Raw genomic sequence first — 214,807 nt, forward strand, 5'->3', positions numbered from 1 at the left:
CTGTTTGGCCTTTCTGAGTCTACTATACCCATCTCTGAAAACCTGGGATGACGAAGATACTTTTAATCACTGTCCTTCTGTGTCAAAAGATTATTGTGGAAGATGTCTGTCAGGATGGTCTGAAATCTGTAAAGTGCTTTATAAGGTTAATGTTCATTTAGGGCATGAGTGGTCCAAAATGCTGTAATATCTCTGAAGAGCTGGACGCGGGTGGGAACAGAAATAATTCAGGACTACCAACAGGCACTGCCACAAGAAACCTTGGGGTGTATGATGTTCAGGTTGACAAGGACAATTAAGTTCATTTGGTAGACAGCACAGAATAACGGGGGTCCAGGAGCAGACCGGTCTGAAGCCCTGCCAGGGAAGGATTAGGAGGGCAGGAACCACCCTTACAATGGGGATGAGAGTGAGAATCCTTGGTTTTCACCATAAATCTAAACATTCCGCGAAGCTATGTTAGAGTATATGGTGAGGAGCTCAGATGACTCCCCTGTGCACTGTGAGCGAGGGGAAAACTGCCCCATGCCATAAAAGCGGGTGCTGCTCTGGGCCTCTCATTAGGGCCGCTGCGTCATCCCCAAGCACAATGCTGCCTGTGTGGGCTGCGCCAAGGTCCTAGGCTGCAAACTGAGGAAAGAGCACATTTCCTCTTGAAATGCCTATCTGGGCCAGCTGGCAACCACATTAGTAGAAAGATTATCTTAACAGGGTGTCAGGGGCCAGGGGTTGGACAAGATAACTGGCTAGCCTGCTGCTGGAGATGGGGCAAGAAGACGAAACACTAGCTGTAGAGGAAATATTTTGTTTTTCTACCCTTTTTACTCTTTTCCCTGTAAAGCAAAGGACAAATCTTTCTGGGTTTGGGGTCAGTGACAATATGCACAGCAATGAACTCAGCCTCTTACACCAAGATTCCTTTGACAAAAGCGATCCACTCTTATGAGTGTGAAATTGACCCATTTATTTGACTAAATCACTGCCACCCAGATGCACTCAAAAGATTTTTTTTCAAAAAACCAATTCATTGCTTTCTGCCTTAGGAATAACGAAAGCAAGAAATGTTGTCAAATCAGGATGCTGAGAGGTAGGCTAGACACTAAAATTGTAAAAATAACACAAATGCAAACTCCAGAGGTTCAATTCAGGCAATTTATTGTAAACAGGATTACCCTAGCACTCCACCATACTGGCTGTGTCACATGCTCTCTCTTCCACATCAACTAGTTGAAAAGAAGACTTTTTTTTTTTTTTTTTAAAGTCACAAGTAACTAATAACTCAGTTTGTTTTCCACAAATCTCATTTGCTAAGCACTGAGAAAAATGCAGTATCCGGGGTAGTCTGTTACTGCTCATGGATTGCAGCCTGGACCCATTTCATGAATCCATTAGTATGCCTGAGTGATCCAACAGTAGCTCTAGATCCAATTTGGACGCCAGACAATGCTGGAACACACTGAACCCCAATCATAGGTTCCTGGAAGACTACATGAGATTCTGTTCAGATTTCTTCATGTGACTTTCTCATAAAAATGACAGTTACATTTCACCCATTTTTTTAAAAAGAGCTAAAAATTACTCAATAGCACATAATTTCCCACAGAGAAGGTAGGTGGCTTATTTACTCTTACAGTGGTGGATTTAAACACTCAGGGCTAATTGTAGGTCCCTCTTGTTTATTTTTGCAGTTTGATGAAAAGCTGCATAGTCTACAAATGCATAAAACCAGAAGGAAGCGATGACTCACGCACCTTCTGATGGACAAAGACAGGCTTCATCACAAGGAAGCTCCTGAAGGTAGGGATAAAAAGACAGTTACAGCACCACATTTATCTGACAGTAGAAATGGAGCCCTGCTTTTGAAAGCAGCCTCCACAGTTGTGATTATATCATTCTTGCCCCAAATGTAGATTATTTGGAAAATGGCAAAAGTGAAAACTTAAGATGTTGTAAGACATGACTCTACAGAAAAAAGTCCTGGCAAATCAACTCCTAGCGAGGTAAAATGTCATTTGAAAATGCCATTCTTTACTTTGCCTGAGTTAGTGAACAGGGCCACTTACTGGTACCAGTGCCTGTATGTGGAAGTATATTCACAATTTCTCTTGAAGCAACTTTTAACAACAGTAAATATTTCAAAACAGCTGTTAAATCTACAGTAACAATTTCATCTAAAATAGTATCTCATGAAAAAAATATTTTTTAAAAGTCCACTCCAGTCGTTATCTGTGTTTGTTATGTTTATATTTATATATTCAAAAAATAACTTAACACTTAAGGCAATATTAGACTGGTAGCAAAAAGGGATTTGAGAGTCTTCTGGAGATCACACTATTTAAGAATCAAGGCTTTATTTTTAATACCTTCAAAAAGGTGGCTTGGTACTTGTCTTTTAAATTCATAATGGGGCAAATATTTTGGTTCATATACTGATTGCAATATCATGGTAGTAAAACGTTACAAGTGTTTAGAGTAGCTGATGTTGGAAAAGCATGTCACACACTCAGTGGGATCTGAAGTTGACCCTATGTATTAAATAAATACAACAAATGTTGAGGGGAAAAGGTAGAACTGAGGGAACACTGCAAACCGACTATGAACAAGAATGTCAATATAATTCAATCAGAAAGAAACAAATCACAGTAATCCTGAGAAATTCCGTTTGGGACAAAACTGATGTAGGGTAAGTCTATTTCTAGCATTGTAAATAAGTAGGGCGTTCTAGGGTTTTCCAGCATTTTACTAGTTTGAATAAAAAACATGTTCAAATTTTATAAAAAGATTAAAACCATGCCTTATATAATCAGCAATTTCACTAATAAAAGAAAATCATTTTGCTTTTTTCATTATCTGCCAAATGTTAATGTTCTCCATTGATTTACATGAAACCACCAAGTAGAAAGCAAATTTGAGAATCAGTTTTTAAAAAGGTATTACCTTTCTAAAGGTTTTAAAGCCTTTTCTGTCAACCTAGGAGGCTTTTAGAAAAACAAAACCAAAAACTAACATATTTTCTTCTGACAAGTGACTATTTTACAGAATATGGAAGGAAGATTCTATAGGAATATCATTCATCATTTTAAGTACTGTTATATAAGGGAAATTTCTCTCAGTAATGAAAAGAAAAATTTTAAAATATTTAAGAGGCATGTATTTAAAAAATATTCTACATCTATAAGATTCTGTAATTTAATTACTTTGGATTTTTAATATTCTACATAATGACATTTGACAACATCTTTTTTTTCTGTTTGTCTGTCTGATAGTGAACCAGAAACTATGAAAGTGGCCGAGGTTCTTTCCCTGGCCCCAGGAAGACCCAGGGATGCATCCACTTGCACTCTCCCACCCTTGGGGAATCTTCAGAGTTTTGCAGCCATGAAGTTAATATGTGGTTTCACAAGGGGAAACAGTGGCAAACCACGCTTGAACTCGGTCATGTTCTGAATCACTTCAGGCTGCAAAGAAGAAAAACGTTTCTCTCAGTGTTTATGGCCTAAAAAAGCAGACGGAATAAGACATCAACTTTTTTTTTTTTTTTACATACACACTCGTTTCTACCCCACATATTATGATCTGATCTTCCTGGATCATCAGGGCCAGAGGGTCTATGCAAACCTATGGGGAGTGTCCCCAGTGGGACCCAGGACCAGAAAGAAGACCCCTGGCTCTTCTCTGGGCACACCAAGGGCTGGGACGCCAGAGCTGGCACATACCAAGACCTCAGCAGAACGGCAGAGGCTGACGTGCCCACTCAGCAAGGGCCTGGTCACACTGCCAGTAAATGCCAACCTCTCCAGAGGATTAAAGACATGCAGGCACTGGGGAAAGGGCAAGGTACAGGCGTGGCTGGAGAGGACTCGCTGCAGAGTAACATAACTGCTCAAACTAGAAGCAAAAGCAAACCAGGTCAGAGGCCGAGTCTTTCCGTAGATGACAAAGGCGTGACCCCCCCCCCTCCCCTGGGAGCTGTCAGCTGGTGACCTCACATTTAGGGAGGAATATAAAGTAGAGGCTCAAACACGTGGTGACCTAATACTTCTAGTCTTACGTGTCCTGCTGAACAAGCTCCTTCTATGTGGGAAGTCCTCTAACCATGCAATCTAAAATGACATTTGCATGTCTTACTTGTGGCAAGGCTGGTGCTTGTGACAAATTTATATCATTTTGACATGGGAATTCTCCAACGACAGGACCTGTAAGAAAATGAAAGGTTTACTTCTTACCTAATAAATACTGGCATACAAGAGCAATTGAAAAACAACAACAACAACAACAACAACAACAACAACAACAACAACAACAAACTGAAACTGGACTCGGCTCATTAAGAAACTGTACCAGGCCCATGTCCTCCCAGGCTGCCTACTCCCCAAGACCTTGACTGCTGCCTCTACGTCTTATCCAGACTCTCCCCAACGATGGCTCATCACGTTACCGTGGCTATGAAGCCTCGCCCACAGCAACTTTAGTGCCCACGTCTGCACTCACTGGTCTCTGAGGCTCTCACCACCAGGAAGGATCCAGTAAAACAACCCAGAAGGCCAGGTGAGATATGACTGTGGAGTAAACCTTGGCCATTCAGAGACAGAAGATGGAAAGACTGAGCGAATGAACTATTTGCTCTTCCTCCTCACATGCAGTGGTTCCACACAGCTTCTGTGAAGATGTCCTACCAGCAACTAGCTGTGTTTTCTTGTAAAGCCAGGGCCAGGATGGCACTGTGCCACCTAATGCTGGCTGTTTCCTTCACTGCCTCATTTCCCTTTTCCCCATATTTTTGCTTTGATAGAGTAGACCCTGTCTCCAGTTGCTCCCCTTCTCTACCTATTTACTTTCTGGTGCTCTTTAAGGGATGTGTCTATGGCAAGGGACAGCCATCGTGTGCCCAAAAACATACTTTACAAAAAGTCCATATTCAATACTTACAGGAATCCATTTCCCTGGCAAGAACATGGACGGATACTTTATGTCTCCTTGGGGCATCTACTGCCAACATTTCCTAGGAAGAAAGAACAGCAAGGTCACCCTTCTGCCCCACTAAGGAACCTAAAATGAAGTACTCTTTTACCACTATGAAGAATCAGCTCTCACATAGCCAGAAACAGAAAAGATGTTTCCCCTCACTTAGAGTGTTTCATTTAAACTCTACGAAAATTAGGTTAGGTAGGCAAGAATTACTATTAACCCCATTTTACAAATGATAAAATGGAGTCCAAGGATATTATGTGATGCATTCAAACTCCTACAGTTAAGAGGTAGCTGGGCTGGGATTAAAAACCTAGCCTAATACTCATCGGGGTGTGATGCAGGGCCACATCCAGTGATCGCTAATGACTACAGAGGCAAAGGCCTGAGCTCAGTCAAGGGACGAGCACAATGCCTGCTCCTCTAGAACCTTCTTAGATTCTTTTTTTTTTTATTAAAAAAATTTTTGGGGCGCCTGGGTGGCACAGTCGGTTAAGCATCCGACTTCAGCCAGGTCATGATCTCGCGGTCCGTGAGTTCGAGCCCCGCGTCAGGCTCTGGGCTGATGGCTCGGAGCCTGGAGCCTGTTTCCGATTCTGTGTCTCCCTCTCTCTCTGTCCCTCCCCCGTTCATGCTCTGTCTCTCTCTGTCCCAAAAATAAATAAAAAAACGTTGAAAAAAAAAATTTTATTTTTTTTATGTTTGAGAGACAGAGCATACGTGCAAGCAGGAGAGGGGCAGAGAGATGGGAGTCAGAATCTGAAGCAGGCTCCAGGCTCTGAGCTGTGAATACAGAGCCCAACGAGGGGCTCAAACTCATGAGCAGTGAGATCATGACCTGAGCCGCAGTCGGACGCCTAACAGACTGAGCCACCGAGGTGTCCCACACCTTCTTAGATTCTGCACCAGGGCAATTCCATGGATCCTCATCTAACAGAAGAGAAAGGAAGCTAACATTTATTGAGTCCTGTCTTGCGTCAGGCACTCTCCTGTGTTAGCTCACTTGGCCCTCTATAAGCTAAGTGTTGTGAGGATCCTGTTTTAGAGATACGGAACTCTGAGACACAGGGAAGTATGATGACTTGCTCAAGTCACGTAGTTCACAGTGATGGCATCAGAAAGCAAGGCCTGCTTTTTCTCTCTCTGCTCCAGCAGGCTGCTCTGAAGGAGTTCCCTAGGTCATACCATGAATATCAGGAGTGGTGAGTTGGCAGATCCCATGGAAAAGTGTCTCTCGACCTTTTCCTTAATGCTAGACCATTATCTGTCTTTTCCAAAGGGAAAACACAAGGTGTGATGAAACTTCCCCTGGTCATACCCTCAGAGGGAGAGATCATTAGCAGAGCCAAATCAGGTCAATAATGGTTTATGGAGCAGTTATTACAAGCCTGGTCCTGTGCAGCCTCGATGGAAATCCTGATGAGGTTGGACAACAAACCTGACCATGGCTCCCTCCAGCTGGCAGGACAGCCCAGATTCTCCCACAGGCCTGCCCTGGCCTCTCCAGCCCCTTTCAGGAGCTCGGCACAGGTCCGCCTCCAGTAATATATAGCAGCTCATCTGAGATTGTCTGTCTTATTGAGTAAAAAGTTTGCTTCTAAAGGTCTATTCAGGATCCCTTTTCACCCAAGCCTTCCTTGCCCTCTTATCAACCTTTATCAGAAGAGTATAACACCCTCTTCAGTTTCAGACTACTCTCAATTTCCTGAACAATTCTGGACAATCTCCATCTTTCTAAACACCAACCAACCAATAAGCAAACTGCATTTTTCTTGCAAGCTATATTCTAAGGAACACTGGAGTCCCAGGAAATACTTAACAGGTATTCTGTGGTGGAAAAACAAACAGGTCCATGATGAATCTCTCTTTTTTTTTTAAATTTTTTTTTTTTCAACGTTTTTTATTTATTTTTGGGACAGAGAGACAGAGCATGAACGGGGGAGGTGCAGAGAGAGGGAGACACAGAATCGGAAACAGGCTCCAGGCTCCGAGCCATCAGCCCAGAGCCTGACGCGGGGCTCGAACTCACGGACCGCGAGATCGTGACCTGGCTGAAGTCGGACGCTTAACCGACTGCGCCACCCAGGCACCCCCATGATGAATCTCTTTAGGGAGTTTTGTTAATCAAAATTAAATGCTGGGCTAAAGAAATCTTTAGTATGGGGCTTCTTAGAACTTTTAGACGTTAACATGCTCTGTAATTCTCCAAAAACAGGAATAAAGAGTGTAGTCTTTCCCAGACTTACATAGTCATGAAACCCTTTTTTGTATGTGTCCCTACTAATATCTTGTAGAAAACTAGTGTACCATGGAATACAGCAAGGGAAATGATGTTCTAGACTTAGTTTAAGCTTGGTAACAAAACTCTCATTTTTAAGACAAAACCAACTCAGTCTTATAACTATTCTTACAAATTCAATAATCAGGTACTACTTGTAATTCAAATGAATAATAGACGTTGTGGAGGGAAAGAAAAAATCTTCACTGCTTCTGGAAACCCCAGAGTAAGTTATATCAGGACATCACTCTTTTTAAACACCCACAACTAAGAATGCCTTAAAATGAATCCCTCAGAAACCAAAAGAGCTAATATGATCACCCTTTCTTGCAAGCAACTGAGAACAGATACCTAACCTCACAAAGCAAATAGTCTTAAGCAATAAATAAACACAACTAAAACTTATAATATCAATGAGGAAAACATTAAAGTATTCTGATTAAAACATGTAAAAACTGAGGCTGAGAACTACTAATGAAGAGACCACAGTAATGGAGACCATTTATTAAATTCCGCTAAGTGCTAATCACTTTATGCACCTCATTTCAATTAATACTCCTACTAATCTCTATTTTGTAAGTGAGGAAACTGAGACTTAGAAGCTTAAGCCCCCTGGCTGAGGTCACAGGGGTATCTCGCCAGCGATGAGCCCTGGGTCTGCATTCAGAAGCCACACATGCTCCCACTGCTGCCTCACATGTAAAAGAACCTTTGGAGAAGGTGACCTGACTAAGGCTGCAGCTCTAAGCAAGGCACTAAGTTCAAAGCAGTAACAAACCACACAGCATATATAATATTTGCTTATGAGTCAAAATCTAAACATACAAATTCAACTTACCTTGTAGAATTTGATGATATCTTCCTTGGTAAGTGTCTTTAAATATGCAACTTCTGTGTTATCTGAAAAAGCAATCAAACAATAATTTACTAATATTTCCATCTTAAGTAGCCCAGAATACTACATTAAATGACAGACAATACATTTCACTCCAATGTTCTTAGGTCTCTGTATTTTTAAGTGATCATCTGCTCCTGCAAGTAGTCAGGGAATAAATATCAAGTAAGGAGTAAGAAGATAGCCTGGTTCTCTACTTCTGAACTACTGGATCTTTAGGCTAGTTGTGTCAATTTTTCTTAGCCTCTGTTTCCGCCTCCGGAAATTGGGGATAATAACTACTTAATGGGTCTGTAGTGAGAACTAAGGAAAATGATGAATGACAATAACATGATGCTGCACTTACGGCAAATGTTCAATAGATGGTCAGTACAATTACCATTAACAGTGACTCCAACTGCTAAAAAAAAATTACAGGTAAGGAAACCGAGGCCCTCAAAAAGGTGTCTTGGCCAAAGATCTTCAGGCTATTGGTGTCAGAATGAGAACACAACCCAACCCGCCTCACCCCCCCCCCCCCACCTCCAGCTTAGCGCTCTGCATTGTTAATTTCTGCTCTAGAAGAAATGCCAAAGAAGTCAGTAAGCAGGAGACTTCAGGAAGCACAGCTGTCCCCAGTGTAAAAGCCCCGACACATTTTTGGTGATCCCTACAGGCATCTGTTTGAAGCCCTGTGCCTCCAGGGCAGCACTTATCTGTGCAAATTTTCCTTTTTCTTTTTTCGGTGTTATGGGAAATAGATAACTGCATGCCTGTGCTCAGAGCCTCAGGGGCATACTGCCTGAACACAAAAAGTGAAATTAGATTTATTCTTACTGTATTATTATGAGATACAGGAAGATCCAGCTCCAATTTTGGAGAAGAAAAAAAGACAAAGTTTCTAATAAAAACTGCTCTTATGTTAAAGCGATGGTTCTTTAGAAGTATGACACTCCACACCACCAAATTAGTAACCGGAACATCACCTACAAAACAACCACCGTTTTGTAGAATAGCCTTGGTGACCTCAAATGTTACACTTATATGCCATAAATGTTGGGGCCCTAATTGTGCCTTACCTCTGTCGAAATTGTATTGCTGGGAGATGATTTCCCCCCAATATTTAGCACACTCTGCGGACAGTTTCTTTGGTTTGTCTAGTCGACGAATTGCTAATGCTTGAATGTGTTTTTGAAAAGCCTCTTCTGTCATGTCCTCTATGGACTTCTCCATGGTGATTAAGAAAGCTTCCACTCGGCTTTCTAGGTAGTGAGGAGGCTTTTCTGACTGGATGATGAATCGTAAGCCCTGTATGCCGTTGGCTCGACGAGGCCCGCTGAAGACGATATAGCCTGAAACACAAACAACGGCCAGTCAGGACCCTGGCGTTTGAGACTCCGGTCACTTTTAATCCTTCAAAACTTATCCTGTCAGAGCAATAAAATCTACTTTTGAGCTTTATGTTATTCACCTCTGAAGAAACATAAACAATTAGGATATCATAAGTTCCTAAGGGTAGAGCAAAAGGGCTCTCTGAAGAATAGTTAGAAAGTTGGGAGAGAATTCTTTCTCTTGGGGGGGGGGGGTGGGAAGGAAAAAATCTTATTCATTACTCAATCTCCCATCCCATAACTCCTCACTGTCTGCTGGTTAATCATCTTCTCTCTGTGTGAAAGTTATTCCCATCCCTAGTATATAATGAACTCATTTTCATCCCCTAACCATTGTTCCAGCTCTGTTTCCTTTCACATCCAAGTTCCTTATGTGAATTCATTCCTGGACCAACTGCATTCAGACTAAAAACCTCTGAAGACCAACAGAAGGTCACTTTTCCATTGTCATCTTGTGAGCTCACGCATTACCACCCTTTGACATCTTTCCTAAACTGAGCTCGTGGCTTGCCTCCTTCAGCTGCTCTGTCCTGAACCACATCCTCAGACCTGTGGAGCCTTGGGGTCCCACCCCACTTCTGAGGAAGTCACTATCTTCGGCATGACCTTTAGAATCTGAAGACTCTCTGTAATATTTGCCACACTGCACTGTAACTATTCCTTTATAGGTCTGCCCTCCTGATTAGACCGTGAGCTCCTTGAAGGGAAGGACCATCTGTAACTTATCCATTTCCATGTCCAGCATCTACCATGCTGGTTACTTAAAAAATGAAAATACTTGGAAAGACTCACCCAAATCCTTTTTCATTGGTTCCTCCCAGTCATTGCTGGGGTTTCTTTATTTTCTCATTGATTAAACCTGCCAGGATCTCGAGGACTTTTAACAGTGCCTAAAACTGTGCCAGAAACACTTTCTCAACAAACACTTACTGAGTACCTTCTATGGGACCAGGCTTGGGATACAAAGATGATTAAGAGATAATACCTGCCCTCTGGGAACCCAAAGTTTCCCAAATCTAAGTTTCTCTGGATGGCTTGCTTCCCATCTTGCCACCCCTAATAAATAGTCTGCCCTAAGCATCTTCCCTTACCCAAAATGTCTTCTTTATGACATGTACATTCTGTAAACACACTGTCTTCGCCTTAAGAACTGCTTTAATGTCCATGACATGTTAAGTGCTTATCTTTTAGGAGTGGATTCCCCACAAACAAGGTTTTCACAAGCCTCTGTCAATACAGCAAGCCTGGGGGCGCCTGGGTGGCTCAGTCGGTTGAACGGCCGACTTCGGCTCAGGTCATGATCTCGCGGTCCATGAGTTCAAGCCCCGCGTCGGGCTCTGTGCTGACAGCTCAGAGCCTGGAGCCTGTTTCAGATTCTGTGTCTCCCTCTCTCTGACCCTCCCCCGTTCCTGCTCTGTCTCTCTCTGTCTCAAAAATAAATAAACGCTAAAAAAAAAAAATTAAAAAAAAAAAATACAGCAAGCCTGCACCACCATGCAAGAGGACTATCCACGTGGAGCATATTTTCTGAGGACAACGGTTGCTCAAGGTCTATGGTACTGGGCCAGTCCCCACCTCCCTCTCACCCAGCTGCTCCTTGGTGCGCAGGGTGTTGAAGCAAGGCTCAGAGATGATCTGACAGAAGAGCTCTAGAAACATATTCTCTGAGGTGCTCTGCATGTCTGTCTGATAGTATATCTCGATGCCACAGTTATTGTGAACTTCATTCCTCTGCTGATACACAAACCATCCTCCTAGGAAGTTTCAAAAAGAGAAAAAAACTTATTTAGGGTTTAACAAAGTCAGTGTTTTATCTGGCTTTTTAAAGCTGTCCAATTTAGTTAGTGTTTTTCAGCAATTCCAAACTGCAATTAAATTATTAAGAATGCGAAATTCTATTAACTTACCTAAGGGAATCCTAATGCAGCAATCTAAACTTGGCAGGCCCTCAATAAACATTCACTGAATTTAAAGGGCAAAGAACTTACAAAAGACCCATTTTATAGCTAAGTATTAATGCTAAGATCCACAGTTAATACAATGTACAAGTTAGTGTATATACTACATCAGAACCAGCTAATACATATAAGAACCTTAATGGCACCACCACTTATGTTTCAATACCATACAAAACCGTTTTTTAAATTACTAGTTGTGTCTTTATTATCTTGCATTTTCATTTAGCATTTTATTCTGAACACCGTTTACCAACATCCACACTAAAGGTCATTTCACAAATTTACACACATGTGTTCAACACTTAGAGGTAACTTAGTCTAACACCTCACTTTAGAGATGAGGAAGCTAAGCACCTTAGAAGGGGGTGACTTGTCTAAGGACACCAAATTGGAATGGTGAAGACCCAAGACTAAAACTCAGATGTGTTGATCAAATATCTCATCAGAGTTACGACCAGATGATCATGCTTTATAATTTGATAACTTCACTTCATGAGGAATAAATGTGACCAAGCATATATTGTGTTTAGTATTTAGTGTAAGACTCACAAATAAGGGTTTCTCAGAATAATAATGATGTGTTTGTTCACCCTCATAGATGATAATTTAGACATCAACCGCGAAGGGAGGTAGACAAGTCTGGAGTCGTATTTCACCTACATTATTTTTCTGAGGAGATAAATCTGACCAACAGTCAAACTTTCTAATCATATACTGGCAGCACTACGTTATTTCTTATCAGAAGAGGAAGGGGAATACGGTCTATAAAGCTACTGCAACCGCCCCCTCCCAACTTCTGGCTTTTTCATGTCTATCCCCAAATGTCTCCTTCACAATGCCTAAACATTGTCTTTTTAAACTGTAAATATTGTCTTATGGAGAGTTAAGTGAAGGACTGTGTGAGACATTCACATCTGGCTTAGAATGATTTCCTAACACCTAACATTTGGAGAACGGGATGTGAACGGAGGTTTTTTTTCTTTTTTTAATTTTTACTTAATTTATTTTTTAAAATTCACATCCAAGTTAGTTAGCATATAGTGTAACAATGATTTCAGGAGTAGATTCTTTAATGCCCCTTACCCATTTAGCCCGTCCCCCTTCCCACAACCCCTCCAGTAACCCTCTGTTTGTTTTCCATATTTAAAGAGTCTCTTGTTGAACAGAGTGACAATTTGTGAGGGCACTTGGAAGGCGAAAGAGGTAAGACCCTAAGAGAGGAGAGAGGAAGCAGGAAGTGTAATAAAAAGAGGTGTGAAAGGCGCCTGGGTGGCGCATCAGTCAAGCATCCTACTCCTGATTTCGGCTCAGGTCATGACCTCACAGTTGGTGAGTTCGAGCCCTGCAGAGGGCTCTGTACTGACAGTGCAGAGCCTGCCTGAGATTCTCATTCATTCATTCATTCTCTCCCTCCCTCTCTCTCTCTCTCTCTCTCTCTTTCCCTCCCTCCCTCCCTCCTTCTGTCCCTCCCCTGCTCATGTTCTCTCTCTCTCAAAATGAATTAAAAAAAAAAGACCAGGGGCGCCTGGGTGGCTCAGTCGGTTAAGCGTCCGACTTCGGCTCAGGTCACGATCTCACGGTCCGTGAGTTCGAGCCCCGCGTCGGGCTCTGGGCTGATGGCTCAGAGCCTGGAGCCTGCTTCCGATTCTGTGTCTCCCTCTCTCTCTGCCTCTCCCCCCTTCATGCTCTGTCTCTCTCTGTCTCAAAAATAATAAAATAAACATTAAAAAAAACTTAAAAAAAAAAAAAAGTAGGAAAGACAGATTTCACTTTGAAATTCTGTCTCTGGACTGGCCTCACTTTGCCCAACGCCCAAGTGCTATGGTTTCTGAATGGCAGATTCTGACTGTGCTTCTCTTCCATGCTGTGGTGAGAGAGGAACAAACTAGCAGAAGTTTGAAATGAAACGTTACCAGGTCTCTGATGACTGGCTGTGAAGAAGAGAGCTGCGCTCAAGGTATGTTTGAGCATTCAACAATATTCTGAGGTAACACCATGCTCAAGCACCTTTAACAGCTTCTCAAAGGAACCAGACACAGCCCCAACCTTAACAAATGTACAGTCTAACAATGGAGATGGAGGGGGAGAGACGTCCATAAGGGAGAGAGTGAAGGAAAGGGAGCACTATTTCAGGAGGATACATAGTGGTAGTGGGGGCACAGACCACGCATGTGTGGGGAAGAGCCAGCAATCAAGTTTAGCTACAAACAAAAACAAAAGAACACACACAAAAAAACCAATGCTTTTTATCCCAAGTCTAATTTACTACCCACTACATAATTTTGAACAATAACTGAAAACAATGCTTAATCAAAAGAAACCATGGTTAATACAAAGGCAATCCAACACTGCAAACTCCATTAATTATTATCCATTATTTTATGCTAATTCCTTATAAAATATGCATGTCACAAATACATGCTGTTATTTGCACCTGTGAGTTTCCTAAAACTATTTCTGCCAAAGACTCCTATGGACTTCCCATCAGTATTATGATTCTAGTTTCCAATTTTCATAAACAGATTTTATTTCATGCTTCAGAGTCAACATCTCTTTAGCTTTGTAATTTTTCTTACCTCCTAACACTTCTACATCCAATTACCAGTCAATTCTAATGTCATTCTCATCAAAATAATCACCTACCTTCAATTTCACCTTTTTGACCTTCCTACAGAAAAATTTTTGGCAGAATTACCTACCTTTAACCATACTTATATAAACAGTAAAGGATCCCAGTAGATCTTTACTGTAAAATTGTGTTCTCATCCAGGTGACTTCAACCCATCTATAATCACCCATAACATTATGTCAAAGTAGCCCATTACCAAAGTTACAACATTCCAACTTACTGTCAGGAAGCTGAACTTCTCTATACCGAACCAGCTGACTTGGAAGGAGAGGTTTCGTATGAGCATGTTCAATAAGGGTGTCTTCAACCATCTGCATGATTCCTAGTGCAGCCTGTGGAAAAGGACACGGAATAGCACCATACAAAACCACAAATGTATCTTGTTTGTGAAAATAAAAATAGCATATTGGATGGTGGCCAATGCAGTGTGAAAACAACACACTTGTGAAATAAGCTAGTTTATCATAAAAATGGATTCTTAAACCCTAAACACATTTGATCTTATTCAAATGGAAAAAACTGAATTCGTCAATTGGCAATACACTCGGTATGGGAGAGGTGGAGAAAGAGAGACCAGGACCAGCATCAACAATGATCTTGATGCTGTGGGAAAAGGTACTGCCAAAGCTGGAGAGGCACTGGGGATGGAAAGTTGGTCCCAAGTAACTGACCCTGACCACAGATACTTGGGGTTGCAGCAAAGCAAAAGAAGTGAGTATAGGCTTTTTAATAAATAAAACTGACTTTAGTGAAAAATCCTGTCTCTGCCAGTTACTAGCATCTGACCTTGGGCATACTGTTTTGGAGGCAGGATAGCAGAGTAGCAGAGAAGTGTGGGGTCTTGAGAGAGGCTGCCAGAGTTCCAGAATGGGAATTCTAGAGAGTCTTCTATGGGCTACACATTTGGCATGCACCATTTCATTTCATCTTTAAACTCTAATGTACAGATAAGGAAACTGAGTACTGAGAGGTTAACACCTTTTCAGAAGAATAAGCAGCTAGTTTGTGGCAGAGTCAGGATTTAAACCCAAGCTGATTCTACACCACGTGCTCTTATCCACTTCACAGTCCTGCTGTCCTGCACAGAGTAGGGATAATTATTTCCATTTCCTCCTGTGACTGCACAAGGCAGGCGAGAGCAGAGCAGGCAATCGTGAAAATAGGTCCATAGTTAACCACCATCGTTCTCTTCCCTTATACCCTCTCCTGTTTTCCTCCACAGAGCAGAGAAGGTTGAGTCAACACTAATGTGCTTATAATCACACTGCGGTGGTGAATACTCTGAAGCCAGGGTAAAAAAAAAATCTCTTACACTGCTCCATAAAAGACCACTAAACCCTCAACCACCCACCTGCTTTGTTATGTTTCCATGGAGAAGGGCTTCAATGTGCAGCCGTGACAGGAGCTGAGGTATGAAGGCCTTAAGGCGAGGAAGGGTGACATCTGTAGAGGTGTAAAAAATAGTGAGCTCTCCCTATGAGGCTAAAACAAACAACACTCTGAGCTAATTTAATACTTCCAGAACAGTTAGAAAAACAGTACAGAGAGTTCCGATATACCTTTTTACCGTTTCCCTTAATGTTAGTATCTCTCATAACCACCATATAGTGATCAAAACTAAGAAATTAGCACTGCTTTAATACTATTAACTAATGCGTCTTTATTTGATTTCAGTTTCTCCTAATACTCTTTTTCTGTTCCACGATATAATCCATGATTCCACCTTGCATTTAGTTATGTGTCCTCAGTGCCTATGTTTCCTCTAGTCTGTGACAGTTCCTGTCTTTCGTTATCTTTTAAGATCTTAAGATTTCAAAAACAACATTTTTAAATTTTATTTATTTTTATTTTTGAGAGACAGAAAGAGAGGGAGCATGAGCAGAGGAGGTGTGGTGGGGCGGGGTGGACAGAGGATCTGAAGCAGGCTCTGCACAGACAGCACAAAACCCATTGCAGGGCTTGAACTCACAAACCATGAGATCATGACCTGAGCTGAGTGCCCCTATAATCTTAAGATTTTTGAAGAATACTGTTCAATTACTTTACAGAGTGCCATTTGAGTTTTTCCGTGATTAAACTGAGCTTACCTACTCAACTACTAGGAAGAATACCACAGAGGTAATGTGCCCTTATCAATGCATCACATCAGCAGTACATGATGTTGATATGCTGTCGTACTAGTGAACACTAATCATGTGGTTAAGGTGGTCTGCCAGATGTGTTTACTGTAAAAGGACTATTTTCATCTTTCAGTTATAATAGAGTAACTCATGTATGTTCTACAAGCAATTAGGTAATGCCACTTGCCCATCAATGCCTATTTTCCCCACGGTAATTAATAAATATTTATTTTCAGGGAAATATACTTTGAGACTATACACATATCCTGTTTTCCCTTACTCATTAATTTTAGCATCCAACAGTGCACATTGCCTGTATCAATTATGGTATCACAATACTGATTTCCTATTCCCCTCATTCCTTTTACAAGTATTGATTCAATTCTTTAATAAGAAAGAGCTGTTCCTTCTCCATTAGGACATCATACTCATAACTGCTGCAATGGCTGCTAAAAATAGAGACTGAAATTCAAAGAGAGACACAGGAAGGGAATTAACAAGTGGTTACTCTGGGTGTATCATTTCATACATGTTATCTTATAAAGTATATACTACTTATCCCTGTTTTAAAGGTGAGAAAACTGAAGTGAAGAACATTGAAATTTCTTGCCCAAAGGCATCATGCTAGTACGTTGTACAGCTGCATTTGACCAGTGGTCTAATTCTAAAGTGCATACTTGTTCTCCAGACCCCTTGACCACTCTCTGCAGACCTCGGACACAACACTTACTCTCTCTGCCTACACTGAAATGAGCTGAACACATTTATGCTTTGCCACTAGACTGTAACTCCTTGATCCAAGAAACCCCATCTAATTGATCATTTTTTATCTCAAGCCCCTGAAGTCTAGGGCCTGGTGTGTAGCAGGCAGTCAGTAAAAGCTGCTGGACCCACTGAACTCTGAGGTTCCTGCTACTCTGGCACCTGGAGAGTTGACGGAGTGTCAACGAATGTCTCCACATTAAGCCACATTGGGGGTACTGAATCACCGTAAGAGTATACATGTTCCAAAACAGAATGATGGCTTATTTGAGCAGAGACTGTCAACCAAAACAGTGCTTTCTCTTTATATAAAAAAAATTTTTAATGTCTTATTTTATCTTTGAGACAGAGAGAGACAGAGCATGAATGGGGGAGGGGCAGAGAGAGAGGGAGACACAGAATCCGAAGCAGGCTCCAGGCTCTGAGCTGTCAGCACAGAGCCCGACGCAGGGCTCGAACTCACAGACCATGAGATCATGACCTGAGCCAAAGTCGGATGCTTAACCGATTGAGCCACCCAGGGTTCCCAGTGCTTTCTCTTTATAAAACATATCTTAGGTTTCACATACCTAGGATACATTTTAGAGCTTATTCTGCTTACAATTTACCTACTATCTGACCCACAATCTGACAAAGGGGGGAAAAAACTAAGAACTTTTGCTTTTTGATTATGCTAAATGCAGGTTCAGGTTTTTTAAAACAGATTTTAAACCAATTATGTGGGCTTTTTTTTTTTTTTAAGGTAAAATTCTCCCCATTAACTAGACATGACTCAAACATTTTGCAAAGAAAAGCATATTAACTGTCCAGATTAAAAATGCATCAGTTCTAGTTAATGAATTTTATAACCTATATGCCTATCCAATACCTGAGGCAACCAATAAAATAACAATTGTCAATACTTTGCTCTTGATTTGTCACTGAAGAAATCCAAAGTATTATACTTACATAGTAAGTATGAGTAAGAACTTGTCATAAAAGGTCATTAAAAATTCAACAGTATTCTTTTCTCTTATTGTTGAGTATTTGGGGAAAAAGATTAGTTGGAAAGTAATGCTGAGAAGTGAAAAAGATAAAACAATAAAGGGTACTATCAGTCTATATTCTTTCTAATAAAACAATCCTGAAGTAATTTCATTCCATTCAATAGGCATTCATTAGACACCTGTTGAGGACATAGTATTGCACTAGATATTAAATAAAGAGGATAAAAAGAAGGCATAACCATGCCTTCAAGGAATTTAGGGCATTGAAACAAAGCCTCTGAAAACTAGATTTACGATTTTAGAAAAAAAAGGCAACAAAGGATGATTCTTTAGGCTTCACACATTTTCCAGGTTTTTAAATTTTTTTTAATGTTTGTTTATTTTTGAGAGAGACAGAGCATGAGATGGGGAGGGGCAGAGAGAGAGGGAGACACAGAATCCCAAGCAGGCTCCAGGCTCTGAGCTGTCAGCACAGAGCCTGATGAGGGGCTTGAAGCCACAAACCGTCAGGATCATGACCTGAGCCGAAGTCGGACACTTAACCCACTTAGCCACCCAGGCGCCCCACATTTTCCAGTTTCGATAAAAAGGATGCACAGCTGGCTTTAATAAAACTACAAGTTATTAGAAATATTAGAAAGCATAAACACTAGATATCGAGATAGATCAAAATGATTTTAGGAAAAAATGTACAGGGTTATAGGTACAAAAATAGTCTCACCATCCAGGGCTTCTTTTAATTCATCTTTAGTCCAGGCCACTTCAGTCATCAGCAAGCGGAGGTAGTACATGGCATGCTGGTGAGGCTGCTCAGCTCGGAAATTGTTAAGAGATCGCATGTACTAGTAAAGAGAGACACGGGTCCATTCATTTTAGAAGTCCTTTTACAATCATTTAAAAAGATCAACTGTAATCAAACTTCATTTTGCATAAATCATGTGTTACTGGGATGCACGAGTATCTGCTGCTTTCTCCTTTTGAAGTGAGGTAATTTATTTTTTATTTTTTAATATTTATTTTTGAAAGAGTGTGAGAGAGCAGGGGAGGGGCAGAGAGAGGGAGAGGATCCGAAGCAGGCTCCACGCTGACAGCACAGAGCCCCATGCGGAGCTCGAACCCATGACCTGCCAGATCATGACCTGAGCCGAAGACACCCAACCAACCGAGCCACCCAGGCTCCCCTTGAAGTGAGGTAATTTAGAATGGGGCTTACTCCTCTCTGATCCTTAAATTAAAGGGCATGTTTTCCTTTCTCCAGGCTGCTGCTTTATCCCCAGCATCTGACTTGTGTCCTAAGTGTCTTCACTATGGGACATTTTTTCTCTCTCAGAGAGTCATCCCTAGTATTCAGGGCTTCCAGCTTTTGGTATCCTTTAATTCTGTACCATAAGGCCATTCCAAAAGTCTCCATAAGCAAGCAACATGTCCACTTACATACATAAAATATTGGATCTTCATCCGAAAACTACATTTGAAAACATTAATTTTTTGGAGGATGTACAATTAAAGTCACAGTTTGGCTTTTAAAATAGCTATCCATCCCTTATTTCCATTATCAGGCTTACTGTGAGTTGAGTTTAAGTGGAAGACACATCAAGCCTAAACAGTCTGCCCTAATGTGACAAGGTTCTCATGGTAGGCAGACCTTAGCCAGCAGAACCATGTATTCTTCTAAAGTAAAGGCTGGATGAAACTTTCAAGGGGTCCTTCACAGCCCTCAGGCTTCTCTCTGAAAGTCAGTGCTGCAACCTCCCCAGCTCTTGGGGGTCAGGTGTCCCTGAGTCTCCCAGGCTTTCTTTCTGGATAGAGCACAGGCTTTAACAAAGACAGGGTGAGAGGACTGGCACACGGTTAATAAGGCTTTTCCTCCTCTTTTCTTTTTTTTAGAGGAAGAGAGCACACTCAAGTAGGGGAGAGGGGCAGATGGGGAGGGGGGGAGGGGTAGGGAGGGAAAGAGGGGGAGAGAGAGAGAGAGAGAGGGAAAGAAAGAGAGACAGAGAGAATCTTAAGCAGGCTCCATGCTCAGTGCAGAGCTTGACACGGGGCTTGATCCCACAACCCTGGGATCATGACCTGAGTTGAAATCAAGAGTCTGACACTCAGCCTACTAAACCACCCAGCCATCCCCTCATTTTTCTTAAAATGTTATGTGGCAAAATTACAAAAATGAGTTCAGAACACTTACCGCCTCTTTGATAATTTCAAATCTTTTTTCATCAATCTCAAAGGTAGCCATTTTCTCAATAATCTTCTTTAGCAAAATCGGCTGCTTATCATTGTAACCTTTCACCGAGAGCTACAAAAAGAGTTCGGGGTATTAGAAGTCTAAAAACATCACCAAAAAAACTTCCAAATAAACACCATAAGCTTGATTTTTAAACATTTAGAAAACCCCAAAGCCCAGCATATTAAAATAAAAATGAAATAAAGTCGACTAATTGATCTTCTCAAATAGTTTAACACTTAGGAAGAGAACATTAACCATCTTTATTTACTAATAATCTAAAAGCCTAATTTTGCTGTTCCTGACCAAAGTCAATAGTAGGAAAACTCACCTGATGCCAAACTAACGCAGAACATATCACATCATTGACATTCAAGCTCCCATTAAATCAAAATTAATTACAGAATGTGTTTCAAGTTTAATCTTCAAAAATAATTTCTAAGGAATAGCAGGCTTAAGGTTTTTGTAGATGTGATAAGAAGGTTAAAAACCACAGGTAGTATTATCTAGCCAACTGTCAGGTATGTCCCCAAATTGTTTATATTAAAATATTTTAATATTTTAAAAATCATTTCTGGAGAAATCAGGCAGCCCTAATTTTGTGCATGTGTATATATTCTTGTGGCATTTTGCCATTTTTGTCATTCAATGTTGCCCAAACAGGATCCATACAGATGCTTGTTTGATGAATTCTGCTGATGTATCAAAAGCCAATGATGCACAGTGAGGACACACTGTACTATCAGGATTTTACCGTGGGATAATATACTCTAATGATCTCCAAAACCACTGCATTCGAAAAGCAGGGGAGGCCTATTATTTTATTTCCACATGGTGGCATCCACAGCACTAGAGAGCGCACTGCATGTGGAAGGTCTATGAAAGCCTCTGCCTTATACAGAATGACAGGCAAGAACCTCAGCATGAGAAAAGGTCATCACGGCCATGGTGAGCACATCACGTACCATGGGAAATAGACTGACAACTAGTAGAAAGCTCATTTTGTCATAAATTAAAAATTACTTATTTTAATGGTAATATGCTACTAAAGGTCAAGAGCAAAAAATAAACAGATTATTACTTTTCTATTTGGAGTTTATTTTGATCTCTGAGCTTCAAATTTCCCTAGACTCTGAAAATGGTTACATACACTCTTATACGTTAAATAAAAGCCACCAGAAAATTTACTTGTGTAAAGAAAGAAAAGCACTGCAAAATACAATTTTAAAACCCTAAAACCTTCTGTATAAGAATTTATAAAGAGGAGTACACAGCACATGCTCTCACTGCAGTTGTTACTAAAACATACATTATTTTTTCAAGAAAAGTGAAGATGAATGTGTGCCATACAAGGGATGTTAATTTGAAAATGAGATAAAGGTTTGGAAACACATCAGAAATAGTTTCAGGAGCAAGGATCTAGTTATTTCTTGGGATGTTTTTAATAATGCTTATTTTAAAACACACTTAAAAGTAGTTAATGGTGCATGCTACAAAATAAACTAAATGAAAACATCAAATGTACTTGGACACAGGAGCTTTCTACTGCTGTCAGCAAAAATAAAGGAAGCTTATATTTGAGTAAAATTCACGCACCACAACAATAACTACAGATATTTTTCACTTACAGATGTTAATACACTCAAGCACATGGAAAGGACAACATGCTTTCAGAATTAATAGGTTAAACATTTCAAGCAGAGGAACATGCAAATAAATGTAGCACACATACATGTTCACAAGTTGCAATAAACGCTACTAAGTCATTCATTAGTGAAAGCAATACTAATTTCAGTTCTTCAATCACTAAAAAGGTGCAAGGAAAAAACCATCAACCTTCTTGTTTAAAAATGCAGAAGTTAATAGTTTTCCCAAGCTCAACATAATGCTTAAATGGTGTGGTGCCTTTTCTTTGGTTTTCATTTTACTTACAAGTATTGCATTCATTCCTGATGCAATGCCATAGCTCAAACCTGAGAGGCGTGCTGCATATGTATACTCTTTTAAATCATCCTTCAATAACCTGATAAACAGGTATGTCATGTTGCAATGGAGAGGATCAGCATAAATGTAGCGACTAACAAAAAGAAAAACAAAAGAAATGCTTTGATACCTCAAGCAGTGGCATGGTAATGAAGAAACATGACCGAAGAGTATGGATATGCAGCCTCATGATCTGAATTTCTAGGGAAACAGAATAGGCCAACCTTATGTTTTAACAATGGCAGGAAGACTTCATTCTGTTGTCAAAGACCAAGATTTCACATAGAGAATGGATGAGATCTAAACCTAAGTCAGGGTCCAATTTTGTTTGAGGAGAAAAATGTGACAATCTGATGAAAGATGTTAAAAAAAAAACAACAAAAAAACAGAACAGAAATCAAGGAGAATTTGCATAATGTGAATGTAATGCTGAATACTTAGAATAAGAGTGAACTTAAAAATTAAATGAGAAAATATGATTAGCCATAAATATTTTTAAAAAGAAATTAAACTCATACCCTCAATCAAAAACGCTTCCATCAAATCAATATAAAAAAATGTTGATGAGTGGAAGGCTCTAAGACGTGGGTACTTACATACATCCCATAGATGGTATTTTGGAGGTCATAGCTCAAGCCTGCTAGCTCTGCTGCATATGCATACTCGTTGAGGGAGTCTTTGAGGAGCTCAAGGTACAAATAGGCCATGTTACAGTGCAAGGGGTCCACATAAGCAAATGGGCTGGAAGAAAATGTTGACAGTAAAATAGCTGATTTATTACTTCCCAATGTGATGTGGCCTTCCGAGATGGATCAAGAAACTGAATTATCGGTTAATATAATTTCCTGAAGATATGGTTTGAATTCTTGAGTCTGTTCTTCTCAGGAGGGGGAAAAAAACAAGATGTCTGAAAAAGAAGCCTGAAACATGCCAAGTGTGCTGGTGGTGGTGAGGAGGGAGAAGCAACTGTTGACCCCAGATGGTGTGGCCAGACTGATGAGTCAGAAATGCAGGGCAGGTAAGGAGTGGGAACAGGCCACGAGGCATGCCTGTGTTGAGGCTCATAGAAGGAGGCATGGTGGGGCCCCTGGCTGGCTCAGCTGGTGGAACATGCGACTCATGATCATAGGGTTGTGAGGTCAAGCCTCACGCTGGGCCAAGAGGTTACTTAAAATGAATAAATAAAAATAAAAAGAAGGAAGGCATGGCCGGACAGAGCTCATCTGGCATTTTCATGTCCTCCTCCAAGAAAGCCATACCCTTGGTGGACAAGAGTATGAGACTGAGAAGTTTGTATGCTGTGAAGTTTCTGAACTTTAAAGAGAAAGTTTATGGACACCTGTGAAATGTTAGCTTACCTGAGTTTCTACCAAAACCAATAAAGCTAGAGCAGTGTCAGTAAAATAATTGATAATTCCCACTATATAACTGCAGCCCAAGCTAGGAAAAAATATTAAAATTTAAAAAAAACCAAAAAACAAAAAAACCCAACTTAGGTGAAGAAGAACAACCAAAAAGAGGAAACAATAAGAGAGTGCAAGAGCTAAACAGGGCCACAGAGATCCACCTAACTTAAATCATTTCCCAAATAAGAAACAGTTTTCCTTATTTGTCACCTGGGCTGGTAGTGGCAGAATTAGGATTCAAATCCAAGTCAAGTGATCTACTCATTTGATTATAGGACACTGCTCACCTTTATGACAAGCAAGCAAGAGTCATTCACTCAACAAATATGTATCACACACTTACTATTATAATACATATAAGCACGTACAGATCAGAAGAGCCCAGTGCTAGGCTCTTCTCTAGGTACTGAGAATAAAGAAGAAACAAATCAGGCAAAGTCTCTGACCTCACAGAGTTTAACAGTCTAATTGGAGGAGAGAATAAATTTTAATATGTCAAATGGGGATAGTGCTGTGAAGAAAAATTAAGCAGAGTAAGAGGAATAGGAATGAAGGGTGATGATGGTAGGATAGGAAGATTGCTAATTTACATACGATAGTTAATCAATGCTTCTCTCATAAGGGGACATGTGGACCTAGACCTGAAGAAAGCAAAGGAGCGAGCTCTGGGGACATCTGGGTGGGCAAGTTGAGAAAACAGCCAGTGCAAAGGACCCGAGGCCAGGTGCCTGCTTGGCTTGTTTGGCGGCAAATTAGTTTCACTCTATCTGTAGCACAGTAAATATAACCAATGTACTGCTAGCAAAGCCAATAATTTTATCAAAGCTGATAATAAAGCAAAAATAGGAGAAAGAGGCTTAGCCGCTTAGAAAATTAAAAACCAAAGAGATGGGTGCCTGGGTGGCTCAGTCAGTTAAGTGTCTGACTCGGCTCAGGACATAATCTCATAGTTCATGGGTTTGAGCCCTGCATCTGGCTCTATGCTGACAGTTTGGAGCCTGGAGCCTGCTTTGGATTCCGTATCTCCCTCTCTCTGCCCCTCCTCCACTCACACTCTGTCTCTCTGTCTCTCTCTCTCAAAAATAAATAAACACTAGAAAAAATTATCTTAAAAATCAAAGAGAAAACTCTGTAACTATATAAACTTTCTCCATCTGGGAAATCTAAATGGATGTCCTGTCACTGAACTTTTTTAAGTACTGTATTCTATATGATGACACACTTCCTTCTTTAGGCAAACAGCAGCTCAGAAACGCACAGCACAACTCTGAAAAGCAAAATTATCAAATAAAAGGGACTCTAGAAAGGGCTTAGGCCCACAGGCACCTATATGGCAATCTTAGGTAGAAGTGAAAAACCAGAAAAAGCCAAATCTGGGAGCTCAAAGCCATATGGCTCAAGCTCTGAATGTAATTCCAAGACATATCCTAAAATGCTACGCGCGCAGCAGCTGTGCTGGTGAGGTGTAAAAGAGACCATGATTCAGCTGCAACGCTTAAATTCTGGTTCATTTGTTCATTTAAAAAATATTGTTTTGGGGGCACCTGGGTGGCTCAGTCAGTTAAGCGTCCGACTTCAGCTCAGGTCATGATCTTACGGTTTGTGGGTTCGAGCCCTGTATCAAGCTCTGTGCTGACAGCTCAGAGCCTGGAGCCTGCTTCGAATTTTGTGTTTCCCTCTCTATCTGCCCCTCCCCCTCTCACACTCCATCAAAAATAAACAAACATTTAAAAAATTTTTTAATAAATATTATATTGTATTCAGGTGCTATATGCTTAAATATGGATCAGAGTTTTTAAAAGTGTAACTAAGTACGCATAACATAATCCAATTTCTGAAAAGATTAAAAAGTACACACACATAGAAAATGTCAAGAAACCTAGCAGTGTGACCTCTAGGAAGACCAGAACACAGAGAGAGGGTCTTTTGGGAAGCAGACATTTTTAATTCTAACAACAGTATGGGCCAGTTAGAGAATGCAAAAATATCAAATAGTTTCTCAAAATGTACCGTAAAGAAATTCATAATCACAGAAGTCAAATGGGACAGTGGCGACAAGCTGCTTGGGATGTTACAAACATCACTATGAGTATCAAAAAATAAACGAGCTTTACCAACAATAAGCCATAGCTGGACAGTTCATGTTCAGTATAAACAATAAACAATCTCAGTGCAGCTCCAGACAAGTCTACAAATCTCCAGCTTCTTCAATGTTTACATCCCTGCAATCTCAGCAGTTCATGCTGGCAAAATACCAACTTTCTATTCAGAGATTCTCGCCCCCTTTTCCAAAACATTTAAAACGCATTGCGTTTTAATTTCATGTCAAGTCTTCCAAATAAAATTTAGTGAACATTATTACATGATGATAGGTTTCAAAAATGAACTATTGGGACTTCATCAAAATAAAAAGCCTCTGCACGGCAAAGGAAACAATCAGCAAAACTAAAAGGCAACCGATGGAATGGGAGAAGATATTGGTAAACGACGTATCAGATAAAGGGTTAGTATCTAAAATCTATAAAGAACTTAACAAACTCAACACCCAAAAAACAAATAATCCAGTGAAGAAATGGACATGATGATAGGTTTATTTCATAAACACACACCACTGAATTTTAAATAAAAAATTATGAAGTGTAAACTCACAAAGTAAAATTTGAACTGGGTGATACACTTTACAAATAAATAAAAGGAGACAGAGATGAGCTCCAGATTTATACTGAGAAATCATTCCAACAGTAGTATTCATAAATGTTACTAAACATTTTTTTAATGTTTAGTAAAAAACATTCCTTTTTAATTAAATTGTTTTTAAATAACAAAGCCAGGAATAGAGAAAGCAGTATCTAAGGGCTTCTGACGTTTAAAGGGCTGGAAAAGACTCCAGGTCATTTAGGAACTACTACCTCTTCCTCTGGGGAAATTTCAGGAATACAAAACCAAAACTACAACAGAACACACCCAAATGTGAAATTTCTCAACGAAATTTCTGGGTGAGTCTACAGCCTCCCCAGGCTCCAAAGTCCTGAAAGTTAGGAAGGCCCTCCTAGTGGCTAGCATAAATCATGTCAGTTAAAGGGTGTGTTCATCAATGCAAAGGAAGAATTGACAACCTGGCCTTTCACGATATCCCTTACCAGCAGCAGCCTTCCCTGGCCCCAGCCACAGAACTCTAGTTTCTTTTACTTCTATACATGGGTCCGTTGACATGAAGAAAACTTTTAGGAATGTGACTGTTGATTTTTATAAGAAACTCTGTAGCTAGATTCATTTTACATACCTGAAAAATTCAAAGTTGAGACAAGCCTTTGGCAAGAAAAACTTATCATCTTGTTTGAACCAGAGTTTGCTCATAGCTGTATCCTGTGATGGAGAAACAATTTGGTTAGGGAAATACGGGCACATTCTGCAAAAAGCTCAATCAAATCATACTTCAAGAGGAGTAGGACAGAGGCACTGCTGAGGCTGTTCTGCAGAGGCTGCTGTCTTATGGCCTTGAAACAAACTCAGAGGGTCCCCAGGTGGGAAGGTGAAAAGAGAAAACTGCTGATCCTGGTAGCAGAGAGAAATCACCCTTCTGTCTCCCCGGGTGCGGGGGCTGGGGGGATGGGGACACAGTAGAGGAAGGGATAGGCTGGAGAAGCCAATTCCAACTGTCCTGTCCCTGTATTTTTGAACATTGGGAGGCAGACGCAGGGGTCCTTAGGGGGGTATAGCAGTCAGCCTCCAAGGTGAGCTACAGCAATCCTTGCCTGCTGGCATTTACATCTTGTATAGTCCTCTCTCCCACAATGAACCAGGATTGGTCTACGTGACCAACAGACTATGACAGAAGTGATGGCAGGGTAGCTCTGAGATTAGATCCTAAAAGACATTGTAGTTTCCATCTTGATCACCCACTTTCTCTCTTGAATCACTCACTTTGGAGGAAGCCAGCTTCCAAGTCAAACAACTCTATGGAGAGGCCCATGTGAAGAACTAAGGCCTTCCAACAACCACACAACTGAATTTAGAAGAAAATCCTTCAGCCCTAATTGAGCCATCAGATGACTGAAGCCTCACTCAACAGCTGGACTATAACCTAATGAGAGACCCTGAGCCAGAACCACCCAACTAAGCCACTTCCAGATTTCTGATCCTCAGAAATTGCACGCAGATAAAAATAAACATTAAGCTGCTAAAATTTGGAGGAATTTGTTATGATACAGTAGTGGATAACTAACACAGTCAAGAATGAACAAATAACCCACTACCTTAACTCTCTACTTCACTCATACGGTATTAAAAACTCCTGAAACTCTGATGAGAGATGTAAAGGTTCTCGGTAGTTTACTCTGAGAAGACCTATTTAAAACAAAGCGCCTGGGTGGCTCAGCCGGTTAAGTGTCCAACTTTGGCTCAAGTCATGATCTCATAGTTCGTGAGTTCAAGCTCCACATCGGGCTCAGAGCCTAGAGCCTGAAGCCTGCTTCAGATTCTGTGTCTCTGTCTCTCTCTGCCCCTCCCCCACTCACACTCTGTTTCTGTCTCTCAAAAAATAAATGTTAAAAAAAATTTTTTAAGAAAAAATAAAACAACAAATAATAGGAGAGGTAAAAAAGCTTTCTCTTTGAATAACCCAACCTATAACTCATTCAAACGTTATTTTTAAAGAAAAATGGTTGTCTAGTTAATAATCTAGTTGCATGAGATAAATTAAATTTCAAGTTTCTAAACACTCTTGTCTCATTGAGTTCATCTAAATGTTAGGTCCTTTGAAGAAAATAAGAAGAAAGATGTGTGTCTACGGTGGTGAGTTTAGAAAGAGAATTTAGGAAAGAGGATGTGCATTAATAATTTGATCCATTTTTCCACACAATTTGCTCAAGGTGTGAAATAATGACACAAAAAGAACATTCTGAAAAAGGGGGAAAAAAAGCGCCCCATTTCTCAATCACCCTTTTCACTGGCTTATTAACTTCCTATATTCCTTGTTCTCATCAATTTCCTAGAGCCATTTTACCAAAATGAGAATTATTTTCAAGGGCAGGAAATCCAACAGCTACCCTTGGATATGCTCTCCTCCAGGATTTAGAGATTTTCTTTATCTCTAACTTTCACAATGCAGTTCTCTAACTTCCACTTCCTACTGGGTCTTCAGTGACTATGGAAAGGAGGCTGATAACTTTCAGTAGATTTGTGGTTGTAGCCTAGATTTATCTTTTTTTTTCTGCAAAGAAAACAATACCCCTAGATTCTAAATTCTTTAGTAGTTTGTTTGCTTTAACATTTCTAGCCTTTTAATATTTCTTAACAGTTATTCTCTACAACTTTCCGTGAGCTCTTAGGATGTGAGCCCCCCAAAACAACCTAGTACCAAATGCAAGAAATCATCTCTCTATCCCTTCCATGTAATAGGTGCATCTCCTAAATTTAAAAATCACTGATTCTAAGGGTGTTTGGGTGGCTTAGTCGATTAAGCATCCAACTCTTGGTTTCGGCTCAGATCATGATCTCACGGTTCATGAGTTTAAGCACTGGATTGGGCTCTGCAGTGACAGTGCAGAGCATGCTTGGAATTCTCTCTCTCTACCTCTCTCTGCCCCTCTCCTACACTCTCTTTCTACGACCCCTTCTCTCAAAATAAATAAGCATTAAAAAAAAAAAAATCACCAGTTCTAACATGTTACCTTAATAAGAGAAGGGTATGGTGTTGCTTCTTTTTCTAATGATAAAATCTCAAAATTCGTAGGAATAAATTCATTCTTCGTTGGAAGTTTAAATTTTCCATTCAGGTCAGCATTTTGCCATTTCTGGATGAATAATGAAAAACACACACACACAAAAGCAATTAGAGTTGCACTGAAGAGTGTAAAATAGTCCCTTTGCTTAATGTCTAGGCAAATATTAAGGGGATACGTCACACAGCTTTCCTTTTCCACTTCCAAATCCACTGATGGCTTTTCATGAAACTTGAGTTGGTCTCTCTTTTACTAGTCAAGATTTTACACTTACCTATCTTTCCTCTTTACATATTTCCAAAATGACTAGCTGAGATTAAGGGGCAATCTGAGACTTCAGAATCAGAGACTACCTGGTCCATATGAAGATCACATTTGCTCTAGCTCCCTAAAGAATGGAGAATAATCTGGAAAAGGATATATTCTTGCAATTGATAGGTAATAGGTCATTTATAAAAGAATTAAACTGGGGCGCCTGGGTGGCGCAGTCGGTTAAGTGTCCGACTTCAGCCAGGTCACGATCTCGCGGTCCGTGAGTTCGAGCCCCGCGTCAGGCTCTGGGCTGATGGCTCGGAGCCTGGAGCCTGTTTCCGATTCTGTGTCTCCCTCTCTCTCTGCCCCTCCCCCGTTCATGCTCTGTCTCTCTCTGCCCCAAAAATAAATAAAAAACGTTGAAAAAAAAAATTAAAAAAAAAAAAATAAAAAATAAAAAAAAAAAAAAAGAATTAAACTTTCAGCTGTACTAAGTTACTTGCATGTATGGCTTGAAAACTAGATTAAAGGGTTTCTTTCAGAGCCTAAATGTCCATCAACTGATGAATGGATAAAGAAATTGTGGTTTATATACACAATGGAGTACTACGTGCAAATGAGAAAGAATGAAATATGGCCCTTTGTAGCAATGTGGATGGAACTGGAGAGTGTGATGCTAAGTGAAATAAGCCATACAGAGAAAGACAGATACCATATGTTCTCACTCTTATGTGGATCCTGAGAAACTTAACAGAAAGCCATGGGGGAGGCGGGGGGGGGGGGGGGGGAGAAAAAAAAAAGAGGTTAGAGTGGGAGAGAGAGCCAAAGCATAAGAGACTCTTAAAAACTGAGAACTGAGGGTTGATGGGGGGTGGGAGGGAGGGGAAAGGAGGTGATGGGTATTAAAGAGGGCATCTTTTGGAATGAGCACTGGGTGTTGTATGGAAACTAATTTGACAATAAATTTCATATAATAAAAAATAAATGAATAAATAAATCAATAAATCTAATGAGCAAATATTAAATTAAAAAAAAAAGGGTTTCTTTCACTTTAGTACTGCTTCCTAAGGTCTGCTCCACCACTCTCCCAAGGATCATGTGAACTTCTAAGTGAACCAGTAATTCACACACAAAGTTAAGGACAAAGTGGATACTTAAGTCTGGATTGTAGGACAGGGTTGATACAACATGTTGGTTGTGCTCCATGGGCTAGTTCCAAAAGCTAAGTGGGACAGATCACAGGTCAATGATTGCTGGACTCTAATTTATAAGACTTCTCATTATGTTAAAAAAAAAAAAAATGGCCACCACTGCCAGTGATGCTGGGTTCAGTAATTTGGTCTTCAGATGATCCAGCACAGCCTTGCAGCTTCTGCAATTCTATTCTATTTTAGTTTCTACATTTATGTTTTTTGGCACTGGAATGGTGGGAATGTTGGCCGTATTATGAGTAGCAAGTTTCCCGAATGGCTGAAGAGTAGGGGCTGGGAAACACATAGTAAATAATTTCGCTGCTAAACTCCCAGATAAATTTGGGTTGTTTTGGGTTTTGTTGTTGTTGTTTTCCCTTCTGTTTTTAATTAAGTAAGCTCTACACCCAAGGTGGGGCTTGAACTCACAACTCTGGGATCAAGAGTTGCATGCTCTACCAACTGAGCCAGCCAGATGTCTCCCAGATAAATTTATTTTAAAAAATTCCCATTTGGGGCAGGTTTGTTATGAACAGAGCTTGCTGAATAGGGGTTCTCTTTTGCTTTACAATTAATTCATGGGAGATCAGCATTCCTCAGTTTAGCTAGATGGATATTTTCATATACTAAGGGGCTCCAGTGATTTCCTTCTGTATTGTGAATAAGTCAGAGCAATGGTTTTCTTAAACTATCCTTTTCTTCTGTATTGTCATTATACAAGTACATTTAAGAAATGTCCATTATTCAAGTTTAACTAGAACCTAGTCAGAGCAAGGCTTTCTGGTGTTTTCCCACAAATAAAGGGTAATATCAAAGTACAGTAACAATGAAAACTAAAAAGTACTAGACAAGTAGGTTAAGACTCATAAACAAAAGCTTCACTACTTATGAATGGGGTAACAAACTACCTAAACACAGCTGTTTTGAAAATTCTAAACAAATTCTAATTCCCTTACATTGACAAAAAGAGCAATGACATAATATGAGGCATACAATATGGCACCTCCTAAAGTGAAGACTGTGCGAATCCCAGAGACTATTCCCAGCTGTACACCCAGCACGACAGTGAGCCCTCTGGAGCCCTTGTATCTGTCTTTCATGCTACTTCCATCTCTTCTTGCCTGTTTTGGTGCCTTTGCTTCTCTGTGTACTTTGGACTTCAATGATCTTTGACTGCATGAGGCTGAGGGTCTGCTTTCAGCCCTGATGGTCTAACAGACACATGAGAAGGTGGCCACAGTGCCATTTCTTCACACAAAAACCTAAGCTCTAGCTCTCCATCTCCTTGTCCACACTGCTCAGGACAGCACAGACAGCTGTGGGCCGTCACTCTCCACACTGGCCCATGAGTTGATCTAGGGAGCTCATATTCTTGGGTGCCCCTCACAATGCCAAGTTTATTCACAGATGACTGAACCCTACCTTAATGACTTCGTCTGGTACAGCTTCTTGCTTGTACTGGGTTCCATACCACTCTTCCGTGCAATCAGTTTTTCCTTCAAAAGACTTGGAAACTATCGCAACCCTACAGATAAATGGAAAAAACAAATAAAAAAACCTTATAAACTCATGTTGTATATATGCATTTCTAGAGCCTGACTCCTGAAAATGTTTTTTTAATTTTTATCTTAGAGAGAGAGAGAGAGAGAGAGAGCAAGAGCACCTAAGTGGGAGAGAGGGGCACAGGGAGAGAGAGAATCTTAAGCAGGCTTCAAGCTCATTGTGAAACCTGACACAGGGCTTGATCCCACAACCCTGGGATCATGACCTGAGCCAAAAGCAAGAGTCAGACATTCAACTGACTGAACCACCCAAGTGCCATGAAAATGTAAACAATATCCAAGAATATGGTGGGCCTCTAAGACCCAGTAAGTCCAATACTGTTTAGTCAAAACAAGGAATGAAGTATAGAGGTTTCTGGCCATAGTCTCTGTTATCCTTTGGTTAGAGCCCATCATTTTTAATGTGAAAAACTGTGTGTAGGAGTCTTGTGGGTATGCTACCAACTAAAATTTTAAAAGAAGAGTAGCTAGGGAAAAATACTGAACAAACTCAGTTGGAAAATAGTCTTAAAAAAAGCAAAACAAAGTATTCCTTCCCAGGAACAGCTGAGGCCCAGTGTTAACAAAAATGGCAAAAATGGCAAAAAACAACAAAAAAAACCAACGAAAAAAACCCCCCACCAAACCAAACCTAAAAACCCACAAACAAAAAAAAAAAACCCCAAAAAACCCTTGTTGGCTCATCCAGATATCCAAAAAACCAAAAACACACTCATATTATTGTTTGCTAAGTTTGTGCTCTATGTTTTTTCCCTACCACATACTACCATCATATGCATTTAATACATATTCATTGCCCTTCCTATTGCTAGAGGTGAAGGAAACGAGACCAAGAAACACCTCTCTATCTTCTGATTTGTTAAAGGCTTTCATTGATGGGAAAATAGAAACAGCCCAGAAGTCAGAAGGGAAAAAAAAAAAAGTTCAGGGAAAAAAGGTAGAGCTAAGTCAGTCCTGTTACTGGTCCCACTTCTCCTTTACGTCCCAATTTCAATAACAAGGTCTAGGTATGCTCCTACTTGTTCTCACCCATCCTCTCAGAGGTCTGGTTCCAGCCTCTGAATGTCTGCCTCACAGCTGAAAGCCCAGTACTTGCAATGAAAACTCCTCTCTACTGAATACCCAACCATCTTCCAAATCTTTGTGTTCCTGTCCCTCATTACACCTTCCCAACTTCAATGCCTGACTGTCTGAATTACTGTCAACTTCTTATTTATTCTAGATGAAATACTCTACCTGGCTAGCTAGACTTGGTCTTTAACACCTGCTTTAGGGTAGATATCATAACCAATCCGACTAACCTGTTAGTATGACTGACTAATCTACCAGCTGAAGGTATTCAAGCTGCCATTGACCACTGCCAGTTCTAGAAAACATGCTAAATAAGAATATATTCCACAGAAACAAGTGAGAAATTATAGGGCTTAATGGATGAAAGAGTTCTGTTATCATGTCCAGAAGAAATGATCCATGTTTGGCAGTTTGAGAATTCCTCTTGCAGGATATATGTAGAGTGTATATAGAACTCACAAGGCCACAATTAGCAACTACGTGGATGGAACTGGAAGGTATCTGAGTGAAATTAGAAGAAATTAGAAACTAGAAGGTATCTAAGTAAAATTAGCCTGTAAGAGAAAGACAAATACCATATGACTTCACTCATATGAGGAATTTAAGATACAAAACAGATGAACCTAAGGGAAGGGAAGCAAAAATAATATAAAAACAGGGAGGGGGACAAAACATAAGAGGCTCTTAAATACAGAGAACAAACAGGTTGCTGGAGGGGTTATAGGTGGGGGGATGGTCTAAATGGGTAAGGGGCATTAAGGAGGACAATTGTTGGGGTGTCATACATAGGGGATGAATCACTGGAATCTACTCCTGAAATCATTATAGCACTATACGCTACCTAATTTGGATGTAAATTTAAAAATAAATTTAAAAAAAGGAAAAAAATGCAGGCAGAAACCATTAAAAGAAGAAGAAGAAGAAGAGGAGGAGGAGGAGGAGGAGGAAGAACAACAACAACAACAACAACAACAACAACAACAACAACAACAACAACTCACAGGGCCACATGAAGGGTATGTAATGTTTCTTAATGACATTCATTCAACACATGACAGGGTCTGCTAAGACTCAGTCCTAGAAAATGCTTCCACTCTTGCTCACTTCCTAGAGAATGAATGGACTGATTCTAAAGGAGACTTCTGAAAATTGTGTTAGGAAGTTAAATAACCTGGTAGCGAGGTGGTGTTACCATCTTCTCTTCCATGAGATGCTTGATTTTGGAAAAGCTTGTTACATAGATGGCTTTGGTTTCCCTGAATGACAGCCCATGCATCAGAATAATGAAGTAACTGATTATAACTTGTGAACACTGAAGCATTCATTTGGTAGTGGACATGCCCCCTGAAACAAGAAAACTGTAAACTCTGTTCTGAGAGAGAAAGTGAAAAGGTTCAGGTAAAGCTGCCATATGCTTTGGAGGATGACTATGTGACAGAGAGAGCAGCAGAGGCTGGACACTGCTTAGCAACAGGCAAGTTAAAAGGGGGGAGAAGAAGGGAGATTGGTCAGCTGCAATCCTAAGGGACTGAGACAGCTGCATACCCAGGTAAAGCGTATGGGTAACATTTGAAGTGTTACAAGGAAGCAAATATGAAATAGATAAACACAGTTCCCCAAACAAGGCAAACTTCAAATACTGGCCTGATAGAGATACCTTTACAAAACAAGAATTGGTGTACCACTGAGGAATTTAAAACTGAAATATACAGTGAAAGGCTATGTATCTAAAAATAAATTATAAGAGGTAGGCAAGGGGAATGATAGCAGAGACAGAGTACATACACATCACATCTACTTAGAAATGCAGTGTGGAAGCACAAGAACACTTGAGTTATGGGAAAAAGAGAGAAGTTACAATAATCTAAGAATGCCACGGACAGCTGCAATATATTTAACTGCAGACAATTCAGAAAAACTAGCACAGATACTATAGCATCCTTAGACTATCTGCTGGAAATCTAATTATACTAAAAAATAGTCGAGTTGTTTTTTTTTTTAATTTTTTTTTAACGTTTATTTATTTTTGAGACAGAGAGAGACAGAGCATGAACGGGGGAGGGTCAGAGAGAGGGAGACACAGAATCCGAAACAGGCTCCAGGCTCCGAGCTGTCAGCACAGAGCCCGACACGGGGCTCGAACTCACGGACCGCGAGATCGTGACCTGAGCCGAAGTCGGCTGCTCAACCGACTGAGCCACCCAGGTGCCCCTAGTCTTGAATTTTTTAAGTGTGTGTCTGTGGTGGTGGGAGCAATGCTATTCTTTAACTCTATCCACCGAGAGCTGGTTGCTGATACGGTACTGACATGGTCCTTAGAAATAGGAGAGAAATGAACTTTTCTTTTCACACTGAAACTTACAACAGTGAGAAGGAAAGAGTGGCCTAGAATGAATGCTCACCACTGACTTCAAGTCAGCCATTTAGAAATGTTGAGAGGAAATGAATAGCTACTGAAGCTGGACAGTACCCATTCAGAAACAGTAAGTATCCTGACCATAGACATTAAAAGGCAATATGGTTCCCAGGGTATGAATTCTCATGATACTTTTGCAAATAATCCCTGAGAGAGAAGTGGAATGACATCCAAGAACGAGGAGAAGCTTCACAGGCAGTTGTGATGACTTCAAACAGAATTAGTAGAGAGGGCACAGATCTGGCCATCAGAAACTTGGAATCTGGCTGATACTCTAACTCACTTTCTTTGAAATCTTGCCAAAATCACAGTTAAGATCTAAATTAGGCAAGTCTCTGGGCTTTAGTTCCATTACCTTTTAAATAAGGATTCTAAATAGATGAACTCTATCCTTCCACCAGAGTTGTACAATATCGTGATATCAAATCATATTTTCAAAAAATACACCCCAAAGAAGAAAGACAGTACCAAAAAAAATCCATTGATGAAACTCAAAGTCAAACTTAAAGAATAGTGTCAGGAAGTAAATAAAAATAAAACTTAAAAAAAAGGTGGGGGGGGGGCGCCTGGTGGCTCAGTTAGTTAAGTGTCTGACCCTTGATTTCAGCTCAGGTTATGATTTCACAGTTCGTGAGTTCAAGCCCGGCATCAAGCTCTGTGCTTACAGATTCTGTCCGGCTCTGTTTGGGATTCTGTCTCCTCTCTCTGCCCCTCCCCCATCTGCTCTTGGTATCTTTCTCAAAAATATTTATCTTTCTCAAAAACAAATAAAAATAAAAGTTAAAAAAAAAAAACCCAAAAGAATAGCGACAGGAAGGCCAAAGTGCTGAAGAAACTGAGGTTCATGAAAAATGCTAAAAGACACTTTTTAAAAGGGTTTCTTAAGAAAGAAGGAATCAAAGAAAGTTTAGGCTAAATGCTTAGAGAATTCAACCTTTATTGAGCCCTGACAGCCTGAATCTGAGAAAAACAGGTTTTTTAAAAAAATGTTTATTTATTTTTTAGACAGAGAGAGAGAAAGACAGACAGAGAGAGAGAGAGAGAGAGAGAGAGAGAGAGAGAGCGAGCGAGAGAGTCCACGCATGTGTGCTACCGGGAGAGGGGCAAACAGACACAGAGTACGAAGCAGGCTTCAGGCTGAGCTGTTAGCACGGAGCCTGACACAGGGCTGGAACTCATGAACCCCGAGACTATGACCTGAGCTGAAGTTGGATGCTTACCCGACTGAGCCACCCAGGCCCTCCAAGAAAAACACAGTTTTTACCTGGGAAGAACTCATAAAGCAAAATGACCTAAAGCAAAATGTGATACACTGGTCTCAGGATAGCAGATGACAAGACTACTGAATTAGAATTTGAATACTGATTTAGAATTTATGGGTCTTTAAACTGTAAAGATGGACCAATCCTCTGGCTGAAACCCAGACCAGGGTTAGTGAGTCAATCAGCCAAGTGGCTCAAATGAATTCACATCTCCAATGCAGATCATCCTCTCTGATGCTTAGGCAACTAATAAATCCCAGTAGGATCAATGCCCAACACCCTTTAGAAATACTGGAGGACAGGAGAAAAGGCAGAAAAGATGGAGATGGATAAATGCTCTGACTTTCAGAAAGGGAAAGGAGTGGAGCCTAAAAAAAGCCTAGGCCAGTGGTTTAGATTCTAGTCAGCTGTCAGTCTACCAAACATTTAGACAAGAAGACAGTTATCACTAGGACCTGCATACATTCAGAAAGAACAACTCCTCCCAAAGACTTATTTATGACTTAAGCAAGGCATGTGGCAAAGACTATAGCTTTATTTGTAGGTTTAATATGGCAAAGTGGAAATCCCATCTCACACTACCACATAGATGAACCTTAGTCATTTTGCTAAGTGAAATAAAGATATGTTGTATGATTCCACTTATTCTAGGTATGTTAGCAGTCAAATTCATTGAAACAGAAAGTGGAACGGGGGTTACCAGGGGATGGTAGGAGGGAGAAAAGAGGAGTTGTTTAATAGGTACAGTTTCAGTTTTACAAGGTAAAAAAGTTCTGGAAATCTCTTTTACCACAATATGAATATACTACTGAATTGGACACTTGAAAATGGTTAAGACTATAAATTTTATGTTATGTGTTTTTTACCATAATAAAAAAGATGTCCACTGAACATATATGTGTGGTTCTATTTCTGGACTCTGTTTTATTCTAATGATTTCTCTTGGATCCTTAGGCCAATGCACAATGTCTTAACTAATGTAGCTTTAGTTAGTCTTCAAATCTGGTAGTTCAAGTCCTCCAACTTTTGTTTTTATGTTCAAGAGTATTATAGCTAATCTAGGTCCTTTGTATACCCATATGTATTTTGAAATCAGCTTACCAATTTCTAAAAGAAAAAAAAGTCTATTAGGACTTTAATTGTGATTACATGCAGTCTATGTTATTTTATTTTTTTAAATGTTTATCTCTGAGAGAGAGAGAGAGAGAGAGAGAGAGAGAGAGAGAGAGAGAGGCGCAGACAGCAAGGATGACACAGAATCTGAAGCAGGATCCAGGTTCCGAGCTATCAGAACACAGCATGACTCAGGGCTCACACTCGTGAACCTCGAGATAGTAACCTGAGGCAAAGTCGGAAGCCTGAGGCAAACCCAGGCTAGGACACCCTTTTTTTTAAGTGGAGGGAAGCATTACAATCTCAAAATCCTCTCACTGACCAGTGATTAACCAGGAGATAAAAAATTGGAGGAGCTTTTACAGTAACAAAGATACTCTTTCTAGAGGAGGTTCAGCCCTAAAGAGCTTATGAACTATCCCATGATACTTCTGCCTCAAAATTGAATTTCACCTGTGTTTTCCAAAGTCAAATAATACAAAGAATATACTTAACTGACACACATTTTGCATTTTTAATTTTTCCCTGGTGTCAAGCACATATTTCTAAAATTCTCCTGAAGATCTGGAGATTATGTTTTTTGCAACAGTCATTTTATTAATAAAATCAACAATCTGGTAGAACTTTTTGAAGAAGAAAAATCCTTCTGACAGAACTATTCCATCAGTCTTTTCTAGTTACAATTGTTTGCACTTTTCTGACATGTGCTAACAGCAAATGATGAGAAAATTAAAAATATTACTGCTAGTTACACAGTTTGATAAATGTGATAAAATGATATAGAACTAACAGTACACACACATTCTATCAATATCAACTTCCTTATTTGGATACTGTACTATATAATTAATATATAACCACTGAAGGATCTGGGTGAAGAGTACGTGGGATCTCCCTATACTATTTTTGCATTTTTCTATGGATTTGTAATTATTTCAAAATAAAAAATATTTACAATAACAACAAAAATATAAAATAATTAGGAATGAGTTTAAAGATAAGCAACACATCCATATATAAAACTACGAAACAGTGCCAAAAGAAATTAAAGACCTTGTTTGTAGATTAGGAGACTTGCTATTAAATTTTTTCCTGTCTGGGGCACCTGGGTGGCTCAGTTGGTTCAGCGGCTGACTTCAGCTCAGGTCATGATCTCATGGTTTGTGAGTTCGAGCCCTGTGTTGGACTCTGTGCTGACAGCCTGGACCCTTGAGCTTGCTTCGGATTCTGTGTCTCCCTCTCTCTCTGCCCCTCCCCCATTCATGCTCTGTCTCTCTCTCTCTCTCTCAAAAATAAACAAACATTAAAAATTTAAAAAAAAAAAAAAAAAAAAAAGGAAGGTGTACTCATTTGTTTATGAAGCCAGACATGTAAGCTGATACTTTGGGCATCCGAGTTAGGATGAAACCAGGTTAAGATGATCTATTATTATATTTCATTCATGATAACGACATTATGACTACATTTTTTTTTTAAAGGTCTTCATGTTGGGGCGCCTGGGCGGCTCAGTTGGTTGAACATCTGACTTTGGCTCAGGTCATGATCTTGCGGTTCGTGGCTTTGAGCCCTGTGTCAGGTTCTGTGCTGGCAGCTTGGAGCCTGGAGCCTGCTTCAGATTCTGTGTCTCCTTCTCTCTCTGCCTCTCCCTGACTTGCATTCTGTCTCGTTGGTCATGTAGTGACTCGTAGTGACTCGCTCAAGTTTAGTATTGCTTCAATGTACTATTCTTTTTTTTTTTTTTTTTTTAACATTTACTCATTTTTGAGAGACAGAGAGAGAGATAGTGTGTGAGCAGGGGAGGAAGAGGGAGAGAGGGAGGGAGGGAGGGAAACACAGAATTCAAAGCAGGCTCCAGGCTCTGAGCTGTCAGCACAGAGCTCAAAGCAAGACTTGAAATCATGAACCATTAGATTATGACCTGAGCCGAAGTCGGATGCCCAACTGACTGAGCCACTCAAGCGCCCCTTCATTATACTATTCTTTCTACTCTAATCATGCTTCATAAAAAGTTTAAAATCATTTTATTCACAATTCCAAATTTTCAGGTTCTAATCATTATTGAAAACTTAGTATGCAACAGTAAAATATGTACAGTGACTCACCGGACATTTTCTGGTCTGAGCTTATCAAGAACCATCTCTATTAAGTCAGGTCTAAATTCTTCCAGTAAATATTCAGCTGTAAGCACTTCTTCTAGGGGATAATACTTATTAAAAGGAAAACAAACAGATAAGTTAAATGTGCAAGGCAACTATAGAGTCTAATTTATTAAAGCAAACAAATCTCTAACACATTAAATCCACTATTTTATACCCCTCACATCCTCCTCTAATTAAATTTTACTCCACTAGAAACATTTTTCTCTTACCACACCTGAAGCAGTTTCCTGTTGTAGGATGATTTTGTAGTTAATCCCCAAATAGATTTACATTATAGAGAGCAAAATCACATTTTTTTTCCAGGGAGAAATGTAGTATTTCTGGCTAAAAATTGAATACTTGTTAATGAAGAAAATTTGACAGTGAAATGCTGACATCTATAAGATTCTTAATATAAAGTACATTTCTATAAACAGAATTTCCTCTCAAATTTCTATGAATGAAATCAGAAAAACATTTGGAAAGTTTTTTGGGGGGAAATGGCTTATACTTTCGGCTTGTGAAGAAAAATAATGTAGAAGATGCTTTTTTTAGTAAGAGCAACTTCCAATATACTGAGACTGCCTGTTTCATTCATTCAACAAGTATTTAACAAACACCTACTCTGTGCCAGGTAAGACAGATGATGTCCCTGTTCCCTAAGGAGTTTATATTCTTTTTTTTTTTTTGCATACAATAATAAGTTCAATAATAACAATAATAATTCATCTGGGGATTAAGACTCAAGTTTGAACTAAAATACAAAACAACAATTAACATGTAAGTCAGGAGAGGGAGTGATCAGAGTTTTAAAGTTTTGTTTTGTTTTAATTTTTTTTTTTACGTTTATTTATTTTTGAGACAGAGAGAGACAGAGCATGAACAGGGGAGGGACAGAGAGAGAGGGAGACACAGAATCTGAAACAGGCTCCAGGCTCTGAGCAGTCAGCACAGAGCCCGACACGGGGCTCGAACTCACGGACCACGAGATCATGACCTGAGCCAAAGTCAGACGCTTAACCGACCGAGCCACCCAGGCGCCCCTAAAGTTTTGTTTTTTAATTCCAGTATGGTTAACATACAGTGTTCTATTAGTTTCAGGTGGACAATGTAATGATTCAACAATTCTGTATATTTCTCAGTGCTCATCAAGATAAGTGCACTCTTTAATCTCCTTCACCTATTTTAGACAAGAAGCTTATATTCTGATTGGGAGGGAGAAAGACAATAAACGAATACTATCATTATAGTGATAGGGACTATGAATAAGAAAGGGGCAGAGCCATGACTGGGAGGTCAGGGAAGGTCTCTGTGAGGAAGAGACACCTACCCAAATGATAAGAACCCAGCCCTGCAAAGACAAGAGACAAGAGTGTTCCAGGTAGAGAAAATGGCAAATACACAAGACCCCAAAAGGGAATAATAAACTGAATGCTTGAAGATTAGGCAGGAAGGCAGGCAGCCAGTACAGCCAGAGAGGATTGTGAATGGGGAAAGGTGGGTTGGGGAGTGATACAGAATATGGTCGGAGAGACAGGCTGGGGCCAAATCACCTTGTAGGCCAAGGTGACATTTTAGATTTTATTCCAATTCTGATGGGAAACTACTGAAGGACTTGACACAGAGAGGTGAAGCAATCTGATTTTGGTTTTCAAAAGATTATTGGGACTGGAAAAATAAACTGTAGCAGGGGACAAGCGGGAAAACAGAGATAGGGATCCTAGGTAAGAGACCATGATACAGTCAAGGCCAAGACATGACGGTAGCTCAGACTAGGTGGTAGCAATGGAAATGGAGAAAAGCAGATGATCTATACAACTTTCACATAATTAGCAACTGACACACTGTAGAACTGAAAAATATTTAAATCCAATAAGCAGAATGCCTATGCAATGAAAAATACTATAGATAATTTTTAGGATGATGAAAATCATGATTTTAAGCATGTTTTGACATCAAAGTTTGCCTGGTTGCTACAAAGTCTAAAGTTTTATCCTGCAGCTTCAATTTTTATCATTCACGTAGTACTGAAGATAATATATGCAGGATCACAAAAATACATACCAATGTATATGTAAAATAACAAACTTACATGCAATATTCCTGCAATCTTAGAGGTATAGCCCCGTGGCCTCTCTTTATCTTTAAACCGGAATGCAACAGCATTCAAGTCCTAAAAAGAAAAATTAACCCAATTACACATAAGTCACCCATTATTTAGAAATACTTTCTTAAAAAAAAAAAAAATTCTTTAGTGTTTAGTTTGCACTATAGACTTTCTACTCCATATTTAACTTTATCATAGTTTCTGAAAAATTGGCTATGCTTGATTTAGAAATGTATAGAATATGAATGAAAATAAGCAATATAGAGGTGTCTGGGTGGCTCAACAGTTGAGCGTCCAACCGCAGCTCAGGTCATGCTCTCACAGTTTGTGGGTTCAAGCTCTGCATTGGGCTCACTGCTGTCAGCACAAAGACTGCTTAGGATCCTGTCCTACCTCCCGCTCTGCCCTCCCCCACTGGTGTGCACACATGCACTCTCTCTCTCAAAAATAAACCAACATTAAAAAAAGGAGGGGGGGCACCTGGGTGGCTCAGTTGGTTAAGTGTCCGGCTCGTGATTTCATCTCAGGTTATGATCTCATGGTTTGTGGGTTCAAGCCCCACATCAGGCTTTAGGCTGACAGCACTGGGAGCCTGCTTGGAATTCTCTCTCCTCTCTCAATGCCCCTCCTCCCACTTGCACATGCGCTTTCTTTCTTTCAAAATAAACTTAAAAAAGTTTTTTTTAAATAAATAAAAAATAAAAAAGTAATTTAAAAATAACTAATACAGACTATGATTTCTTTAACCTAAATTGTTAAACTATTAGAGAATTAGGAAAACTGTGGAAGAACCTTGCAAGATCAACAGTTGCACAGATGATGATTTTGTTGATCCATTCAGAGAAATGCATCCAGGTTAGAAGTTACTGTCCAAGCAGCAAGTATTCCTTTAAACTTTTATCTAAGTAAAAAGGATTTCTCTTATCCTAAAATACATTTCAGAATCTCAATAGGTCTTAAATATAAAGTACATATTTTTAAAAATAAATAAAAGACAGCGAGGCCTTTCCATACATACAACAATAAAATCACTTTTAAGAACACAATTACACAGGGTCACCTGGGTGGCCCACTTCGTATCATGTGTCCCCCTCTCTCTGCCCCTCCCCTGCTTGTGCGCTCTCAAAAATAAACAAAAAAAAAAGAACATAATCATATATAAAACAATTCACTATTTCCTTTTTAAGTTTATATATTTTGAGAAAGAGAGAAGGGGGATGGAAGGTAGAGAGAGGGAGAGGGAGGGAGACAGAGACAGGAAGGGAGAAGGGGAAGGGGGGATGGGGGAAGGGGGAGGGGAGAGGAAGAGAATCCCAAGCTGACTCCATGCTCAGCAGGGAGCCCAATGTGGGGCTTGATCTGGTAACCCTGGGATCATGACCTGAGCTGAAATTGAAAGTTGGACGCTTAAATCACTGAGCCAACCATCCAGGCACCCACAATTCACTATTTGTTTGAAAGTATGCTAGAGATTTTTGTCACCAGATCTGAAAACAACAGAGGCTCATGAAGCTTCAGGCAAACAGTAATGTAAGCCCTGACAGATACAAGCTCAAGAAACGGCTGGCTTTCTTCTGAGGGATAGAAAGGCAGTTTCTTTTCTCCTGCAAAGAAAGGTTATGTGATGCCTTAGCCCTTAATTGTGCCCCAGGTAGCCAATCAGAGTAGTATAAGCGTTAACTAAAGCTACTATGCACTGCCAGATTTTTTAGAGTTTAAATAACAACAAAACCCCCAAAAAACTTTACAAGTTTCACTAGGCTTTAAACTTAATTCACATATCTATGTTTTCTGAAGTTTTTCCTTAAGAAAAATTTTGGTGAAACAAAATTACCTTGCACTCTTGGAAAACCCATTCTTGAGGTCCTTCTGCACGTAACTTCTGAATGTATTGAAACATGTGCAAAATTATATCTTCAACATGTACTGAAAAAAAGGGGCACACTTAAAAATCATTCAGTCCTTGAATGCTTCAAAGTACTGAGCTCACTCCTAAGGTACAGTCAGGTAAGTAGAAATGGAATCCTCACTTCCCTGAGACTGATTTTAGGGTGCCAGACACATGGCCCTTCAGACTCCAGGGTATATGACAGAAGGGACTTTGGGGAAGTTAATGAGCCAATGAAAAGCCAAGTACACATTTCACAAGTGCAACATAATGATCAGTTGTTAAGGAGGAAAAATCATCCATGAAATGAAGGCCAAGTTGCACATGAAAAATACAAAGGATGAATTGCACGAATTAAAGGTTTCATGGCTTTACAACATAAAACAGATCCACAGCATATAGAAGTTAAAAAATATATATATAATAAGAAGTCAATTTTCATTCAAAATCAAAAAGGTCAATACTTACATAATCCTTCCTCAGTCAAGTCCACATTAATGATAAAAAACATAAAACCTCGGGCTCCTTCCTTTTGCCCACCAACAAGAGTATTTACCCAGCCTGTAACATTCAAAGGAAATCAAAACAGGATTGTATGTGTGGGTTCTTTTAAGGCAAAGAATGTTATTTTTAGTCCATACTATATGTCTGCAAGATATCAGAATGGACCACTTACAGAAAAGATCAGAAAACCTTACTTTAGAAAACCCGTTTCAGGCACTGTAAAGACTCAAGGGATTTTTTGGGTTGGGAGCTTTCCTCAGGACTCTTCAAATCAGTTCTCCAGGCAAGAGTAGACTATTGTGCTTAAGTGTTATGTAAAATCAGAGCCTGAGTTGAGAGGGGTCTTGGAAATCATCTAATGACTAAATTTCAGTACACCCTCTGGTGTGATGGATAAGAGCAGGCAAGTAAATAATGTGTACTGTCACTTCACATAGATGGTAAAGAATATCCAAACTGAGCTTTTACTTTTTAACCTCTCTGTTCTTTAAAACATGTACCACAATATCTTTTCAAATATCTAACTTTCACTGCTCAATACTGAAGGGTAAAACAAATTCAGCGGGGGGGGGGGGGAACCCCGGGAGTGCCTGGGTGGCTCTGTCGGTTAAGCATCTGACTCCTAATTTCGGCTCAGGTGATGATCTCACGGTGCTGAGATTGAGCCCAGCATTGGACTCTGCCCTGGCACGGAATCTGCTTAAGATTCCCCCTCTCCTAGGGGCGGCTGGGCGGCTCAGTCGGTTGAGTGTCCGACTTCAGCTCAGGTCATGATCTCACAGCTCGTGAGTTCGAGCCCCGCGTCAGGCTCTGTGCTGACAGCTCGGAGCCTGGAGCCTGCTTCAGATTCTGTGCCTCCCTCTCTCTCTGCCCCAACCCACTTGCATTCTGTCTCTGTCTCTCTCAAAAATAAATAAACATTTAAAAATTATAAAAAAAAAAAAAAAAGATTCCCGCTCTCCTTCTCTCTCTGCCCCACGTCCACTTGCGTGCATGCACACACATGCGCTCTCTCAAAACTAAAAATAAGTTAAAAAATAAAAACAAAAGCAAAAAAACAAAAGCACACTAACAACCACCATCTCACTCTCCCATAAACCCAAAACAGTCTCATCCAAAAACGTTCTTTCACACAAAAATATTTAGGAGAAAATGAGAGCCATAGTAAAAAGATGTGGAGCAGTACACCAGTGGCCAAAGACTTACCCTTTGATTTAAGTTCTGATAACAGACTTCCAGGACCTTCATGCCCAATGAGATGACCAAGATAATGGCCAGGATTTGACTTGTAGTATTTCTGAAGGTCAGGTATGGGAAATGTCACATAAAGATTCCTAATATCCTTAATGGGTACTATTTTGTAAAGTTGCTAGAAAAAAAAGACCACAAAAGATTAGCTATACACAACTCCCACTGAATAAAATATTTACAAACTATGAAGAATACAGATTTTCATGGAAGAATCCCAAATCCAAAGGAGAATCAATTGCCAGAGTAAACTGTATTGTCCACAAAGAAATAAATGGCCTGGGCCCCTTCTTCTTCTTTTTTTAATATAAATTTTAATTTTTAAAATTTATTTTATTTATTTTGAGAGAGAGAGAGAGAGAGGAGGAGAGACAGAGGGGAAGAGAGAGACTCCCACATAGGCTCCGCGCTGTCAGTGAAGAGCTTGATGTAGGGCTTGAACTCACAAACCATGAGATCATGACCTGAGCCAAAACCAAGAGTCGGATGCTTAACGACTGAGCCACCCAGGCACCCCTGGCCTAGGTTCCTTCTAAGTGGAATTTCATTACAGTTGGTGTGCAGCCCATGTCCAGTCCCCTACACCATGCAGCTCAATATGCTTGCCTTCTGACCGTGGATAACAGTTTCTACAGTTTGTCAAAGCTATAACTACCAAAATTACTTTTAGCATGCAAAGATCAGATATATATTGGTATCTTTTTGGTGATTCATATCCCTGTAAATGTGAAATTGATTTGATTATCCAAACAGATGTTAAATAAACTATATAAATAAAACTTTCAAAATTATTCATCTACTGTTTGGTAAACTAGGCATATATTATGTCCATAAACTATATATATATATATATATATATATATATATATATGTGTGTGTATATATATATATATGTGTGTATATATGTGTGTGTATATATATATATATATATATATATCAGAAATACATTCATTTATATATATATATACACATATCAGAATATATATATTCTCTCTCTCTCTCTCTATATATATATATATCAGAATATATATATTCTATATATATATCACAAATACATTCTGATACATTCATATATATATATCAGAAATACATTCACTTACTTTAAGATGTTCTTCTTGGAAAGGGTGTTCAGGAAATTCTGGCAATGGGACATTTTTGTTCTCTACTTCAGAAAATAACTTTACCACCAGATTAGTCAGGTCATCTAAAGATTCTATAAGAAAACAGACAATGAAAATAGAACTTCAACTAATCATAACTTGACAGGTAGTATTTAAAACCTTAAGATCATATATAAATACATAAAATCACTACAACAAAATACTTTAAACTTACACAATGTTATATGTCAATTACATCTCAATGAACCTGGGGGGAGAAACAGAACAAAACCCTAAGACCTCCTGAAAAATCTTTAGGACCATTAAGAAGAAAACCTACATTTTTTTTAAAAACTGCATCTGATAAAGTTAAAGCACTCTGTTAAATCTTGCCAGAGCCTATATAACTTCTAAAGCTAAGTAATATGGATAATAGCTCACACATGTCTAATAGCTCTTTACAGTTTAAAAAAACTGCTTCACAAATGTTATCTTGCAATAAATTTAAAACAAGTATTAAAAACGATAATAACTGGTTACATTTGGAAAACTATTTGATCTACAATTGCCAAAAGGCACATACTAAACCATCAGCTGATAAGATTATAACATTTACTTCATAAACAGACACAATCTAAGCCCATTGTTAACAGTCAAATGTAAGTGATTTTGTGGGGAAAGAGTATAAAATGGTGAAAAGAACCCTGGGTGGGGAGATTAGAGGACTTGGATCCTGACCCCAGCTTCACCAACCATGTCAACAAATTACTTGGACAAACTGGTTAACTACTTCAGGTTCTGTAAAATGAGAACATTGGGTAAGAGGATCACAAGTCTCTTCCAAGGTCTAACATTACATGATTCTGTATCATAATGTGCCAAATCCACTCAAAGACTTGTTAACTGTCAGTAGAATTCCATGGCTACTTAAGTTATTCTTTATCAGCTACCTATATTCTTTTATAAAGAGTCATGACTGAAAGGCTTATAAAGCTGTATGTATATGTTCACTGCAGCACTGTTTATAACGAAAACTGGAAATGACCTAAACATCCCTGAGCATGTAAATGTTATGACATGTCTATACATTAGAATTTTATGGGATCATTAATAAGAGAGAGAAGTCTATGCACTCATATGAAAATATCTCAAAGCTCTATTAAGTGAGAACTGCAGGCAATCTCGTTATTTTTTTTTTAAGATTTTATCTTTAAGTAATCTCTCTACCCAACGTGGGGCTCAAGCTCACAACCCTGAGATCAAGAGTCACATGCTCTACCAACTGAGTGAGCCAGGCGGCCCTCAGTTATTTTTTTAACAGATATATATATATGTAATATATATATATATATATATATATATATATGTAAGTATACTAACAAAATTCCACTTTTGAAAGTATAACAAGAAATGACTTAAGGTGAGATCTTTGAGGAGAGGATATTGTCATCACAGGACGGGAGGGAAAAAAACCCCTGATTTCCATTTTATACCCATGTGGGATAAAATTTTTCCCCTGTACACATATTTCTATTATTCAGAAAATTAAAGGGCACCTGACTGGCTCAGTCCATTGAATAAGAGGCTCTTGATCTCAGGGTTGTGAGTTTGAGCCCCACGTTGGCTATAAAGATAAAATCTTTAAAAAAAAAAAATCAAAACGTGAAAAAAGGTTATCTTTTTATAAACAAGATAACCAACTACTCACCTTGATTCTGTCTCCTCAAGAATAGGTTATTTATAAATAGTATAAACATTCATCACTTGTTACTGTCAGGAAGCATTTGGATCAAGTAAGAAATTTCCCTTGATATTCTATGACCCATTTTGAACTTTTCCATGAACTCTTTAGAGAGCACTTAACCACTATTTGAGATTTGCCTTTCTATAGTACAAAATTCTCTTTTAAACTTATGAATGCGGGCATTTGCACTTTATTTATAAAATGTACATATTTTTGCTTCAAAATTTTTGACATGTATGCAGGACCTCGAAATGTCCAGAGCCAAATAAAAGGCAGACCAGTGGCTGCTTGTTACTTGACATGTGAAGTCAGGAATGGAATGCATATATTTAGGGCAAGAGATGTAAGAGATCTCTTTATCCACAGATGGAACATGGGACTTGAAACAAGGTGGGCAGTAAGCAAAGGTTTATCAACCTGAAGTGCTGAGAACAGCAAGGCCCTTTACAACAAGGTCCTACCAGGTGTGCCCTTGAAGTATTTCTATCCTAAAAGCGTAAGTTCACAATGTAGCTTTATAAAGGTAAAGCAGCCATACAATACTGCAGTCTGTCTTCTCACTAAGCAGTGAGCTACCAGACAGGGAACAGAGTCCCTTTGTCTTTACATCATGGGGACTTGGCAATCCCAGTGTTTGTACTTGATAGTTACCTATTTGCCAAGTTTCCAGGTAATTAGTGCTGCCACAACTAGAGGGATGGTCCCATGGGAGAACAGAGAAAAACTTTTTTGTCCCTTTGTGACAGAGATCCTTCCACATGGTTACTCTTTCTCTCCCCTCATCCTAGAAGAAGGAGCGGATTTTCTATTAATCCTCTGAGAGATCCTGTTTCCTCCTCAAACCTTTTACACTGCAAGGACACTTCTCCCAGGGCCCCTAATCAAGTCCACTGAACTGAGCACAAGTCAGTCACTCTAGGAGAGTGATGTGTGTACAATCGAGGAACTGAAGTGTCTGTTTCTCTTAGACACTCTCACTTCCACTAAACAGAGAACACTGAAGGCAGGCTTCCCGCCTGATTCATCTGTTGTCATTATTACTTGTCCAATTAAGTGCTTACTGAAATCAAGTGCTTTTTGTCTCAATACAACATAGACAAAAATACTCCCAGGACTAGGCTCTAAATACCAAGTGATATTTAACACTCTAGACCTAGTTACCGTTAGCAAGCACACAGAATTAAAGATATACTTTTTTTTTTTAATTGGCTTTACTTCTTGGACCCATTTTATAGCTTGGTTCTTGTTACCAACTTAAAATGTATTTGGTTGTTTATTTCCTACCTACAAAAAGTCACATTTGCCAAAAGTAGAAAACTTACCACAAATACAAAAAGAAGAAAACAAAAGTCGCTCATAATCTCATGATTATGGGAAGCTAAAAATAGCTACCATTTATGGAGCATTTGCTGTGCCAAGCATTATGCTAAACACTTTTTCTGCATTATCTTGATTAAACCTCACAACAGGTATGAGGTAGCACAACTTCATTTTAAAAAAGCAAAACTAAAGGTCGGAGATCTGAAGTAACTTTGTTAGCTCACAGCCACATGGCTAAGTAGGTGGTATATCTGGAATTCAAACCCAAGTTGTCAGAGTCTAGAGTGTCAGTTCTAAACTGCGATATCACATTAAATTTCTAGTATATGTTTTTCTATTTTGTCTTATGTATATACCACATATGTCTATTAAAAATAATTTTTTATAAATCCCCAAATGGGATCATACAGCACATAGTTTTTATAGAGTGTTTTCGTTTTCTACTGGACATACATATTTACCATGTGCATATGATGTGTCGAACACTAACTCAGGCACTGGTGGCAAAGAGTGAACAAAACAGTTTCTATTCTCAAGTAAATTACTTTCTAGTGCAGTGGGCAATGAAAATGAATAGTATTTCAGGTGGTAATAAATGTTATAAAGAAAAATAAAGCAGGTAGGAGAAGAGAAAGTGGGAAAAGAGATGCTATTTTCTATAAGATGACCTATTACATAGCTATAACATCATTATTTAACCTATCTTCAATTAATGAACAATCAGATTGTTTCTAACTTTTTGCTAATAAACACTATACTGACAGAAACATTCTAGTGCATCACCTTTTTGGACAACTCTAGTTATTTCCTCAGATTGCATTTCTAGAAGTAAAAATAAACTTTTTAAGGATGATGCATCTTGTTAAACTGTCCTCCAGAAGTCTAGAGGAACTGCATAAATTGTATACACTACCACCAATACAAAAGGGCACTGCTCCTCCATAATGAGTATTACTTGAAAACAAAAACAAAATTATGGTAATTTAACAGAAAGAAACACTTTATTATCTTTAGTTAATCTGCATTAAAATTTTTTTAATGTTTATTTATTTTTGAGAAAGAGGGAGACAGAGTGTGAATGGGGGAGTGTCAGAGAGAGAGGGAGACACAGAATTCAAGGCAGGCTCCAGGCTCAGCTGTCAGCACAGAGCTTTACGCAGGACTCAAACTCACAAACTGTGAGATCATAACCTGAGCTGAAGTCAGATGCTCAACTGAATGAGCCACCCAGGCACCCCTAGTTAATCTGCATTTAAAAAGTCAAATCTTTGGGGTGCCTGAGTGACTCAGTCAGTTAAGCGTCCAACTTTAGCTCAGGTCATGATCTCGTGGTTTGTGAGTTCGAGTCTGTGTTGGACTCTGTGCTGACAGCTCAGAGCCTAAAACTTGCTTTGGATTCTGTATATCCCTCTCTCTCTGCCCCTCCCCACTCATGTTGTCTTTCTCTCTCTCATTCAAAAATAAATAAAAACATAAAAAATTAAAAAAAAAATGTCAAACCTTTATATGGACGGAGCCCAAGTGTCCATCGACAGATGAACAGATAAAGAAGATACAGTACAAATCTACAACGGATTACTCAGCCATAAAAGAGAGTGAAATCTTGCAATTTGCAACATGGGTTGAGCTAGAGAGTATTATGCTAAGTGAAATAAGTCAGCCAGAGAAAGACAAATGCCGTATGATTTCACTCATGTAGAATTTAAGAAATAAAACAAACAAGCAAAGGGGGGGAGAAAAAGGTAGAGAGACAGACACAAATCAAGAAAAAGACTTTTAACTATAGAGACCACACTGATGGAGCTAGGGAGGTGGGGAGGGGTGGCGAGAAATGGGTGAAACAGGTGATAGGGATTAAGGAGTGTACTTTTGTTGTGATGAACACCATGTGATATATGGAACTGTTAAGTCACTGTATTGTACACCTGAAATTAATATAATACTATATATTAACCAACTTGAATTAAAATAAAAACTTAAAAAAAAAAAACTTTAGGGGCGCCCAGGTGGCTCAGTCGGTTAAGCGTCCAACTTCGGCTCGGTCACGATCTCACAGTTCGTGGGTTCGAGCCCCGCGTTGGGCTCTATGCCCATGGCTCAGAGCCTGGAGCCTGTTTCAGATTCTGTGTCTCCCTCTCTCTCTGCCCCTCCCCTGTTCATGCTCTGTCTCTGTCTCAAAAATAAATAAACATTAAGAAAAAAATTTTTAATAAGTAAATAACTTTAAAAAATAAAATTAAAAAATAATTACGTAAATATAAAGTCAAACCTTTGTTGTATGTATTTCAAATTGTTTTCCCAGTGTACCATCATCTGCCTCTTTTTTTTCCCATCTGGCTTTTAATCTCGTTTCTAGTTTTCTGAATTGTTATAAGATCAAATCTGTTCATCTTTTCCTTTATACTACCTTTCTTTGCTTTTATATGTGATTTATATTTCCCTCAGGTCTCCATTTTAAATCATCTGTACTTCTTCTTAGAATATAGAGTTAAAAACAAAATTCCTCTCCACATATTCTCCAACAAGGAGATCATTTTCTAAAGCCTCTCAGCAGATAAAAGACCGTACCTTATATCCTTTCAAAGTATATTCTTATATACAAATGGAAAACTTAGATTATCCAATTCTATGAAAAATTTCAAGGATTCTTACCTCGACCTAACACACAAATTGCCATCAAGTTTGATGAATAATAAGTAGAATGGAATTTCAGTAGTTCTTGCCTTACATCAATGCCTTCTTGGTTTGGTCTAGTCTCCAAAGTATATTTGTTTCCTGAAAAGGAAGAAAAACATTTCTTAGAAAAGGAAAAATACATGGACTTTAAAGTTCTATTACTCACATTGCTGTAAAGTAAACTTAAAAAAACAAGAGTTCAAACTAACAGATATAATGATTAGTTAATATGCCTGAAAGTAAGCTGGATAAACAGGATAGAATAGTACAAATTAGTAACATTTTAAACTATAGAGAGTTTTCCCTCAGGAACTTAAAGTGCTTTATGAAAATTATACACCTTAAAATCCCTATGAGATAGTAGATATTATGAGCACTCATAAGACAAAATGAGATCTACATGGCCTCCATTCACACTTACTTTAATTTTCAATTCCCTATGTACTCCATAATTAATTGAGGAGAGTCCTTGAGGGATCTTTTCGGAACTTACCAAGTTACTTGTGGAAAGAAATGTACTATTCTTGGCTGAAGCATTAAATTTGTGATGCGAATTCTCATGGATTTGATCTAGACTGGTAAAAATAGGATGCAATGCTATTTTTGTAAGTCTCAAGCAATGTATATAGTGTACCACTATGAGATCTCATGAAATTTAATAACTCAATTAGGGTGAAGCATGCAAGTCAAAAGCAAATGGTCACAATCTGTAAGCACTACCTTTCTAACAAAAATCTTGCAATTTAGGGACAGAGAGACAGAATTCTAATGACTGCTGTCTCCCCCAAAATGGCACCTTGACTAGAAATATCCTCAAATCCTAAAATATCCTAAAAATCCTAAATAGCTTTTATTTATTTTCATCTGCAGAGATGAAACTATGGCAGAACACATTCTTTATATGTCCCCTCCCCCCAATTGGGTCATTAGAATGGCTGCTGAATTGGCATGTGAAGAGTCCCTCTCCTCCTGAATCTGGGTATCTAGAGAGAGCCACCAGATGGCGTTCCTAAATCCATTGTTTAGCACTGTACAGCTGCGTAGTCCTGAGCCAAGATTCACGCCTGAATGCTTGAATCAACAGATCTAGTGGAGAGTGTGTGCAAACAACAGCCTAGCAAGAGCTCATTAACCTTTTTCTAGTCACAAAAGGATCAGATATGCTCATATTCACTAGCAGTAGCTTGCTAGTCAAGTTTTCAGGTTCTTAACAAATCCTCTCAAGTTCACACTAAAGATGTGTTCTACTTGGGGTCCTGAGACATCCCTTCACTTTACCTGAGGGACTCAGGTGTTTTTAAAAGTATTCAGAAGAAAAAGCACTTTTTCCTGGGTAATGGTTTGAAGTTCTCTCATATTAAGATAAAACTAGATGGTGCCTTTCTTTTATACTAATAGAAGATTCCAACAGCCTCAATTCCAGAGGGACTACTCCATACAGCTTCTTTAGTCATTTACTCTGCCAAGCTCAGATTCCTACAATATGTGAACTAAGAATGACAAACTGAGAGACTCAAATCTGGAGAAATTTAGTTTTATTTTAACAGGCTATAAATGTGATAGTGTGAGACCAAGACCAGATTTTTGTCTAAATGTGATCTGATTTGCCTATTCACAATCAGGTCAATATTCTGGGTTAAAAAAACAAAACAAAACAAAAAACCCTCAAATCAAAGCTTATGAAGACCAAGATCAAGGCCCCATTTAGAACTGAAAAGTTCCTTCAGGTTGACCAGCTCTAACACATTCTGCTTGGATTTTAATGTATCTGAATATCCTACCATTCTAGTTCCTATCCTTTATCTTTAGACCCACTTTAAAAATAGAGGTAAAGTAGGAACATACCCCAAACATAATAAAACACAGATCATGGCAAAACACTGGCAATGCTATATTCAAACGAGCCAAAGAACCCGACAGAATACTAGACAGCAAAGAGAATGAACAACCTACTGTTTATACACAACAGTATGGATTAAGTTCACAACCTTAAGGTTGAATGAAAGAAGCCAGACACAAAGAGGATACACTTTTTCATTTCATTTATACAAAGCAAAAAAACAGACAAAACTAATCTGGGTTATGAGAAGCCAGACAGAGGTTACCCTTAAGGGATGGACAGTGACTACAAAGAGGCAGAAAGACGGCCAGTGAGGTGCAGTTAATGTTCTGTTTCTTCACTGTCTGCTGGTTCCGTATTGTGCTGTTTTTGAAAATTCAAGGGTTCATACATAAGTAATAGTAGTACATTAATTTAACTGATTCTTCAAATAGCAGCAAAGGTAAAAACAGGAATAATTTATCAGAACCACACACACTTTCCTGCAAATTTACTTCAACAAAAAGTTAAAAGAAAAAAAAAGAGCCAAAGAAGCCATTATCAACAACAGTCTAGCTCACCTGAGGTCCAAAATCTTAATGATACAGGATCTCTGACCAAACTGCTAAACAGAGGCTCAATCACATTTGCTCAATCTATTTGCTATAAAGAGATACCATTCTATGAATCTACATACTCATTTCTTTGCTGCCTACACGTTTTCAGTTTTTCTAATATGTGATGACAGTAGGAAATTATGGTCCATTTGGGAACACAGCCCAGATGGCTGTTTCATATCCTTAGAGGTACCTGAATTAGAAAGAGGAAGAGGTTCTCCACTATGACTCTCTTGGGATCAGGATAATCAGCTCTCAATCCATTGACAGAGAAACATGGATACCAGGTACAAATGAGCCAACCAAAAAATTTTCTTAATAATTTTTAAGAATAAATACATACATACAAAGCATTTTATTTGGCAAGTGGCTGAAGAAGATGTCAAAGATTCAAAGCATAAGAAAGAACTGACTGGCATACCATCACTGGCTTGAAGAGAGAGGGGACTACATAGCAGGGAATGCAGGTGATATTTAGGAGCTCGGAGCAGCTGAGCATGGAAATGGTAAAAAGGAACTGAATTTTGCCAATGGTTAAGAATGATGTTGAAAGATGTTTTTCCCCCAGAGCCTTCAGAAGGAAACTTTATGTGGTCAGTATCTTGATTACAGCCTTGTGATGCCCTGAGCAGGGAATCCCATGCCATGTCAGACTTCTGACCTACAAAACTATGAGCTAATAAATGGGCGCTGTTTAAACACACACACACACACACACACACACACACACACACACACACACACACACCTCAAAAACAAATGGGGCAAAGACTCCATCTTGCTATTAAGTTTATTAACCCTTTTATAACAAATCCTTTAAAAGAGTTAACTAAAAACAGGAAGGCTAGCTGGTAGAATTTCTCAAGAAATAGACAACAAAATGAAAGGAAAAGCAGGGCATAATGTACAGAACTTCAGAATCAGTCCTTGAATCACCAGGTGAACTCTGTCGGTGTTGGGGCCATGACCCTTAGGTAGGGAGGAACAGGCACTGGCTTTGGTGTTCACAGAGCTCTCATCTAATCCAGCTTCAGCCATCTTCTGGTTGCATGACCTTAAACAAGTCACTTTACTTCTCTTAGGTTCAGTATCAATTCTTACATTGGTAGGTTTACACCAAATTAGAAAAAAAAAACAAAAAACGCATGTAGACAAGCTTAAGAGTAATATTTCACATTCAATAAATAGCAAAAATATGAAAGCCTGATGATGTCAAGTGCTGTTTAGGGATGTGGAGAAATGAGAACTCAGCCACTACAAGATAAAGTGTATTTTATTTTATTTTATTTTTTTTTTTTTTAAATTTTTTTTTTCAACATTTTTTTATTTATTTTTGGGACAGAGAGAGACAGAGCATGAACGGGGGAGGGGCAGAGAGAGAGGGAGACACAGAATCGGAAACAGGCTCCAGGCTCCGAGCCATCAGCCCAGAGCCTGACGCGGGGCTCGAACTCACGGACCGCGAGATCGTGACCTGGCTGAAGTCGGACGCTTAACCGACTGCGCCACCCAGGCGCCCCGATAAAGTGTATTTTAAATCAACCACTATAAGCAACAACTTGACAATATTTATTGAATGTGAAGATGTACATATCCTACTACACAGTAATTCCACTGCTGGACACGTGTACCCTAAAGAACTGTGTGCAAGGACATATGTACAAGAATGCTTATAGCAGCACTATTCCATTAACAGGAAGATAGATAAAAGAGTGATATATTCAGTGAATTTTTCAAATAGCAGCAATAAAAATTTAAAAACTTAACCAGAGGCACATTCACCAATATGGAGAACTCTTACAAATATAATGGTGAATAAAAAAATACAAGTGGCAGAGATTACTCACAATAAAATGCCATTTTTGTAAAACTAAAAACTATACAACATATTGCTTAGAGATAAATACATGACTAGAGATATTAAAAAAACAAACAAACAAACATGGTAATAGTAGTCACCAAACAAACTTAAGACAGTAGTTACCTCCCAGAAGCAGGGGGGAAACAGCACATGAAGAAGGGCACATCAGATGCCCAAACTGTATTTGTAACACTCTGCGTCTTTAAGTAATATGTAGGAATGATCTGGTAAATGGTTTTGAACCTACCTCTTTTATGACAGTTAATGAATCTGTAAAAAGTTTAAAGTACTTAATACTTCATGTATAACAAAATAAACACACAATAAACAACAGCTACTGCTGTTATGATGTGAATTGTAGGAGAGACTCCTGGCTTCTGAGAATATCACAGAAATGGTGGCACTGAAGTAGAGAAGAAAGCTCAGTAAATGGTCTAGATAACTTTCTTCTACCTAAGAATCCATGGTGGAGAACACTGTGAATATGGCTGGGAAAACAAATACCAGTTCAGTCTCTAGACACATACTGTCCTAATTTAGTGCTAACTCAGCTAGGTCATTTGTATCAAACTGAAATGCTGCTACCAAAATCCTGAATCTTACCTTTCTGGCTCTGTTACCATTACAGTGAGCTCCAGCAGTGGACTGAGGATATCAGGGTTGCTGACTGGAACCCTTCTACTCTGGGCCTGCTGGAGAGAGCACTGGCTTGGCAGCTGGAAGATTCAGGGTTTCTTGTCCTGACTCCATCACATATCAATTAAACAACCTTGGAAAAGTCTCCCAACATCTCCAAGGGGTCATTTATTTGGTCGGCAAAATAGGACCAACATGGATACAGGCCCAATTGTTAAGAGCTAGGGCTCAACACCCCCCCTGCCCCCCACCGCCGCCTCCATTTCCTAGCTGTGAGATACAGGCAAGTTTCTCAACCTTGCTAGGCCCCAGTTTCCTTATTTGTAACATAGAATAATAAAAGCACCAACCTCAGAGGATTGCTAGGAGGATTATTTGAATAATAAAGGCTCAGCATAGCGCCTGTCAGACAATAGTTACTTAATATTAACTTGGGTTGTTATGAAGCTTATGAAAAGTGATAATGGATATGAAAAAGGTTGTATAAATTATAAAGCTCAGTAAATGCTAGCCTACATTTTCATTGCAACAACTACTTTAAATACTATTAAAAAGAAAAAAGCTTACAAACTCAGTACTAATGTATACAAATACCAAATACCATATTTCAAGAAAAAGAATTTATTTTCCTGGAAAATTCTGAAGCCAAGCATATATATCTTATCATGTACGAAAGACTGAGTTTGAAGTTTTAGAAATCTGTTTTAGAAACTAGAGCCGTCTTGGAGCGCCTGGGTGGCTCAGTTAGTTGAGCGTCTGACTTCGGCTCAGGTCATGATCTCACAGCTCATCAGTTCTAGCCCCGCGTCGGACTCTGTGCTGACAGCTCGGAGCCTGGATCCTGCTTCAGATCTGTGTCTCCCTTTCTCTCTGCCCCTAACCCACTCACATTCTGTCTCTGTCTCTCTCAAAGTAAATAAACATTAAAAAAATTTTTTAAGTAGAAACTAGAGCCATCTCCAACTGTATGTGTGATAAGGCTCTCATGGAAGGTCAACTTGCTAGTTAAAACGATGAAAATCTTAAGTGTTTTCTGAAATCCCAAGATTCTAAAAGTCATGTTAATATATCTATAGCTAATTACTTGGAAGTACAGTTGACCCTTGAACAACATGGGTTTGAATTCATGGATCCACTCACCTGTGGATTTTTTCCAATAAATACAGTACTTGTATAAATAAATACAATTCAGTAAAGACTATAAATGTATTTTCTCTTATGATTTTAACATTTTCTTTTCTCTAGCTTACTTTATTGTAAGAATACAGTATACAATACATATAACATACAAAATATGGGTTGTTTACATTATTGGTAAGGCTTCTGGTCAACATAAGCTATTAGTAGTAAAGTTTTGTGGGGATTCAAGTTATACATGGGGGGGGCGCCTGGCTGGCTCAGTCATGGGAATGTGTAATTCTTGATCTCAGGGTCATGAGTTTAAGTCCTATGTTGGGTGTACAGATTACTTAAAAATAAATAAACTTAGAGAAAAAAAGTTACACATGGATTTTCAGCTATGGGAAGAGTCAGCACTCTTAACTCCCACACTATTCAAGGGTCAATTGTATTATACATTTTTTTTAAAAAAAAAAAAGCTCTTTCTTGGGGCTCCTGGTTGGCTTAGTCAGTTAAGTGTCTGACTCTTGATTTCTGCTCAAGTCATGATCTCAAGTTCGTGAGATGGAGCCCAACGCTATCAGCACAAGCCTGCTTGGGATTCTCTCTCTGTCTCTGTCTCTGTCTCTCTCTCAATAAGTAAAAATAAATAAAAATTAGGGACACCTGGGTGACTCCATCGGTTGCGTGTCCAACTTTGGCTCAGGTCATGATCTCGCAGTTTGTGGATTCAAGCTCCACATTGGGCTCTGCACTTAGAGCTCAGAGTCTGGAGCCTGCTTCGGATTCTGTCTCCCTCTCTCTATCCCCCAACTCACACACTGTCTTTCTCTCTCCCAAAAATAAACAAACACAAAAAAATTAAAAATAAACAAAAATTAAAAAGCTCTTTGTTCCTGCTACGGCATTCTTCTAAAAATCCTGGAAGGGACTAAAGCCTTTTGAGACATACAAATTTTCCCATAAAATTCTAAAGGGCAATTCTCCTGCACCTGGGTTAGGACATGCAAGGATAAGATGTAAGTTATGAGATGGGACTAGAAATGAAAACCTCATAAATGCCTTAATAAAGCACCTGTATACTTGGTTAATCCAGTTCTAGGTTTCTGTAAATTTCTAATTTTCCATAGACACATACGCTAGCAAGGAAAAAAAAAAGACAATAACAATGAAAAACAGTATCCGTGGAAAAACTTAGGGAATATTAAATGAGTAAGTGGGCTGAAACAATTCAAATATTTGTATAACCAAACAAATGAGTCATCATTCAAGGATGCTAGGGAACCAATTCATTATTTTGAAAACTGTAAATGAAGGGAACGAATCAAGCATTTGTCTTGCTTTTCCTATAACAACTGTACCACTGGGTGGTCAAATAGTAGGAGAAATAAGAGAACTAGAATTAGGGAAGTGACACACTGAGGATGAATGGTTGCAACACTAGACATTATATGACCCTGACAGAAGACCACATCACCACCTAGGAAGTCTTGTCCAAAAACCCCATGAATCTGATCAAGCCTCTATACTCACCTGCCAGTTTGTGGAAATACAGAGGTCAGAGATAGGAATATGCTAAAATATATTGTTGGGGATGCAAGCAGGAAAATCTAGGCTATGAAAAGCTCTATGCAGCAACCAACCTCATCCTTCAATAAATTAATTCCAGGGTGGGGAGGGAAGGGAGATAAGGATGAACCTATACCTACAGAATAAAAGATATTTAAGGACCTATCACTCACTAACATTTGAACATTATGTGGACCCTAATCCAAATAAACTTTTAAAATTACAGGTTTTTATGAGACAACTAGAAATATGAAAACTAGATTGGCTATTAGTGATAATATTGTTTTTAAAAGAGTCCTCATCTTTGAGAGGTATATACTGAAATCTTTGTGAGTGAAGGGATATGCTATCTAGGATCTCTTCAAAACAATACAAGGGGGTGAATGGGAATGTGGATCAGTCTGGACGGGCCAGAAGCAGGGCAATGCATACACGAGATTCATTACAGTATTTGCTTATTTTTGTATGTTTTAAATTCTTCATTTAAGAAGGAGGGAGAGGGGCACCTGGGTGGCTCAGTCGGTTAAGCATCCAACTTTGGCTCAGGTCATGACCTCATGGTTTGTGAGTTCAAGCCACAAGTCAGGCTCTGTGCTGACAGCTCAGAGCCTGGAGCCTGCTTCAGATTTTGGGTCTCCCTCTTGCTCTCCGCCCTGCCCCCACTCATGCTCTATCTCTAAAAAATAAACATTAAAAAAAAATTTTTTTTAAATAAAAGGAGGGAGACAAAGAGAAGGAGGTAAGGGAGGAAAAGTAAATGATTAACTTTTATCAGGATCTGATTTTGTATCATTACCATCATCTCAAGATGGTAATCTTCAGTTATCTTGTTTGCATTTCCTATTTTTCATTTCCAGTCTATTTTCCTGCTCTGTTCCTTCCTTTTCCTATGCAAAGTGTCCTTTGTTATAACTATTCTAACTTGTTTTCTCCAAAAGACACCGGGCTCACTCCTTGGTCCTTTCTTTTTGTCATAGTTCTGGGGGCCAACCTAACATTATGGTAAAGAACACCGGCTTTGAGTTCAGACTGACGTGATATCAAATCCCCGAACCCACAAAGAAAGTTCCACCACCACCCCACCTCCCTCTCCCTGCATGCCCCTCAAGGCCATTCTCTCTCAATACTCATTTCGACATCTGTCACAGGGCATGATGAAATTTCAGTACTGTGGTAAACATTAAGTGAAATCATATTAGGTAGAATACCTACTCAGTGTGTGGCATTTAATACTCATACAATAAATATTAGTTGCTTTTCCTCTTAAACGGCTCTTCCTTTCTTCTGCTTAAGAAAATCCTACCTACCCTTCAGGAGAATTCAGTTTGCATATCCTCTGAGGTCCTGGAGAATTCAATTCCAGGCAACCCTAAGCAGGCAGAATAGAATAGTGATTAAAAGTAACAGATCTGGGTTTAGAGCATGCCCCAGCACTTAAAGCTGAGTGATCACAAGCAATTTATCTTCTCTCAAGTCTTAGTTTACTCATCTATAAAATGGAAATAATAAGGGTACTGGGAATACTGTAAGAATTAAATTAAACAATCCAGGTAAATTACTTAGCACAGCAGTCAATAAAAATTAGTGAGGAGGAGGACAAAGAAGAGATAATGATCCCAGAAAACTAAACCCAAGGTTATACTCCAGTGAAATCCTGGGTGTGTCTTAACTTTCCAACACAACTATAAGCACTTTGAATGTAAAGATACTGGTTACATTTCTTTGCATATTCTAATGTACTTTACATGTAGGGGGGTTAAAAGAAGAATTACTTGTCAACTAAGAGAGAAAGACTCATCTGGGCCAACTTGTAAGACCCTGCTTAAATTCTTATCCTATAGTACAAACTACAAAACATAGTAAATAACTAAGTAACAAACCCCCCTTCTTCCACACGCCCTTCCACTTCACCTTTCATTCCACTTATAAAGGAGTGCCTGTTGTTTCCCCTACCTACTTGACTTCCTTCTTTTATTTTCTTTCCAGCTGCTCCCATCATGTCTGTGGTGTTAGGTTAGAGAAACAGATCACTAAAAAATAACCAGAACTAAGATTTTCTCTTTTCTTTTTCCTTTTCCAAAGTATTTTTTAAAATCCAACTTATTAAACATTATTATAGACCCCAGACTTTTCTCCAACCACTTCACATGGACAACCTCACTTAATTCTCATGTCAACCTGATATGGGAGGAAACTGAGGCCTACAGAAGTTAAGCAACGTGCCCAGTGTCCCTGAGCCTAGCCAGTGGTAGAGCAAATATTTAAATAGAGTGCTGCCCAACTTCGGAGGCCAAACTTTAAATCACCTAGAATATGCTAGTTAGAGGTGGGATTCCTGGCTGAAGTTTGAGGGTAGGAGAGCCATAAAGGGATTCAATGAAGACATGTGTGGAGACAGATTTAACACACAATATCTAGGAAAACAACTTTCAAACAGAGTAACTAACTTGAAACAGAAAAATACTTGCCAGATGTCAGTTTGAGAATGTGAGAACTCTCAGCATGGGAACGAAGATACAAGAAAAAGAATAGTAATTTAAGGGCTTGTCCCACTTGGTTAGACAAAGGTTTGCAAAACCACTTACCAGAACAAGACAGGTAACCTGCAGCTATCTTTTGACACAGATGTGCTTATGCAGTAAACATACAAACAGTCCCCACACACAAAAGGAGGCCTTCTTCTGCTCATCCTGAAAAGTGTCACCCTCTCAGCCTTTCGTTTTTCCATTTGTGATAAATGGGTAAAAGAAATATTTCACATTTATCCTTAAATTTTAAAACTGTGGAATATTTATAAATGTTTAAACATACAGACTTACACCATGTACACCTATGTACTCACCACCCAGTTTTACCACTCTTCACATTTTGCCACATTTTGTTACAAATCTTTCTCCTCCTAGAGATACAGTCTCTCCTGCCTGTCTCTGTCTCCACTCGCAGACATACTAAAGGGAAGTTGGTGTTTAAGCATTCTCATGCACATTTTATACTAGATCATATACATATACAGACATTACGAGATGCAGTATTGGTTTGCCTGTCTTCAAATTTTATAGAAAGCTATCACACAAAACACATTCTGCAACTTGCATTTTGCTCAAAATATTTTGCTCTTTACCTGGTTTCATACATGAGTTCTAGCTCACTCATTTTAGCTTTTATAGAATACTCTACTGTATGCATAGACCAAAATGTATTAATTTATTCAACTGTTGCTGGACATTTAAGTCATTTCCTACTTTTCACTAATTCAAAAAATGCTTCATGAGAATTCTTGTGTATGTTCCCTGTGCGCAATAACTAAAGTTGTTTCTCTCTAGAGTACTTGTGAAGAAATGAATTCCTTGGGTCACTTTATTAGACATTGCCAAATTGTTTTACAAGGTGGATGAACCAATTTATTTTCCCATCAACAGCAACTGAGTTTCTGTTTTCCTGCATCCTCACCATAATCCTCAGTTCCGCCTGACTTTGTTGTTGCCAACCTGATAGGTGTGAAATGGTATCTCAGTGTTTTTATTTTTTAATTATTTATTTTAATTTCCCCCTGATTTTAATGATTTGAGCATCTTTTTTATGTTTACCCAAATACCCTCTTCTGTAAACTCCATATTCATATCCTTTGCCTATTTTTTCTAACGAGCTGTTTTATCTTTTACTTACTTATACAACTTTTTATGTTACATGCTTTGCAAATACCTTCAATGAGTGTATGGATTATCTTTTGCTTTTATGTCTATTGAACAGAAATTTTAAATTTTGATGAAATCAAATTTATCTTTAAACCTATGATTTACCTTTATCTCTAAAAGATACAGTTTGTGATATTAGTATCAGATGTACAATCCAGTGAGTCAACAATTCTATACTCTACTCAGTGTTCGTGTAAGTGTACTCTTAATCCCCTTCACCTATTTCACCCATCCCTCTACCCACCTCTCTTTTGGTGACCATCAGTGTCAGTTTGTCCTCTATAGTTAAGAGTCTGTTTTTTAGTTTATCTCTTTTTTTCTTTTAAGAATGCTTTCCTTAAGATGAAAAAAATCTGTATTTTCTTCTACAAGTTGTAAAGTTTCCTTCCCATAATTAGGTCTAATTGACCTGGAATTTATTTTTATGCATGGTATGACATAAGCATCTAATTTTACTTATTTCTACACAGATAACTAGTTTCTCCTCTCCTCATCTATTTGTAATGTACCTCTGTCTTAGGTCAAATTTCTATGTATGTGTGCTATGTTTCTAGGGTCCATAATCTCTTATCTTCCTGTATTCTTGCAATAGTTCCGCTACTGTAACAACTAGAACAGTAATTCTTGGTATCTGGGAGAATTAGTCCCTTCTTTGTTGTTCTTAGTATCTTAGTTATTCTTGGCCCTTTACTCTTTCTTATTAATTTTATAATCAGATTATCAGGCTCTTCAAACAAACAAAACAAAACTAGGGCTTTCAATTGGCACTGCATTGAATTTGGATAAATTTGGGGTGAATTTACATTTGTGTGATACTGAGGTTACCCATTCATGAACATGGTTTATCTCCCCATTTACTCAGGTATTCTTTTATATCCACTATATATTTCTCACACCTCTTGTTAGATTCATTTCTAAACACCTTAAAGCTACTTTTATACTGTAAATGAAATTATTTTTCCTGTAATGTTTTTCTAAATTAATTACTATGGATACAAAAATACAATTTTGGTGTTTCTTGTCTTTAGGCAACCTGGGTGAATTATCTCAGTGTTCAGGAATAAGTTTTCCTTCCTTTTCTACCTCTTTTTCTTTTTTTTCTTTTGCTTCCTTTCTACCTCTTACATAGCACATTGCCTTCTCTTGTTTTACTGCAATGATACAGCTGAATAAAAAAGTTATTACAGGATATTCCTGTTTTGTTTTCACCTTTCAATGGAAATCCTTTTGAAACCTCATCAATAATTTTCATGTTTGATGCAGGCTTTTATCAGCTCCAGCGTTTTTTAAAGTTGTTTTTATTCATGAACGAGTGCTGAGCTTTATCAAATGTCTTTTCTGAGCCTACTAAAATGACTGCCTAACACTATGGACTATTTACACTGTGGGTTGGAACCCATTTGATTGTAATGAAATAAATTTAATGTATTGACAGACCAGAATTTTTTTTTTTTTTTTTTTAAAGAAACAGAATATAACAAGGTATACCAAGACATTAGGCAGATACTGTTTGGTAAAAATTTTTGTTTTATCTGCTTACACAAACACACGTATATGTGCTCTGAGTTGCTAAGTAAAACGTGCTTCTTACAGTGGGTTGTATACAAAAGAGTTTGAAAGCAACTGATCTATACTATTTTGAAGCATGAAAAACCCACTAGAAAGGACAAACATCTTATCGCAAGGTTTTCTTAAAAATAAATAATGCTTGGCTTTTGTTCATTTAAAAATAGCCAGCTTGGGCGCCTGGGTGGCTCAGTCAGTTAAGAAATCCGACTTTGGCTCAGGTCATGATCTCACAGTTTGTGGGTTCGAGGCCTGCCTTGGGCTCTGTGCTGACAGCTCAGAGCCTGGAGCCTGCTTCAGATTCTGTGTCTCCCTTTCTCTCTGCCCCTCCCCAGCTCACATTCTGTCTCTCTCTCAAAATAAATAAATAAATAAAAACATTAAAAAAAATAAAAATAGGGGCACCTGGGTGGCTCAGTTGGTTAAGCATCCGACTTTGGCTCAGGTCATGATCTTGCGGTTTCTGAGTTCGAGCCCCAATTCAGGCTCTGTGCTGACAGCTCAGAGCCTGGAGCCTGCTTCAGATTCTGTGTCTTCCTCTCTCTCTGCCCCTTCCCTGCTCGTGCTCTCTCTCTCAAAAATAAATAAACATCAAAAAATAATAAAATAATAAATAAAATAAATAAAAATACCCAGCTTTTCCTGATACTTTTATTTTAAAAATGTTTCAAATATATTTTTGATATTTTAAATATTATTATTATTAACATAAGTCATACTCTCTTGATGGAGAAAATGACCCACATTCACAGAAACATCTTAAGTCACTCAAAAGTAACAGAAGTAAATTAAGTATGAATTTTTGACAAGGATTCTTCTTCAAGGATCATTTCTGTAAAATGTTATATGTATAATTTCCAGCGTGAGGGTATACAGCTTCCATCATATTTTCAAACATATCTGTGACCTTAAAAACAGACAGAACCTCTCCTCCAAAAAGTTTAAAGTTAGTTTATACTTCTAAAATCAGAAGGTAACCTGGCATTTGCACATTTTCTATGGAGTCTGGCTCAGTCATCTTTTAGCTGTTTATATTACCTCATACTTTGCTGACTGACTGGTTGGCCTTGTCAGTGGTTTATAAAAACAAGCCTGCCCTCAGAATCCATCCATACATATATGACCATTCAATGTTTCTCTTTGCCCATCCCTCCCAAAACCTTCCTCTAGAACACTTTAAGGCTGTTCCTTGTTTGTGACCAGAAGTAATATTACCCACCTTATTCACTGTATTTATTTTTGGAAGATCTGTGGCTGCTTCCTGATTATGCTGATTACAATTTGTCACCAGTGAGGCTGTTTCAAAGAAAGCAACTCCCAAAGAGGAGCTCCAACACGTTCTACACAATAGCAGCATTGTTGGTGTAAGTAATCTAACCTACCAGAGGGACTACTTAAAGGACAACTACCATTTGGATGTAATGATTTTGAAATTTGTTTTTTTTAAACTCACATCCTCTTCTTAGGGTGGCTGGGTGGCTCAGTGGGTGTTAAGAGTCTGACTCATGGTTTCCACCCAGGTCATGATCTCACGGTTTGTGGGTTCACGCCCTGTGTAGGGCTCCACGCTAACAGTGTGGGGCCTGCTTGGGATTCTCTCTCTTTTCACCCCCCCCCAAAGTAAATAAATAAACTTTAAAAAATAAATCTCACCTCCCCTTTTTGACATGCCATGCATGCTGATGTTCTCCACAAAGGCTACCTTTCAAACAACTCAGCATTACATAGACATTTTAGGGACCACAGGATTCATCTTAACAATGACATCGATATTGAGTGCCAAGTACTAGAAGTCTAAAGAATATCATTGTTTCCAATCACAATGTATAAAAACTCCTAATTTGGGGCATCTGGCTGGCCCAGTCGGAAGAGCATGTGACCCTTTATATTGGGGTCATGAGTCTGAGCCCCACATAGGGTGCAGAGACTAGTAAAAAAAAAAAAAAGAAAGAAAGAAAGAAAGAAAGAAAGAAAGAAAGAAAGAAAGAAGATAAATAAACTGAAAAAAAGAAACAAAAACAAAAACAAAAAACTCCTTTTAATTCTGCAATGCTATGCTAATTTCCTGGCTGCTGTTGGATATATTGGAATGGTATCCAAACTGAAAGAAAGCTGTCTTTATAGTCTTAAAAAACGTTCTCCAAATTAAGTTATATAATATGCATAAATTTGTAAGTACACTAAGCAATCTATTATTTTTATGCCATTTTATAATCCCCAAAGCAGTATTTTAATCATAGCAACCTGTTAACAACGATTACATCTGGTGAGTGGGATTGGCAGGAGATGAGGAAAAGAGAGAGTTTTTGTGTTTGCTTCTTGAATACTTTTGCACTATTTAAATATTTAAATTAAACATGTACTTCTTTCCTAATGTTTATTTATTTATTTTGAGAGAGAGAGTGTGTGTATGTGTGTGTGGGGGAGGGACAGAGAGAGGAGACAGGATCCCAAGCAGGCTCCACACTGTCAGCACAGAGCCTGCCACTGGACTCGAACCCATGAACGGTGAGATCATGACCTGAGCCAAAAACCTGGAGTTGGACACTTAACCAACTGAGCCACCCAGACACCCCTAAATATGTATTTTTTAATGAAAATCTGAATAACGAAAAAGGGTACAATCATGAAGTCAAGAATCTCCACATTTATTTTATTCTACTCCCTGTCATCCCACCCCTAGTCTCCTTCCAGGAGACTATAGCACTCTATGTAGAACTCTTCTACAACTTTCCAGCTCCCACACAGCCAGCCCCATGAAGGACAGTAGGCATGTGTAGGGAGTACAAGCGGAGGTCATGGGAGCCAGAGGATTCAAGGAGCCTAGAAATGAGCACTTAAAAAGCACTTCTCTTCGGAAGGTAGATTTCAGAATACAAGGATCTATTCTCTTCTCTCTTTGAAATGCTAGTTAACATCTATTCACACCTTTAACAGCTCTATTCCTTAAACATTTAGACCTCTGTTTAAATGAGGGCCTGGGCACCTGGGTGGTTCAATCCCTTAAGTGACCATCTTCAGCTTAGGTCATGGTCTCACAGCTTGTGAGTTCAAGCCCCGCATCAGGTTCTGTGCTGACAGCTCAGAGCCTGGAGCTGCTTCGTATTCTGTCTCCCTTTCTCTCTGCCCCTCCCCCACTTGCACTCTGTCTCTTGTCTCTCTCTCAGAAGTAAATAAACATTAAAAAATAATTTTTTTTTTAAATGAGGGCCAGAGTAACCCCTCAGGAGGGCTAAATAATTGCTTAGGTCACTACTACTACAATTTTAAGAATATCATCCCAAGTTTTATGTATGAAGTCCACTGTCAAGAGCCTATTTGCATCTTTTTGAACTACTAGCCAAAATGCTAGTCACCTGTTAAAGGGATTATAACCACTTCATTCTTATGGTTTCTGAACTCTGAATTCCATCCTATACCTTGTTATCCAACAAACTTGCTTCATATTTGATCACTCTTCTTAATAACCCATCACTTTTTCCATGAAACTCACATACCTAAGCTTCAGCCTCATCTCAGATCACAAGTCACAAATATAAATGCTGACACAGAGACCAAGCAGACGACCTAAGTGTAGTGGTATGGTAAGAAATAACAGGGAGTAGCAATGATGTAACAATCTTTCCTCAGGACTGGGAGTTTATAAAGAACAGCACAGATAGGAATGGGAGTTCCAAAATCCTCTAACCTGAACTATAAAATACAATACTGTAAAAAGAGGCCAGGGTTAAATGAGGTCAGAGAGAACTAATGCATGAAAGCCGCTGTTGACAAACCTGTCCCAAATTTGCTGAAGGGGTGTTTGGGATTCCCCGTAGCTTTTTCCAACTGAAAGAGTCTCCAGGCATCATTCATCACATTCTTCTCATGTTCTGAATCAACTGCATTCACCTCTCTGTCTTTGCAACTCTCATCAAACAAGGGGCACAGGAAAAACTGTGCAAACCTAAGGGTAGGAAACACAATTAACAATTTGAAAGCTATTATTTTAAAAGAGTAGCCTTTAAAAATATATTTGAGGGGCGCCTGGGTGGCTCAGTCGGTTAAGCGTCCGACTTCGGCTCAGGTCATGATCTCAAGGTCCGTGAGTTCGAGCCCCGCGTCGGGCTCTGTGCTGACAGCTCAGAGCCTGGAGCCCATTTCAGATTCTGTGTCTCCCTCTCTCTCTGACCCTCCCCCATTCATGCTCTGTCTCTCTCTGTCTCAAAAATAAATAAACGTTAAAAAAAAAAAAAATTTAATAATAAAAAAAAAATATATATATATATATATATTTGAAACTCAACAGATAGGAAGTATGAATTCTACAGAACCAAAAACACTACCATTGCAACCAAGAAAAAGAAATGCAAAATAAGTTTTAAAAAGTAACAAAAGAAAAATATTGGACATGTATAAATTCAGAGAAGTCGATCTACCCCAGAGATATTAGTGAAAATATACTCAGATCTACCAGACTGCCCCCGACCCCAACACACACTTCAGAGGCTGGACTTGGGCTTCTAAGTGGCTACAGATCAGAGGTTCCCATCACCTCCTCTGGTTCAATAAATTTGCTACAACAGCTCACCTGACTCACAGAAACATTTTACTCACTAGATCACCAGTTTATTATAAAAGGAAATAATTCAGGAAGGGCCAAATAGAAAGGATGCACAGGGATGTTCATGGGAAGAGGCATGGAAGCTACTCTCCCCAAACCTCCATGCTTTCACCAACCTGGAAGTTGTACAAACCTGTCCTTTTGGGTTTTTATGAACACTTCATTACATAAGCATGATTGATTAAATCATAAGCTACTGGTAACTGAACTCAATCTCCAGCCCCACTTGGAAGGTCTGGGATTTGGAGAGAAAGTTCCAACCTTTCTATAGCAGGGCTGGTTGCCCTGGAAACAAACTGTCAGGTTACCTAGGGGATTCCCCAAAGTCACCTTATTAACATGCCAAAAGACACCTTTAATACTCTCATCACTTAGGAAATTCCATGGGTTTTAGGAGCTATGGGCCAGGAACAGGAAGAAAAACCAAATATAGATTTCTTATTATAAATCAAAATATCACAACAGCAAAAAGTCAAGGCAGACTTATGAAGACAGTAGCAATCTATTTAAGATTTGCAATTTGGCAAGTCATGAAAATCCCTGTTATATATTGCTAATTCTCCAAAAAAGGAAAAGGCAGGTGACAGTTCTTGGGCAAAAAAATCTTAAACTTACAGTCTGAGGTGCAACTGCACTTAAGACTCAGACATTTTAGGACAAACTAAGTGACCTACTTTTTAAAGGCTCTATTTGAATATTTTTTCTTCCTCTAGAGAAAAACAAACTTTATTAGTGGGGAAAAAATGATGGAATAAAAAAACCTATGACACAGTAGTTTGACTAAGACACAATTATGAGCTTTTATAAAATGTTAAAAGAATTTTAAAATTTTAATAAGCAGTGATTCAACAAATAACATGTCATGTAACTCTGGCGTAAGTAACCAAATGCTTTTCTTGAGGTTATTCTTTAGTAGTAGTAGTAGTAGTAGTACTAAAGTTTAACTAAAATGACTTTAGTTATAAGTTAACTCTCCTATATCAGGTTACAATTTAAAGCATGATTTCATGTAATAAATCTTAAACTTTAGATTCCATTTTATAAAAATTAAGATCCAGAATTCAGATGAAGCCACAAGCAGAGTCTGAATGGGGCCTTAAGAGACTCCTGAGTCTATGGACATCTCAGCAACTGTATTTCACAGTTCAGCTGTCAAAGAGACTGTTATCACTACCTGATATTTATTTTATGCACACAGTAAATACGATACTGTGCTAAGCACTTCACACAAACCAATCCAAAGGGAAACGCCACCTCTCTATGCGCGGGAACAGCTATTTATGGATAGGTAACCTCTTTTACCTATCTCAATACATTTAAGCTGGTAAAAGCGCCTAATAGCTACATACCACAGCTGGATAGGTCCACGTAAAGGGTCATGATAATGACACAGTAGAATCAATATTTTAAAAACATGTTCTTATGTAAGAGGTTTTTTTTTCCCCCTCTGAGTCAAGTAACAGACATCCTCCATCATACAGAGATTATATGAACATCTGCTGTAGCATTTGTAAAGCAGGAAATTAAATTCAGTGTATGATCCCAGGGAACTCATTAATGGTAGTCTTCTGGGAATACATATAAAAGATGATTACACTTCAAAGCTGCTGCCTAAAGACTGAAACATAATCTAGAATAAGTAAGAAACAGACCACTATGACCTAGCCATGTATCCTGAACCCATGCCTCTGCCTTGTTAATGTTCTTTGCACTAAGGAATAAATTCAAACTATTAGGTTTTCAAAAAATATGTAATGACTATTATCAATATAAACAAATAAAGCTATCACTAAAATGGCTAAGTCAACGTTAATTATAGACCCATAAAAAAGCTGCAGAATTACACCTTCTTGGCAATATAGAAAACTGTAAAAAGTTACCAAGGAAAAATTACTTTGGATAATTAATCAAATCACTAATATGACAAAAAATTAGAAATTGTTAGCTGTGTAGAAAACTAAGAAATTAAATTGACCTGGAGCTTGCTCCAGGAAATACTTTCACAAAATGTCCCCAGGGTTGAAAACAGCAGGTCAAAACATTTTGTGTCACCACAATGAGACATCACCTCACACCAGTCAGAATGGCTATTATCAAAAAGGCAAGAAATAACAAGTGTTGACCAAGGATGTGGAGAGAAGGGAGCCCTTGTGTCGGTGGGAATGTAAACTAGTGTAGCCACTGTGGAAAACAGTATGGAGGTTTCTCAAAAAGTTAACAATAGAATGACCATGTGATTCAGCAATTCCACTGCTGGGTATTTACCCCCAAAAAAACAAGAAACAAAAAACACTAATTTGAAAAGATTTACGCATCCTTATGTTCACTGTGGCATTATTTATAATAGCCAAGATATGGAAACAACCTAAATGTCCATGGATGGATAAATGGATAAAGAAGATATAGTGTATATATATGCAATGGAATACTACTCAGTCATTAAAAAAAAAATGAAATCTTACCATTTACAACAAGATGGATGGACCTAGGGGCTATTATACTAAGTGAAATAAGTCAGAGAAAGACAAATACCATATGATCTCACATATATGTGGAATGTAAGAAACAAAAGTCACAGACACAGAGAACAGACTGATGGTTGTCAGAAGAAAGGAGGTTTGGGGGTTCGGTGAAAGGAGTCAAAAGATACACACTTCCAGTTATAAAATATTAAGTCACAGGAATATAATGTACACCATGGTAACTACAGTGAATAATATTGTATTGCATACTCAAAAGTTGCAACAGAGTAAATGTTAAAAGTTTTCATAGTAAGAGAAAAAAATTTTTGTAACTTTGTATGATGACATATGGTAACTAGACTTACACAGTAGGGATCATTTTGCAATGTATACAAATACTGAATCATCATGGTGTACATCTGAAACTGATATGATGTCAATTATACTTCAATTTAAAAAAATTCTATATCCACTAAGCATAGACTAGAGTAACTAAAGGAGAACAGAATGTTTAAGTTCTACATTCTGGAATAGGAGCATATTTGAAAAGAAATCCATGACACTGTAACAGTTTATTCTTCATCACGTGCTTCAGATATAATACCAATTAGAATGGGAAGGGCTGGGGAGAATTTTATAAGTCCATAAAATACTGTGTAGGGCTGAAGACTGGTTTAAAGTCATGCCATTATTTTTCCTCTACACAAAATAAATAGACAGTATCACTCATTTTCTTTTCTTTTTTTTTTTTTTTTATAAAACACATGGAAAAATACTGGTTAAAATATTTTTTGTTAAGCTACAAAGCTGTGAAGACATCTTTGTAAAAATAATAATTATTACTACTACTAGTGTAATAAAGTGCACAAAGTTGAATAATCTATAAGATATCAGCATTACCTGTCTAGGGCACCTTCTAGGTGTTCATGGGAAACATCAAAATAGTAATTGGTATGTTCTCCACTAGTAAAGGCATTTGAACTTCCTGCATGCTCACTAAGAAACTGGCTGTATTCATTTTCTTTAGGGTATTTCTTTGTTCCCAAAAATAGCATATGTTCACAAAAATGACTTAAGCCAGCAATATTTGGAGGATCTGACAATGAACCTGAAAGACAAGAGAAAAACACATACAACAAAAGTTTTTTTTGTTTTTGTTTTTTGTTTTGCAGATGATCTGCAAGTTCTGTTAACATGACAACTCCAACCACACAATGAGAGAAAGTTAAGCACAGGCTGCTCTAAAATGGTACTGTTTAGATTACAGCCTCAGCTCGTGATATTAATTAGTTAGCAACTTTGGGCAGATTACTTAGCCTCTCTGGACATTACCTTTCTCACACATCACAATGGAGGGAAGGTAAGACTTGAATTCATTGTTTTATAAGAGCAAGAGCTCCTAGTTCTTACATTTTATTGCAGGAGATAATACAATGTAGTGGTAAGAACATAGATTTAGGGTTACCAGCTCTGCTGACTGTGAAATTCTGAGCGCAATACTTTATCTTGACTCACTTTATATATATATACACATACGTATATATGATCTAGGGAGTTGTGTGAGCACAAATTAGATGATATTTGCAAACCACACTACGTTGTACTTGGCAATAATTATTTGTTCAACACTCGATGGTTATTACCTTATTTCCTCAATTTTAAAATGTCATTGAGTTAAAGTTTGTCAGAGAGGAAAATAAGAAAAATACTTATGTACGTATAGACAAGAATCTACTTGATTAAGGCCACATTAAACATGGAGGAAATATCCACACAAGAATCTAGAAAATATGGTATTTCCTAGTATACCAAAGTGTACAAAAGTAAAAGCATTATCACTGTTACTGTAAAGGATGGGAATTAATTTGCCTGCTGCTAAGTCACCTTAGCTGAGAACCTAACAAAATGACTTGGTAAATAAATGTAAGATTATTTGATTTTGACAAATGTAGATTGCTAATTGGACTATTGTACAAGGTAAGGTACATCAAACTGATAATCATGAGGTCTTTATTTGCACACACATGGCAAGTTCTAATAAATGTCAACATTAGATCAAGAAAACAGAACAAAGCTTAATTCACAATTTTAAATTGTACCTATGTGTACATCAAGTGCTGCCGATGATTTATCCGTGGTCGGATCACTGATAAGAAGTACTTTGATACCATTGGCCAGCTCTAATCCACGGTATTCTCGCTTGTCTTCAGGAGATTTGATAATGTGATTTCCTAGTCTCTTGATAGCTGGATTATTCATCTTGCTGTAAGTCTTTTCTTGGAAGCTGAAAATAAAAACATTAGTAATTGTTGCATTGTAGCTTTTTCTTTTTTTAAGAATAAAGAATAGGGGCACCTGGGTGGCTCAGTTGGTTTAAGCATCCCATTCTTGATTTTGGCTAAGGTCATGATCTCACGGTTCATGGGATCAACCCCCACAACAGGCTCTGTGCTTCATAGCATGGAGCCTGCCTGGGATTCTCTCTTTCTCTCTGCCCCTTCCCCAGTTGCATGTGCATGCATGCACTCTCAAAATAAGTAAATAAACATTTTTTAAAAAAGGTTAAAAAAAAGAATACAGAATAATATCAAGCAAACCCATATAATACATCATCAGATAAAAAAATATATCTGGAGGAAACTTTTTTTATAGCTTATCTACAGGGGATAATCATTCCTCTCTTCCCTTTTACCCCTCATTGTTTTGTTAGAGAAATACTAACAATATTGTTTTTGTGGAGTCATATTTGATCTAGGAGAGCACTTGGATGGGGTTTTGAGACAGGATAGGTTGGGCGATGAGCTGGTCAGTATGCTGACCTAGAACAGAGTTTTAATTACCAATAACTGCTTTCCCACATGTTTTGGAAATATTTACTAAAGTAAGATGAGAGGTTGTGTAAGGATTATTACTGGATCAACCAAAAACATTGCTCAACCTAATGACATTCAAAGATAGGGCAGATCTAGAATTCATGGGTCTGATATGCACATGCTCAGAACACAGGGGGCAATCCCCAATGAGAAAAAAAAGTCCTGTAAAGTCCTATACAAAATAAGAGATCTGGGCTTCACTATGAAGACGGCAAAAAAGGGGCACCCGGGTGGCTCAGTTGGTTAAGCATCCGACTTCAGCTCAGGTCATGATCTTGTGGTTTTTGAGTCAGAGCTCCGCATCAGGCTCTGTGCTGACAGCTTAGAGCCTGGAGCCTGCTTCGGATTCTGGATCTCCCTCTTTCTCTGCCCCTCCCCCACTGGCAGCGCATGCTCTCTCTAAGATAAACAATAAAAAATGTTTTTAAAAAAAGAAAGCAAAAGAAAAAACAAAACTACAAACAAAAAGTGGGAAGGACCCAAGTAATTTTTATAATATGGTGAAGAATTGAATGCCAGAGCAACAACAGTTCAGTGATCTTAACAAGAATGCAAGATAAGTTCTCTTACAAAGGACTTCCCATCCTCTGATAGTCCTCTCCTTCCCTCTCTAGGAAAGCTGAGTTACAGGATGTGCTATTAGCACACAGAATTCTGTGGGAGTGTTTGGTATTAGTGTAGAAGGGATTTTCCAGAATCTGAAATATGCATGTTTTTGAGACTAAGAGTAGATGCTATTTGTGTCTATGTTGGGGATCATTTAAGAGACAAAAATCAGCCTGTTATTATCGGTAGGCCAATAAACTAATCAGGTAAAGCCCCAAACATCCGAGACTACAGAGGAAAAATGACCCTATGCTAGCATATTTTCTTTTTACCTGGAAGACAAAAGAAGTAGATCTGACTGCTTCTTAAAGACAGATAGACATCCAGATTTAAAGGTAAATCAGAAGGGTTATAAGTAGGCATTCAATTATTTTCAAGAATTTTTTTGCGCATTAAAGTATCTGGAAACTAAGGAAGGGAAAAATCCAGTTTGCTTTTAGCAGAATACCTTCCTCTCTGAAATTATCTAACTATTCTTCTGGGTAACAATTGATAAACCAAAGAGGTTTGTTCCTATTAAGATTGTCCCCTAGATCTCCCTTTAAGAAGACTATTTGAAATTTTAAAAATCAATACTATAGGCCATACTAAATGTATAATACTGGTTAAAAATCACATAGTACTTGGGTACTATGGCTGGCTCAGAAGAGCATACCAACTTTTTTTTTTAATTTTAATTTTTTTTTTTACCTTTATTTACTTTTGACAGAGAGAGAGAGAGAGAGAATATGAGTGGGGAGGGGCAGAGAGAGAGGGAGACACAAAATCCAAAGCAGGCTCCAGGCTTCGAGCTGTCAGCACACAGCCTGATGCGGGGCTCGAACCCATGGATTGCAAGATCATGACCCAAGCCGACGTCGGATGCTCAACCGACTGAGCCACCCAGGCACCCCTACCAACCCTTGATTTCAGGGTTGTAAGTTTGAGCCCCACGTTGGGTGTAGAGATTACTTTAAAAAATAATAATAATAATCACATAGTACTTTACACAGATAGTGCTAACAGTCTTGCTTTATTTACAGTAAAAAAAAAAGTTCTTGAAAAACAAAGCATAAAAATAATACTAACATTTTTGGGGATATAAGGTCACTAACTGGAAATTTTAAAAGTAATCTGGACACTATAAAGTATTATTAACTACTCTTTTCTACTTCATTAGCCATAAGCCACTTATGTCAAAGACAGATGAAAATATCTGAGTGCTAAGTATTAAAAAAGGTGTTTTATGGTTAAAAGAATCTCAGGGTAACAGAAAATGTTCCACCTAAGCCTTCAAAGAGGGACACGAGAATAATAATCCTGGTTAAGGTACTTCCCAAAGGACAATATGTTTGAACTGCAACAAACGTCTTAGTACAGAGCTGATTTCGAAGACTTTAATTTGGGTTAAGATTAAATAAGGCATGAGACAGCCTCCATTAAGACTCCCAAGAAGAGCAGCAGACAGTAAGAAAGCTTAGTTAGTGTGCACCACAGAGAATAGCCTCTGCTCCCTCCCGTAAGGCTCTATCTACTAGAGGGAGGGAGGGTTTGGGATTTCACTAAGTGGGAGCAAAACCCAAAGGCTATTTATTGATTCCATTGCCATTGTGTTCACCTAGCTTCCCCTCCAGTGCTCGCCCCAGTTAGTCTGACCTAGGGGAAGCTAGGGCCACATATGACTAAAATGTGATGATGATGATGATGGAGCTCTAAAAAGTCTGTCCAACCCACAGCTGTGATGGGGAGATGAAATGCATCTCACTTTGGTAGGACAAGTTGTCTTTTTCTGTGGGAGGTGAAAAATCCATCAGAAGTAAGATAACCACCCTCGACTACAGGCTACATTCTGTACCTTTTTTCAGGGCTCAATTTCCCTTGTCCAGATTTCCCTTTTTTTTTTTTTTTTTGAGGAAAAAAGTATGTACCATCGAGTTTCTCACAGGCATGTACAGAAGTTATCTAGATACTGAAGCCATGCCTGATTGATATCCCTAGTATGGTTGAGAGCAAAGAGATGGATTTATTCTCTAGGTCAAATATAAAAATTACTCCAACTACTTTTAGACATTTGAACAAGAGATCAAAGACAGCTATAAATTTCTATGCTGGCACTGTTACCCAATCAAATATCATGACTTTTTGAGGAAGTAAAAGCCAAAAGAAACAGTAGCAACATTTTCAAACAAGATCCATCCCCAGCAACCCATATTCAGTAGGCATAGTCTGGACTCCTACAGCATATCTATCAGCACGTCCCACAACAATTTGATTCTCACCTTCTGGAGAACTGAAGGAAATGATCGGGAACTCCTCTGATGATGAATTCATCAACAGCTTGCCTGTCTCTGTATTTATACTCATGAGATCACATCCCAGCTCCCTCATTAGCATAAAGCCTTCACGAGTAATTCTGACTTTCAGATGACAGGCTAGTGCTAACTCAAATGCTTTCCCAGACACTTGATATTTTTAACCTAAGTCAAAATCTTAGGAGCAATAAAATTACTTTCAATTTTAGTGACATTATCGTAATTGGAAACTTCATAAGGCACAACATTGTCAGTGTGCAGCATTCTAATAAACTGGAGAGAGATTTAATAACTACAGCATCTTTTGTAATTTTGCTCAGAATTTAAAACAATGACTAAAATCACAATAGGTAAAAGCTGGAAGAACCATTACATGTTATCTAGTCCTTTGTAGTTCATGGCCTAGCAGCACTGGTTCTTCCTGAGAGCTTGTTAATGCAAAACATCAGAAACCACCAGAGACCCACTGAGCCAGAATCGGCATTTGAACAAGATCCCTAGGTGGACCAGTCCCCTCATCTTACTTAAAAGGAAACTGAAGCTGAGGGAACTTAAATCACTTGTCCAAGATCATACAGCAAAAAGTTACAATTAAAACTCAACTCTTCCAGTCCTGTGTCCACCCCAGCTCCCCCACAGCCACACGAACATTTAAGGAGGTCTATTTAGGTGCAGACACTACATCATGTATGTTAGCTCTAACAACCAGTACCCCAAAGCCCAAGGGCTTTCTGAAGGAACCCAGACTAGTGATAAGAAAACAGGTCAACAGCTTTAAAGTGTGGTGACAAGGTTGTTCCTGGGGTACTATGGGAGCCAAGAAATGGGCACCCAAGTCTATCTAGGAGGGGAGAAGGGAAAAGAGAGGAGGTAAGTGGAAGCATGCCAAATAAAAGGACACACCTGAGCAAAGGATGCATAGTGAGAAAAAAACAGGCACAGAGCAGAAAAACAAGCAGTTGGTATTAAAGAACTACAACTAGAACTTCCCCTGAAAGAGTATGGATTTTTATCTAGCCGTGTAAAGATCTAAACTGCATGTTTGCAAAATCAAATTCCCAAACAGGTCATTTCCAAATTCCCATACCAAGAAGAAATTTTTAATGCAAATAATCTTTTACTCCAATGACCTTTTGCAGTCTTTTTTCTCATATCTCTTTAAGGGTTTCACAGCCTATTTAACAGGAGATTGAAAATGTTTACTGTGCCTTTTGCTCTCTACCCACTTGCACAGCCCCAGACATATTTAAAGTTAGACCTCATCTATTTCTAATTTCTAAACGGATGACCTATAAAACCAAACAGGTGAGTGACCAGGCTAATAGCAAAATTATGAATCAAAACCTCCCTTCTGTGGAATCCATCCACCCACTCCTAAAATCATAAGCAGAAGTGGAGCTTGCCTATGGTGCTTCTCAATGGGGAGAAGGCACCCAGAGAGAAAATGCCTGAAATCAAAACTATACCATAAACATCCTTTCTTCCCTGAGAAGGGCAGAGGTAAGACAGAATATCAAAGTAGTGATGGTATGAGCCCTCGGATGCTTCCATAAAAGACCACATATTCTCAAATACTATTCATGATACTTGACCTAAAAAATCACAACATATCTCAGGGAAGCATGTACCTATGGCTCTCCAGTTATAGAGACCAGTATACCTAAATCATATACCAGCTAGATCATAAAGGTGGGTATAAACTAAAACCCTGTCAATTAAATCTTATTTTCCTGTGATGAGATGCTCTGCCTTTGTTCCAGGCAGAATGTCATCTGTTCTAACTCTGTGCCCTCTGGAAAGAAGTTTGCTATGAAGAAATAAACCCTTAAATGGATTAAGGGTGGTTGCAATTGAAAGGAATCCTACAGCAGCATCATTTTAGAGATAAGTCTTTTGCAAATTTTTAGTTTTGATGCATCCAGATCAATAGCTGTTCATTTTAAAAGTGACAAACTTGGGGCACCTTGGTGGCTCAGTTGGTTAAGCGTCCGACTTCGGCTCAGGTCATGATCTCACAGTTCATGGGTTTGAGCCCTGCGTCGGGCTCTGTGCTGATAGCTCAGAGCCTGGAGCCTGCTTGGGGTATTGTGTCTCCCTTTCTCTCCACCTCTCCCCAGCTTGCACTCTGTCTCTCTCTCTCAAAAATAAATAAACATTGGGGTGCCTGGGTGGCTCAGTCGGTTGAGCATCCGACTTCAGCTCAGGTCATGATCTCATGGTCTGTGACTTCGAGCCCCGCATCAGGCTCTGTGCTGACCGCTCAGAGCCTGGAGCCTGCTTCGGATTCTGTGTCCCTCTCTCGCTCTGCTCCTCCCCCGCTCATGTTCTCTCTCTCTCTCTCTCTCTCTCTCTCAAGAATAAATAAAACATTAAAAAAAAATTTTAAAAAAATTAATAAAATAAATAAACATTAAGAAAAAATTTTTTTAAAAGTCACAAGCTTAACATGGAACACTTTATAGAGGCTTTATGGAGGTTGAAGCAAATGAACAAAACCTCCATTTTATACCTCTTACCATAGCTACTTAACTACAGGTTTCTTACAGTTGTAGTATGGGGACTAGGGTGTCTCACACCTTCTTCCTTCTTCCATAGGTAGCCTTTAGGCTGTCAAAAAATTTAAGATGCCACAGTACAAAACCCAAACTAGCAATTACTCTCATTTTTTAAAGTGGCATATGCTTAATAAACTGGTCATTTAATTTTCCCAGTCTCCCTAAGTGACAGGCCACAGCGCTGTTGATGGTCATCCTCCTCAACCTCAGAAGAGGAAACAAAAGCTCAGTGATTAAGTGACTTGCCCAAGGACATTTACATAATTGATTTGTGGCACAGCTGGAACTATAGAAAGAGGAAGCGTGGGAAGGAGGAGCTGAAGGTGGTACTTAAGGAAACATATATCTGGCTTTCTTCCTCAGTTCCCAATTACCACCCCCACAGCCCTGCCCTGACCCCATTCCCCTCCCTTACAATCCCAAATAACAAAAACAAGGAAACAAAAATTAAAATAGGTCAAAATAAATGCTCCCAGGAGAGTCTTCAGTTCTTTTACTTTTTTCTCCCCATAGAAAACAGAGATAGGTAGTGGAAGGAGCCTGGAAGAATGCTTCTAATCTGCCAAAGGAGTCCCTGTACTGAGAACCATATTACCTCATGATACTTTGGTAATAAAAAATAAATAGGAAAAGGTATGGCAGGATTAAACGTATAGCAGGTTTAAAGAGAAAGAAGAGTGTGTATAATTGTCTCAAGCATGAAAGGAGATATGATAATAGTTACTACAGTAGATACGGTGGGGTTAAAGCTAATTTATTTTTCAGAAGCATACATTAAGCCACGGGAATGGAAAAAAGGAGAAAAATCATAATCATCTTGGTAGATGCAGAAAAAGCATTTAACAAAATTCAACAACGTGTCTTTTTTAAAAAGTCTGCAAAATGGGGTACCTAGGTGGCTCAGTTGGTTGTGTATCCAACTCTTGATTTCAGCTCAGGTCATGATCCCAAGGCAGTGGGATGAAGTCCCTGCTTAGGATTCTCTCTCTCTCCCTCTGCCCCTCTCCCTGCTTGCACACACTCTCTCTCTAAAATAAATTTAAAAATTAAAACTAAAAAAAGTCTGCAAACTAGAAATAGGAGGGAGAAAATTCCCTCATCTGAAAAAATATCCACAAAAACTACAGCAATTATCATACTCAGTGGTAACATAATGCAGATACCCCCAACCCCCTTCTCACAAACAGGAGGTCACTATCCTCTTCTATTCAACAATGGACTACCAATTCTGACCAGTCCAATAATGCAAGAAAAAGAAAACACATAAAGATGATAAAGGGGAAAAACAACATTATTCATAGATGACACGACTATGTATGAAGGGGTTCAGAGCAAGTCTCCCCAAAATGTGCCACTTTGGCATGTGGACTATTTTGAGCTGAAGGCTCAAGAGAAACTTTGGCCCCTCATGTACCTACAAGAATCTAAATTGGAGTTCCTTCCCAGAAGTAGAGTTATTATCAGAGATAAATTTTATCTGAGTGACTCATGTATATATGGGGCAAACATCTAATTATCAAATATCTGTTCTTTCTCCTGTCCTGTGAACTTCCCTCCTCCTCTTTAAGGCCCCAGACCCTATTCCATTCCCTAGCTCAAGATGGCATATATACCTCATTTTACCTTTCTGTCTTTGAACCTCTCATCCATGCAGGATGCAGAACTCACAAAATTAAACTGGATTTTCTCATGTCAATTTAATTCTTAGACCAGCCAAAAGAACATTTGATGGTAGAGGAAAACTTTTCCTCCCTAACTATGTCAATAGAAAACCCCAAGAATATACTAACAGCTTCCATTTTTGGATAGGATAATAACAGGTCATAACCAGATTCACCTTCAATAAATAGAAAAAGCCATGATAAATTAGAAAATCGTATTTTCAAAGATGTTGGAGAGTTGTGGAAGAAATGAGAATTGGATGAAGTACAAATCCCAGATGGGAGAGCCTCTGAGATGAGCTGATGATCATCACCTGTCTTCTTCTCTGGGGCTATTTGCCAATTTTGAATGTAGACTGAAGATCACACTAGGCCCAAGTAGAAGAACTCTACTCAGGGAAGATAAACAGAGGCTTTGGGGGATGCATGAGTTTGGTGTGACAGATTAAAGGCCCAAGATGCCCCAAATCCACAGCTGATTTTTGCCACAGGACATTTTCTGAGCTATCACTACATACCCACCAGAATGGCTAAAATGAAAACGATGGAAAACACCAAGTGATAGAGAAGTTATAGGGTAACCCAAACTCTCATACACTGGTAGTGAGAATGCAAACTGGTAAAACCATTTTTTAAAAACTGGCAGTCTATATTAAAGCAGACAGTATGACATAACAATTCATACATTAGATATATATCTGAAACAAATGCATTTATATGTTCATAGCAATACTATTCATAATAGCCCAAACTAGAAATGATCAAATGTCAATTAACAGTGAAAAGATAGACTGTGATATATTCACGCAATGGAATAGTATGCAACAGTGAAAATGAAAAGCCTAGAACAAGGCACAAGGAAGATAAATCTCACTAACATAAGGCAGAATGAAAGAAGCTGTATGCAAATACTGTATACTTCCATTTACATAAAGTGCGAGAACAGGTAAAATCAAGCTAACAAGACTTTTATCAAGATACTGGTTACCCTTGGGGGCAGGGAGCAATCATCAGAAGGAAGTATGAGGGAGGCTTCTAGGATGCTGGTCACATGCCGATTATAGAGATATACTCAGTTTGTGAAAAGTCATCAACCTGAACACTTATGATATATTTTAAGTTCTTTAATAGAATTTTTGAAAATACCACAAATACAGTAAAATAAAGGAGGAAGGGGATACATGAATTACTCAAGGCTATAATTATCATGCACAAAAAAGTCATCTTGGAAATGGTGCCACAAAGATCCTGAGAAGTAGCTGTCCAAATCTAACAAGTGCTAAACCAGGAAGGCTACGAAACAATAGTCCAATTAACATGATTATCTAACCCTTCTCAGGTGTGTCCTGAGACAATTATTTCTGTTGATGTCATCTTAGCCACAAGAAATAGGAGGCCCATATAAGTACAGCATGAGTCAATTTAACCAAGTCAATAATAAATTATGATGTTAAATATTTTAACTCAAGTCTTCACTCATTATGTATGATTTGAAAACCAGTTTTGAGTAATTATTTTTATTTTTTTTTTTTGAGTAATTACTTTAAACCTCAGTTAGAATTTAAAAATAAAACACTCCTAAATAAATAAATAAATAAATAAATAAATAAAAATAAAAATAAAACACTCCCAGGGGCACCTGGGTGGCTCAGTCAGTTAGTGTCCAACTTAGGCTCAGGTCATGATCTCACAGTTGGTGGGTTTAAGCCCCATGTTGGGCCCTGTGCTGACAGCTCAGGGCCTGGAGCCTGCTTCGGATTCGGTGTCTCCCTCTCTCTCTGCCCCTCCCCCACTCGTGTTCCATCTCTCTCTCTCAAATATATATATATAATAAAAAATAAAGCACAGCAACCAAGAGTGACAACAATAAATGCAACCCAAATAAAAGCAAAATGATCAAACTTTAAATTCTCCCCTCAACAATTTTCAACATTTACATCAAACAGCTTTTTTGTTTATTTTTGAGAGAGAGCATGAGCAGGGGAGGTACAGACAGAGGGACAGAGGATCCAAATCAGGCTCTGTGCTGAGCAGCAAGCCTGGTGTGGGGCTTAAACTCACGAACCACAAGATCATGACCTGAGCCACGCCAACAGAGCCACCCAAGCGCCCCTACATCAAACAACTTCTAACCCAGGATTTGAATTAGGTTCTTTATTTTAATCCTTTTTAATGTTTATTTATTTTGAGAGAGAGCACACACACACACACACACGCGCGCCTGTGTGTGTGTGAGACAGAGAGACAGAGAGAGAGAGAGAGACAGAGACAGAGGGAGAGTACCCCAAGTAGGCCCTCCTGTACTATTAGCACAGAGCCCGATGAGGGGCTTGAACTCACGAATCATGAGATAACAACCTGAGCCAAAATCAAGAATCAGACATTCAACCGAGCCATCCAGGCAGAGGGGTCTCATCTAGTCTTGCCAATCAAGAGTCATGTGCAGTGTTCATATGAGTCTGTTAAACTGACAGAGGTAACAAAAATTGCATCAGACTTGAACAGCCTTTACAGCGTTTCTCCTCTAAAATAGGTATAAAAAAAAAATCAAGAAAAAAAAAAACTTCATCAAGGCACAGTGTCTGGTACATAGTAGGCACCCACAAATGTAACCTTATATTATAATCATCATTACTACGGTCCCACAGGGATGAGATGCAAATAGAACCAGCTCAACAACCACCATATTATTACTAGCGTTCTTATCACATACTCATGCAAATTCCAGCTGTATGTTGTCACCTCTAGAGGTCAAAAACATTCACTGGACAGGCTGGTAATAGCATGGTACTTTATAAGATTATCAGAAAAACAGGTATATAATTATCCCTTTATAGATGCCATAGGCAAGCCACTGTTTCTGTCACTGGTTCTCAACAGGTGACAATTTTGTGGGACCTTTGACAATGTGTCACAATTGAATTGCTGCAACTAAAAGGTCAAACTGGTAACCAGGGAGTAGAGGCCAGGGATGCTGCTAAGCATGTTACAATGCACAGAACAGTCCCTACCACACAACAAAGAATTATCTGGTCCAAAATGTCAGTAGGGTAAAAGGTAGAAGACCCTAGTTTATAGTTCTAACATTGTCATCCAAAAATAATGGATGAGAATCACTGAGACCAATTTAATCCACTTAAAATAAAACCAGGAGAGGGGCGCCTGGGTGGCCTGGGTGGTCGGTTGAGTGTCCGACTTCAGCTCAGGTCACGATCTCGCGGTCCGTGAGTTCGAGCTCTGCGTTGGGCTCTGGGCTGATGGCTCGGAGCCTGGAGTCTGCTTCCGATTCTGTGTCTCCCTCTCTCTCTGCCCCTCCCCCGTTCATGCTCTGTCTCTGTTTCAAAAATAAATAAATGTAAAAAAAAAAAAAATTAAACCAGGAGATAGCCTCATCAAAACAAAGAAAGCTATCTGTATTAAACTCCCATCTACTGGTTTATTTTAAAAATCTAAACCAGGGGCCACCTGGGTGGCTGTCAGTTGAGCATCCGACTTTGGCTCAGGTCATGATCTCACAGTTCATGGGTTCAAGCCCTGCATCAGGCTCTGTGCTGATAGCTTGGAGTCTGGAGCCTACTTTGGATTCTGTGTCTCCTTCTCTCTGCCCCTTCCCTGCTCGCGCAGTCTCTCTCTCTCAAAAAAGAAGTATTAAGAAAAAATTTTTAAATAAAAAAATAAAAATCTAAACCAGAAAAGGATTAAAGACAGGGAAAAACTGATAAGGAAGGAGAGAGAGGAAAGGTTTGCAGAAACCCTCTGAGTAAGCAATCTTGTGCATAAATAAAGGGATCTGCCTCAAAAAAGGAGCATAGCAGGGCGCCTGGGTGGCTCAGTCGGTTGAGTGTCTGACTTCGGCTCAGGTCATGATCTCACAGTCTGTGAGTTCGAGCCCCGCGTCGGGCTCTGTGCTGACAGCTCAGAGCCTGGAGCCTGCTTCAGATTCTGTGTCTCCCTCTCTCTCTCCCCCTCCCCTGCTCATGCTCCATCTCTCTCTGTCTCAAAAATAAATAAAAACATTAAAAAAATTAAAAAAAAAAAAAAAGGAGCATAGCAAGGGCACAGAGACAGATCCTTACTAAATGTTCAGTTAGCATTTTACACAGCACACGCTCTTTATAGGGATTATACTCTCAATGAACCCGATATCTCAAAGGTTATCTCAGGATCTATCATCCTATGCCCATTTTTCCTGAAGGGGGAAATTAAACCTCATAAAAGTAATTTGGTTAGGGCCACACAGGCATCAAAGAACTAGGATTCAAACCCAAGTCTTTAGACACCAAGGCACCATGCTCTTTACTTCTACCAAATTAAAAAATGTATCTTCTGTACCGAGATTACACTCTGAAAGGATACTCACAGAATTGTTGAGTACGGTTAGCTATAGATAGTAGACTATTAGCTGATCTTTATTATTTGTACTTTTCAGAATAGTACAGGAAGGATCCTTGAAAAGATAAAACTTAATGATCTTGAATGTGCTAGGCTGTGTTTACTAAGTATATAACCCAAAGTGAACTTTTTGTTGTTACTTGGAACAGCTACATCACAGTGTAACAGGACTAATTAATAAGGAAAAAATCTGGACCCCATATCCATTCATTGTCATTGCTGACAAATTAGTTCCCTTAAGAAACTAGTTTGTTGGCTCACAACTGGAACAATTTCCAAAAGAATTTTTAAAACGGTTTGTGATGAGAGGTGAAGGCTTTAAGCAGACAATGGAACAGAACCCACAGCCTAATTCCAGAATCTACTTTTCACTCAATTGCTGACCTAATGTGGTCTGGCCTAATGTTGCTGTCAATCTGAGGCTTCATTTTCTTTCTTTCTACACCTAGGTTAAGAATTTCAGGGAATTTAGAAAGTAACAGCCTAGACTGTCTCGTTTTTTCATTTTAATTTTTAACAAATGTTTTAAAAAGTTTTATTTATTTTGAGAGAGAGAGAGAGAGAGAGAGAATGTGTATGCATGTATGCGGGGGAGGGACAGAGAGAGAGAATCCTAAGCAGGCTCTGCTCCAGGCTTGAACTCACTACCGGTGAGATCATGACCTAAGATGAAATGAAGAGTCAGACGCTCAACTGACTGAGCTACCAAGGCACCCCACTTTTTTTTTTTTTTAAACCACAGATGTTATTTGTTTATTTATTTCAATACAGACTTTGACTTAAGAAAACTCACCCCCCTGGGGCATGTGGGTGGTTCAGCTGGTTGAGCGTCAGACTTCAGCTCAGGTCACGATCTCATAGTTCGTGGGTTCCAGCCTCGCGTTGGGCTGTGTGTGCTGACAGCTCGGAGCCTGGAGCCTGGAGCCTGCTTCGGATTCTGTGTCTCCTGTTCTCTCTGCCCCTCCCCCACTCGTGCGCGCACGCGCTCTCTCTCTCTCTCTCTAAAAAGTAAATAAAATTTTAAAAAAAATTTTTTTAATAAAAAAAATAAAAGAAAAAAACCTCACTCCCCTTCCCAAGCCCCATCTAGCTGGCTAACTTTGAAATACCTGTCCTACTGCATCCAAAAATAAATACAGAACACTTTCTTCTCCACTTTACAGCAATGGTGGTGGTGGTGGTGGCGTTTGTCCGCATTTACTGAACATGTAACTATATGGTAGACACATGCATTTCCTCATTTAATTCTCGCCACAAGCCTGTGCAGGAGGTGCCATTACTGTCCCCATTTGCTGATGAGGAAACAGGCCTGAAGAAGGATGTAATAAGTAACAGGTCACAGAGTAAATGGCAGAGTCTAGGCACTGTGGCACCAGAATCCCAAGAGCAAAGCAAACCAAAGAATAATTATCTATATCCCCATCCACCCCCAAAAGGATCTGTATCAGAACGATTCTTCCACAATACTAAGACCAAACCATAAAAGGAATGCTTAAATAGTCAAGACTTGTAGGTCAAAGAGTGAAGCCACTTTGTGTTGCCTCAGCAAGGCAAGGCTGGGTTTAATGCTGGAAGGTGGAAGGAGAGCAACTGATGCCTGAGTAGCTAACGAACAATTAGAAAAGTCTTCACTAGTTAGGTCATGTCAGAAGCACCCTACCACTGAGTATCCAAGTAGAGGCTTGGATACTATTCATGATGTGGTTTTCAAACTTTTTTTTTTTAAAGCAATGTGTGAATTTGAGACTTTTTTTTTTTTAAGGTTTATTTATTTATTTTTGGAGAGAGAGAGAGAGAGAGAAAGACAGAGAGAGAACAAGCTGAAGAGGAGCAGAAAGAGAGGGAGACACAGAATCTGAAGCAGGCTCCAGAGCCTGATGCGTGGCTTGAACTCACGAACCGTGAGAGATCATGACCTGAGCTGAAGTCAGACACTTAACCAACTGAGCCACCCCGGTGCACCTCAAACTATTTCTTTTAAAGGAAATATTTCTTTCTACCAAAATCTTATGGAAGTATAATTCATAAAACTAAACAATGCTGGTTCAAGAGGAAGTCAGAGACCCTACTCTACCCTCTCAGGGCCCATCAGTTGCAGTGACACTGTCAAAAATTCCCAAGGTTCTGACAATAATAGTTCAAAAATTAATATAGAATCCCAATAAAAACACCAAAATGCTGTATTATGGAGTTAGACAAATTGATATTAAACTTTATTTTATTTATTTAAAGATTTTTTTAATGTTTACTTTGAGAGAAAGAGAGAAAGCACACAAGTTCAGGGAAGGGAAGAGAGAGGGAGAGAGAGAATCCCAAGTAGGCCCCCTGCTGTCAGCACAGAGCCCAACTAGGGGCTCGATCCCACAAATAATGAGATCATGACCTGAGCCGAAACCAAGAGTCTAATGCTTAACTGACTTAGCCACCCAGGCGCCCTGATAGTAAACTTTTTAAAAAAAATTTTAATGTTCATTTATTTTTTAGAGAGAGAGAGAGAGAGAGAATACATGTGGGAGGAGCAGAGAGAGAGGGAGACAGAGGATCCCAACCAGCTCTGTGCTGATGGCAGAGAGCATGATGCAGGACTTGAACCCACGAACTGCGAGATCATGACCTGGGCTGAAGTTGGACATTTAACCCACTGAGGCACCCAGGTGTCCCCCAACATTAAACTTTATACAGAAAACAAATATTAAGAATACCGCCTGGGTGGCTCAGTCAGGTAAGCATCCGACTTCAGCTCAGGTCGTGATCTCACGGCTGGTGGGTTCAAGCCCCCGAATGGGGCCCTGTGCTGACAGCTCAGAGCCTAGAGCTGCTTCGGATTCTGTGTCTCCCTCTCTCTCTGCCCCCCCTCCCCGTTCTCTCTCTCTCTCTCTCTCTCTCTCAAAAATAAACAAACATTAAAAATAATAATAATAAGGGGCGTCTGGGTGGTTCAGTCAGTTGTGTCCCACTTCAGCTCAGATCATGACCTTGCAGTTCGTGGGTTTGAGCCCCACATCTGGCTCATGCTGACAGCTCAGAGCCTGAGCCTGCTTCAGATTCTGTCTCCCTTTCTGCCCCTCCCTGGTTCACACTCTGTCTCTCTCTCTCTCTCAAAAATAAACACTGAAGAAGAAGAAGAATAGCTAGGAAAACACTGAGAAGAATAACTTTAAGTGGGATACTAGACTTCCCAGACATTAAAATATACTATAAAGTCTCTATGAAAACAGTACGGTACTGGTTCATCACAAAGACAAATTAGTAGCAAAGACTAGAAAGAACAGAAGTAGGCCCAAATATATACAGAAATTTAGTATTTGACAAAAGTAGCATTTCAAGTGGGTAAAAAAACAAACTCTTTAACAAATGGTGTTTGGAACACTGAGTAGCCTTTGGAAAAAAATAAAAGATCCATATCTAACACCACTCAAAATTAAATTGCCAATGGATAAGGAAATTAAATACAAAAAATGAAACTGTTTAAGTACTAGGAGGAAAAAACACTGGAATTCTTCTTTAACCTTGGTATAGGGAAAGGCTTTCTCTTTTTTTTTTTTTTGAGATAGAGAGAGCATGAGCAGGGGAGAGGCAGAGAGAGAGAGAATCCCAAACAGGCTCTGCACCAGCATTGCAGAGCCCGGAGCAGGGCTCGAACTCACAAACCCATGAGATCATGACCCGACACGAAATCAAGGGTCTAAGGTCTTACCAACTGAGCCACCCAGGCGCCCCAAGGCCGCCTAACTTTCTGATTAAAAAATTCCAAGGGTATGAATTAAAGATATAAACTACAGAGGGGTGCCTGGGTGGCTCAGTCAGTTAAGCATCTGACTTTGGCTCAGGTCATGATATCAAGGTCTGTGAGTTCAGAGCCTGGAGCCTGCTTCGGATTCGGTGTCTTCCTCCCTCTCTGCCCCTCCCCCATTCATGCTCTGTCTCTCTCTGTCTCTCAAAAATAAACATTAAAAAAAACAGATATAAACTAAAGATCTCATAGATAAAACTAAAAACTCTGAAGAGAACACAGAGCTTCACAACACTGGATCTGGCAATGATTCTTTGGATATACCAAAAGCACAGGCAATAAAAGAAAAAAATGGCCATCGGGAAAAAAAAAATGTACCAACCATAAGCAACAGAGCAAAAGGCAACCTGTGGATGGGAAAAAAAAAATATTTGCAAATCATATTGATAAGAGTTAATATCCAGAATATACAAAGAACTCCTATAATGCAACAACTGGGCAAAGGTTGAGGCATCTGGCTGGCTCAGTTGGTGAATCGTGGGACTCTTGAGCTCAGTGTGGTGGGTTTGAGCCCCACATTGGGTGTAGAGATTACTAAAAAATAAAATCTTAAAAGAAAGAGAGAGGTGGGGGGAGCACCTGAGTGGCTTAGTCGGTTGAGCTTCTGACTCTTGGTTTCAGCTCACATCACAATCTCAGTTTGTGAGTTCGAGCCCTACACAGGGCTCTGTGCTGACAGTGTGGATGCTGACAGCTTGGGATGCTCTCTCTCTCTCCCTTTGGGATTCTCTCTTTCTTCTCCCCCCCTGCCCCTCCCCCACTTGTGCTGCCTTCCTCTCTCTCTCTCTCTCTCTCTCTCAGAATGAATAAACTTAAAAGGGGGGGGGGGGCAAAAGGAGTTAAATGAACATTTCTCCAAAGAAAATATATGTAACAACATCGCTCATCATTAGAGATACGCAAATCAAAACCACAAAGAATTACCAATGGATGACTATTATCAGAATTTAAGTATTGGCAACAATGTGGAACAAATGGGAGTGCTTGGCTGGCTGAGCCAGTAAGGTGTGTGACTCTTGATCTCAAGGTTGTGGGTGTGAGTCCCACACTGGGCGTAGAGATTACTTAAAAGAATAATTTAAAAATATATATATTAGAAAAAGAATGTGGAAGAAATGAAACCCTTGTGCACTTTTAGAATGTAAAATGCTGCAGCAATATGGAAAACAGTATGGCAGTGCCTCAGAAAATTAAAACTACTATATAATCCAGCAACTCCACTTCTGGGTATATGCCCCGAGAAATGAAAGGACTCAAACAGATATCTGTACCATGTTAACGGCAGCATTATTTACAATAGCCAAAAGACGGAAGCAGCCCAAGAATCTCTTGATGGATGAAAACAAAATGTGGTACATACAATGGAATATTATTCAGCTTTAAAAAGGAAATTCTGATACATGCTACATTATGGATTAACCATGAAGACATTACACTAAGCCAATAACAAGGGGACAAAGACTGTAAAGTCCACTTATATGTGGTACCTTAGTAGTCAGATTCAGAGATAAAGTAAAACGATAGTTGCCAGGGGCTGAGAGAGGAGACTGGGGAGTTACTGTTTGCTGGGTACAGAGTTTCAGTTTGGGAAAATAATAAAGTTCTGGAGATGGATGGTGGTGATGGCTGCCCCAAAATGTGATGTACTCAGTACCACTGAACTATACATTTAAAATCAATCAGGATGAGGAGTGTGCAAAATAAAATAAAAACACTGAGAGGGGCACCTGGGTGGCTCAGTCGGTTAAGCATTGATTCTTAAGGTCGGCTCAGGTCATAATCTCATGGTCGTGAGACTGAGCCCCCATGTTGGGCTCTGTGCTGGGTGTGGAGCTGCTTAAGATTCTCTCTCCCTCTCCCCTCTGCCCCTCTCCCCCCACTGCCTCTTTCTCTCTCAAAAACAAAAACACTAACAAACAAACCTAACTGTATTATAAACGAATATAATCATACTAAAGGAGCTAAGAAAGAAATGAACTAACCTAACTGTGGAAAATAGTATTCTGAATGGATACAGTTTCCAGGCTAAGGACAAAAAGAACTGTACATAAATGTTATAATTTAGTTATCAAAAGTGTTCCTTACAGAGGTTTAGGTTAACAATCATGAAATTAGAATTAAGTAAATAAATATGTGTATGTATGCTAGAATCAATCAAATACATTATGGGTGATGAAATCCAGTGTACTCATGGTTAGAGAAAAAAGTTTTAAAGGAAAAAGACTCAAATAAATTTTGTAGTACCAAATTTCAAACAGCAGTATTAATACAAACTCCTGACTGTGAATATATACAGATACAGAAATATAAATATGTGTATGTGTACGAGTAGCTACACTGCCCACTAAAAGCAATGACACCTCAGTCACAGTGAGTACATCTAGGGCCCAGATCTCGGTCCCTAAACATCATTTTCCAATAAGAGGAATCAAGTGGTTGACTCTAGAGCTAGGGCAAAGAAAATACAAGTTAAGCCTGAAACACCATATAATGTCAAAAGTAAAGATATTCTCTAAAAAAGATGGGGACTCACCCAAAGGAGCTCCTAATGACCAAAGCTAGAACACTTTGAGTGATAAAATGACAGCAATGAATTTTAATCCACAGAATAAAATAAATACTGTGAGTCCGCATTGCTACAAACAAGTAAATAAACGAGACAGAAAAAGTCTACCTCACAGAATTTCAATTAGTAATAAAGAAGGAAAGAGGGAAATAATCAGTAGGTGCAATAATAAATGCACAGACAAGATCTACCTACAAGTGGATGCTAAAAGGTTTGAGGTAAAAAAGGATTTGCATAGTCCCAAAGTATCTCCTTCAAGATATTTATTAACTACAAAGGTGAAGACACTATTTTCTTATTCTTGATAATTATACTATGATGATATATAAGGTAAGTATATTATTTTTGCAACTTTTCTGTAAGTCTAAATTAGTTCAAAATTTAAAGTTTTTTTAAATTAATAAAAATATATCTGTATCCAGATATATCTGCACCTACCCACTCCCTCCTCAAAAAAAAACTAATGAAGAAGGATTTCTACATTACATTAGAGAAGATGTTAGAGCCAGGATTCTATGCTATTAGAAGGCCAAAGCTAGAGGGGCGCCTGGGTGGCGCAGTCGGTTAAGCGTCCGACTTCAGCCAGGTCACGATCTCGCGGTCTGTGAGTTCGAGCCCCGCGTCAGGCTCTGGGCTGATGGCTCAGAGCCTGGAGCCTGTTTCCGATTCTGTGTCTCCCTCTCTCTCTGCCCCTCCCCTGTTCATGCTCTGTCTCTCTCTGTCCCAAAAATAAAAATATAAATGTTGAAAAAAAAAAAATTTTTAAAAAAAAGAAGGCCAAAGCTAGAAAAAAACTAAATGTTTATTAAAGGTTTTCCTAAGATACAGACAAATAAGCACTGGTATATGCTACAACATAAACTCTGAAAACACTATACCAAGCAAAAGCAGACCAAAGAACACATACTGTATCATTATATTTATTTTTTAAATTTTTTATTAAAAATTTAAAAAAAAAAAATTTTTTTTTTCAACGTTTTTTATTTTTATTTTTGGGACAGAGAGAGACAGAGCATGAACGGGGGAGGGGCAGAGAGAGAGGGAGACACAGAATCGGAAACAGGCTCCAGGCTCCGAGCCATCAGCCCAGAGCCTGACGCGGGGCTCGAACTCACGGACCGGACCGCGAGATGGTGACCTGGCTGAAGTCGGACGCTCAACCGACTGCGCCACCCAGGCGCCCCTAAAAAAATTTTTTTAATGTTTATTTATTTTTGAGAGAGAGACGGAGTGCAAGCTGGGGAGGGGCGGAGAGAGAGGGAGACACAGAGCCTGAAGCAGGCTCCAGGCTCCAAGCTGTCAGCACAGAGCCCGACGGAGGGCTCAAACTCATGAACCACGAGATCATGACCTGAGCTGAAGCTGGACATTTAACTGACTGAGCCACCCAGACGCCCCAGTATCATTCTATTTATATGAAATATCCAGAATATGTAAATCCATAGAGACAAAAAGATGGTTGCTTGGGGCTGGAAAAAGAGAAAAATAGGGAGTCCCTGCCAAGGGATACAAGATTTCTTTCTGAGGTGATGAAAATGTTTAAAATTGTTTGTGGTGACAGCTGCACAGATCTTTGAATATAGTGAAAACCACCAAGTGGTATACTTTATTATTTTGTGTGTGTGTGTGACCCTACCACACTCCTGAATGGTGTACTTTAAGAGGATGAATTGTTCAGTATCAATAAAGCTGTTACAAATAATGTGTGTGTGTGTGTGTATGTATGTGTGGTATTCACATATTATATGCATATATATAAAACATTTACGTATATACACATGTGTATGTATATATATATAAAACATTACATACGTTACTACAACCCCTGGCTTATTCATTACTCTAATATTCACAGAAAGATGTTTTCTATTTTGCTGAATCGTGATAATGTTAGTACTAGTTTGGCCTGCTGGTTTTAAGCACAAATATTCATTTTACCTTAAAAAAAAAAAGTCTGTTTTAACCATGTATCTAACTGGCCAGATAGTCTTATCTATTCAGCTTCTAGGAATGGAATCTTCCCAGTGTGAGGGTCCCCATCTGCCTTATTTATATGACCTGACCTACAGGTAATATAAAATTATATGTATATGTATATGTACATATATATACACACATACATACATATAATACATATATACATATATATACATATATACACATATGTACATATATAATAAGTATATGCATATAATGCCGTCTTCTTGCTTCTCAGTCTTCCTCGCACTGTTAAACTCATCATCTTCTTGAAAGACTGTACACTAATTTTTCTCCTTTCCTGCTCTCTTCTTGTTGGGCATCTGTAGAGACACCTCAAAGGCGGCAGAAGTGACCTGCTACATCTCTTACGCGTGTCCACCTAGCTCAGGCCAACAGTTTTCACTTTCCTAGAAGCAAATTTAACATGCTCTTCTATACCCACCCACTCTCATCCCATCCTCTCGCCTAGGTTCCAGACAAAGGTGAATTTGGAGGCAGCAGAGCTGTCTGAATTAAACTTCTTAAGAGCTGTGGGAATTTTTATGTCTCTGTTAACCATGTACAGTTGCTGTAAGAATCAAATAAAATGATGTGATAATTCTTTAAAAACCATAAACAAGGCAGGGGGTAGTCCTGATCACACAATCATTTCTGTATCTTCACAGCAATTTATACACACACACACACACACATATATATACATATATGTATATATATGTGTGTGTATATATATATATATTTTTCCCCTCCTCATTTCCACTACAACCAAAAACCTCTAGTATGACTAAAAACTAATAAGACTGATTTCCTCCAGTCACTTTATAGCAAGAGTCACAAATTTAAATGCTTACAAGGCCAAAAAGGTAACATAAGTGAGCAAAAGCAAGAGAAGTGGAATTGTGATGAGAAGGAATACTAGCCCCATCAGAAAGGAAGCAAATCTCAGCTCAGGCCAAGTGCTGCCAGGCAGCAATGTGGGCCCAAGTGTCACCAGGTCTCCTCATTTTCCCTAAAGGAACTGAACTCTCGGGATTTTTAAGTGTTGATACACATTTAAAAGACAACTGCAAAAATATGTGCATGCCACATCTCAGCCTACTGATCCAAAGACACCTGCTTTGCAGGTGAGGTGACCAGACTCTACAATAAAAACAACACAAAGTGAGAAGGTATTGACATTTTAGCACAAGGAAAGAAAAGGAACTGTACACTAGTAGAAGCCAATGTTGCTCAGAAATCAAAACTTATTAGAACAGGGATTTTGAAGCTACTTAATTTGATGTCTAGTAAAAAGAAGCCCATGCAAAGTAACCCATTCAAGATAACAAAGCCAGTCTGTGCCAAAGAGGGCTTGAACTCAAATCTTTTGACCACCAGACAGAGTGACTTTTCCACTACATCACGCTAGCTCCCAAGAGAACAGAATTATAGAGCAAATAAGACATTCTGTCACCGGATGGCAGGATGGAATACAAACTCCGAACCAGGAGTCAAGCTCTCTGATCCTGACTGTCCTTCCCAGGACAGATTCTGAGCTTGCGAATGTCACCCTGGGACTCCATGATGCATGATATTCCCAACCTCTTCAGATGGTGGCTAATGATTTATACATGGCGATTTGTATTAGGCATCAGCAGAGCACACAAAAACAGAGTAGCCTAAGGAGGGAAAAAGGGAAGATAGGAATTTTCACCAACTGAAGAAAGAAGGAAAAAAACAGCTAATGTTTCTCTTCATTTTCAAATAGACTTCTTCCATAAAAGCAAATCTTTAGATACAATTAAGAACAAAGGAAAGAAAGAAAAGAGAGGCCATAGGTCTTGTGTTTTTTTGTTTTTTTGTCAAAGTCCTACAAAGAGTCCCTTTGAAAGTCTGTGGCTTTAAACATTTGCTGGATTATCTGTAAAATCATTTAATTCTCAAGCATTCAGAACCCTAGAATTCTAAAGCTGGGTGGAAGATTGGAAGCCATGTAGGTCATCTCTCTCAATTCTGTAGACCTATTCTACAAATGTGTAGATTCACACTAAAACTCAGATCTATACTTTTCTGTTTAGGAAATCATTATAAGATCTTTTAAAAAGTTTAAAAAGCTATCTCCCGGGGCGCCTGGGTGGCTCAGTTGGTTAAGTGTCCAACTCTTGACTTCGGCTCAGGTTATGATCTCCTGATTGATGAGTTCGAGCCCAGCACTGGGCTCTGTGCTGACAGTGCAGAGCCTGCCTGGAATGCTCTCTTTCTCAAAAATATATAAAATAAACTTAAAAAAAAAAAGTTATTTCTCATGTGTTCTTTCTCAAGAAGCTACTAGAGGACATGTATCTCTTGAATGAAGGGACAAACCCAGACAGAACAAAATATGAGATCCAGGATATAGATCCCATAGAGAAGTAAAGAGAAATTCCAGGCAACCACTTTGCAGCAGACCTGGAGCAAAACAAGTCCAGACTACAGCTGGGGTGGGGAGGGCAAGTGTCCAGAAAAAATGTCTCTAAGAAAAAAATATGACACAACTATTTCGGTAAGATGAGGGAAGAAGGAAGGATAAGGAAAGAGTTACATCTTTACCTACTATAAAAGCAAGTCAACATGACAACTCCAAAAATTAAGAAATCAAGGAATAGCAGTATATTACTTGGAAATATTAAAATAAATTTCAAAATAAATAGCTTAAAGACTCAAATGTGCTTGCTTCTATGGAGCAGGAAGTAAGGATGGAGTAAGGGTAGGGAACTGCTATTTTTTTTTGCTATAAACCTTTTAGTACTATTTGACTCTTAAAACCCTCCCTGTATTACTTTGATATTAAAAATTAATTTTAGGGGCGCCTGGGTGGCTCAGTCGGTTAAGCAGCCGACTTCAGCTCAGGTCATGAGCTCGCGGTCCGTGAGTTCGAGCCCCGCGTCGGGCTCTGTGCTGACAGCTCAGAGCCTGGAGCCTGTTTCAGATTCTGTGTCTCCCTCTCTCTGACCCTCCTCCATTCATGCTCTGTCTCTCTCTGTCTCAAAAATGAATAAATGTTAAAAAAAAAAACAATAAATAAATAAATAAATAAATAAATAAAATAATTTTAAAAATCAAGCATATATTAAATAAATTCATTTCAGTTTCCTTAAGGGGCAGCATGTTTGATTTCTAGTGAATATGTGATAAGTTATTTCTTCTTCCAAAAAATAATTAAAGAGCACAAGTACTGAATTCAGAATCTCATTCCTTAAGAAAGTCAATTATGACTTAAGTTTGCCTCACAGCCATTTTCTTTTGCAGACAGAAGGGAAAAAAAATGATGAGTTGCAAGGTTCATTCTGTTAGTCACTGAATCGTTAGCTATTTTTTAACCAGTTATTATTGCAAGAATTTGGATCCTTGGGGTGCCTGGGTGGCTCGGTTGGTTAAGCATCCGACTTCGGCTCAGGTCATGATCTCATGGTCCGTGAGTTCGAGCCCCGCGTCGGGCTCTGTGCTGACAGCTCAGAGCCTGGAGCCTGTTTCAGATTCTGTGTCTCCCTCTCTCTCTGCCCCTCCCCTGTTCATGCTCTGTCTCTCTCTCTGTCTCAAAAATAAATAAACGTTAAAAAAAAAAATTTTTTTTAAAATAAATAAATAAAAATAAAAAAGAATTTGGATCTTCATGACAAAAAGCTCCACAATAAGCAGTATTATCATCTTCATAAACTTATCTTGACTGAGACTGTGTTACACTACAAAAGAAACTACACTATTTAAAAAATTAAAACTGTTAAGAGTACCAACTGACTTATAAACACTGACATGTATTAGATGAGCAATCAAAAGAATATTCTTTATTATACATCATTTCACAAAACAATTAAATGATCTCTACTGTCAGAAACTCAATTATACTAGTATCATGACCTTAACTGATTACAAGAAACTGCCTATTTTGGAAGCCACGACACAACTAAGAACAAGGTGAAAGTCCTTTTGTGGTTCCAAAAGAAATTAGAGTTTTTAAAAACAAAGTCTTAGATTCATGGAGGTAGTAGAAAATTTAAAGATGATCAGGCCCAGCACCCACAACTAACAGCAAAACCAAGACTAGAATCCAAAAACAAAGGGAAGAAATAACAACAACACCACAGAAATATAAAGGATTTAGAAAGAATTCCATGAAAAATTACATGCCAACAAATCTGACAACCTGGAAGAAACAGACAGATTCCTAAAAACATACAATCTTCCAAAACTGAATCAGAAAGAAATAGAAAATCTGAACAGACCAGTTACTAGTGATCAATCTGAACCAGTAATCAAAAGACTCCCAGCAAACAAAAGTCCAGGACCAGATGGATTCACAGGTGAATTCTACCAAACATTTAAAGAAGGGGCACCTGGGTGGCTCAGTTGGTTGAGTGACTCTTGATTTTGGCTCAGGTCATGATATCACAGTTTGTGAGATCAAGCCCTAAATTGGGCTCTGCTCTGACAGCAGGGAGCCTCCTTGAGGTTCTCCCTCTGTCTTGGTCCTTCCCCCAGTCGTATATGTGCACTAAATAAACTTAAAAATAAAATAAAAAGGTTAATACCTATTCTCCTCAAACTATTCCAAAGAACAGAAGAGAAAGAAAAGCCTCAAAATACATTCTATGAAGCCAGAGGTTACCCTGATACCAAACCCAAAGACACTACAAAAAAAAAAAAAAGCAACTTACAGGCCAATATCCCTGATGTATACAGATGAAAAATCTTCAACAAAATTTTAGCAAATTGCTTTCAACAATACATTAAAAGGATCATTCACCATGATCAAGTGGGATTTATTTCAGGAATGCAAGGATGGTTTGATATTTGCAAATCAATTCACCATGATACACATCAACAAAGCAAAGAATAAAAACCATACAATCATCGCAATCAACAGATGCAGAAAAAGCATTTGACAAAGATCCAACACCTGTTTATGATAAAAACTCTCAACAAAGTGGGTTTAGCAGGAATATACATCAACATAATAAAGGTCATATATGAAAAACCCCCAGTTAACATCATACACAATGGTGAAAAACTGAAAGCGTTTCTTCTAAGGGCAGGAACAAGACTAAGGTGTCCACTCTTGCCTCTTTTATCCAACATAGTACTGGAAGACCTAGCCACAGCAACATTAATAATGAAATAACAAAGAGAAACAATCCATAAATTCAATGATGCAGTCCCTATGAAAATATCAATGGTATTTTTCACAGAATCAGAACAAATAATATTAAAATTTGTATGGAAGCACAAAAGACCCCAAACAGCCAAAGCAATCTTGAGAAAGAAGAACAAAGCTGGAGTTATCACAATTCCGGATTTTAAGATATACTACAAAGCTATTGTAATCCAAACAGCATGGTACCAGCACAAAACAGATACACAGATCAATGGAACAGAATAGAGAGCCCAGAAATAAACCCATGCTTATGTGGTCAAGTAATCTATAACAAAGGAAGCAAGAATATACAGTGGGGAAAAGACAGCCTCTACAACAAATAGTGTTCAGAAAACCGGACAGCTACATGCAAAAGAATGAAAGTGGGCTACATTCTTACACCATACACAAAAATAAACTCGAAATAGGTTAAGAACCTAAATGTGAGACCTGAAACCATAAAACTCCTACAAGAAAACGTAGGCAGTAATCTCTTGAACATCAGCCTCAGCAATATTTTTCTAGATATGTCTCCTCAAGCAAGGGACATAAAAGCAAAAATAAACTATTGGGATTATGCCAAAATAAAAAGCTTTTGCACAGCAAAGGAAACCATCAACAAAATGAAAAGGTAACCTACTGAATGGGAGAAGACATTTGTAAGTGATATGTCCAATAAAGAGTTATTATCCAAAATGTATAAAGAACTTAAACAACTCAACACCCAAAAAATAATCAATTTAAAAATGGGCAGAGACCTAAACATTTTTCCAAAGGAGACATATAGATGAAAAGATACTCAACATTATTAACCATGAGGGAAATGCAAATCCAAACTACACTGAGATAGGACCTCACACCTGTCAGAATGGCTAGAATCAAACAGAAATAAGTGTTGGCAAAGATGTGGAGAAAAAGGAACCCTCATGCACTGTTGGTGGGAATGTAAACTGGTGCAGCCACTGTGGAAAACAATATGGAAGTTCCTCAAAAAATTAAAAATAGAGGGGCGCCTGGGTGGCTCAGTCAGTTAAGTGTCCAACTTCAACTCAGGTCATGATCTCATGGTACATGAGTTCCAGACAGCATTAGGCTCTCTGCTGTCAGCACTGAGTCCACTTCAGATCCTCTACCCCCACCCTCTGTCCTTCCCCCACTCATGCGTGTGATCTCTCTCAAAAATAAATAAACATTAAAAAAAAAATAAAAATAGAAATACTATATGATCCAGTAATTCCACTACTGGGTAGTTACCCAAAGAAAATGGTAAAAAGATATATGTACCCCCCCCCAAAAAAGATATACACACCCGATGTTCATTGCAGCATTATTTATAATATCCAAGATACAGAAATAACCAAAATATCCACTGATAGATGAATGGATAAAGAAGACGTGGTGTGTATATACACGTGGAATATAACAGAATATTACTTGGCCATAGAAAAGAATGAGATCTTGCCATATGCAACAACATGGATGGACCTAGAGGATATTATGCTAAGTGAAGTAAGTAGAGAAAGACAAATACCACATGATTTCATTTATATGTGGAATCCAAAAAAAAAAAAAAAACCCACAAAGAAACGAACAGCAGAATCAGACCCATAAATACACAGAACTGATGCATGCCAGAAGGGAAGCATGCTGGGGGATAGGCAAAATGGGTGAAGGAGAGCAGGGAATACAGACTTCGAGCTGTGGAATGATTCTTTTGATTCAAGGGAATGAAAGGTACAGCACACGGAGCATACTCAATGGTATAGCGTTGCATGGTGACAGATGGTAGCTACACTTGTGGTCAGCACAGCATAAAGTATAGATCTGTCCAATCACTATGTTGCACAACTGAAACTAATGTAACATTGTATGTCAACTATACCTAAAAAAACAGATGTGAATAATCAAATGTTAAATTATGCTTATTATACTCTGTAAAAATATCGGTATCAAATTTCAAAAGTTTACCTCAAACATTTAAAAAATGTAGAACATACAACGAATAACTTTTACAGGACAAAGTCTCACTTATGTGAAATGCTTTATTTCTTTATAATGGCAGGCATAAGCTTCTGTTTTACTCTAGAGCTGACTAGATTCTTCAATTCTATAAAATTAACCATCAGGATTTTAAATGCACTCAATTCCAAGTGGCTTTAAGACAAATAAACATTTGCTTTACTTATCTGATCATCTGTCTTCCCCACTAGAAGGATGGGTATTTTTGTCTCTATTGCTTATTGTTATATCCACAACACCTAAAATAATTCTGGCACATACTGGTTATACTAATTTTTACTTTTGATTTATAATTCATGAAAAATAAAGAAGGATTAAAAGCAGATCTTGTGGGGCGCCTGGGTGGCTCGGTCGGTTAAGCGTCCGACTTCAGCTCAGGTCACGATCTCGTGGTCCGTGGGTTCGTGCCCCGCGTCGGGCTCTGGGCTGATGGCTCAGAGCCTAGAGCCTGCTTCCGATTCTGTGTCTCCCTCTCTCTCTGCCCCTCCCCCGTTCATGCTCTGTCTGTCTCTGTCTCAAAAATAAATAAACGTAAAAAAAAAAAAAAAAATTAAAAGCAGATCTTGTAACACCAACCTGCAAAACTGGTATTAACCCCACAACACCTTTACTATTTAAGCCTCTTTCCTCTAGCCTTTCACTGGGACCAAACTTCCTCAATTAAAAATCTATTCCTAATAAAACACAAATAAAATGATAACTAATGCTAACAGAACAGTAATAGAACTAACCATGGTGGAATTTCTAAAACATTAAATAAAAACGATTCATCTCTGCGAAAACAAAAACAAGTCTAGAATCCAGTGGACTTCAGCCTTTGTGTGTAGAGTTATTTTCCACAGCACTGTCCTGTCCCTTACGTCCTATGCCTTTTCAAACCACCTTAGTTCCTATGAATAACTCAGAAACACAAGAAATCTTGGAAATACACTCCAACCTCTAATTTCTTTATAATAAGAAAACACACAAATACTATTTACTGGCTACATTGACATTTAGAACAAGGAAATGGCAAACTAAGCAAAAACTAAATCGAGTTTATGATTAGGGATCCCCACTTCCAGGAGCCCATGTCCCTGGACAAATTCATCCAACAAACACTAAACTCGTACTATATGCCAGATACTGTCCCAAGTGCCAGGGATACCATTATAGGGAATCTTTGCTTCTTCAGAGCTCCTGGCTCCAAATATAACTCTACATATCCTAAAATAGCCTGTAAAGTTGGGCAAAGGATCACCATGTTAACTGAACTGGAACCCATTCTCCCTACTAGACCCTGGGAGCATTCCTAAAAATCCAGACTTTTTTTTAGCTGCTGGTGTTAACAGCATAGAGAAAAATGGCAAGGGTTAGAAATAGAAGGATTCTTTCTTCAAATAAGGAAACTGAGGCCCAGAAGTGTAAAGATCACCTACCTTTTAAAATTCTTTATAAGCAACTACCCTTTTAAATCAAGACCTCCTTGAACAAATCTTTATTTTTCCAATGTTACCCTCTTCACCTGTATCTGCACTTTTTCCACCCCTCCCTTAGGCATTATTCTCCCACACAAGCTTCTTCTCTCAGCCACCAATACCAATTCCCTATTTCTGCTACCACACTTCTGTTCAAGTCTGCTCTTCCCAACTACTATCTAAATTCTCCAAATTCAATATGTTTTTTCCAAAGTCACCCTGTAGGGTCCCATGAAACTTGGCTTCTAGTCCCTCCCCTTTATTTGCAGGTTACCAGTGAAATGGTCTGGTCTTTTCCCAAGGCCCTCGTCTGCTTAAAACCTCTTTGGCTGGACACTTCTAACCATTCTGCTTCTGGTATCTTCTGCCTCTGTAACCTCCAGCCTCTCCAACTGTTTCCTCATCCCTAAACGTCAGCATTCCTTAGGATGTAGCTTGGGCCCTCTGTATCTCTACACAGATCTTTCCTATATACCCATCTGTGTCAGTGTCTTCAACCATCATCTCTACAAAGAACTATCAGATGTAGGAAATCAGCTCAGACCTTCTTAGGAAGGTCAGCTCAGACCTTCTTAGGAAGGTCCAATCATATTTCAAATATTTCAAACCTCTCCTTCACTATTCAGCAATAGCTCCGGACTCAATATCTGCCAACTCACCATATACCATGTTTATCCCTTCCAAAACCATCTCCTTGTCCTGACTCCCCCATCTCTACTACAGATACCAAGCTACCTCTAGGGAGGGAGATAATATAATAGCCAACCCTGTGATTCTTGACTGAGCCCATCTGGCTTCTGGCTAGGCCACTTATTAGCAGTGTATCCTTGAGCAAGTTAACCTCTTTGAGCCTCAATATCCGTATTTGAAAAAAAGAAAAGAACCACAATACCTCTCTCACAGAACTACTGTGGCCATTAAACATATGGGAAGCTCCAAATAGAAGGCGAAACACATAAGAGGCACTCAATAAATATTAGCTACTAAATCTTCCATGGTTCACATTAACAGCAGCATTGAGAGTTTCACAACTAAGCCTACTTAGCTTCCACCGCAGCTTAGTCTTGTTCTAGGCTCTGGACCTATTTCTTATCCTTAAACAGGAAATTTAAGTCACTCCAGTTCAGGACTTATCAACCTGGTTCTGATCTTCAAACTGAACTCTTTCCTTAACTACCAATTTACAACCTAGATCACCATTTTGGTCCTGGGTATTTAAGGACTACTCAGTCTTGTCCACTGCCCTGAGGGGCTCTGAGTCACCTAACTTCCTGATGATTAACAGCTAGCTCTGAAATGCTAGCCCCACCACTGCAGCTGAACAACCTGTCCTCTTGGCATGCCTTTAGAACACCAGCCACCCACCATGCAGTATCAACATTTCACCTAACTGGACTTCTTCCCACTGCCTGGAGGTGAATGTCTCCCGCAAGAGCTTCCCTCCCCTGGTGGCCCCTCCTACTCAAGCCTCATCTCAGCACCAATCTCAAAGTCATTCAGGCCCAACACCTTAGGCCTCTTGGGTTCCTCCGTTTCCCCCATACCCAATCAAAGCTGCTAAAATCTTTCACACAATCCTCTGCACTCTCCTTTCCTTGTTTGGACATCTTTATCCTTTATCAGTCTCTGACTGCATTTCAACTGTGCTTCCAAAAAACAGCCAGATTAATCATCAGAAAAACATAGCTTTCATATGTGACTGCACTTCTTAAAAGCATTTGAGACTCTCCACTTCCTATAGGATAAAATCTACTGTCCTTTGATTATATTGTGAATTTTCCTACTTCTAAGCTTTTACTAACACTATTCCTTCTAAAATATCCTCTCTTCCCCTTCTCTGTTCACCCAAATTTCATTATTTCCTTCAAAGACATTTACCCAAACCCTATGTTCTCTGTGAAACCCTTTGTGATATCCCTTTGTGAGCAGAGGGGAAGCAGTGCAAATAATCTAAGACCAAGTCAAGTAAACAGACCAGTGTGACTTGGAATGGGGCGAGAATGATTATTTTGGAAACAAGATCAGAGAAGTGATGGGAGGCCAGGTCCCGTGGGGCCTTCTTGGCTATTATAAGGATGTTTTCTTTAAATATGAGCAAAATTGGGGTGCCTGGGCGGCTCGGTCGGTTAAGTATTTGTCTTTGGCTCAGGTCATGAACTTGTGGTTCATGAGTTCGAGCCCTGCATCAGGCTCGGTGATGACAGCTCAGAGCCTGGAACCTGCATCAGATTCTGTGTCTTCCTCTCTCTCTCTGCCCCTCTCCCCCTCATGCTCTTTCTCTCAAAAATAAATTAAAATTTTTTTTAATTAAAAAAAAAATATAAGCAAAATGGAGATCAACTGCAAGGTTTTAAGCATTTACTAGCAAAGATATAGAACTTGGATTTCAAAAAGATCATGCTACCTGTGGTGAAAAGAACAAGCCATACATAGACAGGAAAGTGAAGAAGCAAGGAAACTGATTAAGAGGCTATTATAGTGTCTGGGTAAAAGAGTGTGATTAGAACCAGGGTGGTGGCAATCAGAAGTGGTTTGAATCCAGATGTATATGCTGACTGATGAGGGATATGAAAACAAGAAAGGAGTTAAGGATGACTCCAAGTTGTTAGCCTAAACAAGTGGAAGAACAGAGGTGTTACTGGTATGAGGGAGAAGATGGTGGGAGGAGCAGGTTTTGAACGTGGTAAGTTTAAGAAATATATTGGCCATTGAAGGGAAATGTTGAATTGGAAGATTATTACCTAAATCTGAAATTCAGGGGAAAGAGATACATTTGGGAACTCTCAGAATACAGATCAGGAGGGTTTCACAAAATATCTGTGATGTTAATCGTTCTGTAACTGCTCTGCCCCATACAGTAGCCAAGAGCCACATACGATTTGAAATGCAGCTAGGATGACTGAAAAACTGAATTGTTAATTTTCATTGATTTGCATTTAAAAGCACATGTGGCTCATGGCTGCACAGTGAACAAAGCATATATAAATAATATTTAAAACAAAGTGACTGAATGAGAACCCTAATTGAGTAGGTAGAGATGTCCAAAGATTGGGTACTGGGCACACCAACGACACGGATTATTTGTGATAGAAAAAAATAAATAGATCAAAACAACCCAAATCTCCATAAACAACAGAACAGAAAAATAATTAGTGGCATAGTCACATAAGACTGCCATTCAGCAGTGAATGTATACATCTACATGGATCTCGAAACAATGTTAAATGAAAAAAAAAACTCAGAGAAGAAAATTTTCTATTAAGGTCAAATGCAGAAAAAACTAAAAAGTATACTGTTTAAGACTATATTCAGATTAATAAAGTATAAAGAAAATCAATGGTATTATTATCTAAATACAGGATAACATCACCTCTCCAAGGGAGGGAAAAGGTTGCAACCAGGGAGGTGAGCACAGAGAACTTCAAAGTTACTGGAAATGTTCTATTTCCTAAACTAGATGGTAGGTACACAGATGTTTATTTTGTTATTCTTCTTTATCCTATGTGGGGAATAAGCTTACCAATTCCCTGAGCCTGCACTGATGGATTAACAAAACACAAAGAATTAGAAAGCCATAGGATGTTCACACCCAAGTTTGGGTAAACAAGATCAGGTAAATAGGTATAGGTAAGGCGAGGCAAAGGCCCCAGTATAGAACAAAGGTATATGAGATAAACAAGATTACGTATTCAAGGCAGAAATGCCCCCCAACTTAGTACTATAGCAGAAAGCTTTCACAGGAAGGAAGGACCAAATTAGGTAAACAGGTAAACAGAGCTATAGACCACTGCGGAGAAGTTGCCCAGAGTGGAGCTAATTAGCAAAAGAAAAGTGCCTTGTTTACCCTGAGGGAGCATGCTCTTTCTTGTCCCCTAGACCAGTTCAGGTAAACAGAGGTGGTGCCTCACATCTGCTGTAAACAACCTTCCCCCTGGCTGCCCGCTACCCAGCGCCAAGATTTTGTTTTGTATTAACCCAAACCCCTAACACCACATATCTTCAAAACCTCCTTTCCCTCACGCCCATGAATTAATGTTCACAGTTTCATTGTCTCTTTGTGCACATTCATCACCGTGTTTGTAAGCCTTCTGATCCTAATAAAAACGGAGCAAGGACCCTTAATCGGGTTGTCTTCCCCCCAACATTGGCCATCTCTCGCATTTTTAATCCTGTGTACTGCTTTCCTGCGGGACAAAAAAGAATTCCAGACCCAGAGTCTACAACAATCCTATATACTCTTCCATGTATGATATTAATTAAAAGTAAAAATATATATATAAGGTAGTATATGGTTAAGTGTCAAATAAATGTTTCAAAATCTTGAATAAATCATTAAGTTTAGAAAAAGGAAAGACAATGGTGTGACCTTAATAAGGTCTAAAAAAGAATGACGGAAAAGAAAGAAAAGAGAGGGGCGCGTGGGTGGCTCAGTTGGTTAAGTGTCCAGCTCTTGGACAGTGCTCTTGACAGTTGCAAAGCCTATTTGGAATATTCTCTCTCTCTCTTTCTCTCTCTCTCCACCACCCCCCCCCCAGTCTACCCCTCCCCCATGCACTGTCTCTCTCAAAATATATTAAAAAAAGAGAGAGAAAGAGAGAGAGAAGGCCATTCTAGAATTGAGAATGAACACCTCATGTACAAGACACAGTAAATTGGTGGGTCTGACTAGAGAAGAGGAAATTTAGGTTGAAAAGTTAGGCTAGGGCCTGCCTATGAGATGCTTAAATGCTGGGTCAAGAAGTTTGGACTTGATCTTGAAATAGCGCAGAACGACTGGTGGTGTCCAAGCAAGACAATGGCATGGGGAAAGTGGTAGGTTAGAATGAATCAGATAAGGATCAACTGGTAGGGAGACAGGAGCCTGGAAAAAATCAGTTATAGAGCTATATGCACCCCTATGTTTATTTATTGCAGCAGTGATTACAACAGTCAAGATATGGAAGCAACCCAAGTATCCATCCACAGATGAAAGGATTAAGACACACACACACACACGTACATACAATGGAATATTACTCAGCCATAAAAAAAAGAATGAAATCCTGCCATATGCAAAAACAGATGGATCTAGAGGGTATAACGCTAAATGAAATAAGAGAAAGACAAATACCATATGATTTCACTCATATGTGGAATTTAAGAAAACAAAGGTAAAAAAGGACCAAAAACCCGACTCTTAAATATAGAGAACTGGTGGTTGCCAGAGGGGAGGTAGAAGAGGTGAAATAGGTGAAGGGGATTAAGAGTACATTTATCATGATGAGCTCTGACTAATGTATAGAATTGTTGAATCACTATACTGTACAACTGAAATATAACCCTGTATGTTAACTATACTGGAATTAAAAAAATACGTATCTAGAATTTGTAGATGTGAGATGTCAGGGAAGATAGTCATGGCCTTAACTAGCATGGTGGTTGGAAGATTAAGTGTACTCCAAGAAACTTGAGGATGAAAGACTCAAAAGAGTTTGGTCTTCAGAACAGACAGTGAGAGAAAAATAGATGCAAAGACTACTCCAATTTTCAAGCTAAACTAAGAAAATGATTAACATCAGGGTGCCTGGGTGACTCAGTAAGTTGAGCAGTCAACTCTCAATTTTGGCTCGGGTCACAATCCCAGGGTCCTGAGATCCAGCCCCAAGTCGGGCTCCACGCTGAGTGTGAGACTGCTTAGGATTCTCATTCATTCATATTCTCTCTCTCTCTCTCTCCCCCCCCACCCCCCCGCCCCGACTCATGCTCTCTCTCTAAAAAGAAATTAAAAAAAAAAAAAGTTTTTAAATGATTAACCTCAATATTTGCAAAACTAGGGAAATCAACAGAGAAAACTGGTTTTCAAAAAAGACCATTCATTCATTCATATAATAAGTATGTCAAGCAAAGTATGATACCTTCCCCTCAGGGAGCAGCTTGTGAGTGCCATTTTTTTTTTTTTTTTTTAACAGTTACACACTTTTTAATGGGCAAAGAGAAACTATACAGTTCTTTGGGAGTCATAAAAGCTTTTATAGCTTTTAATGGTACAAGAGTTTCTTAAGTCCCACTTTTTTTTTTTTAAGAGAGAGAAAGAGAGAGTGCACACAGGAGAGAGGAAGAGGAGGAGGAAGAGGAGGAGGAGGAGGAGGAGGAGGAGGAGGAGGAGGAGGAGGAGGAAGGGGGAAGGGGGAGAGGGAGAGAGGGAGGGGGAGAGAGAGAGAATATCTTAAGCAGGCTCCACACTCCGCACAGAGTCCAACTCGGGGCTCAATTCCACAACGCTGGGATCATGACCCCAACAGAAATCAAGAGACAGAGGCCCAACTGACTGAGCCACCCAGATGCCTCTCTAAGTCCCACTTTGAAAAGAGTACTGTAATAAAAATACTGAGCTGCTTTTCAAAACGAATTGAAAGAGGCAATAGAAAACAAGAGTGGACATGTATAGTAAAAGGTCATAAGAAGTGGAATTATTTGACTGAAAGTTTCTTGAGGACAGAATTTATCACTGACTTGCTTTGCAAACCACCCCCCCTCCGGCCCAGTGCTGAGCACACTGTAGTGAATGATCACTACAAAATAGATACTCAAATAATGCTAAAGGAAAAGAGAAGAGTGAGGGCTGACTCAAGAAAAACTTAGTAATGCCTACCAAGTCTCCAGAACCCAGCATACCTGAAGGATCTACCCCTTAAGGTATCTACCCCTGTAAAAGGAAAATGCTTTAGCCTTGTCACCCTGACTGAAAGGTAGGTTGATCATCTAGGGACCTCTCTAGGAGATCTAAAATACCAATATAAAAATAGAAAGGAGGGGGCGCCCAGGTGGCTCAGTCAAGCATCCGACTTTGGCTCGGGTCATGATCTCACTGCTCATGATCCTGCGGTTCGTGAGTTTGAGCCCTGCATCGGGCTCTGTGCTGACAGCTCAAAGCCTGGAGCTTGCTTCAGATTGTCTCCATCTCTCTGCCCCTCCCCTGTTCGCACTCTCTCTCTCAAATATTAAAATAAAACGTTAAAAAAAATTTTTAAAGAAAAATAGAAAGGAAATCAATTGTTTTAAAAAACGTATGTTGAATTTCTGCTCCCCACACTACTTACTCCCTGGTAAGGTTATCCCTAACCTTAAAGGCAGATAGACAGAATGTAACATTTTACTGTCTACGGTTTGGGCTAATGCTAATTAAAGATACTCAAAGGCATCTTTTCCTTTTAGACCATTAAAAAACATTTTTTTCGGGGCGCCTGGGTGGCGCAGTCGGTTAAGCGTCCGACTTCAGCCAGGTCACGATCTCGCGGTCCGTGAGTTCGAGCCCCGCGTCAGGCTCTGGGCTGATGGCTCGGAGCCTGGAGCCTGTTTCCGATTCTGTGTCTCCCTCTCTCTCTGCCCCTCCCCCGTTCATGCTCTGTCTCTCTCTGTCCCAAAAATAAATAAAAAACGTTGAAAAAAAAAATTTAAAAAACAAACAAACATTTTTTTCTGGTTAAAAGTAAAATAAAAGCCTGGGGGCACCTGGCTGGCCCAGACAGTAGAGCCTTCAACTCTTGATCTCAGAGTTCTGAGTTCAAGCCTCATGGTGGGCGGAGAGCTAGTTTGCATGCTTACATACATACACACACACACAGTGGTTGTACCACTTAAAAAAAAAAAAAAAAAAGTAAAAGCCACGATCTTAATAGCTAGTCCCATATGGCACACTGTTACCTATGCCCACAGAACAGAGCAATGCAAAGTAGAGCAGCCTGCAAAGTGAGATGACCAATGTACAGGTGTTTCAAGTAGCTGCCAGGCACTGGCCTATTACCTCCAGGTTCCCCGAGATAATCACAACTCCAAGTTATCCAATATGGCTAAACAGGGGACAATGAGACTGCTTTTTAAATGAATTGATCTTATACAAATGCTTTCAGACCATCTCTTTCTCAAGAGGTTAGAACAGGGAATGAATGCCTCAACACTGGCAAAGGCAGTATAACATAACAGTTAAGAACGCAGGCTCTGGCACCAGACAGACATGGGTTAAATCCCATGTCTCTTGCAGTAAACAGCCCTGTAAACATCTCTGTTAATACATCTCCCTACTATGTACAGAATCGATTACCTTAAGATTTTGAATATGTGGCAGCTTCAGATGTTAGTACTTTCCTTCTTATAACTACACCCCAATCCCTTTGATTTTCCTGTATTTTCCTTACTAGTCTCAACTGCTAATTTTTACTGTAGAGCTGTCTAGATGTTGATCTCATTCATTACCTTTGAATCTCCTGAATTTCCTTCTCTGAGAACAACCTTATCTTGAAGCTCTGGCAGTTCAACCCATGCCCTGAATTTCATCAATGAAACTGAAGAGCAGTCGGAGAAAACCACAAAGAAAACTGGATTGTAAATAGAACATACAAACCTCTTTGTTGTATAAAACTTCAAATTGATGATTTCTTTAAAATCCCAAATTCTGGGTGCCTGGCTGGCTCAGTCGGTAGAGCATGTGACCCCTGACTCAGGTTTGTGAGTTCAAGACCCACTGCTGGGTGTACAGATTAGTTTAAAATAAATCTTTAAGGGGCACTTGGGTGGCTCAGTCAGTTGAACATCTGACTCTTGATTTCTGCTCAGGTCATGATCCCAAGGTTGTGGGACTGAGCTCCACGTCGGGCTCTGTGTGCTGAGCATGGAGCCTGCTTAAGATTCTCTCTCCTCCCCTCCCCCCCTCCCCAGCTTACTCTCTAAAAAACAAAATACTTGGGGCGCCTGGGTGGCTCAGTTGGTTGGGCAGCCAACTTCGGCTCAGGTCATGATCTTGCGGTCCATGAGTTCGAGCCCCGCATCAGGCTCTGTGCTGACAGCTCAGAGCCTGGAGCCTGCTTCAGATTCTCTGCCCCCCACTCTCTCTCTGCCCCTCCCCCACTTGTGCTCTGTCTCACTCTCTCAAAAATAAATATTAAAAAAAAATTAAAAAAATAAAGACAGGAACGCATCAAAAATGAATTCATTAAAAAATAATAATAATAAATAAAAAATAAAATACTTAAAAAAAATTTTTTTAATCCCAAATTCTGTACACTGGAGAATATGGAGCTAAACATAGCCTATTAGCAACAAATTAGATACCGAAAAAAATCCTGACCTGAAGAAAGCCTGTGGAAGTACTCTGCCTCTGCTCACCACTCCCACTTCTTTCTCTAAACTCAGGGATCTAATTTATGCTTGTTGTAGTGGATTTTGCAAATAGTGGGGGAAAAGAGGAGGGAAAACAGGTTTCACAGATTTTTCATTTCCATCAGGCACCATTACTACCATCCTACTTCAGTAGGGAAAGACTAAGTCCCAACCAGTTTCTCTGCTTCAGGTCTCTCCACTCACTTACAGCCTGCACACAGCCACCAAACTAATTTCCTAAATTAGCAGTTTCATTAGATCACTCCCCACCTCAAAAACTCTTAGCGGCTCCCTAAACTATGCACTGAAAAAGCCCAACTAAAATTCAAAGCCCAGGCTAGCATTATCCCACTTTTATAATACAAGACTTGTCTCCTAATTGCCCCAAAGAAATTCTCTAAGGCTCCAACTAGCCTAATCTGCTCACTGTCCATCCCCCACCCCCAACCCCTGCACGCCTAGGCTGATTACACCCACCACCGTCCACCCTCCACACTTTCTGCTTTTCCTTCAAAGGCCAGACCCCCTCCTCTATCTCTGCCCTGCACTATGCTCCCAAAGCACGCACTGTCCGTACTGCCCATCTTCTGACCCCAGCCAAACACATGCTTTTTAGCTGGCTATATATTCTCTTGGCATCTCAATCTGCTCAAACGAAGTCAAAGTTCCTTGGAAAGCAGACTACATACTTACACAGGTCTATCACAGTGCCTCGCACTTAGTAGGTCCTAGATATTTAAAAAAAAAAAACAGAGGAGCTCAAATGATACATCTAAGTAGGGCAAGACAATACTGCCCATCTTTGCCGATTCCCCTCTGTTCACAGTAAAAGGGATTCAGCGTTCGCGACAGGGCAATCAATGTATTTCTAGTATACACGGAGCAGCGAAGTGGAGAGAGCACGCCACCGGATGGCAAAAAAACACCCGCGTCCCCATCCTGGTTTTTGCCACAAGCCCTGCAATTGGGAAATCACACAATCTCTCTGGGCCTCGGTTGTCTCAGGTGTAAAACAATGGAGCTGTTTTGATGGATCCCTAGGTATCCTTCGGCTCCCGAATTCCCCGGGACTGGAAATCCAACACCCATCTACTCACTAAGGCGCAGGCAGGCAAACTTTTACGGTGCCCGACGCAGGCATTTCCATATAGTAGTGGAAACTCCGTTCTCATGGAAAAAAAGCAGGGCTGAGAGGAGGGTAAGAAGCGGTCTCCCTGGACTGGGATTCCTTTACCCCATAGCCAGGGGCAGTTGGACTCGGCTTCCTGCCTCTCACAGGCAGACTCCCCGGAGAGTGGCGCGGCACCGCACGGCTCCGGGAGCGGGCCGGGGTGACTCCGTCCGCGCCCCGCGCCCCCAGCACTTGTGACACACGCCCCGTGACCCCGGGTCACAGCCCCCGTCCGCCCTCACCCGCCCCAGTGGCGCCCTCCTCTCCCGGCAAGGCCCCTCGCTCCCGCCCGGCCGGCCGCCCTTCCGGGCCCCGGAGCGGCCTCTGCGCGGGCGTCCGGGCCCCAGGCCGGCGGGACTGGCGGCGTGAGGGGCGGCGGCGGCGGCTTTAAGTGCTGAATCACCACTTTGCAACCCGAGCTCCAAACCACCGTGACCCGCGGGCCCCGGGGGCCCGGTCGCTCCGCTCCGCTTACCCACAGAGGCGCTCCGGGGGCGGCAGGCGGGCGCCGACGACGGAGCGGAAGGTGCTGGGCCGCGCGGAGTGCAGCAGCCACGCTAACCGGTACCGCATACCCCAGCGCAGCCGCCGGGAGCACCGCGGACGCTTCCTTCTGGCGCCGGGAGCCGGCCCTGCCCACTGCGCATGCTCAGTCCGCCGCGCCGCTTCCCGGGAGCAGCCGAGCGGCCGGCGCTCCGGGTTTTGCCTGGAACCCGGCAGGGCGGGGGCGGCGGCGGGGACAGCAGGCGTCCCCGGCCTGAGCCAGCGGGCGGGACGGAGTCTGGGCCGGGAGCTGCGGGAGCCCGGCAACCAGGCTTTCCCAGGCCGGGGTGTCCCGGCTGGGTCACACAGGGACGAGATGGGAGGGCGGCGAGGTGTATCTGGCTTAAGTGTTTGTAAGGGGCAGGGTCTCACGAATACAGTAGGAGCACAACGAGCCATGTTTGCGGAGTCGCCCCCATTGGCTTTCGCCCTGGGCAGTGCAGGTGTTAGAAAGAAGCCCGCGGACCAGGCGGCGCGCGGCCCGCGGGCTCCCTCTAGAGCGCGATGCGGACCCTGAGGGGGAGTTAGCAGCTCCTCCAAGAGCCAGGGGGAGATGGGACCCGCAACAGCGAAAAAAAGGTTTTCGTGGCCTTTCAAATCCGGAGTAGAAACTCCTACTCTGCATTACTGCTGTATTAACACAACACTACACGTATGTATAGTAGTACTACCATTGCCAGTGTACTTTAGTCATTATTTATAACACAAGACTTTTTTCCCTGATGGCTTTACGGAGCTGTGCGTCCAAGAACAATCTAATAGTTGTTAGGGATTTGACTTTCCATTACATTTCCATTTTACAAGGGTCTTTAAGGCAGAGTGCAATTAGGGATAGTGACTCCCAAGCTTAAGTACCTTTAGGTCTCTGATGTGGCAGATGGAAGTCTGCTGCCAAAAACAGTGCTTTCAATCCTATTATTGTTTCAAATGGGAATTCGGGAGGAGGTTCCCTTAATTAAGCGGATGCTTCGTTAAGGAGGTACAGGGATCTTTTTTAATCGTTTCAGCTAAAGGCAAACGTTGGATGGATGCAAACTGAGGTATCAGAGATGAGGAAGTGCAAAATAGGGTAAAATTCCACAATATTACATTCTAGCCTCACCCCACCTGTATTAGTGTCCTGTGGCTGAGATAACAAATTATCACAAAGTTAGTGGCTTAAAACAACAGAAATGTATTCTCTCACAGTCTGCAGGCCAGAAGTCCAAAATCAAGATATTGTCAGGACTGCACTCCCTACAAAGGATATTAGGGGAGAATCCATTCTTTGCCTCTTCCAGTTTCTTGTGGATGCCAGTTTCCTTGACTTATGGCCACATCACTTTAATCTCTGCCTCCATCTTCACATTGCTTTATCCTCTGTGTGTCTTTTCTTCTGTCTTTTATAAGGACACTTGTCTTTGGATTTAGGGCACAATCACGTAATCCAGGATTATCTCATCTCATCCCTAACTTGATTACATCTGCAAAGATACTTTTTTTCCATATAATGTAACACAGGTTCCTGGGATGAGGACATGGACACATATTTTGGGGGCCACCACTCAACTGAGTACCCCACCTTTCCAGCTTCTACCCCCGCCCTCTACTAACTGCAATTCACACAGCTATCACAGCTAATTAATGCTTACAACAATACTAACTTGTCAGTTGTCTAGCAGCTTCCAAGCCCAGTTGAAATAGTGTTGCCTTTACAAAACTTTCCCTCATTTCCATTCCTCACATACCCTAATTGAAAGTAATCACTCTGATCTGAGCTGCCACAGTAGGTCACCTTTCTCTAAAGGCACTTATTCGAATTTTAACTTTCCACGCTTGTAAGAAGTAGACTTGGAATGATGTCTTAGACATTTTTGTATCTCACCTGGCAGCCAGCATAGTGCTTAGTTAACACTCGTCAATTGCATGTTTCCTGAATCTGATTAAGCCTCTAGATATAACTACCTTTCATAGGAAATACAGGGAATAGACATGCTAAATCACACCATAAGGATACTGTCAGCAAAATTTAGAATGTTTGGAACACTACAGGAAAAATGACCTGAATTGCAAAATAAGAGAGAAAGGAGAAACCTATGAATTAAAGGGGACTTAGAATTGACAAGTTATGATAAGCTGTTTATTAACTTTTATATGAAAATGAAAAGGGTCGGGAAGACCCAATGGAAGAAGAATCTGGAACACTTACAGTAGCAAGTATTAAGAGTTATTATTAAGCTATAGTAATTGACATGACAATGGCATGAGGGCAAATAGGCCATGGAAAACTATTTGGTAGTATCTATTAAAGCTGCATATATGCATATGCTATGATCTAGCAATTCAACTTCTAGCTATATAGGCAACAGAAATGTGAACATGCATCCATAAAAATACATGTTCTAGAATGTTCACAGTAGCACAATCAATAATAGTCCCAAACTGGAAACAGTCCAAATGCCCATCAACAGTAAAATGCACAGGAAAAATAAATTGGGGAATAATCACACAATGGAATACTATACAGCAATGAAAGTGAACAAACAAAAACTAAAAATATGGCTGAATCTCACAAACATGGTGAAAGAAGACAGATCCAAAAGAGTATTTACTATATAAGTCCATTTATATAAAATTGAAAATCAGGCAAAACTAATCCACAGTATAGTACTAGAAGTCAGGCTAGTGGTTAGGGAGAATAAAGGGGGCTTCTCAAGTATGTTTCTAAGTGGGTGTATTCAGTTTTTGAAAATAAATTGAGCTGTATACTTACGATTTATTCACTTTTCTGTTTGTAGCACTTCAAAAAAACCTTCAAAAGATAATACTTAAATGTTTTTATTTTTATGTTTTTTATTGTTTGAATTTTTAAAATATAATTTATTGTCAAATTGGCTAACATGCAGTGTGTACAGTGTGCTCTTGGTTTTGGGGTAGATTCCCATGGTTCATCACTTACATACAACACCCAGTGCTCATCCCAACAAGTGCCCTCCTCAATGCCCATCATATTTAAATGTTTTTAATGTTCATTTTTGAGAGAGAGAGAGAGAGAGAGAGAAAGCACAAGTGGGGGAGGGGCAGAGAGAGAGACACACACACAGAATCCAAAGCAGGCTCCAGGCTCTGAGCTGTCAGTACAGAGCCTGACATAGGGCTCGAACCCACGAACTGTGAGATCATGACCTGAGCCAAAGTCAGACACGTAACTGACTGAGCCACCCAGATGTCCCTCAAAAGATAATATTTAGAGGCACCTGAATGGCTCAGTCGGTTAAGCCTCCAGCTCTTGGTTTCAGCTTGGGCCCTGATCTCACAGTTTGTGAGATCGAGCCCTAAGTCAGGCTCTGGGCTGACAGTGTGAAGCCTTCTTGGAATACTCTCTCTCTCTCTCTCTCTCTTTGCCTCCTCCCCACTCAGCTCCCTCTGTCTTTCTCTCTCAAACAAATAAATAGACATTTCTAAAATGGGCTAACATAGGGGGGCCTGGGTGCCTCAGTCGGTTAAGCGTCCTACTTCAGCTCAGGTCATGATCTCGCGGTCCGTGAGTTCAAGCCCCGCATCGGGCTCGGTGCTGACAGCTCAGAGCCTGGAGCCTGTTTCGGATTCTGTGTCTCCCTCTCTCTCTGACCCTGCCCTGTTCATGCTCTGTCTCTCTCTGTCTCAAAAATAAATAAATGTTAAAAACAATTTTTTAAAATAAATAAAATGGACTAACATAATTAAAAAATGTTTATTTATGTTTGAGAGAGAGAGAAAGTACAAGTAGGGGAGGGACAGAGAGAGAGAGGGACACACAGAATCCAAAGCAGGCTCCAGGCTCTGAGCTGTCAGCACAGAGCCCAAATCCAGGCTCGAACTCCTGAACCACAAGATCGTGACCTGTGCTGAAGTTGGATGCTTAACCAGGTACCCAGGTACTCCAACAAATATTTTAAAATATATACATAATATTTAAAAATGCAAAACAAAAAAAAAAGACATATTAACCAAATGATATATGTGGTTTTTATTTGACTCCTGAACAAACCTATTATGAAAAAGAAACATTTATGAGACAATCAGTAAAAGTAAGAATAGTGTGTAGATATTTGATATTAAATGATTATGTTACTTCTGGTGGTATGTTAATGGCTGTGGGGTTTTTTTTGTTTGTTTGTTTGTTTGTTTGTTTTTAGAGTTGAGATATATACTGAAATAATACAATGCCTGGGAGTCAGTTCAGATAATTCAGTAGACAATGAGGGAGAGAGGAAACAATAGATTCAACAATATTATTGGCCATGAACTGATGATTATTGAAGTTGGATAATGAAAGCTGGGTTGGGAAGGTTATTATGCTATTCTATTTGCTTTTGTGTATGTTTGAAGTTTTCTATGATAAAAAGTTTTAGGGGCTCCAGTGGCTCAGTCAGTGACTCTTAATCTCAGGGTTGTGAGTTCAAACCCCACATTGGGCATGGAGCCTACTTAAAAAAAAAATTTTATAATGTATGTTAGTTTTAAATAAAGGACTATGGTAATAAAACACCTAAAAGCAACATGAATTTTTTGTAACATTTATTTATTTAGGGGCATCTAGGTGGCTCAGTTGATTAAGTGTCCGACTCTTGATTTGGGCTCAGGTCATGATCTCATGGTTTGTCTGTCTGAGCCCTGTGTCAGGCTCTGCACTGACAGCATACAGCCTCCTTGGGATTCTCTTTCTCCCTCTCTCTCTTCCCCTACACCCCCTCGCACACAGGAGCATGCAGGCACATACAATTTCTCACTTTCAAAATAAATAAATAAAATTTAAAAAATTTAAATGTTTATTTATTTATTTTGAGAGACAGAGCACAAGCAGGGGAGGGGCAGAGAGAGAAGGAGACAGAATCCCAAGCAGGCTCTGCACTGTCAGCACAGAGCTGCATTCAGGGCTTGAATTCACAAACCCTGAGATCACGATCTGAGCCAAAATCAAGACTTAACTGACTAAGCCACCCAGCCACCCCCAACATGAATTTTTTAAATAAAATGTTTATATATAAGTGATTTACCTTTTTTTTTTTTTACATTTATTTATTTTTGAGAGACAGAGACAGAACACAAGTCGGGGAGGGGCAGAGAGAGAGGGAGACACAGAATCTGAAGCAGGCTCCAGGCTCCGAGCTGTCAGCACAGAGCCCGACGCGGGACTCGAACTCACAAACCATGAGATCACGACCTAAGCTGAAGCCGGACGCTTAACCTACTGAGCCACCCAGGCGCCCCCATACCTTGATTTATATTTTTTAAGTTTACTTATTTATTTTAAGAGAGAAAGAGAGAGAAAATGCTCGCAAGTGGGGGAAGGGCAGAGAGAGAGAGAGACAGAGGATCCCAAGCAGGCTCTGCATTGTCAGCACAAAGTCCGACATGGGGTTCGATCCCACGAACTGTGAGATCATGACCTGAGCAGAAATAAAGAGTAGGATGCTTAACTGACTGAGCCCCCAGGCACCCCCCCTCACCTTGCTTTATATGTTAAGGATACATGAGGAAAGAGCAACCAAGTTTCTAGTGGAGTTTACATTATAGTGAGGGAAAGAAACAAGTAAACTAATACGTATATAAAATAATTACACAATATGATTAAAATAAAATGAGGGTAACCAGAGTGGGTTTTCCTGCTGTCTAGCTGTACCCAAGTAATAGTTCTGGACTTTTCCTCCATCATCACTACTGTCCATGGGTGGGAGGAGGTGGCAAAGATCTCACCAGCTGTATTAAGGGGGTTAATTCGTGTCCCGAGCTGTTGACAATAGGAGTGTGCACATGGGACAGTTTAGGTGGGAGATCGGCAAAAACTCAGAGCGGAGGGTTTGGTGTTTGGGCTGCATAGGCAGCTGTCAATAAAGAGCTTCTGTGGCCCTTCTCATGGCCTAACTCTCCACCAGAACCTCTCCTAGAATTTCCTCTCTCTCTCTCTCTCTCTCTCTCTCTCTCTCTCTCTCTCTCTCTCCCTCTCCCCTAACCTCTATCAGCTCCTTCCTAATTCCCTTTAATGTTCCAGCCAGGAGTTTCTCAACTAGAATTTGAAAGTCATGAAGGGGCAGTCATCTCTTCTCCTTATGTCATTGTCTTGCTTCAGACTCTTCTCATGGCTTTCCCTTAAAAGCCTAGTTTGAAAGTTACAAACACTGAATATTCCCTTTTCTCTTTGCTTTCCTGCTGTAAGAACCCTAATTCTCCTGGACGTCTTTGGTCTCTAGGGAAGGGTTCTGAGGTTCAGCCAAGAAATAGTAAAACCTGGAGAGTAAAACGTCAACATCTTCTTTTGTTATGTGTGGAAAGAAAGAAATTGAGTTTTATGAAAGAGTTTGGGGGGCTACCTCAGATAGAGTGGTTGGGGAAAGGGGATATTTCCTCTGAGGAAGTGACATTTAAGTTGTAACTTGAAAGGTAAGAGGGAGCAAGTTATAGGAACAGGTGAGGGAAAAGACTCCACACAGTGGAAATATCAGTTGCAAAGCATTGGGAGAGGAGAGTCTGGCGTTATCTGAGATCTACCAGAAGGCCAGAGAACTGGAACCCTCTTCTTTCCTGTTGTCTTGTAACCAACCTTTGCTACTGAGACTCTACTATTAGAACACTACAGCAAACCAAATTTGGATTTGGGGAACTCTGTACCTAAACATTTTGGGATTTTTTAAATAGGCTTATGAGCAGCTCACGGACTGTGTTTTTCCCATCAGCTTATAAGGACATGCAGATACACCATTTGTTCTCTCTGGCATTCATAACCACAGCCAGAACCTGACATGATTCTGGCAACTATGAAAAAGATAGCTAAAGTAAAGTGCTCCTCAACTGTTTAGCAGAGATTTGCATAGATGTTGTTCCAGAGCCTTAAAATATCACACAAATAAAAATGTGTATGAGGGGCTTGGAATAATGCTTAGGTTAAATAAAAATTCAGGGCGCAAAATTATGCATTGAATTATGATCTTAATGATTAAAAATATGCTTGTATATAATTGGAAAGAAGTACATCAAAACATTAATAGTGGTAATGATTAGGTTGTGGAAATCTATTATCCACACACAGGAATTCCAGAAAGGAAGAACAGAGACAACAAGTAGAAATGTTCAATGAGTAATTTAAAAATACTTCCCACAACTGAAGGAAAGGAATGGCAAGATTGAAAGAATTCATCAAATGCTCAGCCCAATAGGTGAAAATAGACATACACCAAGGCATGTCACTGCAGAATTTCAGCACACTGAAGGGAAAGAGGAGATTGCTTAAGGTTCCAGAAAGAAAAAAAAAAAAAAAAAAAGAGGCCACATACAAATGATCAGGAATCGGAATGGCTTTGGACTTCTCAGCAGCAGAAACTAGAAAACACCGTTTTTAAAAACTCTGGGGCATGGGGTGCCTGGGTGGCTCAGTCAGTTAAGCATCTGATGCTTGATTTCGGCCCAGGTCATGATCAATGGGTTCGAGCCCCCCAGTCATGTTCTGCCCTGACACCAAGGAGCTTGCTTGGGATTCTTTCTCTCTGCCTCTCCCCTCCCTGCTCATGTTCTCTCTCTCTCTCTCTCTCTCTCAAAATAAATACGTAAACATATAAACATTAAAAAAAATTCTGGGACAGAAATGCCCTCGCCCTAATGGTGGCACAGAGGCTACAGAGCTCCGGGTCTTCAGGGAATACTTATAGCTGTACACAAATTGGCAGCTCAAAAGTAACCTGTATAAATCAAAACCTGGAAGGTTCTCCCCACACGTTTTTCTCTGTGTGAAACCCTTGGACCCCTTTATATCCCAGACTGTGAATGTATGAAGGATTGGCAATAGTAATCAAGACTGAAGCTTCCAGGTGGAAGAACTCAGAGTCATATTTAATATGTTTTATTTCTTATACAAACCACCCATGTTTTTGGTTGCAAAATCACATCTGCTATAATAATTATTAGGGTAAGTTTTAAAGATATAAAATTTTAGTAATAATCATACATATAAACTAATACTTTTGAAAATAGAAATGCTATGGAGCTGGTGGGTTATATAAAACACTAATTTCTCCAGATTACTAATATTTTCCAAAAGGCTTCAAATAGAAAGTCCGGCAGTAATCCTTCAATTATTCAAAAACGCCTACCTACCTGCTTGGAAGGAAATACAGGGAGAACAAAACACAAATTTACATTTCAATAAAATACAGTTCTGCACTAAGAGAGTAGGATGCTCATTAAAAATGCTTTTCTTTGTTATCAAAGTAAGAATAAAGCTCTGTGAGGGGCGCCTGGGTGGCTCAGTAGGTTGAGCGTCCAACTTCCGCTCAGATCATGATCTCGCAGTCTGTGAGTTCCAGCCCTGCATGGGGCTCTGTGCTGACAGCTCAGAGCCTGGAGCCTTCTTCGGATTCTGTGTTTCCCTCTCTCTCTGCCCCTCCTCCATTCATGCTCTGTCTCTCTCTCTCTCTCTGTCAAAAATAAATAAACATTTTTAAAAAATTAAAAAAAAAGAATAAAGCTCTGTGAAATAATTAGAATAATTTTCCCCAAGGGTTTATTTATATTTATTTTTAATTTTTATAAAGATTTTATTTTTTTAATATTTATGTACTTATTCTGAGAGAGAGAGAGAGTAGGAGTGGGGAGGGGCAGAGAGAGGGAAAGAGAGAATCCCAAGCAGGCTTCACGCTGTCAGCACAGAGCCTGACATGGGGCTCAGTCTCATGAACTGAGAGATCATGACCTGAACCGAAGTTAAGAGGCAGCCCCTTAACCCACTGAGCCACCCATGCGCCCCTATAAAGATTTTATTTATTTAAATGTTTTATTTATTTTTGAGATAGAATGTGCACACGCAGTGGGGATGGGCAGAGAGAGAAACGGGGACAGATGATCCAAAGAGGGCTCTGTGCTAACACTAGTGAGCCCGAGGTGGGGCTCAAACTCACAAACCGTGAGATCATGACCTGAGCCAAAGGCGGATGCTCAACCGACTGAGCCATCCAGAGGCACCTGCATATACTCCTGCTACCACACATGCATACCCTCCCAAAATTATCAATATTCCCCCACCATCAATTTATTACAATTGATGAACCTACATTGAACCTACATCATTATTACCCAAGTTGTTAGTTTACATTAGGGCTCACTCTTGGTAGTGTACATTCTATGGGTTTGGACAAATGTATAATGACATATATCCACCATTATACTATAGTACACAGTATTTTCACTGCCCTAAAAATCCTCTGTGCTCTGCCTATTCATACCTCCTTCCCCCAACCCCTGGCAGCCACCGATCTTTTTTACTGTCTCCATAATTTTGCTTTTTCCAGAATATCATATAGTTAGTATCATATAGTATATAGCCTTTTCAGATCGGATTCTTTCTTTTAATAATATGCATTTCAGTTTCTTCCATGTCTTTTCACAGCCTAATTGTTCATTTATTCTTAGTGCTGATAAATATTCTATTGTTTGGAGGTACCACACATTATTTATTCCTTCACCTGCTGAAGGATATAGTGGTAGCTTCCATAATTTTGGCAATTATGAAAAAAGCTGCTCAACATTGTGTGCAGGTTTTTGAGTGAACATAAAATTTCAACTCCTTTGGGTAAATACCAGGGAGCATGATTGCTGGATTGTATGGTAAGAATATCTTTAGTTTTGTGGGAAACAACCAAAGTGGTTGTATAATTTTGCATTCCCACCAGCAATGAATGAAAGTTCCTATTGCTTTTACTAGCATTTGGTGTTGTCAGTGTTTTGGATTTTGGTCATTCTAATAGGTGTGTAGAGTATCTCATTGTTGTTTCAATTTGCATTTACCTGATGACGTGATGTTGAACATCTTTTCACATGCTTATTTGCCATCTGTATATTCTGTATATCTTCTTTGGTCAGGTCTCTGTTAAGGTCTTTGACCCATTTGTACCCCCACCCCAGATTTATTGAGGTATAATTGACAAATAAAATTAGAATATAGTGAAAGTGTATAATGGGGGGGGCACCTGGCTGGCTCAGTCAGTGGAGCAGGTGACTCTTGATCTCAGGGTTGTGAGTTTAAGCCCCACATTGGGTGTAGATTACTTAAAAAGACAATCTTTATAAAAAAGTGTGCAATGTGATGATTTGATATCTGTATACATTGTGAAAAGAGTCCTATTGGTGTGGGCCCATTTTATAATCAGGTTGTTTTCTCATTTTTGAGTTTTAAATGTTCTTTGCATCTTTTGTATAATAGCCCAAAAATGTCTTTTGCTAATATTTTCTCCCAATCTGTGGCTTATCTTTTCATTATCTTGACAGTGTCTTTCACAGAGCAGATAATTTTAGTTTTAATGAAGTCCAGCTTACTGATTATTTCTTTCATTGATTGTGCCTTTGGTGTTGTATCTAAAAAGTCATCACCAAATCTAGAGTCATCTAGACTTTTTCCTGTGTAGCCTTCTAGGAGTTTTGTAGTTTTATGTTTTACCTTTACATCTACAGTCCATTTTGAGTTAATTTTTGTGAAGGGTTTGTGTCTATATTAATTTTTTTTTTGCCAAAACCACTGAAATGCATATTATTAAATGAAAGAAGCCAATCTGAAAAGGGTAGTATCTCCACATCAAGATTTTAGCAGTATTTTTGGAATGATTACTGATTATAGATCAAATTATAGATTGTAGGATAAATATTAATTGTGGAATAAATAATGATTAATCAGTAAAAGTTTTTCAAAGCTCAAAATGCAGTGATTTCTGAAGTGATTAATAAGTGCAATTAATGAATAATCACTATCTCCTATTCTAGTTTTGTTTTATGACTTCCCACAAGTATCTAAACAATTATATAACCCTGACAATTATACAAATATTGGACGATTGTATTTCTGATGGATAAAAACAGGATCTGCGATAAAACCACTGACAGCTAGACAGGGCAGCGCATGGTGCTAGAATGACAGCACACAGGAAGAAAAATCTTCACTTTTGATAGAGAACAAAATATAGCTACATTTAGTCTTACTTGGGGTTTTTGCTTTAGTTTTTTTTTTTTTTTAATGTTTATTTATTTTTGAGAGAGAGAGAGAAACAGAGTGGGAGCAAGGGAGGGGCAGAGAGAGGGAGACACAGAATCCGAAGCAGGCTCCAGGCTCTGAGCTGTCAGCACAGAGCCTGACGTGGGGCTCGAATCCACGAACCATGAGATCATGGTCTGAGCTGAAGTCGGGTGCTTAACCAACTGAGTCATCTTGGCGCCCCTTGCTTTAGTTTTTTTAGTCGCTAATGAAAGCTCTTTTTTAATCCACTAGAATATAAATAAATGCAGCGTCTTTACCAGCACAGACTAAGACACTTAACAGCACAGCGTCAGAATAAATATTTTTATGACCTCTTTCCTGTAGTAGGTTGAATGACTCCCTAAAAGACATCGCTTCCTAATCCTTGTGAATGTTACCTTATACAGCAAAAAAAGGACTTTGCAAATGTGGTTAAGAATCTTGATGTGAGGGGCGCCTGGGTGGCGCAGTCGGTTAAGCGTCCGACTTCAGCCAGGTCACGATCTCGCGGTCCGTGAGTTCGAGCCCCGCGTCAGGCTCTGGGCTGATGGCTCGGAGCCTGGAGCCTGTTTCCGATTCTGTGTCTCCCTCTCTCTCTGCCCCTCTCCCGCCCGTTCATGCTCTGTCTCTCTCTGTCCCAAAAATAAATAAAAAACATTAAAAAAAATTAAAAAAAAAAAAAAAGAATCTTGATGTGGGAAGACTATCCCTGATTACCCAGGTAAGCCCTAAATGTAATCACATGTATTCTTACAAGAGAGAGTCAGAAGGAGATTTGACACAGAAGAGAAAAAAGGCACTGAGGCAGAGATTGGAGTGATATGCCATAAGTCAAGGAACGCTAGCAGCCACCAGAAGCTAGAAGGCACAAGGAACAGATTCTCCTCTAGAACTTCCAGAGGAGCTGGCCTTGCAGACACTTGATTTTGACCCCGTGAATTTGACTTCAGACTTCTGGCCTCCAGAACTGTGAAAGAATGGACATTTGGGTTGTATCTATTTTTTGGCTATTATGAATAATACTGCGATTGAACGTTCGTGTACCAATTTTTATGTAGATTTTTTTTTCATTTCTACTGAGTATATATGCCTAGGAGCAGAAATGCTGGGTCACGTGGTAAGTCTAGGAACTGCCAGACTGTTTTGTGGGTGATTTTAGACTTCTGGCCTCTAGAACTGTGAAAGAATAAATTTCCGTTGTTTTAAACCACCAAGTTTGCAGTGATTTATTATATCAGCCATAGGAAACCAATATACCCCCTGAAATAAATCTGAAATAAAAATGCTTAGATTCTGGGGGCCCCTGGGTAGCTCAGCCAGTTAAGTGTCCAACTTCAGCTCAGGTTATGATCTCCTGGTTTGTAAGTTCAAGCCCTGCAAGGGGCTCTCTGCTGTTAGCATGCAGCCCACTTTTGAACCTCTGTCTCCCTCTCTCTCTGCCCCTCCCCTGCTCACTCGCTCTCTCTCAAAAATAAATAAACATAAAAAAATACTTAGATTCTGGAATTCTACATATAACGTGCCTACAATCAAATGTCAGGGTAGAATAAAAACAAATTTTCAAGCAATTTACTTCCTCTGCACTCTTTTTTAGGATGTGCTCCACCTAAATAATGAAGTAAACCAAGAAAATGTACACAAATGAGATCCAGAAAACATATCCAACCCAAGAAATAGGCAAAGGCAATTCCTGGGATAAAAAAGGAGGAAACACTGGGATGGCAGCTGGACTGCAGGTCTAGAGAGTAAGCAGTTCAATTAGAAACAACTTGAAACTGATAGATTTTTGATGTGTTGAGATGGGGGAAAACTTTACCGATAGGCTACTGAGTGCTGAAGGAAGAATTTGGAAAAGTACAAGGAAAAGTAAGCAAACAGAACCAGGCAGTTATTAACTTTAGGGCAGACAGAAAGAGAACACAATCTCACTAGACTGAAATGCTCAGCTATGAATAGGCATAACAACCTAAATATATTTTGATTTAACAAATATTATAATATTGAATGTATGGGGGAGAGAAAGCAGAGGGGATCCTAATATTTCATAACTAAATCCTTATCTTCCATAACAGGAAGTCAATAAATAAAGTCTGAAGTTGACTAATCAAACGATAACATTAGATACAAATTCCTTACAAAAATGGAAATGTGTAAGTGCTAGGAAAAATAGCTAAAACAAATTGAAAGTGGTTGCTTCTGGAGTAGAGGTTTGGAGGGACAGGGGCAGGAAATACCTTTTTGTTATAAGCCACTTATGACTACTTAACTCTCAAAACAATGTCTCTGTTTTATTTTAAGACAAATAAAAATCAATGAACTTATATAAGAAGTACACACTATTGAAAGGGAAATGCCAGACCAAACACATGGCCAGTGATGTTGCATTGGTAGAATCCAGGTTAACTATTATTAGAGTATTAAAAATAAGTTCTAATCATAGACAGACTTTCAAAAGAGAAGTACTGATTAGTCTGAGAGGTTTGGGCTCTATTGGGGCAGTGCAAAATAACATACCAGAAAGAGTCACCTGCCTGATGTAACTCTTACAAATGTCCATAAGACCCTGGCTGTCTCCATTAGACTTAGTCTTGAGGACAGGCACTATAATATGGCCTATCTTTTCACCACCTGGACCAGAGTTAAGTACCCAAGAAGGGTGTGATGAAAGTGGATGCATGTGCACTGAGAACAAGAGATAGGTGGGGGAGATGACAGTTAATAATCTGTGATTTGGAATCAGAAATAATTCCAAGTTCTTTCTCTGTCACTCATTAGCTGGATGAGTACAGACAATACACTTATTTGCCCTGAAAATAGTGAGAAATAATAGTCCCTACTTCAGAGAATTGTTCTGAGGATTAAATGAGATAATGCATACAAAACCTTTCATAGAATCTGACACATTGTAGCTCTAGATAAATGGAAGCTGTAACTATTACCAAATGGAGACCCTTGAATTTCTTGCATCAACCCAAATAACCGTTAATGTAAATATTTAGATATTTCCTGAGAAAAAAAGAAGAGATTAACTTTTTTTTTGTCTACTATGTGCCAGACACTTTATACATATATTATTTTAGTCCTTAAAATAATAGTAATCATTGGGGCGCCTGGGTGGCTCAGTCAGTTGAGCATACAGCTTCAGCTCAGGTCATGATCTCGTGGTTTGTGAGTTGGAGCCCCGCGTAGGACTATGTGCTGACAGCTCAGAGCCTGGAGCCTGCTTCAGGTTCTGGGTCTCCCTCTCTCTCTGCCCCTCTCTGTTCACATTTTCTCTGTCTGTCTTAAAAATAAACATTTAAAAATTAAAAAAAAAACAAACCAGTAATCATTATTGTCTCCATTTTACAGATAAGGAAACCAAGGTTGAGAAAAGATTAAGTAATTTCCTTCCAGTACTTATTTATTTATTTTTTTACATTTATTTATTTATTTTTTTTTTTAAATTTTTTTTTCAACGTTTTTTATTTATTTTTGGGACAGAGAGAGACAGAGCATGAACGGGGGAGGGGCAGAGAGAGAGGGAGACACAGAATCGGAAACAGGCTCCAGGCTCTGAGCCATCAGCCCAGAGCCTGACGCGGGGCTCGAACTCACGGACCGCGAGATCGTGACCTGGCTGAAGTCGGACGCTTAACCGACTGCGCCACCCAGGCGCCCCTACATTTATTTATTTTTGAGAGACAGAGAGCGTGAGTGAGGAAAGGGTAGAGAGACACAAACAGAATCCAAAGCAGGCTCCAGGCTCTGAGCTGTCAGCACAGCGCCAAATGTATGACTCGAAATCATGAACTGTGAGATCATGACCTGAGCTGAAGTAGGATGCTTAGTGGACTGAGCCACCCAGGAGCCCCTACATATATACATATACACATATATACATATTATACACACACACACACACACACACACATATATATATATATATATATATATATATATATATATATATATATAAACGTTTATTTATTTTGAGAGGGAGACAGCATGCAATGGGGGGGCGGCGTCAGAGAGAGACAGAGGGAGAGATAGAATCCCAAGCAGGCTCTGCAGTGTCAGCGCAAAACCCCACGCAGGGTTTGATCTCACCAACTGTGAGATCATGACCAGAGCAGAAATCAAGAGTGGGACACTTAACCAACTGAGCCACCCAGGCGCCCCTAGTACTCATATATCTATTGAGTGACTACTTTGTGTAAGGCTCTGTTCAAGAACATGAAGAAAACAACATTAAATAAGACAATCCATAGTCCCTGATGAAATCTATATTCCAGCAGGGTAGAGAGATAATACCCTGACAATGTAATCACAGACTGCAATACGTGTTATGAAGGAAATAAGTAAGGTCTTGAAATGAGGCCTATGCTTTAGATAGGGTGGCCAGGAAAAGCCTTTTAAAAGAGAAAGTGGAGCTTAGATCTGAAGAATAAGAATGAGTCAATCATGCAAAGAACCAAACTAAAAGGCAGAGTGCACAGCAAATGCAAAGGCCTGGAGACAAGAAAGCTTAGAAGCTCTGGAGCATGGTAGTGAGCTATGTGATTAGTAGCTGGAGTTGATGTTGGTATAGAAAATGTATCATGAAGGCCTCACAGGATGTGGTGAGGAGTTTGGATTTTATTGTAAGTTCATTGAGAAACTATTGTTAAGATTTAAGAGTAAATGAAGGGCGTGATCTGGTTTTGTTTTTCGTTTTTTTTTGTTTTTGTTTTTGTTTTTTTTTTGAGATAGGGAGAGAGATGGGGGAGGGGCAGAGAGAGAGAGAGAAGGGAGAGAGAGAATCCCAAGTAGGCTCCGCACTGCCAGCGCAGAGCCCCACATGGGGCTGGGTTCCCCCACCCTGAGATCATGACCTGAGCTAAAATCAACAGTCAGACGCCCGACTGAGCCACCCAGGCACCCTGATCGAATTATTTTAAAGGATCCTTCCCGTTGCTGACTGAATGCAGTGGGTAGAGAAGAAAACAGCAGAAGTAGGGAGACGTGTCAAGGGCAGCGGTTCAGATTAGAGATAAAAGAGACTTGGCCTGGCGTGGTGGCGGAGGTGATAAAACTAACAGAAGTCCACCGGACAAGGTAGAATATGAAGGAATCAAAGATCTGGTTAGTGCCATGGGTCCAGATGAGAAAGATTAGGGTGGCTTTAAGGAGCATAACGAGTTCTGTTTTCAGCAGGTCCATTTTGAGATGCTGAGCTATGCATAAAGGTGACCACAGATCCGAGCTGTATATATAATTGTCTCCTTGGGGGAATGCAGGAGGTTAATAAGTGGAGGAACACAAAGGCGCCTGAGTTTTCCATCTGGCCCTTACTTAAAAAGCTAAAATGATACCCAGTTTCCTGTGGGCTAAGTGTGGCCCACAAGCGCAGCTCCTTAAGCCGACTATAGCACAGGCCCACGACAGTTTTTCCCAGGCCTGGATGCCACTCCTGAAGCGGTCGAGTCTCCTCAAGCACAGCAAGGGCGCTTGTAGGACGCCTACCGAAAGTCACAGGTTACCGATCGGGGGCGGGGCCCAGCGAGCGCGGCCTGCTGGGATTTGTAGGCTGACCGCGGCGGGCGCCTCCTTGAGCCGCTCGCGGACTGCGGCACCACGTAGAGGGAAGCGCGCCCTGAGCCTGCGTCAGTCCTTCCGGAAGGGTTGTCTGAAAGGGCGAGTACGGTACTGCCTTTTGCTTGGAATCACTTAACAATGACATTTCTCATCAGTTAAAGGATACATTCAGAGTTCTGAAAATGACACTTAACGCCCTTTTCATCGCAATTTGGTTACCCATGTAGCCTTATTTCTTAACACTTCCTAATTATTCAAGGCTACTCTAGACGCTGCCTCCGAGAAAAGGGCTCGCATTTGACCTCTGCCCTGTGCTTCCACAGCACTGTCTTACCATCCGCTAATAATAGCTTTCCTGATACTACATGTTCTAGTCTAAGGGATTTGCCCGCACTAGTTAATTAATTCTCACACTACCTTCTAAGGTGGTCGCTATTGCTTCCATTTTGAAGATTTGGAAATCTTGGTTTATAGAGACGTTATGTAACTTGGGCAAGGTCGCGTTGAAGGGTCACACTGTTTACTTGTGCGTCTCTCCCTCTGGACCACGAGTTCCAGAAGGGCACGGACAGACCAGCTTTTTACTTTCCCGCGGGCCAAGCCCAAAGGGCGGGGCTCTGGTGACGACACCCCGTCCCATGGTGCCTTGCGCGCCCGCGCTGCTATTGGTTCGGCTTCTCGGCTCCTTTTTCAAATTGAGGCGCCGAGTCGTTGCCTGGTTTCCTAGGCTTCGGGCGGAGACGACATCGCTGTTTCCGAGGCTCCCGCTAGTGCTAGTGCGGGACAGACGCCTCGGCGAGTCAGAGCTCCTGGTGGAGAGCGGGGACGCCGAGCTACTTGCGTGGGTTCACCGGGCCACGCCAGTACCCGGCGGGGGAGGTGGGCATCTGGCCCGCGCCGGTCGCAGGACCCTCCCGCGCCCCCACGGCGCTCGAGTACGCGACCAGGTCTTGACTTTCCCGCGGTGATCGTCATGGCGTCCCAGCCGAATTCCTCCGCGAAGAAGAAAGAGGAAAAGGGGAAGAACATCCAGGTGGTGGTGAGATGCAGGTAGGGCGAACCCGGCAGGATTCGGAGTGCCGGGCTTTGCTGCTGGGCTCCCTTCTGTGCTGTCCGGAGAGTGGAATTTTGATTGTAGTTTCTGGGCGGTGCAGACCTGCCTGTCTCATAGTTCCTCTAAATGCTGTTCCATAAAATGACACCAGATTGCGGTGAGGAGTAAATTAGTGTCTGTTTCCGAAGAAAGGATATTCGTATTGGAGGTTATAGTCTGATTTGCAATTCAGGAGAATTTGATCGCCGTTCTTCATGGAAAAGTATGTTGTTTTTAAAAAACTAATGACAGCAGAGATTTAGGTGTCACTTTTATATTCCACTTCTTGTAGTTTGTCAGTTTGGAAATAAGACTGTGTACCTACTTTGCAGATGGTCCTGATGTCGAGATTACCGGCCTCTCCATCATCTCTCAAAACATAACCGATCACTTGTTCTCTTTATTTTTGATGCAATATTTTCTTCATCCCTACTAAATAAGGAAACACCGCTGTATTTAAAATTTAAAGGTTGTTATAGAGTGAGTTTCTGTTTTTAAAAGGAGACAGCTTAAGCCAGTATAGCTTTCTGATTGTACTGCAGCTTGGTCTTCCCTAAACCAAAGAAGACAGTTTTTTCAGGGTGAGCGGGTGGAGGTGTTCAACTCTCCCCAGATTGATTTCCAAATAACTTCCCAATTTTGAAATTAGCCAGTAGAGAGAGAACATGCTTGTTATATAAACTGTTGCTTAGAGATTGATTTATTCAGCTTTTTAGAAGCCGTCCACAGTTTACTGTTGTATGTGTGTGTTTTGTGTGTCTGTTTTTGTTGCTGTTTTTAAAATTCTACTGTCAGCAACTTTTCTGTAAATCCAAAAGTATTCTAAATCTTTTTTTTTTTAAGGTGATTTTTTTAAATGTATGCAACAAACTTTCTTAAGTTATTGCCTTCTCAGCTTTGGTGACTTGAATTGTAGAAGTCAACCGTAATAGCTGGCTTTCTAAACTAGGTATCAGAGAGGAAATTCGGTGGTAACCTTAAGTCCGGCCAATTACCAGCTGTACTTGAGAGCTTCTCTTAATAGTTACTTGTTTTGAAGATTTGAAAAAAAAATGAACAGCCCATAATAGAAACGCAGGTTTTTAGATTATGTTGATCGTTTATTAAGGCCCGACAGTAATGCTTTCTCTGCGTGGCTTTATTTTCTTTAATTTTCTTTTTTTTTTTTTTTCCTTTTTTTTTTAATTTTTTATTTTTGGGACAGAGAGAGACAGAGCATGAACGGGGGAGGGGCAGAGAGAGAGGGAGACACAGAATCGGAAACAGGCTCCAGGCTCCGAGCCGTCAGCCCAGAACCTGACCCGGTGCTCGAACTCACGGACCGCGAGATCGTGACCTGGCTGAAGTCGGACGCTTAACCGACTGCGCCACCCAGGCGCCCCTTTAATTTTCTTTTTTATTGTTAGTTACAAAACATGTCAGACCTATAAAAGTTATGGAGAATAAAGTAACAAACATCTGTGTATCCATCACCCATATTAGAAACAGACCAATCATTACAGTTTGAGCCCCATTGTTTCCCTTTCCAGCCCCCTTCCTCAGTCCCAAGAATTAAACATTATTTATTATCCCCATTCATTTCAAGTCTTACCAAAAAGAGGTTTCTTTTACTTTGTCACTAATGAAAAGTGCTTTGGTTGTGACTATTTACAATAATTTTTGTATGAGGATGTTTTTCTTTTCATGCTTTCTTTTTCAAATATCTTTCCTAGTGCGGATATGTCCTTAAGCTTTAGTAAACAATTTACGAGGCCCTTGTCGTTGTTAAACCTTTTCTGTAAGGGCTCAGATAGTGAATATTTTAGGCTTTGCAAACCACATGTAGTCTCTGGTCACATATTCTTCCCTGATTTTTTGTGTTGTTTTGTTTTTCAGTTTTACATTTTTAATTGGCACAGTTTATTGTAACCTAAGAGGTCAGCGAGATTTCAAGAGGTGGCTTATTACTTTATTACAATGAATATAACCTTTTATGATCTTTACTTGCTTTTTAAAAATTTTTTAATGTTTATTTTTGAGAGAGGGCTCACATGTGCATGTGCTCTTGTGTAAGGGGGGAGGGGTAGAGAGAGGGGACAGAGGATCCCAAGCAGGCTCTGTGCTGACAGCAGAGAGCCCAATGTGGGGGCTTGAACTCACCTGAGCCAAATGAATTCAGACACTTAACCCACTGAGCCATCCAGGCTCCCCAGTGATGTTCTTTACTTGTATTATAACTTTAGGAAGAAAATTTTTTAGTCTACCTATACATAGCTCAAGAGAAAGCTATAATTTCTGGAGTTGAGGAACTGATGGTTCATATATAGAGAAATTTTAATAAGGAAATAGGCTTTGATATATGTATACACAAAGACACACAACACACATGCAAAACATTCTTTCCCCTTGTATAAGTGTACAGGTTAGCATAAATTCTATTAAGAACATAATAGAGGGGCCCCGGGTGGCTCAGTCAGTTAAGCGTCTGACTCGATTTTGGCTGAGGTCATGATCTCACAGTCGTGGGATTGAGCCCCCAAGGTGGGCTCTGCACTGACAGCGAGGAGCCTGCTTGGCATCCTCTCTCTCCCCATCTCTCTCTGCCTCTACCCTGGCTCACACTCTCATCTCTCTCAAAATAAACTTTAAAAAAAAAAAAAAAAAAAAAAGACTCATAAAGGTTTTACGATTTAAGTCAGTCTTGCATTTTAATCTAGACAAGTGCTTTAGTAATTTAGATCTGAACCCATATGAATCATTCATATATAAATATATAAAAGTATATAAATATGTTTTTTTTTTAAGTTTATCTTGAGAGAGAGAGAGAGAGAGTGCGCGCGCGCGTGCGAGAGCATGCACAAGCAGGGGAGGGGCAGAGAGAGAGGGAGAAAGAGAGAATCCCAAGCAGGCTCCACCCTATCAGTGTGGAGCCCGACATGGGACTCATCCCACAAACCGTGAGATCATGACCTAAGTCAAAATCAAAAGTCACATACTCAACAAACTGAGCCACCCAGGTGCCCCCCACCTCTATATTTTTAAAATAACATCTATCCACCAAGCTCTACCTCAGGGACTTTGCAATTTCACTCTGCCTAGAAAGCTTTCCCATCAAAATAGCTGTAAGACTCCCTCACTTTCTAGATTCTGCTTAAGTATCATTAAATATCAGAGAAGCCTTCCCTGGCCATCCAAAAATAGTAATAGCAACTGCCTATTTCCCCCATCATCACTTCCAATCCCATTTAGTCTGGTTTATTTATTTTCATTTCTAATTTATCAGTATCTAAATTATCTATCTATAACACTAAGATAAAAGCTCCCTGAGAATAAGAACTTGAGTGTTTTGGGTTTTTTTGAAACTTGGTTTTGTTCACTTCTCTATCCTCAGTTTTATCATATAGTAAGTAGTTGATAAATATTTATAGAATGAAGAAATAAATGTAATATAACTGTAGTGAGGCCAACAAATCGATGGGTTTGTTAGCATCACCAGCAGGAACCTAGCAATTTCTAGTTAGAGACGTTTGGTTAGGAATATGGTGGCTTGGCAGTACTATTTATCATAGTACAAATAGTCCCTAAAGCTGCTCGGAGTTTTGATAACTTTTAGGAATGTGTGATATGTGTGAATATCTACTGCTCAGTTGTGACATCTCAATGGTATTCATTTGGTTAACTTAATTACACATCCAGGCAAAGAAATTAGTTGAGAGATGCTAGGAATGGTAGACATTGAAAGAGCTTTAACTACATGAGAGCAATTCATTCTAGTTGATACTCTTGGCCTACCAGAAAGTTGGTTTTGACCAAGTTTTGTTGAACTGTTAATAATCCTGCATGCCATGGGTTATGTGCATTGTGTAGGTTTCATTACATTTGACAGTTGATAGCATCACTATATATTATCTGGGAGTTGCTGAGTTAAATTTCCCAGGATCACAAATTTGATCTTATGACCATCAAAAAATGCTAGGGATGGGGCATGCCAAAGGGTGTCGAGATATCCTTTTTAAAATAAATAGCAACGTAGTTTGTCTAGTGATGAAGGGAAAGATAATTTCCTATTTGGCATTTCCTTTCATAATATGTGATACTGAATGGGAAAAATGAACTCAGGTTAAGAGTACATCTCCCTCTTTGGTCCAGATGTGTGTTAAGTATATAAATATCTGATGGATGCCTCTGTATGTATTATGGTTCTTTTCAGCTCTTCCATTATTCCCCTTAGGGTGACATTTATTAAGCTGTGTAGTTTAACAGATATTAGGATGCTGGCTATGTACCAAGCATTGTGGTAGCCACTGGGAAATGGTAAACTAAACAGGATTTATTTTCCTGCACAGTGAGTTTGGTACTATTACTCAGCCCCATTTTTCAAATGGGAAGTTTGTATACACTGTATACAAATCAAGATCAAGAATCCTTACTCTAAATGGATAAAGAAGATGTGGTATATATATATACACACATACATACATACAGTGGAGTATTACTCAGCAATCAAAAAGAATGAAATCTTGCCATTTGCAAGTACGTGGATGGAACTAGAGGGTATTATACTAGGTGAAATTAGAGAAAGACAAATATATGACGTCACTCATATGAGTACTTTAAGACACAGAACAGGTGACCATAAGGGAAGGGAAGCAAAAATAATATAAAAACAGGGAGGGGGACAGGGGCACCTGGGTAGCTCCGTTGGTTGAGCGTCCCACTTTGGCTCAGGTCATGATCTTGCGGTCCGTGAGTTCGAGCCCAGCATCGGGCTCTGCCTGGAGCCTGCTTCAGATTCTGTCTCCCTCTCTCTGCCCCTCCCCTACTCATGCGCGCGTGCACACGCTCTCTCTCTCTCTCTCTCTCTCTCTGTCAAAATAAATAAGCTTTAAAAAAAAAACAGGGGACAAAACATAAGAGACTCTTAAATATGGAGAACAAACAGAGGGTTACTGGAGGGGTTGTGGGACGGGGGATGGGCTCAATGGGTAAAGGGCATTAAGGAATCTACACCTGAAATCATTGTTGCGCTATATGCTAACTAATTTGGATTTAAATTAAAAAAAAAAAAATGTAAAAAAAAAAAAGAATCCTTACTCTATTGAAAGCCCAAGGAGGAATTTTACTTAGATTTCTTCCTCTGGGGGTCTTTCCTATCACTTATGTATGATTCCCCTACCCCTCCCTGTCCCAATCAAGACACTAAATTTTTGCTTTGTGTTCCAACAGCACCCTTTACATATTCTTTCGAAACATTACCTCTTTTATAACCATTTGTTTTGTTACTATTCCCCCCTTGACCTCACAGTGTTGTGAGGACAAACTGAGTTAACACATGTGAAGCATTTAGAATAGTGAGTACCAAGGCACCTGGGTGGCTCTGTTGGTTAAGCATCTGACTTAAGCATCTCTGCCCCTCCCCTGCTCATGCTCACTCGCTCGCTCTCTCTCTCTCTCTCTCAAAAATAAACATTAAAAAAAGACAGAATAGTGAGTATCTGGCACATAGTAACTACTCAATGTATTAGTCATTATTATATTTTTTAAATTTTTTAATGTTTTTTATCATTGAGAGACAGAGAGAGACAGATTGTGAGCAGGGGAGGGGCAGAGAGAGAGGGAGACACAGAATCTGAAGCAGGCTCCAGGCTTTGAGCTGTCAGCACAGAGCCCGACGTGGGGCTCAAACTCATATACCCCGAGATCATGACCTGAGCCGAAGTCGGATGCTTAACTGACTGAGCCACCCAGGCACCCCAGTCATTATTTTTATCTACTTTTTATCTTATGCCAGTTGTTCACTCTCAGGTTAGTATTTCAAACACAAATGTGGTTAGTAATTTGAACACAAATCTCTCTACTACATTATAACCTAACTTTCTCAGATTCTAAGAATAGTAGAAATACAATTCTAAAAAATAAGTTTGGCATTTTTGACAAGTTAATTCTGTTAGCATCTACTCCAAAAACTGTCAGGATTATAATGTTTTACATAACTTTGAAAATTAAAAAAAACGATTTTTTATTTCTGGGGGTTAAGACTTAAAATTCTGCCGTCTGCTTTAGCAGTATCATTCAGTAGTACCCCATGTAATCCCTGTTACCAACAGTGTAGTCAAAAAACTTCAATTTGGGGGCGCCTGGGTGGCTCAGTCGGTTAGGCGGCCGACTTCAGCTCAGGTCATGATCTCGCGGTCTGTGAGTTCGAGCCCCGCGTCGGGCTCTGTGCTGACAGCTCAGAGCCTGGAGCCTGTTTCAGATTCTGTGTCTCCCTCTCTCTGACCCTCCCCTGTTCATGCTCTGTCTCTCCCTGTCTCAAAAATAAATAAAACGTTAAAAAAAAATAAAACAAAAAACAAAAAAAAACTTCACTTTGTTGTTGTCTAAGGTATTAATGACAATGTCATTTGTAACCTGAAAACTAAGAGTTTTTTCAGTAACTTTGTATATTTCTTTTTATAGACCATTTAATTTGGCAGAGCGGAAAGCTAGCGCCCATTCTGTAGTGGAATGCGATCACGTACGAAAAGAAGTTAGTGTACGAACTGGAGGATTGGCCGACAAGAGCTCAAGGAAAACATATACTTTTGATATGGTACCTACTTCTTTAAATGCTGTAACTCCTGTATTTACAATGTAAAATTATCCTCGTATACTATTTCCTCTAGGTTCTAGTGTCAATTCCAAGTTTCAGTTACTCTTTGAGCTGTCAAATGGTTTCTAGTGGGCTGAATGAGTTAATCTATTAAAAACAAAATTCTTAAAGTGAGTAATTTTGACATATTTCTTTCCCTGAAGATTGCTCTGATTTTTTTTTTTTTTGGGGATAGGTTTTTGGAGCGTCTACTAAACAAATTGATGTTTACCGAAGTGTTGTTTGTCCAATTCTGGATGAAGTTATTATGGGTTACAATTGCACTATTTTTGCGTGAGTGAAACACTATTTTTCAAATTGATGAAAAAGTTTAGATGCATGTATTTGTTTTTTGTGTTGTTTTTTTTTTTTTAACACTTTTAAAAATTTTGACAGATACGGCCAAACTGGCACTGGAAAAACCTTTACAATGGAAGGTGAGAGGTCACCTAATGAAGAGTACACTTGGGAGGAGGTATTTACTGTTTATACCAGGTTTCTATCTCTAAAATGGCTGAAATATAACTTAATATAACATGATTGAAGACCTCTTTCTTGAAATAGAGAAGATCAGCGTACCATGTCAAACATGAATGTAGGATAAACTATATGGTATGGTTCTTGTTTAAGAAACATAGTCTCATTGGGAGAGAAAGAATCAATACATATGGCACAGTTAAGTGACAAGACAGAATAGTTGGAGCAGAATATTGTGGAGGGGCGCCTGGGTGGCTCAGTTGGTTGAGCATCCAACTTCAGCTTAGGTCATCATCTCACAGCTTGTGAGTTCAAGCCCTGCATCAGGCTCTGTGCTGACAGCTCAAAGCCTGGATCCTGCTTTGGATTCTGTGACTTCCTCTCTCTCTGCCCTTCCCCTGCTCGTGTTGTGTCTCTCTCTCAAAACTAAATAAACATTAAAGAAAAATTTTTTTTAAATAAAGAATATTGTGGAAAAGCGGCATGTGAGTAGGGCTTGCAAGGGAAGACTTTGCAGTGTGGGAATGAGTCTCATCAAGATAGCATAGCAAGGGGCAGCATGGTACTTTAACAATGATGACCTTGAGTGTTCAAGAAATTAAGATCACTGTATTCTTGGATACTGTAAAAAGCACATAGTACATTTCACAAAGATATCCATCAAGTGTGTTTAAGTGAGGTTTTTTTTAATGTTTACTTATTTTTGAGAGAGAGCGAGAGAGCAGGGAAGGGGCAGAGGGAGAGAGGGACAGAGGATCCAAAGCAGGCTCCATGCTGACAGCAGAGAACCCAACATGGGCCTTGAGCTCACAAACTGAGATCATGACCTAAGCTGAAGTTGGATGCTTAACCGACTAAACCACCCAGGCGCCCTTGTTTAAGTGCGTTTAATGACTAAGTTAAGTTTCCAAATTACTAACATTTAGGTTGATCCTTTTTTCTAGTGGTTACACTGTTGAGGCATTAACTTGGAGCATGGATAATGAAGTTATGGAATTGTAACCATAGGAAATAAGGAATAGGCTTAAAGTACAGTTTCAAAATTTAGAGATTCATAATAGTTTTATAAAAGATGCTTAAATATTTTAAAAACGTGTTTATGTTAGAGTTAGGGAATACACTGTTACACGGGCCACTTTTCTGTTAAGATGGTAGTATTATGTTCTCATGAGAAAAGTTAGAATTACTAAACTTGGTTTTATAAGTAGCTTAGTTTGGTTGGTTTCTATGGCATGAAGTGGCTGATAGGTAGGACAGATTTGTGGAAGGTATGAAGAAGAATAGCTACTGTTGAATAAATTCTTATAAATGACTTTGCTTCTCTAATACTCAGTTCGTTTCTTTTTTAAACTTGTTTTAGTGGAATTTAGATTATACAACTAATGAACAATTTATACAATTTATAATAAAGTTTGATGAAAAGGGATTGACATAAAAATATAAATAAATAAACTGGTTTTAGCATATTTGTGTTTAAATATATCATGAAGGAGGCCCTTACCATATGTGTTTTAACCGCCATAGTAAATGGATGGCATTCTTCCCTTATTTTAATCCTTATTAATATTATGGTTTCAGGATCCCTTGGCTGGCATAATTCCACGTACTCTGCATCAAATTTTTGAGAAACTTACTGATAATGGTACTGAATTTTCAGTCAAAGTGTCTCTGTTGGAAATCTATAATGAAGAACTTTTTGATCTCCTTAATCCATCTTCTGATGTTTCTGAGAGACTACAGATGTTTGATGATCCCCGTAACAAGGTAACTCAGTCTTTGAGAATGGAATGTATCCAGATTTTAATGTGTGATGCTTTGAGAAGCCAGAATATATATATATATATATATATATATATATATATATATATATTTTACCAATCTGATGGATGCTCTTTTCATTTTTGGTCAGAGGGGGGTGATAATCAAAGGTTTAGAAGAAATTACAGTGCACAACAAGGATGAAGTCTATCAAATTTTGGAGAAGGGGGCAGCAAAAAGGACAACTGCAGCAACTTTGATGAATGCATACTCTAGGTAAGAAAACCATTGTCTTCCCCCCACTGCTCCGTTTTCTTTTTCACGGGGGAAGTCAAATTGGGGTGAGTCATGGTATGTGAGTCACACAGCTAGATTATATGCTAGATTTTATGCTTTAGTAATTGACTTGAGATTTATAGGGGAACACCAGTATTGGAAGAATGTTGAAAGGAGAACAAAGAGAAGTTGATATTAGAGCAGAAGTTTTAAACTTTTTAGATTATTTTTTCTCGAATGAAATCGTACATGGAAGCCTTGATTAACTGCTGATAATGTGGCTGCTGTAGTTGATGTGGGGGTGGGATGCTTAGAGGCTTACCTCCTTAGCCTCATGAAGGTTTTCCCTGAGCACTTTTCTGGGGCCCCAATGGATACCTAGAACAAAGTTTGAAAGCACCTGTTTTTTTTGTTGTTGTTTGTTTGTTTGTGATTTTTAAATGTTTCTTTATTCTTGAGAGAGAGAGAAAGAGCATGAGCCAGGGGAGGGGCAGAGAGAGAGGGAGACACAGAGTCTGAAGCAGGCTCCAGGCTCTCTCTGAGCTGTCAGAACAGAGCCTGACGTGGGGCTTGAACTCACAAACCATGAGCTCATGACCTGAGTTGAAGTTGGATGCTTACCCGGCTGAGCCACCCAAGTGCCCCATGAAAGCACTTGGTTTAAATAAGGATTAGAAGAAAGATAATTTCATTTAATTTTTCCCCAGCTTTATTGCAGTATGATTGATAAAAATTATATATATTTAGATTGTGCAACATGATTTAAACTTTTTTCAGATGACTTCATTTTAATGTAGGAATATATGATCACTAACGCTGGCTTTCTGGGGTACAAAGGGGCATATTGATAGCGCCCCTTATAGGATAAATCCCAAATTCTAGAAAAGCAGTTTACTGAGTCAGGTGATTTCTTTTTCTGCTGGTCTTTGAAGGAAGCATCAGAGTGTAATTACAGGAGATATGGATTGGGAGTTAGATATTTGTGTTTAGGTCTAGTTCTGCAGTTAACCAAACATGTGACTTCAGGTAAATAAGTGAACTTATCTATCACTTTCCCTGACCTACAAAATGATTATTAGAACTAGATCTCAGGGCACTTGGCTGGCTTAGTCAGGAGAATGTGCTGTGCTTGATCTTAGAGTCATGAGTTCGAGCCCCACATTGGGTATAAAGATTAAATAAATAAAACTTAAAAAAAAAAAAAAACTAGATCTCTTATTTCTTTGCTCCCTTGTAATTAGAAATTTCTACAACTCTTAAAAAAATGTATGTATTAGGAGCGCCTGGGTGGCGCAGTTGGTTGAGTTTTTGTCTTTGGCTCAGGTCACAATCTCATGGTTCGAGTTTCAGCCCTCCTCGCACATGCACTCTCTCAAGAAAAAAAGAAAAAAAAATGTTTAAGTAATCTCTGCCACACATAGGGCTCGAACTTACAGCCCCAAGATCAAGAGTCGCATGCTCTACTGACTGGGCCAGCCAGGTGTCCCTGATTTTATAATTTTAATTAAGTTTTCCTATAACAACTTTCCATTTAAAAAAATTATATAGAATTTGGAGGAATGAGTTTAATACTAGGTAATATTTCTTTTCTCTAAATACCTTTCTTTGATATAAATTCCTATTTTTCATAAATTTGTGTAATTTAGGACTCCTTTTTATGTATGTAGACTGGAGTAAAAATTTCTTTATGAATGTATGTGGTAAAGTGAAGGAAAACAATTCAGTTTTCTAGAATCAGAGTTGACTTCTATGCTTAATTGCATTAATTCCATACTCTTGGATTAGGAATGGGTAAATAATAGTAGAAAAATGTGAAATGTAAATTGTAATTCAGATCTATAGTTTGCTTATATTTTTTCCATGTCCTTCCCCTTTTCTGTAATTTTAAATAATAAAATATGGTACTTAAAAATTTTCCAAGTAGTATGCAAAGTACAAATAAGAAAATTGAAAATTACCATATTCCCTACCACCCATCAGTGACATAAACAAACATAATGATGTTCACCAAGTGGCATTGATACAAGAAGGAAAGGTGTCTAGGTTGTCTATATAACTTTTGTATCCTTCAGATATAAGCTGAATGTGAGTACATAGCATAAGATAGGCATTGGAACAGTTTATGGTCTACTGATGATTATCTTGTAGTGTTTTGATAATCACTGCTATTTACCATTTCTGCTTCTCAAGAGAGGGTGTTAACTATTTCTGATGGCAGTCTCAAAGCAGAGCAATGTATTTTTACAACAGGCAAGTAATTTAAAGCAAGTAATCTATGGCTTGTGTGGTGGTGTTTGAATTTATGGTAATGACATATTTCAAGAGGTTCTTAGGAAGATTAATTGCAAGCCTTTTCCTCTGACGTCCCAGGCAAATATCTCAATCCTACTCCATATCCAGCTTTTAGAGGTCTGAAGATTCTAGTTCCCGAGTCTATTAGGGTGTTTACAGGTAGTCTCTTATTGGCGTCTCCTCTGCAGACAGCAGGTACAAGAAGGCAAAAACCTAAGCATTGTTTTATCTCCCCTCTATCTTCCAAAACCTTGTTAATGTCTCCTGTCTGATACTATCTTTCTCTATCTTGTGGATTTTGGTCTTTCTTTGCTGTTTTCAGTATTTTATAGAAAGCAAATAATATTTTACATTATAATGATTGGGCAACCTGATCTTGTTTTCTAGTCGTTCCCACTCAGTTTTCTCTGTTACAATACATATGAAAGAAACTACAATTGATGGAGAGGAGCTTGTTAAAATTGGAAAGTTGAACTTGGTAAGCATCTACCTTAATACTCACTGCTGTTTCTTTCTTTTCTTTTTTTTCTCCAGCTTTGTTGAGGAATAATTGACAAATAAGATTATATATTTAAGTATACAATGTGATGATTTGATATATGTATGCTTTGTGAAATGATTACCATAATCAGGTTAATTATCATATCCTTCACCTCACATACTTTTTTTTTTTTTTTTGGTAGTGAGAATGCTTAGGTCTACTCTTAGTAAATTTCAGTATAGTATTATTATTATATTTAAATTGTATTTTAATGTTTATTTATTTTTGGGAGAGAGGGAGTGCAAGTGGGGGAGGGCAGAGAGAGAGGGAGACACAGAATCCAAAGCAGGCTCCAGGCTCTGAGCTGTCTGCACAGAGCCTAATGTGGGGCTCGAACTCAAGAACTGGGAGATCATGACGTTAGCCAAAGTCGGATGCCTAACTGACTGAGCCACCCAGGTGCCCCAGTATAGTGTTATTAACTGTAGTCATCGTAGTGTACATCATATCCCCAGAACTTGAATTCATCTTATGACTTAAGGCTTGTACCCTTTGACCAGCATCTCCTTCTCCCCCACTTTCCTGCTCTGGTAACCATCATTCTACTCTCTGTTTCAGTGAACTTTCTTTTTTTTCTCCCGGATTCTACATATAAATACGATCATGCAGTCTTTGTCCTTCCCTGGCTTATTTCACTTTGTATTATGGTCTCTAGGTTAATCCATGTTGTTGCACATGTTGCACATGTTGTTGCACAGTCTTTCTCATGACTGAATAATATATTCCATTGTGTGTGTGTATATATATGTACACCATATCTTCTCTATTCATTCATCAATGGACGCTGATTATTTTCCTATCTTGACTATTGTGAATAATGCATTGAACATGGGAGTGCAGATATCTCTTTGAGATACTGATTTCATTTCCTTTGGATAATATACATAGTAATGGCATTGCTGGATCATATGGTAGTTTTTTTCAACTGTTTCATTTTTGACTACCTCATAGAGCAGCTTGAAATTTTATATTTCTAGATAATATATTTGTAGTCACTAGGTTATTAGTTTTGTAGTGGGTTGTTAATTATAGAAAAATTATTTTGTTGGCTATTTAATATATGTAAGAATGAAAGTCTTTGTGTCCAAATCCAGTGGAACTGACAACTTACTTTTATTTTTGAAATTCAAGGTTGATCTTGCGGGAAGTGAGAACATTGGCCGTTCTGGAGCAGTTGACAAGAGAGCTCGGGAAGCTGGAAATATCAATCAGTCCCTGTTGACTTTGGGAAGGGTTATTACTGCTCTTGTAGAAAGAACACCTCATGTTCCTTATCGAGAATCTAAATTAACTAGAATCCTCCAGGATTCCCTTGGGGGGCGTACAAGAACATCTATAATTGCAACGATTTCTCCTGCATCCCTCAATCTTGAGGTAAGCCCTTTCAAAGGTATCTGTAAGTGTAGTAAGTGTAATTCTTATTTAGCTATCACATAGTTTAAAAGTTCATTAATTGGCTTCATTCATTCTATGTGAGAGTAAAAAGAATCTGGGTATCACACACGTGCACATAGAGGAGGATGCCACTGAAAAAACTGTCTTCCTCTTTTCTGGCATAGTTTCTTTTCTTTTTAATTTTTTTTTTTTTATGTTTATTTATTTTTGAGAGATAGAGAGACAGATCACACGGAGGGGAGGGGCAGAGAGAAAGGGAGACACACAATCTGAAGCAGGCTCTAGGCTCTGAACTGTCAGCACAGAGCCCAATACAGGGCTCAAACTCACGAACTGCGAGATCATGACCTAAGCCAAAGTCAGACACTTAACTGACTGAGCCACCCAGGTGCCCCTCCTGGCAGAGTTTTTAATCTTAAAAAAGAAAACAATTACTTAATGGCTTTTCTCACACAGTCTTCAAAGAAATTGCTATGGTCATTAGCAGTAGATGGGTTACATGGGATATGGAGATTGAATTGAGGACTTAAAAGTGGGTTAAGTGAATGCTAGTGTTGTAGAAGCTACTTAAGAGGGCAGCAAGGATGGGGTTGGATGTGTGGGAATAGGTGGTAAAACCAAGAGAAGCAACAAAGATGGTGAAATCTTTTATTTTATATTGTGGCCACTTCCTTTGAATGGAGTTAGAAAAGCTTTTAGAGGTCTCTAACTCCCCTTTCATTTTATTTATTTTTTATTTATTTATCTTAATATTGATTTACTTTTGAGAAAGAGGGCACAGAGAGAGGAGACAGAGGATCTGAAGCAGGCTCTGCGATGATGGCAGAGAGCCCGATGCAGTGCTTGAACCCACAAACTGTGAGATCATGACCTGAGCGGAAGTCAGACACTCAACTGACTGAGCCACCCAGGTGCCCCTCCCTTTTCATTTAAAAATAAACCTCTTTACTGAGATAAAATTCACATACCATACAATTCACTCATTAAAAGTATATAGTTCAGTGACTTTAATATGTTTCCGGAACCCTGCAGTCATCACCACATTCCAATTTTAGAACATTTTATTTATTTATTTATTTATTTATTTATTTATTTATTTTTTATTTTTTTATTTTTTAATATATGAAATTTACTGTCAAATTGGTTTCCATTAGAACATTTTTATTACCCCAGAAAGAAATCCATTTGTAATCCATTAGTAATCACTTCCCATTTGCTCTCACTCCCAGCCCTACCTCAGTACTAACCTACTTTTTTAATCTATAGATTTGCCTAGTCTGGACATTTCATTCCATTTAGGAATCATGCAATAAGTTTTCTTTTGTGACTGGCTTCTTATACTTAGCATAATGTTTTTAGTGTTCATCCATGTGGGTAGCATGTATCGATGCTTCATTCCTTTTTGTAGATGAGTAATATTCCATTGTATGGATATAGGACATTTTGTTTATTCATCAGATGATGGAATTCATTGAGTGTGAAAACTAACATAAAAAATGAATAGGTCAGGGGTGCCTGGGTGGCTCTGTCAGTTAAGCATCCAACTTCAGCTCAGGTCATGATCTCACAGTTTGTGAGTTCAAGCCCCGCATTGGGTTCTGTGCTGACAGCTCAAAGCCTGGAACCTGCTTCAGATTCTGTGTCTCCCTCTCTCTCTGTCCCTCTCCTGCTCACACTCTGTCTCTCTCAAAAATAAATAAACATTAAAAAAAAATTAAAAAAAATTATTAGGTCAAATTATTTTAAAGTTGAAGACCCTGAAAATTGGAAAAAAGGGGAAAAAGGGTGTTTTGAACAACTTCTTTGTAAAGATTGGGTATAGTGGTTCTAGTGGATAGATGTTTAGATTAGATATACCCATAAATTATTTCTTGTAAGTTATTTTATAGTACATTTTAGATAACAGAACTACATTATTCTCATAATATCTTTAGTAGTTGGTACTTTCTTTTCTTCACAGGAAACTCTGAGTACATTGGAATATGCTCATAGAGCAAAGAACATACTAAATAAGCCTGAAGTTAACCAGAAACTCACCAAAAGAGCTCTTATTAAGGTAATTGTGATTTTTGTGGAGTAAGTAATCTTATTTGGCAAATGTGAAAAGGACTTGAAATAGATGATTGTTAAAAGATTTGTTAAATTGCCTATGGTAAGGCTTTTCATCTAATGATTTTAATGAACTACCTAATATGTTTTTTCTAATGCTAATATATTGACTTTTCCACCTCTATCATGTCAGCAAAATTTGCAATTATGTACATTTATGAAATTTATTTATTTATAGCTTTAGGGTATAATCACCATTCATTAATGTGATTATAATTACCAGATATTAGGGTATAATTTCCATAGTACTCCTCCATTGTAAGCCTACAATTCAGTGATTTTTAGTACATTTATAGAGTTGTGCAACATCACTACAATCTAGTTTTAGGAAATTTCTATCACTATAAAGTTCCCCTTTGCCCCTTTGCAAACAGTCAACCACTGATCTACTTTTTGTCTATAGATTTGCTCTTTCCAGACATTTTTCTAAATGGAATCATACAATATTTGGTCTTTTGTATCTGGCTTCTTTCACTTGCCATAACATTTGGGCTTTATCTGTGTTGTAGCGTGTGTCAATAGAGTCTTTCTACTGCTGAATAGTATTCCATTAAGTGGATAACAACACATTTTGTTTATCCATTCACCAGCCAGTGGACATTTGGATTATTTCCAGTAATGCTGCTATGAACGTTAGTGTACAAGTCTTTGTGTTGATGTGTTTTCAGTCCTCTTAAGTAGATACCTAGCAGTTTAATTTCTGTGTTGCACAGTAAATTTATTTTTAACTCTTCAAGAAACTGTTTTCCAAAGTGGCTGTATCACTTTCAATTTCCCCAGCAGCCAATCTATGAGGGTTGCAGTTTCTCCACATCCTCTCCAACACTTTGTTATAGTCCATCTTCTTAATGTTAGCCATTCTAATAACTGTATAATTGTACCTCAGTGTGGTTTTGATTAGCATTTCCCTAATGAATAATGATAATGAGTATCTTTTCACAACTTTATTATCCATTTGTATATCTTTTTTTATGAAAAGTCTATCCATATTCTTTGCCCAATTTTTAGTTGGTGTTCTTCTTATTAAGTGGTAAAGAGTAGTTCATATCTTTTAGATACAAGCCCTTTTTGAGATGCTTTTTAAATATTTCTTCCCACTTTGGCTTGTGTTCCTTTTCCTGGTAGTATGTATGTATGTATTTGTTTATTATTTTTAAGTTTACTTCTTTATTTTTGAGGGGGAAAGGGGCGGAGAAAGAGAATCCCAAGCAGGCTCTGTGCTGTCACTGCAGAGCCCCACCTAGGGGCTCGAATTCCCAAATGGTGAGATCATGACCAAAATCAAGAGCTGGACACATAATTGAGCCACCCAAGCGATCCAGTAGTGGTTTTTTTTTTTAATTGAAGTTTTTATTGAGATAATTGAGAGAAATAATACAGAAAGAATAAATAATAAACATTTAAAAAGGAACATAAAAGGGCTAATTTCATGTTTTATTTGTATATATAAATAAAACATGAAATATACATATATATATCCTCCCCAAACTGAATGAGAAAAGAGTTATATGCTAAATTGACACCTACAACATTCTTCTTGTGTAGGAATATACGGAAGAGATAGAGCGTCTGAAACGAGATCTTGCTGCAGCCCGTGAGAAAAATGGGGTATACATTTCTGAAGAAAATTTTAGGTAAGGCCTTGGCTATAGAAATTAATTTCCAAGAGTAATAATTTTCTGGTAACAATGTGTTTGAAGTAAAATTCACTTATGGGACATTAACTAAAATCTTTAAATCTAGTGCCTCCTGTAAATGCTTCTTTTTCTATTGACATTAACAAGTAGTTATCAAATAAGTTTAAACATTTTTTATGTAACTTTAATTTTTAATAACTATAGATTCACATGAAGTGGTAAGAAAAATACAGAGAGGTCCCATATATTTTTCACTGCGTTTCCCCCATTCAGTACCTCTTGCTTAACTTTAGTAAAATGTCAAAACTGGGAAATTGACATTGGTGCAAAGTACGTGTTTAATTCAATGCCATTTTGCCTCATTTGTGGATTCATGTAGTTCTACAATTAAGATATGGCGTATCCCACCATTATAAAGATCTCCCTCTTGCTGCCTCTTTGTAGTCGTACCCATCTTTTTTCCCCAGTAGTCCCTAACCTCTGGCAAACACTAATCTGTTCAGTTTTTAAAGCCCTGGAATAGTTCAAAGGAAATCTACTGGAACTTTATTTAGAAACAATAACAACAACAGGTTAAACAAGGAGCAGAAGGCAAGTGGGATGCTAAGAATTTTAAGTTGAAAATTCCTGATAGCTTATATCCTTGAAGGTGTTAAGGAGGGTGATTTTCACAGGGCATTGTTTTTTTTAAAGCTTTTTTTAATGTTTATTTATTTTAGAGAGAGAGAGAGAGAGAGAGAGAAATCAGGGGAGGGGAGAGAGAGAGGGAGACACAGAATCTGAAGCAGGCTCCAGGCTGTGAGCTGTCAGCTCAGAGCCCGACGTGGGGCTCGAGTTTATGAACCACAAGATCATGACTTGAGCAGAAGTTGGACGATTAACCAACTGAGCCACCCAGGTGCCTCTCACAGGGCATTTTTAAAAAATTAATGATAAAAGGTATTTAGGGCTAATTGATAATAATGCAAAGCATCTTGGTATAATCTTTTACACAACTTTTTTTTTCAGGTAATACATGTATGGTTACATTATGTGATCATTGTGATAGCATATAAATCATTTAATTAAACTCATTTTCTTCCATAGTATTCTTAGTTGTCATAATGCACTATGTCTTCTTGATTGGCTCATACATTACGAATACTCAAATTTGCATTGTATGGATATCACAGGCTATTAAACGGTATTCTTTTATTCTTAGTTTTGTGTAGTTCTTTTTTTATTTTTAATTTTTAATTAAAAAACATTTTTTTAATGTTTATTTGTTGAGAGAGAGAGCGCACGTGCATGAGCCATGGAGGAGCAAAGAGAGAGGGAGACACAGAATCCAAAGCAGGCTCTATGCTTTGAGCTGTCAGCACAGACCCTGATGCAGAGCTTGTATTCATGAGCCATGAGATCATGACCTGAGCCGAAGTCGGATGCTTAACTGACTGAGCCACCCAGATGCCCCATATTTGGTTCTTTCATATCCTATACCTACTTGGCAGAACATTTTTCCAAAAATCTTTTGCAAATTTACACTTAGTTCTTAAACTTGTTATTTTTTATTCTTTTTTTTCCTGTTTATCTGGTTTTCAGGTATACTTCTCTATTGTACATACTATAGTATTTTATTTTTCAATTGTTTATGGGTGTCTCTATTTCTACCACTTTATATTTTTTACATATTAGTTCTTATTCAGTAACCACTTTTTATATTTTAAAGTTGGCATCACAGTGCTTTTGGTTAGAAAGCCCAGCTTAAACTGTCTTAAAACAGCAAGGGGTAGAATGAGCTTCAAGGTTATTTAATCCAGTAGCTCAAGGATCCTTTCTGTCTGTCCTCACTCCTGTCCTAAGTGGTGGCTTTCTCCTAAGCCTGGCTCTTCATCAAGGATGATGGTCAGCAGAGCGGCTGCTGCTCTCATTCAGGTCTTGTGTGGGTGAGAGGCTACCTGGCCTATAACCATCAAAACTGGAGGAACATCACTTATTGGTTAGATTAGTTCTGAGTTGTATCCATATCTGAACCAACAGCTGTCAAAGGAGTTGAATTTCCCCGATTGTCTTGAGCCAGTCAGGCTTAGTCCTTGGATCTGGGAATGGAGTCACATTCCCTCCACACAGCTTGGGTGCTGCACAGTCAAGAGAGGGTCCTTTCCCAAAGGAAACGTGGATGCTAGAGATGCGTGCTTAGTAGGCAACCAGTGAATAAGTGGTTTTGTCATGATTTGCTCATGTAGGATCTTCTGCTGTTAGTGGTCAAACACTGGACATTATAGACTATCTAATTTGCTTACCTTCTGTTGACCATCACTTTGATGTATTTTAGATTAAGAAATAACTTTAGTTATAAAATTATAAATAATAAATAAAATTTTAGTTTGTCAGTCCCATGATTAAAAAGATAGTATTTGCTCTCAATGAACATGAGGCATAATCTGAAACAATATTCCTTCTGAAAATGCTTTTGGAATTACTACACTGTAAGTCAGGGGAGGATTATGAAAGCTGAAGCCAACATTTAAAATAGGATAATGCTTTATTTAATGGATCTTTTAACACTATGTCAAAACTATATCATCCATGAAATAATGTTGTATTACCTCATGTACATTCAGTATAAGGAAAGCATTTCAAATATCTCATTCACATTAAAGAGCTATTTCCAATAAAGAACTAACATAGTTAATGGAAAGACTGTCAGAATTAACTCTCCTCTTATATGTCAGTTCTAGCTTTTTCTTTAATCACCAATATCGTTAGCTAATAATGTGAGGAAATTCACATTCACAAAAGTATCTTTGTCACTTAAGCACAGTGTGGAATAGAAAATTGTTGGTAGTTATGAAGGAACGAGGCTACAAAAGATAGCATTCACTTCTGAAACTTGCTAATGCTGAAGAAATCAGAGACCCATTAAAGTGAACCAGAATCATCTGATTCAAAATGTCAATAGTGCTGAGGCGGGGGAACTGTGTTCTAGAAGATAACCCTTCCATCTCATGAAGATTTATGTGGTGGTGTGATGGTGGTGGGTGTTGGGGTGTATACTGGGGTTTGTGTGCAAGAGGCAAAAGGTATAATTGTTCTGTATATATACTTTAATTCACTTTTCCAGTTTTTGCCCCTTATCTCATCCCTTCCTCCGGTGACACCTGATGCCTTCAAGCCCCAAGCCTTTCTTGGATTCTGTGGGTCCTATTTATATGCCATATTCCTGATAGCAGCCACTTATGTTGTATCCCCCTGCCCCCACCTGTACTTTATGTGAGTTATAGTCCTTTGTCAGCTTTGTAGCATCTCAAATTTTATATACACACATGCTTTTTTCCCTCATAGGTAGGGATTCTCATTTTCAAAATGGAGATCACAAGAAGAACAGCCCTTTTATGAAACAAGGACAAGGAATCCATTTGTGTTTTGTAATTCATATTTATTGCTTATTGACACTTAGGCATCGTTATCATAATGATAAATGGTAGAGATGATGTAGAACTGCCACAATTGTGTTAAAATACATTTTAAAGGGATTAAGAAAAAATATTAATTGCTAAACTTATATTAAACTTTATTTTAGAGCCATGAGTGGAAAACTAACTGTTCAAGAAGAACAGATTGTAGAACTGATTGAAAAAATTGGTGCCGTTGAGGAGGAGCTAAGTAGGGTAAGCATTTAAAACGGTATTGAATGTTACATGGGAAGCACATATTAAAATTTCAGAATGTGAAGGACCTGATATTTTTACTTTTTTCTTTCTTTTTTTAAGATTTTTTTTTGAAAGAGTGCATGTGTGCACAAGTAGGGGAGGGACAGAGGGAGAGGGAGAAAGAGAGGATCTCAAGCAGGCTCCATGCCCAGCGCAGAGCCCAATGGGGGCTCAATCCCATGACCCTGGGATCGTGACCTGAGCCAAGATCAAGAGTCAGGAAAGAGTCAGATGTTCACCTGACTGAGCTACCCAGGTGCCCCAAGATTTTTTATTTTTACTTTTTTAGTGTTTACTTATTTATTTTTGAGTGAGAGAGTGCACGTGAGCGGAGGAGGGGCAGAGAGAGGGAGACAGAGAATCCCAAGTGGACTTCATCCTGCTGAGGGGCTCAAACCCATGAACCATGAGACCATGACCTGAGCCAAAATCAAGAGGCAGATGCTTAACTGACTGAGACACCCCCACCCCTCCCGCCAAGGTTTTTTGTCTTTAAGTAATCTCTTCACCCAATGTGGGGCTTGAACTTAACAACCCTGAAACCCCAAGATCAAGAGTCACATGCTTTACTGACAGAGCCAGCCAGATGCCCACTCCCCTTTTTTTCTTTACATTCTTTTAATTTGTACTGTCTTTGAAATCCTTTGTGTGCTTCATCTGTATATCTCAGTTGAGACAAGCCACATTTTTTTTCTTTTTTTCTTTAACTAGTTAATTAATTATTTTGAGAGAGAGAGAAAGAGAGAGAGAGAGAGAGAGAGAGAGAGAGAGAGAGAGAGAGGAGATATGTGTGCAGTGGAGGGGCAGAGAGAAGGAGAGAGGGAATCCCAAACAGGCTCCACACTAAGTGATGTGGGCTCGATCCCATGACTGTGAGATTCATGACCTGAGCCAAAATCAGGAGTTGGATGCCCAACCAACAGCTACCCAGGTGCCCTCTTTTTTTTTTTAAGTAGGCTACATGCCCAGTGTTGGGCTTGACCTCATGACCCTGAGATCAAGAGTCACATACCCTACCTGCTGAGCCAGCCAGATACCCCCTCGTCTTTATTCTTTAAGATATTTTTTTTTCTTGCTGACTCTTTGTCAGTTGTATCATCATTTTACTGTCATCAATGATGAAGAAGCTGTTTGCCACTTATGTTAATGCAGCATTATAAGAAATTAACTGAATTGTGAGGTTTTATTATAAGAGGTAAATAGTGAAGACGGAGACATTTTCATTACTGTGTTTATCAGATGAGGGATGCAGATACTAGAAGAAACTAGATGTTGAATAACTAAGGTGGACAGACCTGACCATTCTGTGCCACCCCTCACACTGTCAGTGCTGGAAGGAACCTGAAGAACTAACACCACTACTCTAGACCTATTATTTCATCTCATGGTTTTTAATGAATTTACAGGCAGAAACAAGATATCTTATAAAATGTGTTAACCTACCTGTTAGCTTGTTACAACTTGTCACAACTTTGCATGGAAATAATTTGTTTAGTTCTTCTTACATTATATTACGAACTAGCCAGGTATCTCACCAACCAGTTAAGCATTGTGTAATTCTTTTAAAAAAAATTTTTTTTTCAACATTTTTTATTTATTTTTGGGACAGAGAGAGACAGAGCATGAACGGGGGAGGGGCAGAGAGAGAGGGAGACACAGAATCGGAAACAGGCTCCAGGCTCCGAGCCATCAGCCCAGAGCCTGACGCGGGGCTCAAACTCATGGACCGCGAGATCGTGACCTGGCTGAAGTCGGACGCTTAACCGACTGCGCCACCCAGGCGCCCCAAGCATTGTGTAATTCTTAAAAAAATGTTTAATATGTTCTATTTAGGTTACAGAGTTGTTTATGGATAATAAAAATGAACTTGACCAGTGTAAATCTGACCTGCAAAATAAGACACAGGAACTTGAAACCACTCAAAAACATTTACAAGAAACGAAATTACAACTTGTTGAAGAAGAGTATATTACATCAGCTTTGGAAAGTACTGAGGAGAAACTTCATGATGCTGCCAGCAGGGTTTGTCCTTTGTTTTGATTTATACTTGTGTTCAAGAAATTAGAGAATGAGTAGAAGTGCCTTTGTTTGCTTAAGCATTAATTATGAAGTTCTATTTATTCACTCCAAGTGACATTTCTGTCAATTTAAAGAACACTTTTATTATTTCATCTGAATTTTCCTCACTAGAGTTGCTGACTTAACAAAAAAACATTCCTGAAGTTTTGCAAATAGAGAATGACTTTAATATTCTTTGAAGACATTTAGAATAATGAGGTGATACTTTTCCCTTTGGTCATGATTGAAACTAATCAGTCATAAAGAATTTAGCACCTTCTAATGATGGGAGATGTTGAAAGTATTTAATTTTTTATTAGGTGCACGTTAGAGGAAATAGTAACACATAATAGAAAAAAAATTGTGAGGGAGCATAATTACTGTATTAGGTTGGCAAAATCCCTTTTCCTTGCCTAGGTTGCTAGGTGAGGGGAAATTCTTGGGCAACTGGATAAATTAGTGTGAATTGAAAATGTATTCTGATACAAATGTCTAAAACTTACTGAGTTCTTTTTTTTTTTTTTTTTTTTAAGTTTATTTATTTTGAGAGAGAGAGAGTACCAGCTGGGGAAGGGCAGAGAGAAAGAGAGAGAAAGAGAAAGAGAGAATCCCAAGCAGGCTCTTTGCTGTCAGTGTGGAGCCCGACACAGGTCTCGTTCCCACTAACCATGGGATCATGACCTGAGCTGAAATCAAGAGTTGGATGCTTAACTGACTGAGCCACCCACACGCCTCAAAATTTACTAGTTCTTGTCAGGAGAAATCCGTATGTAGCACAGATATTTTCATTAGTCTGCTTTTGTGATACCCATCTTAATCAACATTTATTTTTAAAAATCATATGTAGTTGCTTACCACAGTTGAAGAAACTACAAAAGATGTATCTGGTCTCCATTCAAAACTGGATCGTAAGAAGGCAATTGATCAGCACAATGCAGAAGCTCAGGATGTTTTTGGCAAAAACCTGAATGGTCTGTTTAACAGGATGGAAGAATTAATTAAGGATAGCAGCTCAAAACAAAAGGTCATGCTAGAAGTTCACAAGACTTTGTTTGGTAAGTTTAAGCATTTTTTTTTAAATGTTTAAAAAAATGTTTATTTACTTTTGAGAGAGGGAGAGAGAGAGAGAGACAGAGTGTGAGCAGGGGGCGGGACAGAAAGAGAGGGAGACACAGAATTAGAAGCAGGCTCCAGGCTTCGTGCTGTCAGCACAGAGCCCGATGCGGGGCTCAAACTCAGAAACTGCAAGATCATGTCCTGAGCTGAAGTAGGACGCTTAACTGACGGAGCCACCCAGGCACCCCAAGTTCAAGCATTTCTGATTATTCTAGTCTTTGTGTGATTAGCGTGAAACTAATTTCAAAACTGATCATTTACTATCATAAGAAACTGGGGTGACCATGTCAGTAGTCCCTCCAGTGCACACACTAGCTGCTCAAACTAGGGAACAGTGCTTTTCCCGCCTTGGAATTAAAACAAGTCTTAGTTGTTGTTTTTGTCTGCTTTTTATAAAGTAAGTTTTAACCATACCCATTGTTGCTATCTTCATTTAGGAAAAAACTCCTAAGTATTAGTTTATTTTATATGAAAATATTATCTTCACTATAGAAAATTCATGAGATACAGAAATGTAAAAATTTGTAAAAGTCACTTAGAGTCTAGTCACTCTAAGCCAACCACTCTAAGTTTGGCTTACCGATTTGTAGTTTCTCTTTTATAACCTCTTCCACTTACTGTAGTACTATGATTACCTATAGCTAGAGATCAGAATAATTCTTGGTTTACTGTGAACTATAGTGATGGCTCTGCTACACTGACAAGCATATCGAGTGCTTGCAGAGTACTGTAGAACATATATAATTTCTATTTGATTAGATTTCCTAGCTTAGGTAGTGAACCATTTATTTTAAGCTTATTTGTTATTACAAATTTCCACAGCAAGTATGTAAGTTTAGAAACCTCTTTGAAGTGGTTCTAACTGTATAAATATATTTATGTCAAAGTTTGTATCTTTTTTCTTTTTGGTATAGGTAACCTGCTGTCTTCCAGTGTCTCTGCATTAGACACAATTACTACAACAGCACTGGGATCGCTCACATCTGTTCCAGAAAATGTGTCTACACATGTTTCTCAGATTTCTAATATGATATTAAAAGAACAATCATTAGCAGCAGAAAGTAAAACTGTACTTCAAACATTGATTGTTAGTAAATCTCTTAAATTATTTTTGAAGGGTTACTTCGCAAAGTCTTCAAAAACAATGCTAACTGCTCTTTCATTTTAAGCTTTATCAGAAATCGTGATAAACATAGCACTTTAAGAGTAGGTTTATATTTTTAAAGACAATATAAAGACCGTTTTTTTTTTTCTCCCAGAAAGATTAATTTCCAAATGCATATAACCAACCTTTAAGACTTTTTTCACTTATATCTTGTAACATTACGAGCAGGAGTTAATATGCCCAGTAACTAGAGAGGGCAGGTTTAGCACCAGATGAATTCAAGGGACCCATGGGTTGTTAGTTGGCTCAGAAATTGGTAAGTCATCCTTTCCTCAAGGGTTCTGCAGTGGTCGTGCTGATGTTACAACTGACCCAACCAGAGGGGATAGAAGATGGTTAATTTAAAACTACACTAGGGGCGCCTGGGTGGCGCAGTCGGTTAAGCGTCCGACTTCAGCCAGGTCACGATCTCGCGGTCCGTGAGTTCGAGCCCCGCGTCGGGCTCTGGGCTGATGGCCCAGAGCCTGGGGCCTGCTTCCGATTCTCTGTCTCCCTCTCTCTCTGCTCCTCCCCCGTTCATGCTCTGTCTCTCTCTCTCTGTCTCAAAAATAATAAACGTTAAAAAAAAAAAAAAAAAAAAAAAAAATTAAAAAAAAAAAAAAACTACACTAATACAGAAAAGTGCAAGAAAAACAACCCCTAGAATTCTAGGAACATATATGACAATTTATGGGATCAGATCTGTGTGATCAAGCCTTTCTGGGCCTTAACTGTAAGATTCTTTTTTGTAGTTCTATAGAAGCCACTCATCTAATTACACTTAGTATTACCTCTTTCATAGCTGATTTTAATAATACTCTTTATTTTGTAATTGTATGATTTACGTATGAAGTTCTTGGCCATATCACTTACTTGGTTTTCTTCTTGGTGCAGGCTCTCTGCCTCCCTTTTAGAGTCTAACCTTATTATTATTATTATTATTATTATTATTATTATTTTAAATCAGAGGAAATGCTTTAATCAACATCTTCCAAATTTAACCAGTACTAAAAAGATTAAAGAAACATAAACGAAATTAAAATATGATATTCAAAAGGAAACCAGAATTAATCTACTCTTGACATTCTCCTTTTATTTCCGATGTGGGATGGAGAATGCAATTAATCTGCATTTCCAATTGCTGCCAATTAGTGAATTTCCTAGGTGTTTAAGCTACTAAATAAATCACCTAAGACTTATTATATAATTTACAGTGTAGTGATGATAGCTTTCTCTTCATTATTAATTTATTAAATGGAGTCTAACCATATTTGTTGAACATTTTCCAAGTAAATAACTACAAATGTTAGCTGACACTCTGCCTAGATTCAGTGCTTATATGACACTATTTGATATATTTCTTCATTCACCCAATTTGATAAATAGATGCTCAGTTGGTACTAACTTTTGGGAAATTGATTCATGAACTAAATGCTAAGACTGTGTATTGATGTCTTCCTACCACGTTATATATATGACTTTGTAAGCATTGCTTGAGTCAACAGAGATGACGGCTGCTCCTGCAGAATGAGTTGGAATGAGTGTGATAGCTTTTCTTTCCAAAAAAATACTAGTAGCCTTTTTTTTTTTTTTTTTAAGTATTCACTAATTATTTCTATTATAGCTCCTCACCCTGCCCAAGTGAAGGGAACTTAGGTTCCTTTTTGTAAAAGGGGATTTTTTTTCCTTTTTGTAAAAATGCTCAGTCTATGGTATATTCTCAACTTTCCATATACCTTGACAAGAACAAGAACTTTAATGAGTTCTTCAGATATGATAGCATGTAAGTCACCAAGTCTTCAAAGTTAATTAAATACCTCCAGCTGAAAGCCTGCCTTTGAAGGCTATTTGGTCTCTGCTTTTTTGACTAGTAACCTAAGCTTATTTGAAATTTATTTTGTTAAAATGTATTTGCTTTTTTTAATTTTTTTTGAAAAAAAAAATTTTTTTTTAACGTTTATTTATTTTTGAGACAGAGAGAGACAGAGCATGAACGGGGGAGGGTCAGAGAGAGGGAGACACAGAATCTGAAACAGGCTCCAGGCTCTGAGCTGTCAGCACTGAGCCCGACGCGGGGCTCGAACTCACGGACTGCAAGATCATGACCTGAGCCGAAGTCGGCTGCTTAACCGACTGAGCCACCCAGGCGCCCTGTATTTGCTTTTTTTTTTTTTTTTTTTAAATTCTTTATTTGCAATGCTGAAATCCTTAGAAAAGGATGGTCATTTTCCCCTCTTTTGAATTCTTTGGACCTCTATTGCGTTAGACTGTTAAGAATCTATTGTATGCTACATGACTATTTTCTTAATTACTATAGGTAGGAGTAAGTAACTTAACGGTGAATATAAACTCTAGAAACAAATAGGCTCTGTAGGCTATAAAGATTAGACAATGGAAAGTTTGAATTTTATTCTGCATGTGTTAACAAAGTATTTAAGATACTATCATTAACCACTCAGGTTTATGAAAGTGAAAATATTTTTTTAAAAGACTTGTTTATTTTTAAAACCAGGATGTACTTAAGACTGACCTTCTAAGTTCACTGGAAACAACTTTATCCCCCACTGTGGTGTCTATACTGAAAATCAACAGTCAACTGAAGCATATTTTCAAGACTTCATTGACAGTGGCTAGTAAGGTAGCAAATGTTATGTTCTTAATTTCTCAAAATCAAATTGTTGTTTAAGAAAGAAATTCCATGTGTCTGTGGCCACACTTGTCTACAATGCAAAAGCCATGGGTTGTGAGTTGGAATCTGGAGGAGAGAAGAGATAGGATGCTCGCTGCCATTGATGTGATCACATCACATGGCTAAAAAAAAAGAGAGAATGATCTTCAGGATAAATATTTTTTTACATAGTAGCATGTATAGCATGCTATCATGGGTGGGTAAAGAAGACATGCATATTCATGTATACATGCCTATGTATACACATCTGCCTAAATATGGATAAAATATCGCTGAAAGTGTTTAGCAGTCATCTCTTGGAGGTAAGAGTGGCATTGAGGTTCCAGGGGCTAGAGAGGAAAGACTTCTCTCTGCATACTGTTTTCTACCTTTTCTATTTCGTATGTGTTCCAAAAAAGACAAACTAAAACAAAAAAAATTTTAACTAAAAGAAACTAACTTTTTCCTTCAAAGATAGAAGATCAGAAAAAGGAAATGGATGGCTTTCTCAGTATGCTGTGTAACAGTCTACATGAACTACAAGAAAATACGATTTCATCCTTGGCTGAATCACAGAAGCTATGTGAAAACTTAACTGAAGACCTGAAGACAATAAAAAAAATCCATTCACAGGTATCTCATTTAGGTGATTTGGGGAGCATAAAAAGGAAGTTTTATAATCTTTAACTTGATAATCCTTGTTATGTAATCTGAATGCTGTAGAACTAATTTAAGAAATCTGAAAATACCATAGCCGCTCTTGCTTATAACAATAGTTAATACAAAATAATTAAGAATACTTTTCTTGATCGGTTAGTATTTCAGGATTTGCTACATTTAGAACCCTATACGAAAGCACAGTAGAACAAATAAGACAATCCCTTTATCACACCAAGATGAAAGATGAAACTATAGAAACATACATTTGGGGGTACAATTAGAAGGAAATGGTTATAATATTTGCAGTGAACATGTATCTGTAGCAAACCTGATAAATTGTTTTTTTCTATGGTAACATGGATGGTTATTTTTCATAAATTATGCTGTGCTGTATCTTGCTATTTCTGTCTCATTGATGTCAGACATTTGAATTGTAAATACAGTTCTTTTTATTGATTAATTATAAATATAATTCATGACTTAACCTTCTTCCATGTAAACTGTTCTTCAGTGCATGAGGTTTTAAACCAAAAGCAAACCTCCAAACCAAGGAAGTCATAATCTCTGAAGATGAGATACATGGAAAACAACTCCTGACATTCCTGAGGCCCGAGTAATGAGTGTGGGAAGTTTTATTAAATGAGGCCAGTTATTACAAGACAGAACTCTTTGGTCAATAAAACTATTGATATGACTTAGTGAGTAGTAATGGTTTCCTTTTCTTTGGAAAGTGAGGGAGAGGAAATTCATATCCATGTCACCCAAAAGGAGAAAAGAAACACATCCAAGATTTTTAGGCAAGAGTTAAAGCAACTTCAAAGTAAGATTATTCGTTTCCCTGATTGATAAACATGAAACTTTTTGGAGAAAGGATTAATGTCAGAAATTAGTGAAAGTAATAGTTAACATTTATTGAGCCACTCACTATGTGTTTATTCAGTACAGATACAGGTTCTGTTATTAGCCTAGTTTTCTAATGAGGAAACCGAGGGCTTGAAAGCATGTAAAGTATTTAGGTCCTCTGATAGTGGTAGTGGTGATTGTAGTACCGGAAAGGCATCTACCTTTTTTTTTTCTTTTTTAAGTTTATTTATTTTGACAGAATGTGAGTGGGTAGGGACGGAGAGAGAGTGGGAGAGAGAATCCCAAGCAGGCTCCACACTGTCAGAGCAGAACCCAACACCGGGCTCAAACCCATGAACTGTGAGATCATGACCTGAGCCAAAATCAAGAGTCAGCTGCTTAACCAACTGAGCCACCCAGGTGCCCCTGAAAGGCATCCACTTTTGAGTGGCTCTTCTGTGTGTTTCTAGAACACAGTCTTGCAATTTGAAATTGCAGCAGTTTCTCATTATCTCTGCATCAACTTGTCTAACTTTTTAGGCTTATGTTCTAAGGTACATCAGCTTTTTATATATTAGCTGTTTTGAAATGTTTAAAATTAATATGCAATGGTTTAAACAGAAACAAAATACCTATGATCTGAAAAGTATTTTAGCATGAATGGTTTGACTTCTCTGGCTTTAAGGAAGTTAAGTTTACTAAGTGAGCTATTTCTCAGGTATTCTAGAACTTGAGGTTAGCACTAACAACAATTATGTAAAACTCTGAACACCTATTTACATGCAGATACTTCTGATATATCTGCATTTTCCTCTACTTTGAGACTAATACAAATACTGACAGACTTCATTCATAATCAGTATTGGGTATGTGCTGTCAGCTGATGTGTTATTTAGAGATGTTGGCCAACTAATGGACCGAACAGTGAATAAGATTGCTGGGCGCATGTTCAGCTCTTTCTGGGTCTTTAGTGTAGCTTCTTCATATTGAATATTTCAGTCCCTGTCATGTTGTGTGCCTTATAAGAGCTCGCTTTTAAAGATGCCAGGTATGAGAAAAGGTAAAATTACACTTTATGAATATGATCCGGCCAGATTCTGTAAAATATTTCAGCTTCAGTAATTAACACTATTTTTGGACTGCTTGACCCATTAGATGATCAGCATTACTTTTCCCTTCTAGTAGTGTTATCAGTTTAGAAGCAACTGGGTACTGTATATCTGTCAAAGTGCTTCTCATAACATAATGTGACATCTTGGTGTGTTTGCTTAGTTCTGAGGTACACTGAAGGTAACTTGCTACGAATTAATAGTTAAAATAGCAAAGTTTGCTAATTATTTACTTTTTGAAAAATCCCTTTAATATTATCCTTTTAATATCACTTCTGCTGCTTTCCTCTATGGGTGAGAGATGGAATTAAAGATCTCTTGTCAGGAATTTGTATAATTCTCACCTATGGGAAAAATACTTCCATGTAGTATGGAAGAAAAGTTCAGGTGTCGTAACTTCAACCTCTTCCTCTCCCACACCTTTCTTACAGGAACTTGAGGAGCTAATCAGTCTTTGGGCAGAGAGATTCTGTGCCTTGGAGGAAAAGTGTGAAAACATCCAGAAACCACTTAGTAGTGTCCAAGAAAATACAGAACAGTAAGCAGTTTTTAATTCTCTTTATCTCTTCTCTGCCTAAAATTATTTCAGAATAGAAGGCTTCAAACAGTACAGATCTTATCAACCCAGTTTCTCATTTCTAACATTTTATTGTTTGCTTTCTCATTCTCATTCCCTCTCTCTCTTCCCCACCTCCCTCTGATATTGTATATAGAGAGATCTTTTCTGAACTAGCTATGCATAGTTTGCAGCCATGATGCTCACTGTCCCCTAAATACTTCAGTCTGTATTCCTAAAAATAAGGACATTCTCTTATATAACCGTAACACAATTTTTTAAAGCAGAAAATTAGTATCAGTAATTCCTATTACCTAATATACAGACCTAATTCAAATTCTGCCAATTGTCTCACTGATGTTCTTTGTAGGAAAAGAAAAAGATTTTCCTTCTGCTCCAGGATTTAATCTAGGATCACACATTGCATTTGATTGTCATATTTCCTTTAGTCTGAGTAGTTCCTTAGTCTTTGTCTATAACCTTTTTTCAACAGGGTAGAATATTTGTTTAGTACGGTGTCCCTCAGTTGGGATTGGCCTTCAGGACTAGTTGTAGTTGTCAAGAACAACACAGTTGTGATTTCCTCGTAGCTGTTTTCAAGATAGTTTTCCTTATCTTTAGTCTTTGGAAGTTTGATTATATATTTCTTTGAGTTTATCCTGTCTGGATTTTCTCAGCTTCTTAAATCTGTATACCCTTATGTCTTTCACCAATTGTGGAAATTTGAACATTTTCAGCTCCATATTCTTTCTCCTCTGCTTCTAGGAGTTTGGTGACACACATGTTATCTTTTATTATGGTCTCATAGGTCTCTGAGGCTATAGATATTTTCTTTGTTGTTCAGATTGAGTAAATTTTATGAACTGTCTTCATGTTCCTCTGTCATCTTTTTTTTTTTTTTTTAATTTTTTTTTTTAACATTTATTTATTTTTGAGACAGAGAGACACAGAGCATGAACGGGGGAGGGGTTAGAGAGAGAGGGAGACACAGAATCGGAAGCAGGCCCCAGGCCCCGAGCCATCAGCCCAGAGCCCGACGCGGGGCTCGAACCCACGGACTGTGAGATCGTGACCTGAGCTGAAGTCGGAGGCCCAACCGACTGAGCCACCCAGGTGCCCCTCCTCTGTCATCTTTAACCTATTGTTGAACCCATTCAGTGAGGTGTTTCATTTCAGTTATTAGAGTTTTCAGTTTTAAAATTTTCATTTGCTTCTTTTTTAATCTCTTCTTTTCTTTGCCTAGATTTTAATTCTTTTTTTTCTCCAAAAGTGTTTTAGTTGCTCATTGAAACATTTTTGTAAGGCTGCTGTAAAATCCTTAACAGATTATTCCAACATCTGAATTATCTCATATCTCAGTGTTGGCACCTGTTGTCTTTTCTCATTCAAGTTGTGATTTTCCAGAATGGTTTTGATTGTATCTTGAACATTTTTGGTTTATGTTAGGAGATTCAGAATCCTATTTAAGCCATCTTTTTTAGCAGGCATTTACTCTGTTTAGGTTTAGTGTGAAGGTCCTGGCCCATTTTTGTGAGCTCTGGTTCCAATGACAATTTTATTTTTGATGTTCTTGCAGTGTTACTCTGATATGCTTCATTTGGTGCTACCCATATGGGAAAAATTTGTTCTGCTTTTGATGGATGAAGTGTTCTATACAGGTCAGTTAGGTCAAGTTGATTGATAGTATTTTTTGAGTCATCCATATCCTTACTGAGTTTCTGCCTATTCTATCAATTACTAAGAGAGGGTGTTGAAATCTCTGACTACAATTTTAGATTTGTTTATTTCTCATCAGTTTTATCAGTTTTTGCTGCACATATGTGATGTTCTGTTGTTAGTTGCATACGCATTTAAGGTTGATATGTCTTGGAGAATTGACCACTTTATCATTATATAATATCCCCTTTTATCCCTGATCATCTTCCTTGTTCTGAAGTCTACTTTGTCTGGAACATATTAGTACTTAGCTTTCCTTTTATTACTATTTGCATATAATGTATCTCTAATCCCTTTACTTTTGGGCTAAGTCTTTAGATTTAAAGTGGATTTCTTGGAGATAACGCATAATTGGGTATTGCTTTTTCATCACATTTAACAATGTATCACCTTTAACTGGTGTGTTTAGGCCATTCTCATTTGAAGTATTGATATAGTTGAATTAAAATCTACCATATTGCTGGTTTCTTTTTGTTGCGTCATTTGTGCTTTGTTTCCTTTTATTCCTTTCCAAATTTAAGTTGAGGATTTTTACATTTTCATTGTATCTCTTCCATTGACTTATCATTTACACTTTTAAAATTACCTTTTTAATTAGTTTTTCTAAGATTAATGATACACATTTTTAAGTAATGTTAATCCATCTTCATGTAATTTACTGTTTCAGGTGTAATCAAAGGACCTTATAGGATACATTCCCAATTTCTCCTCATCTCATATTCATTGTTTTCATATATTTTGCTTCTGTATATGCTATATACACCCAGTACACTGTTATGCTGATTGCTTTATCTTTTTTTTTTTTTTTTTTTTAAGTAGGCTATACACCCAGCATGGAGCCCAGTGCAGGGCTTGAACTCACCACCCTGAGATCAAGACCCCAGCTGAGATCAAGAGTTGGTGCTTAACCAACTGAGCCACCTAGGCGTTCCCCAGTTCCCTATTTTCTTTTTTAATGTGGCTACATTATGTTAACTTATGTGGCTCACATTATATTCTGTTGAACAGTGCTGCTCTAGAATTCTAGCTATCACCTGTTTTACTACCTAACTCCTGTCATGTGTCTTCCAGTTCTGTTGATGATCCTATTCCTTATATCATGTCCCATTCTGAATTCTTCTTTCTAGATTCTAGATCTAGAAAGTTTCCCTACTTTTAATTCCTAGTCTCTAAACTTCAGGACTTCTGGCTTCTTCCATAGCTCTGAAGGGAATACTAGAGTAGGATTGAAATGGGAAGGAAACTATGATATACTCTTTAAGGCCTATGCAAGCCATTTTTCCTGTCTTCCTGACATTTATTCAAAATGTTTTTTAAAGTGTGGTCCAGGAACCATGTAAAAGAATCAGCCAGGAGGAGGGCCCAGGAATCTAGGTGAGGTTTATGTATCCTGAAGTTTGAGACCCACTCAGTGCCTTTGGTATTTATCATGGATTATGGTCACTTATGAATAAATTTCATCTTCCTACCAGGTTGTGATTGCTTGAAGGACTAGATTTGTGTTGATGGTCTCCAGCCTCTTACTTGAATTTCGTTTCCTTTTTCAATCATTTCCATTTAACCTATAGTTGAACTTTGGTTTTCAAAATAGTTACTCCCTCATTTGGTTTCCTCACATGGTGTACCACCTAGTGGTAATAGAGGGTAACTTTCATTCACCAAAGTTTAACTCTGTAGTCCTGTAAGAGGACTTTAGTTTTACACCAAGGTTATATTGCAGTGTACTTGTGTGTGCCAGGTGTATAGTTTGTCACATCCCATATAATCTTCTTAATTATTAAAAGCCTTATCGTTGACTTTGTTTGGTAACATTTATAATTTTTATGATGTATTTAATGTCATAGGCAAGGCAAAACTGCTTAAGAACAGAGTGCTAGACTGATTGTGGACACTTTAGGAATTAGACTAGAGTCTGTAGGTGATGCCCTTAGATAACATAATCTATTAGGAGGAATGAAACACATAGATAGATTTTATTTTTAGTATAGTCATCACTCTAAGAGGTACAAAGTAAAGCATTATATCTGGAGGAGAGCTGGGAAGGGTTTTATGAGAAAAGAGACATTTCCAAAGGTCACTTAATGGCAGATACATCAATCTGCTATGAAAAGACACCACCTAAAGCATCCATTTTCAATATAGAAAATTAATTAAGAACATGGGCTCTGGAGCCAGACTGCCTGGGTTCAGATATGCCATTTTTGAACTGTGTGATCTTGGGTAAGTTATATATCTTTTGAGTCTTAATTTTCCATTTTTAACAATGTTATTCTCTTTTTCTATAGGAAATCTAAGGATATAATCAGCAAAACAACCTCATATAATACACAATTTTGTGCTGATTGTGATGGCTTATCACAGGAACTCAGACATTTTAACCAAGAAGGTACAAAACTGGTTGAAGAGTCTGTGAAACACTGTGATAAACTTAATAGCAGCCTGGAACTAGTATCTCAAGAGACTGAACAGAGATGTGAGGCTCTGAACAAAAGCACACTTTCTTTTTCTGAACAGTGGGTATCTTGCTTAAATATAAGGAAAGAAGAACTTCAGAACTTACTGGAGGTAATAACTTTGTAATTGGAACTTACTTTGGAGAGAATAGTGATAATCAGGAAATTAAATACTCTTGGATAAGAATTGGATTGAAAACAGATATTTTTATTTTTTTAAGGTTTATTTTGAGAGAGGGTGTGCACGGGGGAGGGACAGAGAGGGAGAGAGAGAGAGAACCCCAAACAGTCCCTGCACCAGTAGTGCATAGCCCGATGTGGGGCTCAAACCCACTAACTGTGAGATAATGACCTGAGTCAAAACCAAGAGTTGGGTATTTAACCAACTGAGCCACCCAGGCTCCCCCAGATGATATTTTAAAATAATGAATGGTTAGGGTGACTGGGTGGCTCATAAGTTAAGAGTCTGACTTCGGCTCAGGTCATGATCTCACGGTTTGTGAGTTCAAGCCCCACACTGGGCTCTCTGCTGTCAGCACAGAGCCGGCTTCGAATCTTCTCTCCCCGCCCCCTCTCTCTACCCTCCCCCCCCCTCAAAAAATAAATAAAAACATTAAAAAAATTAAAATAATGAATTAAAATTTTAAGCATAAAGAGTTGGTATGCTTATACAAGATCTAGTATCATGTCCCCCAGAGCTTGAAATTATTTAACATGTATCTGATCTGTCTTGTATCTATCCTTGGTTTTTGACTTATTGGTTCCTTCAGTTAAGGGCACTCTATTTGGATATGCAATTCAAACCTGTTATTGCTTTAAGATACTGTTTTGATTGTTCAAAGGATACTTGATAGGTTTGGGTGTTTGCTTGATCCTAATACTTACATGAGCCCTTTGTGGCTTGGTTTTTCTTTCTGTGTCATAAAAGGATTTTACTAATATTCTCAGAAACTGGGTAAAAGGATGTAAGTATTTTAAGCTTTATAAGCTATTTTTACCAAGAGGAATCAGGGCTAATGGAGAAATAGGTGAGTTCAGATTTGAAACCAGAAATATACCAGATAAGCCTAGAGATCCTGTCATACTAGAAAGTAAGAGAGCTATTCAAGATTAGTGGGGTTGTATCAAAAAGAGATAGGAGTCTACCTGATGACACTTCTTTGTTTAAAGATGGTACAGTTTGTGTATCAAAAAGAATAATTGCTATAATAGATTAAAATACATTAAATATATTAAGGCTTGTGAATTCATACAAATTTCTTGGGTCTCCTTTGGATCATGCTAGGGAAGCAGTGCATTATTTTGAAAACTGGTAAATAAAGGGAAAGAGTTGAGCATCCATCTCTCTTTCCGAAAAGAATTCTATCTTGGTTTAGCAGGGTAGTGGATGGAGAAAAGGGTTTCATAGAAGAATCCCAGCTAATAAAATGCAGAAGAAATGACAGAATTGGAAAATCACCATTTTGTAATTCTAGTGAGATAACCCTTGTGGACATTAATGACTGCTTATACCTTTTGATGCAAACTGATGGAGAGGAGAGCTTTATTTTTTTAATGTTTATTTTTGAGAGAGAGAGAGACAGAGCACGAGTCAGGAAGAGGCAGAGGGTGAGGGAGAGACAGAATCCAAAGCAGGCTCCAGGCTCTGAGCTGTCAGCACGGAGCCTGATGCAGAGCTTGAACCCACAAACTGCGAGATCATGACCTGAGCCGAAGTCAGACGCTTAACCGACTGAGCCACCCAGGAGCCCCAGGAGAACTTTATAATTAATAGGGTGACCACATTCAAACTCACGGATAAATCTTTTTTTTTAACCAATTAATCTTTCTTTTTATGTTTATTTATTTATTTTTGAGAGAGAGAGAGAGAGAGAGAGAAAGAGAACAAGTAGGGGAGGGGCAGAAAGAGAGGGAGACACAGAATCTGAAGCAGGCCCCAGACTCCAAGCTGTCAGCACAGAGCCCAGTGCAGGACTCAAACCCACGAACCATGAGATCTTGACCTGAGCCAAAGTCGGATGCTCAGCCAGCTGAGCCATCAAGGCGCCCCTAGGTTAATCTTTTCTTAGAATTTATTTTTTTATTTTATTTTATTAAAAAAATTTTTTATTTTTATTTATTTATTTTTAATATTTTATTTATTTTTGAGACAGAGAGAGACAGAGCATGAGCAGGGGAGGGGCAGAGAGAGAGGGAGACACAGAATCTGAAGCAGGCTCTAGGCTCTGAGCTGTCAGCACACAGTCCGACGCGGGGTTTGAACTCGCAAACCACGAGATCATGACCTGAGCCAAAGTAAGACGCTAACCGACTGAGCCACCCAGGCGCCTCCCCCCCCAAATATTTTTTTTTACATTTACTTATTTTTGATAGAGACAGAACACAAGTGGGGGAGGGGCGGAGAGAGAAGGAGACACAGAATCCGAAGCAGGCTCCAGGCTCCGAGCTGTCAGCACAGAGCTCGACGCAGGGCTCGAACTCAAAAACTGCGAGATCATGACCTGAGCCGAAGTCGGACACTTAACCGACTGAGCCACCCAGGTGCCCCTAGAATTTATTTTTTTTAAGTTAACTCTACTCCCACTGTGGGGCTTGAATTCATGACCTCGAGATCAAGAGCCACAAGCTCTACTACCTAAGCCAGCCAGGTACCTCAACTGATTAATCTTCACATGAGAGACACAACTAGGCATTATGTGCTTTCAGCATCACCAACAAAATATTCTTGCCAAACAATTAAACCTGATTTACATCAAACCTTTGGATCTCACTACTTTGTAGAAAATACAGAGTATAGATAAACATATGAAAATACAGTGTAGAGATGGCAATTGACCAGATCCAGAATTTGAGATAGCAGAGCAAAGACCTAGTTTTTTGAAGAAGAAAAACTTTTCAAAGGGAAAAGTATGAAGAAAGATCTCCTATATCAAAAGAGAATTAAGACTAAAGGATCTTAAGTCCTAGTTTGCCTGGAATAGTCCTTGTTGACATCAGTTGTTTGGACGTAATTATAACTAAGAGTAGCCCTTTTCACTCTGAAGAGCATCTCAGTTTGGGTGATAAATTATATATCACCTACTTAAAGGCATATCAACCAAATCTAATGATAAATTCTGATTCAAACAAATGAATTGTGAAAATCGTTTCAGACAATTTGTGAAATTTGCACGCTGACTAGACATTTGATATAAAGAAATCAATGTTAAATTTTTTAGATATGAGAGTGGTCTTAAAAAAACTCTGAACTCTTAGATGTATGCTGAAGTAAATGAATGAAATCATACAGGATTTGCTTTAGAATAATTCTATGGGAAGATGAAGAGGAAGTGGTTAATCTTATTTGAGCTATACCCCATGTATGGATAAACACTGAGATTGGGTAGTCAACACAAGGGGGTTAATTATACTATTTTCTCTACTTTTTTATGTGTTTTTAAAACTTTACTGTGGAAAATTTCAAAGTAAGAGGAAATAATATATTGAATAAAATATTTGACAATTTCGATTTTAATAATGAAAGCTCATTTGCATCATTTACAGGTTGTAAACCAAGGTTGTGAGGCTTCAAGTTCAGAGATTACTGAAAAGTTAAATGAACATAAAGCAGCTAATGAGAACCAGCGTAATATGTTTTTTGATCAGATAACTACTGATGAAGAAAAATTAATGACACAAAGTCTAGAATTTAATGAAACCATAAAAATTGGTTTGACTAAGCTTAATTGCTTTCTACAACAGGATCTGAAATTGGATATCCCAACAGGTAATTTCAAAGGGAAATAGAATGGTTCAAATTTTTAAAGTTGAAGTCAACCTTGTACTGTGCCAGATGTTCATAAGAAGCAGGTCCTGTGTTGCCTGATAGGATTTTACCATCTCGCTGTAGTCAACTCAAATGGAAAAATTGGGACCCTAAAATAGCTTTAATCAAGATTAGGTGTCACAATACAAGTGACATGTACTTGTAGAAATTTGGGCATCCCAATTCAATAAAATTTTACAAACATTTAGGGAACTGGCTTTGTTAAGAGAAGACATTTTAAAAGCAAATGAAAACCAGCAACCATCTATCTAGCACTGTTTTGTATCAGGGCATTTTAATACCAAAAATTGAGGAATGTAATTAAATAAATTTAGTTTAGTGGAAAAACCATACCACATTGTGCATTTTCTTATGTGTACCTCTTATTTTGTCATGGACTTTTGGCATTTAGGAATCACCATTTTGAGAGGTCAGATGGCAAAGATCAGTGTAGGCTATCATGATTTAGGGAAGAAAGTATAACAGACTATTTAATAGTATGAGAATTGAGTCATTATTTGCATTGCATTGAGGGTTGTGGACCCTGTCAATTTATTAATCATTGAGTAGGTTTCATGGTATGAAATTATACTTCAAAGCTATATACATAACATACTTTGGAGTATTATATACATGTATACATACACATAAACACACACACCCACACGGCCATCCCGTGTAGGGTAGTGGCTATATCTTTGGAAGATAAGACTCATTTGGAAGTATACATTTTAGCATTAAAAAAATCTTCTTCAAATCCCACACTTCAGTTCTTTTCCCGTTTATATAATCTGCTAAAGGTACGACACCACAGAGGAAAAATTACTTATACCCATCAACCCTGGTGAGAACTGAACCACGTGAACAGCTCCTTGATCAGTTGAAAAGGAAGCAACCTGAGCTGTTAATGATGCTAAACTGTTCAGAAAACAACAAGGAAGAGATCAGTCAGGTAAAATTTAAAGCATTCCTAATATTAGATCTCTCACATAAACTCCTTTTGTTATCAACTTCATGTGAAGAATTTTATTCTTTGCCCTTACATCCTACCCTGTCTCATTAATGGTAGTCGTCTGACCCTTCAGTCTGTTTCTTTTAATCTGGGCATTTTAAAATTATTAAAGTCATAATAATAATAACAACCGATATTTGTGCTTATTATGTGACAGCCTGTTCTAAGCACTTTACCTAAATATATATACTCAGTTAATTCTCTAAGTAGTCCTTTGAAGTAGATGCTAGTACTATCCACATTTTATAGGTGAGGAAACTTAAGAAGTATCTTGTCCTACGTCAGTGTGGAGTTGGAATTAGAACCTACAAGAGCTCCACAATCTGTGCTCTTAACTCTAGTAATTATTGTTACTAATTTTTTTTGAGAGAGAGAGCATGCTCGTGAGTGAGCAGGGGAGGGGCAGAGGGAGAAGGAGAGAGAGAATCTTAAGCAGGCTCCGTGCTCAAGGGGTGCCTGGGTGGCTCAAGTTGGTTAAGCATCTGATTCTTGGTGTCAGCTGAGGTCATGATCTCAGGGCCCATGGGTTGGAGCCCTGCATCGGGCTCTGTGCTGAGGGTGCAGAGCCTGCTTGAGATTCTCTCTCTCTTTCCCCCCCCCCGTCTCTGCCTTCCCCTACTTGTACAGTCTCTCTCAAATAAATAAATAGCTTAAAAAAAAAAAGAGTTGGACGCTTAACCCACTGAGCCACCTAGGCACCCCTTAACTATAGTAATTATAGACAAGTTGGGAAGTCATAAAGTAACATATAAACTAAAAATTAAACTGTAATCCCATTATGCTGAGATTACTACTTTTAACACTATTATAAGTACTTCTCTGTGAGAAAACATTTGGGATTATTTTCATTATTTTTTAGAGTTTCTACGAATTTTGTTGAGGTTTAACTTTTATGCAATGGATGTTGCATTATTTTCAAAGAAGAAAACTGCATTTACTTTTGTGAAGATTTTTAAGTCCTTGGACTTAATCACTAATCTACCTTCTTATTTTAGGACTTGGATGAAGAAAAGTCAGTTCTAGGGCACTCAATAGAAGAACCTCCAAGTCAAGAGCCATCTATAGATGCTAGCGTGGATTGTTCATCAAGTGGTGGGATTCCATTTTTCCAGGTACCTGATTATATCCTGTCAGATAATCCTTCCACATCTGATGTAAGTCAGTGGCTGTACAGTGTGAAGGAAAGTGCTACTCTTGGTGGGTGAAACCGAAAAATATTTTGTCATTCCTTTGGGATAGCTTGTTAACTTTTCTGATTTAAACTATTTACACAAATCTGATAATTGGTCAGGGGTTTTCTATGGGATAAATGGAGGCAAAGTTTGACTTCATTCCATCCCCAGATAGTACTCTTTAGCTATTGTATTTATCCCCTTTCCACTTCCTACATTCTCAGATGGATATGAAGAGCAGTCATTTCTCTCTTCCCTCCACCTTTGACATGGATGTCCTGGAGCCTATCTCTGCCCATACTCAGACTCTGAAGGCCAAGAGGTTTAAGAGACTGAGAGACTGAAGGCCTCTCACGTTATTTTAGTTCTCCTACCTGAGGCTTTTCTCTTGTTAAGAATTCCCCCATGTTTTCTGAGCCCCTCACCTGCCTTGATCTTGCTCACTTAAGTCCTGTAACCTTTCCTAACCCCTTTTCAACACTGTTGGGAGCATGGCACTATAAACTGCCCAGTACCTTTCCCTTTGTTTTGAAGACATGAGCCTAGACGCAGTCTGTAAAGGAGGGATTTTCCCACATAAGACATTGATGTCTACATTTTACAGTTGAAATGCTGCTTGTGATAAATGTATGTGCTTGTATCTAATAGACTTGCAGGGGTCTTCCCACCAAGGTCTAAAAATTCTCCATCCCCCATGTAAGCTGGTTAAAACTTCTAGCTTAGATTCTGTTCAGTTCCTCTATGTCTGCCTCAAGGTAATTTTATCCCCAAATCCTTCCTACCTTTTGCTTTACTGTTAGAGAACTCTAAATATATTTCTTTCCATTTTTCAGCCCTCTCTTCTGTCTTATAAAGTTAAGGAAAGAAGGAAACTTAAGAAAAGAGAACCTTAGTGACTACTTAATCTCTGGTTGGAAATCCTTTCATTACTACCGTTCATGATATTTTGAAGGCGAGGCTCAGTGGTTCAGCTGTGGCAGGGAAGTCCCTACAGTACCAGAAAAGATTTGGGGTTGGATTTTAGACCTTCAGCTGAAGTCTGAAAATTATGTTTTCCCTGATAGCAGTCTCATGTGGGGAAATTTTCTGGGTTTGAAATTCTAAAGTTGATGTATGATTTGTCTCAGCATGGATGACTGGGTCTGCAATGGATGTCATTGGTCTCTTAAAGCTCTCTATGGGCAAGTATGAGAATTCCAATGAAATACAATTTCCAAGTGAGAAATATGAAATGTTTAAAAGAAAAGGTAAAATACAGCTTAAAAAAACACCTCAAGGTAGCCATATATCAGATTCTCTGCTTAAAATAGAATTGCCTATTGTTGCATGATATCAAATCTTCATTTTCCTAGAGCAGGATTTATCAATAGCAGCTCTGTTGACATTTTGAGCTGGATAATCCTTTGTCGTGGTGGACTGTCTTGTTATTACAGGACGTTTCACAGCATCCCTGGCTTCTCTGCACTGGAAGCCAGTAGCACCTTACAATTTTAACAACCAGAAATGTCTCCAGATATTACTAAATGTACTCTGGGGAGTAAAATTGCTCCCCGATGAGAACCACTGCCCTATAGTAAAATCTATAATTTTGTCTTGGAAAATCATGCAGAGAATTAATATTTCTTTCACCTCACTCCTTCCATTGATGGTAAGATGAAGAAGGCATTCTCTTCTACTTGACAAACAAATTGTTGGCTCCAATTTGTGCTGAGTCTTTTCCACACTTAATTTCTTGCCTATAACCCAGAGAACTTTGAAAATAGAGTGTAACTGATGTGTATTATGTTATGTAATAACATATCTGTAATATGTAAAGTAAAATGTTACTTTATTGACTTAATTTCTTCCCTTAATATTCACAGCATAAAAAATCACATGGAAAAGACAAAGAAAACAGGGGCATTAATTCAGTGGAGAGGTCTAAAGTGGAAGAAACTACAGAGCATTCTGTTACAAGGAGCAGATTACCTCTACGAGCCCAGATAAATCTTTAGTTAACTTGCGGATTGGTCATTTTATTTTTAAGAAAAATGAAAAATAAAACCTATAACTCCAGAACTTGAGCCTTATGTATAGATGAAAAACGAATGGAAAATATCAAGGCAATACTGTAAATTTAGTTGACTTTAATATGTCTGCCCATTTTTCTGTCATTCTTGTAGTTCACTGTACATTAAGTTGGGTTTTATTTGAGACTTGCATTCAGTAAATGTGTATTTTTAGCTTTTGATATAAAATAGCCCTTTCTGGTATATCACTAGGCAGCACATATATAAAAGTTGCAGTGTTCTTCTAGGCTTGAATTTATGTAGGTGAATACCGCCAACTTGGTCTTGGGAAGGACCATCTCCGTTCTTTTCTTGATACGATGGAATTATGTCTGTATCTGCTTGCTTCCTTCCCTAGACTTTTCCAGTCTGCATTCTCAGCTCATTTTCTCCTTTTTCATTTGCGACCAAACCATCTGTAGAGCTACAAAATGGTATCTATTCTTATTATGAGATAGCCTGAATTTTATCTAGAAGTCTTTAACACTTTTCTGTGGCTCTGCCTAAAGTTACTATCAACAATGAACATAACCCTAGAAGCATTCCTTCCTTCAATATTTTTAGTCTGTTTCCCCCTAGATGAAGAAGCACTCCTTTCTTTATGAGGCCTTAACACATTAGCCCCCACAGAGTTTGTAAGAAGCCAGCTTCTCCAGAATATAGATTACTTTTTTGGGAGAACTACCAAGAGCTCTGACTAATGGCTATGTGGCCTGTATCTTGGGCAGAGGTCCCAGTGATTTAAAAGGGCTTTTTGAAGCTATTAATTATGATGATAATTTCTATCCTCTTGTTTACCTTCATCTGAAACTTTGTTCTTTGTATATAATAAAATATGTATATGTATATTTTTCTTTACTGAAATCTTAACCCTTAGATGGGTCCTGACAGTTTTGATCTAGCAGCCAAATTTCTGGAAGTGGACATTTTTCAGCATGAAGAATCAGCACATTAGAAGAAGGAATATACACAAAGAAAACATTTGGTGACCACATCAACTTAAGTGCATAACTTTAGAGAGATTTGATTGTGATAGCTAAGTAAAGCCAAGCCCTATTAGAGATTAGAAAACGTGCTACTTCAAGGAACTAAATTTACCTTCAGAAGTGTTAATTATCTTAATAAAAATAATGATACAATTTCTCTGCAAAATCAGATGTCAACATAACCTATGGATAATATCTAAGAAAATAATCTGCCCTCAGTAAATCCATCAATAAATTTGGTTTCTACATTAACTTGTTTGCCCTATTATTTACTTCCTTACTTATTTCTTTCACCTCACTCCTTCCATTGATGATAAGATGAAGAAGGCATTCATTTCTACTTGACAAACAAATTGTTGGCTCCAATTTGTGCTGAGTCTTTTCCACACTTAATTTCTGCCTATAACCCAGAGAACTTTGAAAATAGAGTGTAGCTAATATGTATTATATTTACAGAGTTCAGCAAGTTCTAAAATTCCTAAAACACACTTCCACACAGGCACCACCAAGGAAGAAGGGCCTTGGTAAACATTCCAGGCTTTCAGTTGTACTCTAAGGGATTAATGAGAAACAGTGGCCCTCACAGGGCCTGAAGTCCAGCTTTAAGTCATCCGTTCTCTGACATTTTAAAGTTACCTAGGAATGCTAATGCAACTGACAAGCAAAAATAAATCACTAGAGAATTTTTTTATGTTTTATTTTACATTAGAGTGCAAGTAGGGGAGGGGCAAAGAGACAGAGACAGAATCTGAAGCAGGCTCCAGGCTCTGAGGTGTCAGCACAGAGCCCGACGTGGGGCTCGAAACCAAGAACTGTGAGATCATGACCTGAACTGAAGTTGGGTGCTTAACCAACTGAGCCACCCAACGTATGACTCAACTTAAAAAATTTTTTTAAAAATTAAAATTTTTTTTTTTTACTGTAAGTAGGCTCCACACCCAACGTAGGGCTCTAACTCACAACCCCTGAGATCAAGAGTAACATTCTCCACTGACAGCTAGCCAAGTGCGCCCAGATCACCAGAGAATTTTAACATCCCAAGCCTTAAATCAGCTTTACAGGTTTTCATATACAATATCAAGCACTCAAAAAAAAAAAAAAAAACCTATCAGCAAAAACAGAATCGGGAGCTTCAAGGACTCATTCCTCCTGAGGCAAAACCATTCAGAAACAACTTTGTCAGAACTAGGTTTATAGCAACAAAGCAAATGCTGAATCAAGAAAAGGCAAAAAAACTAGGAAATCTTTGTTATTTTACTTGCTCTTGCTCCATTCCCCTTCCCAGCTCCCTGGTGAAGACAGACGGCAAACACATTCTCCGAGTGGGGACCCTGTTCACTGGTCCTGAAGGAGTAAAGGACCTCTTGTTCTCAAAAAATTGTTCTGCCTGGGGCAATCTGGAGGACTGAAGCAAGGCACTTGCCTTTGTTTCATCTAATTCACAACTCAGGGTGGAAAAGTGGCAGGCATTTCTCAAAAATATAAGGCCAATGAATGCCCTGCTGCTACCTGGGGCAAAAAATGACAGCTGAGGTAAATAACAGAGCACGTAAAGCCTGAGAGGGAAAAAAAGGAGAGAGTTTCTTAGGGAAATTAGGCCTTCAAAGACTACGTATACTGGGGAGTTGAGAAAGCCACTCATGTCCAGGCCAACTTACATGCTTAGAGAAGACCCTAAGCTTTCACTGCTGGCTGATCTCCAGGCTCAGCACAAGCAGATAGTGAAAACTAAGGCAGATTTTAAATGGCCTGGCTAAGCACTGAAGGTGTGTTCCAACACAGTCAATCTGTAAAGACTCGAAGGATTTTTTTTTTCCTTAATTTTTTTTTTTACTTCTTGTTTTATTTATTTCTTGGTTACTGGTATTCAAGGAAATCTGTCCGCTTACTATGCAAGCAAAAAGAGACCTCAGAGACTACAGAAGTCAAAGAATCGATACTCGAGAATAGTTTAGGTAAGTAACAAATGGTTACAGCCACAGCTGTAACAACAACAAAACAACAACAAACAAAAACCCTGAGGCAAGAAGACTCCCATTTCCAGAGAACCACATTATAATACCAAAAAATTTTTAACAGAAAGCTAAGAAGTATGCAAAGGAACAAAGTATGGCCCATTTACAGAAGAAAGGAATACAGACCATCCCTTATGAAACACAAACATTGGACTTTAAATGAACTGTCTCAAATACACTCATAGAGCTAAAGGAATTCAGGAGGACAATGTCTCAACAAATACAGAATATTAGTAAAGAAACTAAAAAAAAAGAGCCACACAAATTTTGAGCAGAAAAGTATTAAAACTGGAATGAAAATACACATACACAAAACACTGGAGGATTCCAATAGCAGATGTGAGGAGGCAGTAGGATGAACCAGTGAACTTGAACCCAGGTTAATTGAAATTTGTCTAATCCAAAATGCAGAAAGAAAAAAGAATGAAGGAAAAACTAAATAAAGCTTAAGAGACCTGTGGAGTGCAATGAATCATACCAACATTTGCAAAAAGGGAGTACCAGAAGGAGAGGAGGGGAATGGGCAGAAATACTTGCAATAATGCCTGAAAACTTCCCAAATTTGTTGCAACACTTGAATCTGTACATCCAGGAAGCTTAACAAATTCAAACAGGAGAAACTCAAAGAGATTCACAATGAGAGACATTATAAATTTTTTTTTTTTCAACGTTTTTTATTTATTTTTGGGACAGAGAGAGACAGAGCATGAACGGGGGAGGGTCAGAGAGAGAGGGAGACACAGAATCGGAAACAGGCTCCAGGCTCCAAGCCATCAGCCCAGAGCCTGACGCGGGGCTCGAACTCACGGACCGCGAGATCGTGACCTGGCTGAAGTCGGACGCTTAACCGACTGCGCCACCCAGGCGCCCCTGAGAGACATTATATATTCAAACTATCTAAAGCTGAATACAGAATCTTGAAAGTATCAAAGTGTATGTCATCTTCAAGGAAATGCAAATCAAAACCACAGAAAGATACCAGTTTACATCCAAAAGGATAGCTATAGTAAAAACAAAAAATAACAAGTATTGGTGAAGATGTTCAACGGGAACCTTCATATATTGCTTGTGGGAATGTAAAATGGTTCAGTCATTGTAGAAAAATAATTTGATGGTATCTAAAAAAGTTAAACATAAAATTACTGTATGACCCATAATTCCCTTTCTAGGTACCTATCCAAGAGAAAATAAAAAAATCATCCACTTAAAATACTTGTACATATATGTTCATATCACCACTATCACAATAGTCAAATGTTATAAACAACCTATGTGTCCATCAACATATGAATGGATAAACAAAATGTGGTATATACATACAATGGATTACTACTTGGCCATGGAAATGAATGAAATACTGGTACATGATACTGTGTGAATAAACCTTGAAAATATAGTGAAAGAAGTCAGATGCAGAAGTTCATATATTGTGTGATTATGATTCCTTTTCTACAAAATATGCAGAACAGGTAAGTTCATAGAAACATACTGGTGATTGCCAAGGCTGATTGAGAGGGGAAATGGGAGTGACTAATAAGTATGTAGATTTCTTTTGGGATATTGGAAATATACTGGAACTAGATAGATGTGATGGTTGTGTAATATTGTGAACATATTAAATGCTACTGAGTTATGTACTTTATTTAAAAATTTTCATTTTTTCATGAGACATAATTGGCATATAATAGTTCAATATAATTATTCAATATTTGTGTATATTGAGAAATGAGAACAGTAAGTCTTAAAATGATTCATTGTATGTGATTTTGGCCTAAAAATCCATTCAAAATAGAAGAGGTAATTGAATCATAGTGGCATTAATATTGTAGGTAGAATTAATTAGCAGATGGGAAAAAAAGTTCTTAAATGTTACAATCTATTTTAATTTTGTTTTAATTTTTTTGTTATACAATACGTACTTTTTTTAAGTAATTTTATTTATTGTTTTTTTAAAATTTTTTTAAATTTTTTTTTTTAATGTTTTCATTTATTTTTGAGAGAGAGAGAGAGAGAGCATGAGCAGGGGAGGGGCAGAGAGAGAGGGACACACAGAATCCGAAGCAGGCTCCAGGCTCCGAGCTGTCAGCACACAGCCCGACGTGGGGCTCAAACTCAGACTGTGAGATCATGACCTGAGCTGGAGGCAGATGCTCAACCGACTAAGCCACCAAGGTGCCCCTTATTTAATTTACATACAAGTTAGTTAGCATATGGTGCAACAATGGTTTCAGGAGTAGATTCCTTAATGCCCCTTACCCATTTAGACTATCCCTCCTCCCACAAGCCCTCCAGCAACTCTCTGTTCTCTATATTTAAGAGTCTTTTACGTTTTGTCCCCCTCCCTGTTTTTATATTATTTTTGCTTCCCTTCCCTATGCTCATCTGTTTTGTATCTTAAAAGTCCTCACATGAGTGAAGTCATGATATTTGTCTTTTGCTGACTAATTTCGCTTAACATAAAACCCTCCAGTTCCATCCACATAGTTGCAAATGGCAAGATTTCATTCTTTTTGATTGCTGAATTTGTTTTAATTTTTTTAATGTTTATTTTTGAGGGAGAGACAGAACATGAGTGGGGGAGGGGCAGAGACAGAGGAAGACACAGAACCTGAAGCAGGTTCCAGGCTCAGCTGTCAGCACAGAGCCCAATGCAGGGCTTGAACTTGTGAACCACGAAATCATGACCTGAGCCAAAGTCGGAAGCTTAACTGAATAAGCCACCCAGGTGCCTCTGTGATTTTTTTTAAGTTTATTTTGAGAGAGAGAGAGAGAGAGAGAGAGAGAGAGCGCACATGTGCACGAGTGAGGAAGGGAGGGGCAGAGAGAGGAGAGACAGAAAGAATCCCAAGCAGGCTCTGCATTGCCAGTGAGAAGCCCAGTGCGGGGCTTGAACTCATGAACCGTGAGATCATGACCTGAGCTGAAACCAAGAGTCAGATGCTTAACCAACTGAGCCACACAGGTGCCCCTAAAGGGAGTTTTTAAAAGTGGATGATGGGTTAGAAGAAAATAGCTACACTAGACATAACAAGACAAAAGCACAGAAACAAAAGAAACGGTATGGTGAAAAGATCTAACATACATGTAATTAGAGCCTCCAAAGGAAGAAGAGAGAATGACTCAGGCTCTGTAAATCTCAAGCAGGGTGAATATAAAGTCACACCTAGGTACACCATAGTCAAACAGCTAAAAGCCAACAATAAAGAAACAGTCTTATAAGTAACTAGAAAAAAAAAAAGACATTACTAGGAAAAACAATTAGGCTGACAGCTGACTTTGCAGTAGAAAGAAAGGAAGCAGACAATGGAATGACAGCTTCAAAGTAATGAATAAAGTAAAGTCAGTGGGAATGGTAGAGTAAGGTCCTCTGAAAACAGTCCTCCATAAAAGCAAGGAGACACTGAGAAAATTTGTCAAGAGAAAAATTTTTTAGAATTCTTGTAATAAACCAAAGGCTTGGAATAATCCAAGGAGCATTTATTTTTTATTTTTTTAAAGGCTATATTTTGGTTAGAATGATGAGCTTTGTGGGATTTTAACTTGACCTATTCTCATCACTCTCCCCAGCTTCTTATTAGCCTTGAAAACCAACAGTCCCACGATCATAGTGAAAACCAGTAGCCTAGCAGCCACTGACTGGCATAGAATAGGTTTGGAGCTTTCTGAAAACACCATTCTCAAATAACTGTCATTATTTGACCTATCTGGCAATTCTCTGGAGACCCCCCCCCCCCCCTTCACAGGACTTGTCTTTATTTGACCTGACTCTGACCTTGCTCAGTGAATATAGCCTTTTTCCTGGGGGCATTTGTTGAAAATAAGCAGCAACCATAGTTAACATTGCTCCTGTCTGAGTTAGTGATCTTCCACCTTAAGAAAGTGGGGAGCCTGATGTGGCGCTCACATCCATTACCCTGGGATCATGACCTGAACCTAAATCAAGAGTCGGATACTCCACCAACTGAGCCATGCAGATGCCCTTGGCAATCTGTCTTTTAATTAGCTTATTTAGAACGCTTACATTTAATTTTATTATTGGTCTTAAATATATAATCTTGCTGGTTGTTTTGTTTGTTTCCTCTGTTCTTTGTCCCTTTTTCCTCTTTTTCTGCCTCTTTTAGAATTAATTAAATGTTGTTATGAATCTATTTTATTGCCATTAAACTTCTGTTTAGTTGTTGTCCAAAGGTTTGCAATATACATCTTGAATTAATCAGTTTACTTTCAAAAACATTATACTGATGCAAGTATAGTTTAAGAACCAAACAACAGCATACTTTTAATTATTTCTCATCTTTTCTGGTTGTTTCCATTTTATTTTTATATTTGCAATAGAACTACAACGCATTACTACTATATTTTTTTAAATGAGTGTCATTTATCTTTTAGATAAAAAATAAGAGAAAGAATGTCTTCCTATTTATTTTCATTTTAGCCATTTCCAGAGATCACTTGTTTTTGTAAATCCATTTATTTGTTTACAATGCCATATATATTTCTCTTGCTTAAAGAAATTCCTTGAACATTTCTTATAGTACAGGACAGCTGGTGATGAATTCTGTCAAGTTTTGGTTTCTAAATAATTCTCTGTTTTGTCATTTTTGAAAGATATTTCATTGGGTATAGATTTCTGGGTTGATAGTTATTTTCTTTCAGCACTTTAAAGATGTCACTCTTTTGTCTTCTGGTTGCAGTTTCTAACAAGAGGGCTGGTAGGTAATTCCTATTTTTGCTTTTCTGCATTTAATGTCTTCTTTCTCTGGATGCCTTCAAAATTTTCTCTAGAATTTTGGCTTTCAGTACTTGTAATGGGGGGAGGGCAGAGAGCTAAGTTGCTGGAGGGCTTTTCTCAATATTTCTGCTCTATTCTCCACTTTCAGCCTTCCCTGTGTGCCTGAGCCATGGAAGAGTCTCTAAGCACATTTTTGCCCTTCTGCCTTGGGAAGGATGCTATGCCTTGATTCCTGGGGTTTGTTGGCTGGGGTGGAGGTTGAGGAGGGTTTTCTGTTGGGCAGGTCCAGCCTTACTTCTAAGCAGGCCCTGTGTCCCATGTCTTAGGGGAGTTGGGCTTTCTCAGTGATCCCGTCCCTCCCTGGGGTCGCCAAACTCTGACCATATCTTTGGCCCTTTCTTTGCAGGGAAGAGTGTCATGCCCCACCCCTAGGAGTGGATGTTTTCTGTTTGTGTTTGTTTTCACCTTTATCTCAATCACAGTGGTCTTTACCTGTTCCCTAGGAGCCAGGATGGTTCTGCCCTTCTCCCTGTGGCTTTTGTCTATAAGGAAGAAGGGTCTGGGCTCCGTGCCTCTCGTGTAGTGAAGGCTCCTCCCTTCCCAGGGCCTGCATCATGGATGTAGGCTGTCTCTGGTCTTCTGCCCAGCCTCCAGACTCTCTTGAGCACCTGGTAAAGTCTGTAAAGACCCGGCTAGTGGGTGCAAATTCCCACTGTGTCTGCACTTCCTAGAGATTCTATACTTTCTTGTTGGCTCATATTAAGCCTTTGGCAATTTGTTTAAACTTTTAGCTGACTTCTTCTTACATGTTTACATGGTATCCGGTGTCTCCTCCTCACAGGCTCTACCACAGGTCAGCTACTGCTCATCCCTGTCTCTCCTTAGGAAGTCCTGTCTTTCCTGAGAGAACTCAGCTGCCCTGAGACCTTAGCTCTCTGATGTGCTCATGAAAAGTTGTGTAGTTTATCTCATTTTTTCTTTGACAGATTTCTATGTCTTAGGTGGGAGCAGAATCTGTGTAATCTCGCATTGACATTGTCCAACGTGTCAGACAAATAGTGGACTGAGTTCAAGAGAGATTTCCTTTTCAAAAAAAACATTTTTTTTAACGTTTATTTATTTATTTATTTTTATTTTTTTTATTTTTTTTTATTTTATTTATTTATTTTTTTATTTTTTTAATTTTTAAAAAAATTTTTTTTTTTCAACGTTTTTTATTTATTTTTGGGACAGAGAGAGACATAGCATGAACGGGGGAGAGGCAGAGAGAGAGGGAGACACAGAATCGGAAACAGGCTCCAGGCTCCGAGCCATCAGCCCAGAGCCTGACGCGGGGCTCGAACTCACGGACCGCGAGATCGTGACCTGGCTGAAGTCGGATGCTTAACCGACTGCGCCACCCAGGCGCCCCAACGTTTATTTATTTTTGAGACAGAGAGAGACAGAGCACAAACGGGGGAGGGTCAGAGAGAGGGAGACACAGAATCTGAAACAGGCTCCAGGCTCTGAGCTGTCAGCACAGAGCCCGATGGGGGGCTCGAACTCGCAGACCGCGAAATCATGACCCGAGCTGAAGTCGGCCACTTAACCGACTGAGCCACCCAGGTGCCCTGAGATCTCCTTTTCAAATGTGTGCTTATTTTGTTCCTATTCTATTCTTATTAAACAAAATTGTTGTATGTTTACTTACCATTTCTTTTTGCCCCTTGGCAGCCAAAAGTCTTTTCTAGTCTTTCTGGTCGCCTTCTATGCCTTCAAGATACTTCCCCAATGTGAACCTGAAGAGACCGAGGAAAATAAGAATTTAATCTGATATCTCCTTAGGTTTAATCTGACCCCCTTATTCAAAAGCTTTTGTTTTGAAGGAAATTTAAAACCTTGTTGCCATACCTAGGCTTGGCATATTGTCTGATGAAGTAAGTGACTTTTGGTCAGCAGGAGTATCCGTAGCAGATGTCCCTTGGGACATTTTCTCCCAAAGAGGAAGAGAAAGAAGAGAAAAACATGAAAACACTTCATAGATATTCTATTAAAAATATTATTTTAAATGTCTTTTGTTGGGGCGCCTGGGTGCCTCAGTTGGTTAAGCATCCGACTTCAGCTCAGGTCATGATCTCACAGTTCATGGGTTCGAGCCCCACGTTGGGCTCTGTGCTGACAGCTCAGAGGCTGGAACCTACTTCAGATTTTGTCTCCCTCTCTCTCTGCCCCTCCCCTGTTCACACTCTGTCTCTTCTCAAGAAAAAATAAACATTGGGGCGCCTGGGTGGCTCAGTCGGTTAAGCGGCCGACTTCGGCTCAGGTCATGATCTCACGGTCCGTGAGTTCGAGCCCTGCGTCGGGCTCTGTGCTGACAGCTCAGAGCCTGGAGCCTGCTTCTGATTCTGTGTCTCCCTCTCTCTCTGACCCTCCCCCGTTCATGCTCTGTCTCTCTCTGTCTCAAAAATAAATAAACGTTAAAAAAAATTAAAAAAAAAAAGAATAAATAAACATTAAAGAAAAATTTTAAATCTCTTTTGTTATTTTCTCACTGAATTATATATCACTTGGTTGGATAACTCAAAACTAGGATAGTGAAAACAAAAGCTACCCTTTTAGAATCACCCTGATTTTTCTTTTTATCAATGGGAATAGAATCGATAAGCCTAATAATCTTTTCCTGAATTTTTGGTAACGACAAATAATAAGCCTATTTCCTATCCTTTATGTAAGAAGTGCCTATGACTTATTTTAAAATAAAATATTGGATAATTAAACTATAATTGAAATATTTGAAATATATGGAGCTTGAAATAACAGTGCAATTATTGGGGCGCCTGGGTGGCTCAGTTGGTTAAGCATCGGGATTCTTGATTTTGGCTCAGGTCATGATCTCAGAGTTCGTGAGATCGAGCTCCACGTGAGACTCAGTGCTGACAGCCCGGAGCCTGCTTGGCATTCTCTCTCCTCTCTCTTTGTCCCTCACTCAAATAAATAAACTTAAAAAAAAATAGTACTGGTATACATTACCATTGCTTATCACAGAAAATTCTTGTTTAAGAATCATATCTGAGGGGGGGCACCTGGGTGGCTCAGTCAGTTAAGTGTCTGACTTCAGCTCAGATCATGATCTCATGGTTCATCAGTTTGAGCCCCACATTGGGCTCCGAACTGATGGTGCAGAGTCTGCTTAGGATTCTCTCTCCCTCTCTCTCTGCCTCTTCAGCACTTGCTCTGTCTGTCTCTCTTTCTCTCTCAAAATAAGTAAATCAACTTAAAAAAAAAGAAAAAAAAGAAGAATCGTATCTGAGGGGTGCCTAGGTGGCTCAGTCCGTTAAGCCTCCAGCTCTTGATTTCACCTCAGGTCATGATCTCATGTGAGATGGAGCTCCACGTCGGGCTCTGTGCTGACAGGGCAGAGCCTGCTTGGAGTTCTCTTTCCCTCCCTCTCTGCCCCTCCCCTGCTTGTTCTCTCTCTCTATCAAAATAAATAATCATTAAAAAAAAAGAATCATATCTGAGATTAAATCCTTGCTTTGTTTATTAGCTCTGTGCCTTTGTACAAATTGTTTACCTTCTCTAAGCCTACTTCTCATCTATAAAATGGAGCTATTATCTATCTGCTGGACTATCAAAATGTAGCAAAAGCGTTCTAGACTTTCAGCCTTGGAGGTATAATAAGGTAGAAAACAATGAGAGGATACTCATTTTGTGGCTGGCCTTCTATCACCTCCACGTGTGACACCCTTCTGCTTCTTTTCCACAATCATTGCTCCCAAGACCATGAAAGAGAAGGGTGCCAAACTATGGCTCAGTGCCACAAGTCACCGTGCATAGAAGATGCTGCTTTTCATTCTGACTCCTGTCATTTCACAGCTACTGCCACCACAGAAACTCCATAGCAATTGCTATGATTCCTGCTCTTATCCTCATTCCCTCTGAAAATTCTTTTTCCTTGTTTTCTATTTTTTTAATTTTTTAAAGTTTTTAATTTTAATTCCAGTATAGTTAACATACAGTGCTATATTAGTTTCAGGTGTACAATATAGTGATTCAACAATTCTATTCATTACTCTGTGCTCATCATAAGTGTACTATTTAATCCTCATAACCCCCCCCCCCCCCCTTTGGTAACCATCAGTTTGTTCTCTATAATTAAAAGTCTGTTTCTTGGGGCACTTTGGGTGGCTCAATCGGTTGAGCCTCTGACTCACGATTTCTGCTTAGGTCATGATCTCATGGTCATGGGATAGAGCCCCACATCGGGCTTGGCCCTGGACGTGGAGCCTGCTTAGGATTCTCTCTTCCTTTCCCTCTGCCCCTCCCCAGTTCATGCTTTCTCTCTCTCTTTTCAAAAAGTCTATTTCTTGGTTTATCTCTCTCTTTTTATTCCCCTTTGCTCATTTGTTTGGTTTCTTTTTTTTTATTAAAATTAAAAAAAAAATGTTTTATTTGTTTTTGAGATAGAGCTTGAGCAGGGGAGGGGCAGAGAGAGGGGGACAGAGAATCCAAAGCAGGCTCTGTGCTGACAGCAGAGAGCCCAATGTGGGGCTCAAACTCATAAACCACGAGATCATGACCTAAGCCAGAGTCAGATGCCCAACCAACTGAGCCACTCAGATGCCCCGACTTCTGCCCATTTTTAAATTGGATTACTTAGTTTTGGGTGTTGAGTTTTATAAGTTCTTTATATATTTTGGATACTAAATCTTTACCGGATACATCATTTTACAAATACCTTCACTCAGGGGCACCTGGGTGGCTCAGTTGGTTACACACCTGACTCTTGGTTTTGGCTCAGGTCATGATCTTATGGTTTGTGACATCAAGCTCCATGTTGGGCTCTGTACTGGCAACATGGAGCTTGCTTGTGATTCTCTCTCTCCTTTTCTCTCCTCCTCCCCCTGCTCTCACACACCTGTGTGCACTCTCAAAATAAATAAACATTTAAAAAACATATCTTCAGCCATTCCATAAGTTGCTTTTTAGTTTTGTTATTGCCTTTGCTGTGCAGAAGCTTTTGTAGTCCCAAAAGTTTATTTTTGTTTTTGTCTGATTGCTGTGGCTAGGACTTCCATTACTACATTGGATAAAAGTGGTGAGAGTGAACATCTTTGTCTTGTTCCTAATCTTAGGGGAAATGCTCTCAGTTTTTCCCCATTGAGGATGATGTTAGTTGTGGGTTTTTCATATAAGGCTTTTATTATGTTGAGGTATGTTTCCTCTAAGCCTACTTTGTTGAGAATTTTTGTCATGAATGGATGTTGTTCTTTGTCAAATGCTTTTTTTACATCTATTGAAATGATCATATGATTCTTATCCTTTTTCTTTTTGAAGTGATGTATCCTGTTGATATGCGAATATTGAACCATGTTTGCAATATATTACAATAAATTGTACTTGATCATGGTGAATGATATTTTAAATGTATTGTTGAATTTGGTTTGCTGGTATTTTGTTGAGGATTTTTGCATCTATGTTCATCAGGGATGTTTGTGTCTGGCTTCTTTCACATAGCAAAGTGCAAAGAAACAAAATAAAAAATAAACAAGTAGGACTACATCAAACTAAAAAGCAAAATAAATTATTAACAAAGTGAAAGCACACTTTGTGGAATGGGAAAAGTATGTTTGCAAATCATATATCTGATTAGGGTTAATATCAAAAACATAGAAAGAATTCATACAATTCAATAACGAAACAAATAACCCACTTTAAAAATGAGCAGAGATCCTGAAAAGACATTTCTACAAAGAAGATTCATGAAAGGATAACAGTGCATGAGGGGTGCCTGGGTGGCTTAGTTGGTTAAGTGTTTGACTTTTTTTTTTTTTTAATGTTTTTTTATTTTTGAGAGATAGAGAGACAGAGCATGAGCAGGGGAGGGGCAGAGAGAGAGGAGACAGAGTCCAAATCAGGCTCCAGGCTCTGAACTTTCAGCACAGACCCCCAACGTGGGGCTCGAGCCCATGAACCATGAGATCATCACCTGAGCTGAAGTCAGATGCTTAACCAACTGAGCCCCCCAGACACCCCAGTAAGTGTCTGACTCTTGATTTCAGCTCAGGTCATGATCTTGCAGATCATTAGTTCAAGCCCTGAGTCCAGCTCTGCTGTGACAGCTTGTAACCTGTTTGAGATTCTCTCCCTCTCTCTACCCCTCTTCCACACACTCTCTCTCTCAAAATAAATAAATAAACTTAAAAAAAAAAACCCTCAAAAACCAGTACAGGAGAAGGTGCTCAACGTCATTAGGAGAATGCAAATTAAAACCACAGTGGGATTATCACCTCATGCCTGTTAGAACGACCATCATAAAAAAGAGAAGAGACAACAAATGTTGGCATAAATATGGAGAAAAGGGAACCCTTGTGCACTATTGGTGGGAATGCAGATTGGTGCAGCTACTATGGAAAACAGTATGAAGGATCCTTTAAAAATTTAAAATAGAACTACCATATGATCCAGCAATTCCACTTCTGGGATATATCCAAAGATAACAAAAACCCTAACCGAAAAAGATGTCTGCACCCTCATGATGTTCCTAGCAGCATTATTTACAATAGCCAAGACATGGAAACAACTTACGTGTCCATCAAAGGATGAATATATAAATATATGGAATATTATGCAGCTACCAAAAAAAAAATAAGGAAATCGAGAGGCGCCTGAGTGGCTCAGTTGATTAAGCCTCCAACTTTGGCTCAGGTCATGATCTCGCAGTTCATGGGTTCGAGCCCTGCATCAGGATCTGTGCTGACAGTTCAGAGCCTGGAGCCTGCTTCAGATTCTGTGTCTCCCTCTCTCTCTGCCCCTCCCCTGCTTGTGCTCTCTCTCTGTCTCTCAAAAATAAACAAATGTTAAAAAAAAAAAAGGAAATCGTAGTTTTGTGACAAGATGAGTGGACCTTGGAGGCATTATGCTAAGTGAAATAAGTCTGACAAGGAAAGAGAAATATTGCATGATCCCACGTACATGTTGAATCTAAACAAAAAACCCCAAAAACAACTCTAAGAGAAAGAGATCAGACTTGTGTCTATCAGACGTAGGGGGTGGGGGGAGAGGGAATTGGAGGAAGATGTTTAAAAGGTACAAAATCCTACTTACAAGATAAATAAGTACTCGCTGGAACTAGAGTGTATAATGCTAAGAGAAATTAGTCAGAGAAAGACAAATATCATATGGCTTCACTCATATGAGGAATTTAAGATACAAAACAGATGAACATAAGGGAAGGGAAGCAAAAATAATATAAAACAAGGGAGGGGGACAAAACATAAGAGACTCTTAAATACAGAGAACAAACAGAGGATTGCTGGAGGGGTTTTCGGTGGGGGGATTAGCTCAGTGGGCGAGGGGCATTAAGGAGGGCACTTGTTGCAATGAGCACTGGGTATTATATGTAGGGGATGAATCACTGGATTCTACTCCTGAAATCATTATTGCACTATATGCTAACCAACTTGGATGTAAATTAAAAAATAAAATAAATAGGTGCTAGGAATGCAATGTACATCATGATGACTATAGCTAACAATACTGTATGATATAGCAAGTCGTTAAGGGGGTAAATCTTAAGAGTTTTCATCACAAGGGGAATATTTTCTTCTTTTCTTTTTATTGTACCCATATGAGAAGATTGATGTTCCCTGAACCTATTGTGGTAACCATTTCACAATATATGTTTATCAAATCATCATGCTGTATGTCTTAAACTTATACAATTGATGTATGTCAACCGTTTCTCAATAACACTGGTAAAAATATCAGTTAATAAAGTCGCATGACAGGGAAAGTGTTTACAAAGGTCATCCGTGTTGCAGCATGTATCACTAGTACTTCATTCATTTTTATTGCCAAATATTATTCCATTGCTAGGATGCACCATGTTTTATTTACCCATTCGTAGGTTGATGGACATTTGGGTTGTTTCCACTTTTTGGGTATTATAATCCCGCTATGAACATTTGTGTACAAGTTTTTGTGCAGACATATATTTTCATTTCTTGGGTATGTGTCTAGGAGTGGAATCACTGGATCATACGGTAACTTTATTTTTAAACTTTTTTTTTTGGGTGGCTCTTGGTTTCAGCTCAGGTTGTGATACCAGGGTCCTGGGATTGAGCATTACATGGAGCTCTGCACTGAGCATGGAGCCTGCTTAGGATTCTTCCCCCCCCCCCTCACAAAAGAAGAAATAATAAAAGATTTATAAACTTTTCAGACACTGTCAGATTGTTTTCCAAAGGAGCTGCTTCATTTTACATTTCCCCTAGCAATGTCTGAGGATTCTGCATCTCCACAACCTTGCCAACATTTGCTATTTTTTGATTAAAAAAAAATTATTATAGCTACCCTGATGGGTATGAAGTAGCACCTTATTGTGGTTTTGATTTGTATATCCCTGATAAGTACTGACATAGAATAGTTTTTCATGTGCTTATTGGCCATTTGTATATCTTCTTTGGAGAAATGTCTATTCAGATCTTTTGCATTTAAAAAAATGGGTTTATCTTTTTATTATTTTATTATTGAGTGCTTCATCACTTTTTTAACTGAGCAAATAAACAGCATAAGCTTCATCAAACCATTCTTGATCAGTACATCCACATTACAGTGCTAAGTACGGTATAATATGTGAAATATAGACATCACTGGGTCGATATCATGGTGATTACTGCCCATGTGTTCCAGAGCTCTGATCCCATCCATGATGCAGATGAGACATTTGTATCTAATCACATTAGTATTCTGCAAGTTAGTAAAGCCTTAAAACACTAAGTAATTAGATTTTGTCAAGTTTTTAGTATATGTGCTGCCGAAGCAAGCACGGTCAAGTTTTAATTAAATGTAATAATACAATGATTTGATATGTGATTTAATAAATGATTTAGTCATTCCAGCACTTGAAGGTAATAAAACTTTCAGTGTAAGTAAAAATAGAACCAAATTGTGGCTCAGTCAGTTATGCATCTGACTCTTGATTTCGGCTCAGGTCATAATCTCACAGTTTATGGGATCGAGCCCCATGGTTGGGTTCCATGCTGATAGCAGGGAATCTGCTGGAGATCCTCTCACTCCCTCTCTCTCAGTTCTTCCCCCCCACCCCCAAATAAATAAAAAAACTTAAAAAGGGGACCAAATTGCTATCATAAAATCCATACATGCTTTCAAGCTGTAGCTAATTTGAAGTTTGACCTTTATGTGTAATAATTGAAAATAAGTTGCACTTGCTTATTTGTAAAGTTTATTTCTCTTAATTCACTTACTAAATATCTTTTAAAAACAAAAGAAGTTGGAAAAAAGAATTACCTAAGTTTTTACTAGATAAATTAGAGGTGAGACCCACCTTCCCTTCCTACAAAGTTTGGTCTCTTTTATAATAGCAGTGACTAAAATAAATGGTGCCAAATTTTTGGAGAGGGTCTTGTTTAATTCAGAATATAATTAAAATCTCATGTAGCTTTATTGGTTTTAGTATCCAGCAGAGAAAAAATATTGAAACTCCAAGAGATTTTGAATTAAATAGCTATAACAGTTTTGTTTTATTAGTTCTGACTGTGTGAAAAAAAAATTATAAGGACAAATTCGGAAAAATCTAGTTCTTTTAGAGCCCCAAATGACTTTTAAAACAATAAAACAAACTATAAAACCTACACAAGTGATATTAAAAATTATGTAGTTCAATAAATGTGACATTCACAAATGTGGTTGTAATTTTTTTTTTTTAACCATAGCAAAATGAACATGGATCTGACGACTGGATTTAGAAGAGGTAGTGTTATATAGCTTAACAGAATTAAGTAATTCAATTTGCTGGTGAGCATTATGTAGCGGAGTTGGAATGTTATATCAATGCCTTTTAAGATCTCCATCTACCTCACAGGGTCTGTGGCTAAATCAAAGAAAGGGATGATGCTTCCTCTTCCTATAGCAGTGATTATTTTCCTAGCATGTTAGTATTTATTTTTGGAAGGTTTGTAGATTTACATCGTTTTGGCTGGCTGCTATGTCACGCACAGAATAAACTATAAACTCATACAATTTTTGAAGATGGAGAATGACGGCTGGCTAGTGATTTACTGTAAAGGCATTGCATAAATTAGAGTAATCATCTCAATTGCTTGCTGGGTGGAAGGGGCAGGAAAAGAAAAACAAAGACAAGGGAGAAATATGTTGTGAGTAGACAATAATCAGTTACCTGGTTAGTTCTTTGGGGTCCCAATCTTTGAAGACCCAAACATAACTTTTGAAGGCACCCTTGAGCTTCAGCTAATAATTGTCCTTTCTTTGTCCCCAAATCCTGTCTCTGTCCTTGGTACACAGAAGAGCACACTTGCCTGAATTCTCCATCAAGCCATGCGGTGAGAATAATAACTGGGGGAATGGGCACAACATCCGAACGGACCACAGAGGGACCGATGATTCTCAAACAGCCCTCCATGGATAGTTTCCAGGGGCAACTTGTATGCAGACTTAACAAACAATTTAAATAATTTTTACCTTCAAAAAATGAGACTGCTTTCATTTTTTAACATCTGAAATCATACTTTAAAAAGTTTTATATTGGAAACTTTCAAATCTACAGAGAAGCTGAAACTAGTTCAATGGACATTAGTATAAGCTTCAACTAAATTCACCAATGAAGAACTTTCTACTTTGCTTTATCACCCTGTTTATATGTGTGTGTATGTGCATGTATGTTTTGGGTGTATTGAACTACTTGAAAGTTGCAGATGTCATGACGCTTCACACCTAAATACTTTAGCCTGCCCCTCCCAAGAATAAGGATATTTTACCCACAATACCAATATCACACATAACACAATAAACATTAATTTACTAATGTCATCTAGTGTACAATTCATTTTCGCTTTTTCCCTATTGCTCCCAAAATGTCTTTTATAGCCTTTTTCCCCCTTTAATCTAGAATCCAATCAATTGGTGTGATACCCTGAGATGTAAAAATCCTCACTCTCCATGATGTTTCACTCCATGGCTCTGGTCCAAAGATATTTCTTTCTTTTAGTTTTATTTATTTACTTTGAGAGATGATACTTCTTTTTTTTTTTAAGTTTTGTTTATTTGAGAGAGAGCAAGCATGCACATGAGTGGGGGAGAGACAGAGAGGGAGAGAGAGAGTCCCAAGCAGGCGCCACACTGTCAGCACCAAGCTTAGAGCTCAAGGTGGGCTTGATCCTCAGCAACTGTGAGGTTGTGACCTGAGCTGAAATCCACAGTGGATCTAACCCACTGGGCCACCCAGGCATCCCTAAAGATGATTCTTTCTTGAATGAATGATTACATGTTTGATTTTATCAAGCTTTTTGTTTTACATTTGTTAGCTGGCATCCTTTCAGCTTTACCATTCACCATCCCTCTCTCTCTGAGTATCACTACAGAGAGTGATACTTTGAACTGTTATATTCAATGTGTTATAATCCAAAATGTATTTTTGATGCTTAAACCACCCCAAATTTGGCCAATGGGAGACTCATCAAGGCGGTCTGTCTCCTTTCTGTGGTTTCTAGCACAAGGTGCCTTGGGCTTACCTTGTACTTTTCCTGCCCCAGACCTAGAATCAGCCATTTCTTCAAGGATCTACTTATTCTGTGAATAGGTCACACATCCGCATGGTTCAGTTCTCCCAATATTCCAAGTATATAGCATGTTCTTCCTTCAAATCCACCTCTCTCTTCCTAGACAGCCGATGTTACTAGTTTTTTGTGTATTCTCCCAGAGATAGTTCACATACTAGAGCAAAGGCACAGATAAATATCCTTGCCCTCTCCTAATGTTTTAACTCAAATGATAGCATGTTACGCTCACTGGGTCTGTCTGTGCTTGTAGCTTTTGCCTGTCATCAGATTCTCAAAGTTGCCTATGACTCCACCCCCAAAAGATTAGGAGCCTTTAGGCTAAGTTCCAAATGTTTCAGAAAAGCTCAGGGAAAATGACCAAAGTTTCATTGACCACACTCACATGCTACTCCTTCAACTTGGAATATTCGTCCCTCCCTAGGTTCTTTGACAACTACTCACTTTGCAAACATCACTTCCTTGGAGAACACTCTCCTTCCCTTAACACACCCCCTCTCCCAACTAGGTGATGTCCCTCCGTTGTAAGGTTTCAGATCACTATGTACTTCTCCTTCCTAGCACACACATAAGCCATTGCATTAAAGTTTGTTTCTCGCCTCCGTCAGGACAGAAACTACATCTGTCTTGTTCACTGCTGACACACACTAATTGCTCAACAGAAATGTGCGCAGTGAAACTCGAACTCGGCTCAACCAGACGCCAATCCACTCTTCCTTCGTCTGCCACCTCGCTGTAGTCGGAAAATAGTTCAAGATGTAAATAAAAAATCTCAACAGAAAAAGCTGGGCAATCTGCATCTCCACGATTAACGGAGGACCTTAGCAGAAACTGCTCACCGCGAGGTGTGACGACCGCAGGAGGGCGTCAATCAAGAAAATGCCCCCTTGCCCCGCAGGCGAGTGGAGCTGCACAGAGCCGAGGCCACAAGGGGTAGAGCCACGGATTCAATAGAAAACACGTGCAAAACTGGAAAGCAGTGCTGCGCGCAGCTGCGACCCCAGGACCCGGGGATAGGGGACACAGAGCAACCCCACTGGATCGGAGAAGACTGCACAAATTCTACCTGGCGCCGTAAGACCCAGGCCTTCCCTTGATTCCTCCCCGAAGCGGCTTCTGCGAGCGTCCTCACGGAAGTGGCTGAGTGCGGGGGCCCACAAATGAAAGGGGCTGGAGCCGCCACGAGCCCGGAGCCCCTGAAGTCTAGTCGTCCTTACCCCAAATAGGACGCAGCTAAGGGCTGGATTTCTGTCCTTGGGGCTGCCCCAGGAATTCAGGGCACTCTCCCAATACGTGCTCCGGAGACGCCCCGGGCAACAGCCAGTGCCACCGTTACTCCAGCGAGCGCGCCGACGGGGACAGTACTCTCAGGCCTGCGAAGGCGCGGCTCTGCCAGCGGCCTCTACGCCTGCCAGGCTCGAGTCCAGCTGCTCCGTGCCTGGGACAGGCCCCTGTCACCCTGGGCCCGGTCCTGGACCAGTGCTCCCCGAGTTTCGGCAGAATTGCCTCCCGGCAGGGGCTGGGACCACTTGGGTCCGTGTGTTCCAGGCGCTATTTTCCTCGTGTCTTCCCACGACGGACATGGCCCTGGGCTTCCTTCGAGGGCTTCCCGGACCAGGGTGCCTGGAACCCCGAGTGACGGCGGCGGCCAGCCGGGAACCGGGGCGCAGGGTCCTAAAAGGCTGCAAGCGAGCGCGTCCCGGGGGGCGGGGAGCTCGGCCGGCGGGGGCGGGCCAAGGGTGGGGGCGGGAGGCGGCTCCCGGGGCTCCGCGCCATTGGCCGCAGGGCCGGGCGGCAGGAAGGGGCCAGAGAGCGCGGCCCCACCCCGTGGGCGGCAGAGCCTATCGCCGGGAGCGCGGAGCGCGGATAAATGTAGCGCCGCGGCGCGGGCCGCCAGCTCTCCGAGGGGCCGGAGCGCAGCGGAGCCATGCAGTACCCACACCCCGGGCCGGCGGCGGCGGGTGCCGTGGGGGTGCCGCTGTACGCGCCCACGCCGCTGCTGCAGCCGGCGCACCCGACGCCGTTCTACATCGAGGACATCCTGGGCCGCGGGCCCGCCGCGCCCACCCCCGCCCCCACGCTGCCGTCCCCCAACTCCTCCTTCACCAGCCTCGTGTCCTCCTACCGGACCCCGGTGTACGAGCCCACGCCGATCCACCCCGCCTTCTCGCACCACTCCGCTGCCGCGCTGGCCGCCGCCTACGGATCCAGCGGCTTCGGGGGCCCTCTGTACCCCTTCCCGCGGACGGTGAACGACTACACGCACGCCCTGTTCCGCCACGACCCCCTGGGTAAGGCGGCCCGGGTCATGGCGGGGCCGAGCCGCGGCGGCGGCGAGGAAGGCGCCACCCGGCAGGTGGCAGCGTCCAGGAGGCGGCGGGGGCGGAGTGGGAGGCAATAGAAAGTTGTGGCAAAAGCGATCGAAAAGCGGCTCTCGGGCGCGCGCGGGGACAGGAGGCGCGGGCCCCAGTGGCGCGCGGCCGGGCTGACCGCACCATGACTCAGATTGGTTTTCCTGCACCTTGCAGGCGTCGGGGCGCGCGGGCCCGGGCGAGACCTCTGGCGCTGCCACGGGGGCTTGTGGCCGAAGGCAGTCTTGGGGCGCGTGTGTCGCTCGGGGTGGGGTCCCCTTAGCTGGAGGGACCGGGAAGGGAGTGCCAAGGCGCCCCGGGCGGGCCCTATGGGGCAGGGATAGCTGCCGGGCCCGGTGGTTACGAGGCTGGACCTGGTTCAACAAGCTTGTGCAGTGAAAGAGCCTGACCCTTTCCGTTCATACAGGAAATCTTGAGTTCTCGATAGGAGTAAATCTGGTTTCAGAAGCTGTTAAGTGTTTTCCTGGCTGCATGAAGCAGACCCTTCCCCCGGAGTAGTGCACGCTGCTGATTATTTTATCGACATCCTCAATACAGACAAATTCAGGAAACACTCGACTTCTGATAGCCGGGATCCGTTTTTCTGATATTGTTCATTTCCTCTGTGTGGGATGTGACTTTATGGCAGCTAAAATAACCAGTTGCTTCCTTTTTTTTTCCCCGAGGCTGTTTTGCACTAGTCTGAAGCCTGACGTAAGCAAAATCTGGAAAAAAAAAAAAAAAAAACAAAAAACAAAAACCAAACCAACAATGCCAGCTTTCAGTGTTTGGGGGCAGGCCTGCAGACCCACGGACGGACGGACGGACTGACTGACTGACAGGTCTTTGGAGTAGGAAAGGCAGTGAGGACACCTAGGGCATATGGTATTTTCGGGGCTTGTCCCCGTCAGTGCGCGGCCTAAGAAATAAGCCCACGGTGAGCCGCACTCCGGTGGCCTTTGGCGTCTTTGGCATCTGAAGCCCAGGGGGAAATAAAGAAAGGGGGGTCCTTGCCTTGGGCCACCAGGGTTTTAAATTTACTCTCAGCTATTGGCAGCTTCTGTAGGGACCCTAGAGACAGACTAGCATTTTCATTAATTAACATTTTAATGACCTCATGTTTATGAAGCGGCATCTAGCACAGCTCTCCACCCTCCTTTCTCATCTTTAGACAGATTTGGAGGGGATTATATTTTAGTTCTTTACTTAAAAAAATATTTTACTGTATTTTTGATTCCAGCCTCGAGGGTTTGGTGCGGGCGGTGACCCCCGGCGTGACTGTCTTCACCTGCTGGGGCCAGAGCGGGACCCTCAGCCGTGCACGGCCTGGGGTGAACGTTTTCACAGAGCGCGCCCTGGGTTTCCTTGGGTTACTGCTGGGACCGCGCAGGAGGAAGCAAAGGGTTTTTCGAGATAGACCAACAGGAAACACATTGACGGAAATGTTGCCATAGCCCACGGGGTAGCTTTAACTGGCCGCCCCCGCCGCCGGGTGTGAAATCAGAGGAGGCCGCTGCGCCCTGGAGCTAGGATTGGAAGCTCCAGGAACGGCCTAGAGTCGGCGCCTGGCCCGAGGGCTTCCCAAGCAGGCTCCTGCCCGCGGCCCCGGGCCGGAACGCCTTGGGTAGTGTAACAGCCCGGTTCCTTCCCAACACAGACAGACTCTGGGTATTTGGAAAGTGCGGCTCACCAAGTGAGAGGGCCTAGAAGTGAGAAGAGTTGTGTATAAATTCGAGAGCGACTCGTTCAAGAGGGTTTATTTTTAAGCTCAATTTATAGTGGGTGTTCTTTTGGGGGTCAAAAGATTTGTGCTTGAATCCAGCTATGGGTGTGATGGCCGTTTGTGTCTGTGAGTGTACAAGGGTCGTCTGCATGCATATACAGCGTATGTGTGTGTGACGTTGCGTGTTTCTGTATCTGGGTATGTATGTGTCTTGGTGGGCACGTATTGGGTCCTTGGGTGGGTGGGCATATGTGAACATGTCTGGTTGAGTGTTCTCCTGCGTCCCCTACTCCCCTTTGTCACTCCCAGGGCCTGGCCACTCCAGGGCTGTCACCCACTAACCCTAGGCTCTCTGGCTCTCTCTCTTCCCCTAGGCAAACCTCTGCTCTGGAGCCCTTTCTTGCAGAGGCCTCTGCATAAAAGGAAAGGTGGCCAGGTGAGGTTCTCCAACGACCAGACCATCGAGTTGGAGAAGAAGTTTGAGACCCAGAAATACCTCTCTCCGCCGGAGAGGAAGCGTCTGGCCAAGATGCTGCAGCTCAGCGAGAGACAGGTGAGCGCGCCTGTGGGCTCGGGCCGATTCCTGGGCTGGGGGTCGCGGGCGGAAGACAGACTTGGAGCCACCTTGCGCTCTGGCGGGTCTCATCGCGCTATCTAACGCCAGGAGCGCTGATCTGCTCCAGCCGCGGATCAGCTTCTCCATTACCCCCCAGGCGCCTTGGGTTCGTGGCAAGTTTTCTTTCTGTCTTTCCTGTAGGTCAAAACCTGGTTCCAGAATCGTCGCGCTAAATGGAGAAGACTAAAACAGGTATCGACATGGTTGTTTCTATGGAAATAAATATTTTTATCATGTTATCTCAATGCGAAGCCTGTTATGGGTTGTATGCAAAAGTCATTTGAGAGACTATTTAACCTCTTCACCTTGATTAAAAAGGCAAATAGTCTTGCTGAAATTCAGGATGAGTTGCTCAGGTGGCAGTAATGCTAAAAGCACCTAATGCAGTTCCTATATCAATTATGCTTGGGTTTTCACACACTGGCTAGTAAAACTCCGGGCTAATTGTTTTATAAACCCCATATGTTGTTTATCTAATTAACGCAGGAAAGATAAAGTAATTGACAGTAAATGACTTAAGCAGTTATCTTTGGGAGAAAATTGTTTCTTTTATTTACACAGCCATAATAAAACCAGGCAGAGCTCAAGGGTAAATATAAGGAAATAAACACCTTTCAGTCTTGTTTGCACTGTTTTTAGAAGAATTAAATATCAAAGAGTTTAAAATTATTTCCCACCTAATGCCAGCTCTTAAAATGAATGTAAGACATGTAAGAGAATATACAAGCTGAAACTTACTAACAGTCTTTTTTTTCCAATGACCTTGTTACGCAATATGCGATAAAAAGTAAAGGCTAATTCAGTTTTTGAAAAACCTCTATTGACTTAAAGCTAAAGATTTGTTTTTGATGTTCTAATCTGCAGGTCTTCTCCATAGTTGTCTGACAATTGCTGTATTGTTCATTTGTCAGTGTATGTACAGTTTAGGATAAATAAAATATTTTTGAAACAAGTAATACGAGTGGGGAAATTGAAAGCAGTGTGCATTTTTAAATTTAGCAGTCATAACTTTTTCATTAAAAATCAGATGGTGTCAAAACACTTTGAAACAGAAAATATCCCATAATTTCATTATTCTAACATGATTTAAAAATTTGCAGATTCCCTCTCAATCTCTGACCCTGTGCATCTATTTGTTACTTAGTTGCAAGCCTGGTGAATATATTATTCTATAGTCTTGCTTAAAAAAAAACATAGCAATATATCATAATATTTCTTTGTAGTGTTTATGTCTATTTTAGACAAACAGGATTAATAATTCACTCACTTATTTGGTTCTTGGTCAAAGATTTGACTGCAGTTTACCAGGAATTTTTAAAATAGCGGTTCCTATGTAATATGTGGGAATATATATTCCAGAAATTTTCTCCAGGTTTTAAGTAAATTGCAGTGAATTGTCTCCCTTTGCAGTTGGCAACATTCTTTCAGTTTTGCATTTTTACCTTTGCCATGATTTTGTAAGTTGCTCCGTATCATTTATAAGTTTATAAATTTAGTCCAGAAAATGGAGGAAAAAGGATTCAATCTAATGATTTTGAAACTTTCTCCTGAATTCACTACATAGCATTCATAGTTTTTAAATGGCTGAGAGACCCTGTTAATTGGCAAGGTTTAAAAATACTTGAAGAATGAAGATAGTGTGTATCTGTAGTAATCTGATTTCCCTTCTCCCTTAAACTCTTAGAACCTTGAGACCATGAGTCTGGGCTGGAGCTAAGTGTTCATTTGACACAACCCATTTAGTTATATTTGTGACTGCTTGTTCTTTTCTCACAAGAGCATGATCTTTCTCTGATGTGACAGGCACTTTTATTCTAAAGTGAGACAGAAGCACAAATATGTGTTTTCTGAATAAAAAGATTATAGCTGAAAGCAAGAGATAAACTAAAAATTTTAAAGACGATAAAGAATGAAAACACATTCTGATCTGCGTCTCTTATGCCTCCATATTTCACGAGCCTACCAATTTCACTTTCATTCCTTTCATCCAGGAAAACCCTCAAAGCAATAAAAAAGAAGAACTGGAAAGTTTGGACAATCCTTGTGACCAAAGGCAAGACTTGACCAGTGAGCAGAATAAAGGTGTTCTAGATAGCTCTCAGTGTTCGCCCTCCCCTGCCTCCCAGGAAGACCTTGAGTCAGAGATTTCAGAGGATTCTGATCAGGAAGTGGACATTGAGGGCGATAAAGGCTATTTTAATGCTGGATGATGACCGTAGACATTGGCATGTTCGGAAAACTGGATTTGGGAATAACATTTGCTACAGAGAATCTCCATAGGTGATACTGGAAAACTCTGAGAAAGGGAATCAATTTTCTGGTATTCTGGAAACCTAAAATATTTGGTGCACTGGCTAAACAGCAAACTTACACTGAAACCTTAATTTTGACGTAAATGGTTTATGTACTGATTTTAGGCTGAATGATGAAGGGACTCTTCACTGCTTAGATTCACCCCCTTTTTAAAAAGGAAATTGTTTTTTCTATTTATAAAAAGTAATTTTTGAATTTTTTGTTAAATTTTTAAGTTATAACTTTAAAGATTTTAATAAGATCTTCTTGAATGACGTTTCTACAATCTGTATCTACATCCTACTTAATGGAAAAGCAGAAGGGCATCCCAGATCCAGAGGTGTGCCTTGGAAAAGGGGCCCACATTTCAGGCAGCCTTGGAATATTTTTAAAGGAAATGTTCTTTACTTTTATATTACATTCTTATACTGCTGCCTTAAATCCAAAGTGATCTCAGAGCTTCTGTCTCGGGGATGTGTGTGTTCTTTTTGTCAGAGAAATAGTTGATAAGAATCTTAAATGGTTGTTTTGCACTGTCACTAAGTACCTATATGACCAAGGTGTTAAAGGAATAGTACAGTACAAATCAAGCAGACAAACTGACTCGTCGGTGACTAAAATTAATCACAGACGAACTAGAAGTAGCAAGTTGATTAACTGTAAGTAGACTGTAGATATTGTGTTTTATATCAAACAGTGTTTATAATGTGTGTATATATAATTTTTTCGCTGTAAAAAAAAAAAGGCCAAAACGGTGGTGGTGGTGGTGTTGTTGTTGTTTTTTTTAAGTGAGTAACTTGTGTATAAAATAAACCCATCGGTGGGACGACTGATCTAGTCGGACCTCCCTTACTTCCAGGGAAACAAACGCAAGCGCCTCGCGGGGCTCGGCGCGGGGCTGCGCGAGGCAGCGGGTGGGTGGGCTCCTGGAAACAGATTTGGGCCTTTCCCCAAGGAAGGGGGAGGGTGGGGGGAGGGGCTCGGTGTGCGTGCGTCGCCGCAGGGGGAGGCTCCCGCCCGCGGACCCCCGAGCGCTGCAGGTGGGAAACCCCGGCGTGCCGGGTGGCGGGAAGAGCGAGGGCCGAGGTCGGCCGCGCGGCTGAGCGCGGGGCCGCCGAACCCCATTGATTCGCCTCGGCTCCCAGCCTGGCCCGGGCCACCGTCCTTGACCCGCGTGAGTCAACACTGCGTCATCCCGAGGCTGCCGAGCCGGGGTAAGGGGGGTCCGCGGAGGGGGAGGGAGGGCCTGGCGGGCAAGAGCAGGGAGGTAGTTTGCGCTGAGACTTCGGGTCTCAAGCTTCAGCGAGCTTCAGAAGCGCCTGCAGACTTCTTGATACTCATTGCCGGCCCGTCGTTGACAGAGTTTCTAATTTGGCAGGTCTGGGTGGGAGCGGGATTTGCACTTCAACAAGGGCTCAGGTGGTGTCAAAGCTGTTGGAGTGCCTGAGTTTTGAGAACCACTGTTCCAAGGTGTAGAAGCAGGTGGGGCCCTTATACCTATACCCCCTCACTCCTTTCTCACTTGCTTCCCTTCCAGTAACTTCTGTCGGGGTGAGAGCAGAAGGTGGGGATGGCTGAGAGGGAGGAAGGAGAAAGAAGGGCCTTGTCTAGGCCGGTGGGAGCAAGAGGCTAATGGCTGAGGGGAGGCCAAAGGGCCGAGGAATGGGTACTGTGAGATGGGGGAATGGAAGCGCCCAGGTAAGGGTGGGTGTGGGGCTGAGAGGAAGGGTGGCCTGAGGTTTCTGACTAGCCTGGGGATTGCATACAGTTGCTTGCCTACCTGAGCCATCAGGTCTCTGACATTCCAGGAAAATGATGAGAGGCCTGTTGGGGGAGAGGCCCAGAAACCTCTTCCTTCTAGCCTGGGCCTTCATGGAGGCCTCTAGTTGTTGGAGTTGGGTGCCTCCTGAGGGCTCCTGAAGGAATGACTCCACCCCTGGCATGGCTGACCAGGGCTCTGGTTCCCTAGACATGAGCACTCAGGTGAAGACAGAGTGAAAAGGTCATTCCTTTTAGCGAGTTGTCACATTCTCCCTCCTTAGATTTCAGGAAGGCTCCTGGAATTGCCTGTGAATTTACATTTCTGAGAAAATTAGTACCAGTTCCTTAAGCAGAGAGGTGTGAATTGGCCTGGAAATTTAATAATTTGGGTTGGAATTTTAGTTCTTGGCCTCAGTTCTCTCATCTGTGGAATGAAGATGGTCTAATTGATCCACGTGATCCTTTCCAACCCCCCAGTTACCAACTCATTTCAAGCTCTTTATTGTTCCCCCTGTTCTCTGTGTCTTCTCAATGTTCGGGTCCAAAGTTGACCTCTAATTGGAGGGTCTCCCTTCCCATCAGCTGCAGGCTCCCAACTCCCAGACCCTGCCTGACAGGTTACATGTCAGGTTCAAGGATCATAATCAGTCTCATTTGAAAAAGGGACTGTCAGTATCAGAGTTTTGGAAAACGGGAGGCTTGTGGGCCTAATATGGTATTAAAGCAATCCTGAAATCAGTTCGTGTGTGTTTCACTCCCGGAGATAACCTCTGGTTAATGTTTATTTTTGGGAATAACTGTATCATGATGATCAAGCAGAGAAATACAGGCTTATGTATTGATTGGCACTAGAAAAGTTGAAGGGTGAAATCTTGTTTTAAAGTAGACAGTTCATGAAACCAGGGTGTTTTCCAGTTTAAAGCTATTCCCAACCCTCATCAAGTTACTCATGTTCTGAATCTAAACATATTCTTTAAAAAAAAATTCTTATTTTTGAGAGAGAGAGAGAGAGAGAGAGAGAGAGAGAGAGAGAGAGAATCCCAAGCAGGCTCTGTGCTGCCAGCAGAGAGCCTGATATGGGGGCCGAACCCATGAACTGTGAGATCATGACCTGACCTAAAGTTGAATGCTTAACTGACTGAGCCACCCAGGTGCTCCTGAATCTAGACATATTCTTAAGAATCAAGAGCATGTTCACTGGGAGAAATACAGTGTTCTCAGGACACAGGTTGGCATTACGTGTTTTCAAAATGCCCCATTGTAGATTGCCAATGAATATTTACAAATTCTTCCTACAATCCAGGCATTTTTCATTTGTTTGTCTTTTGGCTATTTCATGTTGAAGCAGCATGTATGACCTTTACAGCACAACTCCTGTCTTGTTTTTAACTCTTTTTATCAGGAGATTCAACTTGAAAACGGTTATCATTTAGCAGAAAGACAAACAGAAAACCACATTTTTGTAAGCAAAACGTTAATGATTGGAAGAATTGCCCTAATTTCACCATGACAGTGTGTGATTAATCCCCTGGGTCATGTACTTATACTTTAAGTTATTCAGTTCATCGGTCTTTGATATTCAGAACCCTTTCTAACTTAATAGGATATTGATTTTGTTGGATGATGTACTTTGACTCTTTAAACAACATCCCTTTTAGGGATGACTAGCCTGCTGTGTAGTATTTTATTTAGAGAACTATTGCATAAGGTTACTTTTTCTTACTTTTTATGGTTTTCTCAGGGTGAAAGCTGATAAAACATCTTGTGGGAAAAGAGGAAACCATCTCTGATAGTGAAAGTACCTATTCTCTTTCAACATTTCTGACAACTTTTTTTTTTTTTTTGGTGGTGGTTTCATTGCTGTGAATATTCATTTTACTTAATGGAGACAGGGTAGAGATTCAAGAAAATGTATTCAGACTTGGGGAAGTGCATTTTGTTGGGGACAGACTGTCTTTACCAAAATTCCCATTCCAGTTATACTGCCTTGTGGAAGATGACATGAACTCAGAAGCTCACTCTTTCGATTTTTCTTTAAAATCGAATATCAATGATCCTTTAAATCTGTGATTGGAGGTGAGGCTTTTGTGACTCCTAACACGGGACAGAAGGTGGAGAACCAAAAGTTACCCAGGATGCTTCTAAATGGTTAGGAGTTTGGTATCTTGTAAAAATAATCAGATGTTATACCAACATTTCCTTTTCGTCGCTTGGGGTTTCATGAGATTCCAGCTGGACTCTGTACTTGTCTAATCGAATTTCAGTCCCTTGAGACATTTTTTGGTATTGTTGTTGAATCCAAATGACAAGCACTTTGGAGATTCCTACCACCCACCAAAATCGATCCAAGGTCCTCCGAACAGCAGCTACCCCTTCAGATCTGGCTGTGGAGACGCCTATTGCAGAAATTATACCATGGTGGATAAGAGCAGGGCTGGAAGTATGGCTGACAAGTCTCCTACGTCTCTTGCTGGTTGGGGACCTTGGGAAATGTGAATTCTCAGCCCCAGTTCCTAGAGAGGTGGGCAGCTCACCCGAGAGGGAGCGTTATACGTGGTACAGAATGGGCACTAAGTGTTAGCTAGAAAAACTAGAAAGCCCTCACTGACTCCCTTCTTTTAAGGTGGCTCTTTGATTGGCTTTCAGTCGGATGTACACAAATCTGTGCAGACAATGGAGAGGGCTGCCGGGAGGTGACCTTGGAGCTGGCAGAGGCATTTCCTGTCTGTGGAGGATCTTGACTTTGGAACATCCGGCAGTTGCCTCGAGGTTTTCGAGGTGACTGAACACTTTAACGTGTAGCTGCTCAAAAAAAAAAAAAAAAAAAAAAAGGAAAAAAAAAAGTCACTGCCAATTTCAAACTATTTTCCAGATGAAAGCCAATGAGACAGCTTCTCGTTAAAAACAATTTTTTAAGGCATATTTTCTAACCATTAGATTTTTTTTTTCTAATTTGAAAGGGAAGTTTGGTATCATTCAAAATCTTAAATATTTAAAAATCTCATCACTTTCCAAATACAACTACAGGAAAAAGTTCACGGTACCCTGCACTCCCCAAAATACTTACAGGAAGAGAAATACCTATTGAGTTTGTCTCTGTGAAACTTGTTTATATTTTTCTTTTATAGTTTAATTATGCCCTTCATCCTTCCTTCCCTCTCTGTTTATTCCTTTCCCTTCTCCACTCCATCTACCCGCCTGCCCCCCAGGATTTTACTTCCTTATTCATTTTATTTCACCATTAAGAATAAAAAATTCTTGTGGGCCTGGGTGGCTCAGTTGGTTGAGCATCCGACTTTGGCTCAGGTCATGATCTCTCAGTTCACGGGTTCGAGCCCAGCATTGGGCTCTACTGACAGCTTAGAGCCTGGAGCCTGCTTCTGATTCGGTCTCCCTCTTTCTCTGCCCCTCCCCCGCTTGTGCTATGTATGTCTCTCACTCTCAAAATAAATTTAAAAAACATTTAAAAAAAAGAATAAAAATTCTTTATATGTCACAATTACAGCCAAGATTTTCTTCAAACATATAGAAATGCTCAGCTTTCAGGTGGAGATCCTACCTTTGAGGAAGATGTTATTGTTGGAGTCTTAATATCCTGCCCTCATCCCTCTAAGGACAGTTCTTTAGCTTTTTTTTTTTTTTTTTTCATTCTTGTTGGACCAGGATAAGCAATAATAGAAGAGTAATAATAGTTGTCCCTGTAGGAGTCAAGCACTTAATAGCACTGGGGTGTGATGGAGGTGACCGCTATGAGGTACAGGCACAAAGTGTCATGGCAGAGCCCTGCAGGGGCTCCTGGCAGAGAAAAGGAGATGGAATGCTGTTCCAGGGAGAGACATGGTCACGTTGGTTGATGTGGAGGTGAAAGAAGGCAGGGAATAAGTATGACTAGAATCTTCAGAGGGTTTTGTTTCCAGAATTTTGGAGAAGGGATTATGGACTGGTATTCTCTCCCTATAGTCACATAGAGCTCTTCGCTTTTAGGTTTGCAGTTTCCTCTCTCTAGAATTCTCTTCTCCCAGACAGCCATCCTCATGGCAGTCTCCCTCACCTCGCTAGGCTGGGACTTCCCTAGCCATTCTATTTAAAATCACAACCCGTCTTCCCTATTCCCCTCCCACAATTTGCTTTTCTCTATTTCACCTATTATAATTGAATGTAATCTTCTTATTTATTATTTATTTCTCCTCATTGAAATGTTAATGCCATGAGGGTAGGAATATTTGTGTTTTGTCTACTGCTACATATATATCTCCAGCCTGACACATCATACCTACTCCACAAGTAATACATTAAATGAACGAATGAACACATATTGAACATTTCCTATGTATTAACATTTTAGCATTATATAAGTCCTTCACATAATTTTTATCATTTAATCCTCACAAAAATTCTGTGAGGTAGATACTGTTATTTGCCCATTTTCCAGATAAGGAAACTGTCACTAAAAAGTTAAGTCCCAAACCTCAATTACTCTACTAGTCAATGTTGTAATGTGGACTTCCTTGTTTAATCTCTTGTGCTCTTGAGAATGTGTCAAGCAGCGTATAATTCTAGCTATAAGAGAAGCATTGGGGTTTTCTGTTCATTTTATGTAATCTTTTTGCCTTAATTTAAGTCTAGCATTAAATTCGGAAGGGGTTACCATACAGTATAGGAGATAGGCAGTTTCTGTCTGTGTGAGGTACATTATTCTGTTACATTAGGAAACCAATAAGCTGGAGCACTATTCCAGTTTTCTGAGGAAATGAGCATTATAAAATATGCTTTATACTTTTCAAGGTGGTAAAAAAGAGGCTGCCACTGGTCCATGTTGTTTGGTGTTCCTGTTATATGCAATGTTTAGTATCATTACATTTATTCTTCTCTGAGTCACTGATGAATGTTCCACAAGCTTCTGAATATATAAGCAGTGCAGCGGCTTACTATGGTGTCCGTTGCATCCAGCACTATGTTGGACATGTGGTAAGCTTTTAATAAATGTTTTACTACGGAATGAGAGCAAAAACCATGTATCATATAACTCTTGTTATATTTTCTATTCGTTGGCCACGGAAACACAGCTTTTCCTGGATGGTTCCAGGAGCACAGCAGAAAGCATAGTAGGGGCTGCAAGTGAGGAAGAGTCTGCTGGGCTTGGGTAAGGGTGGGGTGGGGGCAGGGGACAGGAGGTCTATTTAAGGCTACAAGCACTAAAAGAAGATGTTCTTCCCCTCTTCTTACTGACATGAATATTAAGAGGAAGTGCTTTTGTGGGTTTATATTGGTTCTTTTTCCCTTCAGATTTGGCAATTTTGTTCAATTTCAAATTCACACTTCTCAATTTCAATCAAGAGTTTTATTTAAAATATACCCATTTTATTGAAAAATGACACCATTTGTGGTTATTACTACTGTTTTTATTGACACCATCCACTTAGCAAATGGAAGCAGGAAAACCCAAATGTTTTCAGTGATCTCTTAAAGTATTCCATGAATTGCAAAGAAACAATTGTAGAAGGAACATAAAATGTGTTTGCTTCACACTCTGGTTCAAAGTTTTAGCCTTCCTTAGCTGCTTATGGAATCTGCATTACTACAGACTTTCCATTCATTGTAAATTAGACCAGACTAATTCAATAAATGTTTAAAAAATGGCCCCTGAGTGCAGGTTCAGACGTCCAGAGGAAGTGGTTTCTTAGACACCTGCCTCCCATATATTGACCCGATAGTATGTAGGTGGAAGGCAGTGAGATAGTCATGATGATGTATGGTGCTGTTGATTAGTTAATTGAAGGTAAAATTTTTAGCTTCCTCCAGCAATTACCTGACATCATTAAGGTCTTTGAAATCACCCAAATGCCATTTTGCCCGAGGCATCTGCCCCTTGTTTAGATGTCATTTCAGGCATTAAGAAAAGCACAATGCTAGTGGTAACCAGGGAATTTAAGCCTGCAGTTTCTTGAATATATTGTCCCGAATCTTAGCCATTATTCAGTATTATCCGTCCTGTTGGAACATGAGACACTAAAACCTATCTACATTTGTGTGGTGTTTCCTTTTCAGAAAGTTTTTTGAAGTGTCATGTTTATAAAATATGTATTTTTAACAAATGAAATTGTTTTTTAAAATGGTGTCATTTAATTCTTATTTTTATTTTTAAGGAAGCTTCTTGTTAAACTATAATTACATAAAACAAAGTTCACAATCATGGGTGTATGGCTCACAAAATGAATACTTCATGTAACTGGAATCCATATGATAGCATAGAACAGACCTACTGGATCTCCAGTCACTGGGTCACTCTCCCCATGGCTGCTCCAAGGAAAACCACCATGCTGATTCTTTTTTTATTTTTTTATGTTTATTTATTTTGGAGAGAGAGAGAGAGAGAGAGAGAGAGAGAGAGAGAGAGAGAGAGAGAGAGACTCTGAAGTGGGCTCTGTGCTGACAGCGGTGAGCCCAACTCAGGGCTCGAACTCACAAACCGCAAGATCATGACCTGAGCTGAAGTCAGGTGCTTAACCGACTGAACCACCCAAGCACCCCTGATTCTAAACAGCATAGATTCATTCGCTGATTTTTGAACTTTATATAAATAAAATCCTACCATTGTGCTCTCTTCTGTCTCTGGCTTCTTTAGTTTACTTTTTTGTTGGTAAAATTCATCCATGTTATTGTGTGATGTTATTTGTTCATTCCAACTGCTGTGTCGTAGTTCATTGTATGAATTTTCATTCTACTTTAAATAATCCATCTGAACATAAAAACTGTTTTGCAAAATTTACACATTTAAAAACAATATCACTGTTCACATATTATAACCAGGCACTTACTGTTCAAAAGGCATGATCCATATGTAATTCAAAGAATTACAACTGTGCAACTCCTAGGTGCACAGAAGGAGAAAAGGCAGAAAGACCAGGGCGCATTGTCAAGAAACAAGTGACTGTAGCCCATCACATATCAGGAGAACTGGGAATATTAGTAGCTAAGCTACTACCTAATTTTTACATTCAGGAAGATTAAATTAAAAAAAAATTATTCTAGGGGCACCTGGGTGGCTCAGCCATGTTTAGCTTGTGTGAGTGGGGGAGGGGTAGAAGGAGAGGGCGAGAGAGAATCTTAAGCAGGCTCCACACCGCAACCCTGGGCTCCAACTCTTGACAGTGAGATCATGACCTGAGCCAAAATCAAGAGTCTGATGCTCAACCGACTCAGTCACCTAGGCACACCTGTTCTGTATCTTTCTAAAGAACATATTAATCTCCTAAATTTCAGTGATTATGCATTTGAGGTGATGAGGGGTAGAAGGGATCTCTCATTTTGTGGGCCCTCTGGCAAATTCCTGAGCTGGGTTGCCTTTCTACTTGCCGTCAGTTCTAGGGTTGAGTCAAGGCCCAGTGTCTATTAAAGCTTGTAACAGCTCACCCCAGGGAAGTGTTCTCAGGTAAAGCATTCCTAGTAATACCCAGGCTGTCCATCCAAATAATAGAGTATTTAAATGAACTCAAATGTTGATTACAATTCTTCCATCAAATTATTAAATTAATTCAACCATTCACTCAACAAACATTTATTGAGTACCTACTATGTGCCAGGGACTATGAGAGGCACGGGGGATATAAATTTGAATAAGACACAGTAGCATGACTTTAAAGATCAGAGTCAAAAACGTACTTTGGATTTCCAATATTTAAAGACAAACCTAGGGGCGCCTGGGCGGCTCAGTCAGTTGAGCATCTGACTCTTACATCTGGGCTTGGGTCATGATCTCATGGTAGTGAGATCAAACCCCAGGTAGGGCTCTGTGCTGAGTATGGAGGCTGCTTGGGATTCTCTCTCTCTCTCACTCTTCTGTCCCTCCCCTGCTTGTATGCGTACTCTCTCTGTCTCAAAAATAAATAAATAAATAAATATTTAAAAATTAAAAAAAATAAAGAGAAACCTATTTCTTTTTTAATTTTTTTTAACGTTTTTTTAAATTTATTTTTGAGACAGAGAGAGACAGAGCATGAACAGGGGAGGGTCAGAGAGAGGGAGACGCAGAATCAGAAACAGGCTCCAGGCTCTGAGCTGTCAGCACAGAGCCCGACGCGGGGCTCGAACTCACGGACCACGAGATCATGACCTGAGCCGAAGTCGGCCGCTTAACCGACTGAGCCACCCAGGCGCTCCAAGAGAAACCTATTTCTATTGCGAGTACAAGTATGATTTTTTTTTTGCTATATGATGGCTCCATTCCATTTCAGTTCCTGAGTTAGGCTTTATAAAAGCTCTTAACCAAACAGTCCACAGCAAAATATTTAATGACACATGGACATTCCAAAGTTATAAATAACCAGCTAAGGCAGCCCTGATTTTAGAATTGCCCCACCAATGAATGCTCTCTTCTTTCCTTGTTTTCATCTTTGGCCTCTTGTGCCCACTTCATCCCACAACATAGTGTGGTTAGAACAATAATCAGGGGCGCTTGGGTGGCTCAGTTGGTTAAGTGTCGGACTCTTGGTTTCAGCAGAGGTCATGATCTCACAGTTTTGTGAGTTCGAGCCCATGTCTAGCTCTGCACTGACAGCAAGGAGTCTGCTTAAGAACCTCCCTCTTCCTCCTCTCTTTGCCCCTCCCCCTGTGTGCTGTCTCTGTCTTTTTCAAAATAAAGAAATAAAAACTAAAAAAAAAAAAAAAAAAGAACAATAATCAAAGTGTCTGGGGGGTGCATGGGTGGCTCAGTTAAGCATCCAAGTTGGGCTCAGGTCATGATCTCACGGTTTGTGAGCTTGAGCCCCACACTGGGCTCTCCACTGTTAGCACAGGGCCTGCTTTGGGTCATCTGTCCCCCCGTCTTTACCCCTTTCTCGTTCATGTTCACTCTCTCAAAAATAAATAAACATTAAAAAAAATAATAAATAAATACATAAATAAATAAATAAACATTAAAAAAAAATAATGTATCCCAAGCAAATGAAGTTATCTAGCATCCCATACCCAGAGCTGCCATCTCTCCCTTTCCTGGGCTGTGCCTGTGTCCATCTCACCTGGATTCATTGGAGTCATTCTGTCCACCTTATGCAGGTCTGTGGTTGGCCAGCTGTCTTCCTTCCTCCTCTTGCTCCTTCGACCCTGCTGTTCCTTCCTCCACTCCTTTTTCTCTTTGTTTTGTTTTATTTGGAGCTAAAAAAAAGTCCTCCAAGTAAAGTTGAGTGTATGATTAGATCGTTGAAAATGCCTCTTAAAGGAAAAGAAAAATGATAATTCTTGAAGTGAAAATTAGGGAAGGTACCCAAAAGTGCCTTGGAATCTTCACAGACCTCTTTTACCATCATCTAAGAGTAGTGGTTATTCAATTTTGTTTTCTGTTTTCATTACTACAATTACAATGGTTTGTTTTCTATTATCTGCCTTGTAGATAAGGGCTGTTTCAGTTACCTACAGATTAAATAGGTGGACTGCATTGGGACCTGATCTTTTTGTATGAGTCTGTTTATCTCTCTGTCTTGGTTATGAAAGCCGTATATCCTCAATGTGAAATATTTGAAAAATTGTGTCTATAGAAGAAAACAGTAATCACCTATAATCCCACCAATATAGGGATTAAATTGTATAGAAAGTTTAGGATATTTCCTGTTTTGTTTTCTCCACATGTTTATACGTATAATAATTTTAAATTATGACTTTTTCCATCTTAAAATTATTTTTGAATAGTTAAAAATATAAATAGTACAGAGGGTAATAGAGTAAAAAATATGTGTCCCTGCTATCCTTCTCTCCCTACCTCAGCCATATAGTTCACCATTAGAGGCAATCTCTTAGTGATTTCCTTGGTAGTCTTCCAGTGATGATCTACATATATGCCAGGACATTTATAATGATCTCCTTCTCTTTTGCTTCAATACAAATCATAACGTACTACACATTCTTTTCTCTATCTTGCCTTTTTCACTTAGCAATGGATTTTTTTTTTAAACAATGATGGGTTAATTAAAAAAAGCTTTTAAAAAAATTTATTTGTTTTGAGAGAGAGAAAAAGTACAAACAGGGTCAGAGAGATAGAGAGAGTGAGAATCCCAAGCAGCCTCCACACAACAGCATGGAGTCCGATGCGGGGCTAAAACCATGAGATCATGACCTGAACCAAAGTTGGACGTTCAACCAGCTGAGCCACCAAGGCGCCCCAGCGCCCCAGATTTTGAAGGCCTTCCCATATCAGTATGGATAGAGCTCCCCTTCTGCCTTGCTTCTCCTCTCCTCTCCTCTCCTCTCCTCTCCTCTCCTCTCCTCTCCTCTCCTCTCCTCTCCTCTCCTCTCCTCTCCTCCCCTCCCCTCCCCTCCCCTCCCCCTCTTTCTTTCCTTCCTTCCTCTCCTCCTCCTCTTCCTCCTCCCCCACCCTGCTGGATTGTATTCCCTTTTATGTCTGAATCCTAACTCATTTAATGTACATTTAGGTTGTTTGCAGCCTTTTGGTATTACAAACAATGCTTTGATAAATATCATGTATACACATCATTTCTGCTCTAGCATATCTAGGAAAAATTCCTGGAATTGGAATTGCTGGATCAAGTGGTATGTACCTAGATAGATATGGCCAATTCACTCCCTATGGTTTATCATAATTAAGAGTATATTGAACATGCAATTTTGTTATCTGTGTTTAAAATTATTTATTTGGGTTTTTATTGAGCTCTATGCCCAATGTGGGGCTTGAACTGATGACCCCGAGATCAAGAGTTGCATGCTCTACCAACTGAGCCAGCCAGGCGCCCCTTAAAACATTTCATATAAATAAATACTTTCTTTTATAAATACCATGTTAATGATTACATAATGTATTCTTATGTAATGACGCCATAATTACTTAATTCTTTTATCGTTGGCTTGTATGACATTGTTTTGTTGTTGTAACTTTTCTAAAATGAGCACAGTTTACCTCCATTT

At 39.5% G+C, this 214,807-nt stretch overlaps 3 protein-coding genes across 9 annotated transcripts; 2 read left to right on the top strand and 1 right to left on the bottom strand.

The window, feature by feature from the left end:
- Positions 1 to 1,138: 1,138 nt before the first annotated feature.
- On the bottom strand, positions 1,139 to 156,506 carry IDE (insulin degrading enzyme). 7 transcript variants are annotated; one of them, XM_058697171.1, is made up of 25 exons: positions 156,395 to 156,506; positions 74,940 to 75,124; positions 73,741 to 73,948; positions 69,552 to 69,721; positions 52,870 to 52,992; positions 47,154 to 47,266; positions 46,012 to 46,174; positions 44,770 to 44,862; positions 44,248 to 44,339; positions 42,399 to 42,479; positions 40,271 to 40,374; positions 32,167 to 32,269; positions 29,252 to 29,374; positions 26,863 to 26,945; positions 22,770 to 22,914; positions 20,152 to 20,262; positions 18,688 to 18,808; positions 15,450 to 15,541; positions 14,319 to 14,430; positions 11,098 to 11,265; positions 9,200 to 9,472; positions 8,085 to 8,146; positions 4,930 to 5,002; positions 4,129 to 4,196; positions 1,139 to 3,458 (listed from the first exon to the last, which is right to left on the bottom strand). In XM_058697171.1, the coding sequence occupies exons 2-25, from the start codon at positions 75,097 to 75,099 to the stop codon at positions 3,363 to 3,365; spliced, it is 2,937 nt and encodes a 978-aa protein (XP_058553154.1). In that variant the 5' UTR covers positions 75,100 to 75,124; positions 156,395 to 156,506; the 3' UTR covers positions 1,139 to 3,362. The 7 variants fall into 7 exon arrangements, with proteins under 7 accessions (XP_058553154.1, XP_058553151.1, XP_058553150.1 ...); XM_058697168.1 differs by lacking the exons at positions 22,770 to 22,914; positions 156,395 to 156,506 and adding exons at positions 22,123 to 22,267; positions 114,964 to 115,132; XM_058697167.1 differs by lacking the exon at positions 156,395 to 156,506 and adding an exon at positions 114,964 to 115,131.
- Positions 132,304 to 177,079, top strand: KIF11 (kinesin family member 11). Its single transcript, XM_058697166.1, has 22 exons — positions 132,304 to 132,651; positions 139,133 to 139,265; positions 139,501 to 139,598; positions 139,701 to 139,779; positions 141,360 to 141,545; positions 141,691 to 141,815; positions 144,495 to 144,585; positions 145,780 to 146,022; positions 148,004 to 148,099; positions 149,698 to 149,786; positions 153,352 to 153,439; positions 155,315 to 155,503; positions 156,387 to 156,594; positions 157,570 to 157,742; positions 160,312 to 160,437; positions 160,942 to 161,100; positions 163,511 to 163,617; positions 167,637 to 167,916; positions 171,348 to 171,570; positions 172,410 to 172,561; positions 173,617 to 173,733; positions 175,656 to 177,079. Exons 1-22 carry the CDS (start codon positions 132,575 to 132,577, stop codon positions 175,785 to 175,787), a joined length of 3,171 nt encoding a protein of 1,056 aa, XP_058553149.1. The 5' UTR covers positions 132,304 to 132,574; the 3' UTR covers positions 175,788 to 177,079.
- A 19,894-nt stretch (positions 177,080 to 196,973) lies between these two features.
- On the top strand, positions 196,974 to 202,962 carry HHEX (hematopoietically expressed homeobox). The gene is made up of 4 exons (XM_058697183.1): positions 196,974 to 197,441; positions 199,599 to 199,777; positions 199,982 to 200,032; positions 201,832 to 202,962. The coding sequence occupies exons 1-4, from the start codon at positions 197,078 to 197,080 to the stop codon at positions 202,048 to 202,050; spliced, it is 813 nt and encodes a 270-aa protein (XP_058553166.1). The 5' UTR covers positions 196,974 to 197,077; the 3' UTR covers positions 202,051 to 202,962.
- The last annotated feature ends 11,845 nt before the right edge of the window (positions 202,963 to 214,807 follow it).

The sequence above is a fragment of the Neofelis nebulosa genome, chromosome 13 (genome assembly GCF_028018385.1).
Source record: "Neofelis nebulosa isolate mNeoNeb1 chromosome 13, mNeoNeb1.pri, whole genome shotgun sequence".
Taxonomy (NCBI): Eukaryota; Metazoa; Chordata; class Mammalia; order Carnivora; family Felidae; genus Neofelis; species Neofelis nebulosa.

Coding starts and splice junctions, on each gene's coding strand:
- KIF11 (XM_058697166.1), top strand. CDS start 132,575: ATGGCGTCCCAGCCGAATTCCTCCGCGAAGAAGAAAGAGGAAAAGGGG. Junction 157,743..160,311: donor CTGTACTTCAAACATTGATT/GTTAGTAAATCT, acceptor TTTTAAAACCAG/GATGTACTTAAGACTGACCT. Junction 163,618..167,636: donor GTCCAAGAAAATACAGAACA/GTAAGCAGTTTT, acceptor CTTTTTCTATAG/GAAATCTAAGGATATAATCA.
- HHEX (XM_058697183.1), top strand. CDS start 197,078: ATGCAGTACCCACACCCCGGGCCGGCGGCGGCGGGTGCCGTGGGGGTG. Junction 197,442..199,598: donor GTTCCGCCACGACCCCCTGG/GTAAGGCGGCCC, acceptor CTCTTCCCCTAG/GCAAACCTCTGCTCTGGAGC. Junction 199,778..199,981: donor TGCAGCTCAGCGAGAGACAG/GTGAGCGCGCCT, acceptor TCTTTCCTGTAG/GTCAAAACCTGGTTCCAGAA.
- IDE (XM_058697168.1), bottom strand. CDS start 115,061: ATGCGGTACCGGTTAGCGTGGCTGCTGCACTCCGCGCGGCCCAGCACC. Junction 69,722..73,740: donor CTAGAAGGTGCCCTAGACAG/GTAATGCTGATA, acceptor TCCTACCCTTAG/GTTTGCACAGTTTTTCCTGT. Junction 47,267..52,869: donor AATTTGTGTGTTAGGTCGAG/GTAAGAATCCTT, acceptor GTTTTCTTATAG/AATCTTTAGATGACCTGACT.